The sequence below is a fragment of the Pseudorca crassidens genome, chromosome 3 (genome assembly GCF_039906515.1).
Source record: "Pseudorca crassidens isolate mPseCra1 chromosome 3, mPseCra1.hap1, whole genome shotgun sequence".
NCBI lineage: Eukaryota > Metazoa > Chordata > Mammalia > Artiodactyla > Delphinidae > Pseudorca > Pseudorca crassidens.
In genome coordinates this window covers 138795503-139077169 of record NC_090298.1, presented here as the reverse complement: position 1 = coordinate 139077169, position 281667 = coordinate 138795503, and positions in this window count along the sequence as shown.

Genomic DNA, 281667 nt, shown 5'->3' with positions numbered 1-281667 from the left:
CGGTGAGACTCTCTGGAGATCACGGTAGTGACTTGGCCTGTCACTAACGCCTCCTCCAACAGGCCCTAGGCTCTGGAGGCTCCCTGTGCAGTCAAGACTGTTGTATCTGGCAACCAAGGCCATGTTTTGGCCCCAGTTTGCACGCCAGACGTGACGGGCATACCGAATATAATCCCTTCATGAGCTCCTTGGGTGAGCCAGGGTAATGTTAAGGTGAGCTGGCCTCCACAAAACAGAACCAAGGAGACTGTTGGGGAAAGGCTTTGAGATGGCAACGGTCAGCACGAGCTTGACAACTGCAAGGCCAGAAATCATTTCTTATCCTCGGAAACATCTCCTTCGCGGCGAATTCTTTCCTGCGCTGGAAGATACTATGACCTCTGCAGCTAGCCACATGTTGGACTGAGACGTCGTTGAGCTCTTTTGACTAGTCCTCTACAGCTGCACGCATTTCTCTGTGGCGTATGACAAGCAGGAAGCAGACCCCGCCCACCGCAGCAGCAGACTGTTCCCCCAGCTTAGAAAGCACAGACAAGGGTGAGGGACGAGAAAAAGAGGGGAGCACCGGAAAGTGCTCCCTGCAAACGTGACAGGAAACGCTGCGTTGGACTCTCTCGCTTAGGAGAGTGGTAGGAGCTCTGTCCACAAACCGTTTGCAGAGACGCAGCCCCAGCCAGGTGGCAGGCTGCGTCCAGAGGGGAAGTGGAAGCAGTACGCCTGTGAAGGCTTTGGAATATTGACGTGTGGACGTCGGGCTCAGAGCGCGCAATCGTGGTGAGGCGCTTTGCCCCGGGGACGAGGGCAGGTAAAGCCGTGAGTTGAGAGAAACAGAAGGCTGAACTTTGCACAGGCTACGCTGAGTGTATCCTCAAGGCAGCTTCTCAAAGAGCAGAGAAGCCGGCGGCCGTGTCGATCAGCGTGACCTAGAGCGTTCACGTCAAGAGAGGAGCCCCTTCAAACAGGCTACCAATGCACAGCTTTCGAGGAAGGTACCTCCACGCCAAGAAAGTGATACCTTGAGGGTGATCCGGGCACCGATGTGTTCCCCCGGAAGGTAATTCTACCACTTGTAACTCCTAAGGGAGCCGAGCCGCACAATGTATGCCCCACAATGGCGAGGCGAAAGCGTTTCAGAAGACAGTGAACCACAAAGTACACAGGCCCAGTAGTGCCACCTACTCCGCTCAGAGAACAAACGGTTCCCAGGCAGTGCGCTCCCTCCTCGAATGGAGAGTGCAGGTTAGTGTGTTCAAGGAACAGTCATGCTCGAGAGCGCTGCAGGAAGGCACTCTCCAAAGTTAATGAGAAGCTGCCCTCTCTCGAGTGGGTAGCGGCCGAATGGCCAGGAAACCGTTTCCCTGTGTGTAAGAGGAGGAAAGAGAAAGGGCATCTCTCCAAAAAGAAAAGGAACCTATTGAGCTGCAAAAGAACGACAGCAGTTTTCAAGGACGGCCCGCTCAGTGCATCGGACCTAACACCATGAATCGCTGTGCCTGGCAAACTTGTAGACGCCCTGCCAAATATTGGGGGGGGGTGGTGGTTCTCAGGAGACCTTCCGGAAGCCTTCGGTTCAGACGCCAAAGGAAAGCGAACTCGCTGCCAGCAGCCTGCCTGAGGCTTCCTCGCTCCACGAGTATGCGTTGTCCCCAGGAGGGAGCTTGAACGTTGACAAGCCCCCGTTACTTTCAGGGGTCTGGAATGTAGGCGAAATGAAGGACGCACGAAGGCAATGGCACAATTCGTGGCTTAGCCTAGGAAACAAGTCCTAAAGCAGCGCGTTCCTTCCTGGGCTGGAAGACATCTGTGAACTCTGTGGCAAGGCCACTTTTGGACCGAGACGTCCCTGAGCTCTTTGGACTAGGCCTCTACAGCTGCGCTCATTTCTCTGTGGCGTATGCCAAGCAGTAAGCCAGCCTCGTCCGTCACAGCAGGAGCCTGTTGCCCCGGCTTTAGAAAGTATAGCTAACGGTGAGGGAAAACGAAAGAGATGTGCTACAAGACAGTGCTGTCTGCAAACGTTACAGGAAACCCTGCGTTGGGCTCCCTCGGTTAGGAGAGTGGCAGGAGCTCTGTCCACAAACCGTTTGCAGCGATGCAGCCCCAGCCGGGTAGCAGGCTGCGTTCAGAGGGGATGTGGCAGCAGTACGTCTGTGACGCCTGTGAAGGCTTTGGAATACTGACGTGTGGACACCGGGGTCAGAGCGTGCACTTGTGGTTAGGCACCTTGCACCGGGGACGAGGGCAGGTAAAGTCGTTAGTTGAGAGAAGCAGAAGGCCGTACTATTTGCACAGGCTACGCTGAGTGTATCCTCAAAGCAGCTTCTCAAAGAGCAGGGAGGCAGAGGACATCTCGACCAGCATCACCAAGAGCGTCCTGTCGCGAAATGTGCCACTTGCAAGCAGGCTACCAACGCGCAGCTTTCGCGGAAGGTACCTCCTCGCCAAGAGAGTGATACCTTGAGCGTGATCTGGGCAGCGATGTGTTCCCCCCCACCCCCCGCCGGAGAGTGATTCTAGCACATATAGGTGCTAAGTGAGCTTAGCGGCACGACGACGTATGCCCCACAATGGCGAGGCAGAAGCATTTCAAAGGCAGTGAACAGGCGGCAGTGCTTCCTCTCAGAGAACAAACAGTTCCCATGCCGTGCGTTCCCTCCGCGAAATGAAAAAGTGCAGTGTAGTGTGTTCAAAGAACAGTCATGATCGAGAGCGCTGCAGGGGTACACTCTCCAAAGTTAATGGGAAGATGCCCTCCCACGAGTGGCTCTAGGCCGAACGCCGTGGAGTCCTTTCTCCTGCGTGCCAAAGGAGAAAACAAAAAGGCCATCTTTTCGAAAAGAAAAGGGACCTACGGTGCTCCAAAACAACGACAGTATTTTGCAAGTACGGCCCTTTCACAGTATGGGACTTAACACCGTGACTCGCTGCACCTGGCGTACCTGTAGAGGTCCTGCCGAAGATTTGTGCGGTTTCCAGGAGAGCTACCGGATGCCTTCGTTTCAGAAGCCAAAGGAACATGAACTTGACGCAAGCAGCCCGGCTCAGGCTGCCTCGCTCCACAAGGGTGTGTGGTCCGCAGGAAGGGACTTTGAACGTTGAATGAATGGCCCCCGTTACTTTTAGGGGTCTGGGGTGTAAGAGAAATGAAGGAACCGCAGAGGCGTTTTCAACAGACTGCCCTCTCAGACTAAAATTCTCCCTGGTGGCGGTGAGACTCTCTGGAGATCACGGTAGTGACTTGGCCTGTCACTAACGCCTCCTCCAACAGGCCCTAGGCTCTGGAGGCTCCCTGTGCAGTCAAGACTGTTGTATCTGGCAACCAAGGCCATGTTTTGGCCCCAGTTTGCACGCCAGACGTGACGGGCATACCGAATATAATCCCTTCATGAGCTCCTTGGGTGAGCCAGGGTAATGTTAAGGTGAGCTGGCCTCCACAAAACAGAACCAAGGAGACTGTTGGGGAAAGGCTTTGAGATGGCAACGGTCAGCACGAGCTTGACAACTGCAAGGCCAGAAATCATTTCTTATCCTCGGAAACATCTCCTTCGCGGCGAATTCTTTCCTGCGCTGGAAGATACTATGACCTCTGCAGCTAGCCACATGTTGGACTGAGACGTCGTTGAGCTCTTTTGACTAGTCCTCTACAGCTGCACGCATTTCTCTGTGGCGTATGACAAGCAGGAAGCAGACCCCGCCCACCGCAGCAGCAGACTGTTCCCCCAGCTTAGAAAGCACAGACAAGGGTGAGGGACGAGAAAAAGAGGGGAGCACCGGAAAGTGCTCCCTGCAAACGTGACAGGAAACGCTGCGTTGGACTCTCTCGCTTAGGAGAGTGGTAGGAGCTCTGTCCACAAACCGTTTGCAGAGACGCAGCCCCAGCCAGGTGGCAGGCTGCGTCCAGAGGGGAAGTGGAAGCAGTACGCCTGTGAAGGCTTTGGAATATTGACGTGTGGACGTCGGGCTCAGAGCGCGCAATCGTGGTGAGGCGCTTTGCCCCGGGGACGAGGGCAGGTAAAGCCGTGAGTTGAGAGAAACAGAAGGCTGAACTTTGCACAGGCTACGCTGAGTGTATCCTCAAGGCAGCTTCTCAAAGAGCAGAGAAGCCGGCGGCCGTGTCGATCAGCGTGACCTAGAGCGTTCACGTCAAGAGAGGAGCCCCTTCAAACAGGCTACCAATGCACAGCTTTCGAGGAAGGTACCTCCACGCCAAGAAAGTGATACCTTGAGGGTGATCCGGGCACCGATGTGTTCCCCCGGAAGGTAATTCTACCACTTGTAACTCCTAAGGGAGCCGAGCCGCACAATGTATGCCCCACAATGGCGAGGCGAAAGCGTTTCAGAAGACAGTGAACCACAAAGTACACAGGCCCAGTAGTGCCACCTACTCCGCTCAGAGAACAAACGGTTCCCAGGCAGTGCGCTCCCTCCTCGAATGGAGAGTGCAGGTTAGTGTGTTCAAGGAACAGTCATGCTCGAGAGCGCTGCAGGAGGGCACTCTCCAAAGTTAATGAGAAGCTGCCCTCTCTCGAGTGGGTAGCAGCCGAATGGCCAGGAAACCGTTTCCCTGTGTGTAAGAGGAGGAAAGAGAAAAGGCATCTCTCCAAAAAGAAAAGGAACCTATTGAGCTGCAAAAGAACGACAGCAGTTTTCAAGGACGGCCCGCTCAGTGCATCGGACCTAACACCATGAATCGCTGTGCCTGGCAAACTTGTAGACGCCCTGCCAAATATTGGGGGGGTGGTGGTTCTCAGGAGACCTTCCGGAAGCCTTCGGTTCAGACGCCAAAGGAAAGCGAACTCGCTGCCAGCAGCCTGCCTGAGGCTTCCTCGCTCCACGAGTATGCGTTGTCCCCAGGAGGGAGCTTGAACGTTGACAAGCCCCCGTTACTTTCAGGGGTCTGGAATGTAGGCGAAATGAAGGACGCACGAAGGCAATGGCACAATTCGTGGCTTAGCCTAGGAAACAAGTCCTAAAGCAGCGCGTTCCTTCCTGGGCTGGAAGACATCTGTGAACTCTGTGGCAAGGCCACTTTTGGACCGAGACGTCCCTGAGCTCTTTGGACTAGGCCTCTACAGCTGCGCTCATTTCTCTGTGGCGTATGCCAAGCAGTAAGCCAGCCTCGTCCGTCACAGCAGGAGCCTGTTGCCCCGGCTTTAGAAAGTATAGCTAACGGTGAGGGAAAACGAAAGAGATGTGCTACAAGACAGTGCTGTCTGCAAACGTTACAGGAAACCCTGCGTTGGGCTCCCTCGGTTAGGAGAGTGGCAGGAGCTCTGTCCACAAACCGTTTGCAGCGATGCAGCCCCAGCCGGGTAGCAGGCTGCGTTCAGAGGGGATGTGGCAGCAGTACGTCTGTGACGCCTGTGAAGGCTTTGGAATACTGACGTGTGGACACCGGGGTCAGAGCGTGCACTTGTGGTTAGGCACCTTGCACCGGGGACGAGGGCAGGTAAAGTCGTTAGTTGAGAGAAGCAGAAGGCCGTACTATTTGCACAGGCTACGCTGAGTGTATCCTCAAAGCAGCTTCTCAAAGAGCAGGGAGGCAGAGGGCATCTCGACCAGCATCACCAAGAGCGTCCTGTCGCGAAATGTGCCACTTGCAAGCAGGCTACCAACGCGCAGCTTTCGCGGAAGGTACCTCCTCGCCAAGAGAGTGATACCTTGAGCGTGATCTGGGCAGCGATGTGTTCCCCCCCCCACCCCCCGCCGGAGAGTGATTCTAGCACATATAGGTGCTAAGTGAGCTTAGCGGCACGACGACGTATGCCCCACAATGGCGAGGCAGAAGCATTTCAAAGGCAGTGAACAGGCGGCAGTGCTTCCTCTCAGAGAACAAACAGTTCCCATGCCGTGCGTTCCCTCCGCGAAATGAAAAAGTGCAGTGTAGTGTGTTCAAAGAACAGTCATGATCGAGAGCGCTGCAGGGGTACACTCTCCAAAGTTAATGGGAAGATGCCCTCCCACGAGTGGCTCTAGGCCGAACGCCGTGGAGTCCTTTCTCCTGCGTGCCAAAGGAGAAAACAAAAAGGCCATCTTTTCGAAAAGAAAAGGGACCTACGGTGCTCCAAAACAACGACAGTATTTTGCAAGTACGGCCCTTTCACAGTATGGGACTTAACACCGTGACTCGCTGCACCTGGCGTACCTGTAGAGGTCCTGCCGAAGATTTGTGCGGTTTCCAGGAGAGCTACCGGATGCCTTCGTTTCAGAAGCCAAAGGAACATGAACTTGACGCAAGCAGCCCGGCTTAGGCTGCCTCGCTCCACAAGGGTGTGTGGTCCGCAGGAAGGGACTTTGAACGTTGAATGAATGGCCCCCGTTACTTTTAGGGGTCTGGGGTGTAAGAGAAATGAAGGAACCGCAGAGGCGTTTTCAACAGACTGCCCTCTCAGACTAAAATTCTCCCTGGTGGCGGTGAGACTCTCTGGAGATCACGGTAGTGACTTGGCCTGTCACTAACGCCTCCTCCAACAGGCCCTAGGCTCTGGAGGCTCCCTGTGCAGTCAAGACTGTTGTATCTGGCAACCAAGGCCATGTTTTGGCCCCAGTTTGCACGCCAGACGTGACGGGCATACCGAATATAATCCCTTCATGAGCTCCTTGGGTGAGCCAGGGTAATGTTAAGGTGAGCTGGCCTCCACAAAACAGAACCAAGGAGACTGTTGGGGAAAGGCTTTGAGATGGCAACGGTCAGCACGAGCTTGACAACTGCAAGGCCAGAAATCATTTCTTATCCTCGGAAACATCTCCTTCGCGGCGAATTCTTTCCTGCGCTGGAAGATACTATGACCTCTGCAGCTAGCCACATGTTGGACTGAGACGTCGTTGAGCTCTTTTGACTAGTCCTCTACAGCTGCACGCATTTCTCTGTGGCGTATGACAAGCAGGAAGCAGACCCCGCCCACCGCAGCAGCAGACTGTTCCCCCAGCTTAGAAAGCACAGACAAGGGTGAGGGACGAGAAAAAGAGGGGAGCACCGGAAAGTGCTCCCTGCAAACGTGACAGGAAACGCTGCGTTGGACTCTCTCGCTTAGGAGAGTGGTAGGAGCTCTGTCCACAAACCGTTTGCAGAGACGCAGCCCCAGCCAGGTGGCAGGCTGCGTCCAGAGGGGAAGTGGAAGCAGTACGCCTGTGAAGGCTTTGGAATATTGACGTGTGGACGTCGGGCTCAGAGCGCGCAATCGTGGTGAGGCGCTTTGCCCCGGGGACGAGGGCAGGTAAAGCCGTGAGTTGAGAGAAACAGAAGGCTGAACTTTGCACAGGCTACGCTGAGTGTATCCTCAAGGCAGCTTCTCAAAGAGCAGAGAAGCCGGCGGCCGTGTCGATCAGCGTGACCTAGAGCGTTCACGTCAAGAGAGGAGCCCCTTCAAACAGGCTACCAATGCACAGCTTTCGAGGAAGGTACCTCCACGCCAAGAAAGTGATACCTTGAGGGTGATCCGGGCACCGATGTGTTCCCCCGGAAGGTAATTCTACCACTTGTAACTCCTAAGGGAGCCGAGCCGCACAATGTATGCCCCACAATGGCGAGGCGAAAGCGTTTCAGAAGACAGTGAACCACAAAGTACACAGGCCCAGTAGTGCCACCTACTCCGCTCAGAGAACAAACGGTTCCCAGGCAGTGCGCTCCCTCCTCGAATGGAGAGTGCAGGTTAGTGTGTTCAAGGAACAGTCATGCTCGAGAGCGCTGCAGGAGGGCACTCTCCAAAGTTAATGAGAAGCTGCCCTCTCTCGAGTGGGTAGCGGCCGAATGGCCAGGAAACCGTTTCCCTGTGTGTAAGAGGAGGAAAGAGAAAGGGCATCTCTCCAAAAAGAAAAGGAACCTATTGAGCTGCAAAAGAACGACAGCAGTTTTCAAGGACGGCCCGCTCAGTGCATCGGACCTAACACCATGAATCGCTGTGCCTGGCAAACTTGTAGACGCCCTGCCAAATATTGGGGGGGGGTGGTGGTTCTCAGGAGACCTTCCGGAAGCCTTCGGTTCAGACGCCAAAGGAAAGCGAACTCGCTGCCAGCAGCCTGCCTGAGGCTTCCTCGCTCCACGAGTATGCGTTGTCCCCAGGAGGGAGCTTGAACGTTGACAAGCCCCCGTTACTTTCAGGGGTCTGGAATGTAGGCGAAATGAAGGACGCACGAAGGCAATGGCACAATTCGTGGCTTAGCCTAGGAAACAAGTCCTAAAGCAGCGCGTTCCTTCCTGGGCTGGAAGACATCTGTGAACTCTGTGGCAAGGCCACTTTTGGACCGAGACGTCCCTGAGCTCTTTGGACTAGGCCTCTACAGCTGCGCTCATTTCTCTGTGGCGTATGCCAAGCAGTAAGCCAGCCTCGTCCGTCACAGCAGGAGCCTGTTGCCCCGGCTTTAGAAAGTATAGCTAACGGTGAGGGAAAACGAAAGAGATGTGCTACAAGACAGTGCTGTCTGCAAACGTTACAGGAAACCCTGCGTTGGGCTCCCTCGGTTAGGAGAGTGGCAGGAGCTCTGTCCACAAACCGTTTGCAGCGATGCAGCCCCAGCCGGGTAGCAGGCTGCGTTCAGAGGGGATGTGGCAGCAGTACGTCTGTGACGCCTGTGAAGGCTTTGGAATACTGACGTGTGGACACCGGGGTCAGAGCGTGCACTTGTGGTTAGGCACCTTGCACCGGGGACGAGGGCAGGTAAAGTCGTTAGTTGAGAGAAGCAGAAGGCCGTACTATTTGCACAGGCTACGCTGAGTGTATCCTCAAAGCAGCTTCTCAAAGAGCAGGGAGGCAGAGGGCATCTCGACCAGCATCACCAAGAGCGTCCTGTCGCGAAATGTGCCACTTGCAAGCAGGCTACCAACGCGCAGCTTTCGCGGAAGGTACCTCCTCGCCAAGAGAGTGATACCTTGAGCGTGATCTGGGCAGCGATGTGTTCCCCCCCCCACCCCCCGCCGGAGAGTGATTCTAGCACATATAGGTGCTAAGTGAGCTTAGCGGCACGACGACGTATGCCCCACAATGGCGAGGCAGAAGCATTTCAAAGGCAGTGAACAGGCGGCAGTGCTTCCTCTCAGAGAACAAACAGTTCCCATGCCGTGCGTTCCCTCCGCGAAATGAAAAAGTGCAGTGTAGTGTGTTCAAAGAACAGTCATGATCGAGAGCGCTGCAGGGGTACACTCTCCAAAGTTAATGGGAAGATGCCCTCCCACGAGTGGCTCTAGGCCGAACGCCGTGGAGTCCTTTCTCCTGCGTGCCAAAGGAGAAAACAAAAAGGCCATCTTTTCGAAAAGAAAAGGGACCTACGGTGCTCCAAAACAACGACAGTATTTTGCAAGTACGGCCCTTTCACAGTATGGGACTTAACACCGTGACTCGCTGCACCTGGCGTACCTGTAGAGGTCCTGCCGAAGATTTGTGCGGTTTCCAGGAGAGCTACCGGATGCCTTCGTTTCAGAAGCCAAAGGAACATGAACTTGACGCAAGCAGCCCGGCTCAGGCTGCCTCGCTCCACAAGGGTGTGTGGTCCGCAGGAAGGGACTTTGAACGTTGAATGAATGGCCCCCGTTACTTTTAGGGGTCTGGGGTGTAAGAGAAATGAAGGAACCGCAGAGGCGTTTTCAACAGACTGCCCTCTCAGACTAAAATTCTCCCTGGTGGCGGTGAGACTCTCTGGAGATCACGGTAGTGACTTGGCCTGTCACTAACGCCTCCTCCAACAGGCCCTAGGCTCTGGAGGCTCCCTGTGCAGTCAAGACTGTTGTATCTGGCAACCAAGGCCATGTTTTGGCCCCAGTTTGCACGCCAGACGTGACGGGCATACCGAATATAATCCCTTCATGAGCTCCTTGGGTGAGCCAGGGTAATGTTAAGGTGAGCTGGCCTCCACAAAACAGAACCAAGGAGACTGTTGGGGAAAGGCTTTGAGATGGCAACGGTCAGCACGAGCTTGACAACTGCAAGGCCAGAAATCATTTCTTATCCTCGGAAACATCTCCTTCGCGGCGAATTCTTTCCTGCGCTGGAAGATACTATGACCTCTGCAGCTAGCCACATGTTGGACTGAGACGTCGTTGAGCTCTTTTGACTAGTCCTCTACAGCTGCACGCATTTCTCTGTGGCGTATGACAAGCAGGAAGCAGACCCCGCCCACCGCAGCAGCAGACTGTTCCCCCAGCTTAGAAAGCACAGACAAGGGTGAGGGACGAGAAAAAGAGGGGAGCACCGGAAAGTGCTCCCTGCAAACGTGACAGGAAACGCTGCGTTGGACTCTCTCGCTTAGGAGAGTGGTAGGAGCTCTGTCCACAAACCGTTTGCAGAGACGCAGCCCCAGCCAGGTGGCAGGCTGCGTCCAGAGGGGAAGTGGAAGCAGTACGCCTGTGAAGGCTTTGGAATATTGACGTGTGGACGTCGGGCTCAGAGCGCGCAATCGTGGTGAGGCGCTTTGCCCCGGGGACGAGGGCAGGTAAAGCCGTGAGTTGAGAGAAACAGAAGGCTGAACTTTGCACAGGCTACGCTGAGTGTATCCTCAAGGCAGCTTCTCAAAGAGCAGAGAAGCCGGCGGCCGTGTCGATCAGCGTGACCTAGAGCGTTCACGTCAAGAGAGGAGCCCCTTCAAACAGGCTACCAATGCACAGCTTTCGAGGAAGGTACCTCCACGCCAAGAAAGTGATACCTTGAGGGTGATCCGGGCACCGATGTGTTCCCCCGGAAGGTAATTCTACCACTTGTAACTCCTAAGGGAGCCGAGCCGCACAATGTATGCCCCACAATGGCGAGGCGAAAGCGTTTCAGAAGACAGTGAACCACAAAGTACACAGGCCCAGTAGTGCCACCTACTCCGCTCAGAGAACAAACGGTTCCCAGGCAGTGCGCTCCCTCCTCGAATGGAGAGTGCAGGTTAGTGTGTTCAAGGAACAGTCATGCTCGAGAGCGCTGCAGGAGGGCACTCTCCAAAGTTAATGAGAAGCTGCCCTCTCTCGAGTGGGTAGCGGCCGAATGGCCAGGAAACCGTTTCCCTGTGTGTAAGAGGAGGAAAGAGAAAGGGCATCTCTCCAAAAAGAAAAGGAACCTATTGAGCTGCAAAAGAACGACAGCAGTTTTCAAGGACGGCCCGCTCAGTGCATCGGACCTAACACCATGAATCGCTGTGCCTGGCAAACTTGTAGACGCCCTGCCAAATATTGGGGGGGGGGTGGTGGTTCTCAGGAGACCTTCCGGAAGCCTTCGGTTCAGACGCCAAAGGAAAGCGAACTCGCTGCCAGCAGCCTGCCTGAGGCTTCCTCGCTCCACGAGTATGCGTTGTCCCCAGGAGGGAGCTTGAACGTTGACAAGCCCCCGTTACTTTCAGGGGTCTGGAATGTAGGCGAAATGAAGGACGCACGAAGGCAATGGCACAATTCGTGGCTTAGCCTAGGAAACAAGTCCTAAAGCAGCGCGTTCCTTCCTGGGCTGGAAGACATCTGTGAACTCTGTGGCAAGGCCACTTTTGGACCGAGACGTCCCTGAGCTCTTTGGACTAGGCCTCTACAGCTGCGCTCATTTCTCTGTGGCGTATGCCAAGCAGTAAGCCAGCCTCGTCCGTCACAGCAGGAGCCTGTTGCCCCGGCTTTAGAAAGTATAGCTAACGGTGAGGGAAAACGAAAGAGATGTGCTACAAGACAGTGCTGTCTGCAAACGTTACAGGAAACCCTGCGTTGGGCTCCCTCGGTTAGGAGAGTGGCAGGAGCTCTGTCCACAAACCGTTTGCAGCGATGCAGCCCCAGCCGGGTAGCAGGCTGCGTTCAGAGGGGATGTGGCAGCAGTACGTCTGTGACGCCTGTGAAGGCTTTGGAATACTGACGTGTGGACACCGGGGTCAGAGCGTGCACTTGTGGTTAGGCACCTTGCACCGGGGACGAGGGCAGGTAAAGTCGTTAGTTGAGAGAAGCAGAAGGCCGTACTATTTGCACAGGCTACGCTGAGTGTATCCTCAAAGCAGCTTCTCAAAGAGCAGGGAGGCAGAGGGCATCTCGACCAGCATCACCAAGAGCGTCCTGTCGCGAAATGTGCCACTTGCAAGCAGGCTACCAACGCGCAGCTTTCGCGGAAGGTACCTCCTCGCCAAGAGAGTGATACCTTGAGCGTGATCTGGGCAGCGATGTGTTCCCCCCCCCACCCCCCGCCGGAGAGTGATTCTAGCACATATAGGTGCTAAGTGAGCTTAGCGGCACGACGACGTATGCCCCACAATGGCGAGGCAGAAGCATTTCAAAGGCAGTGAACAGGCGGCAGTGCTTCCTCTCAGAGAACAAACAGTTCCCATGCCGTGCGTTCCCTCCGCGAAATGAAAAAGTGCAGTGTAGTGTGTTCAAAGAACAGTCATGATCGAGAGCGCTGCAGGGGTACACTCTCCAAAGTTAATGGGAAGATGCCCTCCCACGAGTGGCTCTAGGCCGAACGCCGTGGAGTCCTTTCTCCTGCGTGCCAAAGGAGAAAACAAAAAGGCCATCTTTTCGAAAAGAAAAGGGACCTACGGTGCTCCAAAACAACGACAGTATTTTGCAAGTACGGCCCTTTCACAGTATGGGACTTAACACCGTGACTCGCTGCACCTGGCGTACCTGTAGAGGTCCTGCCGAAGATTTGTGTGGTTTCCAGGAGAGCTACCGGATGCCTTCGTTTCAGAAGCCAAAGGAACATGAACTTGACGCAAGCAGCCCGGCTCAGGCTGCCTCGCTCCACAAGGGTGTGTGGTCCGCAGGAAGGGACTTTGAACGTTGAATGAATGGCCCCCGTTACTTTTAGGGGTCTGGGGTGTAAGAGAAATGAAGGAACCGCAGAGGCGTTTTCAACAGACTGCCCTCTCAGACTAAAATTCTCCCTGGTGGCGGTGAGACTCTCTGGAGATCACGGTAGTGACTTGGCCTGTCACTAACGCCTCCTCCAACAGGCCCTAGGCTCTGGAGGCTCCCTGTGCAGTCAAGACTGTTGTATCTGGCAACCAAGGCCATGTTTTGGCCCCAGTTTGCACGCCAGACGTGACGGGCATACCGAATATAATCCCTTCATGAGCTCCTTGGGTGAGCCAGGGTAATGTTAAGGTGAGCTGGCCTCCACAAAACAGAACCAAGGAGACTGTTGGGGAAAGGCTTTGAGATGGCAACGGTCAGCACGAGCTTGACAACTGCAAGGCCAGAAATCATTTCTTATCCTCGGAAACATCTCCTTCGCGGCGAATTCTTTCCTGCGCTGGAAGATACTATGACCTCTGCAGCTAGCCACATGTTGGACTGAGACGTCGTTGAGCTCTTTTGACTAGTCCTCTACAGCTGCACGCATTTCTCTGTGGCGTATGACAAGCAGGAAGCAGACCCCGCCCACCGCAGCAGCAGACTGTTCCCCCAGCTTAGAAAGCACAGACAAGGGTGAGGGACGAGAAAAAGAGGGGAGCACCGGAAAGTGCTCCCTGCAAACGTGACAGGAAACGCTGCGTTGGACTCTCTCGCTTAGGAGAGTGGTAGGAGCTCTGTCCACAAACCGTTTGCAGAGACGCAGCCCCAGCCAGGTGGCAGGCTGCGTCCAGAGGGGAAGTGGAAGCAGTACGCCTGTGAAGGCTTTGGAATATTGACGTGTGGACGTCGGGCTCAGAGCGCGCAATCGTGGTGAGGCGCTTTGCCCCGGGGACGAGGGCAGGTAAAGCCGTGAGTTGAGAGAAACAGAAGGCTGAACTTTGCACAGGCTACGCTGAGTGTATCCTCAAGGCAGCTTCTCAAAGAGCAGAGAAGCCGGCGGCCGTGTCGATCAGCGTGACCTAGAGCGTTCACGTCAAGAGAGGAGCCCCTTCAAACAGGCTACCAATGCACAGCTTTCGAGGAAGGTACCTCCACGCCAAGAAAGTGATACCTTGAGGGTGATCCGGGCACCGATGTGTTCCCCCGGAAGGTAATTCTACCACTTGTAACTCCTAAGGGAGCCGAGCCGCACAATGTATGCCCCACAATGGCGAGGCGAAAGCGTTTCAGAAGACAGTGAACCACAAAGTACACAGGCCCAGTAGTGCCACCTACTCCGCTCAGAGAACAAACGGTTCCCAGGCAGTGCGCTCCCTCCTCGAATGGAGAGTGCAGGTTAGTGTGTTCAAGGAACAGTCATGCTCGAGAGCGCTGCAGGAGGGCACTCTCCAAAGTTAATGAGAAGCTGCCCTCTCTCGAGTGGGTAGCGGCCGAATGGCCAGGAAACCGTTTCCCTGTGTGTAAGAGGAGGAAAGAGAAAGGGCATCTCTCCAAAAAGAAAAGGAACCTATTGAGCTGCAAAAGAACGACAGCAGTTTTCAAGGACGGCCCGCTCAGTGCATCGGACCTAACACCATGAATCGCTGTGCCTGGCAAACTTGTAGACGCCCTGCCAAATATTGGGGGGGGGTGGTGGTTCTCAGGAGACCTTCCGGAAGCCTTCGGTTCAGACGCCAAAGGAAAGCGAACTCGCTGCCAGCAGCCTGCCTGAGGCTTCCTCGCTCCACGAGTATGCGTTGTCCCCAGGAGGGAGCTTGAACGTTGACAAGCCCCCGTTACTTTCAGGGGTCTGGAATGTAGGCGAAATGAAGGACGCACGAAGGCAATGGCACAATTCGTGGCTTAGCCTAGGAAACAAGTCCTAAAGCAGCGCGTTCCTTCCTGGGCTGGAAGACATCTGTGAACTCTGTGGCAAGGCCACTTTTGGACCGAGACGTCCCTGAGCTCTTTGGACTAGGCCTCTACAGCTGCGCTCATTTCTCTGTGGCGTATGCCAAGCAGTAAGCCAGCCTCGTCCGTCACAGCAGGAGCCTGTTGCCCCGGCTTTAGAAAGTATAGCTAACGGTGAGGGAAAACGAAAGAGATGTGCTACAAGACAGTGCTGTCTGCAAACGTTACAGGAAACCCTGCGTTGGGCTCCCTCGGTTAGGAGAGTGGCAGGAGCTCTGTCCACAAACCGTTTGCAGCGATGCAGCCCCAGCCGGGTAGCAGGCTGCGTTCAGAGGGGATGTGGCAGCAGTACGTCTGTGACGCCTGTGAAGGCTTTGGAATACTGACGTGTGGACACCGGGGTCAGAGCGTGCACTTGTGGTTAGGCACCTTGCACCGGGGACGAGGGCAGGTAAAGTCGTTAGTTGAGAGAAGCAGAAGGCCGTACTATTTGCACAGGCTACGCTGAGTGTATCCTCAAAGCAGCTTCTCAAAGAGCAGGGAGGCAGAGGGCATCTCGACCAGCATCACCAAGAGCGTCCTGTCGCGAAATGTGCCACTTGCAAGCAGGCTACCAACGCGCAGCTTTCGCGGAAGGTACCTCCTCGCCAAGAGAGTGATACCTTGAGCGTGATCTGGGCAGCGATGTGTTCCCCCCCCCACCCCCCGCCGGAGAGTGATTCTAGCACATATAGGTGCTAAGTGAGCTTAGCGGCACGACGACGTATGCCCCACAATGGCGAGGCAGAAGCATTTCAAAGGCAGTGAACAGGCGGCAGTGCTTCCTCTCAGAGAACAAACAGTTCCCATGCCGTGCGTTCCCTCCGCGAAATGAAAAAGTGCAGTGTAGTGTGTTCAAAGAACAGTCATGATCGAGAGCGCTGCAGGGGTACACTCTCCAAAGTTAATGGGAAGATGCCCTCCCACGAGTGGCTCTAGGCCGAACGCCGTGGAGTCCTTTCTCCTGCGTGCCAAAGGAGAAAACAAAAAGGCCATCTTTTCGAAAAGAAAAGGGACCTACGGTGCTCCAAAACAACGACAGTATTTTGCAAGTACGGCCCTTTCACAGTATGGGACTTAACACCGTGACTCGCTGCACCTGGCGTACCTGTAGAGGTCCTGCCGAAGATTTGTGCGGTTTCCAGGAGAGCTACCGGATGCCTTCGTTTCAGAAGCCAAAGGAACATGAACTTGACGCAAGCAGCCCGGCTCAGGCTGCCTCGCTCCACAAGGGTGTGTGGTCCGCAGGAAGGGACTTTGAACGTTGAATGAATGGCCCCCGTTACTTTTAGGGGTCTGGGGTGTAAGAGAAATGAAGGAACCGCAGAGGCGTTTTCAACAGACTGCCCTCTCAGACTAAAATTCTCCCTGGTGGCGGTGAGACTCTCTGGAGATCACGGTAGTGACTTGGCCTGTCACTAACGCCTCCTCCAACAGGCCCTAGGCTCTGGAGGCTCCCTGTGCAGTCAAGACTGTTGTATCTGGCAACCAAGGCCATGTTTTGGCCCCAGTTTGCACGCCAGACGTGACGGGCATACCGAATATAATCCCTTCATGAGCTCCTTGGGTGAGCCAGGGTAATGTTAAGGTGAGCTGGCCTCCACAAAACAGAACCAAGGAGACTGTTGGGGAAAGGCTTTGAGATGGCAACGGTCAGCACGAGCTTGACAACTGCAAGGCCAGAAATCATTTCTTATCCTCGGAAACATCTCCTTCGCGGCGAATTCTTTCCTGCGCTGGAAGATACTATGACCTCTGCAGCTAGCCACATGTTGGACTGAGACGTCGTTGAGCTCTTTTGACTAGTCCTCTACAGCTGCACGCATTTCTCTGTGGCGTATGACAAGCAGGAAGCAGACCCCGCCCACCGCAGCAGCAGACTGTTCCCCCAGCTTAGAAAGCACAGACAAGGGTGAGGGACGAGAAAAAGAGGGGAGCACCGGAAAGTGCTCCCTGCAAACGTGACAGGAAACGCTGCGTTGGACTCTCTCGCTTAGGAGAGTGGTAGGAGCTCTGTCCACAAACCGTTTGCAGAGACGCAGCCCCAGCCAGGTGGCAGGCTGCGTCCAGAGGGGAAGTGGAAGCAGTACGCCTGTGAAGGCTTTGGAATATTGACGTGTGGACGTCGGGCTCAGAGCGCGCAATCGTGGTGAGGCGCTTTGCCCCGGGGACGAGGGCAGGTAAAGCCGTGAGTTGAGAGAAACAGAAGGCTGAACTTTGCACAGGCTACGCTGAGTGTATCCTCAAGGCAGCTTCTCAAAGAGCAGAGAAGCCGGCGGCCGTGTCGATCAGCGTGACCTAGAGCGTTCACGTCAAGAGAGGAGCCCCTTCAAACAGGCTACCAATGCACAGCTTTCGAGGAAGGTACCTCCACGCCAAGAAAGTGATACCTTGAGGGTGATCCGGGCACCGATGTGTTCCCCCGGAAGGTAATTCTACCACTTGTAACTCCTAAGGGAGCCGAGCCGCACAATGTATGCCCCACAATGGCGAGGCGAAAGCGTTTCAGAAGACAGTGAACCACAAAGTACACAGGCCCAGTAGTGCCACCTACTCCGCTCAGAGAACAAACGGTTCCCAGGCAGTGCGCTCCCTCCTCGAATGGAGAGTGCAGGTTAGTGTGTTCAAGGAACAGTCATGCTCGAGAGCGCTGCAGGAGGGCACTCTCCAAAGTTAATGAGAAGCTGCCCTCTCTCGAGTGGGTAGCGGCCGAATGGCCAGGAAACCGTTTCCCTGTGTGTAAGAGGAGGAAAGAGAAAGGGCATCTCTCCAAAAAGAAAAGGAACCTATTGAGCTGCAAAAGAACGACAGCAGTTTTCAAGGACGGCCCGCTCAGTGCATCGGACCTAACACCATGAATCGCTGTGCCTGGCAAACTTGTAGACGCCCTGCCAAATATTGGGGGGGGGTGGTGGTTCTCAGGAGACCTTCCGGAAGCCTTCGGTTCAGACGCCAAAGGAAAGCGAACTCGCTGCCAGCAGCCTGCCTGAGGCTTCCTCGCTCCACGAGTATGCGTTGTCCCCAGGAGGGAGCTTGAACGTTGACAAGCCCCCGTTACTTTCAGGGGTCTGGAATGTAGGCGAAATGAAGGACGCACGAAGGCAATGGCACAATTCGTGGCTTAGCCTAGGAAACAAGTCCTAAAGCAGCGCGTTCCTTCCTGGGCTGGAAGACATCTGTGAACTCTGTGGCAAGGCCACTTTTGGACCGAGACGTCCCTGAGCTCTTTGGACTAGGCCTCTACAGCTGCGCTCATTTCTCTGTGGCGTATGCCAAGCAGTAAGCCAGCCTCGTCCGTCACAGCAGGAGCCTGTTGCCCCGGCTTTAGAAAGTATAGCTAACGGTGAGGGAAAACGAAAGAGATGTGCTACAAGACAGTGCTGTCTGCAAACGTTACAGGAAACCCTGCGTTGGGCTCCCTCGGTTAGGAGAGTGGCAGGAGCTCTGTCCACAAACCGTTTGCAGCGATGCAGCCCCAGCCGGGTAGCAGGCTGCGTTCAGAGGGGATGTGGCAGCAGTACGTCTGTGACGCCTGTGAAGGCTTTGGAATACTGACGTGTGGACACCGGGGTCAGAGCGTGCACTTGTGGTTAGGCACCTTGCACCGGGGACGAGGGCAGGTAAAGTCGTTAGTTGAGAGAAGCAGAAGGCCGTACTATTTGCACAGGCTACGCTGAGTGTATCCTCAAAGCAGCTTCTCAAAGAGCAGGGAGGCAGAGGGCATCTCGACCAGCATCACCAAGAGCATCCTGTCGCGAAATGTGCCACTTGCAAGCAGGCTACCAACACGCAGCTTTCGCGGAAGGTACCTCCTCGCCAAGAGAGTGATACCTTGAGCGTGATCTGGGCAGCGATGTGTTCCCCCGCCCCCCGCCGCCGGAGAGTGATTCTAGCACATATAGGTGCTAAGTGAGCTTAGCGGCACGACGACGTATGCCCCACAATGGCGAGGCAGAAGCATTTCAAAGGCAGTGAACAGGCGGCAGTGCTTCCTCTCAGAGAACAAACAGTTCCCATGCCGTGCGTTCCCTCCGCGAAATGAAAAAGTGCAGTGTAGTGTGTTCAAAGAACAGTCATGATCGAGAGCGCTGCAGGGGTACACTCTCCAAAGTTAATGGGAAGATGCCCTCCCACGAGTGGCTCTAGGCCGAACGCCGTGGAGTCCTTTCTCCTGCGTGCCAAAGGAGAAAACAAAAAGGCCATCTTTTCGAAAAGAAAAGGGACCTACGGTGCTCCAAAACAACGACAGTATTTTGCAAGTACGGCCCTTTCACAGTATGGGACTTAACACCGTGACTCGCTGCACCTGGCGTACCTGTAGAGGTCCTGCCGAAGATTTGTGCGGTTTCCAGGAGAGCTACCGGATGCCTTCGTTTCAGAAGCCAAAGGAACATGAACTTGACGCAAGCAGCCCGGCTTAGGCTGCCTCGCTCCACAAGGGTGTGTGGTCCGCAGGAAGGGACTTTGAACGTTGAATGAATGGCCCCCGTTACTTTTAGGGGTCTGGGGTGTAAGAGAAATGAAGGAACCGCAGAGGCGTTTTCAACAGACTGCCCTCTCAGACTAAAATTCTCCCTGGTGGCGGTGAGACTCTCTGGAGATCACGGTAGTGACTTGGCCTGTCACTAACGCCTCCTCCAACAGGCCCTAGGCTCTGGAGGCTCCCTGTGCAGTCAAGACTGTTGTATCTGGCAACCAAGGCCATGTTTTGGCCCCAGTTTGCACGCCAGACGTGACGGGCATACCGAATATAATCCCTTCATGAGCTCCTTGGGTGAGCCAGGGTAATGTTAAGGTGAGCTGGCCTCCACAAAACAGAACCAAGGAGACTGTTGGGGAAAGGCTTTGAGATGGCAACGGTCAGCACGAGCTTGACAACTGCAAGGCCAGAAATCATTTCTTATCCTCGGAAACATCTCCTTCGCGGCGAATTCTTTCCTGCGCTGGAAGATACTGTGACCTCTGCAGCTAGCCAAATGTTGGACTGAGACGTCGTTGAGCTCTTTGGACTAGTCCTCTACAGCTGCACGCATTTCTCTGTGGCGTATGACAAGCAGGAAGCAGACCCCGCCCACCGCAGCAGCAGACTGTTCCCCCAGCTTAGAAAGCACAGACAAGGGTGAGGGACGAGAAAAAGAGGGGAGCACCAGAAAGTGCTCTCTGCAAACGTGACAGGAAACCCTGCGTTGGACTCTCTCGCTTAGGAGAGTGGTAGGAGCTCTGTCCACAAACCGTTTGCAGAGACGCAGCCCCAGCCAGGTGGCAGGATGTGTCCAGAGGGGAAGTGGAAGCAGTACGCCTGTGAAGGCTTTGGAATATTGACGTGTGGACGTCGGGCTCAGAGGCACAATCGTGGTGAGGCGCTTTGCCCCGGGGACGAGGGCAGGTAAAGCCGTGAGTTGAGAGAAACAGAAGGCTGAACTTTGCACAGGCTACGCTGAGTGTATCCTCAAGGCAGCTTCTCAAAGAGCAGAGAAGCCGGCGGCCGTGTCGATCAGCGTGACCTAGAGCATTCACGTCAAGAGAGGAGCCCCTTCAAACAGGCTACCAATGCACAGCTTTCGAGGAAGGTACCTCCACGCCAAGAAAGTGATACCTTGAGGGTGATCCGGGCACCGATGTGTTCCCCCGGAAGGTAATTCTACCACTTGTAACTCCTAAGGGAGCTGAGCCGCACAATGTATGCCCCACAATGGCGAGGCGAAAGCATTTCAGAAGACAGTGAACCACAAGGTAACAGGCCCAGTAGTGCCACCTACTCCGCTCAGAGAACAAACGGTTCCCAGGCAGTGCGCTCCCTCCTCGAATGGAGAGTGCAGGTTAGTGTGTTCAAGGAACAGTCATGCTCGAGAGCGCTGCAGGAGGGCACTCTCCAAAGTTAATGAGAAGCTGCCCTCTCTCGAGTGGGTAGCGGCCGAATGGCCAGGAAACCGTTTCCCTGTGTGTAAGAGGAGGAAAGAGAAAGGGCATCTCTCCAAAAAGAAAAGGAACCTATTGAGCTGCAAAAGAACGACAGCAGTTTTCAAGGACGGCCCGCTCAGTGCATCGGACCTAACACCATGAATCGCTGTGCCTGGCAAACTTGTAGACGCCCTGCCAAATATTGGGGGGGGGGTTCTCAGGAGACCTTCCGGAAGCCTTCGGTTCAGACGCCAAAGGAACGCGAACTCGCTGCCAGCAGCCTGCCTGAGGCTTCCTTGCTCCACGAGTATGCGTTGTCCCCAGGAGGGAGCTTGAACGTTGACAAGCCCCCGTTACTTTCAGGGGTCTGGAATGTAGGCGAAATGAAGGACGCACGAAGGCAATGGCACAATTCGTGGCTTAGCCTAGGAAACAAGTCCTAAAGCAGCGCGTTCCTTCCTGGGCTGGAAGACATCTGTGAACTCTGTGGCAAGGCCACTTTTGGACCGAGACGTCCCTGAGCTCTTTGGACTAGGCCTCTACAGCTGCGCTCATTTCTCTGTGGCGTATGCCAAGCAGTAAGCGAGCCTCGTCCGTCACAGCAGGAGCCTGTTGCCCCGGCTTTAGAAAGTATAGCTAACGGTGAGGGAAAACGAAAGAGATGTGCTACAAGACAGTGCTGTCTGCAAACGTTACAGGAAACCCTGCGTTGGGCTCCCTCGGTTAGGAGAGTGGCAGGAGCTCTGTCCACAAACCGTTTGCAGCGATGCAGCCCCAGCCGGGTAGCAGGCTGCGTTCAGAGGGGATGTGGCAGCAGTACGTCTGTGACGCCTGTGAAGGCTTTGGAATACTGACGTGTGGACACCGGGGTCAGAGCGTGCACTTGTGGTTAGGCACCTTGCACCGGGGACGAGGGCAGGTAAAGTCATTAGTTGAGAGAAGCAGAAGGCCGTACTATTTGCACAGGCTACGCTGAGTGTATCCTCAAAGCAGCTTCTCAAAGAGCAGGGAGGCAGAGGGCATCTCGACCAGCATCACCAAGAGCGTCCTGTCGCGAAATGTGCCACTTGCAAGCAGGCTACCAACGCGCAGCTTTCGCGGAAGGTACCTCCTCGCCAAGAGAGTGATACCTTGAGCGTGATCTGGGCAGCGATGTGTTCCCCCCCCCACCCCCCGCCGGAGAGTGATTCTAGCACATATAGGTGCTAAGTGAGCTTAGCGGCACGACGTATGCCCCACAATGGCGAGGCAGAAGCATTTCAAAGGCAGTGAACAGGCGGCAGTGCTTCCTCTCAGAGAACAAACAGTTCCCATGCCGTGCGTTCCCTCCGCGAAATGAAAAAGTGCAGTGTAGTGTGTTCAAAGAACAGTCATGATCGAGAGCGCTGCAGGGGTACACTCTCCAAAGTTAATGGGAAGATGCCCTCCCACGAGTGGCTCTAGGCCGAACGCCGTGGAGTCCTTTCTCCTGCGTGCCAAAGGAGAAAACAAAAAGGCCATCTTTTCGAAAAGAAAAGGGACCTACGGTGCTCCAAAACAACGACAGTATTTTGCAAGTACGGCCCTTTCACAGTATGGGACTTAACACCGTGACTCGCTGCACCTGGCGTACCTGTAGAGGTCCTGCCGAAGATTTGTGCGGTTTCCAGGAGAGCTACCGGATGCCTTCGTTTCAGAAGCCAAAGGAACATGAACTTGACGCAAGCAGCCCGGCTTAGGCTGCCTCGCTCCACAAGGGTGTGTGGTCCGCAGGAAGGGACTTTGAACGTTGAATGAATGGCCCCCGTTACTTTTAGGGGTCTGGGGTGTAAGAGAAATGAAGGAACCGCAGAGGCGTTTTCAACAGACTGCCCTCTCAGACTAAAATTCTCCCTGGTGGCGGTGAGACTCTCTGGAGATCACGGTAGTGACTTGGCCTGTCACTAACGCCTCCTCCAACAGGCCCTAGGCTCTGGAGGCTCCCTGTGCAGTCAAGACTGTTGTATCTGGCAACCAAGGCCATGTTTTGGCCCCAGTTTGCACGCCAGACGTGACGGGCATACCGAATATAATCCCTTCATGAGCTCCTTGGGTGAGCCAGGGTAATGTTAAGGTGAGCTGGCCTCCACAAAACAGAACCAAGGAGACTGTTGGGGAAAGGCTTTGAGATGGCAACGGTCAGCACGAGCTTGACAACTGCAAGGCCAGAAATCATTTCTTATCCTCGGAAACATCTCCTTCGCGGCGAATTCTTTCCTGCGCTGGAAGATACTGTGACCTCTGCAGCTAGCCAAATGTTGGACTGAGACGTCGTTGAGCTCTTTGGACTAGTCCTCTACAGCTGCACGCATTTCTCTGTGGCGTATGACAAGCAGGAAGCAGACCCCGCCCACCGCAGCAGCAGACTGTTCCCCCAGCTTAGAAAGCACAGACAAGGGTGAGGGACGAGAAAAAGAGGGGAGCACCAGAAAGTGCTCTCTGCAAACGTGACAGGAAACCCTGCGTTGGACTCTCTCGCTTAGGAGAGTGGTAGGAGCTCTGTCCACAAACCGTTTGCAGAGACGCAGCCCCAGCCAGGTGGCAGGATGTGTCCAGAGGGGAAGTGGAAGCAGTACGCCTGTGAAGGCTTTGGAATATTGACGTGTGGACGTCGGGCTCAGAGGCACAATCGTGGTGAGGCGCTTTGCCCCGGGGACGAGGGCAGGTAAAGCCGTGAGTTGAGAGAAACAGAAGGCTGAACTTTGCACAGGCTACGCTGAGTGTATCCTCAAGGCAGCTTCTCAAAGAGCAGAGAAGCCGGCGGCCGTGTCGATCAGCGTGACCTAGAGCATTCACGTCAAGAGAGGAGCCCCTTCAAACAGGCTACCAATGCACAGCTTTCGAGGAAGGTACCTCCACGCCAAGAAAGTGATACCTTGAGGGTGATCCGGGCACCGATGTGTTCCCCCGGAAGGTAATTCTACCACTTGTAACTCCTAAGGGAGCTGAGCCGCACAATGTATGCCCCACAATGGCGAGGCGAAAGCATTTCAGAAGACAGTGAACCACAAGGTAACAGGCCCAGTAGTGCCACCTACTCCGCTCAGAGAACAAACGGTTCCCAGGCAGTGCGCTCCCTCCTCGAATGGAGAGTGCAGGTTAGTGTGTTCAAGGAACAGTCATGCTCGAGAGCGCTGCAGGAGGGCACTCTCCAAAGTTAATGAGAAGCTGCCCTCTCTCGAGTGGGTAGCGGCCGAATGGCCAGGAAACCGTTTCCCTGTGTGTAAGAGGAGGAAAGAGAAAGGGCATCTCTCCAAAAAGAAAAGGAACCTATTGAGCTGCAAAAGAACGACAGCAGTTTTCAAGGACGGCCCGCTCAGTGCATCGGACCTAACACCATGAATCGCTGTGCCTGGCAAACTTGTAGACGCCCTGCCAAATATTGGGGGGGGGGTTCTCAGGAGACCTTCCGGAAGCCTTCGGTTCAGACGCCAAAGGAACGCGAACTCGCTGCCAGCAGCCTGCCTGAGGCTTCCTTGCTCCACGAGTATGCGTTGTCCCCAGGAGGGAGCTTGAACGTTGACAAGCCCCCGTTACTTTCAGGGGTCTGGAATGTAGGCGAAATGAAGGACGCACGAAGGCAATGGCACAATTCGTGGCTTAGCCTAGGAAACAAGTCCTAAAGCAGCGCGTTCCTTCCTGGGCTGGAAGACATCTGTGAACTCTGTGGCAAGGCCACTTTTGGACCGAGACGTCCCTGAGCTCTTTGGACTAGGCCTCTACAGCTGCGCTCATTTCTCTGTGGCGTATGCCAAGCAGTAAGCGAGCCTCGTCCGTCACAGCAGGAGCCTGTTGCCCCGGCTTTAGAAAGTATAGCTAACGGTGAGGGAAAACGAAAGAGATGTGCTACAAGACAGTGCTGTCTGCAAACGTTACAGGAAACCCTGCGTTGGGCTCCCTCGGTTAGGAGAGTGGCAGGAGCTCTGTCCACAAACCGTTTGCAGCGATGCAGCCCCAGCCGGGTAGCAGGCTGCGTTCAGAGGGGATGTGGCAGCAGTACGTCTGTGACGCCTGTGAAGGCTTTGGAATACTGACGTGTGGACACCGGGGTCAGAGCGTGCACTTGTGGTTAGGCACCTTGCACCGGGGACGAGGGCAGGTAAAGTCGTTAGTTGAGAGAAGCAGAAGGCCGTACTATTTGCACAGGCTACGCTGAGTGTATCCTCAAAGCAGCTTCTCAAAGAGCAGGGAGGCAGAGGGCATCTCGACCAGCATCACCAAGAGCGTCCTGTCGCGAAATGTGCCACTTGCAAGCAGGCTACCAACGCGCAGCTTTCGCGGAAGGTACCTCCTCGCCAAGAGAGTGATACCTTGAGCGTGATCTGGGCAGCGATGTGTTCCCCCCCCCACCCCCCGCCGGAGAGTGATTCTAGCACATATAGGTGCTAAGTGAGCTTAGCGGCACGACGTATGCCCCACAATGGCGAGGCAGAAGCATTTCAAAGGCAGTGAACAGGCGGCAGTGCTTCCTCTCAGAGAACAAACAGTTCCCATGCCGTGCGTTCCCTCCGCGAAATGAAAAAGTGCAGTGTAGTGTGTTCAAAGAACAGTCATGATCGAGAGCGCTGCAGGGGTACACTCTCCAAAGTTAATGGGAAGATGCCCTCCCACGAGTGGCTCTAGGCCGAACGCCGTGGAGTCCTTTCTCCTGCGTGCCAAAGGAGAAAACAAAAAGGCCATCTTTTCGAAAAGAAAAGGGACCTACGGTGCTCCAAAACAACGACAGTATTTTGCAAGTACGGCCCTTTCACAGTATGGGACTTAACACCGTGACTCGCTGCACCTGGCGTACCTGTAGAGGTCCTGCCGAAGATTTGTGCGGTTTCCAGGAGAGCTACCGGATGCCTTCGTTTCAGAAGCCAAAGGAACATGAACTTGACGCAAGCAGCCCGGCTTAGGCTGCCTCGCTCCACAAGGGTGTGTGGTCTGCAGGAAGGGACTTTGAACGTTGAATGAATGGCCCCCGTTACTTTTAGGGGTCTGGGGTGTAAGAGAAATGAAGGAACCGCAGAGGCGTTTTCAACAGACTGCCCTCTCAGACTAAAATTCTCCCTGGTGGCGGTGAGACTCTCTGGAGATCACGGTAGTGACTTGGCCTGTCACTAACGCCTCCTCCAACAGGCCCTAGGCTCTGGAGGCTCCCTGTGCAGTCAAGACTGTTGTATCTGGCAACCAAGGCCATGTTTTGGCCCCAGTTTGCACGCCAGACGTGACGGGCATACCGAATATAATCCCTTCATGAGCTCCTTGGGTGAGCCAGGGTAATGTTAAGGTGAGCTGGCCTCCACAAAACAGAACCAAGGAGACTGTTGGGGAAAGGCTTTGAGATGGCAACGGTCAGCACGAGCTTGACAACTGCAAGGCCAGAAATCATTTCTTATCCTCGGAAACATCTCCTTCGCGGCGAATTCTTTCCTGCGCTGGAAGATACTATGACCTCTGCAGCTAGCCACATGTTGGACTGAGACGTCGTTGAGCTCTTTTGACTAGTCCTCTACAGCTGCACGCATTTCTCTGTGGCGTATGACAAGCAGGAAGCAGACCCCGCCCACCGCAGCAGCAGACTGTTCCCCCAGCTTAGAAAGCACAGACAAGGGTGAGGGACGAGAAAAAGAGGGGAGCACCGGAAAGTGCTCCCTGCAAACGTGACAGGAAACGCTGCGTTGGACTCTCTCGCTTAGGAGAGTGGTAGGAGCTCTGTCCACAAACCGTTTGCAGAGACGCAGCCCCAGCCAGGTGGCAGGCTGCGTCCAGAGGGGAAGTGGAAGCAGTACGCCTGTGAAGGCTTTGGAATATTGACGTGTGGACGTCGGGCTCAGAGCGCGCAATCGTGGTGAGGCGCTTTGCCCCGGGGACGAGGGCAGGTAAAGCCGTGAGTTGAGAGAAACAGAAGGCTGAACTTTGCACAGGCTACGCTGAGTGTATCCTCAAGGCAGCTTCTCAAAGAGCAGAGAAGCCGGCGGCCGTGTCGATCAGCGTGACCTAGAGCGTTCACGTCAAGAGAGGAGCCCCTTCAAACAGGCTACCAATGCACAGCTTTCGAGGAAGGTACCTCCACGCCAAGAAAGTGATACCTTGAGGGTGATCCGGGCACCGATGTGTTCCCCCGGAAGGTAATTCTACCACTTGTAACTCCTAAGGGAGCCGAGCCGCACAATGTATGCCCCACAATGGCGAGGCGAAAGCGTTTCAGAAGACAGTGAACCACAAGGTAACAGGCCCAGTAGTGCCACCTACTCCGCTCAGAGAACAAACGGTTCCCAGGCAGTGCGCTCCCTCCTCGAATGGAGAGTGCAGGTTAGTGTGTTCAAGGAACAGTCATGCTCGAGAGCGCTGCAGGAGGGCACTCTCCAAAGTTAATGAGAAGCTGCCCTCTCTCGAGTGGGTAGCGGCCGAATGGCCAGGAAACCGTTTCCCTGTGTGTAAGAGGAGGAAAGAGAAAGGGCATCTCTCCAAAAAGAAAAGGAACCTATTGAGCTGCAAAAGAACGACAGCAGTTTTCAAGGACGGCCCGCTCAGTGCATCGGACCTAACACCATGAATCGCTGTGCCTGGCAAACTTGTAGACGCCCTGCCAAATATTGGGGGGGGGGTTCTCAGGAGACCTTCCGGAAGCCTTCGGTTCAGACGCCAAAGGAACGCGAACTCGCTGCCAGCAGCCTGCCTGAGGCTTCCTTGCTCCACGAGTATGCGTTGTCCCCAGGAGGGAGCTTGAACGTTGACAAGCCCCCGTTACTTTCAGGGGTCTGGAATGTAGGCGAAATGAAGGACGCACGAAGGCAATGGCACAATTCGTGGCTTAGCCTAGGAAACAAGTCCTAAAGCAGCGCGTTCCTTCCTGGGCTGGAAGACATCTGTGAACTCTGTGGCAAGGCCACTTTTGGACCGAGACGTCCCTGAGCTCTTTGGACTAGGCCTCTACAGCTGCGCTCATTTCTCTGTGGCGTATGCCAAGCAGTAAGCGAGCCTCGTCCGTCACAGCAGGAGCCTGTTGCCCCGGCTTTAGAAAGTATAGCTAACGGTGAGGGAAAACGAAAGAGATGTGCTACAAGACAGTGCTGTCTGCAAACGTTACAGGAAACCCTGCGTTGGGCTCCCTCGGTTAGGAGAGTGGCAGGAGCTCTGTCCACAAACCGTTTGCAGCGATGCAGCCCCAGCCGGGTAGCAGGCTGCGTTCAGAGGGGATGTGGCAGCAGTACGTCTGTGACGCCTGTGAAGGCTTTGGAATACTGACGTGTGGACACCGGGGTCAGAGCGTGCACTTGTGGTTAGGCACCTTGCACCGGGGACGAGGGCAGGTAAAGTCGTTAGTTGAGAGAAGCAGAAGGCCGTACTATTTGCACAGGCTACGCTGAGTGTATCCTCAAAGCAGCTTCTCAAAGAGCAGGGAGGCAGAGGGCATCTCGACCAGCATCACCAAGAGCGTCCTGTCGCGAAATGTGCCACTTGCAAGCAGGCTACCAACGCGCAGCTTTCGCGGAAGGTACCTCCTCGCCAAGAGAGTGATACCTTGAGCGTGATCTGGGCAGCGATGTGTTCCCCCCCCCACCCCCCGCCGGAGAGTGATTCTAGCACATATAGGTGCTAAGTGAGCTTAGCGGCACGACGTATGCCCCACAATGGCGAGGCAGAAGCATTTCAAAGGCAGTGAACAGGCGGCAGTGCTTCCTCTCAGAGAACAAACAGTTCCCATGCCGTGCGTTCCCTCCGCGAAATGAAAAAGTGCAGTGTAGTGTGTTCAAAGAACAGTCATGATCGAGAGCGCTGCAGGGGTACACTCTCCAAAGTTAATGGGAAGATGCCCTCCCACGAGTGGCTCTAGGCCGAACGCCGTGGAGTCCTTTCTCCTGCGTGCCAAAGGAGAAAACAAAAAGGCCATCTTTTCGAAAAGAAAAGGGACCTACGGTGCTCCAAAACAACGACAGTATTTTGCAAGTACGGCCCTTTCACAGTATGGGACTTAACACCGTGACTCGCTGCACCTGGCGTACCTGTAGAGGTCCTGCCGAAGATTTGTGCGGTTTCCAGGAGAGCTACCGGATGCCTTCGTTTCAGAAGCCAAAGGAACATGAACTTGACGCAAGCAGCCCGGCTTAGGCTGCCTCGCTCCACAAGGGTGTGTGGTCTGCAGGAAGGGACTTTGAACGTTGAATGAATGGCCCCCGTTACTTTTAGGGGTCTGGGGTGTAAGAGAAATGAAGGAACCGCAGAGGCGTTTTCAACAGACTGCCCTCTCAGACTAAAATTCTCCCTGGTGGCGGTGAGACTCTCTGGAGATCACGGTAGTGACTTGGCCTGTCACTAACGCCTCCTCCAACAGGCCCTAGGCTCTGGAGGCTCCCTGTGCAGTCAAGACTGTTGTATCTGGCAACCAAGGCCATGTTTTGGCCCCAGTTTGCACGCCAGACGTGACGGGCATACCGAATATAATCCCTTCATGAGCTCCTTGGGTGAGCCAGGGTAATGTTAAGGTGAGCTGGCCTCCACAAAACAGAACCAAGGAGACTGTTGGGGAAAGGCTTTGAGATGGCAACGGTCAGCACGAGCTTGACAACTGCAAGGCCAGAAATCATTTCTTATCCTCGGAAACATCTCCTTCGCGGCGAATTCTTTCCTGCGCTGGAAGATACTATGACCTCTGCAGCTAGCCACATGTTGGGCTGAGACGTCGTTGAGCTCTTTTGACTAGTCCTCTACAGCTGCACGCATTTCTCTGTGGCGTATGACAAGCAGGAAGCAGACCCCGCCCACCGCAGCAGCAGACTGTTCCCCCAGCTTAGAAAGCACAGACAAGGGTGAGGGACGAGAAAAAGAGGGGAGCACCGGAAAGTGCTCCCTGCAAACGTGACAGGAAACGCTGCGTTGGACTCTCTCGCTTAGGAGAGTGGTAGGAGCTCTGTCCACAAACCGTTTGCAGAGACGCAGCCCCAGCCAGGTGGCAGGCTGCGTCCAGAGGGGAAGTGGAAGCAGTACGCCTGTGAAGGCTTTGGAATATTGACGTGTGGACGTCGGGCTCAGAGCGCGCAATCGTGGTGAGGCGCTTTGCCCCGGGGACGAGGGCAGGTAAAGCCGTGAGTTGAGAGAAACAGAAGGCTGAACTTTGCACAGGCTACGCTGAGTGTATCCTCAAGGCAGCTTCTCAAAGAGCAGAGAAGCCGGCGGCCGTGTCGATCAGCGTGACCTAGAGCGTTCACGTCAAGAGAGGAGCCCCTTCAAACAGGCTACCAATGCACAGCTTTCGAGGAAGGTACCTCCACGCCAAGAAAGTGATACCTTGAGGGTGATCCGGGCACCGATGTGTTCCCCCGGAAGGTAATTCTACCACTTGTAACTCCTAAGGGAGCCGAGCCGCACAATGTATGCCCCACAATGGCGAGGCGAAAGCGTTTCAGAAGACAGTGAACCACAAAGTACACAGGCCCAGTAGTGCCACCTACTCCGCTCAGAGAACAAACGGTTCCCAGGCAGTGCGCTCCCTCCTCGAATGGAGAGTGCAGGTTAGTGTGTTCAAGGAACAGTCATGCTCGAGAGCGCTGCAGGAGGGCACTCTCCAAAGTTAATGAGAAGCTGCCCTCTCTCGAGTGGGTAGCGGCCGAATGGCCAGGAAACCGTTTCCCTGTGTGTAAGAGGAGGAAAGAGAAAAGGCATCTCTCCAAAAAGAAAAGGAACCTATTGAGCTGCAAAAGAACGACAGCAGTTTTCAAGGACGGCCCGCTCAGTGCATCGGACCTAACACCATGAATCGCTGTGCCTGGCAAACTTGTAGACGCCCTGCCAAATATTGGGGGGGGGTGGTGGTTCTCAGGAGACCTTCCGGAAGCCTTCGGTTCAGACGCCAAAGGAAAGCGAACTCGCTGCCAGCAGCCTGCCTGAGGCTTCCTCGCTCCACGAGTATGCGTTGTCCCCAGGAGGGAGCTTGAACGTTGACAAGCCCCCGTTACTTTCAGGGGTCTGGAATGTAGGCGAAATGAAGGACGCACGAAGGCAATGGCACAATTCGTGGCTTAGCCTAGGAAACAAGTCCTAAAGCAGCGCGTTCCTTCCTGGGCTGGAAGACATCTGTGAACTCTGTGGCAAGGCCACTTTTGGACCGAGACGTCCCTGAGCTCTTTGGACTAGGCCTCTACAGCTGCGCTCATTTCTCTGTGGCGTATGCCAAGCAGTAAGCCAGCCTCGTCCGTCACAGCAGGAGCCTGTTGCCCCGGCTTTAGAAAGTATAGCTAACGGTGAGGGAAAACGAAAGAGATGTGCTACAAGACAGTGCTGTCTGCAAACGTTACAGGAAACCCTGCGTTGGGCTCCCTCGGTTAGGAGAGTGGCAGGAGCTCTGTCCACAAACCGTTTGCAGCGATGCAGCCCCAGCCGGGTAGCAGGCTGCGTTCAGAGGGGATGTGGCAGCAGTATGTCTGTGACGCCTGTGAAGGCTTTGGAATACTGACGTGTGGACACCGGGGTCAGAGCGTGCACTTGTGGTTAGGCACCTTGCACCGGGGACGAGGGCAGGTAAAGTCGTTAGTTGAGAGAAGCAGAAGGCCGTACTATTTGCACAGGCTACGCTGAGTGTATCCTCAAAGCAGCTTCTCAAAGAGCAGGGAGGCAGAGGGCATCTCGACCAGCATCACCAAGAGCGTCCTGTCGCGAAATGTGCCACTTGCAAGCAGGCTACCAACGCGCAGCTTTCGCGGAAGGTACCTCCTCGCCAAGAGAGTGATACCTTGAGCGTGATCTGGGCAGCGATGTGTTCCCCCCCCCACCCCCCGCCGGAGAGTGATTCTAGCACATATAGGTGCTAAGTGAGCTTAGCGGCACGACGTATGCCCCACAATGGCGAGGCAGAAGCATTTCAAAGGCAGTGAACAGGCGGCAGTGCTTCCTCTCAGAGAACAAACAGTTCCCATGCCGTGCGTTCCCTCCGCGAAATGAAAAAGTGCAGTGTAGTGTGTTCAAAGAACAGTCATGATCGAGAGCGCTGCAGGGGTACACTCTCCAAAGTTAATGGGAAGATGCCCTCCCACGAGTGGCTCTAGGCCGAACGCCGTGGAGTCCTTTCTCCTGCGTGCCAAAGGAGAAAACAAAAAGGCCATCTTTTCGAAAAGAAAAGGGACCTACGGTGCTCCAAAACAACGACAGTATTTTGCAAGTACGGCCCTTTCACAGTATGGGACTTAACACCGTGACTCGCTGCACCTGGCGTACCTGTAGAGGTCCTGCCGAAGATTTGTGCGGTTTCCAGGAGAGCTACCGGATGCCTTCGTTTCAGAAGCCAAAGGAACATGAACTTGACGCAAGCAGCCCGGCTTAGGCTGCCTCGCTCCACAAGGGTGTGTGGTCCGCAGGAAGGGACTTTGAACGTTGAATGAATGGCCCCCGTTACTTTTAGGGGTCTGGGGTGTAAGAGAAATGAAGGAACCGCAGAGGCGTTTTCAACAGACTGCCCTCTCAGACTAAAATTCTCCCTGGTGGCGGTGAGACTCTCTGGAGATCACGGTAGTGACTTGGCCTGTCACTAACGCCTCCTCCAACAGGCCCTAGGCTCTGGAGGCTCCCTGTGCAGTCAAGACTGTTGTATCTGGCAACCAAGGCCATGTTTTGGCCCCAGTTTGCACGCCAGACGTGACGGGCATACCGAATATAATCCCTTCATGAGCTCCTTGGGTGAGCCAGGGTAATGTTAAGGTGAGCTGGCCTCCACAAAACAGAACCAAGGAGACTGTTGGGGAAAGGCTTTGAGATGGCAACGGTCAGCACGAGCTTGACAACTGCAAGGCCAGAAATCATTTCTTATCCTCGGAAACATCTCCTTCGCGGCGAATTCTTTCCTGCGCTGGAAGATACTGTGACCTCTGCAGCTAGCCAAATGTTGGACTGAGACGTCGTTGAGCTCTTTGGACTAGTCCTCTACAGCTGCACGCATTTCTCTGTGGCGTATGACAAGCAGGAAGCAGACCCCGCCCACCGCAGCAGCAGACTGTTCCCCCAGCTTAGAAAGCACAGACAAGGGTGAGGGACGAGAAAAAGAGGGGAGCACCGGAAAGTGCTCTCTGCAAACGTGACAGGAAACCCTGCGTTGGACTCTCTCGCTTAGGAGAGTGGTAGGAGCTCTGTCCACAAACCGTTTGCAGAGACGCAGCCCCAGCCAGGTGGCAGGATGTGTCCAGAGGGGAAGTGGAAGCAGTACGCCTGTGAAGGCTTTGGAATATTGACGTGTGGACGTCGGGCTCAGAGGCACAATCGTGGTGAGGCGCTTTGCCCCGGGGACGAGGGCAGGTAAAGCCGTGAGTTGAGAGAAACAGAAGGCTGAACTTTGCACAGGCTACGCTGAGTGTATCCTCAAGGCAGCTTCTCAAAGAGCAGAGAAGCCGGCGGCCGTGTCGATCAGCGTGACCTAGAGCATTCACGTCAAGAGAGGAGCCCCTTCAAACAGGCTACCAATGCACAGCTTTCGAGGAAGGTACCTCCACGCCAAGAAAGTGATACCTTGAGGGTGATCCGGGCACCGATGTGTTCCCCCGGAAGGTAATTCTACCACTTGTAACTCCTAAGGGAGCTGAGCCGCACAATGTATGCCCCACAATGGCGAGGCGAAAGCATTTCAGAAGACAGTGAACCACAAGGTAACAGGCCCAGTAGTGCCACCTACTCCGCTCAGAGAACAAACGGTTCCCAGGCAGTGCGCTCCCTCCTCGAATGGAGAGTGCAGGTTAGTGTGTTCAAGGAACAGTCATGCTCGAGAGCGCTGCAGGAGGGCACTCTCCAAAGTTAATGAGAAGCTGCCCTCTCTCGAGTGGGTAGCGGCCGAATGGCCAGGAAACCGTTTCCCTGTGTGTAAGAGGAGGAAAGAGAAAGGGCATCTCTCCAAAAAGAAAAGGAACCTATTGAGCTGCAAAAGAACGACAGCAGTTTTCAAGGACGGCCCGCTCAGTGCATCGGACCTAACACCATGAATCGCTGTGCCTGGCAAACTTGTAGACGCCCTGCCAAATATTGGGGGGGGGGTTCTCAGGAGACCTTCCGGAAGCCTTCGGTTCAGACGCCAAAGGAACGCGAACTCGCTGCCAGCAGCCTGCCTGAGGCTTCCTTGCTCCACGAGTATGCGTTGTCCCCAGGAGGGAGCTTGAACGTTGACAAGCCCCCGTTACTTTCAGGGGTCTGGAATGTAGGCGAAATGAAGGACGCACGAAGGCAATGGCACAATTCGTGGCTTAGCCTAGGAAACAAGTCCTAAAGCAGCGCGTTCCTTCCTGGGCTGGAAGACATCTGTGAACTCTGTGGCAAGGCCACTTTTGGACCGAGACGTCCCTGAGCTCTTTGGACTAGGCCTCTACAGCTGCGCTCATTTCTCTGTGGCGTATGCCAAGCAGTAAGCGAGCCTCGTCCGTCACAGCAGGAGCCTGTTGCCCCGGCTTTAGAAAGTATAGCTAACGGTGAGGGAAAACGAAAGAGATGTGCTACAAGACAGTGCTGTCTGCAAACGTTACAGGAAACCCTGCGTTGGGCTCCCTCGGTTAGGAGAGTGGCAGGAGCTCTGTCCACAAACCGTTTGCAGCGATGCAGCCCCAGCCGGGTAGCAGGCTGCGTTCAGAGGGGATGTGGCAGCAGTACGTCTGTGACGCCTGTGAAGGCTTTGGAATACTGACGTGTGGACACCGGGGTCAGAGCGTGCACTTGTGGTTAGGCACCTTGCACCGGGGACGAGGGCAGGTAAAGTCGTTAGTTGAGAGAAGCAGAAGGCCGTACTATTTGCACAGGCTACGCTGAGTGTATCCTCAAAGCAGCTTCTCAAAGAGCAGGGAGGCAGAGGGCATCTCGACCAGCATCACCAAGAGCGTCCTGTCGCGAAATGTGCCACTTGCAAGCAGGCTACCAACGCGCAGCTTTCGCGGAAGGTACCTCCTCGCCAAGAGAGTGATACCTTGAGCGTGATCTGGGCAGCGATGTGTTCCCCCCCCCACCCCCCGCCGGAGAGTGATTCTAGCACATATAGGTGCTAAGTGAGCTTAGCGGCACGACGTATGCCCCACAATGGCGAGGCAGAAGCATTTCAAAGGCAGTGAACAGGCGGCAGTGCTTCCTCTCAGAGAACAAACAGTTCCCATGCCGTGCGTTCCCTCCGCGAAATGAAAAAGTGCAGTGTAGTGTGTTCAAAGAACAGTCATGATCGAGAGCGCTGCAGGGGTACACTCTCCAAAGTTAATGGGAAGATGCCCTCCCACGAGTGGCTCTAGGCCGAACGCCGTGGAGTCCTTTCTCCTGCGTGCCAAAGGAGAAAACAAAAAGGCCATCTTTTCGAAAAGAAAAGGGACCTACGGTGCTCCAAAACAACGACAGTATTTTGCAAGTACGGCCCTTTCACAGTATGGGACTTAACACCGTGACTCGCTGCACCTGGCGTACCTGTAGAGGTCCTGCCGAAGATTTGTGCGGTTTCCAGGAGAGCTACCGGATGCCTTCGTTTCAGAAGCCAAAGGAACATGAACTTGACGCAAGCAGCCCGGCTTAGGCTGCCTCGCTCCACAAGGGTGTGTGGTCCGCAGGAAGGGACTTTGAACGTTGAATGAATGGCCCCCGTTACTTTTAGGGGTCTGGGGTGTAAGAGAAATGAAGGAACCACAGAGGCGTTTTCAACAGACTGCCCTCTCAGACTAAAATTCTCCCTGGTGGCGGTGAGACTCTCTGGAGATCACGGTAGTGACTTGGCCTGTCACTAACGCCTCCTCCAACAGGCCCTAGGCTCTGGAGGCTCCCTGTGCAGTCAAGACTGTTGTATCTGGCAACCAAGGCCATGTTTTGGCCCCAGTTTGCACGCCAGACGTGACGGGCATACCGAATATAATCCCTTCATGAGCTCCTTGGGTGAGCCAGGGTAATGTTAAGGTGAGCTGGCCTCCACAAAACAGAACCAAGGAGACTGTTGGGGAAAGGCTTTGAGATGGCAACGGTCAGCACGAGCTTGACAACTGCAAGGCCAGAAATCATTTCTTATCCTCGGAAACATCTCCTTCGCGGCGAATTCTTTCCTGCGCTGGAAGATACTATGACCTCTGCAGCTAGCCACATGTTGGACTGAGACGTCGTTGAGCTCTTTGGACTAGTCCTCTACAGCTGCACGCATTTCTCTGTGGCGTATGACAAGCAGGAAGCAGACCCCGCCCACCGCAGCAGCAGACTGTTCCCCCAGCTTAGAAAGCACAGACAAGGGTGAGGGACGAGAAAAAGAGGGGAGCACCGGAAAGTGCTCCCTGCAAACGTGACAGGAAACGCTGCGTTGGACTCTCTCGCTTAGGAGAGTGGTAGGAGCTCTGTCCACAAACCGTTTGCAGAGACGCAGCCCCAGCCAGGTGGCAGGCTGCGTCCAGAGGGGAAGTGGAAGCAGTACGCCTGTGAAGGCTTTGGAATATTGACGTGTGGACGTCGGGCTCAGAGCGCGCAATCGTGGTGAGGCGCTTTGCCCCGGGGACGAGGGCAGGTAAAGCCGTGAGTTGAGAGAAACAGAAGGCTGAACTTTGCACAGGCTACGCTGAGTGTATCCTCAAGGCAGCTTCTCAAAGAGCAGAGAAGCCGGCGGCCGTGTCGATCAGCGTGACCTAGAGCGTTCACGTCAAGAGAGGAGCCCCTTCAAACAGGCTACCAATGCACAGCTTTCGAGGAAGGTACCTCCACGCCAAGAAAGTGATACCTTGAGGGTGATCCGGGCACCGATGTGTTCCCCCGGAAGGTAATTCTACCACTTGTAACTCCTAAGGGAGCCGAGCCGCACAATGTATGCCCCACAATGGCGAGGCGAAAGCGTTTCAGAAGACAGTGAACCACAAAGTACACAGGCCCAGTAGTGCCACCTACTCCGCTCAGAGAACAAACGGTTCCCAGGCAGTGCGCTCCCTCCTCGAATGGAGAGTGCAGGTTAGTGTGTTCAAGGAACAGTCATGCTCGAGAGCGCTGCAGGAGGGCACTCTCCAAAGTTAATGAGAAGCTGCCCTCTCTCGAGTGGGTAGCGGCCGAATGGCCAGGAAACCGTTTCCCTGTGTGTAAGAGGAGGAAAGAGAAAAGGCATCTCTCCAAAAAGAAAAGGAACCTATTGAGCTGCAAAAGAACGACAGCAGTTTTCAAGGACGGCCCGCTCAGTGCATCGGACCTAACACCATGAATCGCTGTGCCTGGCAAACTTGTAGACGCCCTGCCAAATATTGGGGGGGGGTGGTGGTTCTCAGGAGACCTTCCGGAAGCCTTCGGTTCAGACGCCAAAGGAAAGCGAACTCGCTGCCAGCAGCCTGCCTGAGGCTTCCTCGCTCCACGAGTATGCGTTGTCCCCAGGAGGGAGCTTGAACGTTGACAAGCCCCCGTTACTTTCAGGGGTCTGGAATGTAGGCGAAATGAAGGACGCACGAAGGCAATGGCACAATTCGTGGCTTAGCCTAGGAAACAAGTCCTAAAGCAGCGCGTTCCTTCCTGGGCTGGAAGACATCTGTGAACTCTGTGGCAAGGCCACTTTTGGACCGAGACGTCCCTGAGCTCTTTGGACTAGGCCTCTACAGCTGCGCTCATTTCTCTGTGGCGTATGCCAAGCAGTAAGCCAGCCTCGTCCGTCACAGCAGGAGCCTGTTGCCCCGGCTTTAGAAAGTATAGCTAACGGTGAGGGAAAACGAAAGAGATGTGCTACAAGACAGTGCTGTCTGCAAACGTTACAGGAAACCCTGCGTTGGGCTCCCTCGGTTAGGAGAGTGGCAGGAGCTCTGTCCACAAACCGTTTGCAGCGATGCAGCCCCAGCCGGGTAGCAGGCTGCGTTCAGAGGGGATGTGGCAGCAGGACGTCTGTGACGCCTGTGAAGGCTTTGGAATACTGACGTGTGGACACCGGGGTCAGAGCGTGCACTTGTGGTTAGGCACCTTGCACCGGGGACGAGGGCAGGTAAAGTCGTTAGTTGAGAGAAGCAGAAGGCCGTACTATTTGCACAGGCTACGCTGAGTGTATCCTCAAAGCAGCTTCTCAAAGAGCAGGGAGGCAGAGGGCATCTCGACCAGCATCACCAAGAGCGTCCTGTCGCGAAATGTGCCACTTGCAAGCAGGCTACCAACGCGCAGCTTTCGCGGAAGGTACCTCCTCGCCAAGAGAGTGATACCTTGAGCGTGATCTGGGCAGCGATGTGTTCCCCCCCCCACCCCCCGCCGGAGAGTGATTCTAGCACATATAGGTGCTAAGTGAGCTTAGCGGCACGACGTATGCCCCACAATGGCGAGGCAGAAGCATTTCAAAGGCAGTGAACAGGCGGCAGTGCTTCCTCTCAGAGAACAAACAGTTCCCATGCCGTGCGTTCCCTCCGCGAAATGAAAAAGTGCAGTGTAGTGTGTTCAAAGAACAGTCATGATCGAGAGCGCTGCAGGGGTACACTCTCCAAAGTTAATGGGAAGATGCCCTCCCACGAGTGGCTCTAGGCCGAACGCCGTGGAGTCCTTTCTCCTGCGTGCCAAAGGAGAAAACAAAAAGGCCATCTTTTCGAAAAGAAAAGGGACCTACGGTGCTCCAAAACAACGACAGTATTTTGCAAGTACGGCCCTTTCACAGTATGGGACTTAACACCGTGACTCGCTGCACCTGGCGTACCTGTAGAGGTCCTGCCGAAGATTTGTGCGGTTTCCAGGAGAGCTACCGGATGCCTTCGTTTCAGAAGCCAAAGGAACATGAACTTGACGCAAGCAGCCCGGCTTAGGCTGCCTCGCTCCACAAGGGTGTGTGGTCCGCAGGAAGGGACTTTGAACGTTGAATGAATGGCCCCCGTTACTTTTAGGGGTCTGGGGTGTAAGAGAAATGAAGGAACCGCAGAGGCGTTTTCAACAGACTGCCCTCTCAGACTAAAATTCTCCCTGGTGGCGGTGAGACTCTCTGGAGATCACGGTAGTGACTTGGCCTGTCACTAACGCCTCCTCCAACAGGCCCTAGGCTCTGGAGGCTCCCTGTGCAGTCAAGACTGTTGTATCTGGCAACCAAGGCCATGTTTTGGCCCCAGTTTGCACGCCAGACGTGACGGGCATACCGAATATAATCCCTTCATGAGCTCCTTGGGTGAGCCAGGGTAATGTTAAGGTGAGCTGGCCTCCACAAAACAGAACCAAGGAGACTGTTGGGGAAAGGCTTTGAGATGGCAACGGTCAGCACGAGCTTGACAACTGCAAGGCCAGAAATCATTTCTTATCCTCGGAAACATCTCCTTCGCGGCGAATTCTTTCCTGCGCTGGAAGATACTGTGACCTCTGCAGCTAGCCAAATGTTGGACTGAGACGTCGTTGAGCTCTTTTGACTAGTCCTCTACAGCTGCACGCATTTCTCTGTGGCGTATGACAAGCAGGAAGCAGACCCCGCCCACCGCAGCAGCAGACTGTTCCCCCAGCTTAGAAAGCACAGACAAGGGTGAGGGACGAGAAAAAGAGGGGAGCACCGGAAAGTGCTCTCTGCAAACGTGACAGGAAACCCTGCGTTGGACTCTCTCGCTTAGGAGAGTGGTAGGAGCTCTGTCCACAAACCGTTTGCAGAGACGCAGCCCCAGCCAGGTGGCAGGATGTGTCCAGAGGGGAAGTGGAAGCAGTACGCCTGTGAAGGCTTTGGAATATTGACGTGTGGACGTCGGGCTCAGAGGCACAATCGTGGTGAGGCGCTTTGCCCCGGGGACGAGGGCAGGTAAAGCCGTGAGTTGAGAGAAACAGAAGGCTGAACTTTGCACAGGCTACGCTGAGTGTATCCTCAAGGCAGCTTCTCAAAGAGCAGAGAAGCCGGCGGCCGTGTCGATCAGCGTGACCTAGAGCATTCACGTCAAGAGAGGAGCCCCTTCAAACAGGCTACCAATGCACAGCTTTCGAGGAAGGTACCTCCACGCCAAGAAAGTGATACCTTGAGGGTGATCCGGGCACCGATGTGTTCCCCCGGAAGGTAATTCTACCACTTGTAACTCCTAAGGGAGCTGAGCCGCACAATGTATGCCCCACAATGGCGAGGCGAAAGCATTTCAGAAGACAGTGAACCACAAGGTAACAGGCCCAGTAGTGCCACCTACTCCGCTCAGAGAACAAACGGTTCCCAGGCAGTGCGCTCCCTCCTCGAATGGAGAGTGCAGGTTAGTGTGTTCAAGGAACAGTCATGCTCGAGAGCGCTGCAGGAGGGCACTCTCCAAAGTTAATGAGAAGCTGCCCTCTCTCGAGTGGGTAGCGGCCGAATGGCCAGGAAACCGTTTCCCTGTGTGTAAGAGGAGGAAAGAGAAAGGGCATCTCTCCAAAAAGAAAAGGAACCTATTGAGCTGCAAAAGAACGACAGCAGTTTTCAAGGACGGCCCGCTCAGTGCATCGGACCTAACACCATGAATCGCTGTGCCTGGCAAACTTGTAGACGCCCTGCCAAATATTGGGGGGGGGGTTCTCAGGAGACCTTCCGGAAGCCTTCGGTTCAGACGCCAAAGGAACGCGAACTCGCTGCCAGCAGCCTGCCTGAGGCTTCCTTGCTCCACGAGTATGCGTTGTCCCCAGGAGGGAGCTTGAACGTTGACAAGCCCCCGTTACTTTCAGGGGTCTGGAATGTAGGCGAAATGAAGGACGCACGAAGGCAATGGCACAATTCGTGGCTTAGCCTAGGAAACAAGTCCTAAAGCAGCGCGTTCCTTCCTGGGCTGGAAGACATCTGTGAACTCTGTGGCAAGGCCACTTTTGGACCGAGACGTCCCTGAGCTCTTTGGACTAGGCCTCTACAGCTGCGCTCATTTCTCTGTGGCGTATGCCAAGCAGTAAGCGAGCCTCGTCCGTCACAGCAGGAGCCTGTTGCCCCGGCTTTAGAAAGTATAGCTAACGGTGAGGGAAAACGAAAGAGATGTGCTACAAGACAGTGCTGTCTGCAAACGTTACAGGAAACCCTGCGTTGGGCTCCCTCGGTTAGGAGAGTGGCAGGAGCTCTGTCCACAAACCGTTTGCAGCGATGCAGCCCCAGCCGGGTAGCAGGCTGCGTTCAGAGGGGATGTGGCAGCAGTACGTCTGTGACGCCTGTGAAGGCTTTGGAATACTGACGTGTGGACACCGGGGTCAGAGCGTGCACTTGTGGTTAGGCACCTTGCACCGGGGACGAGGGCAGGTAAAGTCGTTAGTTGAGAGAAGCAGAAGGCCGTACTATTTGCACAGGCTACGCTGAGTGTATCCTCAAAGCAGCTTCTCAAAGAGCAGGGAGGCAGAGGGCATCTCGACCAGCATCACCAAGAGCGTCCTGTCGCGAAATGTGCCACTTGCAAGCAGGCTACCAACGCGCAGCTTTCGCGGAAGGTACCTCCTCGCCAAGAGAGTGATACCTTGAGCGTGATCTGGGCAGCGATGTGTTCCCCCCCCCACCCCCCGCCGGAGAGTGATTCTAGCACATATAGGTGCTAAGTGAGCTTAGCGGCACGACGTATGCCCCACAATGGCGAGGCAGAAGCATTTCAAAAGCAGTGAACAGGCGGCAGTGCTTCCTCTCAGAGAACAAACAGTTCCCATGCCGTGCGTTCCCTCCGCGAAATGAAAAAGTGCAGTGTAGTGTGTTCAAAGAACAGTCATGATCGAGAGCGCTGCAGGGGTACACTCTCCAAAGTTAATGGGAAGATGCCCTCCCACGAGTGGCTCTAGGCCGAACGCCGTGGAGTCCTTTCTCCTGCGTGCCAAAGGAGAAAACAAAAAGGCCATCTTTTCGAAAAGAAAAGGGACCTACGGTGCTCCAAAACAACGACAGTATTTTGCAAGTACGGCCCTTTCACAGTATGGGACTTAACACCGTGACTCGCTGCACCTGGCGTACCTGTAGAGGTCCTGCCGAAGATTTGTGCGGTTTCCAGGAGAGCTACCGGATGCCTTCGTTTCAGAAGCCAAAGGAACATGAACTTGACGCAAGCAGCCCGGCTTAGGCTGCCTCGCTCCACAAGGGTGTGTGGTCCGCAGGAAGGGACTTTGAACGTTGAATGAATGGCCCCCGTTACTTTTAGGGGTCTGGGGTGTAAGAGAAATGAAGGAACCGCAGAGGCGTTTTCAACAGACTGCCCTCTCAGACTAAAATTCTCCCTGGTGGCGGTGAGACTCTCTGGAGATCACGGTAGTGACTTGGCCTGTCACTAACGCCTCCTCCAACAGGCCCTAGGCTCTGGAGGCTCCCTGTGCAGTCAAGACTGTTGTATCTGGCAACCAAGGCCATGTTTTGGCCCCAGTTTGCACGCCAGACGTGACGGGCATACCGAATATAATCCCTTCATGAGCTCCTTGGGTGAGCCAGGGTAATGTTAAGGTGAGCTGGCCTCCACAAAACAGAACCAAGGAGACTGTTGGGGAAAGGCTTTGAGATGGCAACGGTCAGCACGAGCTTGACAACTGCAAGGCCAGAAATCATTTCTTATCCTCGGAAACATCTCCTTCGCGGCGAATTCTTTCCTGCGCTGGAAGATACTATGACCTCTGCAGCTAGCCACATGTTGGACTGAGACGTCGTTGAGCTCTTTTGACTAGTCCTCTACAGCTGCACGCATTTCTCTGTGGCGTATGACAAGCAGGAAGCAGACCCCGCCCACCGCAGCAGCAGACTGTTCCCCCAGCTTAGAAAGCACAGACAAGGGTGAGGGACGAGAAAAAGAGGGGAGCACCGGAAAGTGCTCCCTGCAAACGTGACAGGAAACGCTGCGTTGGACTCTCTCGCTTAGGAGAGTGGTAGGAGCTCTGTCCACAAACCGTTTGCAGAGACGCAGCCCCAGCCAGGTGGCAGGCTGCGTCCAGAGGGGAAGTGGAAGCAGTACGCCTGTGAAGGCTTTGGAATATTGACGTGTGGACGTCGGGCTCAGAGCGCGCAATCGTGGTGAGGCGCTTTGCCCCGGGGACGAGGGCAGGTAAAGCCGTGAGTTGAGAGAAACAGAAGGCTGAACTTTGCACAGGCTACGCTGAGTGTATCCTCAAGGCAGCTTCTCAAAGAGCAGAGAAGCCGGCGGCCGTGTCGATCAGCGTGACCTAGAGCGTTCACGTCAAGAGAGGAGCCCCTTCAAACAGGCTACCAATGCACAGCTTTCGAGGAAGGTACCTCCACGCCAAGAAAGTGATACCTTGAGGGTGATCCGGGCACCGATGTGTTCCCCCGGAAGGTAATTCTACCACTTGTAACTCCTAAGGGAGCCGAGCCGCACAATGTATGCCCCACAATGGCGAGGCGAAAGCGTTTCAGAAGACAGTGAACCACAAAGTACACAGGCCCAGTAGTGCCACCTACTCCGCTCAGAGAACAAACGGTTCCCAGGCAGTGCGCTCCCTCCTCGAATGGAGAGTGCAGGTTAGTGTGTTCAAGGAACAGTCATGCTCGAGAGCGCTGCAGGAGGGCACTCTCCAAAGTTAATGAGAAGCTGCCCTCTCTCGAGTGGGTAGCGGCCGAATGGCCAGGAAACCGTTTCCCTGTGTGTAAGAGGAGGAAAGAGAAAAGGCATCTCTCCAAAAAGAAAAGGAACCTATTGAGCTGCAAAAGAACGACAGCAGTTTTCAAGGACGGCCCGCTCAGTGCATCGGACCTAACACCATGAATCGCTGTGCCTGGCAAACTTGTAGACGCCCTGCCAAATATTGGGGGGGGGTGGTGGTTCTCAGGAGACCTTCCGGAAGCCTTCGGTTCAGACGCCAAAGGAAAGCGAACTCGCTGCCAGCAGCCTGCCTGAGGCTTCCTCGCTCCACGAGTATGCGTTGTCCCCAGGAGGGAGCTTGAACGTTGACAAGCCCCCGTTACTTTCAGGGGTCTGGAATGTAGGCGAAATGAAGGACGCACGAAGGCAATGGCACAATTCGTGGCTTAGCCTAGGAAACAAGTCCTAAAGCAGCGCGTTCCTTCCTGGGCTGGAAGACATCTGTGAACTCTGTGGCAAGGCCACTTTTGGACCGAGACGTCCCTGAGCTCTTTGGACTAGGCCTCTACAGCTGCGCTCATTTCTCTGTGGCGTATGCCAAGCAGTAAGCCAGCCTCGTCCGTCACAGCAGGAGCCTGTTGCCCCGGCTTTAGAAAGTATAGCTAACGGTGAGGGAAAACGAAAGAGATGTGCTACAAGACAGTGCTGTCTGCAAACGTTACAGGAAACCCTGCGTTGGGCTCCCTCGGTTAGGAGAGTGGCAGGAGCTCTGTCCACAAACCGTTTGCAGCGATGCAGCCCCAGCCGGGTAGCAGGCTGCGTTCAGAGGGGATGTGGCAGCAGTACGTCTGTGACGCCTGTGAAGGCTTTGGAATACTGACGTGTGGACACCGGGGTCAGAGCGTGCACTTGTGGTTAGGCACCTTGCACCGGGGACGAGGGCAGGTAAAGTCGTTAGTTGAGAGAAGCAGAAGGCCGTACTATTTGCACAGGCTACGCTGAGTGTATCCTCAAAGCAGCTTCTCAAAGAGCAGGGAGGCAGAGGGCATCTCGACCAGCATCACCAAGAGCGTCCTGTCGCGAAATGTGCCACTTGCAAGCAGGCTACCAACGCGCAGCTTTCGCGGAAGGTACCTCCTCGCCAAGAGAGTGATACCTTGAGCGTGATCTGGGCAGCGATGTGTTCCCCCCCCCACCCCCCGCCGGAGAGTGATTCTAGCACATATAGGTGCTAAGTGAGCTTAGCGGCACGACGTATGCCCCACAATGGCGAGGCAGAAGCATTTCAAAGGCAGTGAACAGGCGGCAGTGCTTCCTCTCAGAGAACAAACAGTTCCCATGCCGTGCGTTCCCTCCGCGAAATGAAAAAGTGCAGTGTAGTGTGTTCAAAGAACAGTCATGATCGAGAGCGCTGCAGGGGTACACTCTCCAAAGTTAATGGGAAGATGCCCTCCCACGAGTGGCTGTAGGCCGAACGCCGTGGAGTCCTTTCTCCTGCGTGCCAAAGGAGAAAACAAAAAGGCCATCTTTTCGAAAAGAAAAGGGACCTACGGTGCTCCAAAACAACGACAGTATTTTGCAAGTACGGCCCTTTCACAGTATGGGACTTAACACCGTGACTCGCTGCACCTGGCGTACCTGTAGAGGTCCTGCCGAAGATTTGTGCGGTTTCCAGGAGAGCTACCGGATGCCTTCGTTTCAGAAGCCAAAGGAACATGAACTTGACGCAAGCAGCCCGGCTTAGGCTGCCTCGCTCCACAAGGGTGTGTGGTCCGCAGGAAGGGACTTTGAACGTTGAATGAATGGCCCCCGTTACTTTTAGGGGTCTGGGGTGTAAGAGAAATGAAGGAACCGCAGAGGCGTTTTCAACAGACTGCCCTCTCAGACTAAAATTCTCCCTGGTGGCGGTGAGACTCTCTGGAGATCACGGTAGTGACTTGGCCTGTCACTAACGCCTCCTCCAACAGGCCCTAGGCTCTGGAGGCTCCCTGTGCAGTCAAGACTGTTGTATCTGGCAACCAAGGCCATGTTTTGGCCCCAGTTTGCACGCCAGACGTGACGGGCATACCGAATATAATCCCTTCATGAGCTCCTTGGGTGAGCCAGGGTAATGTTAAGGTGAGCTGGCCTCCACAAAACAGAACCAAGGAGACTGTTGGGGAAAGGCTTTGAGATGGCAACGGTCAGCACGAGCTTGACAACTGCAAGGCCAGAAATCATTTCTTATCCTCGGAAACATCTCCTTCGCGGCGAATTCTTTCCTGCGCTGGAAGATACTATGACCTCTGCAGCTAGCCACATGTTGGACTGAGACGTCGTTGAGCTCTTTTGACTAGTCCTCTACAGCTGCACGCATTTCTCTGTGGCGTATGACAAGCAGGAAGCAGACCCCGCCCACCGCAGCAGCAGACTGTTCCCCCAGCTTAGAAAGCACAGACAAGGGTGAGGGACGAGAAAAAGAGGGGAGCACCGGAAAGTGCTCCCTGCAAACGTGACAGGAAACGCTGCGTTGGACTCTCTCGCTTAGGAGAGTGGTAGGAGCTCTGTCCACAAACCGTTTGCAGAGACGCAGCCCCAGCCAGGTGGCAGGCTGCGTCCAGAGGGGAAGTGGAAGCAGTACGCCTGTGAAGGCTTTGGAATATTGACGTGTGGACGTCGGGCTCAGAGCGCGCAATCGTGGTGAGGCGCTTTGCCCCGGGGACGAGGGCAGGTAAAGCCGTGAGTTGAGAGAAACAGAAGGCTGAACTTTGCACAGGCTACGCTGAGTGTATCCTCAAGGCAGCTTCTCAAAGAGCAGAGAAGCCGGCGGCCGTGTCGATCAGCGTGACCTAGAGCGTTCACGTCAAGAGAGGAGCCCCTTCAAACAGGCTACCAATGCACAGCTTTCGAGGAAGGTACCTCCACGCCAAGAAAGTGATACCTTGAGGGTGATCCGGGCACCGATGTGTTCCCCCGGAAGGTAATTCTACCACTTGTAACTCCTAAGGGAGCCGAGCCGCACAATGTATGCCCCACAATGGCGAGGCGAAAGCGTTTCAGAAGACAGTGAACCACAAAGTACACAGGCCCAGTAGTGCCACCTACTCCGCTCAGAGAACAAACGGTTCCCAGGCAGTGCGCTCCCTCCTCGAATGGAGAGTGCAGGTTAGTGTGTTCAAGGAACAGTCATGCTCGAGAGCGCTGCAGGAGGGCACTCTCCAAAGTTAATGAGAAGCTGCCCTCTCTCGAGTGGGTAGCGGCCGAATGGCCAGGAAACCGTTTCCCTGTGTGTAAGAGGAGGAAAGAGAAAAGGCATCTCTCCAAAAAGAAAAGGAACCTATTGAGCTGCAAAAGAACGACAGCAGTTTTCAAGGACGGCCCGCTCAGTGCATCGGACCTAACACCATGAATCGCTGTGCCTGGCAAACTTGTAGACGCCCTGCCAAATATTGGGGGGGGGTGGTGGTTCTCAGGAGACCTTCCGGAAGCCTTCGGTTCAGACGCCAAAGGAAAGCGAACTCGCTGCCAGCAGCCTGCCTGAGGCTTCCTCGCTCCACGAGTATGCGTTGTCCCCAGGAGGGAGCTTGAACGTTGACAAGCCCCCGTTACTTTCAGGGGTCTGGAATGTAGGCGAAATGAAGGACGCACGAAGGCAATGGCACAATTCGTGGCTTAGCCTAGGAAACAAGTCCTAAAGCAGCGCGTTCCTTCCTGGGCTGGAAGACATCTGTGAACTCTGTGGCAAGGCCACTTTTGGACCGAGACGTCCCTGAGCTCTTTGGACTAGGCCTCTACAGCTGCGCTCATTTCTCTGTGGCGTATGCCAAGCAGTAAGCCAGCCTCGTCCGTCACAGCAGGAGCCTGTTGCCCCGGCTTTAGAAAGTATAGCTAACGGTGAGGGAAAACGAAAGAGATGTGCTACAAGACAGTGCTGTCTGCAAACGTTACAGGAAACCCTGCGTTGGGCTCCCTCGGTTAGGAGAGTGGCAGGAGCTCTGTCCACAAACCGTTTGCAGCGATGCAGCCCCAGCCGGGTAGCAGGCTGCGTTCAGAGGGGATGTGGCAGCAGGACGTCTGTGACGCCTGTGAAGGCTTTGGAATACTGACGTGTGGACACCGGGGTCAGAGCGTGCACTTGTGGTTAGGCACCTTGCACCGGGGACGAGGGCAGGTAAAGTCGTTAGTTGAGAGAAGCAGAAGGCCGTACTATTTGCACAGGCTACGCTGAGTGTATCCTCAAAGCAGCTTCTCAAAGAGCAGGGAGGCAGAGGGCATCTCGACCAGCATCACCAAGAGCGTCCTGTCGCGAAATGTGCCACTTGCAAGCAGGCTACCAACGCGCAGCTTTCGCGGAAGGTACCTCCTCGCCAAGAGAGTGATACCTTGAGCGTGATCTGGGCAGCGATGTGTTCCCCCCCCCACCCCCCGCCGGAGAGTGATTCTAGCACATATAGGTGCTAAGTGAGCTTAGCGGCACGACGTATGCCCCACAATGGCGAGGCAGAAGCATTTCAAAGGCAGTGAACAGGCGGCAGTGCTTCCTCTCAGAGAACAAACAGTTCCCATGCCGTGCGTTCCCTCCGCGAAATGAAAAAGTGCAGTGTAGTGTGTTCAAAGAACAGTCATGATCGAGAGCGCTGCAGGGGTACACTCTCCAAAGTTAATGGGAAGATGCCCTCCCACGAGTGGCTCTAGGCCGAACGCCGTGGAGTCCTTTCTCCTGCGTGCCAAAGGAGAAAACAAAAAGGCCATCTTTTCGAAAAGAAAAGGGACCTACGGTGCTCCAAAACAACGACAGTATTTTGCAAGTACGGCCCTTTCACAGTATGGGACTTAACACCGTGACTCGCTGCACCTGGCGTACCTGTAGAGGTCCTGCCGAAGATTTGTGCGGTTTCCAGGAGAGCTACCGGATGCCTTCGTTTCAGAAGCCAAAGGAACATGAACTTGACGCAAGCAGCCCGGCTTAGGCTGCCTCGCTCCACAAGGGTGTGTGGTCCGCAGGAAGGGACTTTGAACGTTGAATGAATGGCCCCCGTTACTTTTAGGGGTCTGGGGTGTAAGAGAAATGAAGGAACCGCAGAGGCGTTTTCAACAGACTGCCCTCTCAGACTAAAATTCTCCCTGGTGGCGGTGAGACTCTCTGGAGATCACGGTAGTGACTTGGCCTGTCACTAACGCCTCCTCCAACAGGCCCTAGGCTCTGGAGGCTCCCTGTGCAGTCAAGACTGTTGTATCTGGCAACCAAGGCCATGTTTTGGCCCCAGTTTGCACGCCAGACGTGACGGGCATACCGAATATAATCCCTTCATGAGCTCCTTGGGTGAGCCAGGGTAATGTTAAGGTGAGCTGGCCTCCACAAAACAGAACCAAGGAGACTGTTGGGGAAAGGCTTTGAGATGGCAACGGTCAGCACGAGCTTGACAACTGCAAGGCCAGAAATCATTTCTTATCCTCGGAAACATCTCCTTCGCGGCGAATTCTTTCCTGCGCTGGAAGATACTGTGACCTCTGCAGCTAGCCAAATGTTGGACTGAGACGTCGTTGAGCTCTTTTGACTAGTCCTCTACAGCTGCACGCATTTCTCTGTGGCGTATGACAAGCAGGAAGCAGACCCCGCCCACCGCAGCAGCAGACTGTTCCCCCAGCTTAGAAAGCACAGACAAGGGTGAGGGACGAGAAAAAGAGGGGAGCACCGGAAAGTGCTCTCTGCAAACGTGACAGGAAACCCTGCGTTGGACTCTCTCGCTTAGGAGAGTGGTAGGAGCTCTGTCCACAAACCGTTTGCAGAGACGCAGCCCCAGCCAGGTGGCAGGATGTGTCCAGAGGGGAAGTGGAAGCAGTACGCCTGTGAAGGCTTTGGAATATTGACGTGTGGACGTCGGGCTCAGAGGCACAATCGTGGTGAGGCGCTTTGCCCCGGGGACGAGGGCAGGTAAAGCCGTGAGTTGAGAGAAACAGAAGGCTGAACTTTGCACAGGCTACGCTGAGTGTATCCTCAAGGCAGCTTCTCAAAGAGCAGAGAAGCCGGCGGCCGTGTCGATCAGCGTGACCTAGAGCATTCACGTCAAGAGAGGAGCCCCTTCAAACAGGCTACCAATGCACAGCTTTCGAGGAAGGTACCTCCACGCCAAGAAAGTGATACCTTGAGGGTGATCCGGGCACCGATGTGTTCCCCCGGAAGGTAATTCTACCACTTGTAACTCCTAAGGGAGCTGAGCCGCACAATGTATGCCCCACAATGGCGAGGCGAAAGCATTTCAGAAGACAGTGAACCACAAGGTAACAGGCCCAGTAGTGCCACCTACTCCGCTCAGAGAACAAACGGTTCCCAGGCAGTGCGCTCCCTCCTCGAATGGAGAGTGCAGGTTAGTGTGTTCAAGGAACAGTCATGCTCGAGAGCGCTGCAGGAGGGCACTCTCCAAAGTTAATGAGAAGCTGCCCTCTCTCGAGTGGGTAGCGGCCGAATGGCCAGGAAACCGTTTCCCTGTGTGTAAGAGGAGGAAAGAGAAAGGGCATCTCTCCAAAAAGAAAAGGAACCTATTGAGCTGCAAAAGAACGACAGCAGTTTTCAAGGACGGCCCGCTCAGTGCATCGGACCTAACACCATGAATCGCTGTGCCTGGCAAACTTGTAGACGCCCTGCCAAATATTGGGGGGGGGGGTTCTCAGGAGACCTTCCGGAAGCCTTCGGTTCAGACGCCAAAGGAACGCGAACTCGCTGCCAGCAGCCTGCCTGAGGCTTCCTTGCTCCACGAGTATGCGTTGTCCCCAGGAGGGAGCTTGAACGTTGACAAGCCCCCGTTACTTTCAGGGGTCTGGAATGTAGGCGAAATGAAGGACGCACGAAGGCAATGGCACAATTCGTGGCTTAGCCTAGGAAACAAGTCCTAAAGCAGCGCGTTCCTTCCTGGGCTGGAAGACATCTGTGAACTCTGTGGCAAGGCCACTTTTGGACCGAGACGTCCCTGAGCTCTTTGGACTAGGCCTCTACAGCTGCGCTCATTTCTCTGTGGCGTATGCCAAGCAGTAAGCGAGCCTCGTCCGTCACAGCAGGAGCCTGTTGCCCCGGCTTTAGAAAGTATAGCTAACGGTGAGGGAAAACGAAAGAGATGTGCTACAAGACAGTGCTGTCTGCAAACGTTACAGGAAACCCTGCGTTGGGCTCCCTCGGTTAGGAGAGTGGCAGGAGCTCTGTCCACAAACCGTTTGCAGCGATGCAGCCCCAGCCGGGTAGCAGGCTGCGTTCAGAGGGGATGTGGCAGCAGTACGTCTGTGACGCCTGTGAAGGCTTTGGAATACTGACGTGTGGACACCGGGGTCAGAGCGTGCACTTGTGGTTAGGCACCTTGCACCGGGGACGAGGGCAGGTAAAGTCGTTAGTTGAGAGAAGCAGAAGGCCGTACTATTTGCACAGGCTACGCTGAGTGTATCCTCAAAGCAGCTTCTCAAAGAGCAGGGAGGCAGAGGGCATCTCGACCAGCATCACCAAGAGCGTCCTGTCGCGAAATGTGCCACTTGCAAGCAGGCTACCAACGCGCAGCTTTCGCGGAAGGTACCTCCTCGCCAAGAGAGTGATACCTTGAGCGTGATCTGGGCAGCGATGTGTTCCCCCCCCCACCCCCCGCCGGAGAGTGATTCTAGCACATATAGGTGCTAAGTGAGCTTAGCGGCACGACGTATGCCCCACAATGGCGAGGCAGAAGCATTTCAAAAGCAGTGAACAGGCGGCAGTGCTTCCTCTCAGAGAACAAACAGTTCCCATGCCGTGCGTTCCCTCCGCGAAATGAAAAAGTGCAGTGTAGTGTGTTCAAAGAACAGTCATGATCGAGAGCGCTGCAGGGGTACACTCTCCAAAGTTAATGGGAAGATGCCCTCCCACGAGTGGCTCTAGGCCGAACGCCGTGGAGTCCTTTCTCCTGCGTGCCAAAGGAGAAAACAAAAAGGCCATCTTTTCGAAAAGAAAAGGGACCTACGGTGCTCCAAAACAACGACAGTATTTTGCAAGTACGGCCCTTTCACAGTATGGGACTTAACACCGTGACTCGCTGCACCTGGCGTACCTGTAGAGGTCCTGCCGAAGATTTGTGCGGTTTCCAGGAGAGCTACCGGATGCCTTCGTTTCAGAAGCCAAAGGAACATGAACTTGACGCAAGCAGCCCGGCTTAGGCTGCCTCGCTCCACAAGGGTGTGTGGTCCGCAGGAAGGGACTTTGAACGTTGAATGAATGGCCCCCGTTACTTTTAGGGGTCTGGGGTGTAAGAGAAATGAAGGAACCGCAGAGGCGTTTTCAACAGACTGCCCTCTCAGACTAAAATTCTCCCTGGTGGCGGTGAGACTCTCTGGAGATCACGGTAGTGACTTGGCCTGTCACTAACGCCTCCTCCAACAGGCCCTAGGCTCTGGAGGCTCCCTGTGCAGTCAAGACTGTTGTATCTGGCAACCAAGGCCATGTTTTGGCCCCAGTTTGCACGCCAGACGTGACGGGCATACCGAATATAATCCCTTCATGAGCTCCTTGGGTGAGCCAGGGTAATGTTAAGGTGAGCTGGCCTCCACAAAACAGAACCAAGGAGACTGTTGGGGAAAGGCTTTGAGATGGCAACGGTCAGCACGAGCTTGACAACTGCAAGGCCAGAAATCATTTCTTATCCTCGGAAACATCTCCTTCGCGGCGAATTCTTTCCTGCGCTGGAAGATACTATGACCTCTGCAGCTAGCCACATGTTGGACTGAGACGTCGTTGAGCTCTTTTGACTAGTCCTCTACAGCTGCACGCATTTCTCTGTGGCGTATGACAAGCAGGAAGCAGACCCCGCCCACCGCAGCAGCAGACTGTTCCCCCAGCTTAGAAAGCACAGACAAGGGTGAGGGACGAGAAAAAGAGGGGAGCACCGGAAAGTGCTCCCTGCAAACGTGACAGGAAACGCTGCGTTGGACTCTCTCGCTTAGGAGAGTGGTAGGAGCTCTGTCCACAAACCGTTTGCAGAGACGCAGCCCCAGCCAGGTGGCAGGCTGCGTCCAGAGGGGAAGTGGAAGCAGTACGCCTGTGAAGGCTTTGGAATATTGACGTGTGGACGTCGGGCTCAGAGCGCGCAATCGTGGTGAGGCGCTTTGCCCCGGGGACGAGGGCAGGTAAAGCCGTGAGTTGAGAGAAACAGAAGGCTGAACTTTGCACAGGCTACGCTGAGTGTATCCTCAAGGCAGCTTCTCAAAGAGCAGAGAAGCCGGCGGCCGTGTCGATCAGCGTGACCTAGAGCGTTCACGTCAAGAGAGGAGCCCCTTCAAACAGGCTACCAATGCACAGCTTTCGAGGAAGGTACCTCCACGCCAAGAAAGTGATACCTTGAGGGTGATCCGGGCACCGATGTGTTCCCCCGGAAGGTAATTCTACCACTTGTAACTCCTAAGGGAGCCGAGCCGCACAATGTATGCCCCACAATGGCGAGGCGAAAGCGTTTCAGAAGACAGTGAACCACAAAGTACACAGGCCCAGTAGTGCCACCTACTCCGCTCAGAGAACAAACGGTTCCCAGGCAGTGCGCTCCCTCCTCGAATGGAGAGTGCAGGTTAGTGTGTTCAAGGAACAGTCATGCTCGAGAGCGCTGCAGGAGGGCACTCTCCAAAGTTAATGAGAAGCTGCCCTCTCTCGAGTGGGTAGCGGCCGAATGGCCAGGAAACCGTTTCCCTGTGTGTAAGAGGAGGAAAGAGAAAAGGCATCTCTCCAAAAAGAAAAGGAACCTATTGAGCTGCAAAAGAACGACAGCAGTTTTCAAGGACGGCCCGCTCAGTGCATCGGACCTAACACCATGAATCGCTGTGCCTGGCAAACTTGTAGACGCCCTGCCAAATATTGGGGGGGGGTGGTGGTTCTCAGGAGACCTTCCGGAAGCCTTCGGTTCAGACGCCAAAGGAAAGCGAACTCGCTGCCAGCAGCCTGCCTGAGGCTTCCTCGCTCCACGAGTATGCGTTGTCCCCAGGAGGGAGCTTGAACGTTGACAAGCCCCCGTTACTTTCAGGGGTCTGGAATGTAGGCGAAATGAAGGACGCACGAAGGCAATGGCACAATTCGTGGCTTAGCCTAGGAAACAAGTCCTAAAGCAGCGCGTTCCTTCCTGGGCTGGAAGACATCTGTGAACTCTGTGGCAAGGCCACTTTTGGACCGAGACGTCCCTGAGCTCTTTGGACTAGGCCTCTACAGCTGCGCTCATTTCTCTGTGGCGTATGCCAAGCAGTAAGCCAGCCTCGTCCGTCACAGCAGGAGCCTGTTGCCCCGGCTTTAGAAAGTATAGCTAACGGTGAGGGAAAACGAAAGAGATGTGCTACAAGACAGTGCTGTCTGCAAACGTTACAGGAAACCCTGCGTTGGGCTCCCTCGGTTAGGAGAGTGGCAGGAGCTCTGTCCACAAACCGTTTGCAGCGATGCAGCCCCAGCCGGGTAGCAGGCTGCGTTCAGAGGGGATGTGGCAGCAGTACGTCTGTGACGCCTGTGAAGGCTTTGGAATACTGACGTGTGGACACCGGGGTCAGAGCGTGCACTTGTGGTTAGGCACCTTGCACCGGGGACGAGGGCAGGTAAAGTCGTTAGTTGAGAGAAGCAGAAGGCCGTACTATTTGCACAGGCTACGCTGAGTGTATCCTCAAAGCAGCTTCTCAAAGAGCAGGGAGGCAGAGGGCATCTCGACCAGCATCACCAAGAGCGTCCTGTCGCGAAATGTGCCACTTGCAAGCAGGCTACCAACGCGCAGCTTTCGCGGAAGGTACCTCCTCGCCAAGAGAGTGATACCTTGAGCGTGATCTGGGCAGCGATGTGTTCCCCCCCCCACCCCCCGCCGGAGAGTGATTCTAGCACATATAGGTGCTAAGTGAGCTTAGCGGCACGACGTATGCCCCACAATGGCGAGGCAGAAGCATTTCAAAGGCAGTGAACAGGCGGCAGTGCTTCCTCTCAGAGAACAAACAGTTCCCATGCCGTGCGTTCCCTCCGCGAAATGAAAAAGTGCAGTGTAGTGTGTTCAAAGAACAGTCATGATCGAGAGCGCTGCAGGGGTACACTCTCCAAAGTTAATGGGAAGATGCCCTCCCACGAGTGGCTGTAGGCCGAACGCCGTGGAGTCCTTTCTCCTGCGTGCCAAAGGAGAAAACAAAAAGGCCATCTTTTCGAAAAGAAAAGGGACCTACGGTGCTCCAAAACAACGACAGTATTTTGCAAGTACGGCCCTTTCACAGTATGGGACTTAACACCGTGACTCGCTGCACCTGGCGTACCTGTAGAGGTCCTGCCGAAGATTTGTGCGGTTTCCAGGAGAGCTACCGGATGCCTTCGTTTCAGAAGCCAAAGGAACATGAACTTGACGCAAGCAGCCCGGCTTAGGCTGCCTCGCTCCACAAGGGTGTGTGGTCCGCAGGAAGGGACTTTGAACGTTGAATGAATGGCCCCCGTTACTTTTAGGGGTCTGGGGTGTAAGAGAAATGAAGGAACCGCAGAGGCGTTTTCAACAGACTGCCCTCTCAGACTAAAATTCTCCCTGGTGGCGGTGAGACTCTCTGGAGATCACGGTAGTGACTTGGCCTGTCACTAACGCCTCCTCCAACAGGCCCTAGGCTCTGGAGGCTCCCTGTGCAGTCAAGACTGTTGTATCTGGCAACCAAGGCCATGTTTTGGCCCCAGTTTGCACGCCAGACGTGACGGGCATACCGAATATAATCCCTTCATGAGCTCCTTGGGTGAGCCAGGGTAATGTTAAGGTGAGCTGGCCTCCACAAAACAGAACCAAGGAGACTGTTGGGGAAAGGCTTTGAGATGGCAACGGTCAGCACGAGCTTGACAACTGCAAGGCCAGAAATCATTTCTTATCCTCGGAAACATCTCCTTCGCGGCGAATTCTTTCCTGCGCTGGAAGATACTATGACCTCTGCAGCTAGCCACATGTTGGACTGAGACGTCGTTGAGCTCTTTTGACTAGTCCTCTACAGCTGCACGCATTTCTCTGTGGCGTATGACAAGCAGGAAGCAGACCCCGCCCACCGCAGCAGCAGACTGTTCCCCCAGCTTAGAAAGCACAGACAAGGGTGAGGGACGAGAAAAAGAGGGGAGCACCGGAAAGTGCTCCCTGCAAACGTGACAGGAAACGCTGCGTTGGACTCTCTCGCTTAGGAGAGTGGTAGGAGCTCTGTCCACAAACCGTTTGCAGAGACGCAGCCCCAGCCAGGTGGCAGGCTGCGTCCAGAGGGGAAGTGGAAGCAGTACGCCTGTGAAGGCTTTGGAATATTGACGTGTGGACGTCGGGCTCAGAGCGCGCAATCGTGGTGAGGCGCTTTGCCCCGGGGACGAGGGCAGGTAAAGCCGTGAGTTGAGAGAAACAGAAGGCTGAACTTTGCACAGGCTACGCTGAGTGTATCCTCAAGGCAGCTTCTCAAAGAGCAGAGAAGCCGGCGGCCGTGTCGATCAGCGTGACCTAGAGCGTTCACGTCAAGAGAGGAGCCCCTTCAAACAGGCTACCAATGCACAGCTTTCGAGGAAGGTACCTCCACGCCAAGAAAGTGATACCTTGAGGGTGATCCGGGCACCGATGTGTTCCCCCGGAAGGTAATTCTACCACTTGTAACTCCTAAGGGAGCCGAGCCGCACAATGTATGCCCCACAATGGCGAGGCGAAAGCGTTTCAGAAGACAGTGAACCACAAAGTACACAGGCCCAGTAGTGCCACCTACTCCGCTCAGAGAACAAACGGTTCCCAGGCAGTGCGCTCCCTCCTCGAATGGAGAGTGCAGGTTAGTGTGTTCAAGGAACAGTCATGCTCGAGAGCGCTGCAGGAGGGCACTCTCCAAAGTTAATGAGAAGCTGCCCTCTCTCGAGTGGGTAGCAGCCGAATGGCCAGGAAACCGTTTCCCTGTGTGTAAGAGGAGGAAAGAGAAAAGGCATCTCTCCAAAAAGAAAAGGAACCTATTGAGCTGCAAAAGAACGACAGCAGTTTTCAAGGACGGCCCGCTCAGTGCATCGGACCTAACACCATGAATCGCTGTGCCTGGCAAACTTGTAGACGCCCTGCCAAATATTGGGGGGGTGGTGGTTCTCAGGAGACCTTCCGGAAGCCTTCGGTTCAGACGCCAAAGGAAAGCGAACTCGCTGCCAGCAGCCTGCCTGAGGCTTCCTCGCTCCACGAGTATGCGTTGTCCCCAGGAGGGAGCTTGAACGTTGACAAGCCCCCGTTACTTTCAGGGGTCTGGAATGTAGGCGAAATGAAGGACGCACGAAGGCAATGGCACAATTCGTGGCTTAGCCTAGGAAACAAGTCCTAAAGCAGCGCGTTCCTTCCTGGGCTGGAAGACATCTGTGAACTCTGTGGCAAGGCCACTTTTGGACCGAGACGTCCCTGAGCTCTTTGGACTAGGCCTCTACAGCTGCGCTCATTTCTCTGTGGCGTATGCCAAGCAGTAAGCCAGCCTCGTCCGTCACAGCAGGAGCCTGTTGCCCCGGCTTTAGAAAGTATAGCTAACGGTGAGGGAAAACGAAAGAGATGTGCTACAAGACAGTGCTGTCTGCAAACGTTACAGGAAACCCTGCGTTGGGCTCCCTCGGTTAGGAGAGTGGCAGGAGCTCTGTCCACAAACCGTTTGCAGCGATGCAGCCCCAGCCGGGTAGCAGGCTGCGTTCAGAGGGGATGTGGCAGCAGTACGTCTGTGACGCCTGTGAAGGCTTTGGAATACTGACGTGTGGACACCGGGGTCAGAGCGTGCACTTGTGGTTAGGCACCTTGCACCGGGGACGAGGGCAGGTAAAGTCGTTAGTTGAGAGAAGCAGAAGGCCGTACTATTTGCACAGGCTACGCTGAGTGTATCCTCAAAGCAGCTTCTCAAAGAGCAGGGAGGCAGAGGGCATCTCGACCAGCATCACCAAGAGCGTCCTGTCGCGAAATGTGCCACTTGCAAGCAGGCTACCAACGCGCAGCTTTCGCGGAAGGTACCTCCTCGCCAAGAGAGTGATACCTTGAGCGTGATCTGGGCAGCGATGTGTTCCCCCGCCCCCCGCCGCCGGAGAGTGATTCTAGCACATATAGGTGCTAAGTGAGCTTAGCGGCACGACGACGTATGCCCCACAATGGCGAGGCAGAAGCATTTCAAAGGCAGTGAACAGGCGGCAGTGCTTCCTCTCAGAGAACAAACAGTTCCCATGCCGTGCGTTCCCTCCGCGAAATGAAAAAGTGCAGTGTAGTGTGTTCAAAGAACAGTCATGATCGAGAGCGCTGCAGGGGTACACTCTCCAAAGTTAATGGGAAGATGCCCTCCCACGAGTGGCTCTAGGCCGAACGCCGTGGAGTCCTTTCTCCTGCGTGCCAAAGGAGAAAACAAAAAGGCCATCTTTTCGAAAAGAAAAGGGACCTATGGTGCTCCAAAACAACGACAGTATTTTGCAAGTACGGCCCTTTCACAGTATGGGACTTAACACCGTGACTCGCTGCACCTGGCGTACCTGTAGAGGTCCTGCCGAAGATTTGTGCGGTTTCCAGGAGAGCTACCGGATGCCTTCGTTTCAGAAGCCAAAGGAACATGAACTTGACGCAAGCAGCCCGGCTTAGGCTGCCTCGCTCCACAAGGGTGTGTGGTCCGCAGGAAGGGACTTTGAACGTTGAATGAATGGCCCCCGTTACTTTTAGGGGTCTGGGGTGTAAGAGAAATGAAGGAACCGCAGAGGCGTTTTCAACAGACTGCCCTCTCAGACTAAAATTCTCCCTGGTGGCGGTGAGACTCTCTGGAGATCACGGTAGTGACTTGGCCTGTCACTAACGCCTCCTCCAACAGGCCCTAGGCTCTGGAGGCTCCCTGTGCAGTCAAGACTGTTGTATCTGGCAACCAAGGCCATGTTTTGGCCCCAGTTTGCACGCCAGACGTGACGGGCATACCGAATATAATCCCTTCATGAGCTCCTTGGGTGAGCCAGGGTAATGTTAAGGTGAGCTGGCCTCCACAAAACAGAACCAAGGAGACTGTTGGGGAAAGGCTTTGAGATGGCAACGGTCAGCACGAGCTTGACAACTGCAAGGCCAGAAATCATTTCTTATCCTCGGAAACATCTCCTTCGCGGCGAATTCTTTCCTGCGCTGGAAGATACTATGACCTCTGCAGCTAGCCACATGTTGGACTGAGACGTCGTTGAGCTCTTTTGACTAGTCCTCTACAGCTGCACGCATTTCTCTGTGGCGTATGACAAGCAGGAAGCAGACCCCGCCCACCGCAGCAGCAGACTGTTCCCCCAGCTTAGAAAGCACAGACAAGGGTGAGGGACGAGAAAAAGAGGGGAGCACCGGAAAGTGCTCCCTGCAAACGTGACAGGAAACGCTGCGTTGGACTCTCTCGCTTAGGAGAGTGGTAGGAGCTCTGTCCACAAACCGTTTGCAGAGACGCAGCCCCAGCCAGGTGGCAGGCTGCGTCCAGAGGGGAAGTGGAAGCAGTACGCCTGTGAAGGCTTTGGAATATTGACGTGTGGACGTCGGGCTCAGAGCGCGCAATCGTGGTGAGGCGCTTTGCCCCGGGGACGAGGGCAGGTAAAGCCGTGAGTTGAGAGAAACAGAAGGCTGAACTTTGCACAGGCTACGCTGAGTGTATCCTCAAGGCAGCTTCTCAAAGAGCAGAGAAGCCGGCGGCCGTGTCGATCAGCGTGACCTAGAGCGTTCACGTCAAGAGAGGAGCCCCTTCAAACAGGCTACCAATGCACAGCTTTCGAGGAAGGTACCTCCACGCCAAGAAAGTGATACCTTGAGGGTGATCCGGGCACCGATGTGTTCCCCCGGAAGGTAATTCTACCACTTGTAACTCCTAAGGGAGCCGAGCCGCACAATGTATGCCCCACAATGGCGAGGCGAAAGCGTTTCAGAAGACAGTGAACCACAAAGTACACAGGCCCAGTAGTGCCACCTACTCCGCTCAGAGAACAAACGGTTCCCAGGCAGTGCGCTCCCTCCTCGAATGGAGAGTGCAGGTTAGTGTGTTCAAGGAACAGTCATGCTCGAGAGCGCTGCAGGAGGGCACTCTCCAAAGTTAATGAGAAGCTGCCCTCTCTCGAGTGGGTAGCGGCCGAATGGCCAGGAAACCGTTTCCCTGTGTGTAAGAGGAGGAAAGAGAAAGGGCATCTCTCCAAAAAGAAAAGGAACCTATTGAGCTGCAAAAGAACGACAGCAGTTTTCAAGGACGGCCCGCTCAGTGCATCGGACCTAACACCATGAATCGCTGTGCCTGGCAAACTTGTAGACGCCCTGCCAAATATTGGGGGGGGGTGGTGGTTCTCAGGAGACCTTCCGGAAGCCTTCGGTTCAGACGCCAAAGGAAAGCGAACTCGCTGCCAGCAGCCTGCCTGAGGCTTCCTCGCTCCACGAGTATGCGTTGTCCCCAGGAGGGAGCTTGAACGTTGACAAGCCCCCGTTACTTTCAGGGGTCTGGAATGTAGGCGAAATGAAGGACGCACGAAGGCAATGGCACAATTCGTGGCTTAGCCTAGGAAACAAGTCCTAAAGCAGCGCGTTCCTTCCTGGGCTGGAAGACATCTGTGAACTCTGTGGCAAGGCCACTTTTGGACCGAGACGTCCCTGAGCTCTTTGGACTAGGCCTCTACAGCTGCGCTCATTTCTCTGTGGCGTATGCCAAGCAGTAAGCCAGCCTCGTCCGTCACAGCAGGAGCCTGTTGCCCCGGCTTTAGAAAGTATAGCTAACGGTGAGGGAAAACGAAAGAGATGTGCTACAAGACAGTGCTGTCTGCAAACGTTACAGGAAACCCTGCGTTGGGCTCCCTCGGTTAGGAGAGTGGCAGGAGCTCTGTCCACAAACCGTTTGCAGCGATGCAGCCCCAGCCGGGTAGCAGGCTGCGTTCAGAGGGGATGTGGCAGCAGTACGTCTGTGACGCCTGTGAAGGCTTTGGAATACTGACGTGTGGACACCGGGGTCAGAGCGTGCACTTGTGGTTAGGCACCTTGCACCGGGGACGAGGGCAGGTAAAGTCGTTAGTTGAGAGAAGCAGAAGGCCGTACTATTTGCACAGGCTACGCTGAGTGTATCCTCAAAGCAGCTTCTCAAAGAGCAGGGAGGCAGAGGGCATCTCGACCAGCATCACCAAGAGCGTCCTGTCGCGAAATGTGCCACTTGCAAGCAGGCTACCAACGCGCAGCTTTCGCGGAAGGTACCTCCTCGCCAAGAGAGTGATACCTTGAGCGTGATCTGGGCAGCGATGTGTTCCCCCCCCCACCCCCCGCCGGAGAGTGATTCTAGCACATATAGGTGCTAAGTGAGCTTAGCGGCACGACGTATGCCCCACAATGGCGAGGCAGAAGCATTTCAAAGGCAGTGAACAGGCGGCAGTGCTTCCTCTCAGAGAACAAACAGTTCCCATGCCGTGCGTTCCCTCCGCGAAATGAAAAAGTGCAGTGTAGTGTGTTCAAAGAACAGTCATGATCGAGAGCGCTGCATGGGTACACTCTCCAAAGTTAATGGGAAGATGCCCTCCCACGAGTGGCTCTAGGCCGAACGCCGTGGAGTCCTTTCTCCTGCGTGCCAAAGGAGAAAACAAAAAGGCCATCTTTTCGAAAAGAAAAGGGACCTACGGTGCTCCAAAACAACGACAGTATTTTGCAAGTACGGCCCTTTCACAGTATGGGACTTAACACCGTGACTCGCTGCACCTGGCGTACCTGTAGAGGTCCTGCCGAAGATTTGTGCGGTTTCCAGGAGAGCTACCGGATGCCTTCGTTTCAGAAGCCAAAGGAACATGAACTTGACGCAAGCAGCCCGGCTTAGGCTGCCTCGCTCCACAAGGGTGTGTGGTCCGCAGGAAGGGACTTTGAACGTTGAATGAATGGCCCCCGTTACTTTTAGGGGTCTGGGGTGTAAGAGAAATGAAGGAACCGCAGAGGCGTTTTCAACAGACTGCCCTCTCAGACTAAAATTCTCCCTGGTGGCGGTGAGACTCTCTGGAGATCATGGTAGTGACTTGGCCTGTCACTAACGCCTCCTCCAACAGGCCCTAGGCTCTGGAGGCTCCCTGTGCAGTCAAGACTGTTGTATCTGGCAACCAAGGCCATGTTTTGGCCCCAGTTTGCACGCCAGACGTGACGGGCATACCGAATATAATCCCTTCATGAGCTCCTTGGGTGAGCCAGGGTAATGTTAAGGTGAGCTGGCCTCCACAAAACAGAACCAAGGAGACTGTTGGGGAAAGGCTTTGAGATGGCAACGGTCAGCACGAGCTTGACAACTGCAAGGCCAGAAATCATTTCGTATCCTCGGAAACATCTCCTTCGCGGCGAATTCTTTCCTGCGCTGGAAGATACTATGACCTCTGCAGCTAGCCACATGTTGGACTGAGACGTCGTTGAGCTCTTTTGACTAGTCCTCTACAGCTGCACGCATTTCTCTGTGGCGTATGACAAGCAGGAAGCAGACCCTGCCCACCGCAGCAGCAGACTGTTCCCCCAGCTTAGAAAGCACAGACAAGGGTGAGGGACGAGAAAAAGAGGGGAGCACCGGAAAGTGCTCCCTGCAAACGTGACAGGAAACGCTGCGTTGGACTCTCTCGCTTAGGAGAGTGGTAGGAGCTCTGTCCACAAACCGTTTGCAGAGCTGCAGCTCCAGCCAGGTGGCAGGCTGCGTCCAGAGGGGAAGTGGAAGCAGTACGCCTGTGAAGGCTTTGGAATATTGACGTGTGGACGTCGGGCTCAGAGCGCGCAATCGTGGTGAGGCGCTTTGCCCCGGGGACGAGGGCAGGTAAAGCCGTGAGTTGAGAGAAACAGAAGGCTGAACTTTGCACAGGCTACGCTGAGTGTATCCTCAAGGCAGCTTCTCAAAGAGCAGAGAAGCCGGCGGCCGTGTCGATCAGCGTGACCTAGAGCGTTCACGTCAAGAGAGGAGCCCCTTCAAACAGGCTACCAATGCACAGCTTTCGAGGAAGGTACCTCCACGCCAAGAAAGTGATACCTTGAGGGTGATCCGGGCACCGATGTGTTCCCCCGGAAGGTAATTCTACCACTTGTAACTCCTAAGGGAGCCGAGCCGCACAATGTATGCCCCACAATGGCGAGGCGAAAGCGTTTCAGAAGACAGTGAACCACAAAGTACACAGGCCCAGTAGTGCCACCTACTCCGCTCAGAGAACAAACGGTTCCCAGGCAGTGCGCTCCCTCCTCGAATGGAGAGTGCAGGTTAGTGTGTTCAAGGAACAGTCATGCTCGAGAGCGCTGCAGGAGGGCACTCTCCAAAGTTAATGAGAAGCTGCCCTCTCTCGAGTGGGTAGCGGCCGAATGGCCAGGAAACCGTTTCCCTGTGTGTAAGAGGAGGAAAGAGAAAGGGCATCTCTCCAAAAAGAAAAGGAACCTATTGAGCTGCAAAAGAACGACAGCAGTTTTCAAGGACGGCCCGCTCAGTGCATCGGACCTAACACCATGAATCGCTGTGCCTGGCAAACTTGTAGATGCCCTGCCAAATATTGGGGGGGGGGTGGTTCTCAGGAGACCTTCCAGAAGCCTTCGGTTCAGACGCCAAAGGAAAGCGAACTCGCTGCCAGCAGCCTGCCTGAGGCTTCCTCGCTCCACGAGTATGCGTTGTCCCCAGGAGGGAGCTTGAACGTTGACAAGCCCCCGTTACTTTCAGGGGTCTGGAATGTAGGCGAAATGAAGGACGCACGAAGGCAATGGCACAATTCGTGGCTTAGCCTAGGAAACAAGTCCTAAAGCAGCGCGTTCCTTCCTGGGCTGGAAGACATCTGTGAACTCTGTGGCAAGGCCACTTTTGGACCGAGACGTCCCTGAGCTCTTTGGACTAGGCCTCTACAGCTGCGCTCATTTCTCTGTGGCGTATGCCAAGCAGTAAGCCAGCCTCGTCCGTCACAGCAGGAGCCTGTTGCCCCGGCTTTAGAAAGTATAGCTAACGGTGAGGGAAAACGAAAGAGATGTGCTACAAGACAGTGCTGTCTGCAAACGTTACAGGAAACCCTGCGTTGGGCTCCCTCGGTTAGGAGAGTGGCAGGAGCTCTGTCCACAAACCGTTTGCAGCGATGCAGCCCCAGCCGGGTAGCAGGCTGCGTTCAGAGGGGATGTGGCAGCAGTACGTCTGTGACGCCTGTGAAGGCTTTGGAATACTGACGTGTGGACACCGGGGTCAGAGCGTGCACTTGTGGTTAGGCACCTTGCACCGGGGACGAGGGCAGGTAAAGTCGTTAGTTGAGAGAAGCAGAAGGCCGTACTATTTGCACAGGCTACGCTGAGTGTATCCTCAAAGCAGCTTCTCAAAGAGCAGGGAGGCAGAGGGCATCTCGACCAGCATCACCAAGAGCGTCCTGTCGCGAAATGTGCCACTTGCAAGCAGGCTACCAACGCGCAGCTTTCGCGGAAGGTACCTCCTCGCCAAGAGAGTGATACCTTGAGCGTGATCTGGGCAGCGATGTGTTCCCCCCCCCACCCCCCGCCGGAGAGTGATTCTAGCACATATAGGTGCTAAGTGAGCTTAGCGGCACGACGTATGCCCCACAATGGCGAGGCAGAAGCATTTCAAAGGCAGTGAACAGGCGGCAGTGCTTCCTCTCAGAGAACAAACAGTTCCCATGCCGTGCGTTCCCTCCGCGAAATGAAAAAGTGCAGTGTAGTGTGTTCAAAGAACAGTCATGATCGAGAGCGCTGCAGGGGTACACTCTCCAAAGTTAATGGGAAGATGCCCTCCCACGAGTGGCTCTAGGCCGAACGCCGTGGAGTCCTTTCTCCTGCGTGCCAAAGGAGAAAACAAAAAGGCCATCTTTTCGAAAAGAAAAGGGACCTACGGTGCTCCAAAACAACGACAGTATTTTGCAAGTACGGCCCTTTCACAGTATGGGACTTAACACCGTGACTCGCTGCACCTGGCGTACCTGTAGAGGTCCTGCCGAAGATTTGTGCGGTTTCCAGGAGAGCTACCGGATGCCTTCGTTTCAGAAGCCAAAGGAACATGAACTTGACGCAAGCAGCCCGGCTTAGGCTGCCTCGCTCCACAAGGGTGTGTGGTCCGCAGGAAGGGACTTTGAACGTTGAATGAATGGCCCCCGTTACTTTTAGGGGTCTGGGGTGTAAGAGAAATGAAGGAACCGCAGAGGCGTTTTCAACAGACTGCCCTCTCAGACTAAAATTCTCCCTGGTGGCGGTGAGACTCTCTGGAGATCACGGTAGTGACTTGGCCTGTCACTAACGCCTCCTCCAACAGGCCCTAGGCTCTGGAGGCTCCCTGTGCAGTCAAGACTGTTGTATCTGGCAACCAAGGCCATGTTTTGGCCCCAGTTTGCACGCCAGACGTGACGGGCATACCGAATATAATCCCTTCATGAGCTCCTTGGGTGAGCCAGGGTAATGTTAAGGTGAGCTGGCCTCCACAAAACAGAACCAAGGAGACTGTTGGGGAAAGGCTTTGAGATGGCAACGGTCAGCACGAGCTTGACAACTGCAAGGCCAGAAATCATTTCTTATCCTCGGAAACATCTCCTTCGTGGCGAATTCTTTCCTGCGCTGGAAGATACTATGACCTCTGCAGCTAGCCACATGTTGGACTGAGACGTCGTTGAGCTCTTTTGACTAGTCCTCTACAGCTGCACGCATTTCTCTGTGGCGTATGACAAGCAGGAAGCAGACCCCGCCCACCGCAGCAGCAGACTGTTCCCCCAGCTTAGAAAGCACAGACAAGGGTGAGGGACGAGAAAAAGAGGGGAGCACCGGAAAGTGCTCCCTGCAAACGTGACAGGAAACGCTGCGTTGGACTCTCTCGCTTAGGAGAGTGGTAGGAGCTCTGTCCACAAACCGTTTGCAGAGACGCAGCCCCAGCCAGGTGGCAGGCTGCGTCCAGAGGGGAAGTGGAAGCAGTACGCCTGTGAAGGCTTTGGAATATTGACGTGTGGACGTCGGGCTCAGAGCGCGCAATCGTGGTGAGGTGCTTTGCCCCGGGGACGAGGGCAGGTAAAGCCGTGAGTTGAGAGAAACAGAAGGCTGAACTTTGCACAGGCTACGCTGAGTGTATCCTCAAGGCAGCTTCTCAAAGAGCAGAGAAGCCGGCGGCCGTGTCGATCAGCGTGACCTAGAGCGTTCACGTCAAGAGAGGAGCCCCTTCAAACAGGCTACCAATGCACAGCTTTCGAGGAAGGTACCTCCACGCCAAGAAAGTGATACCTTGAGGGTGATCCGGGCACCGATGTGTTCCCCCGGAAGGTAATTCTACCACTTGTAACTCCTAAGGGAGCCGAGCCGCACAATGTATGCCCCACAATGGCGAGGCGAAAGCGTTTCAGAAGACAGTGAACCACAAAGTACACAGGCCCAGTAGTGCCACCTACTCCGCTCAGAGAACAAACGGTTCCCAGGCAGTGCGCTCCCTCCTCGAATGGAGAGTGCAGGTTAGTGTGTTCAAGGAACAGTCATGCTCGAGAGCGCTGCAGGAGGGCACTCTCCAAAGTTAATGAGAAGCTGCCCTCTCTCGAGTGGGTAGCGGCCGAATGGCCAGGAAACCGTTTCCCTGTGTGTAAGAGGAGGAAAGAGAAAGGGCATCTCTCCAAAAAGAAAAGGAACCTATTGAGCTGCAAAAGAACGACAGCAGTTTTCAAGGACGGCCCGCTCAGTGCATCGGACCTAACACCATGAATCGCTGTGCCTGGCAAACTTGTAGACGCCCTGCCAAATATTGGGGGGGGGTGGTGGTTCTCAGGAGACCTTCCGGAAGCCTTCGGTTCAGACGCCAAAGGAAAGCGAACTCGCTGCCAGCAGCCTGCCTGAGGCTTCCTCGCTCCACGAGTATGCGTTGTCCCCAGGAGGGAGCTTGAACGTTGACAAGCCCCCGTTACTTTCAGGGGTCTGGAATGTAGGCGAAATGAAGGACGCACGAAGGCAATGGCACAATTCGTGGCTTAGCCTAGGAAACAAGTCCTAAAGCAGCGCGTTCCTTCCTGGGCTGGAAGACATCTGTGAACTCTGTGGCAAGGCCACTTTTGGACCGAGACGTCCCTGAGCTCTTTGGACTAGGCCTCTACAGCTGCGCTCATTTCTCTGTGGCGTATGCCAAGCAGTAAGCCAGCCTCGTCCGTCACAGCAGGAGCCTGTTGCCCCGGCTTTAGAAAGTATAGCTAACGGTGAGGGAAAACGAAAGAGATGTGCTACAAGACAGTGCTGTCTGCAAACGTTACAGGAAACCCTGCGTTGGGCTCCCTCGGTTAGGAGAGTGGCAGGAGCTCTGTCCACAAACCGTTTGCAGCGATGCAGCCCCAGCCGGGTAGCAGGCTGCGTTCAGAGGGGATGTGGCAGCAGTACGTCTGTGACGCCTGTGAAGGCTTTGGAATACTGACGTGTGGACACCGGGGTCAGAGCGTGCACTTGTGGTTAGGCACCTTGCACCGGGGACGAGGGCAGGTAAAGTCATTAGTTGAGAGAAGCAGAAGGCCGTACTATTTGCACAGGCTACGCTGAGTGTATCCTCAAAGCAGCTTCTCAAAGAGCAGGGAGGCAGAGGGCATCTCGACCAGCATCACCAAGAGCATCCTGTCGCGAAATGTGCCACTTGCAAGCAGGCTACCAACACGCAGCTTTCGCGGAAGGTACCTCCTCGCCAAGAGAGTGATACCTTGAGCGTGATCTGGGCAGCGATGTGTTCCCCCGCCCCCCGCCGCCGGAGAGTGATTCTAGCACATATAGGTGCTAAGTGAGCTTAGCGGCACGACGACGTATGCCCCACAATGGCGAGGCAGAAGCATTTCAAAGGCAGTGAACAGGCGGCAGTGCTTCCTCTCAGAGAACAAACAGTTCCCATGCCGTGCGTTCCCTCCGCGAAATGAAAAAGTGCAGTGTAGTGTGTTCAAAGAACAGTCATGATCGAGAGCGCTGCAGGGGTACACTCTCCAAAGTTAATGGGAAGATGCCCTCCCACGAGTGGCTCTAGGCCGAACGCCGTGGAGTCCTTTCTCCTGCGTGCCAAAGGAGAAAACAAAAAGGCCATCTTTTCGAAAAGAAAAGGGACCTACGGTGCTCCAAAACAACGACAGTATTTTGCAAGTACGGCCCTTTCACAGTATGGGACTTAACACCGTGACTCGCTGCACCTGGCGTACCTGTAGAGGTCCTGCCGAAGATTTGTGCGGTTTCCAGGAGAGCTACCGGATGCCTTCGTTTCAGAAGCCAAAGGAACATGAACTTGACGCAAGCAGCCCGGCTTAGGCTGCCTCGCTCCACAAGGGTGTGTGGTCCGCAGGAAGGGACTTTGAACGTTGAATGAATGGCCCCCGTTACTTTTAGGGGTCTGGGGTGTAAGAGAAATGAAGGAACCGCAGAGGCGTTTTCAACAGACTGCCCTCTCAGACTAAAATTCTCCCTGGTGGCGGTGAGACTCTCTGGAGATCACGGTAGTGACTTGGCCTGTCACTAACGCCTCCTCCAACAGGCCCTAGGCTCTGGAGGCTCCCTGTGCAGTCAAGACTGTTGTATCTGGCAACCAAGGCCATGTTTTGGCCCCAGTTTGCACGCCAGACGTGACGGGCATACCGAATATAATCCCTTCATGAGCTCCTTGGGTGAGCCAGGGTAATGTTAAGGTGAGCTGGCCTCCACAAAACAGAACCAAGGAGACTGTTGGGGAAAGGCTTTGAGATGGCAACGGTCAGCACGAGCTTGACAACTGCAAGGCCAGAAATCATTTCTTATCCTCGGAAACATCTCCTTCGCGGCGAATTCTTTCCTGCGCTGGAAGATACTATGACCTCTGCAGCTAGCCACATGTTGGACTGAGACGTCGTTGAGCTCTTTTGACTAGTCCTCTACAGCTGCACGCATTTCTCTGTGGCGTATGACAAGCAGGAAGCAGACCCCGCCCACCGCAGCAGCAGACTGTTCCCCCAGCTTAGAAAGCACAGACAAGGGTGAGGGACGAGAAAAAGAGGGGAGCACCGGAAAGTGCTCCCTGCAAACGTGACAGGAAACGCTGCGTTGGACTCTCTCGCTTAGGAGAGTGGTAGGAGCTCTGTCCACAAACCGTTTGCAGAGACGCAGCCCCAGCCAGGTGGCAGGCTGCGTCCAGAGGGGAAGTGGAAGCAGTACGCCTGTGAAGGCTTTGGAATATTGACGTGTGGACGTCGGGCTCAGAGCGCGCAATCGTGGTGAGGCGCTTTGCCCCGGGGACGAGGGCAGGTAAAGCCGTGAGTTGAGAGAAACAGAAGGCTGAACTTTGCACAGGCTACGCTGAGTGTATCCTCAAGGCAGCTTCTCAAAGAGCAGAGAAGCCGGCGGCCGTGTCGATCAGCGTGACCTAGAGCGTTCACGTCAAGAGAGGAGCCCCTTCAAACAGGCTACCAATGCACAGCTTTCGAGGAAGGTACCTCCACGCCAAGAAAGTGATACCTTGAGGGTGATCCGGGCACCGATGTGTTCCCCCGGAAGGTAATTCTACCACTTGTAACTCCTAAGGGAGCCGAGCCGCACAATGTATGCCCCACAATGGCGAGGCGAAAGCGTTTCAGAAGACAGTGAACCACAAAGTACACAGGCCCAGTAGTGCCACCTACTCCGCTCAGAGAACAAACGGTTCCCAGGCAGTGCGCTCCCTCCTCGAATGGAGAGTGCAGGTTAGTGTGTTCAAGGAACAGTCATGCTCGAGAGCGCTGCAGGAGGGCACTCTCCAAAGTTAATGAGAAGCTGCCCTCTCTCGAGTGGGTAGCGGCCAAACGGCCAGGAAACCGTTTCCCTGTGTGTAAGAGGAGGAAAGAGAAAGGGCATCTCTCCAAAAAGAAAAGGAACCTATTGAGCTGCAAAAGAACGACAGCAGTTTTCAAGGACGGCCCGCTCAGTGCATCGGACCTAACACCATGAATCGCTGTGCCTGGCAAACTTGTAGACGCCCTGCCAAATATTGGGGGGGGGTGGTGGTTCTCAGGAGACCTTCCGGAAGCCTTCGGTTCAGACGCCAAAGGAAAGCGAACTCGCTGCCAGCAGCCTGCCTGAGGCTTCCTCGCTCCACGAGTATGCGTTGTCCCCAGGAGGGAGCTTGAACGTTGACAAGCCCCCGTTACTTTCAGGGGTCTGGAATGTAGGCGAAATGAAGGACGCACGAAGGCAATGGCACAATTCGTGGCTTAGCCTAGGAAACAAGTCCTAAAGCAGCGCGTTCCTTCCTGGGCTGGAAGACATCTGTGAACTCTGTGGCAAGGCCACTTTTGGACCGAGACGTCCCTGAGCTCTTTGGACTAGGCCTCTACAGCTGCGCTCATTTCTCTGTGGCGTATGCCAAGCAGTAAGCCAGCCTCGTCCGTCACAGCAGGAGCCTGTTGCCCCGGCTTTAGAAAGTATAGCTAACGGTGAGGGAAAACGAAAGAGATGTGCTACAAGACAGTGCTGTCTGCAAACGTTACAGGAAACCCTGCGTTGGGCTCCCTCGGTTAGGAGAGTGGCAGGAGCTCTGTCCACAAACCGTTTGCAGCGATGCAGCCCCAGCCGGGTAGCAGGCTGTGTTCAGAGGGGATGTGGCAGCAGTACGTCTGTGACGCCTGTGAAGGCTTTGGAATACTGACGTGTGGACACCGGGGTCAGAGCGTGCACTTGTGGTTAGGCACCTTGCACCGGGGACGAGGGCAGGTAAAGTCGTTAGTTGAGAGAAGCAGAAGGCCGTACTATTTGCACAGGCTACGCTGAGTGTATCCTCAAAGCAGCTTCTCAAAGAGCAGGGAGGCAGAGGGCATCTCGACCAGCATCACCAAGAGCGTCCTGTCGCGAAATGTGCCACTTGCAAGCAGGCTACCAACGCGCAGCTTTCGCGGAAGGTACCTCCTCGCCAAGAGAGTGATACCTTGAGCGTGATCTGGGCAGCGATGTGTTCCCCCCCACCCCCCGCCGGAGAGTGATTCTAGCACATATAGGTGCTAAGTGAGCTTAGCGGCACGACGTATGCCCCACAATGGCGAGGCAGAAGCATTTCAAAGGCAGTGAACAGGCGGCAGTGCTTCCTCTCAGAGAACAAACAGTTCCCATGCCGTGCGTTCCCTCCGCGAAATGAAAAAGTGCAGTGTAGTGTGTTCAAAGAACAGTCATGATCGAGAGCGCTGCAGGGGTACACTCTCCAAAGTTAATGGGAAGATGCCCTCCCACGAGTGGCTCTAGGCCGAACGCCGTGGAGTCCTTTCTCCTGCGTGCCAAAGGAGAAAACAAAAAGGCCATCTTTTCGAAAAGAAAAGGGACCTACGGTGCTCCAAAACAACGACAGTATTTTGCAAGTACGGCCCTTTCACAGTATGGGACTTAACACCGTGACTCGCTGCACCTGGCGTACCTGTAGAGGTCCTGCCGAAGATTTGTGCGGTTTCCAGGAGAGCTACCGGATGCCTTCGTTTCAGAAGCCAAAGGAACATGAACTTGACGCAAGCAGCCCGGCTTAGGCTGCCTCGCTCCACAAGGGTGTGTGGTCCGCAGGAAGGGACTTTGAACGTTGAATGAATGGCCCCCGTTACTTTTAGGGGTCTGGGGTGTAAGAGAAATGAAGGAACCGCAGAGGCGTTTTCAACAGACTGCCCTCTCAGACTAAAATTCTCCCTGGTGGCGGTGAGACTCTCTGGAGATCACGGTAGTGACTTGGCCTGTCACTAACGCCTCCTCCAACAGGCCCTAGGCTCTGGAGGCTCCCTGTGCAGTCAAGACTGTTGTATCTGGCAACCAAGGCCATGTTTTGGCCCCAGTTTGCACGCCAGACGTGACGGGCATACCGAATATAATCCCTTCATGAGCTCCTTGGGTGAGCCAGGGTAATGTTAAGGTGAGCTGGCCTCCACAAAACAGAACCAAGGAGACTGTTGGGGAAAGGCTTTGAGATGGCAACGGTCAGCACGAGCTTGACAACTGCAAGGCCAGAAATCATTTCTTATCCTCGGAAACATCTCCTTCGCGGCGAATTCTTTCCTGCGCTGGAAGATACTATGACCTCTGCAGCTAGCCACATGTTGGACTGAGACGTCGTTGAGCTCTTTTGACTAGTCCTCTACAGCTGCACGCATTTCTCTGTGGCGTATGACAAGCAGGAAGCAGACCCCGCCCACCGCAGCAGCAGACTGTTCCCCCAGCTTAGAAAGCACAGACAAGGGTGAGGGACGAGAAAAAGAGGGGAGCACCGGAAAGTGCTCCCTGCAAACGTGACAGGAAACGCTGCGTTGGACTCTCTCGCTTAGGAGAGTGGTAGGAGCTCTGTCCACAAACCGTTTGCAGAGACGCAGCCCCAGCCAGGTGGCAGGCTGCGTCCAGAGGGGAAGTGGAAGCAGTACGCCTGTGAAGGCTTTGGAATATTGACGTGTGGACGTCGGGCTCAGAGCGCGCAATCGTGGTGAGGTGCTTTGCCCCGGGGACGAGGGCAGGTAAAGCCGTGAGTTGAGAGAAACAGAAGGCTGAACTTTGCACAGGCTACGCTGAGTGTATCCTCAAGGCAGCTTCTCAAAGAGCAGAGAAGCCGGCGGCCGTGTCGATCAGCGTGACCTAGAGCGTTCACGTCAAGAGAGGAGCCCCTTCAAACAGGCTACCAATGCACAGCTTTCGAGGAAGGTACCTCCACGCCAAGAAAGTGATACCTTGAGGGTGATCCGGGCACCGATGTGTTCCCCCGGAAGGTAATTCTACCACTTGTAACTCCTAAGGGAGCCGAGCCGCACAATGTATGCCCCACAATGGCGAGGCGAAAGCGTTTCAGAAGACAGTGAACCACAAAGTACACAGGCCCAGTAGTGCCACCTACTCCGCTCAGAGAACAAACGGTTCCCAGGCAGTGCGCTCCCTCCTCGAATGGAGAGTGCAGGTTAGTGTGTTCAAGGAACAGTCATGCTCGAGAGCGCTGCAGGAGGGCACTCTCCAAAGTTAATGAGAAGCTGCCCTCTCTCGAGTGGGTAGCGGCCGAATGGCCAGGAAACCGTTTCCCTGTGTGTAAGAGGAGGAAAGAGAAAGGGCATCTCTCCAAAAAGAAAAGGAACCTATTGAGCTGCAAAAGAACGACAGCAGTTTTCAAGGACGGCCCGCTCAGTGCATCGGACCTAACACCATGAATCGCTGTGCCTGGCAAACTTGTAGACGCCCTGCCAAATATTGGGGGGGGGTGGTGGTTCTCAGGAGACCTTCCGGAAGCCTTCGGTTCAGACGCCAAAGGAAAGCGAACTCGCTGCCAGCAGCCTGCCTGAGGCTTCCTCGCTCCACGAGTATGCGTTGTCCCCAGGAGGGAGCTTGAACGTTGACAAGCCCCCGTTACTTTCAGGGGTCTGGAATGTAGGCGAAATGAAGGACGCACGAAGGCAATGGCACAATTCGTGGCTTAGCCTAGGAAACAAGTCCTAAAGCAGCGCGTTCCTTCCTGGGCTGGAAGACATCTGTGAACTCTGTGGCAAGGCCACTTTTGGACCGAGACGTCCCTGAGCTCTTTGGACTAGGCCTCTACAGCTGCGCTCATTTCTCTGTGGCGTATGCCAAGCAGTAAGCCAGCCTCGTCCGTCACAGCAGGAGCCTGTTGCCCCGGCTTTAGAAAGTATAGCTAACGGTGAGGGAAAACGAAAGAGATGTGCTACAAGACAGTGCTGTCTGCAAACGTTACAGGAAACCCTGCGTTGGGCTCCCTCGGTTAGGAGAGTGGCAGGAGCTCTGTCCACAAACCGTTTGCAGCGATGCAGCCCCAGCCGGGTAGCAGGCTGCGTTCAGAGGGGATGTGGCAGCAGTACGTCTGTGACGCCTGTGAAGGCTTTGGAATACTGACGTGTGGACACCGGGGTCAGAGCGTGCACTTGTGGTTAGGCACCTTGCACCGGGGACGAGGGCAGGTAAAGTCGTTAGTTGAGAGAAGCAGAAGGCCGTACTATTTGCACAGGCTACGCTGAGTGTATCCTCAAAGCAGCTTCTCAAAGAGCAGGGAGGCAGAGGGCATCTCGACCAGCATCACCAAGAGCATCCTGTCGCGAAATGTGCCACTTGCAAGCAGGCTACCAACACGCAGCTTTCGCGGAAGGTACCTCCTCGCCAAGAGAGTGATACCTTGAGCGTGATCTGGGCAGCGATGTGTTCCCCCGCCCCCCGCCGCCGGAGAGTGATTCTAGCACATATAGGTGCTAAGTGAGCTTAGCGGCACGACGACGTATGCCCCACAATGGCGAGGCAGAAGCATTTCAAAGGCAGTGAACAGGCGGCAGTGCTTCCTCTCAGAGAACAAACAGTTCCCATGCCGTGCGTTCCCTCCGCGAAATGAAAAAGTGCAGTGTAGTGTGTTCAAAGAACAGTCATGATCGAGAGCGCTGCAGGGGTACACTCTCCAAAGTTAATGGGAAGATGCCCTCCCACGAGTGGCTGTAGGCCGAACGCCGTGGAGTCCTTTCTCCTGCGTGCCAAAGGAGAAAACAAAAAGGCCATCTTTTCGAAAAGAAAAGGGACCTACGGTGCTCCAAAACAACGACAGTATTTTGCAAGTACGGCCCTTTCACAGTATGGGACTTAACACCGTGACTCGCTGCACCTGGCGTACCTGTAGAGGTCCTGCCGAAGATTTGTGCGGTTTCCAGGAGAGCTACCGGATGCCTTCGTTTCAGAAGCCAAAGGAACATGAACTTGACGCAAGCAGCCCGGCTTAGGCTGCCTCGCTCCACAAGGGTGTGTGGTCCGCAGGAAGGGACTTTGAACGTTGAATGAATGGCCCCCGTTACTTTTAGGGGTCTGGGGTGTAAGAGAAATGAAGGAACCGCAGAGGCGTTTTCAACAGACTGCCCTCTCAGACTAAAATTCTCCCTGGTGGCGGTGAGACTCTCTGGAGATCACGGTAGTGACTTGGCCTGTCACTAACGCCTCCTCCAACAGGCCCTAGGCTCTGGAGGCTCCCTGTGCAGTCAAGACTGTTGTATCTGGCAACCAAGGCCATGTTTTGGCCCCAGTTTGCACGCCAGACGTGACGGGCATACCGAATATAATCCCTTCATGAGCTCCTTGGGTGAGCCAGGGTAATGTTAAGGTGAGCTGGCCTCCACAAAACAGAACCAAGGAGACTGTTGGGGAAAGGCTTTGAGATGGCAACGGTCAGCACGAGCTTGACAACTGCAAGGCCAGAAATCATTTCTTATCCTCGGAAACATCTCCTTCGCGGCGAATTCTTTCCTGCGCTGGAAGATACTATGACCTCTGCAGCTAGCCACATGTTGGACTGAGACGTCGTTGAGCTCTTTTGACTAGTCCTCTACAGCTGCACGCATTTCTCTGTGGCGTATGACAAGCAGGAAGCAGACCCCGCCCACCGCAGCAGCAGACTGTTCCCCCAGCTTAGAAAGCACAGACAAGGGTGAGGGACGAGAAAAAGAGGGGAGCACCGGAAAGTGCTCCCTGCAAACGTGACAGGAAACGCTGCGTTGGACTCTCTCGCTTAGGAGAGTGGTAGGAGCTCTGTCCACAAACCGTTTGCAGAGACGCAGCCCCAGCCAGGTGGCAGGCTGCGTCCAGAGGGGAAGTGGAAGCAGTACGCCTGTGAAGGCTTTGGAATATTGACGTGTGGACGTCGGGCTCAGAGCGCGCAATCGTGGTGAGGCGCTTTGCCCCGGGGACGAGGGCAGGTAAAGCCGTGAGTTGAGAGAAACAGAAGGCTGAACTTTGCACAGGCTACGCTGAGTGTATCCTCAAGGCAGCTTCTCAAAGAGCAGAGAAGCCGGCGGCCGTGTCGATCAGCGTGACCTAGAGCGTTCACGTCAAGAGAGGAGCCCCTTCAAACAGGCTACCAATGCACAGCTTTCGAGGAAGGTACCTCCACGCCAAGAAAGTGATACCTTGAGGGTGATCCGGGCACCGATGTGTTCCCCCGGAAGGTAATTCTACCACTTGTAACTCCTAAGGGAGCCGAGCCGCACAATGTATGCCCCACAATGGCGAGGCGAAAGCGTTTCAGAAGACAGTGAACCACAAAGTACACAGGCCCAGTAGTGCCACCTACTCCGCTCAGAGAACAAACGGTTCCCAGGCAGTGCGCTCCCTCCTCGAATGGAGAGTGCAGGTTAGTGTGTTCAAGGAACAGTCATGCTCGAGAGCGCTGCAGGAGGGCACTCTCCAAAGTTAATGAGAAGCTGCCCTCTCTCGAGTGGGTAGCGGCCGAATGGCCAGGAAACCGTTTCCCTGTGTGTAAGAGGAGGAAAGAGAAAGGGCATCTCTCCAAAAAGAAAAGGAACCTATTGAGCTGCAAAAGAACGACAGCAGTTTTCAAGGACGGCCCGCTCAGTGCATCGGACCTAACACCATGAATCGCTGTGCCTGGCAAACTTGTAGACGCCCTGCCAAATATTGGGGGGGGGTGGTGGTTCTCAGGAGACCTTCCGGAAGCCTTCGGTTCAGACGCCAAAGGAAAGCGAACTCGCTGCCAGCAGCCTGCCTGAGGCTTCCTCGCTCCACGAGTATGCGTTGTCCCCAGGAGGGAGCTTGAACGTTGACAAGCCCCCGTTACTTTCAGGGGTCTGGAATGTAGGCGAAATGAAGGACGCACGAAGGCAATGGCACAATTCGTGGCTTAGCCTAGGAAACAAGTCCTAAAGCAGCGCGTTCCTTCCTGGGCTGGAAGACATCTGTGAACTCTGTGGCAAGGCCACTTTTGGACCGAGACGTCCCTGAGCTCTTTGGACTAGGCCTCTACAGCTGCGCTCATTTCTCTGTGGCGTATGCCAAGCAGTAAGCCAGCCTCGTCCGTCACAGCAGGAGCCTGTTGCCCCGGCTTTAGAAAGTATAGCTAACGGTGAGGGAAAACGAAAGAGATGTGCTACAAGACAGTGCTGTCTGCAAACGTTACAGGAAACCCTGCGTTGGGCTCCCTCGGTTAGGAGAGTGGCAGGAGCTCTGTCCACAAACCGTTTGCAGCGATGCAGCCCCAGCCGGGTAGCAGGCTGCGTTCAGAGGGGATGTGGCAGCAGTACGTCTGTGACGCCTGTGAAGGCTTTGGAATACTGACGTGTGGACACCGGGGTCAGAGCGTGCACTTGTGGTTAGGCACCTTGCACCGGGGACGAGGGCAGGTAAAGTCGTTAGTTGAGAGAAGCAGAAGGCCGTACTATTTGCACAGGCTACGCTGAGTGTATCCTCAAAGCAGCTTCTCAAAGAGCAGGGAGGCAGAGGGCATCTCGACCAGCATCACCAAGAGCGTCCTGTCGCGAAATGTGCCACTTGCAAGCAGGCTACCAACGCGCAGCTTTCGCGGAAGGTACCTCCTCGCCAAGAGAGTGATACCTTGAGCGTGATCTGGGCAGCGATGTGTTCCCCCCCCCACCCCCGCCGGAGAGTGATTCTAGCACATATAGGTGCTAAGTGAGCTTAGCGGCACGACGTATGCCCCACAATGGCGAGGCAGAAGCATTTCAAAGGCAGTGAACAGGCGGCAGTGCTTCCTCTCAGAGAACAAACAGTTCCCATGCCGTGCGTTCCCTCCGCGAAATGAAAAAGTGCAGTGTAGTGTGTTCAAAGAACAGTCATGATCGAGAGCGCTGCAGGGGTACACTCTCCAAAGTTAATGGGAAGATGCCCTCCCATGAGTGGCTCTAGGCCGAACGCCGTGGAGTCCTTTCTCCTGCGTGCCAAAGGAGAAAACAAAAAGGCCATCTTTTCGAAAAGAAAAGGGACCTACGGTGCTCCAAAACAACGACAGTATTTTGCAAGTACGGCCCTTTCACAGTATGGGACTTAACACCGTGACTCGCTGCACCTGGCGTACCTGTAGAGGTCCTGCCGAAGATTTGTGCGGTTTCCAGGAGAGCTACCGGATGCCTTCGTTTCAGAAGCCAAAGGAACATGAACTTGACGCAAGCAGCCCGGCTTAGGCTGCCTCGCTCCACAAGGGTGTGTGGTCCGCAGGAAGGGACTTTGAACGTTGAATGAATGGCCCCCGTTACTTTTAGGGGTCTGGGGTGTAAGAGAAATGAAGGAACCGCAGAGGCGTTTTCAACAGACTGCCCTCTCAGACTAAAATTCTCCCTGGTGGCGGTGAGACTCTCTGGAGATCACGGTAGTGACTTGGCCTGTCACTAACGCCTCCTCCAACAGGCCCTAGGCTCTGGAGGCTCCCTGTGCAGTCAAGACTGTTGTATCTGGCAACCAAGGCCATGTTTTGGCCCCAGTTTGCACGCCAGACGTGACGGGCATACCGAATATAATCCCTTCATGAGCTCCTTGGGTGAGCCAGGGTAATGTTAAGGTGAGCTGGCCTCCACAAAACAGAACCAAGGAGACTGTTGGGGAAAGGCTTTGAGATGGCAACGGTCAGCACGAGCTTGACAACTGCAAGGCCAGAAATCATTTCTTATCCTCGGAAACATCTCCTTCGCGGCGAATTCTTTCCTGCGCTGGAAGATACTGTGACCTCTGCAGCTAGCCAAATGTTGGACTGAGACGTCGTTGAGCTCTTTGGACTAGTCCTCTACAGCTGCACGCATTTCTCTGTGGCGTATGACAAGCAGGAAGCAGACCCCGCCCACCGCAGCAGCAGACTGTTCCCCCAGCTTAGAAAGCACAGACAAGGGTGAGGGACGAGAAAAAGAGGGGAGCACCGGAAAGTGCTCCCTGCAAACGTGACAGGAAACGCTGCGTTGGACTCTCTCGCTTAGGAGAGTGGTAGGAGCTCTGTCCACAAACCGTTTGCAGAGACGCAGCCCCAGCCAGGTGGCAGGATGTGTCCAGAGGGGAAGTGGAAGCAGTACGCCTGTGAAGGCTTTGGAATATTGACGTGTGGACGTCGGGCTCAGAGGCACAATCGTGGTGAGGCGCTTTGCCCCGGGGACGAGGGCAGGTAAAGCCGTGAGTTGAGAGAAACAGAAGGCTGAACTTTGCACAGGCTACGCTGAGTGTATCCTCAAGGCAGCTTCTCAAAGAGCAGAGAAGCCGGCGGCCGTGTCGATCAGCGTGACCTAGAGCATTCACGTCAAGAGAGGAGCCCCTTCAAACAGGCTACCAATGCACAGCTTTCGAGGAAGGTACCTCCACGCCAAGAAAGTGATACCTTGAGGGTGATCCGGGCACCGATGTGTTCCCCCGGAAGGTAATTCTACCACTTGTAACTCCTAAGGGAGCTGAGCCGCACAATGTATGCCCCACAATGGCGAGGCGAAAGCATTTCAGAAGACAGTGAACCACAAGGTAACAGGCCCAGTAGTGCCACCTACTCCGCTCAGAGAACAAACGGTTCCCAGGCAGTGCGCTCCCTCCTCGAATGGAGAGTGCAGGTTAGTGTGTTCAAGGAACAGTCATGCTCGAGAGCGCTGCAGGAGGGCACTCTCCAAAGTTAATGAGAAGCTGCCCTCTCTCGAGTGGGTAGCGGCCGAATGGCCAGGAAACCGTTTCCCTGTGTGTAAGAGGAGGAAAGAGAAAGGGCATCTCTCCAAAAAGAAAAGGAACCTATTGAGCTGCAAAAGAACGACAGCAGTTTTCAAGGACGGCCCGCTCAGTGCATCGGACCTAACACCATGAATCGCTGTGCCTGGCAAACTTGTAGACGCCCTGCCAAATATTGGGGGAGGGGTTCTCAGGAGACCTTCCGGAAGCCTTCGGTTCAGACGCCAAAGGAACGCGAACTCGCTGCCAGCAGCCTGCCTGAGGCTTCCTTGCTCCACGAGTATGCGTTGTCCCCAGGAGGGAGCTTGAACGTTGACAAGCCCCCGTTACTTTCAGGGGTCTGGAATGTAGGCGAAATGAAGGACGCACGAAGGCAATGGCACAATTCGTGGCTTAGCCTAGGAAACAAGTCCTAAAGCAGCGCGTTCCTTCCTGGGCTGGAAGACATCTGTGAACTCTGTGGCAAGGCCACTTTTGGACCGAGACGTCCCTGAGCTCTTTGGACTAGGCCTCTACAGCTGCGCTCATTTCTCTGTGGCGTATGCCAAGCAGTAAGCGAGCCTCGTCCGTCACAGCAGGAGCCTGTTGCCCCGGCTTTAGAAAGTATAGCTAACGGTGAGGGAAAACGAAAGAGATGTGCTACAAGACAGTGCTGTCTGCAAACGTTACAGGAAACCCTGCGTTGGGCTCCCTCGGTTAGGAGAGTGGCAGGAGCTCTGTCCACAAACCGTTTGCAGCGATGCAGCCCCAGCCGGGTAGCAGGCTGCGTTCAGAGGGGATGTGGCAGCAGTACGTCTGTGACGCCTGTGAAGGCTTTGGAATACTGACGTGTGGACACCGGGGTCAGAGCGTGCACTTGTGGTTAGGCACCTTGCACCGGGGACGAGGGCAGGTAAAGTCGTTAGTTGAGAGAAGCAGAAGGCCGTACTATTTGCACAGGCTACGCTGAGTGTATCCTCAAAGCAGCTTCTCAAAGAGCAGGGAGGCAGAGGGCATCTCGACCAGCATCACCAAGAGCGTCCTGTCGCGAAATGTGCCACTTGCAAGCAGGCTACCAACGCGCAGCTTTCGCGGAAGGTACCTCCTCGCCAAGAGAGTGATACCTTGAGCGTGATCTGGGCAGCGATGTGTTCCCCCCCCCACCCCCCGCCGGAGAGTGATTCTAGCACATATAGGTGCTAAGTGAGCTTAGCGGCACGACGTATGCCCCACAATGGCGAGGCAGAAGCATTTCAAAGGCAGTGAACAGGCGGCAGTGCTTCCTCTCAGAGAACAAACAGTTCCCATGCCGTGCGTTCCCTCCGTGAAATGAAAAAGTGCAGTGTAGTGTGTTCAAAGAACAGTCATGATCGAGAGCGCTGCAGGGGTACACTCTCCAAAGTTAATGGGAAGATGCCCTCCCACGAGTGGCTCTAGGCCGAACGCCGTGGAGTCCTTTCTCCTGCGTGCCAAAGGAGAAAACAAAAAGGCCATCTTTTCGAAAAGAAAAGGGACCTACGGTGCTCCAAAACAACGACAGTATTTTGCAAGTACGGCCCTTTCACAGTATGGGACTTAACACCGTGACTCGCTGCACCTGGCGTACCTGTAGAGGTCCTGCCGAAGATTTGTGCGGTTTCCAGGAGAGCTACCGGATGCCTTCGTTTCAGAAGCCAAAGGAACATGAACTTGACGCAAGCAGCCCGGCTTAGGCTGCCTCGCTCCACAAGGGTGTGTGGTCCGCAGGAAGGGACTTTGAACGTTGAATGAATGGCCCCCGTTACTTTTAGGGGTCTGGGGTGTAAGAGAAATGAAGGAACCGCAGAGGCGTTTTCAACAGACTGCCCTCTCAGACTAAAATTCTCCCTGGTGGCGGTGAGACTCTCTGGAGATCACGGTAGTGACTTGGCCTGTCACTAACGCCTCCTCCAACAGGCCCTAGGCTCTGGAGGCTCCCTGTGCAGTCAAGACTGTTGTATCTGGCAACCAAGGCCATGTTTTGGCCCCAGTTTGCACGCCAGACGTGACGGGCATACCGAATATAATCCCTTCATGAGCTCCTTGGGTGAGCCAGGGTAATGTTAAGGTGAGCTGGCCTCCACAAAACAGAACCAAGGAGACTGTTGGGGAAAGGCTTTGAGATGGCAACGGTCAGCACGAGCTTGACAACTGCAAGGCCAGAAATCATTTCTTATCCTCGGAAACATCTCCTTCGCGGCGAATTCTTTCCTGCGCTGGAAGATACTATGACCTCTGCAGCTAGCCACATGTTGGACTGAGACGTCGTTGAGCTCTTTGGACTAGTCCTCTACAGCTGCACGCATTTCTCTGTGGCGTATGACAAGCAGGAAGCAGACCCCGCCCACCGCAGCAGCAGACTGTTCCCCCAGCTTAGAAAGCACAGACAAGGGTGAGGGACGAGAAAAAGAGGGGAGCACCGGAAAGTGCTCCCTGCAAACGTGACAGGAAACGCTGCGTTGGACTCTCTCGCTTAGGAGAGTGGTAGGAGCTCTGTCCACAAACCGTTTGCAGAGACGCAGCCCCAGCCAGGTGGCAGGCTGCGTCCAGAGGGGAAGTGGAAGCAGTACGCCTGTGAAGGCTTTGGAATATTGACGTGTGGACGTCGGGCTCAGAGCGCGCAATCGTGGTGAGGCGCTTTGCCCCGGGGACGAGGGCAGGTAAAGCCGTGAGTTGAGAGAAACAGAAGGCTGAACTTTGCACAGGCTACGCTGAGTGTATCCTCAAGGCAGCTTCTCAAAGAGCAGAGAAGCCGGCGGCCGTGTCGATCAGCGTGACCTAGAGCGTTCACGTCAAGAGAGGAGCCCCTTCAAACAGGCTACCAATGCACAGCTTTCGAGGAAGGTACCTCCACGCCAAGAAAGTGATACCTTGAGGGTGATCCGGGCACCGATGTGTTCCCCCGGAAGGTAATTCTACCACTTGTAACTCCTAAGGGAGCCGAGCTGCACAATGTATGCCCCACAATGGCGAGGCGAAAGCGTTTCAGAAGACAGTGAACCACAAAGTACACAGGCCCAGTAGTGCCACCTACTCCGCTCAGAGAACAAACGGTTCCCAGGCAGTGCGCTCCCTCCTCGAATGGAGAGTGCAGGTTAGTGTGTTCAAGGAACAGTCATGCTCGAGAGCGCTGCAGGAGGGCACTCTCCAAAGTTAATGAGAAGCTGCCCTCTCTCGAGTGGGTAGCGGCCGAATGGCCAGGAAACCGTTTCCCTGTGTGTAAGAGGAGGAAAGAGAAAAGGCATCTCTCCAAAAAGAAAAGGAACCTATTGAGCTGCAAAAGAACGACAGCAGTTTTCAAGGACGGCCCGCTCAGTGCATCGGACCTAACACCATGAATCGCTGTGCCTGGCAAACTTGTAGACGCCCTGCCAAATATTGGGGGGGGGTGGTGGTTCTCAGGAGACCTTCCGGAAGCCTTCGGTTCAGACGCCAAAGGAAAGCGAACTCGCTGCCAGCAGCCTGCCTGAGGCTTCCTCGCTCCACGAGTATGCGTTGTCCCCAGGAGGGAGCTTGAACGTTGACAAGCCCCCGTTACTTTCAGGGGTCTGGAATGTAGGCGAAATGAAGGACGCACGAAGGCAATGGCACAATTCGTGGCTTAGCCTAGGAAACAAGTCCTAAAGCAGCGCGTTCCTTCCTGGGCTGGAAGACATCTGTGAACTCTGTGGCAAGGCCACTTTTGGACCGAGACGTCCCTGAGCTCTTTGGACTAGGCCTCTACAGCTGCGCTCATTTCTCTGTGGCGTATGCCAAGCAGTAAGCCAGCCTCGTCCGTCACAGCAGGAGCCTGTTGCCCCGGCTTTAGAAAGTATAGCTAACGGTGAGGGAAAACGAAAGAGATGTGCTACAAGACAGTGCTGTCTGCAAACGTTACAGGAAACCCTGCGTTGGGCTCCCTCGGTTAGGAGAGTGGCAGGAGCTCTGTCCACAAACCGTTTGCAGCGATGCAGCCCCAGCCGGGTAGCAGGCTGCGTTCAGAGGGGATGTGGCAGCAGTACGTCTGTGACGCCTGTGAAGGCTTTGGAATACTGACGTGTGGACACCGGGGTCAGAGCGTGCACTTGTGGTTAGGCACCTTGCACCGGGGACGAGGGCAGGTAAAGTCGTTAGTTGAGAGAAGCAGAAGGCCGTACTATTTGCACAGGCTACGCTGAGTGTATCCTCAAAGCAGCTTCTCAAAGAGCAGGGAGGCAGAGGGCATCTCGACCAGCATCACCAAGAGCGTCCTGTCGCGAAATGTGCCACTTGCAAGCAGGCTACCAACGCGCAGCTTTCGCGGAAGGTACCTCCTCGCCAAGAGAGTGATACCTTGAGCGTGATCTGGGCAGCGATGTGTTCCCCCCCCCACCCCCCGCCGGAGAGTGATTCTAGCACATATAGGTGCTAAGTGAGCTTAGCGGCACGACGTATGCCCCACAATGGCGAGGCAGAAGCATTTCAAAGGCAGTGAACAGGCGGCAGTGCTTCCTCTCAGAGAACAAACAGTTCCCATGCCGTGCGTTCCCTCCGCGAAATGAAAAAGTGCAGTGTAGTGTGTTCAAAGAACAGTCATGATCGAGAGCGCTGCAGGGGTACACTCTCCAAAGTTAATGGGAAGATGCCCTCCCACGAGTGGCTCTAGGCCGAACGCCGTGGAGTCCTTTCTCCTGCGTGCCAAAGGAGAAAACAAAAAGGCCATCTTTTCGAAAAGAAAAGGGACCTACGGTGCTCCAAAACAACGACAGTATTTTGCAAGTACGGCCCTTTCACAGTATGGGACTTAACACCGTGACTCGCTGCACCTGGCGTACCTGTAGAGGTCCTGCCGAAGATTTGTGCGGTTTCCAGGAGAGCTACCGGATGCCTTCGTTTCAGAAGCCAAAGGAACATGAACTTGACGCAAGCAGCCCGGCTTAGGCTGCCTCGCTCCACAAGGGTGTGTGGTCCGCAGGAAGGGACTTTGAACGTTGAATGAATGGCCCCCGTTACTTTTAGGGGTCTGGGGTGTAAGAGAAATGAAGGAACCGCAGAGGCGTTTTCAACAGACTGCCCTCTCAGACTAAAATTCTCCCTGGTGGCGGTGAGACTCTCTGGAGATCACGGTAGTGACTTGGCCTGTCACTAACGCCTCCTCCAACAGGCCCTAGGCTCTGGAGGCTCCCTGTGCAGTCAAGACTGTTGTATCTGGCAACCAAGGCCATGTTTTGGCCCCAGTTTGCACGCCAGACGTGACGGGCATACCGAATATAATCCCTTCATGAGCTCCTTGGGTGAGCCAGGGTAATGTTAAGGTGAGCTGGCCTCCACAAAACAGAACCAAGGAGACTGTTGGGGAAAGGCTTTGAGATGGCAACGGTCAGCACGAGCTTGACAACTGCAAGGCCAGAAATCATTTCTTATCCTCGGAAACATCTCCTTCGCGGCGAATTCTTTCCTGCGCTGGAAGATACTGTGACCTCTGCAGCTAGCCAAATGTTGGACTGAGACGTCGTTGAGCTCTTTGGACTAGTCCTCTACAGCTGCACGCATTTCTCTGTGGCGTATGACAAGCAGGAAGCAGACCCCGCCCACCGCAGCAGCAGACTGTTCCCCCAGCTTAGAAAGCACAGACAAGGGTGAGGGACGAGAAAAAGAGGGGAGCACCAGAAAGTGCTCTCTGCAAACGTGACAGGAAACCCTGCGTTGGACTCTCTCGCTTAGGAGAGTGGTAGGAGCTCTGTCCACAAACCGTTTGCAGAGACGCAGCCCCAGCCAGGTGGCAGGATGTGTCCAGAGGGGAAGTGGAAGCAGTACGCCTGTGAAAGCTTTGGAATATTGACGTGTGGACGTCGGGCTCAGAGGCACAATCGTGGTGAGGCGCTTTGCCCCGGGGACGAGGGCAGGTAAAGCCGTGAGTTGAGAGAAACAGAAGGCTGAACTTTGCACAGGCTACGCTGAGTGTATCCTCAAGGCAGCTTCTCAAAGAGCAGAGAAGCCGGCGGCCGTGTCGATCAGCGTGACCTAGAGCATTCACGTCAAGAGAGGAGCCCCTTCAAACAGGCTACCAATGCACAGCTTTCGAGGAAGGTACCTCCACGCCAAGAAAGTGATACCTTGAGGGTGATCCGGGCACCGATGTGTTCCCCCGGAAGGTAATTCTACCACTTGTAACTCCTAAGGGAGCTGAGCCGCACAATGTATGCCCCACAATGGCGAGGCGAAAGCATTTCAGAAGACAGTGAACCACAAGGTAACAGGCCCAGTAGTGCCACCTACTCCGCTCAGAGAACAAACGGTTCCCAGGCAGTGCGCTCCCTCCTCGAATGGAGAGTGCAGGTTAGTGTGTTCAAGGAACAGTCATGCTCGAGAGCGCTGCAGGAGGGCACTCTCCAAAGTTAATGAGAAGCTGCCCTCTCTCGAGTGGGTAGCGGCCGAATGGCCAGGAAACCGTTTCCCTGTGTGTAAGAGGAGGAAAGAGAAAGGGCATCTCTCCAAAAAGAAAAGGAACCTATTGAGCTGCAAAAGAACGACAGCAGTTTTCAAGGACGGCCCGCTCAGTGCATCGGACCTAACACCATGAATCGCTGTGCCTGGCAAACTTGTAGACGCCCTGCCAAATATTGGGGGGGGGGTTCTCAGGAGACCTTCCGGAAGCCTTCGGTTCAGACGCCAAAGGAAAGCGAACTCGCTGCCAGCAGCCTGCCTGAGGCTTCCTTGCTCCACGAGTATGCGTTGTCCCCAGGAGGGAGCTTGAACGTTGACAAGCCCCCGTTACTTTCAGGGGTCTGGAATGTAGGCGAAATGAAGGACGCACGAAGGCAATGGCACAATTCGTGGCTTAGCCTAGGAAACAAGTCCTAAAGCAGCGCGTTCCTTCCTGGGCTGGAAGACATCTGTGAACTCTGTGGCAAGGCCACTTTTGGACCGAGACGTCCCTGAGCTCTTTGGACTAGGCCTCTACAGCTGCGCTCATTTCTCTGTGGCGTATGCCAAGCAGTAAGCGAGCCTCGTCCGTCACAGCAGGAGCCTGTTGCCCCGGCTTTAGAAAGTATAGCTAACGGTGAGGGAAAACGAAAGAGATGTGCTACAAGACAGTGCTGTCTGCAAACGTTACAGGAAACCCTGCGTTGGGCTCCCTCGGTTAGGAGAGTGGCAGGAGCTCTGTCCACAAACCGTTTGCAGCGATGCAGCCCCAGCCGGGTAGCAGGCTGCGTTCAGAGGGGATGTGGCAGCAGTACGTCTGTGACGCCTGTGAAGGCTTTGGAATACTGACGTGTGGACACCGGGGTCAGAGCGTGCACTTGTGGTTAGGCACCTTGCACCGGGGACGAGGGCAGGTAAAGTCGTTAGTTGAGAGAAGCAGAAGGCCGTACTATTTGCACAGGCTACGCTGAGTGTATCCTCAAAGCAGCTTCTCAAAGAGCAGGGAGGCAGAGGGCATCTCGACCAGCATCACCAAGAGCGTCCTGTCGCGAAATGTGCCACTTGCAAGCAGGCTACCAACGCGCAGCTTTCGCGGAAGGTACCTCCTCGCCAAGAGAGTGATACCTTGAGCGTGATCTGGGCAGCGATGTGTTCCCCCCCCCACCCCCCGCCGGAGAGTGATTCTAGCACATATAGGTGCTAAGTGAGCTTAGCGGCACGACGTATGCCCCACAATGGCGAGGCAGAAGCATTTCAAAGGCAGTGAACAGGCGGCAGTGCTTCCTCTCAGAGAACAAACAGTTCCCATGCCGTGCGTTCCCTCCGCGAAATGAAAAAGTGCAGTGTAGTGTGTTCAAAGAACAGTCATGATCGAGAGCGCTGCAGGGGTACACTCTCCAAAGTTAATGGGAAGATGCCCTCCCACGAGTGGCTCTAGGCCGAACGCCGTGGAGTCCTTTCTCCTGCGTGCCAAAGGAGAAAACAAAAAGGCCATCTTTTCGAAAAGAAAAGGGACCTACGGTGCTCCAAAACAACGACAGTATTTTGCAAGTACGGCCCTTTCACAGTATGGGACTTAACACCGTGACTCGCTGCACCTGGCGTACCTGTAGAGGTCCTGCCGAAGATTTGTGCGGTTTCCAGGAGAGCTACCGGATGCCTTCGTTTCAGAAGCCAAAGGAACATGAACTTGACGCAAGCAGCCCGGCTTAGGCTGCCTCGCTCCACAAGGGTGTGTGGTCCGCAGGAAGGGACTTTGAACGTTGAATGAATGGCCCCCGTTACTTTTAGGGGTCTGGGGTGTAAGAGAAATGAAGGAACCGCAGAGGCGTTTTCAACAGACTGCCCTCTCAGACTAAAATTCTCCCTGGTGGCGGTGAGACTCTCTGGAGATCACGGTAGTGACTTGGCCTGTCACTAACGCCTCCTCCAACAGGCCCTAGGCTCTGGAGGCTCCCTGTGCAGTCAAGACTGTTGTATCTGGCAACCAAGGCCATGTTTTGGCCCCAGTTTGCACGCCAGACGTGACGGGCATACCGAATATAATCCCTTCATGAGCTCCTTGGGTGAGCCAGGGTAATGTTAAGGTGAGCTGGCCTCCACAAAACAGAACCAAGGAGACTGTTGGGGAAAGGCTTTGAGATGGCAACGGTCAGCACGAGCTTGACAACTGCAAGGCCAGAAATCATTTCTTATCCTCGGAAACATCTCCTTCGCGGCGAATTCTTTCCTGCGCTGGAAGATACTATGACCTCTGCAGCTAGCCACATGTTGGACTGAGACGTCGTTGAGCTCTTTGGACTAGTCCTCTACAGCTGCACGCATTTCTCTGTGGCGTATGACAAGCAGGAAGCAGACCCCGCCCACCGCAGCAGCAGACTGTTCCCCCAGCTTAGAAAGCACAGACAAGGGTGAGGGACGAGAAAAAGAGGGGAGCACCGGAAAGTGCTCCCTGCAAACGTGACAGGAAACGCTGCGTTGGACTCTCTCGCTTAGGAGAGTGGTAGGAGCTCTGTCCACAAACCGTTTGCAGAGACGCAGCCCCAGCCAGGTGGCAGGCTGCGTCCAGAGGGGAAGTGGAAGCAGTACGCCTGTGAAGGCTTTGGAATATTGACGTGTGGACGTCGGGCTCAGAGCGCGCAATCGTGGTGAGGCGCTTTGCCCCGGGGACGAGGGCAGGTAAAGCCGTGAGTTGAGAGAAACAGAAGGCTGAACTTTGCACAGGCTACGCTGAGTGTATCCTCAAGGCAGCTTCTCAAAGAGCAGAGAAGCCGGCGGCCGTGTCGATCAGCGTGACCTAGAGCGTTCACGTCAAGAGAGGAGCCCCTTCAAACAGGCTACCAATGCACAGCTTTCGAGGAAGGTACCTCCACGCCAAGAAAGTGATACCTTGAGGGTGATCCGGGCACCGATGTGTTCCCCCGGAAGGTAATTCTACCACTTGTAACTCCTAAGGGAGCCGAGCCGCACAATGTATGCCCCACAATGGCGAGGCGAAAGCGTTTCAGAAGACAGTGAACCACAAAGTACACAGGCCCAGTAGTGCCACCTACTCCGCTCAGAGAACAAACGGTTCCCAGGCAGTGCGCTCCCTCCTCGAATGGAGAGTGCAGGTTAGTGTGTTCAAGGAACAGTCATGCTCGAGAGCGCTGCAGGAGGGCACTCTCCAAAGTTAATGAGAAGCTGCCCTCTCTCGAGTGGGTAGCGGCCGAATGGCCAGGAAACCGTTTCCCTGTGTGTAAGAGGAGGAAAGAGAAAAGGCATCTCTCCAAAAAGAAAAGGAACCTATTGAGCTGCAAAAGAACGACAGCAGTTTTCAAGGACGGCCCGCTCAGTGCATCGGACCTAACACCATGAATCGCTGTGCCTGGCAAACTTGTAGACGCCCTGCCAAATATTGGGGGGGGGGTGGTGGTTCTCAGGAGACCTTCCGGAAGCCTTCGGTTCAGACGCCAAAGGAAAGCGAACTCGCTGCCAGCAGCCTGCCTGAGGCTTCCTCGCTCCACGAGTATGCGTTGTCCCCAGGAGGGAGCTTGAACGTTGACAAGCCCCCGTTACTTTCAGGGGTCTGGAATGTAGGCGAAATGAAGGACGCACGAAGGCAATGGCACAATTCGTGGCTTAGCCTAGGAAACAAGTCCTAAAGCAGCGCGTTCCTTCCTGGGCTGGAAGACATCTGTGAACTCTGTGGCAAGGCCACTTTTGGACCGAGACGTCCCTGAGCTCTTTGGACTAGGCCTCTACAGCTGCGCTCATTTCTCTGTGGCGTATGCCAAGCAGTAAGCCAGCCTCGTCCGTCACAGCAGGAGCCTGTTGCCCCGGCTTTAGAAAGTATAGCTAACGGTGAGGGAAAACGAAAGAGATGTGCTACAAGACAGTGCTGTCTGCAAACGTTACAGGAAACCCTGCGTTGGGCTCCCTCGGTTAGGAGAGTGGCAGGAGCTCTGTCCACAAACCGTTTGCAGCGATGCAGCCCCAGCCGGGTAGCAGGCTGCGTTCAGAGGGGATGTGGCAGCAGTACGTCTGTGACGCCTGTGAAGGCTTTGGAATACTGACGTGTGGACACCGGGGTCAGAGCGTGCACTTGTGGTTAGGCACCTTGCACCGGGGACGAGGGCAGGTAAAGTCGTTAGTTGAGAGAAGCAGAAGGCCGTACTATTTGCACAGGCTACGCTGAGTGTATCCTCAAAGCAGCTTCTCAAAGAGCAGGGAGGCAGAGGGCATCTCGACCAGCATCACCAAGAGCGTCCTGTCGCGAAATGTGCCACTTGCAAGCAGGCTACCAACGCGCAGCTTTCGCGGAAGGTACCTCCTCGCCAAGAGAGTGATACCTTGAGCGTGATCTGGGCAGCGATGTGTTCCCCCCCCCACCCCCCGCCGGAGAGTGATTCTAGCACATATAGGTGCTAAGTGAGCTTAGCGGCACGACGTATGCCCCACAATGGCGAGGCAGAAGCATTTCAAAGGCAGTGAACAGGCGGCAGTGCTTCCTCTCAGAGAACAAACAGTTCCCATGCCGTGCGTTCCCTCCGCGAAATGAAAAAGTGCAGTGTAGTGTGTTCAAAGAACAGTCATGATCGAGAGCGCTGCATGGGTACACTCTCCAAAGTTAATGGGAAGATGCCCTCCCACGAGTGGCTCTAGGCCGAACGCCGTGGAGTCCTTTCTCCTGCGTGCCAAAGGAGAAAACAAAAAGGCCATCTTTTCGAAAAGAAAAGGGACCTACGGTGCTCCAAAACAACGACAGTATTTTGCAAGTACGGCCCTTTCACAGTATGGGACTTAACACCGTGACTCGCTGCACCTGGCGTACCTGTAGAGGTCCTGCCGAAGATTTGTGCGGTTTCCAGGAGAGCTACCGGATGCCTTCGTTTCAGAAGCCAAAGGAACATGAACTTGACGCAAGCAGCCCGGCTTAGGCTGCCTCGCTCCACAAGGGTGTGTGGTCCGCAGGAAGGGACTTTGAACGTTGAATGAATGGCCCCCGTTACTTTTAGGGGTCTGGGGTGTAAGAGAAATGAAGGAACCGCAGAGGCGTTTTCAACAGACTGCCCTCTCAGACTAAAATTCTCCCTGGTGGCGGTGAGACTCTCTGGAGATCACGGTAGTGACTTGGCCTGTCACTAACGCCTCCTCCAACAGGCCCTAGGCTCTGGAGGCTCCCTGTGCAGTCAAGACTGTTGTATCTGGCAACCAAGGCCATGTTTTGGCCCCAGTTTGCACGCCAGACGTGACGGGCATACCGAATATAATCCCTTCATGAGCTCCTTGGGTGAGCCAGGGTAATGTTAAGGTGAGCTGGCCTCCACAAAACAGAACCAAGGAGACTGTTGGGGAAAGGCTTTGAGATGGCAACGGTCAGCACGAGCTTGACAACTGCAAGGCCAGAAATCATTTCTTATCCTCGGAAACATCTCCTTCGCGGCGAATTCTTTCCTGCGCTGGAAGATACTATGACCTCTGCAGCTAGCCACATGTTGGACTGAGACGTCGTTGAGCTCTTTTGACTAGTCCTCTACAGCTGCACGCATTTCTCTGTGGCGTATGACAAGCAGGAAGCAGACCCCGCCCACCGCAGCAGCAGACTGTTCCCCCAGCTTAGAAAGCACAGACAAGGGTGAGGGACGAGAAAAAGAGGGGAGCACCGGAAAGTGCTCCCTGCAAACGTGACAGGAAACGCTGCGTTGGACTCTCTCGCTTAGGAGAGTGGTAGGAGCTCTGTCCACAAACCGTTTGCAGAGACGCAGCCCCAGCCAGGTGGCAGGCTGCGTCCAGAGGGGAAGTGGAAGCAGTACGCCTGTGAAGGCTTTGGAATATTGACGTGTGGACGTCGGGCTCAGAGCGCGCAATCGTGGTGAGGCGCTTTGCCCCGGGGACGAGGGCAGGTAAAGCCGTGAGTTGAGAGAAACAGAAGGCTGAACTTTGCACAGGCTACGCTGAGTGTATCCTCAAGGCAGCTTCTCAAAGAGCAGAGAAGCCGGCGGCCGTGTCGATCAGCGTGACCTAGAGCGTTCACGTCAAGAGAGGAGCCCCTTCAAACAGGCTACCAATGCACAGCTTTCGAGGAAGGTACCTCCACGCCAAGAAAGTGATACCTTGAGGGTGATCCGGGCACCGATGTGTTCCCCCGGAAGGTAATTCTACCACTTGTAACTCCTAAGGGAGCCGAGCCGCACAATGTATGCCCCACAATGGCGAGGCGAAAGCGTTTCAGAAGACAGTGAACCACAAAGTACACAGGCCCAGTAGTGCCACCTACTCCGCTCAGAGAACAAACGGTTCCCAGGCAGTGCGCTCCCTCCTCGAATGGAGAGTGCAGGTTAGTGTGTTCAAGGAACAGTCATGCTCGAGAGCGCTGCAGGAGGGCACTCTCCAAAGTTAATGAGAAGATGCCCTCTCTCGAGTGGGTAGCGGCCGAATGGCCAGGAAACCGTTTCCCTGTGTGTAAGAGGAGGAAAGAGAAAAGGCATCTCTCCAAAAAGAAAAGGAACCTATTGAGCTGCAAAAGAACGACAGCAGTTTTCAAGGACGGCCCGCTCAGTGCATCGGACCTAACACCATGAATCGCTGTGCCTGGCAAACTTGTAGACGCCCTGCCAAATATTGGGGGGGGGTGGTGGTTCTCAGGAGACCTTCCGGAAGCCTTCGGTTCAGATGCCAAAGGAAAGCGAACTCGCTGCCAGCAGCCTGCCTGAGGCTTCCTCGCTCCACGAGTATGCGTTGTCCCCAGGAGGGAGCTTGAACGTTGACAAGCCCCCGTTACTTTCAGGGGTCTGGAATGTAGGCGAAATGAAGGACGCACGAAGGCAATGGCACAATTCGTGGCTTAGCCTAGGAAACAAGTCCTAAAGCAGCGCGTTCCTTCCTGGGCTGGAAGACATCTGTGAACTCTGTGGCAAGGCCACTTTTGGACCGAGACGTCCCTGAGCTCTTTGGACTAGGCCTCTACAGCTGCGCTCATTTCTCTGTGGCGTATGCCAAGCAGTAAGCCAGCCTCGTCCGTCACAGCAGGAGCCTGTTGCCCCGGCTTTAGAAAGTATAGCTAACGGTGAGGGAAAACGAAAGAGATGTGCTACAAGACAGTGCTGTCTGCAAACGTTACAGGAAACCCTGCGTTGGGCTCCCTCGGTTAGGAGAGTGGCAGGAGCTCTGTCCACAAACCGTTTGCAGCGATGCAGCCCCAGCCGGGTAGCAGGCTGCGTTCAGAGGGGATGTGGCAGCAGGACGTCTGTGACGCCTGTGAAGGCTTTGGAATACTGACGTGTGGACACCGGGGTCAGAGCGTGCACTTGTGGTTAGGCACCTTGCACCGGGGACGAGGGCAGGTAAAGTCGTTAGTTGAGAGAAGCAGAAGGCCGTACTATTTGCACAGGCTACGCTGAGTGTATCCTCAAAGCAGCTTCTCAAAGAGCAGGGAGGCAGAGGGCATCTCGACCAGCATCACCAAGAGCGTCCTGTCGCGAAATGTGCCACTTGCAAGCAGGCTACCAACGCGCAGCTTTCGCGGAAGGTACCTCCTCGCCAAGAGAGTGATACCTTGAGCGTGATCTGGGCAGCGATGTGTTCCCCCCCCCACCCCCCGCCGGAGAGTGATTCTAGCACATATAGGTGCTAAGTGAGCTTAGCGGCACGACGTATGCCCCACAATGGCGAGGCAGAAGCATTTCAAAGGCAGTGAACAGGCGGCAGTGCTTCCTCTCAGAGAACAAACAGTTCCCATGCCGTGCGTTCCCTCCGCGAAATGAAAAAGTGCAGTGTAGTGTGTTCAAAGAACAGTCATGATCGAGAGCGCTGCATGGGTACACTCTCCAAAGTTAATGGGAAGATGCCCTCCCACGAGTGGCTCTAGGCCGAACGCCGTGGAGTCCTTTCTCCTGCGTGCCAAAGGAGAAAACAAAAAGGCCATCTTTTCGAAAAGAAAAGGGACCTACGGTGCTCCAAAACAACGACAGTATTTTGCAAGTACGGCCCTTTCACAGTATGGGACTTAACACCGTGACTCGCTGCACCTGGCGTACCTGTAGAGGTCCTGCCGAAGATTTGTGCGGTTTCCAGGAGAGCTACCGGATGCCTTCGTTTCAGAAGCCAAAGGAACATGAACTTGACGCAAGCAGCCCGGCTTAGGCTGCCTCGCTCCACAAGGGTGTGTGGTCCGCAGGAAGGGACTTTGAACGTTGAATGAATGGCCCCCGTTACTTTTAGGGGTCTGGGGTGTAAGAGAAATGAAGGAACCGCAGAGGCGTTTTCAACAGACTGCCCTCTCAGACTAAAATTCTCCCTGGTGGCGGTGAGACTCTCTGGAGATCACGGTAGTGACTTGGCCTGTCACTAACGCCTCCTCCAACAGGCCCTAGGCTCTGGAGGCTCCCTGTGCAGTCAAGACTGTTGTATCTGGCAACCAAGGCCATGTTTTGGCCCCAGTTTGCACGCCAGACGTGACGGGCATACCGAATATAATCCCTTCATGAGCTCCTTGGGTGAGCCAGGGTAATGTTAAGGTGAGCTGGCCTCCACAAAACAGAACCAAGGAGACTGTTGGGGAAAGGCTTTGAGATGGCAACGGTCAGCACGAGCTTGACAACTGCAAGGCCAGAAATCATTTCTTATCCTCGGAAACATCTCCTTCGCGGCGAATTCTTTCCTGCGCTGGAAGATACTGTGACCTCTGCAGCTAGCCACATGTTGGACTGAGACGTCGTTGAGCTCTTTGGACTAGTCCTCTACAGCTGCACGCATTTCTCTGTGGCGTATGACAAGCAGGAAGCAGACCCCGCCCACCGCAGCAGCAGACTGTTCCCCCAGCTTAGAAAGCACAGACAAGGGTGAGGGACGAGAAAAAGAGGGGAGCACCGGAAAGTGCTCCCTGCAAACGTGACAGGAAACGCTGCGTTGGACTCTCTCGCTTAGGAGAGTGGTAGGAGCTCTGTCCACAAACCGTTTGCAGAGACGCAGCCCCAGCCAGGTGGCAGGCTGCGTCCAGAGGGGAAGTGGAAGCAGTACGCCTGTGAAGGCTTTGGAATATTGACGTGTGGACGTCGGGCTCAGAGCGCGCAATCGTGGTGAGGCGCTTTGCCCCGGGGACGAGGGCAGGTAAAGCCGTGAGTTGAGAGAAACAGAAGGCTGAACTTTGCACAGGCTACGCTGAGTGTATCCTCAAGGCAGCTTCTCAAAGAGCAGAGAAGCCGGCGGCCGTGTCGATCAGCGTGACCTAGAGCGTTCACGTCAAGAGAGGAGCCCCTTCAAACAGGCTACCAATGCACAGCTTTCGAGGAAGGTACCTCCACGCCAAGAAAGTGATACCTTGAGGGTGATCCGGGCACCGATGTGTTCCCCCGGAAGGTAATTCTACCACTTGTAACTCCTAAGGGAGCCGAGCCGCACAATGTATGCCCCACAATGGCGAGGCGAAAGCGTTTCAGAAGACAGTGAACCACAAAGTACACAGGCCCAGTAGTGCCACCTACTCCGCTCAGAGAACAAACGGTTCCCAGGCAGTGCGCTCCCTCCTCGAATGGAGAGTGCAGGTTAGTGTGTTCAAGGAACAGTCATGCTCGAGAGCGCTGCAGGAGGGCACTCTCCAAAGTTAATGAGAAGCTGCCCTCTCTCGAGTGGGTAGCGGCCGAATGGCCAGGAAACCGTTTCCCTGTGTGTAAGAGGAGGAAAGAGAAAGGGCATCTCTCCAAAAAGAAAAGGAACCTATTGAGCTGCAAAAGAACGACAGCAGTTTTCAAGGACGGCCCGCTCAGTGCATCGGACCTAACACCATGAATCGCTGTGCCTGGCAAACTTGTAGACGCCCTGCCAAATATTGGGGGGGGGGTTCTCAGGAGACCTTCCGGAAGCCTTCGGTTCAGACGCCAAAGGAAAGCGAACTCGCTGCCAGCAGCCTGCCTGAGGCTTCCTCGCTCCACGAGTATGCGTTGTCCCCAGGAGGGAGCTTGAACGTTGACAAGCCCCCGTTACTTTCAGGGGTCTGGAATGTAGGCGAAATGAAGGACGCACGAAGGCAATGGCACAATTCGTGGCTTAGCCTAGGAAACAAGTCCTAAAGCAGCGCGTTCCTTCCTGGGCTGGAAGACATCTGTGAACTCTGTGGCAAGGCCACTTTTGGACCGAGACGTCCCTGAGCTCTTTGGACTAGGCCTCTACAGCTGCGCTCATTTCTCTGTGGCGTATGCCAAGCAGTAAGCCAGCCTCGTCCGTCACAGCAGGAGCCTGTTGCCCCGGCTTTAGAAAGTATAGCTAACGGTGAGGGAAAACGAAAGAGATGTGCTACAAGACAGTGCTGTCTGCAAACGTTACAGGAAACCCTGCGTTGGGCTCCCTCGGTTAGGAGAGTGGCAGGAGCTCTGTCCACAAACCGTTTGCAGCGATGCAGCCCCAGCCGGGTAGCAGGCTGCGTTCAGAGGGGATGTGGCAGCAGTACGTCTGTGACGCCTGTGAAGGCTTTGGAATACTGACGTGTGGACACCGGGGTCAGAGCGTGCACTTGTGGTTAGGCACCTTGCACCGGGGACGAGGGCAGGTAAAGTCGTTAGTTGAGAGAAGCAGAAGGCCGTACTATTTGCACAGGCTACGCTGAGTGTATCCTCAAAGCAGCTTCTCAAAGAGCAGGGAGGCAGAGGGCATCTCGACCAGCATCACCAAGAGCGTCCTGTCGCGAAATGTGCCACTTGCAAGCAGGCTACCAACGCGCAGCTTTCGCGGAAGGTACCTCCTCGCCAAGAGAGTGATACCTTGAGCGTGATCTGGGCAGCGATGTGTTCCCCCCCACCCCCCGCCGGAGAGTGATTCTAGCACATATAGGTGCTAAGTGAGCTTAGCGGCACGACGTATGCCCCACAATGGCGAGGCAGAAGCATTTCAAAGGCAGTGAACAGGCGGCAGTGCTTCCTCTCAGAGAACAAACAGTTCCCATGCCGTGCGTTCCCTCCGCGAAATGAAAAAGTGCAGTGTAGTGTGTTCAAAGAACAGTCATGATCGAGAGCGCTGCAGGGGTACACTCTCCAAAGTTAATGGGAAGATGCCCTCCCACGAGTGGCTCTAGGCCGAACGCCGTGGAGTCCTTTCTCCTGCGTGCCAAAGGAGAAAACAAAAAGGCCATCTTTTCGAAAAGAAAAGGGACCTACGGTGCTCCAAAACAACGACAGTATTTTGCAAGTACGGCCCTTTCACAGTATGGGACTTAACACCGTGACTCGCTGCACCTGGCGTACCTGTAGAGGTCCTGCCGAAGATTTGTGCGGTTTCCAGGAGAGCTACCGGATGCCTTCGTTTCAGAAGCCAAAGGAACATGAACTTGACGCAAGCAGCCCGGCTTAGGCTGCCTCGCTCCACAAGGGTGTGTGGTCCGCAGGAAGGGACTTTGAACGTTGAATGAATGGCCCCCGTTACTTTTAGGGGTCTGGGGTGTAAGAGAAATGAAGGAACCGCAGAGGCGTTTTCAACAGACTGCCCTCTCAGACTAAAATTCTCCCTGGTGGCGGTGAGACTCTCTGGAGATCACGGTAGTGACTTGGCCTGTCACTAACGCCTCCTCCAACAGGCCCTAGGCTCTGGAGGCTCCCTGTGCAGTCAAGACTGTTGTATCTGGCAACCAAGGCCATGTTTTGGCCCCAGTTTGCACGCCAGACGTGACGGGCATACCGAATATAATCCCTTCATGAGCTCCTTGGGTGAGCCAGGGTAATGTTAAGGTGAGCTGGCCTCCACAAAACAGAACCAAGGAGACTGTTGGGGAAAGGCTTTGAGATGGCAACGGTCAGCACGAGCTTGACAACTGCAAGGCCAGAAATCATTTCTTATCCTCGGAAACATCTCCTTCGCGGCGAATTCTTTCCTGCGCTGGAAGATACTATGACCTCTGCAGCTAGCCACATGTTGGACTGAGACGTCGTTGAGCTCTTTTGACTAGTCCTCTACAGCTGCACGCATTTCTCTGTGGCGTATGACAAGCAGGAAGCAGACCCCGCCCACCGCAGCAGCAGACTGTTCCCCCAGCTTAGAAAGCACAGACAAGGGTGAGGGACGAGAAAAAGAGGGGAGCACCGGAAAGTGCTCCCTGCAAACGTGACAGGAAACGCTGCGTTGGACTCTCTCGCTTAGGAGAGTGGTAGGAGCTCTGTCCACAAACCGTTTGCAGAGACGCAGCCCCAGCCAGGTGGCAGGCTGCGTCCAGAGGGGAAGTGGAAGCAGTACGCCTGTGAAGGCTTTGGAATATTGACGTGTGGACGTCGGGCTCAGAGCGCGCAATCGTGGTGAGGCGCTTTGCCCCGGGGACGAGGGCAGGTAAAGCCGTGAGTTGAGAGAAACAGAAGGCTGAACTTTGCACAGGCTACGCTGAGTGTATCCTCAAGGCAGCTTCTCAAAGAGCAGAGAAGCCGGCGGCCGTGTCGATCAGCGTGACCTAGAGCGTTCACGTCAAGAGAGGAGCCCCTTCAAACAGGCTACCAATGCACAGCTTTCGAGGAAGGTACCTCCACGCCAAGAAAGTGATACCTTGAGGGTGATCCGGGCACCGATGTGTTCCCCCGGAAGGTAATTCTACCACTTGTAACTCCTAAGGGAGCCGAGCCGCACAATGTATGCCCCACAATGGCGAGGCGAAAGCGTTTCAGAAGACAGTGAACCACAAAGTACACAGGCCCAGTAGTGCCACCTACTCCGCTCAGAGAACAAACGGTTCCCAGGCAGTGCGCTCCCTCCTCGAATGGAGAGTGCAGGTTAGTGTGTTCAAGGAACAGTCATGCTCGAGAGCGCTGCAGGAGGGCACTCTCCAAAGTTAATGAGAAGCTGCCCTCTCTCGAGTGGGTAGCGGCCGAATGGCCAGGAAACCGTTTCCCTGTGTGTAAGAGGAGGAAAGAGAAAGGGCATCTCTCCAAAAAGAAAAGGAACCTATTGAGCTGCAAAAGAACGACAGCAGTTTTCAAGGACGGCCCGCTCAGTGCATCGGACCTAACACCATGAATCGCTGTGCCTGGCAAACTTGTAGACGCCCTGCCAAATATTGGGGGGGGGGTTCTCAGGAGACCTTCCGGAAGCCTTCGGTTCAGACGCCAAAGGAAAGCGAACTCGCTGCCAGCAGCCTGCCTGAGGCTTCCTCGCTCCACGAGTATGCGTTGTCCCCAGGAGGGAGCTTGAACGTTGACAAGCCCCCGTTACTTTCAGGGGTCTGGAATGTAGGCGAAATGAAGGACGCACGAAGGCAATGGCACAATTCGTGGCTTAGCCTAGGAAACAAGTCCTAAAGCAGCGCGTTCCTTCCTGGGCTGGAAGACATCTGTGAACTCTGTGGCAAGGCCACTTTTGGACCGAGACGTCCCTGAGCTCTTTGGACTAGGCCTCTACAGCTGCGCTCATTTCTCTGTGGCGTATGCCAAGCAGTAAGCCAGCCTCGTCCGTCACAGCAGGAGCCTGTTGCCCCGGCTTTAGAAAGTATAGCTAACGGTGAGGGAAAACGAAAGAGATGTGCTACAAGACAGTGCTGTCTGCAAACGTTACAGGAAACCCTGCGTTGGGCTCCCTCGGTTAGGAGAGTGGCAGGAGCTCTGTCCACAAACCGTTTGCAGCGATGCAGCCCCAGCCGGGTAGCAGGCTGCGTTCAGAGGGGATGTGGCAGCAGTACGTCTGTGACGCCTGTGAAGGCTTTGGAATACTGACGTGTGGACACCGGGGTCAGAGCGTGCACTTGTGGTTAGGCACCTTGCACCGGGGACGAGGGCAGGTAAAGTCGTTAGTTGAGAGAAGCAGAAGGCCGTACTATTTGCACAGGCTACGCTGAGTGTATCCTCAAAGCAGCTTCTCAAAGAGCAGGGAGGCAGAGGGCATCTCGACCAGCATCACCAAGAGCGTCCTGTCGCGAAATGTGCCACTTGCAAGCAGGCTACCAACGCGCAGCTTTCGCGGAAGGTACCTCCTCGCCAAGAGAGTGATACCTTGAGCGTGATCTGGGCAGCGATGTGTTCCCCCCCACCCCCCGCCGGAGAGTGATTCTAGCACATATAGGTGCTAAGTGAGCTTAGCGGCACGACGTATGCCCCACAATGGCGAGGCAGAAGCATTTCAAAGGCAGTGAACAGGCGGCAGTGCTTCCTCTCAGAGAACAAACAGTTCCCATGCCGTGCGTTCCCTCCGCGAAATGAAAAAGTGCAGTGTAGTGTGTTCAAAGAACAGTCATGATCGAGAGCGCTGCATGGGTACACTCTCCAAAGTTAATGGGAAGATGCCCTCCCACGAGTGGCTCTAGGCCGAACGCCGTGGAGTCCTTTCTCCTGCGTGCCAAAGGAGAAAACAAAAAGGCCATCTTTTCGAAAAGAAAAGGGACCTACGGTGCTCCAAAACAACGACAGTATTTTGCAAGTACGGCCCTTTCACAGTATGGGACTTAACACCGTGACTCGCTGCACCTGGCGTACCTGTAGAGGTCCTGCCGAAGATTTGTGCGGTTTCCAGGAGAGCTACCGGATGCCTTCGTTTCAGAAGCCAAAGGAACATGAACTTGACGCAAGCAGCCCGGCTTAGGCTGCCTCGCTCCACAAGGGTGTGTGGTCCGCAGGAAGGGACTTTGAACGTTGAATGAATGGCCCCCGTTACTTTTAGGGGTCTGGGGTGTAAGAGAAATGAAGGAACCGCAGAGTCGTTTTCAACAGACTGCCCTCTCAGACTAAAATTCTCCCTGGTGGCGGTGAGACTCTCTGGAGATCACGGTAGTGACTTGGCCTGTCACTAACGCCTCCTCCAACAGGCCCTAGGCTCTGGAGGCTCCCTGTGCAGTCAAGACTGTTGTATCTGGCAACCAAGGCCATGTTTTGGCCCCAGTTTGCACGCCAGACGTGACGGGCATACCGAATATAATCCCTTCATGAGCTCCTTGGGTGAGCCAGGGTAATGTTAAGGTGAGCTGGCCTCCACAAAACAGAACCAAGGAGACTGTTGGGGAAAGGCTTTGAGATGGCAACGGTCAGCACGAGCTTGACAACTGCAAGGCCAGAAATCATTTCTTATCCTCGGAAACATCTCCTTCGTGGCGAATTCTTTCCTGCGCTGGAAGATACTATGACCTCTGCAGCTAGCCACATGTTGGACTGAGACGTCGTTGAGCTCTTTTGACTAGTCCTCTACAGCTGCACGCATTTCTCTGTGGCGTATGACAAGCAGGAAGCAGACCCCGCCCACCGCAGCAGCAGACTGTTCCCCCAGCTTAGAAAGCACAGACAAGGGTGAGGGACGAGAAAAAGAGGGGAGCACCGGAAAGTGCTCCCTGCAAACGTGACAGGAAACGCTGCGTTGGACTCTCTCGCTTAGGAGAGTGGTAGGAGCTCTGTCCACAAACCGTTTGCAGAGACGCAGCCCCAGCCAGGTGGCAGGCTGCGTCCAGAGGGGAAGTGGAAGCAGTACGCCTGTGAAGGCTTTGGAATATTGACGTGTGGACGTCGGGCTCAGAGCGCGCAATCGTGGTGAGGCGCTTTGCCCCGGGGACGAGGGCAGGTAAAGCCGTGAGTTGAGAGAAACAGAAGGCTGAACTTTGCACAGGCTACGCTGAGTGTATCCTCAAGGCAGCTTCTCAAAGAGCAGAGAAGCCGGCGGCCGTGTCGATCAGCGTGACCTAGAGCGTTCACGTCAAGAGAGGAGCCCCTTCAAACAGGCTACCAATGCACAGCTTTCGAGGAAGGTACCTCCACGCCAAGAAAGTGATACCTTGAGGGTGATCCGGGCACCGATGTGTTCCCCCGGAAGGTAATTCTACCACTTGTAACTCCTAAGGGAGCCGAGCCGCACAATGTATGCCCCACAATGGCGAGGCGAAAGCGTTTCAGAAGACAGTGAACCACAAAGTACACAGGCCCAGTAGTGCCACCTACTCCGCTCAGAGAACAAACGGTTCCCAGGCAGTGCGCTCCCTCCTCGAATGGAGAGTGCAGGTTAGTGTGTTCAAGGAACAGTCATGCTCGAGAGCGCTGCAGGAGGGCACTCTCCAAAGTTAATGAGAAGCTGCCCTCTCTCGAGTGGGTAGCGGCCGAATGGCCAGGAAACCGTTTCCCTGTGTGTAAGAGGAGGAAAGAGAAAGGGCATCTCTCCAAAAAGAAAAGGAACCTATTGAGCTGCAAAAGAACGACAGCAGTTTTCAAGGACGGCCCGCTCAGTGCATCGGACCTAACACCATGAATCGCTGTGCCTGGCAAACTTGTAGACGCCCTGCCAAATATTGGGGGGGGGGTTCTCAGGAGACCTTCCGGAAGCCTTCGGTTCAGACGCCAAAGGAAAGCGAACTCGCTGCCAGCAGCCTGCCTGAGGCTTCCTCGCTCCACGAGTATGCGTTGTCCCCAGGAGGGAGCTTGAACGTTGACAAGCCCCCGTTACTTTCAGGGGTCTGGAATGTAGGCGAAATGAAGGACGCACGAAGGCAATGGCACAATTCGTGGCTTAGCCTAGGAAACAAGTCCTAAAGCAGCGCGTTCCTTCCTGGGCTGGAAGACATCTGTGAACTCTGTGGCAAGGCCACTTTTGGACCGAGACGTCCCTGAGCTCTTTGGACTAGGCCTCTACAGCTGCGCTCATTTCTCTGTGGCGTATGCCAAGCAGTAAGCCAGCCTCGTCCGTCACAGCAGGAGCCTGTTGCCCCGGCTTTAGAAAGTATAGCTAACGGTGAGGGAAAACGAAAGAGATGTGCTACAAGACAGTGCTGTCTGCAAACGTTACAGGAAACCCTGCGTTGGGCTCCCTCGGTTAGGAGAGTGGCAGGAGCTCTGTCCACAAACCGTTTGCAGCGATGCAGCCCCAGCCGGGTAGCAGGCTGCGTTCAGAGGGGATGTGGCAGCAGTACGTCTGTGACGCCTGTGAAGGCTTTGGAATACTGACGTGTGGACACCGGGGTCAGAGCGTGCACTTGTGGTTAGGCACCTTGCACCGGGGACGAGGGCAGGTAAAGTCGTTAGTTGAGAGAAGCAGAAGGCCGTACTATTTGCACAGGCTACGCTGAGTGTATCCTCAAAGCAGCTTCTCAAAGAGCAGGGAGGCAGAGGGCATCTCGACCAGCATCACCAAGAGCATCCTGTCGCGAAATGTGCCACTTGCAAGCAGGCTACCAACACGCAGCTTTCGCGGAAGGTACCTCCTCGCCAAGAGAGTGATACCTTGAGCGTGATCTGGGCAGCGATGTGTTCCCCCGCCCCCCGCCGCCGGAGAGTGATTCTAGCACATATAGGTGCTAAGTGAGCTTAGCGGCACGACGTATGCCCCACAATGGCGAGGCAGAAGCATTTCAAAGGCAGTGAACAGGCGGCAGTGCTTCCTCTCAGAGAACAAACAGTTCCCATGCCGTGCGTTCCCTCCGCGAAATGAAAAAGTGCAGTGTAGTGTGTTCAAAGAACAGTCATGATCGAGAGCGCTGCAGGGGTACACTCTCCAAAGTTAATGGGAAGATGCCCTCCCACGAGTGGCTCTAGGCCGAACGCCGTGGAGTCCTTTCTCCTGCGTGCCAAAGGAGAAAACAAAAAGGCCATCTTTTCGAAAAGAAAAGGGACCTACGGTGCTCCAAAACAACGACAGTATTTTGCAAGTACGGCCCTTTCACAGTATGGGACTTAACACCGTGACTCGCTGCACCTGGCGTACCTGTAGAGGTCCTGCCGAAGATTTGTGCGGTTTCCAGGAGAGCTACCGGATGCCTTCGTTTCAGAAGCCAAAGGAACATGAACTTGACGCAAGCAGCCCGGCTTAGGCTGCCTCGCTCCACAAGGGTGTGTGGTCCGCAGGAAGGGACTTTGAACGTTGAATGAATGGCCCCCGTTACTTTTAGGGGTCTGGGGTGTAAGAGAAATGAAGGAACCGCAGAGGCGTTTTCAACAGACTGCCCTCTCAGACTAAAATTCTCCCTGGTGGCGGTGAGACTCTCTGGAGATCACGGTAGTGACTTGGCCTGTCACTAACGCCTCCTCCAACAGGCCCTAGGCTCTGGAGGCTCCCTGTGCAGTCAAGACTGTTGTATCTGGCAACCAAGGCCATGTTTTGGCCCCAGTTTGCACGCCAGACGTGACGGGCATACCGAATATAATCCCTTCATGAGCTCCTTGGGTGAGCCAGGGTAATGTTAAGGTGAGCTGGCCTCCACAAAACAGAACCAAGGAGACTGTTGGGGAAAGGCTTTGAGATGGCAACGGTCAGCACGAGCTTGACAACTGCAAGGCCAGAAATCATTTCTTATCCTCGGAAACATCTCCTTCGCGGCGAATTCTTTCCTGCGCTGGAAGATACTGTGACCTCTGCAGCTAGCCACATGTTGGACTGAGACGTCGTTGAGCTCTTTTGACTAGTCCTCTACAGCTGCACGCATTTCTCTGTGGCGTATGACAAGCAGGAAGCAGACCCCGCCCACCGCAGCAGCAGACTGTTCCCCCAGCTTAGAAAGCACAGACAAGGGTGAGGGACGAGAAAAAGAGGGGAGCACCGGAAAGTGCTCCCTGCAAACGTGACAGGAAACGCTGCGTTGGACTCTCTCGCTTAGGAGAGTGGTAGGAGCTCTGTCCACAAACCGTTTGCAGAGACGCAGCCCCAGCCAGGTGGCAGGCTGCGTCCAGAGGGGAAGTGGAAGCAGTACGCCTGTGAAGGCTTTGGAATATTGACGTGTGGACGTCGGGCTCAGAGCGCGCAATCGTGGTGAGGTGCTTTGCCCCGGGGACGAGGGCAGGTAAAGCCGTGAGTTGAGAGAAACAGAAGGCTGAACTTTGCACAGGCTACGCTGAGTGTATCCTCAAGGCAGCTTCTCAAAGAGCAGAGAAGCCGGCGGCCGTGTCGATCAGCGTGACCTAGAGCGTTCACGTCAAGAGAGGAGCCCCTTCAAACAGGCTACCAATGCACAGCTTTCGAGGAAGGTACCTCCACGCCAAGAAAGTGATACCTTGAGGGTGATCCGGGCACCGATGTGTTCCCCCGGAAGGTAATTCTACCACTTGTAACTCCTAAGGGAGCCGAGCCGCACAATGTATGCCCCACAATGGCGAGGCGAAAGCGTTTCAGAAGACAGTGAACCACAAAGTACACAGGCCCAGTAGTGCCACCTACTCCGCTCAGAGAACAAACGGTTCCCAGGCAGTGCGCTCCCTCCTCGAATGGAGAGTGCAGGTTAGTGTGTTCAAGGAACAGTCATGCTCGAGAGCGCTGCAGGAGGGCACTCTCCAAAGTTAATGAGAAGCTGCCCTCTCTCGAGTGGGTAGCGGCCGAATGGCCAGGAAACCGTTTCCCTGTGTGTAAGAGGAGGAAAGAGAAAGGGCATCTCTCCAAAAAGAAAAGGAACCTATTGAGCTGCAAAAGAACGACAGCAGTTTTCAAGGACGGCCCGCTCAGTGCATCGGACCTAACACCATGAATCGCTGTGCCTGGCAAACTTGTAGACGCCCTGCCAAATATTGGGGGGGGTTCTCAGGAGACCTTCCGGAAGCCTTCGGTTCAGACGCCAAAGGAAAGCGAACTCGCTGCCAGCAGCCTGCCTGAGGCTTCCTCGCTCCACGAGTATGCGTTGTCCCCAGGAGGGAGCTTGAACGTTGACAAGCCCCCGTTACTTTCAGGGGTCTGGAATGTAGGCGAAATGAAGGACGCACGAAGGCAATGGCACAATTCGTGGCTTAGCCTAGGAAACAAGTCCTAAAGCAGCGCGTTCCTTCCTGGGCTGGAAGACATCTGTGAACTCTGTGGCAAGGCCACTTTTGGACCGAGACGTCCCTGAGCTCTTTGGACTAGGCCTCTACAGCTGCGCTCATTTCTCTGTGGCGTATGCCAAGCAGTAAGCCAGCCTCGTCCGTCACAGCAGGAGCCTGTTGCCCCGGCTTTAGAAAGTATAGCTAACGGTGAGGGAAAACGAAAGAGATGTGCTACAAGACAGTGCTGTCTGCAAACGTTACAGGAAACCCTGCGTTGGGCTCCCTCGGTTAGGAGAGTGGCAGGAGCTCTGTCCACAAACCGTTTGCAGCGATGCAGCCCCAGCCGGGTAGCAGGCTGCGTTCAGAGGGGATGTGGCAGCAGTACGTCTGTGACGCCTGTGAAGGCTTTGGAATACTGACGTGTGGACACCGGGGTCAGAGCGTGCACTTGTGGTTAGGCACCTTGCACCGGGGACGAGGGCAGGTAAAGTCGTTAGTTGAGAGAAGCAGAAGGCCGTACTATTTGCACAGGCTACGCTGAGTGTATCCTCAAAGCAGCTTCTCAAAGAGCAGGGAGGCAGAGGGCATCTCGACCAGCATCACCAAGAGCGTCCTGTCGCGAAATGTGCCACTTGCAAGCAGGCTACCAACGCGCAGCTTTCGCGGAAGGTACCTCCTCGCCAAGAGAGTGATACCTTGAGCGTGATCTGGGCAGCGATGTGTTCCCCCCCCCACCCCCCGCCGGAGAGTGATTCTAGCACATATAGGTGCTAAGTGAGCTTAGCGGCACGACGTATGCCCCACAATGGCGAGGCAGAAGCATTTCAAAGGCAGTGAACAGGCGGCAGTGCTTCCTCTCAGAGAACAAACAGTTCCCATGCCGTGCGTTCCCTCCGCGAAATGAAAAAGTGCAGTGTAGTGTGTTCAAAGAACAGTCATGATCGAGAGCGCTGCATGGGTACACTCTCCAAAGTTAATGGGAAGATGCCCTCCCACGAGTGGCTCTAGGCCGAACGCCGTGGAGTCCTTTCTCCTGCGTGCCAAAGGAGAAAACAAAAAGGCCATCTTTTCGAAAAGAAAAGGGACCTACGGTGCTCCAAAACAACGACAGTATTTTGCAAGTACGGCCCTTTCACAGTATGGGACTTAACACCGTGACTCGCTGCACCTGGCGTACCTGTAGAGGTCCTGCCGAAGATTTGTGCGGTTTCCAGGAGAGCTACCGGATGCCTTCGTTTCAGAAGCCAAAGGAACATGAACTTGACGCAAGCAGCCCGGCTTAGGCTGCCTCGCTCCACAAGGGTGTGTGGTCCGCAGGAAGGGACTTTGAACGTTGAATGAATGGCCCCCGTTACTTTTAGGGGTCTGGGGTGTAAGAGAAATGAAGGAACCGCAGAGGCGTTTTCAACAGACTGCCCTCTCAGACTAAAATTCTCCCTGGTGGCGGTGAGACTCTCTGGAGATCACGGTAGTGACTTGGCCTGTCACTAACGCCTCCTCCAACAGGCCCTAGGCTCTGGAGGCTCCCTGTGCAGTCAAGACTGTTGTATCTGGCAACCAAGGCCATGTTTTGGCCCCAGTTTGCACGCCAGACGTGACGGGCATACCGAATATAATCCCTTCATGAGCTCCTTGGGTGAGCCAGGGTAATGTTAAGGTGAGCTGGCCTCCACAAAACAGAACCAAGGAGACTGTTGGGGAAAGGCTTTGAGATGGCAACGGTCAGCACGAGCTTGACAACTGCAAGGCCAGAAATCATTTCTTATCCTCGGAAACATCTCCTTCGCGGCGAATTCTTTCCTGCGCTGGAAGATACTATGACCTCTGCAGCTAGCCACATGTTGGACTGAGACGTCGTTGAGCTCTTTTGACACGCATTTCTCTGTGGCGTATGACAAGCAGGAAGCAGACCCCGCCCACCGCAGCAGCAGACTGTTCCCCCAGCTTAGAAAGCACAGACAAGGGTGAGGGACGAGAAAAAGAGGGGAGCACCGGAAAGTGCTCCCTGCAAACGTGACAGGAAACGCTGCGTTGGACTCTCTCGCTTAGGAGAGTGGTAGGAGCTCTGTCCACAAACCGTTTGCAGAGACGCAGCCCCAGCCAGGTGGCAGGCTGCGTCCAGAGGGGAAGTGGAAGCAGTACGCCTGTGAAGGCTTTGGAATATTGACGTGTGGACGTCGGGCTCAGAGCGCGCAATCGTGGTGAGGCGCTTTGCCCCGGGGACGAGGGCAGGTAAAGCCGTGAGTTGAGAGAAACAGAAGGCTGAACTTTGCACAGGCTACGCTGAGTGTATCCTCAAGGCAGCTTCTCAAAGAGCAGAGAAGCCGGCGGCCGTGTCGATCAGCGTGACCTAGAGCGTTCACGTCAAGAGAGGAGCCCCTTCAAACAGGCTACCAATGCACAGCTTTCGAGGAAGGTACCTCCACGCCAAGAAAGTGATACCTTGAGGGTGATCCGGGCACCGATGTGTTCCCCCGGAAGGTAATTCTACCACTTGTAACTCCTAAGGGAGCCGAGCCGCACAATGTATGCCCCACAATGGCGAGGCGAAAGCGTTTCAGAAGACAGTGAACCACAAAGTACACAGGCCCAGTAGTGCCACCTACTCCGCTCAGAGAACAAACGGTTCCCAGGCAGTGCGCTCCCTCCTCGAATGGAGAGTGCAGGTTAGTGTGTTCAAGGAACAGTCATGCTCGAGAGCGCTGCAGGAGGGCACTCTCCAAAGTTAATGAGAAGCTGCCCTCTCTCGAGTGGGTAGCGGCCGAATGGCCAGGAAACCGTTTCCCTGTGTGTAAGAGGAGGAAAGAGAAAGGGCATCTCTCCAAAAAGAAAAGGAACCTATTGAGCTGCAAAAGAACGACAGCAGTTTTCAAGGACGGCCCGCTCAGTGCATCGGACCTAACACCATGAATCGCTGTGCCTGGCAAACTTGTAGACGCCCTGCCAAATATTGGGGGGGGGGTTCTCAGGAGACCTTCCGGAAGCCTTCGGTTCAGACGCCAAAGGAAAGCGAACTCGCTGCCAGCAGCCTGCCTGAGGCTTCCTCGCTCCACGAGTATGCGTTGTCCCCAGGAGGGAGCTTGAACGTTGACAAGCCCCCGTTACTTTCAGGGGTCTGGAATGTAGGCGAAATGAAGGACGCACGAAGGCAATGGCACAATTCGTGGCTTAGCCTAGGAAACAAGTCCTAAAGCAGCGCGTTCCTTCCTGGGCTGGAAGACATCTGTGAACTCTGTGGCAAGGCCACTTTTGGACCGAGACGTCCCTGAGCTCTTTGGACTAGGCCTCTACAGCTGCGCTCATTTCTCTGTGGCGTATGCCAAGCAGTAAGCCAGCCTCGTCCGTCACAGCAGGAGCCTGTTGCCCCGGCTTTAGAAAGTATAGCTAACGGTGAGGGAAAACGAAAGAGATGTGCTACAAGACAGTGCTGTCTGCAAACGTTACAGGAAACCCTGCGTTGGGCTCCCTCGGTTAGGAGAGTGGCAGGAGCTCTGTCCACAAACCGTTTGCAGCGATGCAGCCCCAGCCGGGTAGCAGGCTGCGTTCAGAGGGGATGTGGCAGCAGTACGTCTGTGACGCCTGTGAAGGCTTTGGAATACTGACGTGTGGACACCGGGGTCAGAGCGTGCACTTGTGGTTAGGCACCTTGCACCGGGGACGAGGGCAGGTAAAGTCGTTAGTTGAGAGAAGCAGAAGGCCGTACTATTTGCACAGGCTACGCTGAGTGTATCCTCAAAGCAGCTTCTCAAAGAGCAGGGAGGCAGAGGGCATCTCGACCAGCATCACCAAGAGCATCCTGTCGCGAAATGTGCCACTTGCAAGCAGGCTACCAACACGCAGCTTTCGCGGAAGGTACCTCCTCGCCAAGAGAGTGATACCTTGAGCGTGATCTGGGCAGCGATGTGTTCCCCCGCCCCCCGCCGCCGGAGAGTGATTCTAGCACATATAGGTGCTAAGTGAGCTTAGCGGCACGACGTATGCCCCACAATGGCGAGGCAGAAGCATTTCAAAGGCAGTGAACAGGCGGCAGTGCTTCCTCTCAGAGAACAAACAGTTCCCATGCCGTGCGTTCCCTCCGCGAAATGAAAAAGTGCAGTGTAGTGTGTTCAAAGAACAGTCATGATCGAGAGCGCTGCAGGGGTACACTCTCCAAAGTTAATGGGAAGATGCCCTCCCACGAGTGGCTCTAGGCCGAACGCCGTGGAGTCCTTTCTCCTGCGTGCCAAAGGAGAAAACAAAAAGGCCATCTTTTCGAAAAGAAAAGGGACCTACGGTGCTCCAAAACAACGACAGTATTTTGCAAGTACGGCCCTTTCACAGTATGGGACTTAACACCGTGACTCGCTGCACCTGGCGTACCTGTAGAGGTCCTGCCGAAGATTTGTGCGGTTTCCAGGAGAGCTACCGGATGCCTTCGTTTCAGAAGCCAAAGGAACATGAACTTGACGCAAGCAGCCCGGCTTAGGCTGCCTCGCTCCACAAGGGTGTGTGGTCCGCAGGAAGGGACTTTGAACGTTGAATGAATGGCCCCCGTTACTTTTAGGGGTCTGGGGTGTAAGAGAAATGAAGGAACCGCAGAGGCGTTTTCAACAGACTGCCCTCTCAGACTAAAATTCTCCCTGGTGGCGGTGAGACTCTCTGGAGATCACGGTAGTGACTTGGCCTGTCACTAACGCCTCCTCCAACAGGCCCTAGGCTCTGGAGGCTCCCTGTGCAGTCAAGACTGTTGTATCTGGCAACCAAGGCCATGTTTTGGCCCCAGTTTGCACGCCAGACGTGACGGGCATACCGAATATAATCCCTTCATGAGCTCCTTGGGTGAGCCAGGGTAATGTTAAGGTGAGCTGGCCTCCACAAAACAGAACCAAGGAGACTGTTGGGGAAAGGCTTTGAGATGGCAACGGTCAGCACGAGCTTGACAACTGCAAGGCCAGAAATCATTTCTTATCCTCGGAAACATCTCCTTCGCGGCGAATTCTTTCCTGCGCTGGAAGATACTGTGACCTCTGCAGCTAGCCACATGTTGGACTGAGACGTCGTTGAGCTCTTTTGACTAGTCCTCTACAGCTGCACGCATTTCTCTGTGGCGTATGACAAGCAGGAAGCAGACCCCGCCCACCGCAGCAGCAGACTGTTCCCCCAGCTTAGAAAGCACAGACAAGGGTGAGGGACGAGAAAAAGAGGGGAGCACCGGAAAGTGCTCCCTGCAAACGTGACAGGAAACGCTGCGTTGGACTCTCTCGCTTAGGAGAGTGGTAGGAGCTCTGTCCACAAACCGTTTGCAGAGACGCAGCCCCAGCCAGGTGGCAGGCTGCGTCCAGAGGGGAAGTGGAAGCAGTACGCCTGTGAAGGCTTTGGAATATTGACGTGTGGACGTCGGGCTCAGAGCGCGCAATCGTGGTGAGGTGCTTTGCCCCGGGGACGAGGGCAGGTAAAGCCGTGAGTTGAGAGAAACAGAAGGCTGAACTTTGCACAGGCTACGCTGAGTGTATCCTCAAGGCAGCTTCTCAAAGAGCAGAGAAGCCGGCGGCCGTGTCGATCAGCGTGACCTAGAGCGTTCACGTCAAGAGAGGAGCCCCTTCAAACAGGCTACCAATGCACAGCTTTCGAGGAAGGTACCTCCACGCCAAGAAAGTGATACCTTGAGGGTGATCCGGGCACCGATGTGTTCCCCCGGAAGGTAATTCTACCACTTGTAACTCCTAAGGGAGCCGAGCCGCACAATGTATGCCCCACAATGGCGAGGCGAAAGCGTTTCAGAAGACAGTGAACCACAAAGTACACAGGCCCAGTAGTGCCACCTACTCCGCTCAGAGAACAAACGGTTCCCAGGCAGTGCGCTCCCTCCTCGAATGGAGAGTGCAGGTTAGTGTGTTCAAGGAACAGTCATGCTCGAGAGCGCTGCAGGAGGGCACTCTCCAAAGTTAATGAGAAGCTGCCCTCTCTCGAGTGGGTAGCGGCCGAATGGCCAGGAAACCGTTTCCCTGTGTGTAAGAGGAGGAAAGAGAAAGGGCATCTCTCCAAAAAGAAAAGGAACCTATTGAGCTGCAAAAGAACGACAGCAGTTTTCAAGGACGGCCCGCTCAGTGCATCGGACCTAACACCATGAATCGCTGTGCCTGGCAAACTTGTAGACGCCCTGCCAAATATTGGGGGGGGGGTTCTCAGGAGACCTTCCGGAAGCCTTCGGTTCAGACGCCAAAGGAAAGCGAACTCGCTGCCAGCAGCCTGCCTGAGGCTTCCTCGCTCCACGAGTATGCGTTGTCCCCAGGAGGGAGCTTGAACGTTGACAAGCCCCCGTTACTTTCAGGGGTCTGGAATGTAGGCGAAATGAAGGACGCACGAAGGCAATGGCACAATTCGTGGCTTAGCCTAGGAAACAAGTCCTAAAGCAGCGCGTTCCTTCCTGGGCTGGAAGACATCTGTGAACTCTGTGGCAAGGCCACTTTTGGACCGAGACGTCCCTGAGCTCTTTGGACTAGGCCTCTACAGCTGCGCTCATTTCTCTGTGGCGTATGCCAAGCAGTAAGCCAGCCTCGTCCGTCACAGCAGGAGCCTGTTGCCCCGGCTTTAGAAAGTATAGCTAACGGTGAGGGAAAACGAAAGAGATGTGCTACAAGACAGTGCTGTCTGCAAACGTTACAGGAAACCCTGCGTTGGGCTCCCTCGGTTAGGAGAGTGGCAGGAGCTCTGTCCACAAACCGTTTGCAGCGATGCAGCCCCAGCCGGGTAGCAGGCTGCGTTCAGAGGGGATGTGGCAGCAGTACGTCTGTGACGCCTGTGAAGGCTTTGGAATACTGACGTGTGGACACCGGGGTCAGAGCGTGCACTTGTGGTTAGGCACCTTGCACCGGGGACGAGGGCAGGTAAAGTCGTTAGTTGAGAGAAGCAGAAGGCCGTACTATTTGCACAGGCTACGCTGAGTGTATCCTCAAAGCAGCTTCTCAAAGAGCAGGGAGGCAGAGGGCATCTCGACCAGCATCACCAAGAGCGTCCTGTCGCGAAATGTGCCACTTGCAAGCAGGCTACCAACGCGCAGCTTTCGCGGAAGGTACCTCCTCGCCAAGAGAGTGATACCTTGAGCGTGATCTGGGCAGCGATGTGTTCCCCCCCCCACCCCCCGCCGGAGAGTGATTCTAGCACATATAGGTGCTAAGTGAGCTTAGCGGCACGACGTATGCCCCACAATGGCGAGGCAGAAGCATTTCAAAGGCAGTGAACAGGCGGCAGTGCTTCCTCTCAGAGAACAAACAGTTCCCATGCCGTGCGTTCCCTCCGCGAAATGAAAAAGTGCAGTGTAGTGTGTTCAAAGAACAGTCATGATCGAGAGCGCTGCATGGGTACACTCTCCAAAGTTAATGGGAAGATGCCCTCCCACGAGTGGCTCTAGGCCGAACGCCGTGGAGTCCTTTCTCCTGCGTGCCAAAGGAGAAAACAAAAAGGCCATCTTTTCGAAAAGAAAAGGGACCTACGGTGCTCCAAAACAACGACAGTATTTTGCAAGTACGGCCCTTTCACAGTATGGGACTTAACACCGTGACTCGCTGCACCTGGCGTACCTGTAGAGGTCCTGCCGAAGATTTGTGCGGTTTCCAGGAGAGCTACCGGATGCCTTCGTTTCAGAAGCCAAAGGAACATGAACTTGACGCAAGCAGCCCGGCTTAGGCTGCCTCGCTCCACAAGGGTGTGTGGTCCGCAGGAAGGGACTTTGAACGTTGAATGAATGGCCCCCGTTACTTTTAGGGGTCTGGGGTGTAAGAGAAATGAAGGAACCGCAGAGGCGTTTTCAACAGACTGCCCTCTCAGACTAAAATTCTCCCTGGTGGCGGTGAGACTCTCTGGAGATCACGGTAGTGACTTGGCCTGTCACTAACGCCTCCTCCAACAGGCCCTAGGCTCTGGAGGCTCCCTGTGCAGTCAAGACTGTTGTATCTGGCAACCAAGGCCATGTTTTGGCCCCAGTTTGCACGCCAGACGTGACGGGCATACCGAATATAATCCCTTCATGAGCTCCTTGGGTGAGCCAGGGTAATGTTAAGGTGAGCTGGCCTCCACAAAACAGAACCAAGGAGACTGTTGGGGAAAGGCTTTGAGATGGCAACGGTCAGCACGAGCTTGACAACTGCAAGGCCAGAAATCATTTCTTATCCTCGGAAACATCTCCTTCGCGGCGAATTCTTTCCTGCGCTGGAAGATACTATGACCTCTGCAGCTAGCCACATGTTGGACTGAGACGTCGTTGAGCTCTTTTGACACGCATTTCTCTGTGGCGTATGACAAGCAGGAAGCAGACCCCGCCCACCGCAGCAGCAGACTGTTCCCCCAGCTTAGAAAGCACAGACAAGGGTGAGGGACGAGAAAAAGAGGGGAGCACCGGAAAGTGCTCCCTGCAAACGTGACAGGAAACGCTGCGTTGGACTCTCTCGCTTAGGAGAGTGGTAGGAGCTCTGTCCACAAACCGTTTGCAGAGACGCAGCCCCAGCCAGGTGGCAGGCTGCGTCCAGAGGGGAAGTGGAAGCAGTACGCCTGTGAAGGCTTTGGAATATTGACGTGTGGACGTCGGGCTCAGAGCGCGCAATCGTGGTGAGGCGCTTTGCCCCGGGGACGAGGGCAGGTAAAGCCGTGAGTTGAGAGAAACAGAAGGCTGAACTTTGCACAGGCTACGCTGAGTGTATCCTCAAGGCAGCTTCTCAAAGAGCAGAGAAGCCGGCGGCCGTGTCGATCAGCGTGACCTAGAGCGTTCACGTCAAGAGAGGAGCCCCTTCAAACAGGCTACCAATGCACAGCTTTCGAGGAAGGTACCTCCACGCCAAGAAAGTGATACCTTGAGGGTGATCCGGGCACCGATGTGTTCCCCCGGAAGGTAATTCTACCACTTGTAACTCCTAAGGGAGCCGAGCCGCACAATGTATGCCCCACAATGGCGAGGCGAAAGCGTTTCAGAAGACAGTGAACCACAAAGTACACAGGCCCAGTAGTGCCACCTACTCCGCTCAGAGAACAAACGGTTCCCAGGCAGTGCGCTCCCTCCTCGAATGGAGAGTGCAGGTTAGTGTGTTCAAGGAACAGTCATGCTCGAGAGCGCTGCAGGAGGGCACTCTCCAAAGTTAATGAGAAGCTGCCCTCTCTCGAGTGGGTAGCGGCCGAATGGCCAGGAAACCGTTTCCCTGTGTGTAAGAGGAGGAAAGAGAAAGGGCATCTCTCCAAAAAGAAAAGGAACCTATTGAGCTGCAAAAGAACGACAGCAGTTTTCAAGGACGGCCCGCTCAGTGCATCGGACCTAACACCATGAATCGCTGTGCCTGGCAAACTTGTAGACGCCCTGCCAAATATTGGGGGGGGGTGGTGGTTCTCAGGAGACCTTCCGGAAGCCTTCGGTTCAGACGCCAAAGGAAAGCGAACTCGCTGCCAGCAGCCTGCCTGAGGCTTCCTCGCTCCACGAGTATGCGTTGTCCCCAGGAGGGAGCTTGAACGTTGACAAGCCCCCGTTACTTTCAGGGGTCTGGAATGTAGGCGAAATGAAGGACGCACGAAGGCAATGGCACAATTCGTGGCTTAGCCTAGGAAACAAGTCCTAAAGCAGCGCGTTCCTTCCTGGGCTGGAAGACATCTGTGAACTCTGTGGCAAGGCCACTTTTGGACCGAGACGTCCCTGAGCTCTTTGGACTAGGCCTCTACAGCTGCGCTCATTTCTCTGTGGCGTATGCCAAGCAGTAAGCCAGCCTCGTCCGTCACAGCAGGAGCCTGTTGCCCCGGCTTTAGAAAGTATAGCTAACGGTGAGGGAAAACGAAAGAGATGTGCTACAAGACAGTGCTGTCTGCAAACGTTACAGGAAACCCTGCGTTGGGCTCCCTCGGTTAGGAGAGTGGCAGGAGCTCTGTCCACAAACCGTTTGCAGCGATGCAGCCCCAGCCGGGTAGCAGGCTGCGTTCAGAGGGGATGTGGCAGCAGTACGTCTGTGACGCCTGTGAAGGCTTTGGAATACTGACGTGTGGACACCGGGGTCAGAGCGTGCACTTGTGGTTAGGCACCTTGCACCGGGGACGAGGGCAGGTAAAGTCGTTAGTTGAGAGAAGCAGAAGGCCGTACTATTTGCACAGGCTACGCTGAGTGTATCCTCAAAGCAGCTTCTCAAAGAGCAGGGAGGCAGAGGGCATCTCGACCAGCATCACCAAGAGCGTCCTGTCGCGAAATGTGCCACTTGCAAGCAGGCTACCAACGCGCAGCTTTCGCGGAAGGTACCTCCTCGCCAAGAGAGTGATACCTTGAGCGTGATCTGGGCAGCGATGTGTTCCCCCCCACCCCCCGCCGGAGAGTGATTCTAGCACATATAGGTGCTAAGTGAGCTTAGCGGCACGACGTATGCCCCACAATGGCGAGGCAGAAGCATTTCAAAGGCAGTGAACAGGCGGCAGTGCTTCCTCTCAGAGAACAAACAGTTCCCATGCCGTGCGTTCCCTCCGCGAAATGAAAAAGTGCAGTGTAGTGTGTTCAAAGAACAGTCATGATCGAGAGCGCTGCAGGGGTACACTCTCCAAAGTTAATGGGAAGATGCCCTCCCACGAGTGGCTCTAGGCCGAACGCCGTGGAGTCCTTTCTCCTGCGTGCCAAAGGAGAAAACAAAAAGGCCATCTTTTCGAAAAGAAAAGGGACCTACGGTGCTCCAAAACAACGACAGTATTTTGCAAGTACGGCCCTTTCACAGTATGGGACTTAACACCGTGACTCGCTGCACCTGGCGTACCTGTAGAGGTCCTGCCGAAGATTTGTGCGGTTTCCAGGAGAGCTACCGGATGCCTTCGTTTCAGAAGCCAAAGGAACATGAACTTGACGCAAGCAGCCCGGCTTAGGCTGCCTCGCTCCACAAGGGTGTGTGGTCCGCAGGAAGGGACTTTGAACGTTGAATGAATGGCCCCCGTTACTTTTAGGGGTCTGGGGTGTAAGAGAAATGAAGGAACCGCAGAGGCGTTTTCAACAGACTGCCCTCTCAGACTAAAATTCTCCCTGGTGGCGGTGAGACTCTCTGGAGATCACGGTAGTGACTTGGCCTGTCACTAACGCCTCCTCCAACAGGCCCTAGGCTCTGGAGGCTCCCTGTGCAGTCAAGACTGTTGTATCTGGCAACCAAGGCCATGTTTTGGCCCCAGTTTGCACGCCAGACGTGACGGGCATACCGAATATAATCCCTTCATGAGCTCCTTGGGTGAGCCAGGGTAATGTTAAGGTGAGCTGGCCTCCACAAAACAGAACCAAGGAGACTGTTGGGGAAAGGCTTTGAGATGGCAACGGTCAGCACGAGCTTGACAACTGCAAGGCCAGAAATCATTTCTTATCCTCGGAAACATCTCCTTCGCGGCGAATTCTTTCCTGCGCTGGAAGATACTATGACCTCTGCAGCTAGCCACATGTTGGACTGAGACGTCGTTGAGCTCTTTTGACTAGTCCTCTACAGCTGCACGCATTTCTCTGTGGCGTATGACAAGCAGGAAGCAGACCCCGCCCACCGCAGCAGCAGACTGTTCCCCCAGCTTAGAAAGCACAGACAAGGGTGAGGGACGAGAAAAAGAGGGGAGCACCGGAAAGTGCTCCCTGCAAACGTGACAGGAAACGCTGCGTTGGACTCTCTCGCTTAGGAGAGTGGTAGGAGCTCTGTCCACAAACCGTTTGCAGAGACGCAGCCCCAGCCAGGTGGCAGGCTGCGTCCAGAGGGGAAGTGGAAGCAGTACGCCTGTGAAGGCTTTGGAATATTGACGTGTGGACGTCGGGCTCAGAGCGCGCAATCGTGGTGAGGCGCTTTGCCCCGGGGACGAGGGCAGGTAAAGCCGTGAGTTGAGAGAAACAGAAGGCTGAACTTTGCACAGGCTACGCTGAGTGTATCCTCAAGGCAGCTTCTCAAAGAGCAGAGAAGCCGGCGGCCGTGTCGATCAGCGTGACCTAGAGCGTTCACGTCAAGAGAGGAGCCCCTTCAAACAGGCTACCAATGCACAGCTTTCGAGGAAGGTACCTCCACGCCAAGAAAGTGATACCTTGAGGGTGATCCGGGCACCGATGTGTTCCCCCGGAAGGTAATTCTACCACTTGTAACTCCTAAGGGAGCCGAGCCGCACAATGTATGCCCCACAATGGCGAGGCGAAAGCGTTTCAGAAGACAGTGAACCACAAAGTACACAGGCCCAGTAGTGCCACCTACTCCGCTCAGAGAACAAACGGTTCCCAGGCAGTGCGCTCCCTCCTCGAATGGAGAGTGCAGGTTAGTGTGTTCAAGGAACAGTCATGCTCGAGAGCGCTGCAGGAGGGCACTCTCCAAAGTTAATGAGAAGCTGCCCTCTCTCGAGTGGGTAGCGGCCGAATGGCCAGGAAACCGTTTCCCTGTGTGTAAGAGGAGGAAAGAGAAAGGGCATCTCTCCAAAAAGAAAAGGAACCTATTGAGCTGCAAAAGAACGACAGCAGTTTTCAAGGACGGCCCGCTCAGTGCATCGGACCTAACACCATGAATCGCTGTGCCTGGCAAACTTGTAGACGCCCTGCCAAATATTGGGGGGGGGGTTCTCAGGAGACCTTCTGGAAGCCTTCGGTTCAGACGCCAAAGGAAAGCGAACTCGCTGCCAGCAGCCTGCCTGAGGCTTCCTCGCTCCACGAGTATGCGTTGTCCCCAGGAGGGAGCTTGAACGTTGACAAGCCCCCGTTACTTTCAGGGGTCTGGAATGTAGGCGAAATGAAGGACGCACGAAGGCAATGGCACAATTCGTGGCTTAGCCTAGGAAACAAGTCCTAAAGCAGCGCGTTCCTTCCTGGGCTGGAAGACATCTGTGAACTCTGTGGCAAGGCCACTTTTGGACCGAGACGTCCCTGAGCTCTTTGGACTAGGCCTCTACAGCTGCGCTCATTTCTCTGTGGCGTATGCCAAGCAGTAAGCCAGCCTCGTCCGTCACAGCAGGAGCCTGTTGCCCCGGCTTTAGAAAGTATAGCTAACGGTGAGGGAAAACGAAAGAGATGTGCTACAAGACAGTGCTGTCTGCAAACGTTACAGGAAACCCTGCGTTGGGCTCCCTCGGTTAGGAGAGTGGCAGGAGCTCTGTCCACAAACCGTTTGCAGCGATGCAGCCCCAGCCGGGTAGCAGGCTGCGTTCAGAGGGGATGTGGCAGCAGTACGTCTGTGACGCCTGTGAAGGCTTTGGAATACTGACGTGTGGACACCGGGGTCAGAGCGTGCACTTGTGGTTAGGCACCTTGCACCGGGGACGAGGGCAGGTAAAGTCGTTAGTTGAGAGAAGCAGAAGGCCGTACTATTTGCACAGGCTACGCTGAGTGTATCCTCAAAGCAGCTTCTCAAAGAGCAGGGAGGCAGAGGGCATCTCGACCAGCATCACCAAGAGCGTCCTGTCGCGAAATGTGCCACTTGCAAGCAGGCTACCAACGCGCAGCTTTCGCGGAAGGTACCTCCTCGCCAAGAGAGTGATACCTTGAGCGTGATCTGGGCAGCGATGTGTTCCCCCCCACCCCCCGCCGGAGAGTGATTCTAGCACATATAGGTGCTAAGTGAGCTTAGCGGCACGACGTATGCCCCACAATGGCGAGGCAGAAGCATTTCAAAGGCAGTGAACAGGCGACAGTGCTTCCTCTCAGAGAACAAACAGTTCCCATGCCGTGCGTTCCCTCCGCGAAATGAAAAAGTGCAGTGTAGTGTGTTCAAAGAACAGTCATGATCGAGAGCGCTGCATGGGTACACTCTCCAAAGTTAATGGGAAGATGCCCTCCCACGAGTGGCTCTAGGCCGAACGCCGTGGAGTCCTTTCTCCTGCGTGCCAAAGGAGAAAACAAAAAGGCCATCTTTTCGAAAAGAAAAGGGACCTACGGTGCTCCAAAACAACGACAGTATTTTGCAAGTACGGCCCTTTCACAGTATGGGACTTAACACCGTGACTCGCTGCACCTGGCGTACCTGTAGAGGTCCTGCCGAAGATTTGTGCGGTTTCCAGGAGAGCTACCGGATGCCTTCGTTTCAGAAGCCAAAGGAACATGAACTTGACGCAAGCAGCCCGGCTTAGGCTGCCTCGCTCCACAAGGGTGTGTGGTCCGCAGGAAGGGACTTTGAACGTTGAATGAATGGCCCCCGTTACTTTTAGGGGTCTGGGGTGTAAGAGAAATGAAGGAACCGCAGAGGCGTTTTCAACAGACTGCCCTCTCAGACTAAAATTCTCCCTGGTGGCGGTGAGACTCTCTGGAGATCACGGTAGTGACTTGGCCTGTCACTAACGCCTCCTCCAACAGGCCCTAGGCTCTGGAGGCTCCCTGTGCAGTCAAGACTGTTGTATCTGGCAACCAAGGCCATGTTTTGGCCCCAGTTTGCACGCCAGACGTGACGGGCATACCGAATATAATCCCTTCATGAGCTCCTTGGGTGAGCCAGGGTAATGTTAAGGTGAGCTGGCCTCCACAAAACAGAACCAAGGAGACTGTTGGGGAAAGGCTTTGAGATGGCAACGGTCAGCACGAGCTTGACAACTGCAAGGCCAGAAATCATTTCTTATCCTCGGAAACATCTCCTTCGCGGCGAATTCTTTCCTGCGCTGGAAGATACTATGACCTCTGCAGCTAGCCACATGTTGGACTGAGACGTCGTTGAGCTCTTTTGACTAGTCCTCTACAGCTGCACGCATTTCTCTGTGGCGTATGACAAGCAGGAAGCAGACCCCGCCCACCGCAGCAGCAGACTGTTCCCCCAGCTTAGAAAGCACAGACAAGGGTGAGGGACGAGAAAAAGAGGGGAGCACCGGAAAGTGCTCCCTGCAAACGTGACAGGAAACGCTGCATTGGACTCTCTCGCTTAGGAGAGTGGTAGGAGCTCTGTCCACAAACCGTTTGCAGAGACGCAGCCCCAGCCAGGTGGCAGGCTGCGTCCAGAGGGGAAGTGGAAGCAGTACGCCTGTGAAGGCTTTGGAATATTGACGTGTGGACGTCGGGCTCAGAGCGCACAATCGTGGTGAGGCGCTTTGCCCCGGGGACGAGGGCAGGTAAAGCCGTGAGTTGAGAGAAACAGAAGGCTGAACTTTGCACAGGCTACGCTGAGTGTATCCTCAAGGCAGCTTCTCAAAGAGCAGAGAAGCCGGCGGCCGTGTCGATCAGCGTGACCTAGAGCGTTCACGTCAAGAGAGGAGCCCCTTCAAACAGGCTACCAATGCACAGCTTTCGAGGAAGGTACCTCCACGCCAAGAAAGTGATACCTTGAGGGTGATCCGGGCACCGATGTGTTCCCCCGGAAGGTAATTCTACCACTTGTAACTCCTAAGGGAGCCGAGCCGCACAATGTATGCCCCACAATGGCGAGGCGAAAGCGTTTCAGAAGACAGTGAACCACAAAGTACACAGGCCCAGTAGTGCCACCTACTCCGCTCAGAGAACAAACGGTTCCCAGGCAGTGCGCTCCCTCCTCGAATGGAGAGTGCAGGTTAGTGTGTTCAAGGAACAGTCATGCTCGAGAGCGCTGCAGGAGGGCACTCTCCAAAGTTAATGAGAAGCTGCCCTCTCTCGAGTGGGTAGCGGCCGAATGGCCAGGAAACCGTTTCCCTGTGTGTAAGAGGAGGAAAGAGAAAGGGCATCTCTCCAAAAAGAAAAGGAACCTATTGAGCTGCAAAAGAACGACAGCAGTTTTCAAGGACGGCCCGCTCAGTGCATCGGACCTAACACCATGAATCGCTGTGCCTGGCAAACTTGTAGACGCCCTGCCAAATATTGGGGGGGGGGGGTTCTCAGGAGACCTTCCGGAAGCCTTCGGTTCAGGCGCCAAAGGAAAGCGAACTCGCTGCCAGCAGCCTGCCTGAGGCTTCCTCGCTCCACGAGTATGCGTTGTCCCCAGGAGGGAGCTTGAACGTTGACAAGCCCCCGTTACTTTCAGGGGTCTGGAATGTAGGCGAAATGAAGGACGCACGAAGGCAATGGCACAATTCGTGGCTTAGCCTAGGAAACAAGTCCTAAAGCAGCGCGTTCCTTCCTGGGCTGGAAGACATCTGTGAACTCTGTGGCAAGGCCACTTTTGGACCGAGACGTCCCTGAGCTCTTTGGACTAGGCCTCTACAGCTGCGCTCATTTCTCTGTGGCGTATGCCAAGCAGTAAGCCAGCCTCGTCCGTCACAGCAGGAGCCTGTTGCCCCGGCTTTAGAAAGTATAGCTAACGGTGAGGGAAAACGAAAGAGATGTGCTACAAGACAGTGCTGTCTGCAAACGTTACAGGAAACCCTGCGTTGGGCTCCCTCGGTTAGGAGAGTGGCAGGAGCTCTGTCCACAAACCGTTTGCAGCGATGCAGCCCCAGCCGGGTAGCAGGCTGCGTTCAGAGGGGATGTGGCAGCAGTACGTCTGTGACGCCTGTGAAGGCTTTGGAATACTGACGTGTGGACACCGGGGTCAGAGCGTGCACTTGTGGTTAGGCACCTTGCACCGGGGACGAGGGCAGGTAAAGTCGTTAGTTGAGAGAAGCAGAAGGCCGTACTATTTGCACAGGCTACGCTGAGTGTATCCTCAAAGCAGCTTCTCAAAGAGCAGGGAGGCAGAGGGCATCTCGACCAGCATCACCAAGAGCATCCTGTCGCGAAATGTGCCACTTGCAAGCAGGCTACCAACACGCAGCTTTCGCGGAAGGTACCTCCTCGCCAAGAGAGTGATACCTTGAGCGTGATCTGGGCAGCGATGTGTTCCCCCGCCCCCCGCCGCCGGAGAGTGATTCTAGCACATATAGGTGCTAAGTGAGCTTAGCGGCACGACGTATGCCCCACAATGGCGAGGCAGAAGCATTTCAAAGGCAGTGAACAGGCGGCAGTGCTTCCTCTCAGAGAACAAACAGTTCCCATGCCGTGCGTTCCCTCCGCGAAATGAAAAAGTGCAGTGTAGTGTGTTCAAAGAACAGTCATGATCGAGAGCGCTGCAGGGGTACACTCTCCAAAGTTAATGGGAAGATGCCCTCCCACGAGTGGCTCTAGGCCGAACGCTGTGGAGTCCTTTCTCCTGCGTGCCAAAGGAGAAAACAAAAAGGCCATCTTTTCGAAAAGAAAAGGGACCTACGGTGCTCCAAAACAACGACAGTATTTTGCAAGTACGGCCCTTTCACAGTATGGGACTTAACACCGTGACTCGCTGCACCTGGCGTACCTGTAGAGGTCCTGCCGAAGATTTGTGCGGTTTCCAGGAGAGCTACCGGATGCCTTCGTTTCAGAAGCCAAAGGAACATGAACTTGACGCAAGCAGCCCGGCTTAGGCTGCCTCGCTCCACAAGGGTGTGTGGTCCGCAGGAAGGGACTTTGAACGTTGAATGAATGGCCCCCGTTACTTTTAGGGGTCTGGGGTGTAAGAGAAATGAAGGAACCGCAGAGGCGTTTTCAACAGACTGCCCTCTCAGACTAAAATTCTCCCTGGTGGCGGTGAGACTCTCTGGAGATCACGGTAGTGACTTGGCCTGTCACTAACGCCTCCTCCAACAGGCCCTAGGCTCTGGAGGCTCCCTGTGCAGTCAAGACTGTTGTATCTGGCAACCAAGGCCATGTTTTGGCCCCAGTTTGCACGCCAGACGTGACGGGCATACCGAATATAATCCCTTCATGAGCTCCTTGGGTGAGCCAGGGTAATGTTAAGGTGAGCTGGCCTCCACAAAACAGAACCAAGGAGACTGTTGGGGAAAGGCTTTGAGATGGCAACGGTCAGCACGAGCTTGACAACTGCAAGGCCAGAAATCATTTCTTATCCTCGGAAACATCTCCTTCGCGGCGAATTCTTTCCTGCGCTGGAAGATACTGTGACCTCTGCAGCTAGCCACATGTTGGACTGAGACGTCGTTGAGCTCTTTTGACTAGTCCTCTACAGCTGCACGCATTTCTCTGTGGCGTATGACAAGCAGGAAGCAGACCCCGCCCACCGCAGCAGCAGACTGTTCCCCCAGCTTAGAAAGCACAGACAAGGGTGAGGGACGAGAAAAAGAGGGGAGCACCGGAAAGTGCTCCCTGCAAACGTGACAGGAAACGCTGCGTTGGACTCTCTCGCTTAGGAGAGTGGTAGGAGCTCTGTCCACAAACCGTTTGCAGAGACGCAGCCCCAGCCAGGTGGCAGGCTGCGTCCAGAGGGGAAGTGGAAGCAGTACGCCTGTGAAGGCTTTGGAATATTGACGTGTGGACGTCGGGCTCAGAGCGCGCAATCGTGGTGAGGCGCTTTGCCCCGGGGACGAGGGCAGGTAAAGCCGTGAGTTGAGAGAAACAGAAGGCTGAACTTTGCACAGGCTACGCTGAGTGTATCCTCAAGGCAGCTTCTCAAAGAGCAGAGAAGCCGGCGGCCGTGTCGATCAGCGTGACCTAGAGCGTTCACGTCAAGAGAGGAGCCCCTTCAAACAGGCTACCAATGCACAGCTTTCGAGGAAGGTACCTCCACGCCAAGAAAGTGATACCTTGAGGGTGATCCGGGCACCGATGTGTTCCCCCGGAAGGTAATTCTACCACTTGTAACTCCTAAGGGAGCCGAGCCGCACAATGTATGCCCCACAATGGCGAGGCGAAAGCGTTTCAGAAGACAGTGAACCACAAAGTACACAGGCCCAGTAGTGCCACCTACTCCGCTCAGAGAACAAACGGTTCCCAGGCAGTGCTCTCCCTCCTCGAATGGAGAGTGCAGGTTAGTGTGTTCAAGGAACAGTCATGCTCGAGAGCGCTGCAGGAGGGCACTCTCCAAAGTTAATGAGAAGCTGCCCTCTCTCGAGTGGGTAGCGGCCGAATGGCCAGGAAACCGTTTCCCTGTGTGTAAGAGGAGGAAAGAGAAAGGGCATCTCTCCAAAAAGAAAAGGAACCTATTGAGCTGCAAAAGAACGACAGCAGTTTTCAAGGACGGCCCGCTCAGTGCATCGGACCTAACACCATGAATCGCTGTGCCTGGCAAACTTGTAGACGCCCTGCCAAATATTGGGGGGGGGGGGTTCTCAGGAGACCTTCCGGAAGCCTTCGGTTCAGACGCCAAAGGAAAGCGAACTCGCTGCCAGCAGCCTGCCTGAGGCTTCCTCGCTCCACGAGTATGCGTTGTCCCCAGGAGGGAGCTTGAACGTTGACAAGCCCCCGTTACTTTCAGGGGTCTGGAATGTAGGCGAAATGAAGGACGCACGAAGGCAATGGCACAATTCGTGGCTTAGCCTAGGAAACAAGTCCTAAAGCAGCGCGTTCCTTCCTGGGCTGGAAGACATCTGTGAACTCTGTGGCAAGGCCACTTTTGGACCGAGACGTCCCTGAGCTCTTTGGACTAGGCCTCTACAGCTGCGCTCATTTCTCTGTGGCGTATGCCAAGCAGTAAGCCAGCCTCGTCCGTCACAGCAGGAGCCTGTTGCCCCGGCTTTAGAAAGTATAGCTAACGGTGAGGGAAAACGAAAGAGATGTGCTACAAGACAGTGCTGTCTGCAAACGTTACAGGAAACCCTGCGTTGGGCTCCCTCGGTTAGGAGAGTGGCAGGAGCTCTGTCCACAAACCGTTTGCAGCGATGCAGCCCCAGCCGGGTAGCAGGCTGCGTTCAGAGGGGATGTGGCAGCAGTACGTCTGTGACGCCTGTGAAGGCTTTGGAATACTGACGTGTGGACACCGGGGTCAGAGCGTGCACTTGTGGTTAGGCACCTTGCACCGGGGACGAGGGCAGGTAAAGTCGTTAGTTGAGAGAAGCAGAAGGCCGTACTATTTGCACAGGCTACGCTGAGTGTATCCTCAAAGCAGCTTCTCAAAGAGCAGGGAGGCAGAGGGCATCTCGACCAGCATCACCAAGAGCGTCCTGTCGCGAAATGTGCCACTTGCAAGCAGGCTACCAACACGCAGCTTTCGCGGAAGGTACCTCCTCGCCAAGAGAGTGATACCTTGAGCGTGATCTGGGCAGCGATGTGTTCCCCCGCCCCCCGCCGCCGGAGAGTGATTCTAGCACATATAGGTGCTAAGTGAGCTTAGCGGCACGACGTATGCCCCACAATGGCGAGGCAGAAGCATTTCAAAGGCAGTGAACAGGCGGCAGTGCTTCCTCTCAGAGAACAAACAGTTCCCATGCCGTGCGTTCCCTCCGCGAAATGAAAAAGTGCAGTGTAGTGTGTTCAAAGAACAGTCATGATCGAGAGCGCTGCAGGGGTACACTCTCCAAAGTTAATGGGAAGATGCCCTCCCACGAGTGGCTCTAGGCCGAACGCCGTGGAGTCCTTTCTCCTGCGTGCCAAAGGAGAAAACAAAAAGGCCATCTTTTCGAAAAGAAAAGGGACCTACGGTGCTCCAAAACAACGACAGTATTTTGCAAGTACGGCCCTTTCACAGTATGGGACTTAACACCGTGACTCGCTGCACCTGGCGTACCTGTAGAGGTCCTGCCGAAGATTTGTGCGGTTTCCAGGAGAGCTACCGGATGCCTTCGTTTCAGAAGCCAAAGGAACATGAACTTGACGCAAGCAGCCCGGCTTAGGCTGCCTCGCTCCACAAGGGTGTGTGGTCCGCAGGAAGGGACTTTGAACGTTGAATGAATGGCCCCCGTTACTTTTAGGGGTCTGGGGTGTAAGAGAAATGAAGGAACCGCAGAGGCGTTTTCAACAGACTGCCCTCTCAGACTAAAATTCTCCCTGGTGGCGGTGAGACTCTCTGGAGATCACGGTAGTGACTTGGCCTGTCACTAACGCCTCCTCCAACAGGCCCTAGGCTCTGGAGGCTCCCTGTGCAGTCAAGACTGTTGTATCTGGCAACCAAGGCCATGTTTTGGCCCCAGTTTGCACGCCAGACGTGACGGGCATACCGAATATAATCCCTTCATGAGCTCCTTGGGTGAGCCAGGGTAATGTTAAGGTGAGCTGGCCTCCACAAAACAGAACCAAGGAGACTGTTGGGGAAAGGCTTTGAGATGGCAACGGTCAGCACGAGCTTGACAACTGCAAGGCCAGAAATCATTTCTTATCCTCGGAAACATCTCCTTCGCGGCGAATTCTTTCCTGCGCTGGAAGATACTGTGACCTCTGCAGCTAGCCACATGTTGGACTGAGACGTCGTTGAGCTCTTTTGACTAGTCCTCTACAGCTGCACGCATTTCTCTGTGGCGTATGACAAGCAGGAAGCAGACCCCGCCCACCGCAGCAGCAGACTGTTCCCCCAGCTTAGAAAGCACAGACAAGGGTGAGGGACGAGAAAAAGAGGGGAGCACCGGAAAGTGCTCCCTGCAAACGTGACAGGAAACGCTGCGTTGGACTCTCTCGCTTAGGAGAGTGGTAGGAGCTCTGTCCACAAACCGTTTGCAGAGACGCAGCCCCAGCCAGGTGGCAGGCTGCGTCCAGAGGGGAAGTGGAAGCAGTACGCCTGTGAAGGCTTTGGAATATTGACGTGTGGACGTCGGGCTCAGAGCGCGCAATCGTGGTGAGGCGCTTTGCCCCGGGGACGAGGGCAGGTAAAGCCGTGAGTTGAGAGAAACAGAAGGCTGAACTTTGCACAGGCTACGCTGAGTGTATCCTCAAGGCAGCTTCTCAAAGAGCAGAGAAGCCGGCGGCCGTGTCGATCAGCGTGACCTAGAGCGTTCACGTCAAGAGAGGAGCCCCTTCAAACAGGCTACCAATGCACAGCTTTCGAGGAAGGTACCTCCACGCCAAGAAAGTGATACCTTGAGGGTGATCCGGGCACCGATGTGTTCCCCCGGAAGGTAATTCTACCACTTGTAACTCCTAAGGGAGCCGAGCCGCACAATGTATGCCCCACAATGGCGAGGCGAAAGCGTTTCAGAAGACAGTGAACCACAAAGTACACAGGCCCAGTAGTGCCACCTACTCCGCTCAGAGAACAAACGGTTCCCAGGCAGTGCTCTCCCTCCTCGAATGGAGAGTGCAGGTTAGTGTGTTCAAGGAACAGTCATGCTCGAGAGCGCTGCAGGAGGGCACTCTCCAAAGTTAATGAGAAGCTGCCCTCTCTCGAGTGGGTAGCGGCCGAATGGCCAGGAAACCGTTTCCCTGTGTGTAAGAGGAGGAAAGAGAAAGGGCATCTCTCCAAAAAGAAAAGGAACCTATTGAGCTGCAAAAGAACGACAGCAGTTTTCAAGGACGGCCCGCTCAGTGCATCGGACCTAACACCATGAATCGCTGTGCCTGGCAAACTTGTAGACGCCCTGCCAAATATTGGGGGGGGGGTTCTCAGGAGACCTTCCGGAAGCCTTCGGTTCAGACGCCAAAGGAAAGCGAACTCGCTGCCAGCAGCCTGCCTGAGGCTTCCTCGCTCCACGAGTATGCGTTGTCCCCAGGAGGGAGCTTGAACGTTGACAAGCCCCCGTTACTTTCAGGGGTCTGGAATGTAGGCGAAATGAAGGACGCACGAAGGCAATGGCACAATTCGTGGCTTAGCCTAGGAAACAAGTCCTAAAGCAGCGCGTTCCTTCCTGGGCTGGAAGACATCTGTGAACTCTGTGGCAAGGCCACTTTTGGACCGAGACGTCCCTGAGCTCTTTGGACTAGGCCTCTACAGCTGCGCTCATTTCTCTGTGGCGTATGCCAAGCAGTAAGCCAGCCTCGTCCGTCACAGCAGGAGCCTGTTGCCCCGGCTTTAGAAAGTATAGCTAACGGTGAGGGAAAACGAAAGAGATGTGCTACAAGACAGTGCTGTCTGCAAACGTTACAGGAAACCCTGCGTTGGGCTCCCTCGGTTAGGAGAGTGGCAGGAGCTCTGTCCACAAACCGTTTGCAGCGATGCAGCCCCAGCCGGGTAGCAGGCTGCGTTCAGAGGGGATGTGGCAGCAGTACGTCTGTGACGCCTGTGAAGGCTTTGGAATACTGACGTGTGGACACCGGGGTCAGAGCGTGCACTTGTGGTTAGGCACCTTGCACCGGGGACGAGGGCAGGTAAAGTCGTTAGTTGAGAGAAGCAGAAGGCCGTACTATTTGCACAGGCTACGCTGAGTGTATCCTCAAAGCAGCTTCTCAAAGAGCAGGGAGGCAGAGGGCATCTCGACCAGCATCACCAAGAGCGTCCTGTCGCGAAATGTGCCACTTGCAAGCAGGCTACCAACGCGCAGCTTTCGCGGAAGGTACCTCCTCGCCAAGAGAGTGATACCTTGAGCGTGATCTGGGCAGCGATGTGTTCCCCCCCCCACCCCCCGCCGGAGAGTGATTCTAGCACATATAGGTGCTAAGTGAGCTTAGCGGCACGACGTATGCCCCACAATGGCGAGGCAGAAGCATTTCAAAGGCAGTGAACAGGCGGCAGTGCTTCCTCTCAGAGAACAAACAGTTCCCATGCCGTGCGTTCCCTCCGCGAAATGAAAAAGTGCAGTGTAGTGTGTTCAAAGAACAGTCATGATCGAGAGCGCTGCATGGGTACACTCTCCAAAGTTAATGGGAAGATGCCCTCCCACGAGTGGCTCTAGGCCGAACGCCGTGGAGTCCTTTCTCCTGCGTGCCAAAGGAGAAAACAAAAAGGCCATCTTTTCGAAAAGAAAAGGGACCTACGGTGCTCCAAAACAACGACAGTATTTTGCAAGTACGGCCCTTTCACAGTATGGGACTTAACACCGTGACTCGCTGCACCTGGCGTACCTGTAGAGGTCCTGCCGAAGATTTGTGCGGTTTCCAGGAGAGCTACCGGATGCCTTCGTTTCAGAAGCCAAAGGAACATGAACTTGACGCAAGCAGCCCGGCTTAGGCTGCCTCGCTCCACAAGGGTGTGTGGTCCGCAGGAAGGGACTTTGAACGTTGAATGAATGGCCCCCGTTACTTTTAGGGGTCTGGGGTGTAAGAGAAATGAAGGAACCGCAGAGGCGTTTTCAACAGACTGCCCTCTCAGACTAAAATTCTCCCTGGTGGCGGTGAGACTCTCTGGAGATCACGGTAGTGACTTGGCCTGTCACTAACGCCTCCTCCAACAGGCCCTAGGCTCTGGAGGCTCCCTGTGCAGTCAAGACTGTTGTATCTGGCAACCAAGGCCATGTTTTGGCCCCAGTTTGCACGCCAGACGTGACGGGCATACCGAATATAATCCCTTCATGAGCTCCTTGGGTGAGCCAGGGTAATGTTAAGGTGAGCTGGCCTCCACAAAACAGAACCAAGGAGACTGTTGGGGAAAGGCTTTGAGATGGCAACGGTCAGCACGAGCTTGACAACTGCAAGGCCAGAAATCATTTCTTATCCTCGGAAACATCTCCTTCGCGGCGAATTCTTTCCTGCGCTGGAAGATACTATGACCTCTGCAGCTAGCCACATGTTGGACTGAGACGTCGTTGAGCTCTTTTGACTAGTCCTCTACAGCTGCACGCATTTCTCTGTGGCGTATGACAAGCAGGAAGCAGACCCCGCCCACCGCAGCAGCAGACTGTTCCCCCAGCTTAGAAAGCACAGACAAGGGTGAGGGACGAGAAAAAGAGGGGAGCACCGGAAAGTGCTCCCTGCAAACGTGACAGGAAACGCTGCGTTGGACTCTCTCGCTTAGGAGAGTGGTAGGAGCTCTGTCCACAAACCGTTTGCAGAGACGCAGCCCCAGCCAGGTGGCAGGCTGCGTCCAGAGGGGAAGTGGAAGCAGTACGCCTGTGAAGGCTTTGGAATATTGACGTGTGGACGTCGGGCTCAGAGCGCGCAATCGTGGTGAGGCGCTTTGCCCCGGGGACGAGGGCAGGTAAAGCCGTGAGTTGAGAGAAACAGAAGGCTGAACTTTGCACAGGCTACGCTGAGTGTATCCTCAAGGCAGCTTCTCAAAGAGCAGAGAAGCCGGCGGCCGTGTCGATCAGCGTGACCTAGAGCGTTCACGTCAAGAGAGGAGCCCCTTCAAACAGGCTACCAATGCACAGCTTTCGAGGAAGGTACCTCCACGCCAAGAAAGTGATACCTTGAGGGTGATCCGGGCACCGATGTGTTCCCCCGGAAGGTAATTCTACCACTTGTAACTCCTAAGGGAGCCGAGCCGCACAATGTATGCCCCACAATGGCGAGGCGAAAGCGTTTCAGAAGACAGTGAACCACAAAGTACACAGGCCCAGTAGTGCCACCTACTCCGCTCAGAGAACAAACGGTTCCCAGGCAGTGCGCTCCCTCCTCGAATGGAGAGTGCAGGTTAGTGTGTTCAAGGAACAGTCATGCTCGAGAGCGCTGCAGGAGGGCACTCTCCAAAGTTAATGAGAAGCTGCCCTCTCTCGAGTGGGTAGCGGCCGAATGGCCAGGAAACCGTTTCCCTGTGTGTAAGAGGAGGAAAGAGAAAGGGCATCTCTCCAAAAAGAAAAGGAACCTATTGAGCTGCAAAAGAACGACAGCAGTTTTCAAGGACGGCCCGCTCAGTGCATCGGACCTAACACCATGAATCGCTGTGCCTGGCAAACTTGTAGACGCCCTGCCAAATATTGGGGGGGGGGTTCTCAGGAGACCTTCCGGAAGCCTTCGGTTCAGACGCCAAAGGAAAGCGAACTCGCTGCCAGCAGCCTGCCTGAGGCTTCCTCGCTCCACGAGTATGCGTTGTCCCCAGGAGGGAGCTTGAACGTTGACAAGCCCCCGTTACTTTCAGGGGTCTGGAATGTAGGCGAAATGAAGGACGCACGAAGGCAATGGCACAATTCGTGGCTTAGCCTAGGAAACAAGTCCTAAAGCAGCGCGTTCCTTCCTGGGCTGGAAGACATCTGTGAACTCTGTGGCAAGGCCACTTTTGGACCGAGACGTCCCTGAGCTCTTTGGACTAGGCCTCTACAGCTGCGCTCATTTCTCTGTGGCGTATGCCAAGCAGTAAGCCAGCCTCGTCCGTCACAGCAGGAGCCTGTTGCCCCGGCTTTAGAAAGTATAGCTAACGGTGAGGGAAAACGAAAGAGATGTGCTACAAGACAGTGCTGTCTGCAAACGTTACAGGAAACCCTGCGTTGGGCTCCCTCGGTTAGGAGAGTGGCAGGAGCTCTGTCCACAAACCGTTTGCAGCGATGCAGCCCCAGCCGGGTAGCAGGCTGCGTTCAGAGGGGATGTGGCAGCAGTACGTCTGTGACGCCTGTGAAGGCTTTGGAATACTGACGTGTGGACACCGGGGTCAGAGCGTGCACTTGTGGTTAGGCACCTTGCACCGGGGACGAGGGCAGGTAAAGTCGTTAGTTGAGAGAAGCAGAAGGCCGTACTATTTGCACAGGCTACGCTGAGTGTATCCTCAAAGCAGCTTCTCAAAGAGCAGGGAGGCAGAGGGCATCTCGACCAGCATCACCAAGAGCGTCCTGTCGCGAAATGTGCCACTTGCAAGCAGGCTACCAACACGCAGCTTTCGCGGAAGGTACCTCCTCGCCAAGAGAGTGATACCTTGAGCGTGATCTGGGCAGCGATGTGTTCCCCCGCCCCCCGCCGCCGGAGAGTGATTCTAGCACATATAGGTGCTAAGTGAGCTTAGCGGCACGACGTATGCCCCACAATGGCGAGGCAGAAGCATTTCAAAGGCAGTGAACAGGCGGCAGTGCTTCCTCTCAGAGAACAAACAGTTCCCATGCCGTGCGTTCCCTCCGCGAAATGAAAAAGTGCAGTGTAGTGTGTTCAAAGAACAGTCATGATCGAGAGCGCTGCAGGGGTACACTCTCCAAAGTTAATGGGAAGATGCCCTCCCACGAGTGGCTCTAGGCCGAACGCCGTGGAGTCCTTTCTCCTGCGTGCCAAAGGAGAAAACAAAAAGGCCATCTTTTCGAAAAGAAAAGGGACCTACGGTGCTCCAAAACAACGACAGTATTTTGCAAGTACGGCCCTTTCACAGTATGGGACTTAACACCGTGACTCGCTGCACCTGGCGTACCTGTAGAGGTCCTGCCGAAGATTTGTGCGGTTTCCAGGAGAGCTACCGGATGCCTTCGTTTCAGAAGCCAAAGGAACATGAACTTGACGCAAGCAGCCCGGCTTAGGCTGCCTCGCTCCACAAGGGTGTGTGGTCCGCAGGAAGGGACTTTGAACGTTGAATGAATGGCCCCCGTTACTTTTAGGGGTCTGGGGTGTAAGAGAAATGAAGGAACCGCAGAGGCGTTTTCAACAGACTGCCCTCTCAGACTAAAATTCTCCCTGGTGGCGGTGAGACTCTCTGGAGATCACGGTAGTGACTTGGCCTGTCACTAACGCCTCCTCCAACAGGCCCTAGGCTCTGGAGGCTCCCTGTGCAGTCAAGACTGTTGTATCTGGCAACCAAGGCCATGTTTTGGCCCCAGTTTGCACGCCAGACGTGACGGGCATACCGAATATAATCCCTTCATGAGCTCCTTGGGTGAGCCAGGGTAATGTTAAGGTGAGCTGGCCTCCACAAAACAGAACCAAGGAGACTGTTGGGGAAAGGCTTTGAGATGGCAACGGTCAGCACGAGCTTGACAACTGCAAGGCCAGAAATCATTTCTTATCCTCGGAAACATCTCCTTCGCGGCGAATTCTTTCCTGCGCTGGAAGATACTGTGACCTCTGCAGCTAGCCACATGTTGGACTGAGACGTCGTTGAGCTCTTTTGACTAGTCCTCTACAGCTGCACGCATTTCTCTGTGGCGTATGACAAGCAGGAAGCAGACCCCGCCCACCGCAGCAGCAGACTGTTCCCCCAGCTTAGAAAGCACAGACAAGGGTGAGGGACGAGAAAAAGAGGGGAGCACCGGAAAGTGCTCCCTGCAAACGTGACAGGAAACGCTGCGTTGGACTCTCTCGCTTAGGAGAGTGGTAGGAGCTCTGTCCACAAACCGTTTGCAGAGACGCAGCCCCAGCCAGGTGGCAGGCTGCGTCCAGAGGGGAAGTGGAAGCAGTACGCCTGTGAAGGCTTTGGAATATTGACGTGTGGACGTCGGGCTCAGAGCGCGCAATCGTGGTGAGGCGCTTTGCCCCGGGGACGAGGGCAGGTAAAGCCGTGAGTTGAGAGAAACAGAAGGCTGAACTTTGCACAGGCTACGCTGAGTGTATCCTCAAGGCAGCTTCTCAAAGAGCAGAGAAGCCGGCGGCCGTGTCGATCAGCGTGACCTAGAGCGTTCACGTCAAGAGAGGAGCCCCTTCAAACAGGCTACCAATGCACAGCTTTCGAGGAAGGTACCTCCACGCCAAGAAAGTGATACCTTGAGGGTGATCCGGGCACCGATGTGTTCCCCCGGAAGGTAATTCTACCACTTGTAACTCCTAAGGGAGCCGAGCCGCACAATGTATGCCCCACAATGGCGAGGCGAAAGCGTTTCAGAAGACAGTGAACCACAAAGTACACAGGCCCAGTAGTGCCACCTACTCCGCTCAGAGAACAAACGGTTCCCAGGCAGTGCGCTCCCTCCTCGAATGGAGAGTGCAGGTTAGTGTGTTCAAGGAACAGTCATGCTCGAGAGCGCTGCAGGAGGGCACTCTCCAAAGTTAATGAGAAGCTGCCCTCTCTCGAGTGGGTAGCGGCCGAATGGCCAGGAAACCGTTTCCCTGTGTGTAAGAGGAGGAAAGAGAAAGGGCATCTCTCCAAAAAGAAAAGGAACCTATTGAGCTGCAAAAGAACGACAGCAGTTTTCAAGGACGGCCCGCTCAGTGCATCGGACCTAACACCATGAATCGCTGTGCCTGGCAAACTTGTAGACGCCCTGCCAAATATTGGGGGGGGGGTTCTCAGGAGACCTTCCGGAAGCCTTCGGTTCAGACGCCAAAGGAAAGCGAACTCGCTGCCAGCAGCCTGCCTGAGGCTTCCTCGCTCCACGAGTATGCGTTGTCCCCAGGAGGGAGCTTGAACGTTGACAAGCCCCCGTTACTTTCAGGGGTCTGGAATGTAGGCGAAATGAAGGACGCACGAAGGCAATGGCACAATTCGTGGCTTAGCCTAGGAAACAAGTCCTAAAGCAGCGCGTTCCTTCCTGGGCTGGAAGACATCTGTGAACTCTGTGGCAAGGCCACTTTTGGACCGAGACGTCCCTGAGCTCTTTGGACTAGGCCTCTACAGCTGCGCTCATTTCTCTGTGGCGTATGCCAAGCAGTAAGCCAGCCTCGTCCGTCACAGCAGGAGCCTGTTGCCCCGGCTTTAGAAAGTATAGCTAACGGTGAGGGAAAACGAAAGAGATGTGCTACAAGACAGTGCTGTCTGCAAACGTTACAGGAAACCCTGCGTTGGGCTCCCTCGGTTAGGAGAGTGGCAGGAGCTCTGTCCACAAACCGTTTGCAGCGATGCAGCCCCAGCCGGGTAGCAGGCTGCGTTCAGAGGGGATGTGGCAGCAGTACGTCTGTGACGCCTGTGAAGGCTTTGGAATACTGACGTGTGGACACCGGGGTCAGAGCGTGCACTTGTGGTTAGGCACCTTGCACCGGGGACGAGGGCAGGTAAAGTCGTTAGTTGAGAGAAGCAGAAGGCCGTACTATTTGCACAGGCTACGCTGAGTGTATCCTCAAAGCAGCTTCTCAAAGAGCAGGGAGGCAGAGGGCATCTCGACCAGCATCACCAAGAGCGTCCTGTCGCGAAATGTGCCACTTGCAAGCAGGCTACCAACGCGCAGCTTTCGCGGAAGGTACCTCCTCGCCAAGAGAGTGATACCTTGAGCGTGATCTGGGCAGCGATGTGTTCCCCCCCCCACCCCCCGCCGGAGAGTGATTCTAGCACATATAGGTGCTAAGTGAGCTTAGCGGCACGACGTATGCCCCACAATGGCGAGGCAGAAGCATTTCAAAGGCAGTGAACAGGCGGCAGTGCTTCCTCTCAGAGAACAAACAGTTCCCATGCCGTGCGTTCCCTCCGCGAAATGAAAAAGTGCAGTGTAGTGTGTTCAAAGAACAGTCATGATCGAGAGCGCTGCATGGGTACACTCTCCAAAGTTAATGGGAAGATGCCCTCCCACGAGTGGCTCTAGGCCGAACGCCGTGGAGTCCTTTCTCCTGCGTGCCAAAGGAGAAAACAAAAAGGCCATCTTTTCGAAAAGAAAAGGGACCTACGGTGCTCCAAAACAACGACAGTATTTTGCAAGTACGGCCCTTTCACAGTATGGGACTTAACACCGTGACTCGCTGCACCTGGCGTACCTGTAGAGGTCCTGCCGAAGATTTGTGCGGTTTCCAGGAGAGCTACCGGATGCCTTCGTTTCAGAAGCCAAAGGAACATGAACTTGACGCAAGCAGCCCGGCTTAGGCTGCCTCGCTCCACAAGGGTGTGTGGTCCGCAGGAAGGGACTTTGAACGTTGAATGAATGGCCCCCGTTACTTTTAGGGGTCTGGGGTGTAAGAGAAATGAAGGAACCGCAGAGGCGTTTTCAACAGACTGCCCTCTCAGACTAAAATTCTCCCTGGTGGCGGTGAGACTCTCTGGAGATCACGGTAGTGACTTGGCCTGTCACTAACGCCTCCTCCAACAGGCCCTAGGCTCTGGAGGCTCCCTGTGCAGTCAAGACTGTTGTATCTGGCAACCAAGGCCATGTTTTGGCCCCAGTTTGCACGCCAGACGTGACGGGCATACCGAATATAATCCCTTCATGAGCTCCTTGGGTGAGCCAGGGTAATGTTAAGGTGAGCTGGCCTCCACAAAACAGAACCAAGGAGACTGTTGGGGAAAGGCTTTGAGATGGCAACGGTCAGCACGAGCTTGACAACTGCAAGGCCAGAAATCATTTCTTATCCTCGGAAACATCTCCTTCGCGGCGAATTCTTTCCTGCGCTGGAAGATACTATGACCTCTGCAGCTAGCCACATGTTGGACTGAGACGTCGTTGAGCTCTTTTGACTAGTCCTCTACAGCTGCACGCATTTCTCTGTGGCGTATGACAAGCAGGAAGCAGACCCCGCCCACCGCAGCAGCAGACTGTTCCCCCAGCTTAGAAAGCACAGACAAGGGTGAGGGACGAGAAAAAGAGGGGAGCACCGGAAAGTGCTCCCTGCAAACGTGACAGGAAACGCTGCGTTGGACTCTCTCGCTTAGGAGAGTGGTAGGAGCTCTGTCCACAAACCGTTTGCAGAGACGCAGCCCCAGCCAGGTGGCAGGCTGCGTCCAGAGGGGAAGTGGAAGCAGTACGCCTGTGAAGGCTTTGGAATATTGACGTGTGGACGTCGGGCTCAGAGCGCGCAATCGTGGTGAGGCGCTTTGCCCCGGGGACGAGGGCAGGTAAAGCCGTGAGTTGAGAGAAACAGAAGGCTGAACTTTGCACAGGCTACGCTGAGTGTATCCTCAAGGCAGCTTCTCAAAGAGCAGAGAAGCCGGCGGCCGTGTCGATCAGCGTGACCTAGAGCGTTCACGTCAAGAGAGGAGCCCCTTCAAACAGGCTACCAATGCACAGCTTTCGAGGAAGGTACCTCCACGCCAAGAAAGTGATACCTTGAGGGTGATCCGGGCACCGATGTGTTCCCCCGGAAGGTAATTCTACCACTTGTAACTCCTAAGGGAGCCGAGCCGCACAATGTATGCCCCACAATGGCGAGGCGAAAGCGTTTCAGAAGACAGTGAACCACAAAGTACACAGGCCCAGTAGTGCCACCTACTCCGCTCAGAGAACAAACGGTTCCCAGGCAGTGCGCTCCCTCCTCGAATGGAGAGTGCAGGTTAGTGTGTTCAAGGAACAGTCATGCTCGAGAGCGCTGCAGGAGGGCACTCTCCAAAGTTAATGAGAAGCTGCCCTCTCTCGAGTGGGTAGCGGCCGAATGTCCAGGAAACCGTTTCCCTGTGTGTAAGAGGAGGAAAGAGAAAGGGCATCTCTCCAAAAAGAAAAGGAACCTATTGAGCTGCAAAAGAACGACAGCAGTTTTCAAGGACGGCCCGCTCAGTGCATCGGACCTAACACCATGAATCGCTGTGCCTGGCAAACTTGTAGACGCCCTGTCAAATATTGGGGGGGGGGTTCTCAGGAGACCTTCCGGAAGCCTTCGGTTCAGACGCCAAAGGAACGCGAACTCGCTGCCAGCAGCCTGCCTGAGGCTTCCTCGCTCCACGAGTATGCGTTGTCCCCAGGAGGGAGCTTGAACGTTGACAAGCCCCCGTTACTTTCAGGGGTCTGGAATGTAGGCGAAATGAAGGACGCACGAAGGCAATGGCACAATTCGTGGCTTAGCCTAGGAAACAAGTCCTAAAGCAGCGCGTTCCTTCCTGGGCTGGAAGACATCTGTGAACTCTGTGGCAAGGCCACTTTTGGACCGAGACGTCCCTGAGCTCTTTGGACTAGGCCTCTACAGCTGCGCTCATTTCTCTGTGGCGTATGCCAAGCAGTAAGCCAGCCTCGTCCGTCACAGCAGGAGCCTGTTGCCCCGGCTTTAGAAAGTATAGCTAACGGTGAGGGAAAACGAAAGAGATGTGCTACAAGACAGTGCTGTCTGCAAACGTTACAGGAAACCCTGCGTTGGGCTCCCTCGGTTAGGAGAGTGGCAGGAGCTCTGTCCACAAACCGTTTGCAGCGATGCAGCCCCAGCCGGGTAGCAGGCTGCGTTCAGAGGGGATGTGGCAGCAGTACGTCTGTGACGCCTGTGAAGGCTTTGGAATACTGACGTGTGGACACCGGGGTCAGAGCGTGCACTTGTGGTTAGGCACCTTGCACCGGGGACGAGGGCAGGTAAAGTCGTTAGTTGAGAGAAGCAGAAGGCCGTACTATTTGCACAGGCTACGCTGAGTGTATCCTCAAAGCAGCTTCTCAAAGAGCAGGGAGGCAGAGGGCATCTCGACCAGCATCACCAAGAGCGTCCTGTCGCGAAATGTGCCACTTGCAAGCAGGCTACCAACGCGCAGCTTTCGCGGAAGGTACCTCCTCGCCAAGAGAGTGATACCTTGAGCGTGATCTGGGCAGCGATGTGTTCCCCCCCCCACCCCCCGCCGGAGAGTGATTCTAGCACATATAGGTGCTAAGTGAGCTTAGCGGCACGACGTATGCCCCACAATGGCGAGGCAGAAGCATTTCAAAGGCAGTGAACAGGCGGCAGTGCTTCCTCTCAGAGAACAAACAGTTCCCATGCCGTGCGTTCCCTCCGCGAAATGAAAAAGTGCAGTGTAGTGTGTTCAAAGAACAGTCATGATCGAGAGCGCTGCATGGGTACACTCTCCAAAGTTAATGGGAAGATGCCCTCCCACGAGTGGCTCTAGGCCGAACGCCGTGGAGTCCTTTCTCCTGCGTGCCAAAGGAGAAAACAAAAAGGCCATCTTTTCGAAAAGAAAAGGGACCTACGGTGCTCCAAAACAACGACAGTATTTTGCAAGTACGGCCCTTTCACAGTATGGGACTTAACACCGTGACTCGCTGCACCTGGCGTACCTGTAGAGGTCCTGCCGAAGATTTGTGCGGTTTCCAGGAGAGCTACCGGATGCCTTCGTTTCAGAAGCCAAAGGAACATGAACTTGACGCAAGCAGCCCGGCTTAGGCTGCCTCGCTCCACAAGGGTGTGTGGTCCGCAGGAAGGGACTTTGAACGTTGAATGAATGGCCCCCGTTACTTTTAGGGGTCTGGGGTGTAAGAGAAATGAAGGAACCGCAGAGGCGTTTTCAACAGACTGCCCTCTCAGACTAAAATTCTCCCTGGTGGCGGTGAGACTCTCTGGAGATCACGGTAGTGACTTGGCCTGTCACTAACGCCTCCTCCAACAGGCCCTAGGCTCTGGAGGCTCCCTGTGCAGTCAAGACTGTTGTATCTGGCAACCAAGGCCATGTTTTGGCCCCAGTTTGCACGCCAGACGTGACGGGCATACCGAATATAATCCCTTCATGAGCTCCTTGGGTGAGCCAGGGTAATGTTAAGGTGAGCTGGCCTCCACAAAACAGAACCAAGGAGACTGTTGGGGAAAGGCTTTGAGATGGCAACGGTCAGCACGAGCTTGACAACTGCAAGGCCAGAAATCATTTCTTATCCTCGGAAACATCTCCTTCGCGGCGAATTCTTTCCTGCGCTGGAAGATACTGTGACCTCTGCAGCTAGCCACATGTTGGACTGAGACGTCGTTGAGCTCTTTGGACTAGTCCTCTACAGCTGCACGCATTTCTCTGTGGCGTATGACAAGCAGGAAGCAGACCCCGCCCACCGCAGCAGCAGACTGTTCCCCCAGCTTAGAAAGCACAGACAAGGGTGAGGGACGAGAAAAAGAGGGGAGCACCGGAAAGTGCTCCCTGCAAACGTGACAGGAAACGCTGCGTTGGACTCTCTCGCTTAGGAGAGTGGTAGGAGCTCTGTCCACAAACCGTTTGCAGAGACGCAGCCCCAGCCAGGTGGCAGGCTGCGTCCAGAGGGGAAGTGGAAGCAGTACGCCTGTGAAGGCTTTGGAATATTGACGTGTGGACGTCGGGCTCAGAGCGCGCAATCGTGGTGAGGCGCTTTGCCCCGGGGACGAGGGCAGGTAAAGCCGTGAGTTGAGAGAAACAGAAGGCTGAACTTTGCACAGGCTACGCTGAGTGTATCCTCAAGGCAGCTTCTCAAAGAGCAGAGAAGCCGGCGGCCGTGTCGATCAGCGTGACCTAGAGCGTTCACGTCAAGAGAGGAGCCCCTTCAAACAGGCTACCAATGCACAGCTTTCGAGGAAGGTACCTCCACGCCAAGAAAGTGATACCTTGAGGGTGATCCGGGCACCGATGTGTTCCCCCGGAAGGTAATTCTACCACTTGTAACTCCTAAGGGAGCCGAGCCGCACAATGTATGCCCCACAATGGCGAGGCGAAAGCGTTTCAGAAGACAGTGAACCACAAAGTACACAGGCCCAGTAGTGCCACCTACTCCGCTCAGAGAACAAACGGTTCCCAGGCAGTGCGCTCCCTCCTCGAATGGAGAGTGCAGGTTAGTGTGTTCAAGGAACAGTCATGCTCGAGAGCGCTGCAGGAGGGCACTCTCCAAAGTTAATGAGAAGCTGCCCTCTCTCGAGTGGGTAGCGGCCGAATGGCCAGGAAACCGTTTCCCTGTGTGTAAGAGGAGGAAAGAGAAAGGGCATCTCTCCAAAAAGAAAAGGAACCTATTGAGCTGCAAAAGAACGACAGCAGTTTTCAAGGACGGCCCGCTCAGTGCATCGGACCTAACACCATGAATCGCTGTGCCTGGCAAACTTGTAGACGCCCTGCCAAATATTGGGGGGGGGGTTCTCAGGAGACCTTCCGGAAGCCTTCGGTTCAGACGCCAAAGGAACGCGAACTCGCTGCCAGCAGCCTGCCTGAGGCTTCCTCGCTCCACGAGTATGCGTTGTCCCCAGGAGGGAGCTTGAACGTTGACAAGCCCCCGTTACTTTCAGGGGTCTGGAATGTAGGCGAAATGAAGGACGCACGAAGGCAATGGCACAATTCGTGGCTTAGCCTAGGAAACAAGTCCTAAAGCAGCGCGTTCCTTCCTGGGCTGGAAGACATCTGTGAACTCTGTGGCAAGGCCACTTTTGGACCGAGACGTCCCTGAGCTCTTTGGACTAGGCCTCTACAGCTGCGCTCATTTCTCTGTGGCGTATGCCAAGCAGTAAGCCAGCCTCGTCCGTCACAGCAGGAGCCTGTTGCCCCGGCTTTAGAAAGTATAGCTAACGGTGAGGGAAAACGAAAGAGATGTGCTACAAGACAGTGCTGTCTGCAAACGTTACAGGAAACCCTGCGTTGGGCTCCCTCGGTTAGGAGAGTGGCAGGAGCTCTGTCCACAAACCGTTTGCAGCGATGCAGCCCCAGCCGGGTAGCAGGCTGCGTTCAGAGGGGATGTGGCAGCAGTACGTCTGTGACGCCTGTGAAGGCTTTGGAATACTGACGTGTGGACACCGGGGTCAGAGCGTGCACTTGTGGTTAGGCACCTTGCACCGGGGACGAGGGCAGGTAAAGTCGTTAGTTGAGAGAAGCAGAAGGCCGTACTATTTGCACAGGCTACGCTGAGTGTATCCTCAAAGCAGCTTCTCAAAGAGCAGGGAGGCAGAGGGCATCTCGACCAGCATCACCAAGAGCGTCCTGTCGCGAAATGTGCCACTTGCAAGCAGGCTACCAACGCGCAGCTTTCGCGGAAGGTACCTCCTCGCCAAGAGAGTGATACCTTGAGCGTGATCTGGGCAGCGATGTGTTCCCCCCCCCACCCCCCGCCGGAGAGTGATTCTAGCACATATAGGTGCTAAGTGAGCTTAGCGGCACGACGTATGCCCCACAATGGCGAGGCAGAAGCATTTCAAAGGCAGTGAACAGGCGGCAGTGCTTCCTCTCAGAGAACAAACAGTTCCCATGCCGTGCGTTCCCTCCGCGAAATGAAAAAGTGCAGTGTAGTGTGTTCAAAGAACAGTCATGATCGAGAGCGCTGCATGGGTACACTCTCCAAAGTTAATGGGAAGATGCCCTCCCACGAGTGGCTCTAGGCCGAACGCCGTGGAGTCCTTTCTCCTGCGTGCCAAAGGAGAAAACAAAAAGGCCATCTTTTCGAAAAGAAAAGGGACCTACGGTGCTCCAAAACAACGACAGTATTTTGCAAGTACGGCCCTTTCACAGTATGGGACTTAACACCGTGACTCGCTGCACCTGGCGTACCTGTAGAGGTCCTGCCGAAGATTTGTGCGGTTTCCAGGAGAGCTACCGGATGCCTTCGTTTCAGAAGCCAAAGGAACATGAACTTGACGCAAGCAGCCCGGCTTAGGCTGCCTCGCTCCACAAGGGTGTGTGGTCCGCAGGAAGGGACTTTGAACGTTGAATGAATGGCCCCCGTTACTTTTAGGGGTCTGGGGTGTAAGAGAAATGAAGGAACCGCAGAGGCGTTTTCAACAGACTGCCCTCTCAGACTAAAATTCTCCCTGGTGGCGGTGAGACTCTCTGGAGATCACGGTAGTGACTTGGCCTGTCACTAACGCCTCCTCCAACAGGCCCTAGGCTCTGGAGGCTCCCTGTGCAGTCAAGACTGTTGTATCTGGCAACCAAGGCCATGTTTTGGCCCCAGTTTGCACGCCAGACGTGACGGGCATACCGAATATAATCCCTTCATGAGCTCCTTGGGTGAGCCAGGGTAATGTTAAGGTGAGCTGGCCTCCACAAAACAGAACCAAGGAGACTGTTGGGGAAAGGCTTTGAGATGGCAACGGTCAGCACGAGCTTGACAACTGCAAGGCCAGAAATCATTTCTTATCCTCGGAAACATCTCCTTCGCGGCGAATTCTTTCCTGCGCTGGAAGATACTGTGACCTCTGCAGCTAGCCACATGTTGGACTGAGACGTCGTTGAGCTCTTTGGACTAGTCCTCTACAGCTGCACGCATTTCTCTGTGGCGTATGACAAGCAGGAAGCAGACCCCGCCCACCGCAGCAGCAGACTGTTCCCCCAGCTTAGAAAGCACAGACAAGGGTGAGGGACGAGAAAAAGAGGGGAGCACCGGAAAGTGCTCCCTGCAAACGTGACAGGAAACGCTGCGTTGGACTCTCTCGCTTAGGAGAGTGGTAGGAGCTCTGTCCACAAACCGTTTGCAGAGACGCAGCCCCAGCCAGGTGGCAGGCTGCGTCCAGAGGGGAAGTGGAAGCAGTACGCCTGTGAAGGCTTTGGAATATTGACGTGTGGACGTCGGGCTCAGAGCGCGCAATCGTGGTGAGGCGCTTTGCCCCGGGGACGAGGGCAGGTAAAGCCGTGAGTTGAGAGAAACAGAAGGCTGAACTTTGCACAGGCTACGCTGAGTGTATCCTCAAGGCAGCTTCTCAAAGAGCAGAGAAGCCGGCGGCCGTGTCGATCAGCGTGACCTAGAGCGTTCACGTCAAGAGAGGAGCCCCTTCAAACAGGCTACCAATGCACAGCTTTCGAGGAAGGTACCTCCACGCCAAGAAAGTGATACCTTGAGGGTGATCCGGGCACCGATGTGTTCCCCCGGAAGGTAATTCTACCACTTGTAACTCCTAAGGGAGCCGAGCCGCACAATGTATGCCCCACAATGGCGAGGCGAAAGCGTTTCAGAAGACAGTGAACCACAAAGTACACAGGCCCAGTAGTGCCACCTACTCCGCTCAGAGAACAAACGGTTCCCAGGCAGTGCGCTCCCTCCTCGAATGGAGAGTGCAGGTTAGTGTGTTCAAGGAACAGTCATGCTCGAGAGCGCTGCAGGAGGGCACTCTCCAAAGTTAATGAGAAGCTGCCCTCTCTCGAGTGGGTAGCGGCCGAATGGCCAGGAAACCGTTTCCCTGTGTGTAAGAGGAGGAAAGAGAAAGGGCATCTCTCCAAAAAGAAAAGGAACCTATTGAGCTGCAAAAGAACGACAGCAGTTTTCAAGGACGGCCCGCTCAGTGCATCGGACCTAACACCATGAATCGCTGTGCCTGGCAAACTTGTAGACGCCCTGCCAAATATTGGGGGGGGGTGGTGGTTCTCAGGAGACCTTCCGGAAGCCTTCGGTTCAGACGCCAAAGGAAAGCGAACTCGCTGCCAGCAGCCTGCCTGAGGCTTCCTCGCTCCACGAGTATGCGTTGTCCCCAGGAGGGAGCTTGAACGTTGACAAGCCCCCGTTACTTTCAGGGGTCTGGAATGTAGGCGAAATGAAGGACGCACGAAGGCAATGGCACAATTCGTGGCTTAGCCTAGGAAACAAGTCCTAAAGCAGCGCGTTCCTTCCTGGGCTGGAAGACATCTGTGAACTCTGTGGCAAGGCCACTTTTGGACCGAGACGTCCCTGAGCTCTTTGGACTAGGCCTCTACAGCTGCGCTCATTTCTCTGTGGCGTATGCCAAGCAGTAAGCCAGCCTCGTCCGTCACAGCAGGAGCCTGTTGCCCCGGCTTTAGAAAGTATAGCTAACGGTGAGGGAAAACGAAAGAGATGTGCTACAAGACAGTGCTGTCTGCAAACGTTACAGGAAACCCTGCGTTGGGCTCCCTCGGTTAGGAGAGTGGCAGGAGCTCTGTCCACAAACCGTTTGCAGCGATGCAGCCCCAGCCGGGTAGCAGGCTGCGTTCAGAGGGGATGTGGCAGCAGTACGTCTGTGACGCCTGTGAAGGCTTTGGAATACTGACGTGTGGACACCGGGGTCAGAGCGTGCACTTGTGGTTAGGCACCTTGCACCGGGGACGAGGGCAGGTAAAGTCGTTAGTTGAGAGAAGCAGAAGGCCGTACTATTTGCACAGGCTACGCTGAGTGTATCCTCAAAGCAGCTTCTCAAAGAGCAGGGAGGCAGAGGGCATCTCGACCAGCATCACCAAGAGCGTCCTGTCGCGAAATGTGCCACTTGCAAGCAGGCTACCAACGCGCAGCTTTCGCGGAAGGTACCTCCTCGCCAAGAGAGTGATACCTTGAGCGTGATCTGGGCAGCGATGTGTTCCCCCGCCCCCCGCCGCCGGAGAGTGATTCTAGCACATATAGGTGCTAAGTGAGCTTAGCGGCACGACGTATGCCCCACAATGGCGAGGCAGAAGCATTTCAAAGGCAGTGAACAGGCGGCAGTGCTTCCTCTCAGAGAACAAACAGTTCCCATGCCGTGCGTTCCCTCCGCGAAATGAAAAAGTGCAGTGTAGTGTGTTCAAAGAACAGTCATGATCGAGAGCGCTGCAGGGGTACACTCTCCAAAGTTAATGGGAAGATGCCCTCCCACGAGTGGCTCTAGGCCGAACGCCGTGGAGTCCTTTCTCCTGCGTGCCAAAGGAGAAAACAAAAAGGCCATCTTTTCGAAAAGAAAAGGGACCTACGGTGCTCCAAAACAACGACAGTATTTTGCAAGTACGGCCCTTTCACAGTATGGGACTTAACACCGTGACTCGCTGCACCTGGCGTACCTGTAGAGGTCCTGCCGAAGATTTGTGCGGTTTCCAGGAGAGCTACCGGATGCCTTCGTTTCAGAAGCCAAAGGAACATGAACTTGACGCAAGCAGCCCGGCTTAGGCTGCCTCGCTCCACAAGGGTGTGTGGTCCGCAGGAAGGGACTTTGAACGTTGAATGAATGGCCCCCGTTACTTTTAGGGGTCTGGGGTGTAAGAGAAATGAAGGAACCGCAGAGGCGTTTTCAACAGACTGCCCTCTCAGACTAAAATTCTCCCTGGTGGCGGTGAGACTCTCTGGAGATCACGGTAGTGACTTGGCCTGTCACTAACGCCTCCTCCAACAGGCCCTAGGCTCTGGAGGCTCCCTGTGCAGTCAAGACTGTTGTATCTGGCAACCAAGGCCATGTTTTGGCCCCAGTTTGCACGCCAGACGTGACGGGCATACCGAATATAATCCCTTCATGAGCTCCTTGGGTGAGCCAGGGTAATGTTAAGGTGAGCTGGCCTCCACAAAACAGAACCAAGGAGACTGTTGGGGAAAGGCTTTGAGATGGCAACGGTCAGCACGAGCTTGACAACTGCAAGGCCAGAAATCATTTCTTATCCTCGGAAACATCTCCTTCGCGGCGAATTCTTTCCTGCGCTGGAAGATACTATGACCTCTGCAGCTAGCCACATGTTGGACTGAGACGTCGTTGAGCTCTTTTGACTAGTCCTCTACAGCTGCACGCATTTCTCTGTGGCGTATGACAAGCAGGAAGCAGACCCCGCCCACCGCAGCAGCAGACTGTTCCCCCAGCTTAGAAAGCACAGACAAGGGTGAGGGACGAGAAAAAGAGGGGAGCACCGGAAAGTGCTCCCTGCAAACGTGACAGGAAACGCTGCGTTGGACTCTCTCGCTTAGGAGAGTGGTAGGAGCTCTGTCCACAAACCGTTTGCAGAGACGCAGCCCCAGCCAGGTGGCAGGCTGCGTCCAGAGGGGAAGTGGAAGCAGTACGCCTGTGAAGGCTTTGGAATATTGACGTGTGGACGTCGGGCTCAGAGCGCGCAATCGTGGTGAGGCGCTTTGCCCCGGGGACGAGGGCAGGTAAAGCCGTGAGTTGAGAGAAACAGAAGGCTGAACTTTGCACAGGCTACGCTGAGTGTATCCTCAAGGCAGCTTCTCAAAGAGCAGAGAAGCCGGCGGCCGTGTCGATCAGCGTGACCTAGAGCGTTCACGTCAAGAGAGGAGCCCCTTCAAACAGGCTACCAATGCACAGCTTTCGAGGAAGGTACCTCCACGCCAAGAAAGTGATACCTTGAGGGTGATCCGGGCACCGATGTGTTCCCCCGGAAGGTAATTCTACCACTTGTAACTCCTAAGGGAGCCGAGCCGCACAATGTATGCCCCACAATGGCGAGGCGAAAGCGTTTCAGAAGACAGTGAACCACAAAGTACACAGGCCCAGTAGTGCCACCTACTCCGCTCAGAGAACAAACGGTTCCCAGGCAGTGCGCTCCCTCCTCGAATGGAGAGTGCAGGTTAGTGTGTTCAAGGAACAGTCATGCTCGAGAGCGCTGCAGGAGGGCACTCTCCAAAGTTAATGAGAAGCTGCCCTCTCTCGAGTGGGTAGCGGCCGAATGGCCAGGAAACCGTTTCCCTGTGTGTAAGAGGAGGAAAGAGAAAGGGCATCTCTCCAAAAAGAAAAGGAACCTATTGAGCTGCAAAAGAACGACAGCAGTTTTCAAGGACGGCCCGCTCAGTGCATCGGACCTAACACCATGAATCGCTGTGCCTGGCAAACTTGTAGACGCCCTGCCAAATATTGGGGGGGGGGTTCTCAGGAGACCTTCCGGAAGCCTTCGGTTCAGACGCCAAAGGAAAGCGAACTCGCTGCCAGCAGCCTGCCTGAGGCTTCCTCGCTCCACGAGTATGCGTTGTCCCCAGGAGGGAGCTTGAACGTTGACAAGCCCCCGTTACTTTCAGGGGTCTGGAATGTAGGCGAAATGAAGGACGCACGAAGGCAATGGCACAATTCGTGGCTTAGCCTAGGAAACAAGTCCTAAAGCAGCGCGTTCCTTCCTGGGCTGGAAGACATCTGTGAACTCTGTGGCAAGGCCACTTTTGGACCGAGACGTCCCTGAGCTCTTTGGACTAGGCCTCTACAGCTGCGCTCATTTCTCTGTGGCGTATGCCAAGCAGTAAGCCAGCCTCGTCCGTCACAGCAGGAGCCTGTTGCCCCGGCTTTAGAAAGTATAGCTAACGGTGAGGGAAAACGAAAGAGATGTGCTACAAGACAGTGCTGTCTGCAAACGTTACAGGAAACCCTGCGTTGGGCTCCCTCGGTTAGGAGAGTGGCAGGAGCTCTGTCCACAAACCGTTTGCAGCGATGCAGCCCCAGCCGGGTAGCAGGCTGCGTTCAGAGGGGATGTGGCAGCAGTACGTCTGTGACGCCTGTGAAGGCTTTGGAATACTGACGTGTGGACACCGGGGTCAGAGCGTGCACTTGTGGTTAGGCACCTTGCACCGGGGACGAGGGCAGGTAAAGTCGTTAGTTGAGAGAAGCAGAAGGCCGTACTATTTGCACAGGCTACGCTGAGTGTATCCTCAAAGCAGCTTCTCAAAGAGCAGGGAGGCAGAGGGCATCTCGACCAGCATCACCAAGAGCGTCCTGTCGCGAAATGTGCCACTTGCAAGCAGGCTACCAACGCGCAGCTTTCGCGGAAGGTACCTCCTCGCCAAGAGAGTGATACCTTGAGCATGATCTGGGCAGCGATGTGTTCCCCCCCCCACCCCCCGCCGGAGAGTGATTCTAGCACATATAGGTGCTAAGTGAGCTTAGCGGCACGACGTATGCCCCACAATGGCGAGGCAGAAGCATTTCAAAGGCAGTGAACAGGCGGCAGTGCTTCCTCTCAGAGAACAAACAGTTCCCATGCCGTGCGTTCCCTCCGCGAAATGAAAAAGTGCAGTGTAGTGTGTTCAAAGAACAGTCATGATCGAGAGCGCTGCAGGGGTACACTCTCCAAAGTTAATGGGAAGATGCCCTCCCACGAGTGGCTCTAGGCCGAACGCCGTGGAGTCCTTTCTCCTGCGTGCCAAAGGAGAAAACAAAAAGGCCATCTTTTCGAAAAGAAAAGGGACCTACGGTGCTCCAAAACAACGACAGTATTTTGCAAGTACGGCCCTTTCACAGTATGGGACTTAACACCGTGACTCGCTGCACCTGGCGTACCTGTAGAGGTCCTGCCGAAGATTTGTGCGGTTTCCAGGAGAGCTACCGGATGCCTTCGTTTCAGAAGCCAAAGGAACATGAACTTGACGCAAGCAGCCCGGCTTAGGCTGCCTCGCTCCACAAGGGTGTGTGGTCCGCAGGAAGGGACTTTGAACGTTGAATGAATGGCCCCCGTTACTTTTAGGGGTCTGGGGTGTAAGAGAAATGAAGGAACCGCAGAGGCGTTTTCAACAGACTGCCCTCTCAGACTAAAATTCTCCCTGGTGGCGGTGAGACTCTCTGGAGATCACGGTAGTGACTTGGCCTGTCACTAACGCCTCCTCCAACAGGCCCTAGGCTCTGGAGGCTCCCTGTGCAGTCAAGACTGTTGTATCTGGCAACCAAGGCCATGTTTTGGCCCCAGTTTGCACGCCAGACGTGACGGGCATACCGAATATAATCCCTTCATGAGCTCCTTGGGTGAGCCAGGGTAATGTTAAGGTGAGCTGGCCTCCACAAAACAGAACCAAGGAGACTGTTGGGGAAAGGCTTTGAGATGGCAACGGTCAGCACGAGCTTGACAACTGCAAGGCCAGAAATCATTTCTTATCCTCGGAAACATCTCCTTCGCGGCGAATTCTTTCCTGCGCTGGAAGATACTGTGACCTCTGCAGCTAGCCACATGTTGGACTGAGACGTCGTTGAGCTCTTTGGACTAGTCCTCTACAGCTGCACGCATTTCTCTGTGGCGTATGACAAGCAGGAAGCAGACCCCGCCCACCGCAGCAGCAGACTGTTCCCCCAGCTTAGAAAGCACAGACAAGGGTGAGGGACGAGAAAAAGAGGGGAGCACCAGAAAGTGCTCTCTGCAAACGTGACAGGAAACCCTGCGTTGGACTCTCGCTTAGGAGAGTGGTAGGAGCTCTGTCCACAAACCGTTTGCAGAGACGCAGCCCCAGCCAGGTGGCAGGATGTGTCCAGAGGGGAAGTGGAAGCAGTACGCCTGTGAAGGCTTTGGAATATTGACGTGTGGACGTCGGGCTCAGAGGCACAATCGTGGTGAGGCGCTTTGCCCCGGGGACGAGGGCAGGTAAAGCCGTGAGTTGAGAGAAACAGAAGGCTGAACTTTGCACAGGCTACGCTGAGTGTATCCTCAAGGCAGCTTCTCAAAGAGCAGAGAAGCCGGCGGCCGTGTCGATCAGCGTGACCTAGAGCATTCACGTCAAGAGAGGAGCCCCTTCAAACAGGCTACCAATGCACAGCTTTCGAGGAAGGTACCTCCACGCCAAGAAAGTGATACCTTGAGGGTGATCCGGGCACCGATGTGTTCCCCCGGAAGGTAATTCTACCACTTGTAACTCCTAAGGGAGCTGAGCCGCACAATGTATGCCCCACAATGGCGAGGCGAAAGCGTTTCAGAAGACAGTGAACCACAAAGTAACAGGCCCAGTAGTGCCACCTACTCCGCTCAGAGAACAAACGGTTCCCAGGCAGTGCGCTCCCTCCTCGAATGGAGAGTGCAGGTTAGTGTGTTCAAGGAACAGTCATGCTCGAGAGCGCTGCAGGAGGGCACTCTCCAAAGTTAATGAGAAGCTGCCCTCTCTCGAGTGGGTAGCGGCCGAATGGCCAGGAAACCGTTTCCCTGTGTGTAAGAGGAGGAAAGAGAAAGGGCATCTCTCCAAAAAGAAAAGGAACCTATTGAGCTGCAAAAGAACGACAGCAGTTTTCAAGGACGGCCCGCTCAGTGCATCGGACCTAACACCATGAATCGCTGTGCCTGGCAAACTTGTAGACGCCCTGCCAAATATTGGGGGGGGGGGTTCTCAGGAGACCTTCCGGAAGCCTTCGGTTCAGACGCCAAAGGAACGCGAACTCGCTGCCAGCAGCCTGCCTGAGGCTTCCTTGCTCCACGAGTATGCGTTGTCCCCAGGAGGGAGCTTGAACGTTGACAAGCCCCCGTTACTTTCAGGGGTCTGGAATGTAGGCGAAATGAAGGACGCACGAAGGCAATGGCACAATTCGTGGCTTAGCCTAGGAAACAAGTCCTAAAGCAGCGCGTTCCTTCCTGGGCTGGAAGACATCTGTGAACTCTGTGGCAATGCCACTTTTGGATGGAGACGTCCCTGAGCTCTTTGGACTAGGCCTCTACAGCTGCGCTCATTTCTCTGTGGCGTATGCCAAGCAGTAAGCCAGCCTCGTCCGTCACAGCAGGAGCCTGTTGCCCCGGCTTTAGAAAGTATAGCTAACGGTGAGGGAAAACGAAAGAGATGTGCTACAAGACAGTGCTGTCTGCAAACGTTACAGGAAACCCTGCGTTGGGCTCCCTCGGTTAGGAGAGTGGCAGGAGCTCTGTCCACAAACCGTTTGCAGCGATGCAGCCCCAGCCGGGTAGCAGGCTGCGTTCAGAGGGGATGTGGCAGCAGTACGTCTGTGACGCCTGTGAAGGCTTTGGAATACTGACGTGTGGACACCGGGGTCAGAGCGTGCACTTGTGGTTAGGCACCTTGCACCGGGGACGAGGGCAGGTAAAGTCGTTAGTTGAGAGAAGCAGAAGGCCGTACTATTTGCACAGGCTACGCTGAGTGTATCCTCAAAGCAGCTTCTCAAAGAGCAGGGAGGCAGAGGGCATCTCGACCAGCATCACCAAGAGCGTCCTGTCGCGAAATGTGCCACTTGCAAGCAGGCTACCAACGCGCAGCTTTCGCGGAAGGTACCTCCTCGCCAAGAGAGTGATACCTTGAGCGTGATCTGGGCAGCGATGTGTTCCCCCCCCCACCCCCCGCCGGAGAGTGATTCTAGCACATATAGGTGCTAAGTGAGCTTAGCGGCACGACGTATGCCCCACAATGGCGAGGCAGAAGCATTTCAAAGGCAGTGAACAGGCGGCAGTGCTTCCTCTCAGAGAACAAACAGTTCCCATGCCGTGCGTTCCCTCCGCGAAATGAAAAAGTGCAGTGTAGTGTGTTCAAAGAACAGTCATGATCGAGAGCGCTGCATGGGTACACTCTCCAAAGTTAATGGGAAGATGCCCTCCCACGAGTGGCTCTAGGCCGAACGCCGTGGAGTCCTTTCTCCTGCGTGCCAAAGGAGAAAACAAAAAGGCCATCTTTTCGAAAAGAAAAGGGACCTACGGTGCTCCAAAACAACGACAGTATTTTGCAAGTACGGCCCTTTCACAGTATGGGACTTAACACCGTGACTCGCTGCACCTGGCGTACCTGTAGAGGTCCTGCCGAAGATTTGTGCGGTTTCCAGGAGAGCTACCGGATGCCTTCGTTTCAGAAGCCAAAGGAACATGAACTTGACGCAAGCAGCCCGGCTTAGGCTGCCTCGCTCCACAAGGGTGTGTGGTCCGCAGGAAGGGACTTTGAACGTTGAATGAATGGCCCCCGTTACTTTTAGGGGTCTGGGGTGTAAGAGAAATGAAGGAACCGCAGAGGCGTTTTCAACAGACTGCCCTCTCAGACTAAAATTCTCCCTGGTGGCGGTGAGACTCTCTGGAGATCACGGTAGTGACTTGGCCTGTCACTAACGCCTCCTCCAACAGGCCCTAGGCTCTGGAGGCTCCCTGTGCAGTCAAGACTGTTGTATCTGGCAACCAAGGCCATGTTTTGGCCCCAGTTTGCACGCCAGACGTGACGGGCATACCGAATATAATCCCTTCATGAGCTCCTTGGGTGAGCCAGGGTAATGTTAAGGTGAGCTGGCCTCCACAAAACAGAACCAAGGAGACTGTTGGGGAAAGGCTTTGAGATGGCAACGGTCAGCACGAGCTTGACAACTGCAAGGCCAGAAATCATTTCTTATCCTCGGAAACATCTCCTTCGCGGCGAATTCTTTCCTGCGCTGGAAGATACTGTGACCTCTGCAGCTAGCCACATGTTGGACTGAGACGTCGTTGAGCTCTTTTGACTAGTCCTCTACAGCTGCACGCATTTCTCTGTGGCGTATGACAAGCAGGAAGCAGACCCCGCCCACCGCAGCAGCAGACTGTTCCCCCAGCTTAGAAAGCACAGACAAGGGTGAGGGACGAGAAAAAGAGGGGAGCACCGGAAAGTGCTCCCTGCAAACGTGACAGGAAACGCTGCGTTGGACTCTCTCGCTTAGGAGAGTGGTAGGAGCTCTGTCCACAAACCGTTTGCAGAGACGCAGCCCCAGCCAGGTGGCAGGCTGCGTCCAGAGGGGAAGTGGAAGCAGTACGCCTGTGAAGGCTTTGGAATATTGACGTGTGGACGTCGGGCTCAGAGCGCGCAATCGTGGTGAGGCGCTTTGCCCCGGGGACGAGGGCAGGTAAAGCCGTGAGTTGAGAGAAACAGAAGGCTGAACTTTGCACAGGCTACGCTGAGTGTATCCTCAAGGCAGCTTCTCAAAGAGCAGAGAAGCCGGCGGCCGTGTCGATCAGCGTGACCTAGAGCGTTCACGTCAAGAGAGGAGCCCCTTCAAACAGGCTACCAATGCACAGCTTTCGAGGAAGGTACCTCCACGCCAAGAAAGTGATACCTTGAGGGTGATCCGGGCACCGATGTGTTCCCCCGGAAGGTAATTCTACCACTTGTAACTCCTAAGGGAGCCGAGCCGCACAATGTATGCCCCACAATGGCGAGGCGAAAGCGTTTCAGAAGACAGTGAACCACAAAGTACACAGGCCCAGTAGTGCCACCTACTCCGCTCAGAGAACAAACGGTTCCCAGGCAGTGCGCTCCCTCCTCGAATGGAGAGTGCAGGTTAGTGTGTTCAAGGAACAGTCATGCTCGAGAGCGCTGCAGGAGGGCACTCTCCAAAGTTAATGAGAAGCTGCCCTCTCTCGAGTGGGTAGCGGCCGAATGGCCAGGAAACCGTTTCCCTGTGTGTAAGAGGAGGAAAGAGAAAGGGCATCTCTCCAAAAAGAAAAGGAACCTATTGAGCTGCAAAAGAACGACAGCAGTTTTCAAGGACGGCCCGCTCAGTGCATCGGACCTAACACCATGAATCGCTGTGCCTGGCAAACTTGTAGACGCCCTGCCAAATATTGGGGGGGGGTTCTCAGGAGACCTTCCGGAAGCCTTCGGTTCAGACGCCAAAGGAAAGCGAACTCGCTGCCAGCAGCCTGCCTGAGGCTTCCTCGCTCCACGAGTATGCGTTGTCCCCAGGAGGGAGCTTGAACGTTGACAAGCCCCCGTTACTTTCAGGGGTCTGGAATGTAGGCGAAATGAAGGACGCACGAAGGCAATGGCACAATTCGTGGCTTAGCCTAGGAAACAAGTCCTAAAGCAGCGCGTTCCTTCCTGGGCTGGAAGACATCTGTGAACTCTGTGGCAAGGCCACTTTTGGACCGAGACGTCCCTGAGCTCTTTGGACTAGGCCTCTACAGCTGCGCTCATTTCTCTGTGGCGTATGCCAAGCAGTAAGCCAGCCTCGTCCGTCACAGCAGGAGCCTGTTGCCCCGGCTTTAGAAAGTATAGCTAACGGTGAGGGAAAACGAAAGAGATGTGCTACAAGACAGTGCTGTCTGCAAACGTTACAGGAAACCCTGCGTTGGGCTCCCTCGGTTAGGAGAGTGGCAGGAGCTCTGTCCACAAACCGTTTGCAGCGATGCAGCCCCAGCCGGGTAGCAGGCTGCGTTCAGAGGGGATGTGGCAGCAGTACGTCTGTGACGCCTGTGAAGGCTTTGGAATACTGACGTGTGGACACCGGGGTCAGAGCGTGCACTTGTGGTTAGGCACCTTGCACCGGGGACGAGGGCAGGTAAAGTCGTTAGTTGAGAGAAGCAGAAGGCCGTACTATTTGCACAGGCTACGCTGAGTGTATCCTCAAAGCAGCTTCTCAAAGAGCAGGGAGGCAGAGGGCATCTCGACCAGCATCACCAAGAGCGTCCTGTCGCGAAATGTGCCACTTGCAAGCAGGCTACCAACGCGCAGCTTTCGCGGAAGGTACCTCCTCGCCAAGAGAGTGATACCTTGAGCGTGATCTGGGCAGCGATGTGTTCCCCCCCCCACCCCCCGCCGGAGAGTGATTCTAGCACATATAGGTGCTAAGTGAGCTTAGCGGCACGACGTATGCCCCACAATGGCGAGGCAGAAGCATTTCAAAGGCAGTGAACAGGCGGCAGTGCTTCCTCTCAGAGAACAAACAGTTCCCATGCCGTGCGTTCCCTCCGCGAAATGAAAAAGTGCAGTGTAGTGTGTTCAAAGAACAGTCATGATCGAGAGCGCTGCATGGGTACACTCTCCAAAGTTAATGGGAAGATGCCCTCCCACGAGTGGCTCTAGGCCGAACGCCGTGGAGTCCTTTCTCCTGCGTGCCAAAGGAGAAAACAAAAAGGCCATCTTTTCGAAAAGAAAAGGGACCTACGGTGCTCCAAAACAACGACAGTATTTTGCAAGTACGGCCCTTTCACAGTATGGGACTTAACACCGTGACTCGCTGCACCTGGCGTACCTGTAGAGGTCCTGCCGAAGATTTGTGCGGTTTCCAGGAGAGCTACCGGATGCCTTCGTTTCAGAAGCCAAAGGAACATGAACTTGACGCAAGCAGCCCGGCTTAGGCTGCCTCGCTCCACAAGGGTGTGTGGTCCGCAGGAAGGGACTTTGAACGTTGAATGAATGGCCCCCGTTACTTTTAGGGGTCTGGGGTGTAAGAGAAATGAAGGAACCGCAGAGGCGTTTTCAACAGACTGCCCTCTCAGACTAAAATTCTCCCTGGTGGCGGTGAGACTCTCTGGAGATCACGGTAGTGACTTGGCCTGTCACTAACGCCTCCTCCAACAGGCCCTAGGCTCTGGAGGCTCCCTGTGCAGTCAAGACTGTTGTATCTGGCAACCAAGGCCATGTTTTGGCCCCAGTTTGCACGCCAGACGTGACGGGCATACCGAATATAATCCCTTCATGAGCTCCTTGGGTGAGCCAGGGTAATGTTAAGGTGAGCTGGCCTCCACAAAACAGAACCAAGGAGACTGTTGGGGAAAGGCTTTGAGATGGCAACGGTCAGCACGAGCTTGACAACTGCAAGGCCAGAAATCATTTCTTATCCTCGGAAACATCTCCTTCGCGGCGAATTCTTTCCTGCGCTGGAAGATACTGTGACCTCTGCAGCTAGCCACATGTTGGACTGAGACGTCGTTGAGCTCTTTGGACTAGTCCTCTACAGCTGCACGCATTTCTCTGTGGCGTATGACAAGCAGGAAGCAGACCCCGCCCACCGCAGCAGCAGACTGTTCCCCCAGCTTAGAAAGCACAGACAAGGGTGAGGGACGAGAAAAAGAGGGGAGCACCGGAAAGTGCTCCCTGCAAACGTGACAGGAAACGCTGCGTTGGACTCTCTCGCTTAGGAGAGTGGTAGGAGCTCTGTCCACAAACCGTTTGCAGAGACGCAGCCCCAGCCAGGTGGCAGGCTGCGTCCAGAGGGGAAGTGGAAGCAGTACGCCTGTGAAGGCTTTGGAATATTGACGTGTGGACGTCGGGCTCAGAGCGCGCAATCGTGGTGAGGCGCTTTGCCCCGGGGACGAGGGCAGGTAAAGCCGTGAGTTGAGAGAAACAGAAGGCTGAACTTTGCACAGGCTACGCTGAGTGTATCCTCAAGGCAGCTTCTCAAAGAGCAGAGAAGCCGGCGGCCGTGTCGATCAGCGTGACCTAGAGCGTTCACGTCAAGAGAGGAGCCCCTTCAAACAGGCTACCAATGCACAGCTTTCGAGGAAGGTACCTCCACGCCAAGAAAGTGATACCTTGAGGGTGATCCGGGCACCGATGTGTTCCCCCGGAAGGTAATTCTACCACTTGTAACTCCTAAGGGAGCCGAGCCGCACAATGTATGCCCCACAATGGCGAGGCGAAAGCGTTTCAGAAGACAGTGAACCACAAAGTACACAGGCCCAGTAGTGCCACCTACTCCGCTCAGAGAACAAACGGTTCCCAGGCAGTGCGCTCCCTCCTCGAATGGAGAGTGCAGGTTAGTGTGTTCAAGGAACAGTCATGCTCGAGAGCGCTGCAGGAGGGCACTCTCCAAAGTTAATGAGAAGCTGCCCTCTCTCGAGTGGGTAGCGGCCGAATGGCCAGGAAACCGTTTCCCTGTGTGTAAGAGGAGGAAAGAGAAAGGGCATCTCTCCAAAAAGAAAAGGAACCTATTGAGCTGCAAAAGAACGACAGCAGTTTTCAAGGACGGCCCGCTCAGTGCATCGGACCTAACACCATGAATCGCTGTGCCTGGCAAACTTGTAGACGCCCTGCCAAATATTGGGGGGGGGTTCTCAGGAGACCTTCCGGAAGCCTTCGGTTCAGACGCCAAAGGAAAGCGAACTCGCTGCCAGCAGCCTGCCTGAGGCTTCCTCGCTCCACGAGTATGCGTTGTCCCCAGGAGGGAGCTTGAACGTTGACAAGCCCCCGTTACTTTCAGGGGTCTGGAATGTAGGCGAAATGAAGGACGCACGAAGGCAATGGCACAATTCGTGGCTTAGCCTAGGAAACAAGTCCTAAAGCAGCGCGTTCCTTCCTGGGCTGGAAGACATCTGTGAACTCTGTGGCAATGCCACTTTTGGATGGAGACGTCCCTGAGCTCTTTGGACTAGGCCTCTACAGCTGCGCTCATTTCTCTGTGGCGTATGCCAAGCAGTAAGCCAGCCTCGTCCGTCACAGCAGGAGCCTGTTGCCCCGGCTTTAGAAAGTATAGCTAACGGTGAGGGAAAACGAAAGAGATGTGCTACAAGACAGTGCTGTCTGCAAACGTTACAGGAAACCCTGCGTTGGGCTCCCTCGGTTAGGAGAGTGGCAGGAGCTCTGTCCACAAACCGTTTGCAGCGATGCAGCCCCAGCCGGGTAGCAGGCTGCGTTCAGAGGGGATGTGGCAGCAGTACGTCTGTGACGCCTGTGAAGGCTTTGGAATACTGACGTGTGGACACCGGGGTCAGAGCGTGCACTTGTGGTTAGGCACCTTGCACCGGGGACGAGGGCAGGTAAAGTCGTTAGTTGAGAGAAGCAGAAGGCCGTACTATTTGCACAGGCTACGCTGAGTGTAACCTCAAAGCAGCTTCTCAAAGAGCAGGGAGGCAGAGGGCATCTCGACCAGCATCACCAAGAGCGTCCTGTCGCGAAATGTGCCACTTGCAAGCAGGCTACCAACGCGCAGCTTTCGCGGAAGGTACCTCCTCGCCAAGAGAGTGATACCTTGAGCGTGATCTGGGCAGCGATGTGTTCCCCCCCCCACCCCCCGCCGGAGAGTGATTCTAGCACATATAGGTGCTAAGTGAGCTTAGCGGCACGACGTATGCCCCACAATGGCGAGGCAGAAGCATTTCAAAGGCAGTGAACAGGCGGCAGTGCTTCCTCTCAGAGAACAAACAGTTCCCATGCCGTGCGTTCCCTCCGCGAAATGAAAAAGTGCAGTGTAGTGTGTTCAAAGAACAGTCATGATCGAGAGCGCTGCATGGGTACACTCTCCAAAGTTAATGGGAAGATGCCCTCCCACGAGTGGCTCTAGGCCGAACGCCGTGGAGTCCTTTCTCCTGCGTGCCAAAGGAGAAAACAAAAAGGCCATCTTTTCGAAAAGAAAAGGGACCTACGGTGCTCCAAAACAACGACAGTATTTTGCAAGTACGGCCCTTTCACAGTATGGGACTTAACACCGTGACTCGCTGCACCTGGCGTACCTGTAGAGGTCCTGCCGAAGATTTGTGCGGTTTCCAGGAGAGCTACCGGATGCCTTCGTTTCAGAAGCCAAAGGAACATGAACTTGACGCAAGCAGCCCGGCTTAGGCTGCCTCGCTCCACAAGGGTGTGTGGTCCGCAGGAAGGGACTTTGAACGTTGAATGAATGGCCCCCGTTACTTTTAGGGGTCTGGGGTGTAAGAGAAATGAAGGAACCGCAGAGGCGTTTTCAACAGACTGCCCTCTCAGACTAAAATTCTCCCTGGTGGCGGTGAGACTCTCTGGAGATCACGGTAGTGACTTGGCCTGTCACTAACGCCTCCTCCAACAGGCCCTAGGCTCTGGAGGCTCCCTGTGCAGTCAAGACTGTTGTATCTGGCAACCAAGGCCATGTTTTGGCCCCAGTTTGCACGCCAGACGTGACGGGCATACCGAATATAATCCCTTCATGAGCTCCTTGGGTGAGCCAGGGTAATGTTAAGGTGAGCTGGCCTCCACAAAACAGAACCAAGGAGACTGTTGGGGAAAGGCTTTGAGATGGCAACGGTCAGCACGAGCTTGACAACTGCAAGGCCAGAAATCATTTCTTATCCTCGGAAACATCTCCTTCGCGGCGAATTCTTTCCTGCGCTGGAAGATACTGTGACCTCTGCAGCTAGCCACATGTTGGACTGAGACGTCGTTGAGCTCTTTGGACTAGTCCTCTACAGCTGCACGCATTTCTCTGTGGCGTATGACAAGCAGGAAGCAGACCCCGCCCACCGCAGCAGCAGACTGTTCCCCCAGCTTAGAAAGCACAGACAAGGGTGAGGGACGAGAAAAAGAGGGGAGCACCGGAAAGTGCTCCCTGCAAACGTGACAGGAAACGCTGCGTTGGACTCTCTCGCTTAGGAGAGTGGTAGGAGCTCTGTCCACAAACCGTTTGCAGAGACGCAGCCCCAGCCAGGTGGCAGGCTGCGTCCAGAGGGGAAGTGGAAGCAGTACGCCTGTGAAGGCTTTGGAATATTGACGTGTGGACGTCGGGCTCAGAGCGCGCAATCGTGGTGAGGCGCTTTGCCCCGGGGACGAGGGCAGGTAAAGCCGTGAGTTGAGAGAAACAGAAGGCTGAACTTTGCACAGGCTACGCTGAGTGTATCCTCAAGGCAGCTTCTCAAAGAGCAGAGAAGCCGGCGGCCGTGTCGATCAGCGTGACCTAGAGCGTTCACGTCAAGAGAGGAGCCCCTTCAAACAGGCTACCAATGCACAGCTTTCGAGGAAGGTACCTCCACGCCAAGAAAGTGATACCTTGAGGGTGATCCGGGCACCGATGTGTTCCCCCGGAAGGTAATTCTACCACTTGTAACTCCTAAGGGAGCCGAGCCGCACAATGTATGCCCCACAATGGCGAGGCGAAAGCGTTTCAGAAGACAGTGAACCACAAAGTACACAGGCCCAGTAGTGCCACCTACTCCGCTCAGAGAACAAACGGTTCCCAGGCAGTGCGCTCCCTCCTCGAATGGAGAGTGCAGGTTAGTGTGTTCAAGGAACAGTCATGCTCGAGAGCGCTGCAGGAGGGCACTCTCCAAAGTTAATGAGAAGCTGCCCTCTCTCGAGTGGGTAGCGGCCGAACGGCCAGGAAACCGTTTCCCTGTGTGTAAGAGGAGGAAAGAGAAAGGGCATCTCTCCAAAAAGAAAAGGAACCTATTGAGCTGCAAAAGAACGACAGCAGTTTTCAAGGACGGCCCGCTCAGTGCATCGGACCTAACACCATGAATCGCTGTGCCTGGCAAACTTGTAGACGCCCTGCCAAATATTGGGGGGGGGGTGGTGGTTCTCAGGAGACCTTCCGGAAGCCTTCGGTTCAGACGCCAAAGGAAAGCGAACTCGCTGCCAGCAGCCTGCCTGAGGCTTCCTCGCTCCACGAGTATGCGTTGTCCCCAGGAGGGAGCTTGAACGTTGACAAGCCCCCGTTACTTTCAGGGGTCTGGAATGTAGGCGAAATGAAGGACGCACGAAGGCAATGGCACAATTCGTGGCTTAGCCTAGGAAACAAGTCCTAAAGCAGCGCGTTCCTTCCTGGGCTGGAAGACATCTGTGAACTCTGTGGCAAGGCCACTTTTGGACCGAGACGTCCCTGAGCTCTTTGGACTAGGCCTCTACAGCTGCGCTCATTTCTCTGTGGCGTATGCCAAGCAGTAAGCCAGCCTCGTCCGTCACAGCAGGAGCCTGTTGCCCCGGCTTTAGAAAGTATAGCTAACGGTGAGGGAAAACGAAAGAGATGTGCTACAAGACAGTGCTGTCTGCAAACGTTACAGGAAACCCTGCGTTGGGCTCCCTCGGTTAGGAGAGTGGCAGGAGCTCTGTCCACAAACCGTTTGCAGCGATGCAGCCCCAGCCGGGTAGCAGGCTGTGTTCAGAGGGGATGTGGCAGCAGTACGTCTGTGACGCCTGTGAAGGCTTTGGAATACTGACGTGTGGACACCGGGGTCAGAGCGTGCACTTGTGGTTAGGCACCTTGCACCGGGGACGAGGGCAGGTAAAGTCGTTAGTTGAGAGAAGCAGAAGGCCGTACTATTTGCACAGGCTACGCTGAGTGTATCCTCAAAGCAGCTTCTCAAAGAGCAGGGAGGCAGAGGGCATCTCGACCAGCATCACCAAGAGCGTCCTGTCGCGAAATGTGCCACTTGCAAGCAGGCTACCAACGCGCAGCTTTCGCGGAAGGTACCTCCTCGCCAAGAGAGTGATACCTTGAGCGTGATCTGGGCAGCGATGTGTTCCCCCCCACCCCCCGCCGGAGAGTGATTCTAGCACATATAGGTGCTAAGTGAGCTTAGCGGCACGACGTATGCCCCACAATGGCGAGGCAGAAGCATTTCAAAGGCAGTGAACAGGCGGCAGTGCTTCCTCTCAGAGAACAAACAGTTCCCATGCCGTGCGTTCCCTCCGCGAAATGAAAAAGTGCAGTGTAGTGTGTTCAAAGAACAGTCATGATCGAGAGCGCTGCAGGGGTACACTCTCCAAAGTTAATGGGAAGATGCCCTCCCACGAGTGGCTCTAGGCCGAACGCCGTGGAGTCCTTTCTCCTGCGTGCCAAAGGAGAAAACAAAAAGGCCATCTTTTCGAAAAGAAAAGGGACCTACGGTGCTCCAAAACAACGACAGTATTTTGCAAGTACGGCCCTTTCACAGTATGGGACTTAACACCGTGACTCGCTGCACCTGGCGTACCTGTAGAGGTCCTGCCGAAGATTTGTGCGGTTTCCAGGAGAGCTACCGGATGCCTTCGTTTCAGAAGCCAAAGGAACATGAACTTGACGCAAGCAGCCCGGCTTAGGCTGCCTCGCTCCACAAGGGTGTGTGGTCCGCAGGAAGGGACTTTGAACGTTGAATGAATGGCCCCCGTTACTTTTAGGGGTCTGGGGTGTAAGAGAAATGAAGGAACCGCAGAGGCGTTTTCAACAGACTGCCCTCTCAGACTAAAATTCTCCCTGGTGGCGGTGAGACTCTCTGGAGATCACGGTAGTGACTTGGCCTGTCACTAACGCCTCCTCCAACAGGCCCTAGGCTCTGGAGGCTCCCTGTGCAGTCAAGACTGTTGTATCTGGCAACCAAGGCCATGTTTTGGCCCCAGTTTGCACGCCAGACGTGACGGGCATACCGAATATAATCCCTTCATGAGCTCCTTGGGTGAGCCAGGGTAATGTTAAGGTGAGCTGGCCTCCACAAAACAGAACCAAGGAGACTGTTGGGGAAAGGCTTTGAGATGGCAACGGTCAGCACGAGCTTGACAACTGCAAGGCCAGAAATCATTTCTTATCCTCGGAAACATCTCCTTCGCGGCGAATTCTTTCCTGCGCTGGAAGATACTGTGACCTCTGCAGCTAGCCAAATGTTGGACTGAGACGTCGTTGAGCTCTTTGGACTAGTCCTCTACAGCTGCACGCATTTCTCTGTGGCGTATGACAAGCAGGAAGCAGACCCCGCCCACCGCAGCAGCAGACTGTTCCCCCAGCTTAGAAAGCACAGACAAGGGTGAGGGACGAGAAAAAGAGGGGAGCACCAGAAAGTGCTCTCTGCAAACGTGACAGGAAACCCTGCGTTGGACTCTCTCGCTTAGGAGAGTGGTAGGAGCTCTGTCCACAAACCGTTTGCAGAGACGCAGCCCCAGCCAGGTGGCAGGATGTGTCCAGAGGGGAAGTGGAAGCAGTACGCCTGTGAAGGCTTTGGAATATTGACGTGTGGACGTCGGGCTCAGAGGCACAATCGTGGTGAGGCGCTTTGCCCCGGGGACGAGGGCAGGTAAAGCCGTGAGTTGAGAGAAACAGAAGGCTGAACTTTGCACAGGCTACGCTGAGTGTATCCTCAAGGCAGCTTCTCAAAGAGCAGAGAAGCCGGCGGCCGTGTCGATCAGCGTGACCTAGAGCGTTCACGTCAAGAGAGGAGCCCCTTCAAACAGGCTACCAATGCACAGCTTTCGAGGAAGGTACCTCCACGCCAAGAAAGTGATACCTTGAGGGTGATCCGGGCACCGATGTGTTCCCCCGGAAGGTAATTCTACCACTTGTAACTCCTAAGGGAGCTGAGCCGCACAATGTATGCCCCACAATGGCGAGGCGAAAGCGTTTCAGAAGACAGTGAACCACAAAGTAACAGGCCCAGTAGTGCCACCTACTCCGCTCAGAGAACAAACGGTTCCCAGGCAGTGCGCTCCCTCCTCGAATGGAGAGTGCAGGTTAGTGTGTTCAAGGAACAGTCATGCTCGAGAGCGCTGCAGGAGGGCACTCTCCAAAGTTAATGAGAAGCTGCCCTCTCTCGAGTGGGTAGCGGCCGAACGGCCAGGAAACCGTTTCCCTGTGTGTAAGAGGAGGAAAGAGAAAGGGCATCTCTCCAAAAAGAAAAGGAACCTATTGAGCTGCAAAAGAACGACAGCAGTTTTCAAGGACGGCCCGCTCAGTGCATCGGACCTAACACCATGAATCGCTGTGCCTGGCAAACTTGTAGACGCCCTGCCAAATATTGGGGGGGGGGTGGTGGTTCTCAGGAGACCTACCGGAAGCCTTCGGTTCAGACGCCAAAGGAAAGCGAACTCGCTGCCAGCAGCCTGCCTGAGGCTTCCTCGCTCCACGAGTATGCGTTGTCCCCAGGAGGGAGCTTGAACGTTGACAAGCCCCCGTTACTTTCAGGGGTCTGGAATGTAGGCGAAATGAAGGACGCACGAAGGCAATGGCACAATTCGTGGCTTAGCCTAGGAAACAAGTCCTAAAGCAGCGCGTTCCTTCCTGGGCTGGAAGACATCTGTGAACTCTGTGGCAAGGCCACTTTTGGACCGAGACGTCCCTGAGCTCTTTGGACTAGGCCTCTACAGCTGCGCTCATTTCTCTGTGGCGTATGCCAAGCAGTAAGCCAGCCTCGTCCGTCACAGCAGGAGCCTGTTGCCCCGGCTTTAGAAAGTATAGCTAACGGTGAGGGAAAACGAAAGAGATGTGCTACAAGACAGTGCTGTCTGCAAACGTTACAGGAAACCCTGCGTTGGGCTCCCTCGGTTAGGAGAGTGGCAGGAGCTCTGTCCACAAACCGTTTGCAGCGATGCAGCCCCAGCCGGGTAGCAGGCTGCGTTCAGAGGGGATGTGGCAGCAGTACGTCTGTGACGCCTGTGAAGGCTTTGGAATACTGACGTGTGGACACCGGGGTCAGAGCGTGCACTTGTGGTTAGGCACCTTGCACCGGGGACGAGGGCAGGTAAAGTCGTTAGTTGAGAGAAGCAGAAGGCCGTACTATTTGCACAGGCTACGCTGAGTGTATCCTCAAAGCAGCTTCTCAAAGAGCAGGGAGGCAGAGGGCATCTCGACCAGCATCACCAAGAGCATCCTGTCGCGAAATGTGCCACTTGCAAGCAGGCTACCAACACGCAGCTTTCGCGGAAGGTACCTCCTCGCCAAGAGAGTGATACCTTGAGCGTGATCTGGGCAGCGATGTGTTCCCCCGCCCCCCGCCGCCGGAGAGTGATTCTAGCACATATAGGTGCTAAGTGAGCTTAGCGGCACGACGTATGCCCCACAATGGCGAGGCAGAAGCATTTCAAAGGCAGTGAACAGGCGGCAGTGCTTCCTCTCAGAGAACAAACAGTTCCCATGCCGTGCGTTCCCTCCGCGAAATGAAAAAGTGCAGTGTAGTGTGTTCAAAGAACAGTCATGATCGAGAGCGCTGCAGGGGTACACTCTCCAAAGTTAATGGGAAGATGCCCTCCCACGAGTGGCTCTAGGCCGAACGCCGTGGAGTCCTTTCTCCTGCGTGCCAAAGGAGAAAACAAAAAGGCCATCTTTTCGAAAAGAAAAGGGACCTACGGTGCTCCAAAACAACGACAGTATTTTGCAAGTACGGCCCTTTCACAGTATGGGACTTAACACCGTGACTCGCTGCACCTGGCGTACCTGTAGAGGTCCTGCCGAAGATTTGTGCGGTTTCCAGGAGAGCTACCGGATGCCTTCGTTTCAGAAGCCAAAGGAACATGAACTTGACGCAAGCAGCCCGGCTTAGGCTGCCTCGCTCCACAAGGGTGTGTGGTCCGCAGGAAGGGACTTTGAACGTTGAATGAATGGCCCCCGTTACTTTTAGGGGTCTGGGGTGTAAGAGAAATGAAGGAACCGCAGAGGCGTTTTCAACAGACTGCCCTCTCAGACTAAAATTCTCCCTGGTGGCGGTGAGACTCTCTGGAGATCACGGTAGTGACTTGGCCTGTCACTAACGCCTCCTCCAACAGGCCCTAGGCTCTGGAGGCTCCCTGTGCAGTCAAGACTGTTGTATCTGGCAACCAAGGCCATGTTTTGGCCCCAGTTTGCACGCCAGACGTGACGGGCATACCGAATATAATCCCTTCATGAGCTCCTTGGGTGAGCCAGGGTAATGTTAAGGTGAGCTGGCCTCCACAAAACAGAACCAAGGAGACTGTTGGGGAAAGGCTTTGAGATGGCAACGGTCAGCACGAGCTTGACAACTGCAAGGCCAGAAATCATTTCTTATCCTCGGAAACATCTCCTTCGCGGCGAATTCTTTCCTGCGCTGGAAGATACTGTGACCTCTGCAGCTAGCCAAATGTTGGACTGAGACGTCGTTGAGCTCTTTGGACTAGTCCTCTACAGCTGCACGCATTTCTCTGTGGCGTATGACAAGCAGGAAGCAGACCCCGCCCACCGCAGCAGCAGACTGTTCCCCCAGCTTAGAAAGCACAGACAAGGGTGAGGGACGAGAAAAAGAGGGGAGCACCAGAAAGTGCTCTCTGCAAACGTGACAGGAAACCCTGCGTTGGACTCTCTCGCTTAGGAGAGTGGTAGGAGCTCTGTCCACAAACCGTTTGCAGAGACGCAGCCCCAGCCAGGTGGCAGGATGTGTCCAGAGGGGAAGTGGAAGCAGTACGCCTGTGAAGGCTTTGGAATATTGACGTGTGGACGTCGGGCTCAGAGGCACAATCGTGGTGAGGCGCTTTGCCCCGGGGACGAGGGCAGGTAAAGCCGTGAGTTGAGAGAAACAGAAGGCTGAACTTTGCACAGGCTACGCTGAGTGTATCCTCAAGGCAGCTTCTCAAAGAGCAGAGAAGCCGGCGGCCGTGTCGATCAGCGTGACCTAGAGCGTTCACGTCAAGAGAGGAGCCCCTTCAAACAGGCTACCAATGCACAGCTTTCGAGGAAGGTACCTCCACGCCAAGAAAGTGATACCTTGAGGGTGATCCGGGCACCGATGTGTTCCCCCGGAAGGTAATTCTACCACTTGTAACTCCTAAGGGAGCTGAGCCGCACAATGTATGCCCCACAATGGCGAGGCGAAAGCGTTTCAGAAGACAGTGAACCACAAAGTAACAGGCCCAGTAGTGCCACCTACTCCGCTCAGAGAACAAACGGTTCCCAGGCAGTGCGCTCCCTCCTCGAATGGAGAGTGCAGGTTAGTGTGTTCAAGGAACAGTCATGCTCGAGAGCGCTGCAGGAGGGCACTCTCCAAAGTTAATGAGAAGCTGCCCTCTCTCGAGTGGGTAGCGGCCGAACGGCCAGGAAACCGTTTCCCTGTGTGTAAGAGGAGGAAAGAGAAAGGGCATCTCTCCAAAAAGAAAAGGAACCTATTGAGCTGCAAAAGAACGACAGCAGTTTTCAAGGACGGCCCGCTCAGTGCATCGGACCTAACACCATGAATCGCTGTGCCTGGCAAACTTGTAGACGCCCTGCCAAATATTGGGGGGGGGGTGGTGGTTCTCAGGAGACCTTCCGGAAGCCTTCGGTTCAGACGCCAAAGGAAAGCGAACTCGCTGCCAGCAGCCTGCCTGAGGCTTCCTCGCTCCACGAGTATGCGTTGTCCCCAGGAGGGAGCTTGAACGTTGACAAGCCCCCGTTACTTTCAGGGGTCTGGAATGTAGGCGAAATGAAGGACGCACGAAGGCAATGGCACAATTCGTGGCTTAGCCTAGGAAACAAGTCCTAAAGCAGCGCGTTCCTTCCTGGGCTGGAAGACATCTGTGAACTCTGTGGCAAGGCCACTTTTGGACCGAGACGTCCCTGAGCTCTTTGGACTAGGCCTCTACAGCTGCGCTCATTTCTCTGTGGCGTATGCCAAGCAGTAAGCCAGCCTCGTCCGTCACAGCAGGAGCCTGTTGCCCCGGCTTTAGAAAGTATAGCTAACGGTGAGGGAAAACGAAAGAGATGTGCTACAAGACAGTGCTGTCTGCAAACGTTACAGGAAACCCTGCGTTGGGCTCCCTCGGTTAGGAGAGTGGCAGGAGCTCTGTCCACAAACCGTTTGCAGCGATGCAGCCCCAGCCGGGTAGCAGGCTGTGTTCAGAGGGGATGTGGCAGCAGTACGTCTGTGACGCCTGTGAAGGCTTTGGAATACTGACGTGTGGACACCGGGGTCAGAGCGTGCACTTGTGGTTAGGCACCTTGCACCGGGGACGAGGGCAGGTAAAGTCGTTAGTTGAGAGAAGCAGAAGGCCGTACTATTTGCACAGGCTACGCTGAGTGTATCCTCAAAGCAGCTTCTCAAAGAGCAGGGAGGCAGAGGGCATCTCGACCAGCATCACCAAGAGCGTCCTGTCGCGAAATGTGCCACTTGCAAGCAGGCTACCAACGCGCAGCTTTCGCGGAAGGTACCTCCTCGCCAAGAGAGTGATACCTTGAGCGTGATCTGGGCAGCGATGTGTTCCCCCCCACCCCCCGCCGGAGAGTGATTCTAGCACATATAGGTGCTAAGTGAGCTTAGCGGCACGACGTATGCCCCACAATGGCGAGGCAGAAGCATTTCAAAGGCAGTGAACAGGCGGCAGTGCTTCCTCTCAGAGAACAAACAGTTCCCATGCCGTGCGTTCCCTCCGCGAAATGAAAAAGTGCAGTGTAGTGTGTTCAAAGAACAGTCATGATCGAGAGCGCTGCAGGGGTACACTCTCCAAAGTTAATGGGAAGATGCCCTCCCACGAGTGGCTCTAGGCCGAACGCCGTGGAGTCCTTTCTCCTGCGTGCCAAAGGAGAAAACAAAAAGGCCATCTTTTCGAAAAGAAAAGGGACCTACGGTGCTCCAAAACAACGACAGTATTTTGCAAGTACGGCCCTTTCACAGTATGGGACTTAACACCGTGACTCGCTGCACCTGGCGTACCTGTAGAGGTCCTGCCGAAGATTTGTGCGGTTTCCAGGAGAGCTACCGGATGCCTTCGTTTCAGAAGCCAAAGGAACATGAACTTGACGCAAGCAGCCCGGCTTAGGCTGCCTCGCTCCACAAGGGTGTGTGGTCCGCAGGAAGGGACTTTGAACGTTGAATGAATGGCCCCCGTTACTTTTAGGGGTCTGGGGTGTAAGAGAAATGAAGGAACCGCAGAGGCGTTTTCAACAGACTGCCCTCTCAGACTAAAATTCTCCCTGGTGGCGGTGAGACTCTCTGGAGATCACGGTAGTGACTTGGCCTGTCACTAACGCCTCCTCCAACAGGCCCTAGGCTCTGGAGGCTCCCTGTGCAGTCAAGACTGTTGTATCTGGCAACCAAGGCCATGTTTTGGCCCCAGTTTGCACGCCAGACGTGACGGGCATACCGAATATAATCCCTTCATGAGCTCCTTGGGTGAGCCAGGGTAATGTTAAGGTGAGCTGGCCTCCACAAAACAGAACCAAGGAGACTGTTGGGGAAAGGCTTTGAGATGGCAACGGTCAGCACGAGCTTGACAACTGCAAGGCCAGAAATCATTTCTTATCCTCGGAAACATCTCCTTCGCGGCGAATTCTTTCCTGCGCTGGAAGATACTGTGACCTCTGCAGCTAGCCAAATGTTGGACTGAGACGTCGTTGAGCTCTTTGGACTAGTCCTCTACAGCTGCACGCATTTCTCTGTGGCGTATGACAAGCAGGAAGCAGACCCCGCCCACCGCAGCAGCAGACTGTTCCCCCAGCTTAGAAAGCACAGACAAGGGTGAGGGACGAGAAAAAGAGGGGAGCACCAGAAAGTGCTCTCTGCAAACGTGACAGGAAACCCTGCGTTGGACTCTCTCGCTTAGGAGAGTGGTAGGAGCTCTGTCCACAAACCGTTTGCAGAGACGCAGCCCCAGCCAGGTGGCAGGATGTGTCCAGAGGGGAAGTGGAAGCAGTACGCCTGTGAAGGCTTTGGAATATTGACGTGTGGACGTCGGGCTCAGAGGCACAATCGTGGTGAGGCGCTTTGCCCCGGGGACGAGGGCAGGTAAAGCCGTGAGTTGAGAGAAACAGAAGGCTGAACTTTGCACAGGCTACGCTGAGTGTATCCTCAAGGCAGCTTCTCAAAGAGCAGAGAAGCCGGCGGCCGTGTCGATCAGCGTGACCTAGAGCGTTCACGTCAAGAGAGGAGCCCCTTCAAACAGGCTACCAATGCACAGCTTTCGAGGAAGGTACCTCCACGCCAAGAAAGTGATACCTTGAGGGTGATCCGGGCACCGATGTGTTCCCCCGGAAGGTAATTCTACCACTTGTAACTCCTAAGGGAGCTGAGCCGCACAATGTATGCCCCACAATGGCGAGGCGAAAGCGTTTCAGAAGACAGTGAACCACAAAGTAACAGGCCCAGTAGTGCCACCTACTCCGCTCAGAGAACAAACGGTTCCCAGGCAGTGCGCTCCCTCCTCGAATGGAGAGTGCAGGTTAGTGTGTTCAAGGAACAGTCATGCTCGAGAGCGCTGCAGGAGGGCACTCTCCAAAGTTAATGAGAAGCTGCCCTCTCTCGAGTGGCTAGCGGCCGAATGGCCAGGAAACCGTTTCCCTGTGTGTAAGAGGAGGAAAGAGAAAGGGCATCTCTCCAAAAAGAAAAGGAACCTATTGAGCTGCAAAAGAACGACAGCAGTTTTCAAGGACGGCCCGCTCAGTGCATCGGACCTAACACCATGAATCGCTGTGCCTGGCAAACTTGTAGACGCCCTGCCAAATATTGGGGGGGGGGGTTCTCAGGAGACCTTCCGGAAGCCTTCGGTTCAGACGCCAAAGGAACGCGAACTCGCTGCCAGCAGCCTGCCTGAGGCTTCCTCGCTCCACGAGTATGCGTTGTCCCCAGGAGGGAGCTTGAACGTTGACAAGCCCCCGTTACTTTCAGGGGTCTGGAATGTAGGCGAAATGAAGGACGCACGAAGGCAATGGCACAATTCGTGGCTTAGCCTAGGAAACAAGTCCTAAAGCAGCGCGTTCCTTCCTGGGCTGGAAGACATCTGTGAACTCTGTGGCAATGCCACTTTTGGATGGAGACGTCCCTGAGCTCTTTGGACTAGGCCTCTACAGCTGCGCTCATTTCTCTGTGGCGTATGCCAAGCAGTAAGCCAGCCTCGTCCGTCACAGCAGGAGCCTGTTGCCCCGGCTTTAGAAAGTATAGCTAACGGTGAGGGAAAACGAAAGAGATGTGCTACAAGACAGTGCTGTCTGCAAACGTTACAGGAAACCCTGCGTTGGGCTCCCTCGGTTAGGAGAGTGGCAGGAGCTCTGTCCACAAACCGTTTGCAGCGATGCAGCCCCAGCCGGGTAGCAGGCTGCGTTCAGAGGGGATGTGGCAGCAGTACGTCTGTGACGCCTGTGAAGGCTTTGGAATACTGACGTGTGGACACCGGGGTCAGAGCGTGCACTTGTGGTTAGGCACCTTGCACCGGGGACGAGGGCAGGTAAAGTCGTTAGTTGAGAGAAGCAGAAGGCCGTACTATTTGCACAGGCTACGCTGAGTGTATCCTCAAAGCAGCTTCTCAAAGAGCAGGGAGGCAGAGGGCATCTCGACCAGCATCACCAAGAGCGTCCTGTCGCGAAATGTGCCACTTGCAAGCAGGCTACCAACGCGCAGCTTTCGCGGAAGGTACCTCCTCGCCAAGAGAGTGATACCTTGAGCGTGATCTGGGCAGCGATGTGTTCCCCCCCCCACCCCCCGCTGGAGAGTGATTCTAGCACATATAGGTGCTAAGTGAGCTTAGCGGCACGACGTATGCCCCACAATGGCGAGGCAGAAGCATTTCAAAGGCAGTGAACAGGCGGCAGTGCTTCCTCTCAGAGAACAAACAGTTCCCATGCCGTGCGTTCCCTCCGCGAAATGAAAAAGTGCAGTGTAGTGTGTTCAAAGAACAGTCATGATCGAGAGCGCTGCATGGGTACACTCTCCAAAGTTAATGGGAAGATGCCCTCCCACGAGTGGCTCTAGGCCGAACGCCGTGGAGTCCTTTCTCCTGCGTGCCAAAGGAGAAAACAAAAAGGCCATCTTTTCGAAAAGAAAAGGGACCTACGGTGCTCCAAAACAACGACAGTATTTTGCAAGTACGGCCCTTTCACAGTATGGGACTTAACACCGTGACTCGCTGCACCTGGCGTACCTGTAGAGGTCCTGCCGAAGATTTGTGCGGTTTCCAGGAGAGCTACCGGATGCCTTCGTTTCAGAAGCCAAAGGAACATGAACTTGACGCAAGCAGCCCGGCTTAGGCTGCCTCGCTCCACAAGGGTGTGTGGTCCGCAGGAAGGGACTTTGAACGTTGAATGAATGGCCCCCGTTACTTTTAGGGGTCTGGGGTGTAAGAGAAATGAAGGAACCGCAGAGGCGTTTTCAACAGACTGCCCTCTCAGACTAAAATTCTCCCTGGTGGCGGTGAGACTCTCTGGAGATCACGGTAGTGACTTGGCCTGTCACTAACGCCTCCTCCAACAGGCCCTAGGCTCTGGAGGCTCCCTGTGCAGTCAAGACTGTTGTATCTGGCAACCAAGGCCATGTTTTGGCCCCAGTTTGCACGCCAGACGTGACGGGCATACCGAATATAATCCCTTCATGAGCTCCTTGGGTGAGCCAGGGTAATGTTAAGGTGAGCTGGCCTCCACAAAACAGAACCAAGGAGACTGTTGGGGAAAGGCTTTGAGATGGCAACGGTCAGCACGAGCTTGACAACTGCAAGGCCAGAAATCATTTCTTATCCTCGGAAACATCTCCTTCGCGGCGAATTCTTTCCTGCGCTGGAAGATACTGTGACCTCTGCAGCTAGCCACATGTTGGACTGAGACGTCGTTGAGCTCTTTTGACTAGTCCTCTACAGCTGCACGCATTTCTCTGTGGCGTATGACAAGCAGGAAGCAGACCCCGCCCACCGCAGCAGCAGACTGTTCCCCCAGCTTAGAAAGCACAGACAAGGGTGAGGGACGAGAAAAAGAGGGGAGCGCCGGAAAGTGCTCCCTGCAAACGTGACAGGAAACGCTGCGTTGGACTCTCTCGCTTAGGAGAGTGGTAGGAGCTCTGTCCACAAACCGTTTGCAGAGACGCAGCCCCAGCCAGGTGGCAGGCTGCGTCCAGAGGGGAAGTGGAAGCAGTACGCCTGTGAAGGCTTTGGAATATTGACGTGTGGACGTCGGGCTCAGAGCGCGCAATCGTGGTGAGGCGCTTTGCCCCGGGGACGAGGGCAGGTAAAGCCGTGAGTTGAGAGAAACAGAAGGCTGAACTTTGCACAGGCTACGCTGAGTGTATCCTCAAGGCAGCTTCTCAAAGAGCAGAGAAGCCGGCGGCCGTGTCGATCAGCGTGACCTAGAGCGTTCACGTCAAGAGAGGAGCCCCTTCAAACAGGCTACCAATGCACAGCTTTCGAGGAAGGTACCTCCACGCCAAGAAAGTGATACCTTGAGGGTGATCCGGGCACCGATGTGTTCCCCCGGAAGGTAATTCTACCACTTGTAACTCCTAAGGGAGCCGAGCCGCACAATGTATGCCCCACAATGGCGAGGCGAAAGCGTTTCAGAAGACAGTGAACCACAAAGTACACAGGCCCAGTAGTGCCACCTACTCCGCTCAGAGAACAAACGGTTCCCAGGCAGTGCGCTCCCTCCTCGAATGGAGAGTGCAGGTTAGTGTGTTCAAGGAACAGTCATGCTCGAGAGCGCTGCAGGAGGGCACTCTCCAAAGTTAATGAGAAGCTGCCCTCTCTCGAGTGGGTAGCGGCCGAATGGCCAGGAAACCGTTTCCCTGTGTGTAAGAGGAGGAAAGAGAAAGGGCATCTCTCCAAAAAGAAAAGGAACCTATTGAGCTGCAAAAGAACGACAGCAGTTTTCAAGGACGGCCCGCTCAGTGCATCGGACCTAACACCATGAATCGCTGTGCCTGGCAAACTTGTAGACGCCCTGCCAAATATTGGGGGGGGGGTTCTCAGGAGACCTTCCGGAAGCCTTCGGTTCAGACGCCAAAGGAAAGCGAACTCGCTGCCAGCAGCCTGCCTGAGGCTTCCTCGCTCCACGAGTATGCGTTGTCCCCAGGAGGGAGCTTGAACGTTGACAAGCCCCCGTTACTTTCAGGGGTCTGGAATGTAGGCGAAATGAAGGACGCACGAAGGCAATGGCACAATTCGTGGCTTAGCCTAGGAAACAAGTCCTAAAGCAGCGCGTTCCTTCCTGGGCTGGAAGACATCTGTGAACTCTGTGGCAAGGCCACTTTTGGACCGAGACGTCCCTGAGCTCTTTGGACTAGGCCTCTACAGCTGCGCTCATTTCTCTGTGGCGTATGCCAAGCAGTAAGCCAGCCTCGTCCGTCACAGCAGGAGCCTGTTGCCCCGGCTTTAGAAAGTATAGCTAACGGTGAGGGAAAACGAAAGAGATGTGCTACAAGACAGTGCTGTCTGCAAACGTTACAGGAAACCCTGCGTTGGGCTCCCTCGGTTAGGAGAGTGGCAGGAGCTCTGTCCACAAACCGTTTGCAGCGATGCAGCCCCAGCCGGGTAGCAGGCTGCGTTCAGAGGGGATGTGGCAGCAGTACGTCTGTGACGCCTGTGAAGGCTTTGGAATACTGACGTGTGGACACCGGGGTCAGAGCGTGCACTTGTGGTTAGGCACCTTGCACCGGGGACGAGGGCAGGTAAAGTCGTTAGTTGAGAGAAGCAGAAGGCCGTACTATTTGCACAGGCTACGCTGAGTGTATCCTCAAAGCAGCTTCTCAAAGAGCAGGGAGGCAGAGGGCATCTCGACCAGCATCACCAAGAGCGTCCTGTCGCGAAATGTGCCACTTGCAAGCAGGCTACCAACGCGCAGCTTTCGCGGAAGGTACCTCCTCGCCAAGAGAGTGATACCTTGAGCGTGATCTGGGCAGCGATGTGTTCCCCCCCCCACCCCCCGCCGGAGAGTGATTCTAGCACATATAGGTGCTAAGTGAGCTTAGCGGCACGACGTATGCCCCACAATGGCGAGGCAGAAGCATTTCAAAGGCAGTGAACAGGCGGCAGTGCTTCCTCTCAGAGAACAAACAGTTCCCATGCCGTGCGTTCCCTCCGCGAAATGAAAAAGTGCAGTGTAGTGTGTTCAAAGAACAGTCATGATCGAGAGCGCTGCATGGGTACACTCTCCAAAGTTAATGGGAAGATGCCCTCCCACGAGTGGCTCTAGGCCGAACGCCGTGGAGTCCTTTCTCCTGCGTGCCAAAGGAGAAAACAAAAAGGCCATCTTTTCGAAAAGAAAAGGGACCTACGGTGCTCCAAAACAACGACAGTATTTTGCAAGTACGGCCCTTTCACAGTATGGGACTTAACACCGTGACTCGCTGCACCTGGCGTACCTGTAGAGGTCCTGCCGAAGATTTGTGCGGTTTCCAGGAGAGCTACCGGATGCCTTCGTTTCAGAAGCCAAAGGAACATGAACTTGACGCAAGCAGCCCGGCTTAGGCTGCCTCGCTCCACAAGGGTGTGTGGTCCGCAGGAAGGGACTTTGAACGTTGAATGAATGGCCCCCGTTACTTTTAGGGGTCTGGGGTGTAAGAGAAATGAAGGAACCGCAGAGGCGTTTTCAACAGACTGCCCTCTCAGACTAAAATTCTCCCTGGTGGCGGTGAGACTCTCTGGAGATCACGGTAGTGACTTGGCCTGTCACTAACGCCTCCTCCAACAGGCCCTAGGCTCTGGAGGCTCCCTGTGCAGTCAAGACTGTTGTATCTGGCAACCAAGGCCATGTTTTGGCCCCAGTTTGCACGCCAGACGTGACGGGCATACCGAATATAATCCCTTCATGAGCTCCTTGGGTGAGCCAGGGTAATGTTAAGGTGAGCTGGCCTCCACAAAACAGAACCAAGGAGACTGTTGGGGAAAGGCTTTGAGATGGCAACGGTCAGCACGAGCTTGACAACTGCAAGGCCAGAAATCATTTCTTATCCTCGGAAACATCTCCTTCGCGGCGAATTCTTTCCTGCGCTGGAAGATACTATGACCTCTGCAGCTAGCCACATGTTGGACTGAGACGTCGTTGAGCTCTTTTGACTAGTCCTCTACAGCTGCACGCATTTCTCTGTGGCGTATGACAAGCAGGAAGCAGACCCCGCCCACCGCAGCAGCAGACTGTTCCCCCAGCTTAGAAAGCACAGACAAGGGTGAGGGACGAGAAAAAGAGGGGAGCGCCGGAAAGTGCTCCCTGCAAACGTGACAGGAAACGCTGCGTTGGACTCTCTCGCTTAGGAGAGTGGTAGGAGCTCTGTCCACAAACCGTTTGCAGAGACGCAGCCCCAGCCAGGTGGCAGGCTGCGTCCAGAGGGGAAGTGGAAGCAGTACGCCTGTGAAGGCTTTGGAATATTGACGTGTGGACGTCGGGCTCAGAGCGCGCAATCGTGGTGAGGCGCTTTGCCCCGGGGACGAGGGCAGGTAAAGCCGTGAGTTGAGAGAAACAGAAGGCTGAACTTTGCACAGGCTACGCTGAGTGTATCCTCAAGGCAGCTTCTCAAAGAGCAGAGAAGCCGGCGGCCGTGTCGATCAGCGTGACCTAGAGCGTTCACGTCAAGAGAGGAGCCCCTTCAAACAGGCTACCAATGCACAGCTTTCGAGGAAGGTACCTCCACGCCAAGAAAGTGATACCTTGAGGGTGATCCGGGCACCGATGTGTTCCCCCGGAAGGTAATTCTACCACTTGTAACTCCTAAGGGAGCCGAGCCGCACAATGTATGCCCCACAATGGCGAGGCGAAAGCGTTTCAGAAGACAGTGAACCACAAAGTACACAGGCCCAGTAGTGCCACCTACTCCGCTCAGAGAACAAACGGTTCCCAGGCAGTGCGCTCCCTCCTCGAATGGAGAGTGCAGGTTAGTGTGTTCAAGGAACAGTCATGCTCGAGAGCGCTGCAGGAGGGCACTCTCCAAAGTTAATGAGAAGCTGCCCTCTCTCGAGTGGGTAGCGGCCGAATGGCCAGGAAACCGTTTCCCTGTGTGTAAGAGGAGGAAAGAGAAAGGGCATCTCTCCAAAAAGAAAAGGAACCTATTGAGCTGCAAAAGAACGACAGCAGTTTTCAAGGACGGCCCGCTCAGTGCATCGGACCTAACACCATGAATCGCTGTGCCTGGCAAACTTGTAGACGCCCTGTCAAATATTGGGGGGGGGGTTCTCAGGAGACCTTCCGGAAGCCTTCGGTTCAGACGCCAAAGGAACGCGAACTCGCTGCCAGCAGCCTGCCTGAGGCTTCCTCGCTCCACGAGTATGCGTTGTCCCCAGGAGGGAGCTTGAACGTTGACAAGCCCCCGTTACTTTCAGGGGTCTGGAATGTAGGCGAAATGAAGGACGCACGAAGGCAATGGCACAATTCGTGGCTTAGCCTAGGAAACAAGTCCTAAAGCAGCGCGTTCCTTCCTGGGCTGGAAGACATCTGTGAACTCTGTGGCAAGGCCACTTTTGGACCGAGACGTCCCTGAGCTCTTTGGACTAGGCCTCTACAGCTGCGCTCATTTCTCTGTGGCGTATGCCAAGCAGTAAGCCAGCCTCGTCCGTCACAGCAGGAGCCTGTTGCCCCGGCTTTAGAAAGTATAGCTAACGGTGAGGGAAAACGAAAGAGATGTGCTACAAGACAGTGCTGTCTGCAAACGTTACAGGAAACCCTGCGTTGGGCTCCCTCGGTTAGGAGAGTGGCAGGAGCTCTGTCCACAAACCGTTTGCAGCGATGCAGCCCCAGCCGGGTAGCAGGCTGCGTTCAGAGGGGATGTGGCAGCAGTACGTCTGTGACGCCTGTGAAGGCTTTGGAATACTGACGTGTGGACACCGGGGTCAGAGCGTGCACTTGTGGTTAGGCACCTTGCACCGGGGACGAGGGCAGGTAAAGTCGTTAGTTGAGAGAAGCAGAAGGCCGTACTATTTGCACAGGCTACGCTGAGTGTATCCTCAAAGCAGCTTCTCAAAGAGCAGGGAGGCAGAGGGCATCTCGACCAGCATCACCAAGAGCGTCCTGTCGCGAAATGTGCCACTTGCAAGCAGGCTACCAACGCGCAGCTTTCGCGGAAGGTACCTCCTCGCCAAGAGAGTGATACCTTGAGCGTGATCTGGGCAGCGATGTGTTCCCCCCCCCACCCCCCGCCGGAGAGTGATTCTAGCACATATAGGTGCTAAGTGAGCTTAGCGGCACGACGTATGCCCCACAATGGCGAGGCAGAAGCATTTCAAAGGCAGTGAACAGGCGGCAGTGCTTCCTCTCAGAGAACAAACAGTTCCCATGCCGTGCGTTCCCTCCGCGAAATGAAAAAGTGCAGTGTAGTGTGTTCAAAGAACAGTCATGATCGAGAGCGCTGCATGGGTACACTCTCCAAAGTTAATGGGAAGATGCCCTCCCACGAGTGGCTCTAGGCCGAACGCCGTGGAGTCCTTTCTCCTGCGTGCCAAAGGAGAAAACAAAAAGGCCATCTTTTCGAAAAGAAAAGGGACCTACGGTGCTCCAAAACAACGACAGTATTTTGCAAGTACGGCCCTTTCACAGTATGGGACTTAACACCGTGACTCGCTGCACCTGGCGTACCTGTAGAGGTCCTGCCGAAGATTTGTGCGGTTTCCAGGAGAGCTACCGGATGCCTTCGTTTCAGAAGCCAAAGGAACATGAACTTGACGCAAGCAGCCCGGCTTAGGCTGCCTCGCTCCACAAGGGTGTGTGGTCCGCAGGAAGGGACTTTGAACGTTGAATGAATGGCCCCCGTTACTTTTAGGGGTCTGGGGTGTAAGAGAAATGAAGGAACCGCAGAGGCGTTTTCAACAGACTGCCCTCTCAGACTAAAATTCTCCCTGGTGGCGGTGAGACTCTCTGGAGATCACGGTAGTGACTTGGCCTGTCACTAACGCCTCCTCCAACAGGCCCTAGGCTCTGGAGGCTCCCTGTGCAGTCAAGACTGTTGTATCTGGCAACCAAGGCCATGTTTTGGCCCCAGTTTGCACGCCAGACGTGACGGGCATACCGAATATAATCCCTTCATGAGCTCCTTGGGTGAGCCAGGGTAATGTTAAGGTGAGCTGGCCTCCACAAAACAGAACCAAGGAGACTGTTGGGGAAAGGCTTTGAGATGGCAACGGTCAGCACGAGCTTGACAACTGCAAGGCCAGAAATCATTTCTTATCCTCGGAAACATCTCCTTCGCGGCGAATTCTTTCCTGCGCTGGAAGATACTGTGACCTCTGCAGCTAGCCACATGTTGGACTGAGACGTCGTTGAGCTCTTTGGACTAGTCCTCTACAGCTGCACGCATTTCTCTGTGGCGTATGACAAGCAGGAAGCAGACCCCGCCCACCGCAGCAGCAGACTGTTCCCCCAGCTTAGAAAGCACAGACAAGGGTGAGGGACGAGAAAAAGAGGGGAGCACCGGAAAGTGCTCCCTGCAAACGTGACAGGAAACGCTGCGTTGGACTCTCTCGCTTAGGAGAGTGGTAGGAGCTCTGTCCACAAACCGTTTGCAGAGACGCAGCCCCAGCCAGGTGGCAGGCTGCGTCCAGAGGGGAAGTGGAAGCAGTACGCCTGTGAAGGCTTTGGAATATTGACGTGTGGACGTCGGGCTCAGAGCGCGCAATCGTGGTGAGGCGCTTTGCCCCGGGGACGAGGGCAGGTAAAGCCGTGAGTTGAGAGAAACAGAAGGCTGAACTTTGCACAGGCTACGCTGAGTGTATCCTCAAGGCAGCTTCTCAAAGAGCAGAGAAGCCGGCGGCCGTGTCGATCAGCGTGACCTAGAGCGTTCACGTCAAGAGAGGAGCCCCTTCAAACAGGCTACCAATGCACAGCTTTCGAGGAAGGTACCTCCACGCCAAGAAAGTGATACCTTGAGGGTGATCCGGGCACCGATGTGTTCCCCCGGAAGGTAATTCTACCACTTGTAACTCCTAAGGGAGCCGAGCCGCACAATGTATGCCCCACAATGGCGAGGCGAAAGCGTTTCAGAAGACAGTGAACCACAAAGTACACAGGCCCAGTAGTGCCACCTACTCCGCTCAGAGAACAAACGGTTCCCAGGCAGTGCGCTCCCTCCTCGAATGGAGAGTGCAGGTTAGTGTGTTCAAGGAACAGTCATGCTCGAGAGCGCTGCAGGAGGGCACTCTCCAAAGTTAATGAGAAGCTGCCCTCTCTCGAGTGGGTAGCGGCCGAATGGCCAGGAAACCGTTTCCCTGTGTGTAAGAGGAGGAAAGAGAAAGGGCATCTCTCCAAAAAGAAAAGGAACCTATTGAGCTGCAAAAGAACGACAGCAGTTTTCAAGGACGGCCCGCTCAGTGCATCGGACCTAACACCATGAATCGCTGTGCCTGGCAAACTTGTAGACGCCCTGCCAAATATTGGGGGGGGGGTTCTCAGGAGACCTTCCGGAAGCCTTCGGTTCAGACGCCAAAGGAACGCGAACTCGCTGCCAGCAGCCTGCCTGAGGCTTCCTCGCTCCACGAGTATGCGTTGTCCCCAGGAGGGAGCTTGAACGTTGACAAGCCCCCGTTACTTTCAGGGGTCTGGAATGTAGGCGAAATGAAGGACGCACGAAGGCAATGGCACAATTCGTGGCTTAGCCTAGGAAACAAGTCCTAAAGCAGCGCGTTCCTTCCTGGGCTGGAAGACATCTGTGAACTCTGTGGCAAGGCCACTTTTGGACCGAGACGTCCCTGAGCTCTTTGGACTAGGCCTCTACAGCTGCGCTCATTTCTCTGTGGCGTATGCCAAGCAGTAAGCCAGCCTCGTCCGTCACAGCAGGAGCCTGTTGCCCCGGCTTTAGAAAGTATAGCTAACGGTGAGGGAAAACGAAAGAGATGTGCTACAAGACAGTGCTGTCTGCAAACGTTACAGGAAACCCTGCGTTGGGCTCCCTCGGTTAGGAGAGTGGCAGGAGCTCTGTCCACAAACCGTTTGCAGCGATGCAGCCCCAGCCGGGTAGCAGGCTGCGTTCAGAGGGGATGTGGCAGCAGTACGTCTGTGACGCCTGTGAAGGCTTTGGAATACTGACGTGTGGACACCGGGGTCAGAGCGTGCACTTGTGGTTAGGCACCTTGCACCGGGGACGAGGGCAGGTAAAGTCGTTAGTTGAGAGAAGCAGAAGGCCGTACTATTTGCACAGGCTACGCTGAGTGTATCCTCAAAGCAGCTTCTCAAAGAGCAGGGAGGCAGAGGGCATCTCGACCAGCATCACCAAGAGCGTCCTGTCGCGAAATGTGCCACTTGCAAGCAGGCTACCAACGCGCAGCTTTCGCGGAAGGTACCTCCTCGCCAAGAGAGTGATACCTTGAGCGTGATCTGGGCAGCGATGTGTTCCCCCCCCCACCCCCCGCCGGAGAGTGATTCTAGCACATATAGGTGCTAAGTGAGCTTAGCGGCACGACGTATGCCCCACAATGGCGAGGCAGAAGCATTTCAAAGGCAGTGAACAGGCGGCAGTGCTTCCTCTCAGAGAACAAACAGTTCCCATGCCGTGCGTTCCCTCCGCGAAATGAAAAAGTGCAGTGTAGTGTGTTCAAAGAACAGTCATGATCGAGAGCGCTGCATGGGTACACTCTCCAAAGTTAATGGGAAGATGCCCTCCCACGAGTGGCTCTAGGCCGAACGCCGTGGAGTCCTTTCTCCTGCGTGCCAAAGGAGAAAACAAAAAGGCCATCTTTTCGAAAAGAAAAGGGACCTACGGTGCTCCAAAACAACGACAGTATTTTGCAAGTACGGCCCTTTCACAGTATGGGACTTAACACCGTGACTCGCTGCACCTGGCGTACCTGTAGAGGTCCTGCCGAAGATTTGTGCGGTTTCCAGGAGAGCTACCGGATGCCTTCGTTTCAGAAGCCAAAGGAACATGAACTTGACGCAAGCAGCCCGGCTTAGGCTGCCTCGCTCCACAAGGGTGTGTGGTCCGCAGGAAGGGACTTTGAACGTTGAATGAATGGCCCCCGTTACTTTTAGGGGTCTGGGGTGTAAGAGAAATGAAGGAACCGCAGAGGCGTTTTCAACAGACTGCCCTCTCAGACTAAAATTCTCCCTGGTGGCGGTGAGACTCTCTGGAGATCACGGTAGTGACTTGGCCTGTCACTAACGCCTCCTCCAACAGGCCCTAGGCTCTGGAGGCTCCCTGTGCAGTCAAGACTGTTGTATCTGGCAACCAAGGCCATGTTTTGGCCCCAGTTTGCACGCCAGACGTGACGGGCATACCGAATATAATCCCTTCATGAGCTCCTTGGGTGAGCCAGGGTAATGTTAAGGTGAGCTGGCCTCCACAAAACAGAACCAAGGAGACTGTTGGGGAAAGGCTTTGAGATGGCAACGGTCAGCACGAGCTTGACAACTGCAAGGCCAGAAATCATTTCTTATCCTCGGAAACATCTCCTTCGCGGCGAATTCTTTCCTGCGCTGGAAGATACTGTGACCTCTGCAGCTAGCCACATGTTGGACTGAGACGTCGTTGAGCTCTTTGGACTAGTCCTCTACAGCTGCACGCATTTCTCTGTGGCGTATGACAAGCAGGAAGCAGACCCCGCCCACCGCAGCAGCAGACTGTTCCCCCAGCTTAGAAAGCACAGACAAGGGTGAGGGACGAGAAAAAGAGGGGAGCACCGGAAAGTGCTCCCTGCAAACGTGACAGGAAACGCTGCGTTGGACTCTCTCGCTTAGGAGAGTGGTAGGAGCTCTGTCCACAAACCGTTTGCAGAGACGCAGCCCCAGCCAGGTGGCAGGCTGCGTCCAGAGGGGAAGTGGAAGCAGTACGCCTGTGAAGGCTTTGGAATATTGACGTGTGGACGTCGGGCTCAGAGCGCGCAATCGTGGTGAGGCGCTTTGCCCCGGGGACGAGGGCAGGTAAAGCCGTGAGTTGAGAGAAACAGAAGGCTGAACTTTGCACAGGCTACGCTGAGTGTATCCTCAAGGCAGCTTCTCAAAGAGCAGAGAAGCCGGCGGCCGTGTCGATCAGCGTGACCTAGAGCGTTCACGTCAAGAGAGGAGCCCCTTCAAACAGGCTACCAATGCACAGCTTTCGAGGAAGGTACCTCCACGCCAAGAAAGTGATACCTTGAGGGTGATCCGGGCACCGATGTGTTCCCCCGGAAGGTAATTCTACCACTTGTAACTCCTAAGGGAGCCGAGCCGCACAATGTATGCCCCACAATGGCGAGGCGAAAGCGTTTCAGAAGACAGTGAACCACAAAGTACACAGGCCCAGTAGTGCCACCTACTCCGCTCAGAGAACAAACGGTTCCCAGGCAGTGCGCTCCCTCCTCGAATGGAGAGTGCAGGTTAGTGTGTTCAAGGAACAGTCATGCTCGAGAGCGCTGCAGGAGGGCACTCTCCAAAGTTAATGAGAAGCTGCCCTCTCTCGAGTGGGTAGCGGCCGAATGGCCAGGAAACCGTTTCCCTGTGTGTAAGAGGAGGAAAGAGAAAGGGCATCTCTCCAAAAAGAAAAGGAACCTATTGAGCTGCAAAAGAACGACAGCAGTTTTCAAGGACGGCCCGCTCAGTGCATCGGACCTAACACCATGAATCGCTGTGCCTGGCAAACTTGTAGACGCCCTGCCAAATATTGGGGGGGGGGTTCTCAGGAGACCTTCCGGAAGCCTTCGGTTCAGACGCCAAAGGAAAGCGAACTCGCTGCCAGCAGCCTGCCTGAGGCTTCCTCGCTCCACGAGTATGCGTTGTCCCCAGGAGGGAGCTTGAACGTTGACAAGCCCCCGTTACTTTCAGGGGTCTGGAATGTAGGCGAAATGAAGGACGCACGAAGGCAATGGCACAATTCGTGGCTTAGCCTAGGAAACAAGTCCTAAAGCAGCGCGTTCCTTCCTGGGCTGGAAGACATCTGTGAACTCTGTGGCAAGGCCACTTTTGGACCGAGACGTCCCTGAGCTCTTTGGACTAGGCCTCTACAGCTGCGCTCATTTCTCTGTGGCGTATGCCAAGCAGTAAGCCAGCCTCGTCCGTCACAGCAGGAGCCTGTTGCCCCGGCTTTAGAAAGTATAGCTAACGGTGAGGGAAAACGAAAGAGATGTGCTACAAGACAGTGCTGTCTGCAAACGTTACAGGAAACCCTGCGTTGGGCTCCCTCGGTTAGGAGAGTGGCAGGAGCTCTGTCCACAAACCGTTTGCAGCGATGCAGCCCCAGCCGGGTAGCAGGCTGCGTTCAGAGGGGATGTGGCAGCAGTACGTCTGTGACGCCTGTGAAGGCTTTGGAATACTGACGTGTGGACACCGGGGTCAGAGCGTGCACTTGTGGTTAGGCACCTTGCACCGGGGACGAGGGCAGGTAAAGTCGTTAGTTGAGAGAAGCAGAAGGCCGTACTATTTGCACAGGCTACGCTGAGTGTATCCTCAAAGCAGCTTCTCAAAGAGCAGGGAGGCAGAGGGCATCTCGACCAGCATCACCAAGAGCGTCCTGTCGCGAAATGTGCCACTTGCAAGCAGGCTACCAACGCGCAGCTTTCGCGGAAGGTACCTCCTCGCCAAGAGAGTGATACCTTGAGCGTGATCTGGGCAGCGATGTGTTCCCCCGCCCCCCGCCGCCGGAGAGTGATTCTAGCACATATAGGTGCTAAGTGAGCTTAGCGGCACGACGTATGCCCCACAATGGCGAGGCAGAAGCATTTCAAAGGCAGTGAACAGGCGGCAGTGCTTCCTCTCAGAGAACAAACAGTTCCCATGCCGTGCGTTCCCTCCGCGAAATGAAAAAGTGCAGTGTAGTGTGTTCAAAGAACAGTCATGATCGAGAGCGCTGCAGGGGTACACTCTCCAAAGTTAATGGGAAGATGCCCTCCCACGAGTGGCTCTAGGCCGAACGCCGTGGAGTCCTTTCTCCTGCGTGCCAAAGGAGAAAACAAAAAGGCCATCTTTTCGAAAAGAAAAGGGACCTACGGTGCTCCAAAACAACGACAGTATTTTGCAAGTACGGCCCTTTCACAGTATGGGACTTAACACCGTGACTCGCTGCACCTGGCGTACCTGTAGAGGTCCTGCCGAAGATTTGTGCGGTTTCCAGGAGAGCTACCGGATGCCTTCGTTTCAGAAGCCAAAGGAACATGAACTTGACGCAAGCAGCCCGGCTTAGGCTGCCTCGCTCCACAAGGGTGTGTGGTCCGCAGGAAGGGACTTTGAACGTTGAATGAATGGCCCCCGTTACTTTTAGGGGTCTGGGGTGTAAGAGAAATGAAGGAACCGCAGAGGCGTTTTCAACAGACTGCCCTCTCAGACTAAAATTCTCCCTGGTGGCGGTGAGACTCTCTGGAGATCACGGTAGTGACTTGGCCTGTCACTAACGCCTCCTCCAACAGGCCCTAGGCTCTGGAGGCTCCCTGTGCAGTCAAGACTGTTGTATCTGGCAACCAAGGCCATGTTTTGGCCCCAGTTTGCACGCCAGACGTGACGGGCATACCGAATATAATCCCTTCATGAGCTCCTTGGGTGAGCCAGGGTAATGTTAAGGTGAGCTGGCCTCCACAAAACAGAACCAAGGAGACTGTTGGGGAAAGGCTTTGAGATGGCAACGGTCAGCACGAGCTTGACAACTGCAAGGCCAGAAATCATTTCTTATCCTCGGAAACATCTCCTTCGCGGCGAATTCTTTCCTGCGCTGGAAGATACTATGACCTCTGCAGCTAGCCACATGTTGGACTGAGACGTCGTTGAGCTCTTTTGACTAGTCCTCTACAGCTGCACGCATTTCTCTGTGGCGTATGACAAGCAGGAAGCAGACCCCGCCCACCGCAGCAGCAGACTGTTCCCCCAGCTTAGAAAGCACAGACAAGGGTGAGGGACGAGAAAAAGAGGGGAGCACCGGAAAGTGCTCCCTGCAAACGTGACAGGAAACGCTGCGTTGGACTCTCTCGCTTAGGAGAGTGGTAGGAGCTCTGTCCACAAACCGTTTGCAGAGACGCAGCCCCAGCCAGGTGGCAGGCTGCGTCCAGAGGGGAAGTGGAAGCAGTACGCCTGTGAAGGCTTTGGAATATTGACGTGTGGACGTCGGGCTCAGAGCGCGCAATCGTGGTGAGGCGCTTTGCCCCGGGGACGAGGGCAGGTAAAGCCGTGAGTTGAGAGAAACAGAAGGCTGAACTTTGCACAGGCTACGCTGAGTGTATCCTCAAGGCAGCTTCTCAAAGAGCAGAGAAGCCGGCGGCCGTGTCGATCAGCGTGACCTAGAGCGTTCACGTCAAGAGAGGAGCCCCTTCAAACAGGCTACCAATGCACAGCTTTCGAGGAAGGTACCTCCACGCCAAGAAAGTGATACCTTGAGGGTGATCCGGGCACCGATGTGTTCCCCCGGAAGGTAATTCTACCACTTGTAACTCCTAAGGGAGCCGAGCCGCACAATGTATGCCCCACAATGGCGAGGCGAAAGCGTTTCAGAAGACAGTGAACCACAAAGTACACAGGCCCAGTAGTGCCACCTACTCCGCTCAGAGAACAAACGGTTCCCAGGCAGTGCGCTCCCTCCTCGAATGGAGAGTGCAGGTTAGTGTGTTCAAGGAACAGTCATGCTCGAGAGCGCTGCAGGAGGGCACTCTCCAAAGTTAATGAGAAGCTGCCCTCTCTCGAGTGGGTAGCGGCCGAATGGCCAGGAAACCGTTTCCCTGTGTGTAAGAGGAGGAAAGAGAAAGGGCATCTCTCCAAAAAGAAAAGGAACCTATTGAGCTGCAAAAGAACGACAGCAGTTTTCAAGGACGGCCCGCTCAGTGCATCGGACCTAACACCATGAATCGCTGTGCCTGGCAAACTTGTAGACGCCCTGCCAAATATTGGGGGGGGGGTTCTCAGGAGACCTTCCGGAAGCCTTCGGTTCAGACGCCAAAGGAAAGCGAACTCGCTGCCAGCAGCCTGCCTGAGGCTTCCTCGCTCCACGAGTATGCGTTGTCCCCAGGAGGGAGCTTGAACGTTGACAAGCCCCCGTTACTTTCAGGGGTCTGGAATGTAGGCGAAATGAAGGACGCACGAAGGCAATGGCACAATTCGTGGCTTAGCCTAGGAAACAAGTCCTAAAGCAGCGCGTTCCTTCCTGGGCTGGAAGACATCTGTGAACTCTGTGGCAAGGCCACTTTTGGACCGAGACGTCCCTGAGCTCTTTGGACTAGGCCTCTACAGCTGCGCTCATTTCTCTGTGGCGTATGCCAAGCAGTAAGCCAGCCTCGTCCGTCACAGCAGGAGCCTGTTGCCCCGGCTTTAGAAAGTATAGCTAACGGTGAGGGAAAACGAAAGAGATGTGCTACAAGACAGTGCTGTCTGCAAACGTTACAGGAAACCCTGCGTTGGGCTCCCTCGGTTAGGAGAGTGGCAGGAGCTCTGTCCACAAACCGTTTGCAGCGATGCAGCCCCAGCCGGGTAGCAGGCTGCGTTCAGAGGGGATGTGGCAGCAGTACGTCTGTGACGCCTGTGAAGGCTTTGGAATACTGACGTGTGGACACCGGGGTCAGAGCGTGCACTTGTGGTTAGGCACCTTGCACCGGGGACGAGGGCAGGTAAAGTCGTTAGTTGAGAGAAGCAGAAGGCCGTACTATTTGCACAGGCTACGCTGAGTGTATCCTCAAAGCAGCTTCTCAAAGAGCAGGGAGGCAGAGGGCATCTCGACCAGCATCACCAAGAGCGTCCTGTCGCGAAATGTGCCACTTGCAAGCAGGCTACCAACGCGCAGCTTTCGCGGAAGGTACCTCCTCGCCAAGAGAGTGATACCTTGAGCATGATCTGGGCAGCGATGTGTTCCCCCCCCCACCCCCCGCCGGAGAGTGATTCTAGCACATATAGGTGCTAAGTGAGCTTAGCGGCACGACGTATGCCCCACAATGGCGAGGCAGAAGCATTTCAAAGGCAGTGAACAGGCGGCAGTGCTTCCTCTCAGAGAACAAACAGTTCCCATGCCGTGCGTTCCCTCCGCGAAATGAAAAAGTGCAGTGTAGTGTGTTCAAAGAACAGTCATGATCGAGAGCGCTGCATGGGTACACTCTCCAAAGTTAATGGGAAGATGCCCTCCCACGAGTGGCTCTAGGCCGAACGCCGTGGAGTCCTTTCTCCTGCGTGCCAAAGGAGAAAACAAAAAGGCCATCTTTTCGAAAAGAAAAGGGACCTACGGTGCTCCAAAACAACGACAGTATTTTGCAAGTACGGCCCTTTCACAGTATGGGACTTAACACCGTGACTCGCTGCACCTGGCGTACCTGTAGAGGTCCTGCCGAAGATTTGTGCGGTTTCCAGGAGAGCTACCGGATGCCTTCGTTTCAGAAGCCAAAGGAACATGAACTTGACGCAAGCAGCCCGGCTTAGGCTGCCTCGCTCCACAAGGGTGTGTGGTCCGCAGGAAGGGACTTTGAACGTTGAATGAATGGCCCCCGTTACTTTTAGGGGTCTGGGGTGTAAGAGAAATGAAGGAACCGCAGAGGCGTTTTCAACAGACTGCCCTCTCAGACTAAAATTCTCCCTGGTGGCGGTGAGACTCTCTGGAGATCACGGTAGTGACTTGGCCTGTCACTAACGCCTCCTCCAACAGGCCCTAGGCTCTGGAGGCTCCCTGTGCAGTCAAGACTGTTGTATCTGGCAACCAAGGCCATGTTTTGGCCCCAGTTTGCACGCCAGACGTGACGGGCATACCGAATATAATCCCTTCATGAGCTCCTTGGGTGAGCCAGGGTAATGTTAAGGTGAGCTGGCCTCCACAAAACAGAACCAAGGAGACTGTTGGGGAAAGGCTTTGAGATGGCAACGGTCAGCACGAGCTTGACAACTGCAAGGCCAGAAATCATTTCTTATCCTCGGAAACATCTCCTTCGCGGCGAATTCTTTCCTGCGCTGGAAGATACTGTGACCTCTGCAGCTAGCCACATGTTGGACTGAGACGTCGTTGAGCTCTTTGGACTAGTCCTCTACAGCTGCACGCATTTCTCTGTGGCGTATGACAAGCAGGAAGCAGACCCCGCCCACCGCAGCAGCAGACTGTTCCCCCAGCTTAGAAAGCACAGACAAGGGTGAGGGACGAGAAAAAGAGGGGAGCACCAGAAAGTGCTCTCTGCAAACGTGACAGGAAACCCTGCGTTGGACTCTCGCTTAGGAGAGTGGTAGGAGCTCTGTCCACAAACCGTTTGCAGAGACGCAGCCCCAGCCAGGTGGCAGGATGTGTCCAGAGGGGAAGTGGAAGCAGTACGCCTGTGAAGGCTTTGGAATATTGACGTGTGGACGTCGGGCTCAGAGGCACAATCGTGGTGAGGCGCTTTGCCCCGGGGACGAGGGCAGGTAAAGCCGTGAGTTGAGAGAAACAGAAGGCTGAACTTTGCACAGGCTACGCTGAGTGTATCCTCAAGGCAGCTTCTCAAAGAGCAGAGAAGCCGGCGGCCGTGTCGATCAGCGTGACCTAGAGCATTCACGTCAAGAGAGGAGCCCCTTCAAACAGGCTACCAATGCACAGCTTTCGAGGAAGGTACCTCCACGCCAAGAAAGTGATACCTTGAGGGTGATCCGGGCACCGATGTGTTCCCCCGGAAGGTAATTCTACCACTTGTAACTCCTAAGGGAGCTGAGCCGCACAATGTATGCCCCACAATGGCGAGGCGAAAGCGTTTCAGAAGACAGTGAACCACAAAGTAACAGGCCCAGTAGTGCCACCTACTCCGCTCAGAGAACAAACGGTTCCCAGGCAGTGCGCTCCCTCCTCGAATGGAGAGTGCAGGTTAGTGTGTTCAAGGAACAGTCATGCTCGAGAGCGCTGCAGGAGGGCACTCTCCAAAGTTAATGAGAAGCTGCCCTCTCTCGAGTGGGTAGCGGCCGAATGGCCAGGAAACCGTTTCCCTGTGTGTAAGAGGAGGAAAGAGAAAGGGCATCTCTCCAAAAAGAAAAGGAACCTATTGAGCTGCAAAAGAACGACAGCAGTTTTCAAGGACGGCCCGCTCAGTGCATCGGACCTAACACCATGAATCGCTGTGCCTGGCAAACTTGTAGACGCCCTGCCAAATATTGGGGGGGGGGGTTCTCAGGAGACCTTCCGGAAGCCTTCGGTTCAGACGCCAAAGGAACGCGAACTCGCTGCCAGCAGCCTGCCTGAGGCTTCCTTGCTCCACGAGTATGCGTTGTCCCCAGGAGGGAGCTTGAACGTTGACAAGCCCCCGTTACTTTCAGGGGTCTGGAATGTAGGCGAAATGAAGGACGCACGAAGGCAATGGCACAATTCGTGGCTTAGCCTAGGAAACAAGTCCTAAAGCAGCGCGTTCCTTCCTGGGCTGGAAGACATCTGTGAACTCTGTGGCAATGCCACTTTTGGATGGAGACGTCCCTGAGCTCTTTGGACTAGGCCTCTACAGCTGCGCTCATTTCTCTGTGGCGTATGCCAAGCAGTAAGCCAGCCTCGTCCGTCACAGCAGGAGCCTGTTGCCCCGGCTTTAGAAAGTATAGCTAACGGTGAGGGAAAACGAAAGAGATGTGCTACAAGACAGTGCTGTCTGCAAACGTTACAGGAAACCCTGCGTTGGGCTCCCTCGGTTAGGAGAGTGGCAGGAGCTCTGTCCACAAACCGTTTGCAGCGATGCAGCCCCAGCCGGGTAGCAGGCTGCGTTCAGAGGGGATGTGGCAGCAGTACATCTGTGACGCCTGTGAAGGCTTTGGAATACTGACGTGTGGACACCGGGGTCAGAGCGTGCACTTGTGGTTAGGCACCTTGCACCGGGGACGAGGGCAGGTAAAGTCGTTAGTTGAGAGAAGCAGAAGGCCGTACTATTTGCACAGGCTACGCTGAGTGTATCCTCAAAGCAGCTTCTCAAAGAGCAGGGAGGCAGAGGGCATCTCGACCAGCATCACCAAGAGCGTCCTGTCGCGAAATGTGCCACTTGCAAGCAGGCTACCAACGCGCAGCTTTCGCGGAAGGTACCTCCTCGCCAAGAGAGTGATACCTTGAGCGTGATCTGGGCAGCGATGTGTTCCCCCCCCCACCCCCCGCCGGAGAGTGATTCTAGCACATATAGGTGCTAAGTGAGCTTAGCGGCACGACGTATGCCCCACAATGGCGAGGCAGAAGCATTTCAAAGGCAGTGAACAGGCGGCAGTGCTTCCTCTCAGAGAACAAACAGTTCCCATGCCGTGCGTTCCCTCCGCGAAATGAAAAAGTGCAGTGTAGTGTGTTCAAAGAACAGTCATGATCGAGAGCGCTGCATGGGTACACTCTCCAAAGTTAATGGGAAGATGCCCTCCCACGAGTGGCTCTAGGCCGAACGCCGTGGAGTCCTTTCTCCTGCGTGCCAAAGGAGAAAACAAAAAGGCCATCTTTTCGAAAAGAAAAGGGACCTACGGTGCTCCAAAACAACGACAGTATTTTGCAAGTACGGCCCTTTCACAGTATGGGACTTAACACCGTGACTCGCTGCACCTGGCGTACCTGTAGAGGTCCTGCCGAAGATTTGTGCGGTTTCCAGGAGAGCTACCGGATGCCTTCGTTTCAGAAGCCAAAGGAACATGAACTTGACGCAAGCAGCCCGGCTTAGGCTGCCTCGCTCCACAAGGGTGTGTGGTCCGCAGGAAGGGACTTTGAACGTTGAATGAATGGCCCCCGTTACTTTTAGGGGTCTGGGGTGTAAGAGAAATGAAGGAACCGCAGAGGCGTTTTCAACAGACTGCCCTCTCAGACTAAAATTCTCCCTGGTGGCGGTGAGACTCTCTGGAGATCACGGTAGTGACTTGGCCTGTCACTAACGCCTCCTCCAACAGGCCCTAGGCTCTGGAGGCTCCCTGTGCAGTCAAGACTGTTGTATCTGGCAACCAAGGCCATGTTTTGGCCCCAGTTTGCACGCCAGACGTGACGGGCATACCGAATATAATCCCTTCATGAGCTCCTTGGGTGAGCCAGGGTAATGTTAAGGTGAGCTGGCCTCCACAAAACAGAACCAAGGAGACTGTTGGGGAAAGGCTTTGAGATGGCAACGGTCAGCACGAGCTTGACAACTGCAAGGCCAGAAATCATTTCTTATCCTCGGAAACATCTCCTTCGCGGCGAATTCTTTCCTGCGCTGGAAGATACTGTGACCTCTGCAGCTAGCCACATGTTGGACTGAGACGTCGTTGAGCTCTTTGGACTAGTCCTCTACAGCTGCACGCATTTCTCTGTGGCGTATGACAAGCAGGAAGCAGACCCCGCCCACCGCAGCAGCAGACTGTTCCCCCAGCTTAGAAAGCACAGACAAGGGTGAGGGACGAGAAAAAGAGGGGAGCACCGGAAAGTGCTCCCTGCAAACGTGACAGGAAACGCTGCGTTGGACTCTCTCGCTTAGGAGAGTGGTAGGAGCTCTGTCCACAAACCGTTTGCAGAGACGCAGCCCCAGCCAGGTGGCAGGCTGCGTCCAGAGGGGAAGTGGAAGCAGTACGCCTGTGAAGGCTTTGGAATATTGACGTGTGGACGTCGGGCTCAGAGCGCGCAATCGTGGTGAGGCGCTTTGCCCCGGGGACGAGGGCAGGTAAAGCCGTGAGTTGAGAGAAACAGAAGGCTGAACTTTGCACAGGCTACGCTGAGTGTATCCTCAAGGCAGCTTCTCAAAGAGCAGAGAAGCCGGCGGCCGTGTCGATCAGCGTGACCTAGAGCGTTCACGTCAAGAGAGGAGCCCCTTCAAACAGGCTACCAATGCACAGCTTTCGAGGAAGGTACCTCCACGCCAAGAAAGTGATACCTTGAGGGTGATCCGGGCACCGATGTGTTCCCCCGGAAGGTAATTCTACCACTTGTAACTCCTAAGGGAGCCGAGCCGCACAATGTATGCCCCACAATGGCGAGGCGAAAGCGTTTCAGAAGACAGTGAACCACAAAGTACACAGGCCCAGTAGTGCCACCTACTCCGCTCAGAGAACAAACGGTTCCCAGGCAGTGCGCTCCCTCCTCGAATGGAGAGTGCAGGTTAGTGTGTTCAAGGAACAGTCATGCTCGAGAGCGCTGCAGGAGGGCACTCTCCAAAGTTAATGAGAAGCTGCCCTCTCTCGAGTGGGTAGCGGCCGAATGGCCAGGAAACCGTTTCCCTGTGTGTAAGAGGAGGAAAGAGAAAGGGCATCTCTCCAAAAAGAAAAGGAACCTATTGAGCTGCAAAAGAACGACAGCAGTTTTCAAGGACGGCCCGCTCAGTGCATCGGACCTAACACCATGAATCGCTGTGCCTGGCAAACTTGTAGACGCCCTGCCAAATATTGGGGGGGGGTTCTCAGGAGACCTTCCGGAAGCCTTCGGTTCAGACGCCAAAGGAAAGCGAACTCGCTGCCAGCAGCCTGCCTGAGGCTTCCTCGCTCCACGAGTATGCGTTGTCCCCAGGAGGGAGCTTGAACGTTGACAAGCCCCCGTTACTTTCAGGGGTCTGGAATGTAGGCGAAATGAAGGACGCACGAAGGCAATGGCACAATTCGTGGCTTAGCCTAGGAAACAAGTCCTAAAGCAGCGCGTTCCTTCCTGGGCTGGAAGACATCTGTGAACTCTGTGGCAATGCCACTTTTGGATGGAGACGTCCCTGAGCTCTTTGGACTAGGCCTCTACAGCTGCGCTCATTTCTCTGTGGCGTATGCCAAGCAGTAAGCCAGCCTCGTCCGTCACAGCAGGAGCCTGTTGCCCCGGCTTTAGAAAGTATAGCTAACGGTGAGGGAAAACGAAAGAGATGTGCTACAAGACAGTGCTGTCTGCAAACGTTACAGGAAACCCTGCGTTGGGCTCCCTCGGTTAGGAGAGTGGCAGGAGCTCTGTCCACAAACCGTTTGCAGCGATGCAGCCCCAGCCGGGTAGCAGGCTGCGTTCAGAGGGGATGTGGCAGCAGTACGTCTGTGACGCCTGTGAAGGCTTTGGAATACTGACGTGTGGACACCGGGGTCAGAGCGTGCACTTGTGGTTAGGCACCTTGCACCGGGGACGAGGGCAGGTAAAGTCGTTAGTTGAGAGAAGCAGAAGGCCGTACTATTTGCACAGGCTACGCTGAGTGTAACCTCAAAGCAGCTTCTCAAAGAGCAGGGAGGCAGAGGGCATCTCGACCAGCATCACCAAGAGCGTCCTGTCGCGAAATGTGCCACTTGCAAGCAGGCTACCAACGCGCAGCTTTCGCGGAAGGTACCTCCTCGCCAAGAGAGTGATACCTTGAGCGTGATCTGGGCAGCGATGTGTTCCCCCCCCCACCCCCCGCCGGAGAGTGATTCTAGCACATATAGGTGCTAAGTGAGCTTAGCGGCACGACGTATGCCCCACAATGGCGAGGCAGAAGCATTTCAAAGGCAGTGAACAGGCGGCAGTGCTTCCTCTCAGAGAACAAACAGTTCCCATGCCGTGCGTTCCCTCCGCGAAATGAAAAAGTGCAGTGTAGTGTGTTCAAAGAACAGTCATGATCGAGAGCGCTGCATGGGTACACTCTCCAAAGTTAATGGGAAGATGCCCTCCCACGAGTGGCTCTAGGCCGAACGCCGTGGAGTCCTTTCTCCTGCGTGCCAAAGGAGAAAACAAAAAGGCCATCTTTTCGAAAAGAAAAGGGACCTACGGTGCTCCAAAACAACGACAGTATTTTGCAAGTACGGCCCTTTCACAGTATGGGACTTAACACCGTGACTCGCTGCACCTGGCGTACCTGTAGAGGTCCTGCCGAAGATTTGTGCGGTTTCCAGGAGAGCTACCGGATGCCTTCGTTTCAGAAGCCAAAGGAACATGAACTTGACGCAAGCAGCCCGGCTTAGGCTGCCTCGCTCCACAAGGGTGTGTGGTCCGCAGGAAGGGACTTTGAACGTTGAATGAATGGCCCCCGTTACTTTTAGGGGTCTGGGGTGTAAGAGAAATGAAGGAACCGCAGAGGCGTTTTCAACAGACTGCCCTCTCAGACTAAAATTCTCCCTGGTGGCGGTGAGACTCTCTGGAGATCACGGTAGTGACTTGGCCTGTCACTAACGCCTCCTCCAACAGGCCCTAGGCTCTGGAGGCTCCCTGTGCAGTCAAGACTGTTGTATCTGGCAACCAAGGCCATGTTTTGGCCCCAGTTTGCACGCCAGACGTGACGGGCATACCGAATATAATCCCTTCATGAGCTCCTTGGGTGAGCCAGGGTAATGTTAAGGTGAGCTGGCCTCCACAAAACAGAACCAAGGAGACTGTTGGGGAAAGGCTTTGAGATGGCAACGGTCAGCACGAGCTTGACAACTGCAAGGCCAGAAATCATTTCTTATCCTCGGAAACATCTCCTTCGCGGCGAATTCTTTCCTGCGCTGGAAGATACTGTGACCTCTGCAGCTAGCCACATGTTGGACTGAGACGTCGTTGAGCTCTTTGGACTAGTCCTCTACAGCTGCACGCATTTCTCTGTGGCGTATGACAAGCAGGAAGCAGACCCCGCCCACCGCAGCAGCAGACTGTTCCCCCAGCTTAGAAAGCACAGACAAGGGTGAGGGACGAGAAAAAGAGGGGAGCACCGGAAAGTGCTCCCTGCAAACGTGACAGGAAACGCTGCGTTGGACTCTCTCGCTTAGGAGAGTGGTAGGAGCTCTGTCCACAAACCGTTTGCAGAGACGCAGCCCCAGCCAGGTGGCAGGCTGCGTCCAGAGGGGAAGTGGAAGCAGTACGCCTGTGAAGGCTTTGGAATATTGACGTGTGGACGTCGGGCTCAGAGCGCGCAATCGTGGTGAGGCGCTTTGCCCCGGGGACGAGGGCAGGTAAAGCCGTGAGTTGAGAGAAACAGAAGGCTGAACTTTGCACAGGCTACGCTGAGTGTATCCTCAAGGCAGCTTCTCAAAGAGCAGAGAAGCCGGCGGCCGTGTCGATCAGCGTGACCTAGAGCGTTCACGTCAAGAGAGGAGCCCCTTCAAACAGGCTACCAATGCACAGCTTTCGAGGAAGGTACCTCCACGCCAAGAAAGTGATACCTTGAGGGTGATCCGGGCACCGATGTGTTCCCCCGGAAGGTAATTCTACCACTTGTAACTCCTAAGGGAGCCGAGCCGCACAATGTATGCCCCACAATGGCGAGGCGAAAGCGTTTCAGAAGACAGTGAACCACAAAGTACACAGGCCCAGTAGTGCCACCTACTCCGCTCAGAGAACAAACGGTTCCCAGGCAGTGCGCTCCCTCCTCGAATGGAGAGTGCAGGTTAGTGTGTTCAAGGAACAGTCATGCTCGAGAGCGCTGCAGGAGGGCACTCTCCAAAGTTAATGAGAAGCTGCCCTCTCTCGAGTGGGTAGCGGCCGAACGGCCAGGAAACCGTTTCCCTGTGTGTAAGAGGAGGAAAGAGAAAGGGCATCTCTCCAAAAAGAAAAGGAACCTATTGAGCTGCAAAAGAACGACAGCAGTTTTCAAGGACGGCCCGCTCAGTGCATCGGACCTAACACCATGAATCGCTGTGCCTGGCAAACTTGTAGACGCCCTGCCAAATATTGGGGGGGGGGTGGTGGTTCTCAGGAGACCTTCCGGAAGCCTTCGGTTCAGACGCCAAAGGAAAGCGAACTCGCTGCCAGCAGCCTGCCTGAGGCTTCCTCGCTCCACGAGTATGCGTTGTCCCCAGGAGGGAGCTTGAACGTTGACAAGCCCCCGTTACTTTCAGGGGTCTGGAATGTAGGCGAAATGAAGGACGCACGAAGGCAATGGCACAATTCGTGGCTTAGCCTAGGAAACAAGTCCTAAAGCAGCGCGTTCCTTCCTGGGCTGGAAGACATCTGTGAACTCTGTGGCAAGGCCACTTTTGGACCGAGACGTCCCTGAGCTCTTTGGACTAGGCCTCTACAGCTGCGCTCATTTCTCTGTGGCGTATGCCAAGCAGTAAGCCAGCCTCGTCCGTCACAGCAGGAGCCTGTTGCCCCGGCTTTAGAAAGTATAGCTAACGGTGAGGGAAAACGAAAGAGATGTGCTACAAGACAGTGCTGTCTGCAAACGTTACAGGAAACCCTGCGTTGGGCTCCCTCGGTTAGGAGAGTGGCAGGAGCTCTGTCCACAAACCGTTTGCAGCGATGCAGCCCCAGCCGGGTAGCAGGCTGTGTTCAGAGGGGATGTGGCAGCAGTACGTCTGTGACGCCTGTGAAGGCTTTGGAATACTGACGTGTGGACACCGGGGTCAGAGCGTGCACTTGTGGTTAGGCACCTTGCACCGGGGACGAGGGCAGGTAAAGTCGTTAGTTGAGAGAAGCAGAAGGCCGTACTATTTGCACAGGCTACGCTGAGTGTATCCTCAAAGCAGCTTCTCAAAGAGCAGGGAGGCAGAGGGCATCTCGACCAGCATCACCAAGAGCGTCCTGTCGCGAAATGTGCCACTTGCAAGCAGGCTACCAACGCGCAGCTTTCGCGGAAGGTACCTCCTCGCCAAGAGAGTGATACCTTGAGCGTGATCTGGGCAGCGATGTGTTCCCCCCCACCCCCCGCCGGAGAGTGATTCTAGCACATATAGGTGCTAAGTGAGCTTAGCGGCACGACGTATGCCCCACAATGGCGAGGCAGAAGCATTTCAAAGGCAGTGAACAGGCGGCAGTGCTTCCTCTCAGAGAACAAACAGTTCCCATGCCGTGCGTTCCCTCCGCGAAATGAAAAAGTGCAGTGTAGTGTGTTCAAAGAACAGTCATGATCGAGAGCGCTGCAGGGGTACACTCTCCAAAGTTAATGGGAAGATGCCCTCCCACGAGTGGCTCTAGGCCGAACGCCGTGGAGTCCTTTCTCCTGCGTGCCAAAGGAGAAAACAAAAAGGCCATCTTTTCGAAAAGAAAAGGGACCTACGGTGCTCCAAAACAACGACAGTATTTTGCAAGTACGGCCCTTTCACAGTATGGGACTTAACACCGTGACTCGCTGCACCTGGCGTACCTGTAGAGGTCCTGCCGAAGATTTGTGCGGTTTCCAGGAGAGCTACCGGATGCCTTCGTTTCAGAAGCCAAAGGAACATGAACTTGACGCAAGCAGCCCGGCTTAGGCTGCCTCGCTCCACAAGGGTGTGTGGTCCGCAGGAAGGGACTTTGAACGTTGAATGAATGGCCCCCGTTACTTTTAGGGGTCTGGGGTGTAAGAGAAATGAAGGAACCGCAGAGGCGTTTTCAACAGACTGCCCTCTCAGACTAAAATTCTCCCTGGTGGCGGTGAGACTCTCTGGAGATCACGGTAGTGACTTGGCCTGTCACTAACGCCTCCTCCAACAGGCCCTAGGCTCTGGAGGCTCCCTGTGCAGTCAAGACTGTTGTATCTGGCAACCAAGGCCATGTTTTGGCCCCAGTTTGCACGCCAGACGTGACGGGCATACCGAATATAATCCCTTCATGAGCTCCTTGGGTGAGCCAGGGTAATGTTAAGGTGAGCTGGCCTCCACAAAACAGAACCAAGGAGACTGTTGGGGAAAGGCTTTGAGATGGCAACGGTCAGCACGAGCTTGACAACTGCAAGGCCAGAAATCATTTCTTATCCTCGGAAACATCTCCTTCGCGGCGAATTCTTTCCTGCGCTGGAAGATACTGTGACCTCTGCAGCTAGCCAAATGTTGGACTGAGACGTCGTTGAGCTCTTTGGACTAGTCCTCTACAGCTGCACGCATTTCTCTGTGGCGTATGACAAGCAGGAAGCAGACCCCGCCCACCGCAGCAGCAGACTGTTCCCCCAGCTTAGAAAGCACAGACAAGGGTGAGGGACGAGAAAAAGAGGGGAGCACCAGAAAGTGCTCTCTGCAAACGTGACAGGAAACCCTGCGTTGGACTCTCTCGCTTAGGAGAGTGGTAGGAGCTCTGTCCACAAACCGTTTGCAGAGACGCAGCCCCAGCCAGGTGGCAGGATGTGTCCAGAGGGGAAGTGGAAGCAGTACGCCTGTGAAGGCTTTGGAATATTGACGTGTGGACGTCGGGCTCAGAGGCACAATCGTGGTGAGGCGCTTTGCCCCGGGGACGAGGGCAGGTAAAGCCGTGAGTTGAGAGAAACAGAAGGCTGAACTTTGCACAGGCTACGCTGAGTGTATCCTCAAGGCAGCTTCTCAAAGAGCAGAGAAGCCGGCGGCCGTGTCGATCAGCGTGACCTAGAGCGTTCACGTCAAGAGAGGAGCCCCTTCAAACAGGCTACCAATGCACAGCTTTCGAGGAAGGTACCTCCACGCCAAGAAAGTGATACCTTGAGGGTGATCCGGGCACCGATGTGTTCCCCCGGAAGGTAATTCTACCACTTGTAACTCCTAAGGGAGCTGAGCCGCACAATGTATGCCCCACAATGGCGAGGCGAAAGCGTTTCAGAAGACAGTGAACCACAAAGTAACAGGCCCAGTAGTGCCACCTACTCCGCTCAGAGAACAAACGGTTCCCAGGCAGTGCGCTCCCTCCTCGAATGGAGAGTGCAGGTTAGTGTGTTCAAGGAACAGTCATGCTCGAGAGCGCTGCAGGAGGGCACTCTCCAAAGTTAATGAGAAGCTGCCCTCTCTCGAGTGGGTAGCGGCCGAACGGCCAGGAAACCGTTTCCCTGTGTGTAAGAGGAGGAAAGAGAAAGGGCATCTCTCCAAAAAGAAAAGGAACCTATTGAGCTGCAAAAGAACGACAGCAGTTTTCAAGGACGGCCCGCTCAGTGCATCGGACCTAACACCATGAATCGCTGTGCCTGGCAAACTTGTAGACGCCCTGCCAAATATTGGGGGGGGGGTGGTGGTTCTCAGGAGACCTTCCGGAAGCCTTCGGTTCAGACGCCAAAGGAAAGCGAACTCGCTGCCAGCAGCCTGCCTGAGGCTTCCTCGCTCCACGAGTATGCGTTGTCCCCAGGAGGGAGCTTGAACGTTGACAAGCCCCCGTTACTTTCAGGGGTCTGGAATGTAGGCGAAATGAAGGACGCACGAAGGCAATGGCACAATTCGTGGCTTAGCCTAGGAAACAAGTCCTAAAGCAGCGCGTTCCTTCCTGGGCTGGAAGACATCTGTGAACTCTGTGGCAAGGCCACTTTTGGACCGAGACGTCCCTGAGCTCTTTGGACTAGGCCTCTACAGCTGCGCTCATTTCTCTGTGGCGTATGCCAAGCAGTAAGCCAGCCTCGTCCGTCACAGCAGGAGCCTGTTGCCCCGGCTTTAGAAAGTATAGCTAACGGTGAGGGAAAACGAAAGAGATGTGCTACAAGACAGTGCTGTCTGCAAACGTTACAGGAAACCCTGCGTTGGGCTCCCTCGGTTAGGAGAGTGGCAGGAGCTCTGTCCACAAACCGTTTGCAGCGATGCAGCCCCAGCCGGGTAGCAGGCTGCGTTCAGAGGGGATGTGGCAGCAGTACGTCTGTGACGCCTGTGAAGGCTTTGGAATACTGACGTGTGGACACCGGGGTCAGAGCGTGCACTTGTGGTTAGGCACCTTGCACCGGGGACGAGGGCAGGTAAAGTCGTTAGTTGAGAGAAGCAGAAGGCCGTACTATTTGCACAGGCTACGCTGAGTGTATCCTCAAAGCAGCTTCTCAAAGAGCAGGGAGGCAGAGGGCATCTCGACCAGCATCACCAAGAGCGTCCTGTCGCGAAATGTGCCACTTGCAAGCAGGCTACCAACGCGCAGCTTTCGCGGAAGGTACCTCCTCGCCAAGAGAGTGATACCTTGAGCGTGATCTGGGCAGCGATGTGTTCCCCCCCCCACCCCCCGCCGGAGAGTGATTCTAGCACATATAGGTGCTAAGTGAGCTTAGCGGCACGACGTATGCCCCACAATGGCGAGGCAGAAGCATTTCAAAGGCAGTGAACAGGCGGCAGTGCTTCCTCTCAGAGAACAAACAGTTCCCATGCCGTGCGTTCCCTCCGCGAAATGAAAAAGTGCAGTGTAGTGTGTTCAAAGAACAGTCATGATCGAGAGCGCTGCATGGGTACACTCTCCAAAGTTAATGGGAAGATGCCCTCCCACGAGTGGCTCTAGGCCGAACGCCGTGGAGTCCTTTCTCCTGCGTGCCAAAGGAGAAAACAAAAAGGCCATCTTTTCGAAAAGAAAAGGGACCTACGGTGCTCCAAAACAACGACAGTATTTTGCAAGTACGGCCCTTTCACAGTATGGGACTTAACACCGTGACTCGCTGCACCTGGCGTACCTGTAGAGGTCCTGCCGAAGATTTGTGCGGTTTCCAGGAGAGCTACCGGATGCCTTCGTTTCAGAAGCCAAAGGAACATGAACTTGACGCAAGCAGCCCGGCTTAGGCTGCCTCGCTCCACAAGGGTGTGTGGTCCGCAGGAAGGGACTTTGAACGTTGAATGAATGGCCCCCGTTACTTTTAGGGGTCTGGGGTGTAAGAGAAATGAAGGAACCGCAGAGGCGTTTTCAACAGACTGCCCTCTCAGACTAAAATTCTCCCTGGTGGCGGTGAGACTCTCTGGAGATCACGGTAGTGACTTGGCCTGTCACTAACGCCTCCTCCAACAGGCCCTAGGCTCTGGAGGCTCCCTGTGCAGTCAAGACTGTTGTATCTGGCAACCAAGGCCATGTTTTGGCCCCAGTTTGCACGCCAGACGTGACGGGCATACCGAATATAATCCCTTCATGAGCTCCTTGGGTGAGCCAGGGTAATGTTAAGGTGAGCTGGCCTCCACAAAACAGAACCAAGGAGACTGTTGGGGAAAGGCTTTGAGATGGCAACGGTCAGCACGAGCTTGACAACTGCAAGGCCAGAAATCATTTCTTATCCTCGGAAACATCTCCTTCGCGGCGAATTCTTTCCTGCGCTGGAAGATACTGTGACCTCTGCAGCTAGCCACATGTTGGACTGAGACGTCGTTGAGCTCTTTTGACTAGTCCTCTACAGCTGCACGCATTTCTCTGTGGCGTATGACAAGCAGGAAGCAGACCCCGCCCACCGCAGCAGCAGACTGTTCCCCCAGCTTAGAAAGCACAGACAAGGGTGAGGGACGAGAAAAAGAGGGGAGCGCCGGAAAGTGCTCCCTGCAAACGTGACAGGAAACGCTGCGTTGGACTCTCTCGCTTAGGAGAGTGGTAGGAGCTCTGTCCACAAACCGTTTGCAGAGACGCAGCCCCAGCCAGGTGGCAGGCTGCGTCCAGAGGGGAAGTGGAAGCAGTACGCCTGTGAAGGCTTTGGAATATTGACGTGTGGACGTCGGGCTCAGAGCGCGCAATCGTGGTGAGGCGCTTTGCCCCGGGGACGAGGGCAGGTAAAGCCGTGAGTTGAGAGAAACAGAAGGCTGAACTTTGCACAGGCTACGCTGAGTGTATCCTCAAGGCAGCTTCTCAAAGAGCAGAGAAGCCGGCGGCCGTGTCGATCAGCGTGACCTAGAGCGTTCACGTCAAGAGAGGAGCCCCTTCAAAGAGGCTACCAATGCACAGCTTTCGAGGAAGGTACCTCCACGCCAAGAAAGTGATACCTTGAGGGTGATCCGGGCACCGATGTGTTCCCCCGGAAGGTAATTCTACCACTTGTAACTCCTAAGGGAGCTGAGCCGCACAATGTATGCCCCACAATGGCGAGGCGAAAGCGTTTCAGAAGACAGTGAACCACAAAGTACACAGGCCCAGTAGTGCCACCTACTCCGCTCAGAGAACAAACGGTTCCCAGGCAGTGCGCTCCCTCCTCGAATGGAGAGTGCAGGTTAGTGTGTTCAAGGAACAGTCATGCTCGAGAGCGCTGCAGGAGGGCACTCTCCAAAGTTAATGAGAAGCTGCCCTCTCTCGAGTGGGTAGCGGCCGAACGGCCAGGAAACCGTTTCCCTGTGTGTAAGAGGAGGAAAGAGAAAGGGCATCTCTCCAAAAAGAAAAGGAACCTATTGAGCTGCAAAAGAACGACAGCAGTTTTCAAGGACGGCCCGCTCAGTGCATCGGACCTAACACCATGAATCGCTGTGCCTGGCAAACTTGTAGACGCCCTGCCAAATATTGGGGGGGGGGTGGTGGTTCTCAGGAGACCTTCCGGAAGCCTTCGGTTCAGACGCCAAAGGAAAGCGAACTCGCTGCCAGCAGCCTGCCTGAGGCTTCCTCGCTCCACGAGTATGCGTTGTCCCCAGGAGGGAGCTTGAACGTTGACAAGCCCCCGTTACTTTCAGGGGTCTGGAATGTAGGCGAAATGAAGGACGCACGAAGGCAATGGCACAATTCGTGGCTTAGCCTAGGAAACAAGTCCTAAAGCAGCGCGTTCCTTCCTGGGCTGGAAGACATCTGTGAACTCTGTGGCAAGGCCACTTTTGGACCGAGACGTCCCTGAGCTCTTTGGACTAGGCCTCTACAGCTGCGCTCATTTCTCTGTGGCGTATGCCAAGCAGTAAGCCAGCCTCGTCCGTCACAGCAGGAGCCTGTTGCCCCGGCTTTAGAAAGTATAGCTAACGGTGAGGGAAAACGAAAGAGATGTGCTACAAGACAGTGCTGTCTGCAAACGTTACAGGAAACCCTGCGTTGGGCTCCCTCGGTTAGGAGAGTGGCAGGAGCTCTGTCCACAAACCGTTTGCAGCGATGCAGCCCCAGCCGGGTAGCAGGCTGTGTTCAGAGGGGATGTGGCAGCAGTACGTCTGTGACGCCTGTGAAGGCTTTGGAATACTGACGTGTGGACACCGGGGTCAGAGCGTGCACTTGTGGTTAGGCACCTTGCACCGGGGACGAGGGCAGGTAAAGTCGTTAGTTGAGAGAAGCAGAAGGCCGTACTATTTGCACAGGCTACGCTGAGTGTATCCTCAAAGCAGCTTCTCAAAGAGCAGGGAGGCAGAGGGCATCTCGACCAGCATCACCAAGAGCGTCCTGTCGCGAAATGTGCCACTTGCAAGCAGGCTACCAACGCGCAGCTTTCGCGGAAGGTACCTCCTCGCCAAGAGAGTGATACCTTGAGCGTGATCTGGGCAGCGATGTGTTCCCCCCCCCACCCCCCGCCGGAGAGTGATTCTAGCACATATAGGTGCTAAGTGAGCTTAGCGGCACGACGTATGCCCCACAATGGCGAGGCAGAAGCATTTCAAAGGCAGTGAACAGGCGGCAGTGCTTCCTCTCAGAGAACAAACAGTTCCCATGCCGTGCGTTCCCTCCGCGAAATGAAAAAGTGCAGTGTAGTGTGTTCAAAGAACAGTCATGATCGAGAGCGCTGCAGGGGTACACTCTCCAAAGTTAATGGGAAGATGCCCTCCCACGAGTGGCTCTAGGCCGAACGCCGTGGAGTCCTTTCTCCTGCGTGCCAAAGGAGAAAACAAAAAGGCCATCTTTTCGAAAAGAAAAGGGACCTACGGTGCTCCAAAACAACGACAGTATTTTGCAAGTACGGCCCTTTCACAGTATGGGACTTAACACCGTGACTCGCTGCACCTGGCGTACCTGTAGAGGTCCTGCCGAAGATTTGTGCGGTTTCCAGGAGAGCTACCGGATGCCTTCGTTTCAGAAGCCAAAGGAACATGAACTTGACGCAAGCAGCCCGGCTTAGGCTGCCTCGCTCCACAAGGGTGTGTGGTCCGCAGGAAGGGACTTTGAACGTTGAATGAATGGCCCCCGTTACTTTTAGGGGTCTGGGGTGTAAGAGAAATGAAGGAACCGCAGAGGCGTTTTCAACAGACTGCCCTCTCAGACTAAAATTCTCCCTGGTGGCGGTGAGACTCTCTGGAGATCACGGTAGTGACTTGGCCTGTCACTAACGCCTCCTCCAACAGGCCCTAGGCTCTGGAGGCTCCCTGTGCAGTCAAGACTGTTGTATCTGGCAACCAAGGCCATGTTTTGGCCCCAGTTTGCACGCCAGACGTGACGGGCATACCGAATATAATCCCTTCATGAGCTCCTTGGGTGAGCCAGGGTAATGTTAAGGTGAGCTGGCCTCCACAAAACAGAACCAAGGAGACTGTTGGGGAAAGGCTTTGAGATGGCAACGGTCAGCACGAGCTTGACAACTGCAAGGCCAGAAATCATTTCTTATCCTCGGAAACATCTCCTTCGCGGCGAATTCTTTCCTGCGCTGGAAGATACTGTGACCTCTGCAGCTAGCCACATGTTGGACTGAGACGTCGTTGAGCTCTTTTGACTAGTCCTCTACAGCTGCACGCATTTCTCTGTGGCGTATGACAAGCAGGAAGCAGACCCCGCCCACCGCAGCAGCAGACTGTTCCCCCAGCTTAGAAAGCACAGACAAGGGTGAGGGACGAGAAAAAGAGGGGAGCGCCGGAAAGTGCTCCCTGCAAACGTGACAGGAAACGCTGCGTTGGACTCTCTCGCTTAGGAGAGTGGTAGGAGCTCTGTCCACAAACCGTTTGCAGAGACGCAGCCCCAGCCAGGTGGCAGGCTGCGTCCAGAGGGGAAGTGGAAGCAGTACGCCTGTGAAGGCTTTGGAATATTGACGTGTGGACGTCGGGCTCAGAGCGCGCAATCGTGGTGAGGCGCTTTGCCCCGGGGACGAGGGCAGGTAAAGCCGTGAGTTGAGAGAAACAGAAGGCTGAACTTTGCACAGGCTACGCTGAGTGTATCCTCAAGGCAGCTTCTCAAAGAGCAGAGAAGCCGGCGGCCGTGTCGATCAGCGTGACCTAGAGCGTTCACGTCAAGAGAGGAGCCCCTTCAAACAGGCTACCAATGCACAGCTTTCGAGGAAGGTACCTCCACGCCAAGAAAGTGATACCTTGAGGGTGATCCGGGCACCGATGTGTTCCCCCGGAAGGTAATTCTACCACTTGTAACTCCTAAGGGAGCCGAGCCGCACAATGTATGCCCCACAATGGCGAGGCGAAAGCGTTTCAGAAGACAGTGAACCACAAAGTACACAGGCCCAGTAGTGCCACCTACTCCGCTCAGAGAACAAACGGTTCCCAGGCAGTGCGCTCCCTCCTCGAATGGAGAGTGCAGGTTAGTGTGTTCAAGGAACAGTCATGCTCGAGAGCGCTGCAGGAGGGCACTCTCCAAAGTTAATGAGAAGCTGCCCTCTCTCGAGTGGCTAGCGGCCGAATGGCCAGGAAACCGTTTCCCTGTGTGTAAGAGGAGGAAAGAGAAAGGGCATCTCTCCAAAAAGAAAAGGAACCTATTGAGCTGCAAAAGAACGACAGCAGTTTTCAAGGACGGCCCGCTCAGTGCATCGGACCTAACACCATGAATCGCTGTGCCTGGCAAACTTGTAGACGCCCTGCCAAATATTGGGGGGGGGGTTCTCAGGAGACCTTCCGGAAGCCTTCGGTTCAGACGCCAAAGGAAAGCGAACTCGCTGCCAGCAGCCTGCCTGAGGCTTCCTCGCTCCACGAGTATGCGTTGTCCCCAGGAGGGAGCTTGAACGTTGACAAGCCCCCGTTACTTTCAGGGGTCTGGAATGTAGGCGAAATGAAGGACGCACGAAGGCAATGGCACAATTCGTGGCTTAGCCTAGGAAACAAGTCCTAAAGCAGCGCGTTCCTTCCTGGGCTGGAAGACATCTGTGAACTCTGTGGCAAGGCCACTTTTGGACCGAGACGTCCCTGAGCTCTTTGGACTAGGCCTCTACAGCTGCGCTCATTTCTCTGTGGCGTATGCCAAGCAGTAAGCCAGCCTCGTCCGTCACAGCAGGAGCCTGTTGCCCCGGCTTTAGAAAGTATAGCTAACGGTGAGGGAAAACGAAAGAGATGTGCTACAAGACAGTGCTGTCTGCAAACGTTACAGGAAACCCTGCGTTGGGCTCCCTCGGTTAGGAGAGTGGCAGGAGCTCTGTCCACAAACCGTTTGCAGCGATGCAGCCCCAGCCGGGTAGCAGGCTGCGTTCAGAGGGGATGTGGCAGCAGTACGTCTGTGACGCCTGTGAAGGCTTTGGAATACTGACGTGTGGACACCGGGGTCAGAGCGTGCACTTGTGGTTAGGCACCTTGCACCGGGGACGAGGGCAGGTAAAGTCGTTAGTTGAGAGAAGCAGAAGGCCGTACTATTTGCACAGGCTACGCTGAGTGTATCCTCAAAGCAGCTTCTCAAAGAGCAGGGAGGCAGAGGGCATTTCGACCAGCATCACCAAGAGCATCCTGTCGCGAAATGTGCCACTTGCAAGCAGGCTACCAACGCGCAGCTTTCGCGGAAGGTACCTCCTCGCCAAGAGAGTGATACCTTGAGCGTGATCTGGGCAGCGATGTGTTCCCCCGCCCCCCGCCGCCGGAGAGTGATTCTAGCACATATAGGTGCTAAGTGAGCTTAGCGGCACGACGTATGCCCCACAATGGCGAGGCAGAAGCATTTCAAAGGCAGTGAACAGGCGGCAGTGCTTCCTCTCAGAGAACAAACAGTTCCCATGCCGTGCGTTCCCTCCGCGAAATGAAAAAGTGCAGTGTAGTGTGTTCAAAGAACAGTCATGATCGAGAGCGCTGCAGGGGTACACTCTCCAAAGTTAATGGGAAGATGCCCTCCCACGAGTGGCTCTAGGCCGAACGCCGTGGAGTCCTTTCTCCTGCGTGCCAAAGGAGAAAACAAAAAGGCCATCTTTTCGAAAAGAAAAGGGACCTACGGTGCTCCAAAACAACGACAGTATTTTGCAAGTACGGCCCTTTCACAGTATGGGACTTAACACCGTGACTCGCTGCACCTGGCGTACCTGTAGAGGTCCTGCCGAAGATTTGTGCGGTTTCCAGGAGAGCTACCGGATGCCTTCGTTTCAGAAGCCAAAGGAACATGAACTTGACGCAAGCAGCCCGGCTTAGGCTGCCTCGCTCCACAAGGGTGTGTGGTCCGCAGGAAGGGACTTTGAACGTTGAATGAATGGCCCCCGTTACTTTTAGGGGTCTGGGGTGTAAGAGAAATGAAGGAACCGCAGAGGCGTTTTCAACAGACTGCCCTCTCAGACTAAAATTCTCCCTGGTGGCGGTGAGACTCTCTGGAGATCACGGTAGTGACTTGGCCTGTCACTAACGCCTCCTCCAACAGGCCCTAGGCTCTGGAGGCTCCCTGTGCAGTCAAGACTGTTGTATCTGGCAACCAAGGCCATGTTTTGGCCCCAGTTTGCACGCCAGACGTGACGGGCATACCGAATATAATCCCTTCATGAGCTCCTTGGGTGAGCCAGGGTAATGTTAAGGTGAGCTGGCCTCCACAAAACAGAACCAAGGAGACTGTTGGGGAAAGGCTTTGAGATGGCAACGGTCAGCACGAGCTTGACAACTGCAAGGCCAGAAATCATTTCTTATCCTCGGAAACATCTCCTTCGCGGCGAATTCTTTCCTGCGCTGGAAGATACTGTGACCTCTGCAGCTAGCCACATGTTGGACTGAGACGTCGTTGAGCTCTTTTGACTAGTCCTCTACAGCTGCACGCATTTCTCTGTGGCGTATGACAAGCAGGAAGCAGACCCCGCCCACCGCAGCAGCAGACTGTTCCCCCAGCTTAGAAAGCACAGACAAGGGTGAGGGACGAGAAAAAGAGGGGAGCACCGGAAAGTGCTCCCTGCAAACGTGACAGGAAACGCTGCGTCGGACTCTCTCGCTTAGGAGAGTGGTAGGAGCTCTGTCCACAAACCGTTTGCAGAGACGCAGCCCCAGCCAGGTGGCAGGCTGCGTCCAGAGGGGAAGTGGAAGCAGTACGCCTGTGAAGGCTTTGGAATATTGACGTGTGGACGTCGGGCTCAGAGCGCGCAATCGTGGTGAGGCGCTTTGCCCCGGGGACGAGGGCAGGTAAAGCCGTGAGTTGAGAGAAACAGAAGGCTGAACTTTGCACAGGCTACGCTGAGTGTATCCTCAAGGCAGCTTCTCAAAGAGCAGAGAAGCCGGCGGCCGTGTCGATCAGCGTGACCTAGAGCGTTCACGTCAAGAGAGGAGCCCCTTCAAACAGGCTACCAATGCACAGCTTTCGAGGAAGGTACCTCCACGCCAAGAAAGTGATACCTTGAGGGTGATCCGGGCACCGATGTGTTCCCCCGGAAGGTAATTCTACCACTTGTAACTCCTAAGGGAGCCGAGCCGCACAATGTATGCCCCACAATGGCGAGGCGAAAGCGTTTCAGAAGACAGTGAACCACAAAGTACACAGGCCCAGTAGTGCCACCTACTCCGCTCAGAGAACAAACGGTTCCCAGGCAGTGCGCTCCCTCCTCGAATGGAGAGTGCAGGTTAGTGTGTTCAAGGAACAGTCATGCTCGAGAGCGCTGCAGGAGGGCACTCTCCAAAGTTAATGAGAAGCTGCCCTCTCTCGAGTGGGTAGCGGCCGAATGGCCAGGAAACCGTTTCCCTGTGTGTAAGAGGAGGAAAGAGAAAGGGCATCTCTCCAAAAAGAAAAGGAACCTATTGAGCTGCAAAAGAACGACAGCAGTTTTCAAGGACGGCCCGCTCAGTGCATCGGACCTAACACCATGAATCGCTGTGCCTGGCAAACTTGTAGACGCCCTGCCAAATATTGGGGGGGCGTGGTGGTTCTCAGGAGACCTTCCGGAAGCCTTCGGTTCAGACGCCAAAGGAAAGCGAACTCGCTGCCAGCAGCCTGCCTGAGGCTTCCTCGCTCCACGAGTATGCGTTGTCCCCAGGAGGGAGCTTGAACGTTGACAAGCCCCCGTTACTTTCAGGGGTCTGGAATGTAGGCGAAATGAAGGACGCACGAAGGCAATGGCACAATTCGTGGCTTAGCCTAGGAAACAAGTCCTAAAGCAGCGCGTTCCTTCCTGGGCTGGAAGACATCTGTGAACTCTGTGGCAAGGCCACTTTTGGACCGAGACGTCCCTGAGCTCTTTGGACTAGGCCTCTACAGCTGCGCTCATTTCTCTGTGGCGTATGCCAAGCAGTAAGCCAGCCTCGTCCGTCACAGCAGGAGCCTGTTGCCCCGGCTTTAGAAAGTATAGCTAACGGTGAGGGAAAACGAAAGAGATGTGCTACAAGACAGTGCTGTCTGCAAACGTTACAGGAAACCCTGCGTTGGGCTCCCTCGGTTAGGAGAGTGGCAGGAGCTCTGTCCACAAACCGTTTGCAGCGATGCAGCCCCAGCCGGGTAGCAGGCTGCGTTCAGAGGGGATGTGGCAGCAGTACGTCTGTGACGCCTGTGAAGGCTTTGGAATACTGACGTGTGGACACCGGGGTCAGAGCGTGCACTTGTGGTTAGGCACCTTGCACCGGGGACGAGGGCAGGTAAAGTCGTTAGTTGAGAGAAGCAGAAGGCCGTACTATTTGCACAGGCTACGCTGAGTGTATCCTCAAAGCAGCTTCTCAAAGAGCAGGGAGGCAGAGGGCATCTCGACCAGCATCACCAAGAGCGTCCTGTCGCGAAATGTGCCACTTGCAAGCAGGCTACCAACGCGCAGCTTTCGCGGAAGGTACCTCCTCGCCAAGAGAGTGATACCTTGAGCGTGATCTGGGCAGCGATGTGTTCCCCCCCCCACCCCCCGCCGGAGAGTGATTCTAGCACATATAGGTGCTAAGTGAGCTTAGCGGCACGACGTATGCCCCACAATGGCGAGGCAGAAGCATTTCAAAGGCAGTGAACAGGCGGCAGTGCTTCCTCTCAGAGAACAAACAGTTCCCATGCCGTGCGTTCCCTCCGCGAAATGAAAAAGTGCAGTGTAGTGTGTTCAAAGAACAGTCATGATCGAGAGCGCTGCAGGGGTACACTCTCCAAAGTTAATGGGAAGATGCCCTCCCACGAGTGGCTCTAGGCCGAACGCCGTGGAGTCCTTTCTCCTGCGTGCCAAAGGAGAAAACAAAAAGGCCATCTTTTCGAAAAGAAAAGGGACCTACGGTGCTCCAAAACAACGACAGTATTTTGCAAGTACGGCCCTTTCACAGTATGGGACTTAACACCGTGACTCGCTGCACCTGGCGTACCTGTAGAGGTCCTGCCGAAGATTTGTGCGGTTTCCAGGAGAGCTACCGGATGCCTTCGTTTCAGAAGCCAAAGGAACATGAACTTGACGCAAGCAGCCCGGCTTAGGCTGCCTCGCTCCACAAGGGTGTGTGGTCCGCAGGAAGGGACTTTGAACGTTGAATGAATGGCCCCCGTTACTTTTAGGGGTCTGGGGTGTAAGAGAAATGAAGGAACCGCAGAGGCGTTTTCAACAGACTGCCCTCTCAGACTAAAATTCTCCCTGGTGGCGGTGAGACTCTCTGGAGATCACGGTAGTGACTTGGCCTGTCACTAACGCCTCCTCCAACAGGCCCTAGGCTCTGGAGGCTCCCTGTGCAGTCAAGACTGTTGTATCTGGCAACCAAGGCCATGTTTTGGCCCCAGTTTGCACGCCAGACGTGACGGGCATACCGAATATAATCCCTTCATGAGCTCCTTGGGTGAGCCAGGGTAATGTTAAGGTGAGCTGGCCTCCACAAAACAGAACCAAGGAGACTGTTGGGGAAAGGCTTTGAGATGGCAACGGTCAGCACGAGCTTGACAACTGCAAGGCCAGAAATCATTTCTTATCCTCGGAAACATCTCCTTCGCGGCGAATTCTTTCCTGCGCTGGAAGATACTGTGACCTCTGCAGCTAGCCACATGTTGGACTGAGACGTCGTTGAGCTCTTTTGACTAGTCCTCTACAGCTGCACGCATTTCTCTGTGGCGTATGACAAGCAGGAAGCAGACCCCGCCCACCGCAGCAGCAGACTGTTCCCCCAGCTTAGAAAGCACAGACAAGGGTGAGGGACGAGAAAAAGAGGGGAGCACCGGAAAGTGCTCCCTGCAAACGTGACAGGAAACGCTGCGTCGGACTCTCTCGCTTAGGAGAGTGGTAGGAGCTCTGTCCACAAACCGTTTGCAGAGACGCAGCCCCAGCCAGGTGGCAGGCTGCGTCCAGAGGGGAAGTGGAAGCAGTACGCCTGTGAAGGCTTTGGAATATTGACGTGTGGACGTCGGGCTCAGAGCGCGCAATCGTGGTGAGGCGCTTTGCCCCGGGGACGAGGGCAGGTAAAGCCGTGAGTTGAGAGAAACAGAAGGCTGAACTTTGCACAGGCTACGCTGAGTGTATCCTCAAGGCAGCTTCTCAAAGAGCAGAGAAGCCGGCGGCCGTGTCGATCAGCGTGACCTAGAGCGTTCACGTCAAGAGAGGAGCCCCTTCAAACAGGCTACCAATGCACAGCTTTCGAGGAAGGTACCTCCACGCCAAGAAAGTGATACCTTGAGGGTGATCCGGGCACCGATGTGTTCCCCCGGAAGGTAATTCTACCACTTGTAACTCCTAAGGGAGCCGAGCCGCACAATGTATGCCCCACAATGGCGAGGCGAAAGCGTTTCAGAAGACAGTGAACCACAAAGTACACAGGCCCAGTAGTGCCACCTACTCCGCTCAGAGAACAAACGGTTCCCAGGCAGTGCGCTCCCTCCTCGAATGGAGAGTGCAGGTTAGTGTGTTCAAGGAACAGTCATGCTCGAGAGCGCTGCAGGAGGGCACTCTCCAAAGTTAATGAGAAGCTGCCCTCTCTCGAGTGGGTAGCGGCCGAATGGCCAGGAAACCGTTTCCCTGTGTGTAAGAGGAGGAAAGAGAAAGGGCATCTCTCCAAAAAGAAAAGGAACCTATTGAGCTGCAAAAGAACGACAGCAGTTTTCAAGGACGGCCCGCTCAGTGCATCGGACCTAACACCATGAATCGCTGTGCCTGGCAAACTTGTAGACGCCCTGCCAAATATTGGGGGGGCGTGGTGGTTCTCAGGAGACCTTCCGGAAGCCTTCGGTTCAGACGCCAAAGGAAAGCGAACTCGCTGCCAGCAGCCTGCCTGAGGCTTCCTCGCTCCACGAGTATGCGTTGTCCCCAGGAGGGAGCTTGAACGTTGACAAGCCCCCGTTACTTTCAGGGGTCTGGAATGTAGGCGAAATGAAGGACGCACGAAGGCAATGGCACAATTCGTGGCTTAGCCTAGGAAACAAGTCCTAAAGCAGCGCGTTCCTTCCTGGGCTGGAAGACATCTGTGAACTCTGTGGCAAGGCCACTTTTGGACCGAGACGTCCCTGAGCTCTTTGGACTAGGCCTCTACAGCTGCGCTCATTTCTCTGTGGCGTATGCCAAGCAGTAAGCCAGCCTCGTCCGTCACAGCAGGAGCCTGTTGCCCCGGCTTTAGAAAGTATAGCTAACGGTGAGGGAAAACGAAAGAGATGTGCTACAAGACAGTGCTGTCTGCAAACGTTACAGGAAACCCTGCGTTGGGCTCCCTCGGTTAGGAGAGTGGCAGGAGCTCTGTCCACAAACCGTTTGCAGCGATGCAGCCCCAGCCGGGTAGCAGGCTGCGTTCAGAGGGGATGTGGCAGCAGTACGTCTGTGACGCCTGTGAAGGCTTTGGAATACTGACGTGTGGACACCGGGGTCAGAGCGTGCACTTGTGGTTAGGCACCTTGCACCGGGGACGAGGGCAGGTAAAGTCGTTAGTTGAGAGAAGCAGAAGGCCGTACTATTTGCACAGGCTACGCTGAGTGTATCCTCAAAGCAGCTTCTCAAAGAGCAGGGAGGCAGAGGGCATCTCGACCAGCATCACCAAGAGCGTCCTGTCGCGAAATGTGCCACTTGCAAGCAGGCTACCAACGCGCAGCTTTCGCGGAAGGTACCTCCTCGCCAAGAGAGTGATACCTTGAGCGTGATCTGGGCAGCGATGTGTTCCCCCCCCCACCCCCCGCCGGAGAGTGATTCTAGCACATATAGGTGCTAAGTGAGCTTAGCGGCACGACGTATGCCCCACAATGGCGAGGCAGAAGCATTTCAAAGGCAGTGAACAGGCGGCAGTGCTTCCTCTCAGAGAACAAACAGTTCCCATGCCGTGCGTTCCCTCCGCGAAATGAAAAAGTGCAGTGTAGTGTGTTCAAAGAACAGTCATGATCGAGAGCGCTGCATGGGTACACTCTCCAAAGTTAATGGGAAGATGCCCTCCCACGAGTGGCTCTAGGCCGAACGCCGTGGAGTCCTTTCTCCTGCGTGCCAAAGGAGAAAACAAAAAGGCCATCTTTTCGAAAAGAAAAGGGACCTACGGTGCTCCAAAACAACGACAGTATTTTGCAAGTACGGCCCTTTCACAGTATGGGACTTAACACCGTGACTCGCTGCACCTGGCGTACCTGTAGAGGTCCTGCCGAAGATTTGTGCGGTTTCCAGGAGAGCTACCGGATGCCTTCGTTTCAGAAGCCAAAGGAACATGAACTTGACGCAAGCAGCCCGGCTTAGGCTGCCTCGCTCCACAAGGGTGTGTGGTCCGCAGGAAGGGACTTTGAACGTTGAATGAATGGCCCCCGTTACTTTTAGGGGTCTGGGGTGTAAGAGAAATGAAGGAACCGCAGAGGCGTTTTCAACAGACTGCCCTCTCAGACTAAAATTCTCCCTGGTGGCGGTGAGACTCTCTGGAGATCACGGTAGTGACTTGGCCTGTCACTAACGCCTCCTCCAACAGGCCCTAGGCTCTGGAGGCTCCCTGTGCAGTCAAGACTGTTGTATCTGGCAACCAAGGCCATGTTTTGGCCCCAGTTTGCACGCCAGACGTGACGGGCATACCGAATATAATCCCTTCATGAGCTCCTTGGGTGAGCCAGGGTAATGTTAAGGTGAGCTGGCCTCCACAAAACAGAACCAAGGAGACTGTTGGGGAAAGGCTTTGAGATGGCAACGGTCAGCACGAGCTTGACAACTGCAAGGCCAGAAATCATTTCTTATCCTCGGAAACATCTCCTTCGCGGCGAATTCTTTCCTGCGCTGGAAGATACTATGACCTCTGCAGCTAGCCACATGTTGGACTGAGACGTCGTTGAGCTCTTTTGACTAGTCCTCTACAGCTGCACGCATTTCTCTGTGGCGTATGACAAGCAGGAAGCAGACCCCGCCCACCGCAGCAGCAGACTGTTCCCCCAGCTTAGAAAGCACAGACAAGGGTGAGGGACGAGAAAAAGAGGGGAGCACCGGAAAGTGCTCCCTGCAAACGTGACAGGAAACGCTGCGTTGGACTCTCTCGCTTAGGAGAGTGGTAGGAGCTCTGTCCACAAACCGTTTGCAGAGACGCAGCCCCAGCCAGGTGGCAGGCTGCGTCCAGAGGGGAAGTGGAAGCAGTACGCCTGTGAAGGCTTTGGAATATTGACGTGTGGACGTCGGGCTCAGAGCGCGCAATCGTGGTGAGGCGCTTTGCCCCGGGGACGAGGGCAGGTAAAGCCGTGAGTTGAGAGAAACAGAAGGCTGAACTTTGCACAGGCTACGCTGAGTGTATCCTCAAGGCAGCTTCTCAAAGAGCAGAGAAGCCGGCGGCCGTGTCGATCAGCGTGACCTAGAGCGTTCACGTCAAGAGAGGAGCCCCTTCAAACAGGCTACCAATGCACAGCTTTCGAGGAAGGTACCTCCACGCCAAGAAAGTGATACCTTGAGGGTGATCCGGGCACCGATGTGTTCCCCCGGAAGGTAATTCTACCACTTGTAACTCCTAAGGGAGCCGAGCCGCACAATGTATGCCCCACAATGGCGAGGCGAAAGCGTTTCAGAAGACAGTGAACCACAAAGTACACAGGCCCAGTAGTGCCACCTACTCCGCTCAGAGAACAAACGGTTCCCAGGCAGTGCGCTCCCTCCTCGAATGGAGAGTGCAGGTTAGTGTGTTCAAGGAACAGTCATGCTCGAGAGCGCTGCAGGAGGGCACTCTCCAAAGTTAATGAGAAGCTGCCCTCTCTCGAGTGGGTAGCGGCCGAATGGCCAGGAAACCGTTTCCCTGTGTGTAAGAGGAGGAAAGAGAAAGGGCATCTCTCCAAAAAGAAAAGGAACCTATTGAGCTGCAAAAGAACGACAGCAGTTTTCAAGGACGGCCCGCTCAGTGCATCGGACCTAACACCATGAATCGCTGTGCCTGGCAAACTTGTAGACGCCCTGCCAAATATTGGGGGGGCGTGGTGGTTCTCAGGAGACCTTCCGGAAGCCTTCGGTTCAGACGCCAAAGGAAAGCGAACTCGCTGCCAGCAGCCTGCCTGAGGCTTCCTCGCTCCACGAGTATGCGTTGTCCCCAGGAGGGAGCTTGAACGTTGACAAGCCCCCGTTACTTTCAGGGGTCTGGAATGTAGGCGAAATGAAGGACGCACGAAGGCAATGGCACAATTCGTGGCTTAGCCTAGGAAACAAGTCCTAAAGCAGCGCGTTCCTTCCTGGGCTGGAAGACATCTGTGAACTCTGTGGCAAGGCCACTTTTGGACCGAGACGTCCCTGAGCTCTTTGGACTAGGCCTCTACAGCTGCGCTCATTTCTCTGTGGCGTATGCCAAGCAGTAAGCCAGCCTCGTCCGTCACAGCAGGAGCCTGTTGCCCCGGCTTTAGAAAGTATAGCTAACGGTGAGGGAAAACGAAAGAGATGTGCTACAAGACAGTGCTGTCTGCAAACGTTACAGGAAACCCTGCGTTGGGCTCCCTCGGTTAGGAGAGTGGCAGGAGCTCTGTCCACAAACCGTTTGCAGCGATGCAGCCCCAGCCGGGTAGCAGGCTGCGTTCAGAGGGGATGTGGCAGCAGTACGTCTGTGACGCCTGTGAAGGCTTTGGAATACTGACGTGTGGACACCGGGGTCAGAGCGTGCACTTGTGGTTAGGCACCTTGCACCGGGGACGAGGGCAGGTAAAGTCGTTAGTTGAGAGAAGCAGAAGGCCGTACTATTTGCACAGGCTACGCTGAGTGTATCCTCAAAGCAGCTTCTCAAAGAGCAGGGAGGCAGAGGGCATCTCGACCAGCATCACCAAGAGCGTCCTGTCGCGAAATGTGCCACTTGCAAGCAGGCTACCAACGCGCAGCTTTCGCGGAAGGTACCTCCTCGCCAAGAGAGTGATACCTTGAGCGTGATCTGGGCAGCGATGTGTTCCCCCCCCCACCCCCCGCCGGAGAGTGATTCTAGCACATATAGGTGCTAAGTGAGCTTAGCGGCACGACGTATGCCCCACAATGGCGAGGCAGAAGCATTTCAAAGGCAGTGAACAGGCGGCAGTGCTTCCTCTCAGAGAACAAACAGTTCCCATGCCGTGCGTTCCCTCCGCGAAATGAAAAAGTGCAGTGTAGTGTGTTCAAAGAACAGTCATGATCGAGAGCGCTGCAGGGGTACACTCTCCAAAGTTAATGGGAAGATGCCCTCCCACGAGTGGCTCTAGGCCGAACGCCGTGGAGTCCTTTCTCCTGCGTGCCAAAGGAGAAAACAAAAAGGCCATCTTTTCGAAAAGAAAAGGGACCTACGGTGCTCCAAAACAACGACAGTATTTTGCAAGTACGGCCCTTTCACAGTATGGGACTTAACACCGTGACTCGCTGCACCTGGCGTACCTGTAGAGGTCCTGCCGAAGATTTGTGCGGTTTCCAGGAGAGCTACCGGATGCCTTCGTTTCAGAAGCCAAAGGAACATGAACTTGACGCAAGCAGCCCGGCTTAGGCTGCCTCGCTCCACAAGGGTGTGTGGTCCGCAGGAAGGGACTTTGAACGTTGAATGAATGGCCCCCGTTACTTTTAGGGGTCTGGGGTGTAAGAGAAATGAAGGAACCGCAGAGGCGTTTTCAACAGACTGCCCTCTCAGACTAAAATTCTCCCTGGTGGCGGTGAGACTCTCTGGAGATCACGGTAGTGACTTGGCCTGTCACTAACGCCTCCTCCAACAGGCCCTAGGCTCTGGAGGCTCCCTGTGCAGTCAAGACTGTTGTATCTGGCAACCAAGGCCATGTTTTGGCCCCAGTTTGCACGCCAGACGTGACGGGCATACCGAATATAATCCCTTCATGAGCTCCTTGGGTGAGCCAGGGTAATGTTAAGGTGAGCTGGCCTCCACAAAACAGAACCAAGGAGACTGTTGGGGAAAGGCTTTGAGATGGCAACGGTCAGCACGAGCTTGACAACTGCAAGGCCAGAAATCATTTCTTATCCTCGGAAACATCTCCTTCGCGGCGAATTCTTTCCTGCGCTGGAAGATACTGTGACCTCTGCAGCTAGCCACATGTTGGACTGAGACGTCGTTGAGCTCTTTGGACTAGTCCTCTACAGCTGCACGCATTTCTCTGTGGCGTATGACAAGCAGGAAGCAGACCCCGCCCACCGCAGCAGCAGACTGTTCCCCCAGCTTAGAAAGCACAGACAAGGGTGAGGGACGAGAAAAAGAGGGGAGCACCGGAAAGTGCTCCCTGCAAACGTGACAGGAAACGCTGCGTCGGACTCTCTCGCTTAGGAGAGTGGTAGGAGCTCTGTCCACAAACCGTTTGCAGAGACGCAGCCCCAGCCAGGTGGCAGGCTGCGTCCAGAGGGGAAGTGGAAGCAGTACGCCTGTGAAGGCTTTGGAATATTGACGTGTGGACGTCGGGCTCAGAGCGCGCAATCGTGGTGAGGCGCTTTGCCCCGGGGACGAGGGCAGGTAAAGCCGTGAGTTGAGAGAAACAGAAGGCTGAACTTTGCACAGGCTACGCTGAGTGTATCCTCAAGGCAGCTTCTCAAAGAGCAGAGAAGCCGGCGGCCGTGTCGATCAGCGTGACCTAGAGCGTTCACGTCAAGAGAGGAGCCCCTTCAAACAGGCTACCAATGCACAGCTTTCGAGGAAGGTACCTCCACGCCAAGAAAGTGATACCTTGAGGGTGATCCGGGCACCGATGTGTTCCCCCGGAAGGTAATTCTACCACTTGTAACTCCTAAGGGAGCCGAGCCGCACAATGTATGCCCCACAATGGCGAGGCGAAAGCGTTTCAGAAGACAGTGAACCACAAAGTACACAGGCCCAGTAGTGCCACCTACTCCGCTCAGAGAACAAACGGTTCCCAGGCAGTGCGCTCCCTCCTCGAATGGAGAGTGCAGGTTAGTGTGTTCAAGGAACAGTCATGCTCGAGAGCGCTGCAGGAGGGCACTCTCCAAAGTTAATGAGAAGCTGCCCTCTCTCGAGTGGGTAGCGGCCGAATGGCCAGGAAACCGTTTCCCTGTGTGTAAGAGGAGGAAAGAGAAAGGGCATCTCTCCAAAAAGAAAAGGAACCTATTGAGCTGCAAAAGAACGACAGCAGTTTTCAAGGACGGCCCGCTCAGTGCATCGGACCTAACACCATGAATCGCTGTGCCTGGCAAACTTGTAGACGCCCTGCCAAATATTGGGGGGGCGTGGTGGTTCTCAGGAGACCTTCCGGAAGCCTTCGGTTCAGACGCCAAAGGAAAGCGAACTCGCTGCCAGCAGCCTGCCTGAGGCTTCCTCGCTCCACGAGTATGCGTTGTCCCCAGGAGGGAGCTTGAACGTTGACAAGCCCCCGTTACTTTCAGGGGTCTGGAATGTAGGCGAAATGAAGGACGCACGAAGGCAATGGCACAATTCGTGGCTTAGCCTAGGAAACAAGTCCTAAAGCAGCGCGTTCCTTCCTGGGCTGGAAGACATCTGTGAACTCTGTGGCAAGGCCACTTTTGGACCGAGACGTCCCTGAGCTCTTTGGACTAGGCCTCTACAGCTGCGCTCATTTCTCTGTGGCGTATGCCAAGCAGTAAGCCAGCCTCGTCCGTCACAGCAGGAGCCTGTTGCCCCGGCTTTAGAAAGTATAGCTAACGGTGAGGGAAAACGAAAGAGATGTGCTACAAGACAGTGCTGTCTGCAAACGTTACAGGAAACCCTGCGTTGGGCTCCCTCGGTTAGGAGAGTGGCAGGAGCTCTGTCCACAAACCGTTTGCAGCGATGCAGCCCCAGCCGGGTAGCAGGCTGCGTTCAGAGGGGATGTGGCAGCAGTACGTCTGTGACGCCTGTGAAGGCTTTGGAATACTGACGTGTGGACACCGGGGTCAGAGCGTGCACTTGTGGTTAGGCACCTTGCACCGGGGACGAGGGCAGGTAAAGTCGTTAGTTGAGAGAAGCAGAAGGCCGTACTATTTGCACAGGCTACGCTGAGTGTATCCTCAAAGCAGCTTCTCAAAGAGCAGGGAGGCAGAGGGCATCTCGACCAGCATCACCAAGAGCGTCCTGTCGCGAAATGTGCCACTTGCAAGCAGGCTACCAACGCGCAGCTTTCGCGGAAGGTACCTCCTCGCCAAGAGAGTGATACCTTGAGCGTGATCTGGGCAGCGATGTGTTCCCCCCCCCACCCCCCGCCGGAGAGTGATTCTAGCACATATAGGTGCTAAGTGAGCTTAGCGGCACGACGTATGCCCCACAATGGCGAGGCAGAAGCATTTCAAAGGCAGTGAACAGGCGGCAGTGCTTCCTCTCAGAGAACAAACAGTTCCCATGCCGTGCGTTCCCTCCGCGAAATGAAAAAGTGCAGTGTAGTGTGTTCAAAGAACAGTCATGATCGAGAGCGCTGCAGGGGTACACTCTCCAAAGTTAATGGGAAGATGCCCTCCCACGAGTGGCTCTAGGCCGAACGCCGTGGAGTCCTTTCTCCTGCGTGCCAAAGGAGAAAACAAAAAGGCCATCTTTTCGAAAAGAAAAGGGACCTACGGTGCTCCAAAACAACGACAGTATTTTGCAAGTACGGCCCTTTCACAGTATGGGACTTAACACCGTGACTCGCTGCACCTGGCGTACCTGTAGAGGTCCTGCCGAAGATTTGTGCGGTTTCCAGGAGAGCTACCGGATGCCTTCGTTTCAGAAGCCAAAGGAACATGAACTTGACGCAAGCAGCCCGGCTTAGGCTGCCTCGCTCCACAAGGGTGTGTGGTCCGCAGGAAGGGACTTTGAACGTTGAATGAATGGCCCCCGTTACTTTTAGGGGTCTGGGGTGTAAGAGAAATGAAGGAACCGCAGAGGCGTTTTCAACAGACTGCCCTCTCAGACTAAAATTCTCCCTGGTGGCGGTGAGACTCTCTGGAGATCACGGTAGTGACTTGGCCTGTCACTAACGCCTCCTCCAACAGGCCCTAGGCTCTGGAGGCTCCCTGTGCAGTCAAGACTGTTGTATCTGGCAACCAAGGCCATGTTTTGGCCCCAGTTTGCACGCCAGACGTGACGGGCATACCGAATATAATCCCTTCATGAGCTCCTTGGGTGAGCCAGGGTAATGTTAAGGTGAGCTGGCCTCCACAAAACAGAACCAAGGAGACTGTTGGGGAAAGGCTTTGAGATGGCAACGGTCAGCACGAGCTTGACAACTGCAAGGCCAGAAATCATTTCTTATCCTCGGAAACATCTCCTTCGCGGCGAATTCTTTCCTGCGCTGGAAGATACTGTGACCTCTGCAGCTAGCCACATGTTGGACTGAGACGTCGTTGAGCTCTTTGGACTAGTCCTCTACAGCTGCACGCATTTCTCTGTGGCGTATGACAAGCAGGAAGCAGACCCCGCCCACCGCAGCAGCAGACTGTTCCCCCAGCTTAGAAAGCACAGACAAGGGTGAGGGACGAGAAAAAGAGGGGAGCACCGGAAAGTGCTCCCTGCAAACGTGACAGGAAACGCTGCGTCGGACTCTCTCGCTTAGGAGAGTGGTAGGAGCTCTGTCCACAAACCGTTTGCAGAGACGCAGCCCCAGCCAGGTGGCAGGCTGCGTCCAGAGGGGAAGTGGAAGCAGTACGCCTGTGAAGGCTTTGGAATATTGACGTGTGGACGTCGGGCTCAGAGCGCGCAATCGTGGTGAGGCGCTTTGCCCCGGGGACGAGGGCAGGTAAAGCCGTGAGTTGAGAGAAACAGAAGGCTGAACTTTGCACAGGCTACGCTGAGTGTATCCTCAAGGCAGCTTCTCAAAGAGCAGAGAAGCCGGCGGCCGTGTCGATCAGCGTGACCTAGAGCGTTCACGTCAAGAGAGGAGCCCCTTCAAACAGGCTACCAATGCACAGCTTTCGAGGAAGGTACCTCCACGCCAAGAAAGTGATACCTTGAGGGTGATCCGGGCACCGATGTGTTCCCCCGGAAGGTAATTCTACCACTTGTAACTCCTAAGGGAGCCGAGCCGCACAATGTATGCCCCACAATGGCGAGGCGAAAGCGTTTCAGAAGACAGTGAACCACAAAGTACACAGGCCCAGTAGTGCCACCTACTCCGCTCAGAGAACAAACGGTTCCCAGGCAGTGCGCTCCCTCCTCGAATGGAGAGTGCAGGTTAGTGTGTTCAAGGAACAGTCATGCTCGAGAGCGCTGCAGGAGGGCACTCTCCAAAGTTAATGAGAAGCTGCCCTCTCTCGAGTGGGTAGCGGCCGAATGGCCAGGAAACCGTTTCCCTGTGTGTAAGAGGAGGAAAGAGAAAGGGCATCTCTCCAAAAAGAAAAGGAACCTATTGAGCTGCAAAAGAACGACAGCAGTTTTCAAGGACGGCCCGCTCAGTGCATCGGACCTAACACCATGAATCGCTGTGCCTGGCAAACTTGTAGACGCCCTGCCAAATATTGGGGGGGCGTGGTGGTTCTCAGGAGACCTTCCGGAAGCCTTCGGTTCAGACGCCAAAGGAAAGCGAACTCGCTGCCAGCAGCCTGCCTGAGGCTTCCTCGCTCCACGAGTATGCGTTGTCCCCAGGAGGGAGCTTGAACGTTGACAAGCCCCCGTTACTTTCAGGGGTCTGGAATGTAGGCGAAATGAAGGACGCACGAAGGCAATGGCACAATTCGTGGCTTAGCCTAGGAAACAAGTCCTAAAGCAGCGCGTTCCTTCCTGGGCTGGAAGACATCTGTGAACTCTGTGGCAAGGCCACTTTTGGACCGAGACGTCCCTGAGCTCTTTGGACTAGGCCTCTACAGCTGCGCTCATTTCTCTGTGGCGTATGCCAAGCAGTAAGCCAGCCTCGTCCGTCACAGCAGGAGCCTGTTGCCCCGGCTTTAGAAAGTATAGCTAACGGTGAGGGAAAACGAAAGAGATGTGCTACAAGACAGTGCTGTCTGCAAACGTTACAGGAAACCCTGCGTTGGGCTCCCTCGGTTAGGAGAGTGGCAGGAGCTCTGTCCACAAACCGTTTGCAGCGATGCAGCCCCAGCCGGGTAGCAGGCTGCGTTCAGAGGGGATGTGGCAGCAGTACGTCTGTGACGCCTGTGAAGGCTTTGGAATACTGACGTGTGGACACCGGGGTCAGAGCGTGCACTTGTGGTTAGGCACCTTGCACCGGGGACGAGGGCAGGTAAAGTCGTTAGTTGAGAGAAGCAGAAGGCCGTACTATTTGCACAGGCTACGCTGAGTGTATCCTCAAAGCAGCTTCTCAAAGAGCAGGGAGGCAGAGGGCATCTCGACCAGCATCACCAAGAGCGTCCTGTCGCGAAATGTGCCACTTGCAAGCAGGCTACCAACGCGCAGCTTTCGCGGAAGGTACCTCCTCGCCAAGAGAGTGATACCTTGAGCGTGATCTGGGCAGCGATGTGTTCCCCCCCCCACCCCCCGCCAGAGAGTGATTCTAGCACATATAGGTGCTAAGTGAGCTTAGCGGCACGACGTATGCCCCACAATGGCGAGGCAGAAGCATTTCAAAGGCAGTGAACAGGCGGCAGTGCTTCCTCTCAGAGAACAAACAGTTCCCATGCCGTGCGTTCCCTCCGCGAAATGAAAAAGTGCAGTGTAGTGTGTTCAAAGAACAGTCATGATCGAGAGCGCTGCAGGGGTACACTCTCCAAAGTTAATGGGAAGATGCCCTCCCACGAGTGGCTCTAGGCCGAACGCCGTGGAGTCCTTTCTCCTGCGTGCCAAAGGAGAAAACAAAAAGGCCATCTTTTCGAAAAGAAAAGGGACCTACGGTGCTCCAAAACAACGACAGTATTTTGCAAGTACGGCCCTTTCACAGTATGGGACTTAACACCGTGACTCGCTGCACCTGGCGTACCTGTAGAGGTCCTGCCGAAGATTTGTGCGGTTTCCAGGAGAGCTACCGGATGCCTTCGTTTCAGAAGCCAAAGGAACATGAACTTGACGCAAGCAGCCCGGCTTAGGCTGCCTCGCTCCACAAGGGTGTGTGGTCCGCAGGAAGGGACTTTGAACGTTGAATGAATGGCCCCCGTTACTTTTAGGGGTCTGGGGTGTAAGAGAAATGAAGGAACCGCAGAGGCGTTTTCAACAGACTGCCCTCTCAGACTAAAATTCTCCCTGGTGGCGGTGAGACTCTCTGGAGATCACGGTAGTGACTTGGCCTGTCACTAACGCCTCCTCCAACAGGCCCTAGGCTCTGGAGGCTCCCTGTGCAGTCAAGACTGTTGTATCTGGCAACCAAGGCCATGTTTTGGCCCCAGTTTGCACGCCAGACGTGACGGGCATACCGAATATAATCCCTTCATGAGCTCCTTGGGTGAGCCAGGGTAATGTTAAGGTGAGCTGGCCTCCACAAAACAGAACCAAGGAGACTGTTGGGGAAAGGCTTTGAGATGGCAACGGTCAGCACGAGCTTGACAACTGCAAGGCCAGAAATCATTTCTTATCCTCGGAAACATCTCCTTCGCGGCGAATTCTTTCCTGCGCTGGAAGATACTGTGACCTCTGCAGCTAGCCACATGTTGGACTGAGACGTCGTTGAGCTCTTTTGACTAGTCCTCTACAGCTGCACGCATTTCTCTGTGGCGTATGACAAGCAGGAAGCAGACCCCGCCCACCGCAGCAGCAGACTGTTCCCCCAGCTTAGAAAGCACAGACAAGGGTGAGGGACGAGAAAAAGAGGGGAGCACCGGAAAGTGCTCCCTGCAAACGTGACAGGAAACGCTGCGTTGGACTCTCTCGCTTAGGAGAGTGGTAGGAGCTCTGTCCACAAACCGTTTGCAGAGACGCAGCCCCAGCCAGGTGGCAGGCTGCGTCCAGAGGGGAAGTGGAAGCAGTACGCCTGTGAAGGCTTTGGAATATTGACGTGTGGACGTCGGGCTCAGAGCGCGCAATCGTGGTGAGGCGCTTTGCCCCGGGGACGAGGGCAGGTAAAGCCGTGAGTTGAGAGAAACAGAAGGCTGAACTTTGCACAGGCTACGCTGAGTGTATCCTCAAGGCAGCTTCTCAAAGAGCAGAGAAGCCGGCGGCCGTGTCGATCAGCGTGACCTAGAGCGTTCACGTCAAGAGAGGAGCCCCTTCAAACAGGCTACCAATGCACAGCTTTCGAGGAAGGTACCTCCACGCCAAGAAAGTGATACCTTGAGGGTGATCCGGGCACCGATGTGTTCCCCCGGAAGGTAATTCTACCACTTGTAACTCCTAAGGGAGCCGAGCCGCACAATGTATGCCCCACAATGGCGAGGCGAAAGCGTTTCAGAAGACAGTGAACCACAAAGTACACAGGCCCAGTAGTGCCACCTACTCCGCTCAGAGAACAAACGGTTCCCAGGCAGTGCGCTCCCTCCTCGAATGGAGAGTGCAGGTTAGTGTGTTCAAGGAACAGTCATGCTCGAGAGCGCTGCAGGAGGGCACTCTCCAAAGTTAATGAGAAGCTGCCCTCTCTCGAGTGGGTAGCGGCCGAATGGCCAGGAAACCGTTTCCCTGTGTGTAAGAGGAGGAAAGAGAAAGGGCATCTCTCCAAAAAGAAAAGGAACCTATTGAGCTGCAAAAGAACGACAGCAGTTTTCAAGGACGGCCCGCTCAGTGCATCGGACCTAACACCATGAATCGCTGTGCCTGGCAAACTTGTAGACGCCCTGCCAAATATTGGGGGGGCGTGGTGGTTCTCAGGAGACCTTCCGGAAGCCTTCGGTTCAGACGCCAAAGGAAAGCGAACTCGCTGCCAGCAGCCTGCCTGAGGCTTCCTCGCTCCACGAGTATGCGTTGTCCCCAGGAGGGAGCTTGAACGTTGACAAGCCCCCGTTACTTTCAGGGGTCTGGAATGTAGGCGAAATGAAGGACGCACGAAGGCAATGGCACAATTCGTGGCTTAGCCTAGGAAACAAGTCCTAAAGCAGCGCGTTCCTTCCTGGGCTGGAAGACATCTGTGAACTCTGTGGCAAGGCCACTTTTGGACCGAGACGTCCCTGAGCTCTTTGGACTAGGCCTCTACAGCTGCGCTCATTTCTCTGTGGCGTATGCCAAGCAGTAAGCCAGCCTCGTCCGTCACAGCAGGAGCCTGTTGCCCCGGCTTTAGAAAGTATAGCTAACGGTGAGGGAAAACGAAAGAGATGTGCTACAAGACAGTGCTGTCTGCAAACGTTACAGGAAACCCTGCGTTGGGCTCCCTCGGTTAGGAGAGTGGCAGGAGCTCTGTCCACAAACCGTTTGCAGCGATGCAGCCCCAGCCGGGTAGCAGGCTGCGTTCAGAGGGGATGTGGCAGCAGTACGTCTGTGACGCCTGTGAAGGCTTTGGAATACTGACGTGTGGACACCGGGGTCAGAGCGTGCACTTGTGGTTAGGCACCTTGCACCGGGGACGAGGGCAGGTAAAGTCGTTAGTTGAGAGAAGCAGAAGGCCGTACTATTTGCACAGGCTACGCTGAGTGTATCCTCAAAGCAGCTTCTCAAAGAGCAGGGAGGCAGAGGGCATCTCGACCAGCATCACCAAGAGCGTCCTGTCGCGAAATGTGCCACTTGCAAGCAGGCTACCAACGCGCAGCTTTCGCGGAAGGTACCTCCTCGCCAAGAGAGTGATACCTTGAGCGTGATCTGGGCAGCGATGTGTTCCCCCCCCCACCCCCCGCCGGAGAGTGATTCTAGCACATATAGGTGCTAAGTGAGCTTAGCGGCACGACGTATGCCCCACAATGGCGAGGCAGAAGCATTTCAAAGGCAGTGAACAGGCGGCAGTGCTTCCTCTCAGAGAACAAACAGTTCCCATGCCGTGCGTTCCCTCCGCGAAATGAAAAAGTGCAGTGTAGTGTGTTCAAAGAACAGTCATGATCGAGAGCGCTGCAGGGGTACACTCTCCAAAGTTAATGGGAAGATGCCCTCCCACGAGTGGCTCTAGGCCGAACGCCGTGGAGTCCTTTCTCCTGCGTGCCAAAGGAGAAAACAAAAAGGCCATCTTTTCGAAAAGAAAAGGGACCTACGGTGCTCCAAAACAACGACAGTATTTTGCAAGTACGGCCCTTTCACAGTATGGGACTTAACACCGTGACTCGCTGCACCTGGCGTACCTGTAGAGGTCCTGCCGAAGATTTGTGCGGTTTCCAGGAGAGCTACCGGATGCCTTCGTTTCAGAAGCCAAAGGAACATGAACTTGACGCAAGCAGCCCGGCTTAGGCTGCCTCGCTCCACAAGGGTGTGTGGTCCGCAGGAAGGGACTTTGAACGTTGAATGAATGGCCCCCGTTACTTTTAGGGGTCTGGGGTGTAAGAGAAATGAAGGAACCGCAGAGGCGTTTTCAACAGACTGCCCTCTCAGACTAAAATTCTCCCTGGTGGCGGTGAGACTCTCTGGAGATCACGGTAGTGACTTGGCCTGTCACTAACGCCTCCTCCAACAGGCCCTAGGCTCTGGAGGCTCCCTGTGCAGTCAAGACTGTTGTATCTGGCAACCAAGGCCATGTTTTGGCCCCAGTTTGCACGCCAGACGTGACGGGCATACCGAATATAATCCCTTCATGAGCTCCTTGGGTGAGCCAGGGTAATGTTAAGGTGAGCTGGCCTCCACAAAACAGAACCAAGGAGACTGTTGGGGAAAGGCTTTGAGATGGCAACGGTCAGCACGAGCTTGACAACTGCAAGGCCAGAAATCATTTCTTATCCTCGGAAACATCTCCTTCGCGGCGAATTCTTTCCTGCGCTGGAAGATACTGTGACCTCTGCAGCTAGCCACATGTTGGACTGAGACGTCGTTGAGCTCTTTGGACTAGTCCTCTACAGCTGCACGCATTTCTCTGTGGCGTATGACAAGCAGGAAGCAGACCCCGCCCACCGCAGCAGCAGACTGTTCCCCCAGCTTAGAAAGCACAGACAAGGGTGAGGGACGAGAAAAAGAGGGGAGCACCGGAAAGTGCTCCCTGCAAACGTGACAGGAAACGCTGCGTCGGACTCTCTCGCTTAGGAGAGTGGTAGGAGCTCTGTCCACAAACCGTTTGCAGAGACGCAGCCCCAGCCAGGTGGCAGGCTGCGTCCAGAGGGGAAGTGGAAGCAGTACGCCTGTGAAGGCTTTGGAATATTGACGTGTGGACGTCGGGCTCAGAGCGCGCAATCGTGGTGAGGCGCTTTGCCCCGGGGACGAGGGCAGGTAAAGCCGTGAGTTGAGAGAAACAGAAGGCTGAACTTTGCACAGGCTACGCTGAGTGTATCCTCAAGGCAGCTTCTCAAAGAGCAGAGAAGCCGGCGGCCGTGTCGATCAGCGTGACCTAGAGCGTTCACGTCAAGAGAGGAGCCCCTTCAAACAGGCTACCAATGCACAGCTTTCGAGGAAGGTACCTCCACGCCAAGAAAGTGATACCTTGAGGGTGATCCGGGCACCGATGTGTTCCCCCGGAAGGTAATTCTACCACTTGTAACTCCTAAGGGAGCCGAGCCGCACAATGTATGCCCCACAATGGCGAGGCGAAAGCGTTTCAGAAGACAGTGAACCACAAAGTACACAGGCCCAGTAGTGCCACCTACTCCGCTCAGAGAACAAACGGTTCCCAGGCAGTGCGCTCCCTCCTCGAATGGAGAGTGCAGGTTAGTGTGTTCAAGGAACAGTCATGCTCGAGAGCGCTGCAGGAGGGCACTCTCCAAAGTTAATGAGAAGCTGCCCTCTCTCGAGTGGGTAGCGGCCGAATGGCCAGGAAACCGTTTCCCTGTGTGTAAGAGGAGGAAAGAGAAAGGGCATCTCTCCAAAAAGAAAAGGAACCTATTGAGCTGCAAAAGAACGACAGCAGTTTTCAAGGACGGCCCGCTCAGTGCATCGGACCTAACACCATGAATCGCTGTGCCTGGCAAACTTGTAGACGCCCTGCCAAATATTGGGGGGGCGTGGTGGTTCTCAGGAGACCTTCCGGAAGCCTTCGGTTCAGACGCCAAAGGAAAGCGAACTCGCTGCCAGCAGCCTGCCTGAGGCTTCCTCGCTCCACGAGTATGCGTTGTCCCCAGGAGGGAGCTTGAACGTTGACAAGCCCCCGTTACTTTCAGGGGTCTGGAATGTAGGCGAAATGAAGGACGCACGAAGGCAATGGCACAATTCGTGGCTTAGCCTAGGAAACAAGTCCTAAAGCAGCGCGTTCCTTCCTGGGCTGGAAGACATCTGTGAACTCTGTGGCAAGGCCACTTTTGGACCGAGACGTCCCTGAGCTCTTTGGACTAGGCCTCTACAGCTGCGCTCATTTCTCTGTGGCGTATGCCAAGCAGTAAGCCAGCCTCGTCCGTCACAGCAGGAGCCTGTTGCCCCGGCTTTAGAAAGTATAGCTAACGGTGAGGGAAAACGAAAGAGATGTGCTACAAGACAGTGCTGTCTGCAAACGTTACAGGAAACCCTGCGTTGGGCTCCCTCGGTTAGGAGAGTGGCAGGAGCTCTGTCCACAAACCGTTTGCAGCGATGCAGCCCCAGCCGGGTAGCAGGCTGCGTTCAGAGGGGATGTGGCAGCAGTACGTCTGTGACGCCTGTGAAGGCTTTGGAATACTGACGTGTGGACACCGGGGTCAGAGCGTGCACTTGTGGTTAGGCACCTTGCACCGGGGACGAGGGCAGGTAAAGTCGTTAGTTGAGAGAAGCAGAAGGCCGTACTATTTGCACAGGCTACGCTGAGTGTATCCTCAAAGCAGCTTCTCAAAGAGCAGGGAGGCAGAGGGCATCTCGACCAGCATCACCAAGAGCGTCCTGTCGCGAAATGTGCCACTTGCAAGCAGGCTACCAACGCGCAGCTTTCGCGGAAGGTACCTCCTCGCCAAGAGAGTGATACCTTGAGCGTGATCTGGGCAGCGATGTGTTCCCCCCCCCACCCCCCGCCGGAGAGTGATTCTAGCACATATAGGTGCTAAGTGAGCTTAGCGGCACGACGTATGCCCCACAATGGCGAGGCAGAAGCATTTCAAAGGCAGTGAACAGGCGGCAGTGCTTCCTCTCAGAGAACAAACAGTTCCCATGCCGTGCGTTCCCTCCGCGAAATGAAAAAGTGCAGTGTAGTGTGTTCAAAGAACAGTCATGATCGAGAGCGCTGCAGGGGTACACTCTCCAAAGTTAATGGGAAGATGCCCTCCCACGAGTGGCTCTAGGCCGAACGCCGTGGAGTCCTTTCTCCTGCGTGCCAAAGGAGAAAACAAAAAGGCCATCTTTTCGAAAAGAAAAGGGACCTACGGTGCTCCAAAACAACGACAGTATTTTGCAAGTACGGCCCTTTCACAGTATGGGACTTAACACCGTGACTCGCTGCACCTGGCGTACCTGTAGAGGTCCTGCCGAAGATTTGTGCGGTTTCCAGGAGAGCTACCGGATGCCTTCGTTTCAGAAGCCAAAGGAACATGAACTTGACGCAAGCAGCCCGGCTTAGGCTGCCTCGCTCCACAAGGGTGTGTGGTCCGCAGGAAGGGACTTTGAACGTTGAATGAATGGCCCCCGTTACTTTTAGGGGTCTGGGGTGTAAGAGAAATGAAGGAACCGCAGAGGCGTTTTCAACAGACTGCCCTCTCAGACTAAAATTCTCCCTGGTGGCGGTGAGACTCTCTGGAGATCACGGTAGTGACTTGGCCTGTCACTAACGCCTCCTCCAACAGGCCCTAGGCTCTGGAGGCTCCCTGTGCAGTCAAGACTGTTGTATCTGGCAACCAAGGCCATGTTTTGGCCCCAGTTTGCACGCCAGACGTGACGGGCATACCGAATATAATCCCTTCATGAGCTCCTTGGGTGAGCCAGGGTAATGTTAAGGTGAGCTGGCCTCCACAAAACAGAACCAAGGAGACTGTTGGGGAAAGGCTTTGAGATGGCAACGGTCAGCACGAGCTTGACAACTGCAAGGCCAGAAATCATTTCTTATCCTCGGAAACATCTCCTTCGCGGCGAATTCTTTCCTGCGCTGGAAGATACTGTGACCTCTGCAGCTAGCCACATGTTGGACTGAGACGTCGTTGAGCTCTTTGGACTAGTCCTCTACAGCTGCACGCATTTCTCTGTGGCGTATGACAAGCAGGAAGCAGACCCCGCCCACCGCAGCAGCAGACTGTTCCCCCAGCTTAGAAAGCACAGACAAGGGTGAGGGACGAGAAAAAGAGGGGAGCACCGGAAAGTGCTCCCTGCAAACGTGACAGGAAACGCTGCGTCGGACTCTCTCGCTTAGGAGAGTGGTAGGAGCTCTGTCCACAAACCGTTTGCAGAGACGCAGCCCCAGCCAGGTGGCAGGCTGCGTCCAGAGGGGAAGTGGAAGCAGTACGCCTGTGAAGGCTTTGGAATATTGACGTGTGGACGTCGGGCTCAGAGCGCGCAATCGTGGTGAGGCGCTTTGCCCCGGGGACGAGGGCAGGTAAAGCCGTGAGTTGAGAGAAACAGAAGGCTGAACTTTGCACAGGCTACGCTGAGTGTATCCTCAAGGCAGCTTCTCAAAGAGCAGAGAAGCCGGCGGCCGTGTCGATCAGCGTGACCTAGAGCGTTCACGTCAAGAGAGGAGCCCCTTCAAACAGGCTACCAATGCACAGCTTTCGAGGAAGGTACCTCCACGCCAAGAAAGTGATACCTTGAGGGTGATCCGGGCACCGATGTGTTCCCCCGGAAGGTAATTCTACCACTTGTAACTCCTAAGGGAGCCGAGCCGCACAATGTATGCCCCACAATGGCGAGGCGAAAGCGTTTCAGAAGACAGTGAACCACAAAGTACACAGGCCCAGTAGTGCCACCTACTCCGCTCAGAGAACAAACGGTTCCCAGGCAGTGCGCTCCCTCCTCGAATGGAGAGTGCAGGTTAGTGTGTTCAAGGAACAGTCATGCTCGAGAGCGCTGCAGGAGGGCACTCTCCAAAGTTAATGAGAAGCTGCCCTCTCTCGAGTGGGTAGCGGCCGAATGGCCAGGAAACCGTTTCCCTGTGTGTAAGAGGAGGAAAGAGAAAGGGCATCTCTCCAAAAAGAAAAGGAACCTATTGAGCTGCAAAAGAACGACAGCAGTTTTCAAGGACGGCCCGCTCAGTGCATCGGACCTAACACCATGAATCGCTGTGCCTGGCAAACTTGTAGACGCCCTGCCAAATATTGGGGGGGCGTGGTGGTTCTCAGGAGACCTTCCGGAAGCCTTCGGTTCAGACGCCAAAGGAAAGCGAACTCGCTGCCAGCAGCCTGCCTGAGGCTTCCTCGCTCCACGAGTATGCGTTGTCCCCAGGAGGGAGCTTGAACGTTGACAAGCCCCCGTTACTTTCAGGGGTCTGGAATGTAGGCGAAATGAAGGACGCACGAAGGCAATGGCACAATTCGTGGCTTAGCCTAGGAAACAAGTCCTAAAGCAGCGCGTTCCTTCCTGGGCTGGAAGACATCTGTGAACTCTGTGGCAAGGCCACTTTTGGACCGAGACGTCCCTGAGCTCTTTGGACTAGGCCTCTACAGCTGCGCTCATTTCTCTGTGGCGTATGCCAAGCAGTAAGCCAGCCTCGTCCGTCACAGCAGGAGCCTGTTGCCCCGGCTTTAGAAAGTATAGCTAACGGTGAGGGAAAACGAAAGAGATGTGCTACAAGACAGTGCTGTCTGCAAACGTTACAGGAAACCCTGCGTTGGGCTCCCTCGGTTAGGAGAGTGGCAGGAGCTCTGTCCACAAACCGTTTGCAGCGATGCAGCCCCAGCCGGGTAGCAGGCTGCGTTCAGAGGGGATGTGGCAGCAGTACGTCTGTGACGCCTGTGAAGGCTTTGGAATACTGACGTGTGGACACCGGGGTCAGAGCGTGCACTTGTGGTTAGGCACCTTGCACCGGGGACGAGGGCAGGTAAAGTCGTTAGTTGAGAGAAGCAGAAGGCCGTACTATTTGCACAGGCTACGCTGAGTGTATCCTCAAAGCAGCTTCTCAAAGAGCAGGGAGGCAGAGGGCATCTCGACCAGCATCACCAAGAGCGTCCTGTCGCGAAATGTGCCACTTGCAAGCAGGCTACCAACGCGCAGCTTTCGCGGAAGGTACCTCCTCGCCAAGAGAGTGATACCTTGAGCGTGATCTGGGCAGCGATGTGTTCCCCCCCCACCCCCCGCCGGAGAGTGATTCTAGCACATATAGGTGCTAAGTGAGCTTAGCGGCACGACGTATGCCCCACAATGGCGAGGCAGAAGCATTTCAAAGGCAGTGAACAGGCGGCAGTGCTTCCTCTCAGAGAACAAACAGTTCCCATGCCGTGCGTTCCCTCCGCGAAATGAAAAAGTGCAGTGTAGTGTGTTCAAAGAACAGTCATGATCGAGAGCGCTGCAGGGGTACACTCTCCAAAGTTAATGGGAAGATGCCCTCCCACGAGTGGCTCTAGGCCGAACGCCGTGGAGTCCTTTCTCCTGCGTGCCAAAGGAGAAAACAAAAAGGCCATCTTTTCGAAAAGAAAAGGGACCTACGGTGCTCCAAAACAACGACAGTATTTTGCAAGTACGGCCCTTTCACAGTATGGGACTTAACACCGTGACTCGCTGCACCTGGCGTACCTGTAGAGGTCCTGCCGAAGATTTGTGCGGTTTCCAGGAGAGCTACCGGATGCCTTCGTTTCAGAAGCCAAAGGAACATGAACTTGACGCAAGCAGCCCGGCTTAGGCTGCCTCGCTCCACAAGGGTGTGTGGTCCGCAGGAAGGGACTTTGAACGTTGAATGAATGGCCCCCGTTACTTTTAGGGGTCTGGGGTGTAAGAGAAATGAAGGAACCGCAGAGGCGTTTTCAACAGACTGCCCTCTCAGACTAAAATTCTCCCTGGTGGCGGTGAGACTCTCTGGAGATCACGGTAGTGACTTGGCCTGTCACTAACGCCTCCTCCAACAGGCCCTAGGCTCTGGAGGCTCCCTGTGCAGTCAAGACTGTTGTATCTGGCAACCAAGGCCATGTTTTGGCCCCAGTTTGCACGCCAGACGTGACGGGCATACCGAATATAATCCCTTCATGAGCTCCTTGGGTGAGCCAGGGTAATGTTAAGGTGAGCTGGCCTCCACAAAACAGAACCAAGGAGACTGTTGGGGAAAGGCTTTGAGATGGCAACGGTCAGCACGAGCTTGACAACTGCAAGGCCAGAAATCATTTCTTATCCTCGGAAACATCTCCTTCGCGGCGAATTCTTTCCTGCGCTGGAAGATACTGTGACCTCTGCAGCTAGCCACATGTTGGACTGAGACGTCGTTGAGCTCTTTGGACTAGTCCTCTACAGCTGCACGCATTTCTCTGTGGCGTATGACAAGCAGGAAGCAGACCCCGCCCACCGCAGCAGCAGACTGTTCCCCCAGCTTAGAAAGCACAGACAAGGGTGAGGGACGAGAAAAAGAGGGGAGCACCGGAAAGTGCTCCCTGCAAACGTGACAGGAAACGCTGCGTCGGACTCTCTCGCTTAGGAGAGTGGTAGGAGCTCTGTCCACAAACCGTTTGCAGAGACGCAGCCCCAGCCAGGTGGCAGGCTGCGTCCAGAGGGGAAGTGGAAGCAGTACGCCTGTGAAGGCTTTGGAATATTGACGTGTGGACGTCGGGCTCAGAGCGCGCAATCGTGGTGAGGCGCTTTGCCCCGGGGACGAGGGCAGGTAAAGCCGTGAGTTGAGAGAAACAGAAGGCTGAACTTTGCACAGGCTACGCTGAGTGTATCCTCAAGGCAGCTTCTCAAAGAGCAGAGAAGCCGGCGGCCGTGTCGATCAGCGTGACCTAGAGCGTTCACGTCAAGAGAGGAGCCCCTTCAAACAGGCTACCAATGCACAGCTTTCGAGGAAGGTACCTCCACGCCAAGAAAGTGATACCTTGAGGGTGATCCGGGCACCGATGTGTTCCCCCGGAAGGTAATTCTACCACTTGTAACTCCTAAGGGAGCCGAGCCGCACAATGTATGCCCCACAATGGCGAGGCGAAAGCGTTTCAGAAGACAGTGAACCACAAAGTACACAGGCCCAGTAGTGCCACCTACTCCGCTCAGAGAACAAACGGTTCCCAGGCAGTGCGCTCCCTCCTCGAATGGAGAGTGCAGGTTAGTGTGTTCAAGGAACAGTCATGCTCGAGAGCGCTGCAGGAGGGCACTCTCCAAAGTTAATGAGAAGCTGCCCTCTCTCGAGTGGGTAGCGGCCGAATGGCCAGGAAACCGTTTCCCTGTGTGTAAGAGGAGGAAAGAGAAAGGGCATCTCTCCAAAAAGAAAAGGAACCTATTGAGCTGCAAAAGAACGACAGCAGTTTTCAAGGACGGCCCGCTCAGTGCATCGGACCTAACACCATGAATCGCTGTGCCTGGCAAACTTGTAGACGCCCTGCCAAATATTGGGGGGGCGTGGTGGTTCTCAGGAGACCTTCCGGAAGCCTTCGGTTCAGACGCCAAAGGAAAGCGAACTCGCTGCCAGCAGCCTGCCTGAGGCTTCCTCGCTCCACGAGTATGCGTTGTCCCCAGGAGGGAGCTTGAACGTTGACAAGCCCCCGTTACTTTCAGGGGTCTGGAATGTAGGCGAAATGAAGGACGCACGAAGGCAATGGCACAATTCGTGGCTTAGCCTAGGAAACAAGTCCTAAAGCAGCGCGTTCCTTCCTGGGCTGGAAGACATCTGTGAACTCTGTGGCAAGGCCACTTTTGGACCGAGACGTCCCTGAGCTCTTTGGACTAGGCCTCTACAGCTGCGCTCATTTCTCTGTGGCGTATGCCAAGCAGTAAGCCAGCCTCGTCCGTCACAGCAGGAGCCTGTTGCCCCGGCTTTAGAAAGTATAGCTAACGGTGAGGGAAAACGAAAGAGATGTGCTACAAGACAGTGCTGTCTGCAAACGTTACAGGAAACCCTGCGTTGGGCTCCCTCGGTTAGGAGAGTGGCAGGAGCTCTGTCCACAAACCGTTTGCAGCGATGCAGCCCCAGCCGGGTAGCAGGCTGCGTTCAGAGGGGATGTGGCAGCAGTACGTCTGTGACGCCTGTGAAGGCTTTGGAATACTGACGTGTGGACACCGGGGTCAGAGCGTGCACTTGTGGTTAGGCACCTTGCACCGGGGACGAGGGCAGGTAAAGTCGTTAGTTGAGAGAAGCAGAAGGCCGTACTATTTGCACAGGCTACGCTGAGTGTATCCTCAAAGCAGCTTCTCAAAGAGCAGGGAGGCAGAGGGCATCTCGACCAGCATCACCAAGAGCGTCCTGTCGCGAAATGTGCCACTTGCAAGCAGGCTACCAACGCGCAGCTTTCGCGGAAGGTACCTCCTCGCCAAGAGAGTGATACCTTGAGCGTGATCTGGGCAGCGATGTGTTCCCCCCCCCACCCCCCGCCGGAGAGTGATTCTAGCACATATAGGTGCTAAGTGAGCTTAGCGGCACGACGTATGCCCCACAATGGCGAGGCAGAAGCATTTCAAAGGCAGTGAACAGGCGGCAGTGCTTCCTCTCAGAGAACAAACAGTTCCCATGCCGTGCGTTCCCTCCGCGAAATGAAAAAGTGCAGTGTAGTGTGTTCAAAGAACAGTCATGATCGAGAGCGCTGCAGGGGTACACTCTCCAAAGTTAATGGGAAGATGCCCTCCCACGAGTGGCTCTAGGCCGAACGCCGTGGAGTCCTTTCTCCTGCGTGCCAAAGGAGAAAACAAAAAGGCCATCTTTTCGAAAAGAAAAGGGACCTACGGTGCTCCAAAACAACGACAGTATTTTGCAAGTACGGCCCTTTCACAGTATGGGACTTAACACCGTGACTCGCTGCACCTGGCGTACCTGTAGAGGTCCTGCCGAAGATTTGTGCGGTTTCCAGGAGAGCTACCGGATGCCTTCGTTTCAGAAGCCAAAGGAACATGAACTTGACGCAAGCAGCCCGGCTTAGGCTGCCTCGCTCCACAAGGGTGTGTGGTCCGCAGGAAGGGACTTTGAACGTTGAATGAATGGCCCCCGTTACTTTTAGGGGTCTGGGGTGTAAGAGAAATGAAGGAACCGCAGAGGCGTTTTCAACAGACTGCCCTCTCAGACTAAAATTCTCCCTGGTGGCGGTGAGACTCTCTGGAGATCACGGTAGTGACTTGGCCTGTCACTAACGCCTCCTCCAACAGGCCCTAGGCTCTGGAGGCTCCCTGTGCAGTCAAGACTGTTGTATCTGGCAACCAAGGCCATGTTTTGGCCCCAGTTTGCACGCCAGACGTGACGGGCATACCGAATATAATCCCTTCATGAGCTCCTTGGGTGAGCCAGGGTAATGTTAAGGTGAGCTGGCCTCCACAAAACAGAACCAAGGAGACTGTTGGGGAAAGGCTTTGAGATGGCAACGGTCAGCACGAGCTTGACAACTGCAAGGCCAGAAATCATTTCTTATCCTCGGAAACATCTCCTTCGCGGCGAATTCTTTCCTGCGCTGGAAGATACTATGACCTCTGCAGCTAGCCACATGTTGGACTGAGACGTCGTTGAGCTCTTTTGACTAGTCCTCTACAGCTGCACGCATTTCTCTGTGGCGTATGACAAGCAGGAAGCAGACCCCGCCCACCGCAGCAGCAGACTGTTCCCCCAGCTTAGAAAGCACAGACAAGGGTGAGGGACGAGAAAAAGAGGGGAGCACCGGAAAGTGCTCCCTGCAAACGTGACAGGAAACGCTGCGTTGGACTCTCTCGCTTAGGAGAGTGGTAGGAGCTCTGTCCACAAACCGTTTGCAGAGACGCAGCCCCAGCCAGGTGGCAGGCTGCGTCCAGAGGGGAAGTGGAAGCAGTACGCCTGTGAAGGCTTTGGAATATTGACGTGTGGACGTCGGGCTCAGAGCGCGCAATCGTGGTGAGGCGCTTTGCCCCGGGGACGAGGGCAGGTAAAGCCGTGAGTTGAGAGAAACAGAAGGCTGAACTTTGCACAGGCTACGCTGAGTGTATCCTCAAGGCAGCTTCTCAAAGAGCAGAGAAGCCGGCGGCCGTGTCGATCAGCGTGACCTAGAGCGTTCACGTCAAGAGAGGAGCCCCTTCAAACAGGCTACCAATGCACAGCTTTCGAGGAAGGTACCTCCACGCCAAGAAAGTGATACCTTGAGGGTGATCCGGGCACCGATGTGTTCCCCCGGAAGGTAATTCTACCACTTGTAACTCCTAAGGGAGCCGAGCCGCACAATGTATGCCCCACAATGGCGAGGCGAAAGCGTTTCAGAAGACAGTGAACCACAAAGTACACAGGCCCAGTAGTGCCACCTACTCCGCTCAGAGAACAAACGGTTCCCAGGCAGTGCGCTCCCTCCTCGAATGGAGAGTGCAGGTTAGTGTGTTCAAGGAACAGTCATGCTCGAGAGCGCTGCAGGAGGGCACTCTCCAAAGTTAATGAGAAGCTGCCCTCTCTCGAGTGGGTAGCGGCCGAATGGCCAGGAAACCGTTTCCCTGTGTGTAAGAGGAGGAAAGAGAAAGGGCATCTCTCCAAAAAGAAAAGGAACCTATTGAGCTGCAAAAGAACGACAGCAGTTTTCAAGGACGGCCCGCTCAGTGCATCGGACCTAACACCATGAATCGCTGTGCCTGGCAAACTTGTAGACGCCCTGCCAAATATTGGGGGGGCGTGGTGGTTCTCAGGAGACCTTCCGGAAGCCTTCGGTTCAGACGCCAAAGGAAAGCGAACTCGCTGCCAGCAGCCTGCCTGAGGCTTCCTCGCTCCACGAGTATGCGTTGTCCCCAGGAGGGAGCTTGAACGTTGACAAGCCCCCGTTACTTTCAGGGGTCTGGAATGTAGGCGAAATGAAGGACGCACGAAGGCAATGGCACAATTCGTGGCTTAGCCTAGGAAACAAGTCCTAAAGCAGCGCGTTCCTTCCTGGGCTGGAAGACATCTGTGAACTCTGTGGCAAGGCCACTTTTGGACCGAGACGTCCCTGAGCTCTTTGGACTAGGCCTCTACAGCTGCGCTCATTTCTCTGTGGCGTATGCCAAGCAGTAAGCCAGCCTCGTCCGTCACAGCAGGAGCCTGTTGCCCCGGCTTTAGAAAGTATAGCTAACGGTGAGGGAAAACGAAAGAGATGTGCTACAAGACAGTGCTGTCTGCAAACGTTACAGGAAACCCTGCGTTGGGCTCCCTCGGTTAGGAGAGTGGCAGGAGCTCTGTCCACAAACCGTTTGCAGCGATGCAGCCCCAGCCGGGTAGCAGGCTGCGTTCAGAGGGGATGTGGCAGCAGTACGTCTGTGACGCCTGTGAAGGCTTTGGAATACTGACGTGTGGACACCGGGGTCAGAGCGTGCACTTGTGGTTAGGCACCTTGCACCGGGGACGAGGGCAGGTAAAGTCGTTAGTTGAGAGAAGCAGAAGGCCGTACTATTTGCACAGGCTACGCTGAGTGTATCCTCAAAGCAGCTTCTCAAAGAGCAGGGAGGCAGAGGGCATCTCGACCAGCATCACCAAGAGCGTCCTGTCGCGAAATGTGCCACTTGCAAGCAGGCTACCAACGCGCAGCTTTCGCGGAAGGTACCTCCTCGCCAAGAGAGTGATACCTTGAGCGTGATCTGGGCAGCGATGTGTTCCCCCCCCCACCCCCCGCCGGAGAGTGATTCTAGCACATATAGGTGCTAAGTGAGCTTAGCGGCACGACGTATGCCCCACAATGGCGAGGCAGAAGCATTTCAAAGGCAGTGAACAGGCGGCAGTGCTTCCTCTCAGAGAACAAACAGTTCCCATGCCGTGCGTTCCCTCCGCGAAATGAAAAAGTGCAGTGTAGTGTGTTCAAAGAACAGTCATGATCGAGAGCGCTGCAGGGGTACACTCTCCAAAGTTAATGGGAAGATGCCCTCCCACGAGTGGCTCTAGGCCGAACGCCGTGGAGTCCTTTCTCCTGCGTGCCAAAGGAGAAAACAAAAAGGCCATCTTTTCGAAAAGAAAAGGGACCTACGGTGCTCCAAAACAACGACAGTATTTTGCAAGTACGGCCCTTTCACAGTATGGGACTTAACACCGTGACTCGCTGCACCTGGCGTACCTGTAGAGGTCCTGCCGAAGATTTGTGCGGTTTCCAGGAGAGCTACCGGATGCCTTCGTTTCAGAAGCCAAAGGAACATGAACTTGACGCAAGCAGCCCGGCTTAGGCTGCCTCGCTCCACAAGGGTGTGTGGTCCGCAGGAAGGGACTTTGAACGTTGAATGAATGGCCCCCGTTACTTTTAGGGGTCTGGGGTGTAAGAGAAATGAAGGAACCGCAGAGGCGTTTTCAACAGACTGCCCTCTCAGACTAAAATTCTCCCTGGTGGCGGTGAGACTCTCTGGAGATCACGGTAGTGACTTGGCCTGTCACTAACGCCTCCTCCAACAGGCCCTAGGCTCTGGAGGCTCCCTGTGCAGTCAAGACTGTTGTATCTGGCAACCAAGGCCATGTTTTGGCCCCAGTTTGCACGCCAGACGTGACGGGCATACCGAATATAATCCCTTCATGAGCTCCTTGGGTGAGCCAGGGTAATGTTAAGGTGAGCTGGCCTCCACAAAACAGAACCAAGGAGACTGTTGGGGAAAGGCTTTGAGATGGCAACGGTCAGCACGAGCTTGACAACTGCAAGGCCAGAAATCATTTCTTATCCTCGGAAACATCTCCTTCGCGGCGAATTCTTTCCTGCGCTGGAAGATACTGTGACCTCTGCAGCTAGCCACATGTTGGACTGAGACGTCGTTGAGCTCTTTGGACTAGTCCTCTACAGCTGCACGCATTTCTCTGTGGCGTATGACAAGCAGGAAGCAGACCCCGCCCACCGCAGCAGCAGACTGTTCCCCCAGCTTAGAAAGCACAGACAAGGGTGAGGGACGAGAAAAAGAGGGGAGCACCGGAAAGTGCTCCCTGCAAACGTGACAGGAAACGCTGCGTCGGACTCTCTCGCTTAGGAGAGTGGTAGGAGCTCTGTCCACAAACCGTTTGCAGAGACGCAGCCCCAGCCAGGTGGCAGGCTGCGTCCAGAGGGGAAGTGGAAGCAGTACGCCTGTGAAGGCTTTGGAATATTGACGTGTGGACGTCGGGCTCAGAGCGCGCAATCGTGGTGAGGCGCTTTGCCCCGGGGACGAGGGCAGGTAAAGCCGTGAGTTGAGAGAAACAGAAGGCTGAACTTTGCACAGGCTACGCTGAGTGTATCCTCAAGGCAGCTTCTCAAAGAGCAGAGAAGCCGGCGGCCGTGTCGATCAGCGTGACCTAGAGCGTTCACGTCAAGAGAGGAGCCCCTTCAAACAGGCTACCAATGCACAGCTTTCGAGGAAGGTACCTCCACGCCAAGAAAGTGATACCTTGAGGGTGATCCGGGCACCGATGTGTTCCCCCGGAAGGTAATTCTACCACTTGTAACTCCTAAGGGAGCCGAGCCGCACAATGTATGCCCCACAATGGCGAGGCGAAAGCGTTTCAGAAGACAGTGAACCACAAAGTACACAGGCCCAGTAGTGCCACCTACTCCGCTCAGAGAACAAACGGTTCCCAGGCAGTGCGCTCCCTCCTCGAATGGAGAGTGCAGGTTAGTGTGTTCAAGGAACAGTCATGCTCGAGAGCGCTGCAGGAGGGCACTCTCCAAAGTTAATGAGAAGCTGCCCTCTCTCGAGTGGGTAGCGGCCGAATGGCCAGGAAACCGTTTCCCTGTGTGTAAGAGGAGGAAAGAGAAAGGGCATCTCTCCAAAAAGAAAAGGAACCTATTGAGCTGCAAAAGAACGACAGCAGTTTTCAAGGACGGCCCGCTCAGTGCATCGGACCTAACACCATGAATCGCTGTGCCTGGCAAACTTGTAGACGCCCTGCCAAATATTGGGGGGGGGGGTTCTCAGGAGACCTTCCGGAAGCCTTCGGTTCAGACGCCAAAGGAAAGCGAACTCGCTGCCAGCAGCCTGCCTGAGGCTTCCTCGCTCCACGAGTATGCGTTGTCCCCAGGAGGGAGCTTGAACGTTGACAAGCCCCCGTTACTTTCAGGGGTCTGGAATGTAGGGGAAATGAAGGACGCACGAAGGCAATGGCACAATTCGTGGCTTAGCCTAGGAAACAAGTCCTAAAGCAGCGCGTTCCTTCCTGGGCTGGAAGACATCTGTGAACTCTGTGGCAAGGCCACTTTTGGACCGAGACGTCCCTGAGCTCTTTGGACTAGGCCTCTACAGCTGCGCTCATTTCTCTGTGGCGTATGCCAAGCAGTAAGCCAGCCTCGTCCGTCACAGCAGGAGCCTGTTGCCCCGGCTTTAGAAAGTATAGCTAACGGTGAGGGAAAACGAAAGAGATGTGCTACAAGACAGTGCTGTCTGCAAACGTTACAGGAAACCCTGCGTTGGGCTCCCTCGGTTAGGAGAGTGGCAGGAGCTCTGTCCACAAACCGTTTGCAGCGATGCAGCCCCAGCAGGGTAGCAGGCTGCGTTCAGAGGGGATGTGGCAGCAGTACGTCTGTGACGCCTGTGAAGGCTTTGGAAACTTGACGTGTGGACACCGGGGTCAGAGCGTGCACTTGTGGTTAGGCACCTTGCACCGGGGACGAGGGCAGGTAAAGTCGTTAGTTGAGAGAAGCAGAAGGCCGTACTATTTGCACAGGCTACGCTGAGTGTATCCTCAAAGCAGCTTCTCAAAGAGCAGGGAGGCAGAGGGCATCTCGACCAGCATCACCAAGAGCGTCCTGTCGCGAAATGTGCCACTTGCAAGCAGGCTACCAACGCGCAGCTTTCGCGGAAGGTACCTCCTCGCCAAGAGAGTGATACCTTGAGCGTGATCTGGGCAGCGATGTGTTCCCCCCCCCACCCCCCGCCGGAGAGTGATTCTAGCACATATAGGTGCTAAGTGAGCTTAGCGGCACGACGTATGCCCCACAATGGCGAGGCAGAAGCATTTCAAAGGCAGTGAACAGGCGGCAGTGCTTCCTCTCAGAGAACAAACAGTTCCCATGCCGTGCGTTCCCTCCGCGAAATGAAAAAGTGCAGTGTAGTGTGTTCAAAGAACAGTCATGATCGAGAGCGCTGCAGGGGTACACTCTCCAAAGTTAATGGGAAGATGCCCTCCCACGAGTGGCTCTAGGCCGAACGCCGTGGAGTCCTTTCTCCTGCGTGCCAAAGGAGAAAACAAAAAGGCCATCTTTTCGAAAAGAAAAGGGACCTACGGTGCTCCAAAACAACGACAGTATTTTGCAAGTACGGCCCTTTCACAGTATGGGACTTAACACCGTGACTCGCTGCACCTGGCGTACCTGTAGAGGTCCTGCCGAAGATTTGTGCGGTTTCCAGGAGAGCTACCGGATGCCTTCGTTTCAGAAGCCAAAGGAACATGAACTTGACGCAAGCAGCCCGGCTTAGGCTGCCTCGCTCCACAAGGGTGTGTGGTCCGCAGGAAGGGACTTTGAACGTTGAATGAATGGCCCCCGTTACTTTTAGGGGTCTGGGGTGTAAGAGAAATGAAGGAACCGCAGAGGCGTTTTCAACAGACTGCCCTCTCAGACTAAAATTCTCCCTGGTGGCGGTGAGACTCTCTGGAGATCACGGTAGTGACTTGGCCTGTCACTAACGCCTCCTCCAACAGGCCCTAGGCTCTGGAGGCTCCCTGTGCAGTCAAGACTGTTGTATCTGGCAACCAAGGCCATGTTTTGGCCCCAGTTTGCACGCCAGACGTGACGGGCATACCGAATATAATCCCTTCATGAGCTCCTTGGGTGAGCCAGGGTAATGTTAAGGTGAGCTGGCCTCCACAAAACAGAACCAAGGAGACTGTTGGGGAAAGGCTTTGAGATGGCAACGGTCAGCACGAGCTTGACAACTGCAAGGCCAGAAATCATTTCTTATCCTCGGAAACATCTCCTTCGCGGCGAATTCTTTCCTGCGCTGGAAGATACTATGACCTCTGCAGCTAGCCACATGTTGGACTGAGACGTCGTTGAGCTCTTTTGACTAGTCCTCTACAGCTGCACGCATTTCTCTGTGGCGTATGACAAGCAGGAAGCAGACCCCGCCCACCGCAGCAGCAGACTGTTCCCCCAGCTTAGAAAGCACAGACAAGGGTGAGGGACGAGAAAAAGAGGGGAGCACCGGAAAGTGCTCCCTGCAAACGTGACAGGAAACGCTGCGTTGGACTCTCTCGCTTAGGAGAGTGGTAGGAGCTCTGTCCACAAACCGTTTGCAGAGACGCAGCCCCAGCCAGGTGGCAGGCTGCGTCCAGAGGGGAAGTGGAAGCAGTACGCCTGTGAAGGCTTTGGAATATTGACGTGTGGACGTCGGGCTCAGAGCGCGCAATCGTGGTGAGGCGCTTTGCCCCGGGGACGAGGGCAGGTAAAGCCGTGAGTTGAGAGAAACAGAAGGCTGAACTTTGCACAGGCTACGCTGAGTGTATCCTCAAGGCAGCTTCTCAAAGAGCAGAGAAGCCGGCGGCCGTGTCGATCAGCGTGACCTAGAGCGTTCACGTCAAGAGAGGAGCCCCTTCAAACAGGCTACCAATGCACAGCTTTCGAGGAAGGTACCTCCACGCCAAGAAAGTGATACCTTGAGGGTGATCCGGGCACCGATGTGTTCCCCCGGAAGGTAATTCTACCACTTGTAACTCCTAAGGGAGCCGAGCCGCACAATGTATGCCCCACAATGGCGAGGCGAAAGCGTTTCAGAAGACAGTGAACCACAAAGTACACAGGCCCAGTAGTGCCACCTACTCCGCTCAGAGAACAAACGGTTCCCAGGCAGTGCGCTCCCTCCTCGAATGGAGAGTGCAGGTTAGTGTGTTCAAGGAACAGTCATGCTCGAGAGCGCTGCAGGAGGGCACTCTCCAAAGTTAATGAGAAGCTGCCCTCTCTCGAGTGGGTAGCGGCCGAATGGCCAGGAAACCGTTTCCCTGTGTGTAAGAGGAGGAAAGAGAAAGGGCATCTCTCCAAAAAGAAAAGGAACCTATTGAGCTGCAAAAGAACGACAGCAGTTTTCAAGGACGGCCCGCTCAGTGCATCGGACCTAACACCATGAATCGCTGTGCCTGGCAAACTTGTAGACGCCCTGCCAAATATTGGGGGGGGGGGTTCTCAGGAGACCTTCCGGAAGCCTTCGGTTCAGACGCCAAAGGAAAGCGAACTCGCTGCCAGCAGCCTGCCTGAGGCTTCCTCGCTCCACGAGTATGCGTTGTCCCCAGGAGGGAGCTTGAACGTTGACAAGCCCCCGTTACTTTCAGGGGTCTGGAATGTAGGGGAAATGAAGGACGCACGAAGGCAATGGCACAATTCGTGGCTTAGCCTAGGAAACAAGTCCTAAAGCAGCGCGTTCCTTCCTGGGCTGGAAGACATCTGTGAACTCTGTGGCAAGGCCACTTTTGGACCGAGACGTCCCTGAGCTCTTTGGACTAGGCCTCTACAGCTGCGCTCATTTCTCTGTGGCGTATGCCAAGCAGTAAGCCAGCCTCGTCCGTCACAGCAGGAGCCTGTTGCCCCGGCTTTAGAAAGTATAGCTAACGGTGAGGGAAAACGAAAGAGATGTGCTACAAGACAGTGCTGTCTGCAAACGTTACAGGAAACCCTGCGTTGGGCTCCCTCGGTTAGGAGAGTGGCAGGAGCTCTGTCCACAAACCGTTTGCAGCGATGCAGCCCCAGCCGGGTAGCAGGCTGCGTTCAGAGGGGATGTGGCAGCAGTACGTCTGTGACGCCTGTGAAGGCTTTGGAAACTTGACGTGTGGACACCGGGGTCAGAGCGTGCACTTGTGGTTAGGCACCTTGCACCGGGGACGAGGGCAGGTAAAGTCGTTAGTTGAGAGAAGCAGAAGGCCGTACTATTTGCACAGGCTACGCTGAGTGTATCCTCAAAGCAGCTTCTCAAAGAGCAGGGAGGCAGAGGGCATCTCGACCAGCATCACCAAGAGCATCCTGTCGCGAAATGTGCCACTTGCAAGCAGGCTACCAACACGCAGCTTTCGCGGAAGGTACCTCCTCGCCAAGAGAGTGATACCTTGAGCGTGATCTGGGCAGCGATGTGTTCCCCCGCCCCCCGCCGCCGGAGAGTGATTCTAGCACATATAGGTGCTAAGTGAGCTTAGCGGCACGACGACGTATGCCCCACAATGGCGAGGCAGAAGCATTTCAAAGGCAGTGAACAGGCGGCAGTGCTTCCTCTCAGAGAACAAACAGTTCCCATGCCGTGCGTTCCCTCCGCGAAATGAAAAAGTGCAGTGTAGTGTGTTCAAAGAACAGTCATGATCGAGAGCGCTGCATGGGTACACTCTCCAAAGTTAATGGGAAGATGCCCTCCCACGAGTGGCTCTAGGCCGAACGCCGTGGAGTCCTTTCTCCTGCGTGCCAAAGGAGAAAACAAAAAGGCCATCTTTTCGAAAAGAAAAGGGACCTACGGTGCTCCAAAACAACGACAGTATTTTGCAAGTACGGCCCTTTCACAGTATGGGACTTAACACCGTGACTCGCTGCACCTGGCGTACCTGTAGAGGTCCTGCCGAAGATTTGTGCGGTTTCCAGGAGAGCTACCGGATGCCTTCGTTTCAGAAGCCAAAGGAACATGAACTTGACGCAAGCAGCCCGGCTTAGGCTGCCTCGCTCCACAAGGGTGTGTGGTCCGCAGGAAGGGACTTTGAACGTTGAATGAATGGCCCCCGTTACTTTTAGGGGTCTGGGGTGTAAGAGAAATGAAGGAACCGCAGAGGCGTTTTCAACAGACTGCCCTCTCAGACTAAAATTCTCCCTGGTGGCGGTGAGACTCTCTGGAGATCACGGTAGTGACTTGGCCTGTCACTAACGCCTCCTCCAACAGGCCCTAGGCTCTGGAGGCTCCCTGTGCAGTCAAGACTGTTGTATCTGGCAACCAAGGCCATGTTTTGGCCCCAGTTTGCACGCCAGACGTGACGGGCATACCGAATATAATCCCTTCATGAGCTCCTTGGGTGAGCCAGGGTAATGTTAAGGTGAGCTGGCCTCCACAAAACAGAACCAAGGAGACTGTTGGGGAAAGGCTTTGAGATGGCAACGGTCAGCACGAGCTTGACAACTGCAAGGCCAGAAATCATTTCTTATCCTCGGAAACATCTCCTTCGCGGCGAATTCTTTCCTGCGCTGGAAGATACTGTGACCTCTGCAGCTAGCCACATGTTGGACTGAGACGTCGTTGAGCTCTTTTGACTAGTCCTCTACAGCTGCACGCATTTCTCTGTGGCGTATGACAAGCAGGAAGCAGACCCCGCCCACCGCAGCAGCAGACTGTTCCCCCAGCTTAGAAAGCACAGACAAGGGTGAGGGACGAGAAAAAGAGGGGAGCACCGGAAAGTGCTCCCTGCAAACGTGACAGGAAACGCTGCGTTGGACTCTCTCGCTTAGGAGAGTGGTAGGAGCTCTGTCCACAAACCGTTTGCAGAGACGCAGCCCCAGCCAGGTGGCAGGCTGCGTCCAGAGGGGAAGTGGAAGCAGTACGCCTGTGAAGGCTTTGGAATATTGACGTGTGGACGTCGGGCTCAGAGCGCGCAATCGTGGTGAGGCGCTTTGCCCCGGGGACGAGGGCAGGTAAAGCCGTGAGTTGAGAGAAACAGAAGGCTGAACTTTGCACAGGCTACGCTGAGTGTATCCTCAAGGCAGCTTCTCAAAGAGCAGAGAAGCCGGCGGCCGTGTCGATCAGCGTGACCTAGAGCGTTCACGTCAAGAGAGGAGCCCCTTCAAACAGGCTACCAATGCACAGCTTTCGAGGAAGGTACCTCCACGCCAAGAAAGTGATACCTTGAGGGTGATCCGGGCACCGATGTGTTCCCCCGGAAGGTAATTCTACCACTTGTAACTCCTAAGGGAGCCGAGCCGCACAATGTATGCCCCACAATGGCGAGGCGAAAGCGTTTCAGAAGACAGTGAACCACAAAGTACACAGGCCCAGTAGTGCCACCTACTCCGCTCAGAGAACAAACGGTTCCCAGGCAGTGCGCTCCCTCCTCGAATGGAGAGTGCAGGTTAGTGTGTTCAAGGAACAGTCATGCTCGAGAGCGCTGCAGGAGGGCACTCTCCAAAGTTAATGAGAAGCTGCCCTCTCTCGAGTGGGTAGCGGCCGAATGGCCAGGAAACCGTTTCCCTGTGTGTAAGAGGAGGAAAGAGAAAGGGCATCTCTCCAAAAAGAAAAGGAACCTATTGAGCTGCAAAAGAACGACAGCAGTTTTCAAGGACGGCCCGCTCAGTGCATCGGACCTAACACCATGAATCGCTGTGCCTGGCAAACTTGTAGACGCCCTGCCAAATATTGGGGGGGCGTGGTGGTTCTCAGGAGACCTTCCGGAAGCCTTCGGTTCAGACGCCAAAGGAAAGCGAACTCGCTGCCAGCAGCCTGCCTGAGGCTTCCTCGCTCCACGAGTATGCGTTGTCCCCAGGAGGGAGCTTGAACGTTGACAAGCCCCCGTTACTTTCAGGGGTCTGGAATGTAGGCGAAATGAAGGACGCACGAAGGCAATGGCACAATTCGTGGCTTAGCCTAGGAAACAAGTCCTAAAGCAGCGCGTTCCTTCCTGGGCTGGAAGACATCTGTGAACTCTGTGGCAAGGCCACTTTTGGACCGAGACGTCCCTGAGCTCTTTGGACTAGGCCTCTACAGCTGCGCTCATTTCTCTGTGGCGTATGCCAAGCAGTAAGCCAGCCTCGTCCGTCACAGCAGGAGCCTGTTGCCCCGGCTTTAGAAAGTATAGCTAACGGTGAGGGAAAACGAAAGAGATGTGCTACAAGACAGTGCTGTCTGCAAACGTTACAGGAAACCCTGCGTTGGGCTCCCTCGGTTAGGAGAGTGGCAGGAGCTCTGTCCACAAACCGTTTGCAGCGATGCAGCCCCAGCCGGGTAGCAGGCTGCGTTCAGAGGGGATGTGGCAGCAGTACGTCTGTGACGCCTGTGAAGGCTTTGGAATACTGACGTGTGGACACCGGGGTCAGAGCGTGCACTTGTGGTTAGGCACCTTGCACCGGGGACGAGGGCAGGTAAAGTCGTTAGTTGAGAGAAGCAGAAGGCCGTACTATTTGCACAGGCTACGCTGAGTGTATCCTCAAAGCAGCTTCTCAAAGAGCAGGGAGGCAGAGGGCATCTCGACCAGCATCACCAAGAGCGTCCTGTCGCGAAATGTGCCACTTGCAAGCAGGCTACCAACGCGCAGCTTTCGCGGAAGGTACCTCCTCGCCAAGAGAGTGATACCTTGAGCGTGATCTGGGCAGCGATGTGTTCCCCCCCCCACCCCCCGCCGGAGAGTGATTCTAGCACATATAGGTGCTAAGTGAGCTTAGCGGCACGACGTATGCCCCACAATGGCGAGGCAGAAGCATTTCAAAGGCAGTGAACAGGCGGCAGTGCTTCCTCTCAGAGAACAAACAGTTCCCATGCCGTGCGTTCCCTCCGCGAAATGAAAAAGTGCAGTGTAGTGTGTTCAAAGAACAGTCATGATCGAGAGCGCTGCAGGGGTACACTCTCCAAAGTTAATGGGAAGATGCCCTCCCACGAGTGGCTCTAGGCCGAACGCCGTGGAGTCCTTTCTCCTGCGTGCCAAAGGAGAAAACAAAAAGGCCATCTTTTCGAAAAGAAAAGGGACCTACGGTGCTCCAAAACAACGACAGTATTTTGCAAGTACGGCCCTTTCACAGTATGGGACTTAACACCGTGACTCGCTGCACCTGGCGTACCTGTAGAGGTCCTGCCGAAGATTTGTGCGGTTTCCAGGAGAGCTACCGGATGCCTTCGTTTCAGAAGCCAAAGGAACATGAACTTGACGCAAGCAGCCCGGCTTAGGCTGCCTCGCTCCACAAGGGTGTGTGGTCCGCAGGAAGGGACTTTGAACGTTGAATGAATGGCCCCCGTTACTTTTAGGGGTCTGGGGTGTAAGAGAAATGAAGGAACCGCAGAGGCGTTTTCAACAGACTGCCCTCTCAGACTAAAATTCTCCCTGGTGGCGGTGAGACTCTCTGGAGATCACGGTAGTGACTTGGCCTGTCACTAACGCCTCCTCCAACAGGCCCTAGGCTCTGGAGGCTCCCTGTGCAGTCAAGACTGTTGTATCTGGCAACCAAGGCCATGTTTTGGCCCCAGTTTGCACGCCAGACGTGACGGGCATACCGAATATAATCCCTTCATGAGCTCCTTGGGTGAGCCAGGGTAATGTTAAGGTGAGCTGGCCTCCACAAAACAGAACCAAGGAGACTGTTGGGGAAAGGCTTTGAGATGGCAACGGTCAGCACGAGCTTGACAACTGCAAGGCCAGAAATCATTTCTTATCCTCGGAAACATCTCCTTCGCGGCGAATTCTTTCCTGCGCTGGAAGATACTATGACCTCTGCAGCTAGCCACATGTTGGACTGAGACGTCGTTGAGCTCTTTTGACTAGTCCTCTACAGCTGCACGCATTTCTCTGTGGCGTATGACAAGCAGGAAGCAGACCCCGCCCACCGCAGCAGCAGACTGTTCCCCCAGCTTAGAAAGCACAGACAAGGGTGAGGGACGAGAAAAAGAGGGGAGCACCGGAAAGTGCTCCCTGCAAACGTGACAGGAAACGCTGCGTTGGACTCTCTCGCTTAGGAGAGTGGTAGGAGCTCTGTCCACAAACCGTTTGCAGAGACGCAGCCCCAGCCAGGTGGCAGGCTGCGTCCAGAGGGGAAGTGGAAGCAGTACGCCTGTGAAGGCTTTGGAATATTGACGTGTGGACGTCGGGCTCAGAGCGCGCAATCGTGGTGAGGCGCTTTGCCCCGGGGACGAGGGCAGGTAAAGCCGTGAGTTGAGAGAAACAGAAGGCTGAACTTTGCACAGGCTACGCTGAGTGTATCCTCAAGGCAGCTTCTCAAAGAGCAGAGAAGCCGGCGGCCGTGTCGATCAGCGTGACCTAGAGCGTTCACGTCAAGAGAGGAGCCCCTTCAAACAGGCTACCAATGCACAGCTTTCGAGGAAGGTACCTCCACGCCAAGAAAGTGATACCTTGAGGGTGATCCGGGCACCGATGTGTTCCCCCGGAAGGTAATTCTACCACTTGTAACTCCTAAGGGAGCCGAGCCGCACAATGTATGCCCCACAATGGCGAGGCGAAAGCGTTTCAGAAGACAGTGAACCACAAAGTACACAGGCCCAGTAGTGCCACCTACTCCGCTCAGAGAACAAACGGTTCCCAGGCAGTGCGCTCCCTCCTCGAATGGAGAGTGCAGGTTAGTGTGTTCAAGGAACAGTCATGCTCGAGAGCGCTGCAGGAGGGCACTCTCCAAAGTTAATGAGAAGCTGCCCTCTCTCGAGTGGGTAGCGGCCGAATGGCCAGGAAACCGTTTCCCTGTGTGTAAGAGGAGGAAAGAGAAAGGGCATCTCTCCAAAAAGAAAAGGAACCTATTGAGCTGCAAAAGAACGACAGCAGTTTTCAAGGACGGCCCGCTCAGTGCATCGGACCTAACACCATGAATCGCTGTGCCTGGCAAACTTGTAGACGCCCTGCCAAATATTGGGGGGGCGTGGTGGTTCTCAGGAGACCTTCCGGAAGCCTTCGGTTCAGACGCCAAAGGAAAGCGAACTCGCTGCCAGCAGCCTGCCTGAGGCTTCCTCGCTCCACGAGTATGCGTTGTCCCCAGGAGGGAGCTTGAACGTTGACAAGCCCCCGTTACTTTCAGGGGTCTGGAATGTAGGCGAAATGAAGGACGCACGAAGGCAATGGCACAATTCGTGGCTTAGCCTAGGAAACAAGTCCTAAAGCAGCGCGTTCCTTCCTGGGCTGGAAGACATCTGTGAACTCTGTGGCAAGGCCACTTTTGGACCGAGACGTCCCTGAGCTCTTTGGACTAGGCCTCTACAGCTGCGCTCATTTCTCTGTGGCGTATGCCAAGCAGTAAGCCAGCCTCGTCCGTCACAGCAGGAGCCTGTTGCCCCGGCTTTAGAAAGTATAGCTAACGGTGAGGGAAAACGAAAGAGATGTGCTACAAGACAGTGCTGTCTGCAAACGTTACAGGAAACCCTGCGTTGGGCTCCCTCGGTTAGGAGAGTGGCAGGAGCTCTGTCCACAAACCGTTTGCAGCGATGCAGCCCCAGCCGGGTAGCAGGCTGCGTTCAGAGGGGATGTGGCAGCAGTACGTCTGTGACGCCTGTGAAGGCTTTGGAAACTTGACGTGTGGACACCGGGGTCAGAGCGTGCACTTGTGGTTAGGCACCTTGCACCGGGGACGAGGGCAGGTAAAGTCGTTAGTTGAGAGAAGCAGAAGGCCGTACTATTTGCACAGGCTACGCTGAGTGTATCCTCAAAGCAGCTTCTCAAAGAGCAGGGAGGCAGAGGGCATCTCGACCAGCATCACCAAGAGCATCCTGTCGCGAAATGTGCCACTTGCAAGCAGGCTACCAACACGCAGCTTTCGCGGAAGGTACCTCCTCGCCAAGAGAGTGATACCTTGAGCGTGATCTGGGCAGCGATGTGTTCCCCCGCCCCCCGCCGCCGGAGAGTGATTCTAGCACATATAGGTGCTAAGTGAGCTTAGCGGCACGACGACGTATGCCCCACAATGGCGAGGCAGAAGCATTTCAAAGGCAGTGAACAGGCGGCAGTGCTTCCTCTCAGAGAACAAACAGTTCCCATGCCGTGCGTTCCCTCCGCGAAATGAAAAAGTGCAGTGTAGTGTGTTCAAAGAACAGTCATGATCGAGAGCGCTGCATGGGTACACTCTCCAAAGTTAATGGGAAGATGCCCTCCCACGAGTGGCTCTAGGCCGAACGCCGTGGAGTCCTTTCTCCTGCGTGCCAAAGGAGAAAACAAAAAGGCCATCTTTTCGAAAAGAAAAGGGACCTACGGTGCTCCAAAACAACGACAGTATTTTGCAAGTACGGCCCTTTCACAGTATGGGACTTAACACCGTGACTCGCTGCACCTGGCGTACCTGTAGAGGTCCTGCCGAAGATTTGTGCGGTTTCCAGGAGAGCTACCGGATGCCTTCGTTTCAGAAGCCAAAGGAACATGAACTTGACGCAAGCAGCCCGGCTTAGGCTGCCTCGCTCCACAAGGGTGTGTGGTCCGCAGGAAGGGACTTTGAACGTTGAATGAATGGCCCCCGTTACTTTTAGGGGTCTGGGGTGTAAGAGAAATGAAGGAACCGCAGAGGCGTTTTCAACAGACTGCCCTCTCAGACTAAAATTCTCCCTGGTGGCGGTGAGACTCTCTGGAGATCACGGTAGTGACTTGGCCTGTCACTAACGCCTCCTCCAACAGGCCCTAGGCTCTGGAGGCTCCCTGTGCAGTCAAGACTGTTGTATCTGGCAACCAAGGCCATGTTTTGGCCCCAGTTTGCACGCCAGACGTGACGGGCATACCGAATATAATCCCTTCATGAGCTCCTTGGGTGAGCCAGGGTAATGTTAAGGTGAGCTGGCCTCCACAAAACAGAACCAAGGAGACTGTTGGGGAAAGGCTTTGAGATGGCAACGGTCAGCACGAGCTTGACAACTGCAAGGCCAGAAATCATTTCTTATCCTCGGAAACATCTCCTTCGCGGCGAATTCTTTCCTGCGCTGGAAGATACTGTGACCTCTGCAGCTAGCCACATGTTGGACTGAGACGTCGTTGAGCTCTTTGGACTAGTCCTCTACAGCTGCACGCATTTCTCTGTGGCGTATGACAAGCAGGAAGCAGACCCCGCCCACCGCAGCAGCAGACTGTTCCCCCAGCTTAGAAAGCACAGACAAGGGTGAGGGACGAGAAAAAGAGGGGAGCACCGGAAAGTGCTCCCTGCAAACGTGACAGGAAACGCTGCGTTGGACTCTCTCGCTTAGGAGAGTGGTAGGAGCTCTGTCCACAAACCGTTTGCAGAGACGCAGCCCCAGCCAGGTGGCAGGCTGCGTCCAGAGGGGAAGTGGAAGCAGTACGCCTGTGAAGGCTTTGGAATATTGACGTGTGGACGTCGGGCTCAGAGCGCGCAATCGTGGTGAGGCGCTTTGCCCCGGGGACGAGGGCAGGTAAAGCCGTGAGTTGAGAGAAACAGAAGGCTGAACTTTGCACAGGCTACGCTGAGTGTATCCTCAAGGCAGCTTCTCAAAGAGCAGAGAAGCCGGCGGCCGTGTCGATCAGCGTGACCTAGAGCGTTCACGTCAAGAGAGGAGCCCCTTCAAACAGGCTACCAATGCACAGCTTTCGAGGAAGGTACCTCCACGCCAAGAAAGTGATACCTTGAGGGTGATCCGGGCACCGATGTGTTCCCCCGGAAGGTAATTCTACCACTTGTAACTCCTAAGGGAGCCGAGCCGCACAATGTATGCCCCACAATGGCGAGGCGAAAGCGTTTCAGAAGACAGTGAACCACAAAGTACACAGGCCCAGTAGTGCCACCTACTCCGCTCAGAGAACAAACGGTTCCCAGGCAGTGCGCTCCCTCCTCGAATGGAGAGTGCAGGTTAGTGTGTTCAAGGAACAGTCATGCTCGAGAGCGCTGCAGGAGGGCACTCTCCAAAGTTAATGAGAAGCTGCCCTCTCTCGAGTGGGTAGCGGCCGAATGGCCAGGAAACCGTTTCCCTGTGTGTAAGAGGAGGAAAGAGAAAGGGCATCTCTCCAAAAAGAAAAGGAACCTATTGAGCTGCAAAAGAACGACAGCAGTTTTCAAGGACGGCCCGCTCAGTGCATCGGACCTAACACCATGAATCGCTGTGCCTGGCAAACTTGTAGACGCCCTGCCAAATATTGGGGGGGCGTGGTGGTTCTCAGGAGACCTTCCGGAAGCCTTCGGTTCAGACGCCAAAGGAAAGCGAACTCGCTGCCAGCAGCCTGCCTGAGGCTTCCTCGCTCCACGAGTATGCGTTGTCCCCAGGAGGGAGCTTGAACGTTGACAAGCCCCCGTTACTTTCAGGGGTCTGGAATGTAGGCGAAATGAAGGACGCACGAAGGCAATGGCACAATTCGTGGCTTAGCCTAGGAAACAAGTCCTAAAGCAGCGCGTTCCTTCCTGGGCTGGAAGACATCTGTGAACTCTGTGGCAAGGCCACTTTTGGACCGAGACGTCCCTGAGCTCTTTGGACTAGGCCTCTACAGCTGCGCTCATTTCTCTGTGGCGTATGCCAAGCAGTAAGCCAGCCTCGTCCGTCACAGCAGGAGCCTGTTGCCCCGGCTTTAGAAAGTATAGCTAACGGTGAGGGAAAACGAAAGAGATGTGCTACAAGACAGTGCTGTCTGCAAACGTTACAGGAAACCCTGCGTTGGGCTCCCTCGGTTAGGAGAGTGGCAGGAGCTCTGTCCACAAACCGTTTGCAGCGATGCAGCCCCAGCCGGGTAGCAGGCTGCGTTCAGAGGGGATGTGGCAGCAGTACGTCTGTGACGCCTGTGAAGGCTTTGGAATACTGACGTGTGGACACCGGGGTCAGAGCGTGCACTTGTGGTTAGGCACCTTGCACCGGGGACGAGGGCAGGTAAAGTCGTTAGTTGAGAGAAGCAGAAGGCCGTACTATTTGCACAGGCTACGCTGAGTGTATCCTCAAAGCAGCTTCTCAAAGAGCAGGGAGGCAGAGGGCATCTCGACCAGCATCACCAAGAGCGTCCTGTCGCGAAATGTGCCACTTGCAAGCAGGCTACCAACGCGCAGCTTTCGCGGAAGGTACCTCCTCGCCAAGAGAGTGATATCTTGAGCGTGATCTGGGCAGCGATGTGTTCCCCCCCCCACCCCCCGCCGGAGAGTGATTCTAGCACATATAGGTGCTAAGTGAGCTTAGCGGCACGACGTATGCCCCACAATGGCGAGGCAGAAGCATTTCAAAGGCAGTGAACAGGCGGCAGTGCTTCCTCTCAGAGAACAAACAGTTCCCATGCCGTGCGTTCCCTCCGCGAAATGAAAAAGTGCAGTGTAGTGTGTTCAAAGAACAGTCATGATCGAGAGCGCTGCAGGGGTACACTCTCCAAAGTTAATGGGAAGATGCCCTCCCACGAGTGGCTCTAGGCCGAACGCCGTGGAGTCCTTTCTCCTGCGTGCCAAAGGAGAAAACAAAAAGGCCATCTTTTCGAAAAGAAAAGGGACCTACGGTGCTCCAAAACAACGACAGTATTTTGCAAGTACGGCCCTTTCACAGTATGGGACTTAACACCGTGACTCGCTGCACCTGGCGTACCTGTAGAGGTCCTGCCGAAGATTTGTGCGGTTTCCAGGAGAGCTACCGGATGCCTTCGTTTCAGAAGCCAAAGGAACATGAACTTGACGCAAGCAGCCCGGCTTAGGCTGCCTCGCTCCACAAGGGTGTGTGGTCCGCAGGAAGGGACTTTGAACGTTGAATGAATGGCCCCCGTTACTTTTAGGGGTCTGGGGTGTAAGAGAAATGAAGGAACCGCAGAGGCGTTTTCAACAGACTGCCCTCTCAGACTAAAATTCTCCCTGGTGGCGGTGAGACTCTCTGGAGATCACGGTAGTGACTTGGCCTGTCACTAACGCCTCCTCCAACAGGCCCTAGGCTCTGGAGGCTCCCTGTGCAGTCAAGACTGTTGTATCTGGCAACCAAGGCCATGTTTTGGCCCCAGTTTGCACGCCAGACGTGACGGGCATACCGAATATAATCCCTTCATGAGCTCCTTGGGTGAGCCAGGGTAATGTTAAGGTGAGCTGGCCTCCACAAAACAGAACCAAGGAGACTGTTGGGGAAAGGCTTTGAGATGGCAACGGTCAGCACGAGCTTGACAACTGCAAGGCCAGAAATCATTTCTTATCCTCGGAAACATCTCCTTCGCGGCAAATTCTTTCCTGCGCTGGAAGATACTATGACCTCTGCAGCTAGCCACATGTTGGACTGAGACGTCGTTGAGCTCTTTTGACTAGTCCTCTACAGCTGCACGCATTTCTCTGTGGCGTATGACAAGCAGGAAGCAGACCCCGCCCACCGCAGCAGCAGACTGTTCCCCCAGCTTAGAAAGCACAGACAAGGGTGAGGGACGAGAAAAAGAGGGGAGCACCGGAAAGTGCTCCCTGCAAACGTGACAGGAAACGCTGCGTTGGACTCTCTCGCTTAGGAGAGTGGTAGGAGCTCTGTCCACAAACCGTTTGCAGAGACGCAGCCCCAGCCAGGTGGCAGGCTGCGTCCAGAGGGGAAGTGGAAGCAGTACGCCTGTGAAGGCTTTGGAATATTGACGTGTGGACGTCGGGCTCAGAGCGCGCAATCGTGGTGAGGCGCTTTGCCCCGGGGACGAGGGCAGGTAAAGCCGTGAGTTGAGAGAAACAGAAGGCTGAACTTTGCACAGGCTACGCTGAGTGTATCCTCAAGGCAGCTTCTCAAAGAGCAGAGAAGCCGGCGGCCGTGTCGATCAGCGTGACCTAGAGCGTTCACGTCAAGAGAGGAGCCCCTTCAAACAGGCTACCAATGCACAGCTTTCGAGGAAGGTACCTCCACGCCAAGAAAGTGATACCTTGAGGGTGATCCGGGCACCGATGTGTTCCCCCGGAAGGTAATTCTACCACTTGTAACTCCTAAGGGAGCCGAGCCGCACAATGTATGCCCCACAATGGCGAGGCGAAAGCGTTTCAGAAGACAGTGAACCACAAAGTACACAGGCCCAGTAGTGCCACCTACTCCGCTCAGAGAACAAACGGTTCCCAGGCAGTGCGCTCCCTCCTCGAATGGAGAGTGCAGGTTAGTGTGTTCAAGGAACAGTCATGCTCGAGAGCGCTGCAGGAGGGCACTCTCCAAAGTTAATGAGAAGCTGCCCTCTCTCGAGTGGGTAGCGGCCGAATGGCCAGGAAACCGTTTCCCTGTGTGTAAGAGGAGGAAAGAGAAAGGGCATCTCTCCAAAAAGAAAAGGAACCTATTGAGCTGCAAAAGAACGACAGCAGTTTTCAAGGACGGCCCGCTCAGTGCATCGGACCTAACACCATGAATCGCTGTGCCTGGCAAACTTGTAGACGCCCTGCCAAATATTGGGGGGGCGTGGTGGTTCTCAGGAGACCTTCCGGAAGCCTTCGGTTCAGACGCCAAAGGAAAGCGAACTCGCTGCCAGCAGCCTGCCTGAGGCTTCCTCGCTCCACGAGTATGCGTTGTCCCCAGGAGGGAGCTTGAACGTTGACAAGCCCCCGTTACTTTCAGGGGTCTGGAATGTAGGCGAAATGAAGGACGCACGAAGGCAATGGCACAATTCGTGGCTTAGCCTAGGAAACAAGTCCTAAAGCAGCGCGTTCCTTCCTGGGCTGGAAGACATCTGTGAACTCTGTGGCAAGGCCACTTTTGGACCGAGACGTCCCTGAGCTCTTTGGACTAGGCCTCTACAGCTGCGCTCATTTCTCTGTGGCGTATGCCAAGCAGTAAGCCAGCCTCGTCCGTCACAGCAGGAGCCTGTTGCCCCGGCTTTAGAAAGTATAGCTAACGGTGAGGGAAAACGAAAGAGATGTGCTACAAGACAGTGCTGTCTGCAAACGTTACAGGAAACCCTGCGTTGGGCTCCCTCGGTTAGGAGAGTGGCAGGAGCTCTGTCCACAAACCGTTTGCAGCGATGCAGCCCCAGCCGGGTAGCAGGCTGCGTTCAGAGGGGATGTGGCAGCAGTACGTCTGTGACGCCTGTGAAGGCTTTGGAATACTGACGTGTGGACACCGGGGTCAGAGCGTGCACTTGTGGTTAGGCACCTTGCACCGGGGACGAGGGCAGGTAAAGTCGTTAGTTGAGAGAAGCAGAAGGCCGTACTATTTGCACAGGCTACGCTGAGTGTATCCTCAAAGCAGCTTCTCAAAGAGCAGGGAGGCAGAGGGCATCTCGACCAGCATCACCAAGAGCGTCCTGTCGCGAAATGTGCCACTTGCAAGCAGGCTACCAACGCGCAGCTTTCGCGGAAGGTACCTCCTCGCCAAGAGAGTGATATCTTGAGCGTGATCTGGGCAGCGATGTGTTCCCCCCCCCACCCCCCGCCGGAGAGTGATTCTAGCACATATAGGTGCTAAGTGAGCTTAGCGGCACGACGTATGCCCCACAATGGCGAGGCAGAAGCATTTCAAAGGCAGTGAACAGGCGGCAGTGCTTCCTCTCAGAGAACAAACAGTTCCCATGCCGTGCGTTCCCTCCGCGAAATGAAAAAGTGCAGTGTAGTGTGTTCAAAGAACAGTCATGATCGAGAGCGCTGCAGGGGTACACTCTCCAAAGTTAATGGGAAGATGCCCTCCCACGAGTGGCTCTAGGCCGAACGCCGTGGAGTCCTTTCTCCTGCGTGCCAAAGGAGAAAACAAAAAGGCCATCTTTTCGAAAAGAAAAGGGACCTACGGTGCTCCAAAACAACGACAGTATTTTGCAAGTACGGCCCTTTCACAGTATGGGACTTAACACCGTGACTCGCTGCACCTGGCGTACCTGTAGAGGTCCTGCCGAAGATTTGTGCGGTTTCCAGGAGAGCTACCGGATGCCTTCGTTTCAGAAGCCAAAGGAACATGAACTTGACGCAAGCAGCCCGGCTTAGGCTGCCTCGCTCCACAAGGGTGTGTGGTCCGCAGGAAGGGACTTTGAACGTTGAATGAATGGCCCCCGTTACTTTTAGGGGTCTGGGGTGTAAGAGAAATGAAGGAACCGCAGAGGCGTTTTCAACAGACTGCCCTCTCAGACTAAAATTCTCCCTGGTGGCGGTGAGACTCTCTGGAGATCACGGTAGTGACTTGGCCTGTCACTAACGCCTCCTCCAACAGGCCCTAGGCTCTGGAGGCTCCCTGTGCAGTCAAGACTGTTGTATCTGGCAACCAAGGCCATGTTTTGGCCCCAGTTTGCACGCCAGACGTGACGGGCATACCGAATATAATCCCTTCATGAGCTCCTTGGGTGAGCCAGGGTAATGTTAAGGTGAGCTGGCCTCCACAAAACAGAACCAAGGAGACTGTTGGGGAAAGGCTTTGAGATGGCAACGGTCAGCACGAGCTTGACAACTGCAAGGCCAGAAATCATTTCTTATCCTCGGAAACATCTCCTTCGCGGCAAATTCTTTCCTGCGCTGGAAGATACTATGACCTCTGCAGCTAGCCACATGTTGGACTGAGACGTCGTTGAGCTCTTTTGACTAGTCCTCTACAGCTGCACGCATTTCTCTGTGGCGTATGACAAGCAGGAAGCAGACCCCGCCCACCGCAGCAGCAGACTGTTCCCCCAGCTTAGAAAGCACAGACAAGGGTGAGGGACGAGAAAAAGAGGGGAGCACCGGAAAGTGCTCCCTGCAAACGTGACAGGAAACGCTGCGTTGGACTCTCTCGCTTAGGAGAGTGGTAGGAGCTCTGTCCACAAACCGTTTGCAGAGACGCAGCCCCAGCCAGGTGGCAGGCTGCGTCCAGAGGGGAAGTGGAAGCAGTACGCCTGTGAAGGCTTTGGAATATTGACGTGTGGACGTCGGGCTCAGAGCGCGCAATCGTGGTGATGCGCTTTGCCCCGGGGACGAGGGCAGGTAAAGCCGTGAGTTGAGAGAAACAGAAGGCTGAACTTTGCACAGGCTACGCTGAGTGTATCCTCAAGGCAGCTTCTCAAAGAGCAGAGAAGCCGGCGGCCGTGTCGATCAGCGTGACCTAGAGCGTTCACGTCAAGAGAGGAGCCCCTTCAAACAGGCTACCAATGCACAGCTTTCGAGGAAGGTACCTCCACGCCAAGAAAGTGATACCTTGAGGGTGATCCGGGCACCGATGTGTTCCCCCGGAAGGTAATTCTACCACTTGTAACTCCTAAGGGAGCCGAGCCGCACAATGTATGCCCCACAATGGCGAGGCGAAAGCGTTTCAGAAGACAGTGAACCACAAAGTACACAGGCCCAGTAGTGCCACCTACTCCGCTCAGAGAACAAACGGTTCCCAGGCAGTGCGCTCCCTCCTCGAATGGAGAGTGCAGGTTAGTGTGTTCAAGGAACAGTCATGCTCGAGAGCGCTGCAGGAGGGCACTCTCCAAAGTTAATGAGAAGCTGCCCTCTCTCGAGTGGGTAGCGGCCGAATGGCCAGGAAACCGTTTCCCTGTGTGTAAGAGGAGGAAAGAGAAAGGGCATCTCTCCAAAAAGAAAAGGAACCTATTGAGCTGCAAAAGAACGACAGCAGTTTTCAAGGACGGCCCGCTCAGTGCATCGGACCTAACACCATGAATCGCTGTGCCTGGCAAACTTGTAGACGCCCTGCCAAATATTGGGGGGGCGTGGTGGTTCTCAGGAGACCTTCCGGAAGCCTTCGGTTCAGACGCCAAAGGAAAGCGAACTCGCTGCCAGCAGCCTGCCTGAGGCTTCCTCGCTCCACGAGTATGCGTTGTCCCCAGGAGGGAGCTTGAACGTTGACAAGCCCCCGTTACTTTCAGGGGTCTGGAATGTAGGCGAAATGAAGGACGCACGAAGGCAATGGCACAATTCGTGGCTTAGCCTAGGAAACAAGTCCTAAAGCAGCGCGTTCCTTCCTGGGCTGGAAGACATCTGTGAACTCTGTGGCAAGGCCACTTTTGGACCGAGACGTCCCTGAGCTCTTTGGACTAGGCCTCTACAGCTGCGCTCATTTCTCTGTGGCGTATGCCAAGCAGTAAGCCAGCCTCGTCCGTCACAGCAGGAGCCTGTTGCCCCGGCTTTAGAAAGTATAGCTAACGGTGAGGGAAAACGAAAGAGATGTGCTACAAGACAGTGCTGTCTGCAAACGTTACAGGAAACCCTGCATTGGGCTCCCTCGGTTAGGAGAGTGGCAGGAGCTCTGTCCACAAACCGTTTGCAGCGATGCAGCCCCAGCCGGGTAGCAGGCTGCGTTCAGAGGGGATGTGGCAGCAGTACGTCTGTGACGCCTGTGAAGGCTTTGGAATACTGACGTGTGGACACCGGGGTCAGAGCGTGCACTTGTGGTTAGGCACCTTGCACCGGGGATGAGGGCAGGTAAAGTCGTTAGTTGAGAGAAGCAGAAGGCCGTACTATTTGCACAGGCTACGCTGAGTGTATCCTCAAAGCAGCTTCTCAAAGAGCAGGGAGGCAGAGGGCATCTCGACCAGCATCACCAAGAGCGTCCTGTCGTGAAATGTGCCACTTGCAAGCAGGCTACCAACGCGCAGCTTTCGCAGAAGGTACCTCCTCGCCAAGAGAGTGATACCTTGAGCGTGATCTGGGCAGCGATGTGTTCCCCCCCCCACCCCCCGCCGGAGAGTGATTCTAGCACATATAGGTGCTAAGTGAGCTTAGCGGCACGACGTATGCCCCACAATGGCGAGGCAGAAGCATTTCAAAGGCAGTGAACAGGCGGCAGTGCTTCCTCTCAGAGAACAAACAGTTCCCATGCCGTGCGTTCCCTCCGCGAAATGAAAAAGTGCAGTGTAGTGTGTTCAAAGAACAGTCATGATCGAGAGCGCTGCAGGGGTACACTCTCCAAAGTTAATGGGAAGATGCCCTCCCACGAGTGGCTCTAGGCCGAACGCCGTGGAGTCCTTTCTCCTGCGTGCCAAAGGAGAAAACAAAAAGGCCATCTTTTCGAAAAGAAAAGGGACCTACGGTGCTCCAAAACAACGACAGTATTTTGCAAGTACGGCCCTTTCACAGTATGGGACTTAACACCGTGACTCGCTGCACCTGGCGTACCTGTAGAGGTCCTGCCGAAGATTTGTGCGGTTTCCAGGAGAGCTACCGGATGCCTTCGTTTCAGAAGCCAAAGGAACATGAACTTGACGCAAGCAGCCCGGCTTAGGCTGCCTCGCTCCACAAGGGTGTGTGGTCCGCAGGAAGGGACTTTGAACGTTGAATGAATGGCCCCCGTTACTTTTAGGGGTCTGGGGTGTAAGAGAAATGAAGGAACCGCAGAGGCGTTTTCAACAGACTGCCCTCTCAGACTAAAATTCTCCCTGGTGGCGGTGAGACTCTCTGGAGATCACGGTAGTGACTTGGCCTGTCACTAACGCCTCCTCCAACAGGCCCTAGGCTCTGGAGGCTCCCTGTGCAGTCAAGACTGTTGTATCTGGCAACCAAGGCCATGTTTTGGCCCCAGTTTGCACGCCAGACGTGACGGGCATACCGAATATAATCCCTTCATGAGCTCCTTGGGTGAGCCAGGGTAATGTTAAGGTGAGCTGGCCTCCACAAAACAGAACCAAGGAGACTGTTGGGGAAAGGCTTTGAGATGGCAACGGTCAGCACGAGCTTGACAACTGCAAGGCCAGAAATCATTTCTTATCCTCGGAAACATCTCCTTCGCGGCGAATTCTTTCCTGCGCTGGAAGATACTGTGACCTCTGCAGCTAGCCACATGTTGGACTGAGACGTCGTTGAGCTCTTTGGACTAGTCCTCTACAGCTGCACGCATTTCTCTGTGGCGTATGACAAGCAGGAAGCAGACCCCGCCCACCGCAGCAGCAGACTGTTCCCCCAGCTTAGAAAGCACAGACAAGGGTGAGGGACGAGAAAAAGAGGGGAGCACCGGAAAGTGCTCCCTGCAAACGTGACAGGAAACGCTGCGTTGGACTCTCTCGCTTAGGAGAGTGGTAGGAGCTCTGTCCACAAACCGTTTGCAGAGACGCAGCCCCAGCCAGGTGGCAGGCTGCGTCCAGAGGGGAAGTGGAAGCAGTACGCCTGTGAAGGCTTTGGAATATTGACGTGTGGACGTCGGGCTCAGAGCGCGCAATCGTGGTGAGGCGCTTTGCCCCGGGGACGAGGGCAGGTAAAGCCGTGAGTTGAGAGAAACAGAAGGCTGAACTTTGCACAGGCTACGCTGAGTGTATCCTCAAGGCAGCTTCTCAAAGAGCAGAGAAGCCGGCGGCCGTGTCGATCAGCGTGACCTAGAGCGTTCACGTCAAGAGAGGAGCCCCTTCAAACAGGCTACCAATGCACAGCTTTCGAGGAAGGTACCTCCACGCCAAGAAAGTGATACCTTGAGGGTGATCCGGGCACCGATGTGTTCCCCCGGAAGGTAATTCTACCACTTGTAACTCCTAAGGGAGCCGAGCCACACAATGTATGCCCCACAATGGCGAGGCGAAAGCGTTTCAGAAGACAGTGAACCACAAAGTACACAGGCCCAGTAGTGCCACCTACTCCGCTCAGAGAACAAACGGTTCCCAGGCAGTGCGCTCCCTCCTCGAATGGAGAGTGCAGGTTAGTGTGTTCAAGGAACAGTCATGCTCGAGAGCGCTGCAGGAGGGCACTCTCCAAAGTTAATGAGAAGCTGCCCTCTCTCGAGTGGGTAGCGGCCGAATGGCCAGGAAACCGTTTCCCTGTGTGTAAGAGGAGGAAAGAGAAAGGGCATCTCTCCAAAAAGAAAAGGAACCTATTGAGCTGCAAAAGAACGACAGCAGTTTTCAAGGACGGCCCGCTCAGTGCATCGGACCTAACACCATGAATCGCTGTGCCTGGCAAACTTGTAGACGCCCTGCCAAATATTGGGGGGGCGTGGTGGTTCTCAGGAGACCTTCCGGAAGCCTTCGGTTCAGACGCCAAAGGAAAGCGAACTCGCTGCCAGCAGCCTGCCTGAGGCTTCCTCGCTCCACGAGTATGCGTTGTCCCCAGGAGGGAGCTTGAACGTTGACAAGCCCCCGTTACTTTCAGGGGTCTGGAATGTAGGCGAAATGAAGGACGCACGAAGGCAATGGCACAATTCGTGGCTTAGCCTAGGAAACAAGTCCTAAAGCAGCGCGTTCCTTCCTGGGCTGGAAGACATCTGTGAACTCTGTGGCAAGGCCACTTTTGGACCGAGACGTCCCTGAGCTCTTTGGACTAGGCCTCTACAGCTGCGCTCATTTCTCTGTGGCGTATGCCAAGCAGTAAGCCAGCCTCGTCCGTCACAGCAGGAGCCTGTTGCCCCGGCTTTAGAAAGTATAGCTAACGGTGAGGGAAAACGAAAGAGATGTGCTACAAGACAGTGCTGTCTGCAAACGTTACAGGAAACCCTGCGTTGGGCTCCCTCGGTTAGGAGAGTGGCAGGAGCTCTGTCCACAAACCGTTTGCAGCGATGCAGCCCCAGCCGGGTAGCAGGCTGCGTTCAGAGGGGATGTGGCAGCAGTACGTCTGTGACGCCTGTGAAGGCTTTGGAATACTGACGTGTGGACACCGGGGTCAGAGCGTGCACTTGTGGTTAGGCACCTTGCACCGGGGACGAGGGCAGGTAAAGTCGTTAGTTGAGAGAAGCAGAAGGCCGTACTATTTGCACAGGCTACGCTGAGTGTATCCTCAAAGCAGCTTCTCAAAGAGCAGGGAGGCAGAGGGCATCTCGACCAGCATCACCAAGAGCGTCCTGTCGCGAAATGTGCCACTTGCAAGCAGGCTACCAACGCGCAGCTTTCGCGGAAGGTACCTCCTCGCCAAGAGAGTGATACCTTGAGCGTGATCTGGGCAGCGATGTGTTCCCCCCCCCACCCCCCGCCGGAGAGTGATTCTAGCACATATAGGTGCTAAGTGAGCTTAGCGGCACGACGTATGCCCCACAATGGCGAGGCAGAAGCATTTCAAAGGCAGTGAACAGGCGGCAGTGCTTCCTCTCAGAGAACAAACAGTTCCCATGCCGTGCGTTCCCTCCGCGAAATGAAAAAGTGCAGTGTAGTGTGTTCAAAGAACAGTCATGATCGAGAGCGCTGCAGGGGTACACTCTCCAAAGTTAATGGGAAGATGCCCTCCCACGAGTGGCTCTAGGCCGAACGCCGTGGAGTCCTTTCTCCTGCGTGCCAAAGGAGAAAACAAAAAGGCCATCTTTTCGAAAAGAAAAGGGACCTACGGTGCTCCAAAACAACGACAGTATTTTGCAAGTACGGCCCTTTCACAGTATGGGACTTAACACCGTGACTCGCTGCACCTGGCGTACCTGTAGAGGTCCTGCCGAAGATTTGTGCGGTTTCCAGGAGAGCTACCGGATGCCTTCGTTTCAGAAGCCAAAGGAACATGAACTTGACGCAAGCAGCCCGGCTTAGGCTGCCTCGCTCCACAAGGGTGTGTGGTCCGCAGGAAGGGACTTTGAACGTTGAATGAATGGCCCCCGTTACTTTTAGGGGTCTGGGGTGTAAGAGAAATGAAGGAACCGCAGAGGCGTTTTCAACAGACTGCCCTCTCAGACTAAAATTCTCCCTGGTGGCGGTGAGACTCTCTGGAGATCACGGTAGTGACTTGGCCTGTCACTAACGCCTCCTCCAACAGGCCCTAGGCTCTGGAGGCTCCCTGTGCAGTCAAGACTGTTGTATCTGGCAACCAAGGCCATGTTTTGGCCCCAGTTTGCACGCCAGACGTGACGGGCATACCGAATATAATCCCTTCATGAGCTCCTTGGGTGAGCCAGGGTAATGTTAAGGTGAGCTGGCCTCCACAAAACAGAACCAAGGAGACTGTTGGGGAAAGGCTTTGAGATGGCAACGGTCAGCACGAGCTTGACAACTGCAAGGCCAGAAATCATTTCTTATCCTCGGAAACATCTCCTTCGCGGCGAATTCTTTCCTGCGCTGGAAGATACTATGACCTCTGCAGCTAGCCACATGTTGGACTGAGACGTCGTTGAGCTCTTTTGACTAGTCCTCTACAGCTGCACGCATTTCTCTGTGGCGTATGACAAGCAGGAAGCAGACCCCGCCCACCGCAGCAGCAGACTGTTCCCCCAGCTTAGAAAGCACAGACAAGGGTGAGGGACGAGAAAAAGAGGGGAGCACCGGAAAGTGCTCCCTGCAAACGTGACAGGAAACGCTGCGTTGGACTCTCTCGCTTAGGAGAGTGGTAGGAGCTCTGTCCACAAACCGTTTGCAGAGACGCAGCCCCAGCCAGGTGGCAGGCTGCGTCCAGAGGGGAAGTGGAAGCAGTACGCCTGTGAAGGCTTTGGAATATTGACGTGTGGACGTCGGGCTCAGAGCGCGCAATCGTGGTGAGGCGCTTTGCCCCGGGGACGAGGGCAGGTAAAGCCGTGAGTTGAGAGAAACAGAAGGCTGAACTTTGCACAGGCTACGCTGAGTGTATCCTCAAGGCAGCTTCTCAAAGAGCAGAGAAGCCGGCGGCCGTGTCGATCAGCGTGACCTAGAGCGTTCACGTCAAGAGAGGAGCCCCTTCAAACAGGCTACCAATGCACAGCTTTCGAGGAAGGTACCTCCACGCCAAGAAAGTGATACCTTGAGGGTGATCCGGGCACCGATGTGTTCCCCCGGAAGGTAATTCTACCACTTGTAACTCCTAAGGGAGCCGAGCCGCACAATGTATGCCCCACAATGGCGAGGCGAAAGCGTTTCAGAAGACAGTGAACCACAAAGTACACAGGCCCAGTAGTGCCACCTACTCCGCTCAGAGAACAAACGGTTCCCAGGCAGTGCGCTCCCTCCTCGAATGGAGAGTGCAGGTTAGTGTGTTCAAGGAACAGTCATGCTCGAGAGCGCTGCAGGAGGGCACTCTCCAAAGTTAATGAGAAGCTGCCCTCTCTCGAGTGGGTAGCGGCCGAATGGCCAGGAAACCGTTTCCCTGTGTGTAAGAGGAGGAAAGAGAAAGGGCATCTCTCCAAAAAGAAAAGGAACCTATTGAGCTGCAAAAGAACGACAGCAGTTTTCAAGGACGGCCCGCTCAGTGCATCGGACCTAACACCATGAATCGCTGTGCCTGGCAAACTTGTAGACGCCCTGCCAAATATTGGGGGGGGGGTTCTCAGGAGACCTTCCGGAAGCCTTCGGTTCAGACGCCAAAGGAAAGCGAACTCGCTGCCAGCAGCCTGCCTGAGGCTTCCTCGCTCCACGAGTATGCGTTGTCCCCAGGAGGGAGCTTGAACGTTGACAAGCCCCCGTTACTTTCAGGGGTCTGGAATGTAGGCGAAATGAAGGACGCACGAAGGCAATGGCACAATTCGTGGCTTAGCCTAGGAAACAAGTCCTAAAGCAGCGCGTTCCTTCCTGGGCTGGAAGACATCTGTGAACTCTGTGGCAAGGCCACTTTTGGACCGAGACGTCCCTGAGCTCTTTGGACTAGGCCTCTACAGCTGCGCTCATTTCTCTGTGGCGTATGCCAAGCAGTAAGCCAGCCTCGTCCGTCACAGCAGGAGCCTGTTGCCCCGGCTTTAGAAAGTATAGCTAACGGTGAGGGAAAACGAAAGAGATGTGCTACAAGACAGTGCTGTCTGCAAACGTTACAGGAAACCCTGCGTTGGGCTCCCTCGGTTAGGAGAGTGGCAGGAGCTCTGTCCACAAACCGTTTGCAGCGATGCAGCCCCAGCCGGGTAGCAGGCTGCGTTCAGAGGGGATGTGGCAGCAGTACGTCTGTGACGCCTGTGAAGGCTTTGGAATACTGACGTGTGGACACCGGGGTCAGAGCGTGCACTTGTGGTTAGGCACCTTGCACCGGGGACGAGGGCAGGTAAAGTCGTTAGTTGAGAGAAGCAGAAGGCCGTACTATTTGCACAGGCTACGCTGAGTGTATCCTCAAAGCAGCTTCTCAAAGAGCAGGGAGGCAGAGGGCATCTCGACCAGCATCACCAAGAGCGTCCTGTCGCGAAATGTGCCACTTGCAAGCAGGCTACCAACGCGCAGCTTTCGCGGAAGGTACCTCCTCGCCAAGAGAGTGATACCTTGAGCGTGATCTGGGCAGCGATGTGTTCCCCCGCCCCCCGCCGCCGGAGAGTGATTCTAGCACATATAGGTGCTAAGTGAGCTTAGCGGCACGACGACGTATGCCCCACAATGGCGAGGCAGAAGCATTTCAAAGGCAGTGAACAGGCGGCAGTGCTTCCTCTCAGAGAACAAACAGTTCCCATGCCGTGCGTTCCCTCCGCGAAATGAAAAAGTGCAGTGTAGTGTGTTCAAAGAACAGTCATGATCGAGAGCGCTGCAGGGGTACACTCTCCAAAGTTAATGGGAAGATGCCCTCCCACGAGTGGCTCTAGGCCGAACGCCGTGGAGTCCTTTCTCCTGCGTGCCAAAGGAGAAAACAAAAAGGCCATCTTTTCGAAAAGAAAAGGGACCTACGGTGCTCCAAAACAACGACAGTATTTTGCAAGTACGGCCCTTTCACAGTATGGGACTTAACACCGTGACTCGCTGCACCTGGCGTACCTGTAGAGGTCCTGCCGAAGATTTGTGCGGTTTCCAGGAGAGCTACCGGATGCCTTCGTTTCAGAAGCCAAAGGAACATGAACTTGACGCAAGCAGCCCGGCTTAGGCTGCCTCGCTCCACAAGGGTGTGTGGTCCGCAGGAAGGGACTTTGAACGTTGAATGAATGGCCCCCGTTACTTTTAGGGGTCTGGGGTGTAAGAGAAATGAAGGAACCGCAGAGGCGTTTTCAACAGACTGCCCTCTCAGACTAAAATTCTCCCTGGTGGCGGTGAGACTCTCTGGAGATCACGGTAGTGACTTGGCCTGTCACTAACGCCTCCTCCAACAGGCCCTAGGCTCTGGAGGCTCCCTGTGCAGTCAAGACTGTTGTATCTGGCAACCAAGGCCATGTTTTGGCCCCAGTTTGCACGCCAGACGTGACGGGCATACCGAATATAATCCCTTCATGAGCTCCTTGGGTGAGCCAGGGTAATGTTAAGGTGAGCTGGCCTCCACAAAACAGAACCAAGGAGACTGTTGGGGAAAGGCTTTGAGATGGCAACGGTCAGCACGAGCTTGACAACTGCAAGGCCAGAAATCATTTCTTATCCTCGGAAACATCTCCTTCGCGGCGAATTCTTTCCTGCGCTGGAAGATACTATGACCTCTGCAGCTAGCCACATGTTGGACTGAGACGTCGTTGAGCTCTTTTGACTAGTCCTCTACAGCTGCACGCATTTCTCTGTGGCGTATGACAAGCAGGAAGCAGACCCCGCCCACCGCAGCAGCAGACTGTTCCCCCAGCTTAGAAAGCACAGACAAGGGTGAGGGACGAGAAAAAGAGGGGAGCACCGGAAAGTGCTCCCTGCAAACGTGACAGGAAACGCTGCGTTGGACTCTCTCGCTTAGGAGAGTGGTAGGAGCTCTGTCCACAAACCGTTTGCAGAGACGCAGCCCCAGCCAGGTGGCAGGCTGCGTCCAGAGGGGAAGTGGAAGCAGTACGCCTGTGAAGGCTTTGGAATATTGACGTGTGGACGTCGGGCTCAGAGCGCGCAATCGTGGTGAGGCGCTTTGCCCCGGGGACGAGGGCAGGTAAAGCCGTGAGTTGAGAGAAACAGAAGGCTGAACTTTGCACAGGCTACGCTGAGTGTATCCTCAAGGCAGCTTCTCAAAGAGCAGAGAAGCCGGCGGCCGTGTCGATCAGCGTGACCTAGAGCGTTCACGTCAAGAGAGGAGCCCCTTCAAACAGGCTACCAATGCACAGCTTTCGAGGAAGGTACCTCCACGCCAAGAAAGTGATACCTTGAGGGTGATCCGGGCACCGATGTGTTCCCCCGGAAGGTAATTCTACCACTTGTAACTCCTAAGGGAGCCGAGCCGCACAATGTATGCCCCACAATGGCGAGGCGAAAGCGTTTCAGAAGACAGTGAACCACAAAGTACACAGGCCAAGTAGTGCCACCTACTCCGCTCAGAGAACAAACGGTTCCCAGGCAGTGCGCTCCCTCCTCGAATGGAGAGTGCAGGTTAGTGTGTTCAAGGAACAGTCATGCTCGAGAGCGCTGCAGGAGGGCACTCTCCAAAGTTAATGAGAAGCTGCCCTCTCTCGAGTGGCTAGCGGCCGAATGGCCAGGAAACCGTTTCCCTGTGTGTAAGAGGAGGAAAGAGAAAGGGCATCTCTCCAAAAAGAAAAGGAACCTATTGAGCTGCAAAAGAACGACAGCAGTTTTCAAGGACGGCCCGCTCAGTGCATCGGACCTAACACCATGAATCGCTGTGCCTGGCAAACTTGTAGACGCCCTGCCAAATATTGGGGGGGGGGTTCTCAGGAGACCTTCCGGAAGCCTTCGGTTCAGACGCCAAAGGAAAGCGAACTCGCTGCCAGCAGCCTGCCTGAGGCTTCCTCGCTCCACGAGTATGCGTTGTCCCCAGGAGGGAGCTTGAACGTTGACAAGCCCCCGTTACTTTCAGGGGTCTGGAATGTAGGCGAAATGAAGGACGCACGAAGGCAATGGCACAATTCGTGGCTTAGCCTAGGAAACAAGTCCTAAAGCAGCGCGTTCCTTCCTGGGCTGGAAGACATCTGTGAACTCTGTGGCAAGGCCACTTTTGGACCGAGACGTCCCTGAGCTCTTTGGACTAGGCCTCTACAGCTGCGCTCATTTCTCTGTGGCGTATGCCAAGCAGTAAGCCAGCCTCGTCCGTCACAGCAGGAGCCTGTTGCCCCGGCTTTAGAAAGTATAGCTAACGGTGAGGGAAAACGAAAGAGATGTGCTACAAGACAGTGCTGTCTGCAAACGTTACAGGAAACCCTGCGTTGGGCTCCCTCGGTTAGGAGAGTGGCAGGAGCTCTGTCCACAAACCGTTTGCAGCGATGCAGCCCCAGCCGGGTAGCAGGCTGCGTTCAGAGGGGATGTGGCAGCAGTACGTCTGTGACGCCTGTGAAGGCTTTGGAATACTGACGTGTGGACACCGGGGTCAGAGCGTGCACTTGTGGTTAGGCACCTTGCACCGGGGACGAGGGCAGGTAAAGTCGTTAGTTGAGAGAAGCAGAAGGCCGTACTATTTGCACAGGCTACGCTGAGTGTATCCTCAAAGCAGCTTCTCAAAGAGCAGGGAGGCAGAGGGCATCTCGACCAGCATCACCAAGAGCGTCCTGTCGCGAAATGTGCCACTTGCAAGCAGGCTACCAACGCGCAGCTTTCGCGGAAGGTACCTCCTCGCCAAGAGAGTGATATCTTGAGCGTGATCTGGGCAGCGATGTGTTCCCCCCCCCACCCCCCGCCGGAGAGTGATTCTAGCACATATAGGTGCTAAGTGAGCTTAGCGGCACGACGTATGCCCCACAATGGCGAGGCAGAAGCATTTCAAAGGCAGTGAACAGGCGGCAGTGCTTCCTCTCAGAGAACAAACAGTTCCCATGCCGTGCGTTCCCTCCGCGAAATGAAAAAGTGCAGTGTAGTGTGTTCAAAGAACAGTCATGATCGAGAGCGCTGCAGGGGTACACTCTCCAAAGTTAATGGGAAGATGCCCTCCCACGAGTGGCTCTAGGCCGAACGCCGTGGAGTCCTTTCTCCTGCGTGCCAAAGGAGAAAACAAAAAGGCCATCTTTTCGAAAAGAAAAGGGACCTACGGTGCTCCAAAACAACGACAGTATTTTGCAAGTACGGCCCTTTCACAGTATGGGACTTAACACCGTGACTCGCTGCACCTGGCGTACCTGTAGAGGTCCTGCCGAAGATTTGTGCAGTTTCCAGGAGAGCTACCGGATGCCTTCGTTTCAGAAGCCAAAGGAACATGAACTTGACGCAAGCAGCCCGGCTTAGGCTGCCTCGCTCCACAAGGGTGTGTGGTCCGCAGGAAGGGACTTTGAACGTTGAATGAATGGCCCCCGTTACTTTTAGGGGTCTGGGGTGTAAGAGAAATGAAGGAACCGCAGAGGCGTTTTCAACAGACTGCCCTCTCAGACTAAAATTCTCCCTGGTGGCGGTGAGACTCTCTGGAGATCACGGTAGTGACTTGGCCTGTCACTAACGCCTCCTCCAACAGGCCCTAGGCTCTGGAGGCTCCCTGTGCAGTCAAGACTGTTGTATCTGGCAACCAAGGCCATGTTTTGGCCCCAGTTTGCACGCCAGACGTGACGGGCATACCGAATATAATCCCTTCATGAGCTCCTTGGGTGAGCCAGGGTAATGTTAAGGTGAGCTGGCCTCCACAAAACAGAACCAAGGAGACTGTTGGGGAAAGGCTTTGAGATGGCAACGGTCAGCACGAGCTTGACAACTGCAAGGCCAGAAATCATTTCTTATCCTCGGAAACATCTCCTTCGCGGCGAATTCTTTCCTGCGCTGGAAGATACTGTGACCTCTGCAGCTAGCCACATGTTGGACTGAGACGTCGTTGAGCTCTTTGGACTAGTCCTCTACAGCTGCACGCATTTCTCTGTGGCGTATGACAAGCAGGAAGCAGACCCCGCCCACCGCAGCAGCAGACTGTTCCCCCAGCTTAGAAAGCACAGACAAGGGTGAGGGACGAGAAAAAGAGGGGAGCACCGGAAAGTGCTCCCTGCAAACGTGACAGGAAACGCTGCGTTGGACTCTCTCGCTTAGGAGAGTGGTAGGAGCTCTGTCCACAAACCGTTTGCAGAGACGCAGCCCCAGCCAGGTGGCAGGCTGCGTCCAGAGGGGAAGTGGAAGCAGTACGCCTGTGAAGGCTTTGGAATATTGACGTGTGGACGTCGGGCTCAGAGCGCGCAATCGTGGTGAGGCGCTTTGCCCCGGGGACGAGGGCAGGTAAAGCCGTGAGTTGAGAGAAACAGAAGGCTGAACTTTGCACAGGCTACGCTGAGTGTATCCTCAAGGCAGCTTCTCAAAGAGCAGAGAAGCCGGCGGCCGTGTCGATCAGCGTGACCTAGAGCGTTCACGTCAAGAGAGGAGCCCCTTCAAACAGGCTACCAATGCACAGCTTTCGAGGAAGGTACCTCCACGCCAAGAAAGTGATACCTTGAGGGTGATCCGGGCACCGATGTGTTCCCCCGGAAGGTAATTCTACCACTTGTAACTCCTAAGGGAGCCGAGCCACACAATGTATGCCCCACAATGGCGAGGCGAAAGCGTTTCAGAAGACAGTGAACCACAAAGTACACAGGCCCAGTAGTGCCACCTACTCCGCTCAGAGAACAAACGGTTCCCAGGCAGTGCGCTCCCTCCTCGAATGGAGAGTGCAGGTTAGTGTGTTCAAGGAACAGTCATGCTCGAGAGCGCTGCAGGAGGGCACTCTCCAAAGTTAATGAGAAGCTGCCCTCTCTCGAGTGGGTAGCGGCCGAATGGCCAGGAAACCGTTTCCCTGTGTGTAAGAGGAGGAAAGAGAAAGGGCATCTCTCCAAAAAGAAAAGGAACCTATTGAGCTGCAAAAGAACGACAGCAGTTTTCAAGGACGGCCCGCTCAGTGCATCGGACCTAACACCATGAATCGCTGTGCCTGGCAAACTTGTAGACGCCCTGCCAAATATTGGGGGGGGGGGTGGTGGTTCTCAGGAGACCTTCCGGAAGCCTTCGGTTCAGACGCCAAAGGAAAGCGAACTCGCTGCCAGCAGCCTGCCTGAGGCTTCCTCGCTCCACGAGTATGCGTTGTCCCCAGGAGGGAGCTTGAACGTTGACAAGCCCCCGTTACTTTCAGGGGTCTGGAATGTAGGCGAAATGAAGGACGCACGAAGGCAATGGCACAATTCGTGGCTTAGCCTAGGAAACAAGTCCTAAAGCAGCGCGTTCCTTCCTGGGCTGGAAGACATCTGTGAACTCTGTGGCAAGGCCACTTTTGGACCGAGACGTCCCTGAGCTCTTTGGACTAGGCCTCTACAGCTGCGCTCATTTCTCTGTGGCGTATGCCAAGCAGTAAGCCAGCCTCGTCCGTCACAGCAGGAGCCTGTTGCCCCGGCTTTAGAAAGTATAGCTAACGGTGAGGGAAAACGAAAGAGATGTGCTACAAGACAGTGCTGTCTGCAAACGTTACAGGAAACCCTGCGTTGGGCTCCCTCGGTTAGGAGAGTGGCAGGAGCTCTGTCCACAAACCGTTTGCAGCGATGCAGCCCCAGCCGGGTAGCAGGCTGCGTTCAGAGGGGATGTGGCAGCAGTACGTCTGTGACGCCTGTGAAGGCTTTGGAATACTGACGTGTGGACACCGGGGTCAGAGCGTGCACTTGTGGTTAGGCACCTTGCACCGGGGACGAGGGCAGGTAAAGTCGTTAGTTGAGAGAAGCAGAAGGCCGTACTATTTGCACAGGCTACGCTGAGTGTATCCTCAAAGCAGCTTCTCAAAGAGCAGGGAGGCAGAGGGCATCTCGACCAGCATCACCAAGAGCATCCTGTCGCGAAATGTGCCACTTGCAAGCAGGCTACGAACACGCAGCTTTCGCGGAAGGTACCTCCTCGCCAAGAGAGTGATACCTTGAGCGTGATCTGGGCAGCGATGTGTTCCCCCGCCCCCCGCCGCCACAGAGTGATTCTAGCACATATAGGTGCTAAGTGAGCTTAGCGGCACGACGACGTATGCCCCACAATGGCGAGGCAGAAGCATTTCAAAGGCAGTGAACAGGCGGCAGTGCTTCCTCTCAGAGAACAAACAGTTCCCATGCCGTGCGTTCCCTCCGCGAAATGAAAAAGTGCAGTGTAGTGTGTTCAAAGAACAGTCATGATCGAGAGCGCTGCAGGGGTACACTCTCCAAAGTTAATGGGAAGATGCCCTCCCACGAGTGGCTCTAGGCCGAACGCCGTGGAGTCCTTTCTCCTGCGTGCCAAAGGAGAAAACAAAAAGGCCATCTTTTCGAAAAGAAAAGGGACCTATGGTGCTCCAAAACAACGACAGTATTTTGCAAGTACGGCCCTTTCACAGTATGGGACTTAACACCGTGACTCGCTGCACCTGGCGTACCTGTAGAGGTCCTGCCGAAGATTTGTGCGGTTTCCAGGAGAGCTACCGGATGCCTTCGTTTCAGAAGCCAAAGGAACATGAACTTGACGCAAGCAGCCCGGCTTAGGCTGCCTCGCTCCACAAGGGTGTGTGGTCCGCAGGAAGGGACTTTGAACGTTGAATGAATGGCCCCCGTTACTTTTAGGGGTCTGGGGTGTAAGAGAAATGAAGGAACCGCAGAGGCGTTTTCAACAGACTGCCCTCTCAGACTAAAATTCTCCCTGGTGGCGGTGAGACTCTCTGGAGATCACGGTAGTGACTTGGCCTGTCACTAACGCCTCCTCCAACAGGCCCTAGGCTCTGGAGGCTCCCTGTGCAGTCAAGACTGTTGTATCTGGCAACCAAGGCCATGTTTTGGCCCCAGTTTGCACGCCAGACGTGACGGGCATACCGAATATAATCCCTTCATGAGCTCCTTGGGTGAGCCAGGGTAATGTTAAGGTGAGCTGGCCTCCACAAAACAGAACCAAGGAGACTGTTGGGGAAAGGCTTTGAGATGGCAACGGTCAGCACGAGCTTGACAACTGCAAGGCCAGAAATCATTTCGTATCCTCGGAAACATCTCCTTCGCGGCGAATTCTTTCCTGCGCTGGAAGATACTATGACCTCTGCAGCTAGCCACATGTTGGACTGAGACGTCGTTGAGCTCTTTTGACTAGTCCTCTACAGCTGCACGCATTTCTCTGTGGCGTATGACAAGCAGGAAGCAGACCCCGCCCACCGCAGCAGCAGACTGTTCCCCCAGCTTAGAAAGCACAGACAAGGGTGAGGGACGAGAAAAAGAGGGGAGCACCGGAAAGTGCTCCCTGCAAACGTGACAGGAAACGCTGCGTTGGACTCTCTCGCTTAGGAGAGTGGTAGGAGCTCTGTCCACAAACCGTTTGCAGAGCTGCAGCCCCAGCCAGGTGGCAGGCTGCGTCCAGAGGGGAAGTGGAAGCAGTACGCCTGTGAAGGCTTTGGAATATTGACGTGTGGACGTCGGGCTCAGAGCGCGCAATCGTGGTGAGGCGCTTTGCCCCGGGGACGAGGGCAGGTAAAGCCGTGAGTTGAGAGAAACAGAAGGCTGAACTTTGCACAGGCTACGCTGAGTGTATCCTCAAGGCAGCTTCTCAAAGAGCAGAGAAGCCGGCGGCCGTGTCGATCAGCGTGACCTAGAGCGTTCACGTCAAGAGAGGAGCCCCTTCAAACAGGCTACCAATGCACAGCTTTCGAGGAAGGTACCTCCACGCCAAGAAAGTGATACCTTGAGGGTGATCCGGGCACCGATGTGTTCCCCCGGAAGGTAATTCTACCACTTGTAACTCCTAAGGGAGCTGAGCCGCACAATGTATGCCCCACAATGGCGAGGCGAAAGCATTTCAGAAGACAGTGAACCACAAAGTACACAGGCCCAGTAGTGCCACCTACTCCGCTCAGAGAACAAACGGTTCCCAGGCAGTGCGCTCCCTCCTCGAATGGAGAGTGCAGGTTAGTGTGTTCAAGGAACAGTCATGCTCGAGAGCGCTGCAGGAGGGCACTCTCCAAAGTTAATGAGAAGCTGCCCTCTCTCGAGTGGGTAGCGGCCGAATGGCCAGGAAACCGTTTCCCTGTGTGTAAGAGGAGGAAAGAGAAAGGGCATCTCTCCAAAAAGAAAAGGAACCTATTGAGCTGCAAAAGAACGACAGCAGTTTTCAAGGACGGCCCGCTCAGTGCATCGGACCTAACACCATGAATCGCTGTGCCTGGCAAACTTGTAGACGCCCTGCCAAATATTGGGGGGGGGGTTCTCAGGAGACCTTCCGGAAGCCTTCGGTTCAGACGCCAAAGGAAAGCGAACTCGCTGCCAGCAGCCTGCCTGAGGCTTCCTCGCTCCACGAGTATGCGTTGTCCCCAGGAGGGAGCTTGAACGTTGACAAGCCCCCGTTACTTTCAGGGGTCTGGAATGTAGGCGAAATGAAGGACGCACGAAGGCAATGGCACAATTCGTGGCTTAGCCTAGGAAACAAGTCCTAAAGCAGCGCGTTCCTTCCTGGGCTGGAAGACATCTGTGAACTCTGTGGCAAGGCCACTTTTGGACCGAGACGTCCCTGAGCTCTTTGGACTAGGCCTCTACAGCTGCGCTCATTTCTCTGTGGCGTATGCCAAGCAGTAAGCCAGCCTCGTCCGTCACAGCAGGAGCCTGTTGCCCCGGCTTTAGAAAGTATAGCTAACGGTGAGGGAAAACGAAAGAGATGTGCTACAAGACAGTGCTGTCTGCAAACGTTACAGGAAACCCTGCGTTGGGCTCCCTCGGTTAGGAGAGTGGCAGGAGCTCTGTCCACAAACCGTTTGCAGCGATGCAGCCCCAGCCGGGTAGCAGGCTGCGTTCAGAGGGGATGTGGCAGCAGTACGTCTGTGACGCCTGTGAAGGCTTTGGAATACTGACGTGTGGACACCGGGGTCAGAGCGTGCACTTGTGGTTAGGCACCTTGCACCGGGGACGAGGGCAGGTAAAGTCGTTAGTTGAGAGAAGCAGAAGGCCGTACTATTTGCACAGGCTACGCTGAGTGTATCCTCAAAGCAGCTTCTCAAAGAGCAGGGAGGCAGAGGGCATCTCGACCAGCATCACCAAGAGCGTCCTGTCGCGAAATGTGCCACTTGCAAGCAGGCTACCAACGCGCAGCTTTCGCGGAAGGTACCTCCTCGCCAAGAGAGTGATACCTTGAGCGTGATCTGGGCAGCGATGTGTTCCCCCCCCCACCCCCCGCCGGAGAGTGATTCTAGCACATATAGGTGCTAAGTGAGCTTAGCGGCACGACGTATGCCCCACAATGGCGAGGCAGAAGCATTTCAAAGGCAGTGAACAGGCGGCAGTGCTTCCTCTCAGAGAACAAACAGTTCCCATGCCGTGCGTTCCCTCCGCGAAATGAAAAAGTGCAGTGTAGTGTGTTCAAAGAACAGTCATGATCGAGAGCGCTGCATGGGTACACTCTCCAAAGTTAATGGGAAGATGCCCTCCCACGAGTGGCTCTAGGCCGAACGCCGTGGAGTCCTTTCTCCTGCGTGCCAAAGGAGAAAACAAAAAGGCCATCTTTTCGAAAAGAAAAGGGACCTACGGTGCTCCAAAACAACGACAGTATTTTGCAAGTACGGCCCTTTCACAGTATGGGACTTAACACCGTGACTCGCTGCACCTGGCGTACCTGTAGAGGTCCTGCCGAAGATTTGTGCGGTTTCCAGGAGAGCTACCGGATGCCTTCGTTTCAGAAGCCAAAGGAACATGAACTTGACGCAAGCAGCCCGGCTTAGGCTGCCTCGCTCCACAAGGGTGTGTGGTCCGCAGGAAGGGACTTTGAACGTTGAATGAATGGCCCCCGTTACTTTTAGGGGTCTGGGGTGTAAGAGAAATGAAGGAACCGCAGAGGCGTTTTCAACAGACTGCCCTCTCAGACTAAAATTCTCCCTGGTGGCGGTGAGACTCTCTGGAGATCACGGTAGTGACTTGGCCTGTCACTAACGCCTCCTCCAACAGGCCCTAGGCTCTGGAGGCTCCCTGTGCAGTCAAGACTGTTGTATCTGGCAACCAAGGCCATGTTTTGGCCCCAGTTTGCACGCCAGACGTGACGGGCATACCGAATATAATCCCTTCATGAGCTCCTTGGGTGAGCCAGGGTAATGTTAAGGTGAGCTGGCCTCCACAAAACAGAACCAAGGAGACTGTTGGGGAAAGGCTTTGAGATGGCAACGGTCAGCACGAGCTTGACAACTGCAAGGCCAGAAATCATTTCGTATCCTCGGAAACATCTCCTTCGCGGCGAATTCTTTCCTGCGCTGGAAGATACTATGACCTCTGCAGCTAGCCACATGTTGGACTGAGACGTCGTTGAGCTCTTTTGACTAGTCCTCTACAGCTGCACGCATTTCTCTGTGGCGTATGACAAGCAGGAAGCAGACCCCGCCCACCGCAGCAGCAGACTGTTCCCCCAGCTTAGAAAGCACAGACAAGGGTGAGGGACGAGAAAAAGAGGGGAGCACCGGAAAGTGCTCCCTGCAAACGTGACAGGAAACGCTGCGTTGGACTCTCTCGCTTAGGAGAGTGGTAGGAGCTCTGTCCACAAACCGTTTGCAGAGCTGCAGCCCCAGCCAGGTGGCAGGCTGCGTCCAGAGGGGAAGTGGAAGCAGTACGCCTGTGAAGGCTTTGGAATATTGACGTGTGGACGTCGGGCTCAGAGCGCGCAATCGTGGTGAGGCGCTTTGCCCCGGGGACGAGGGCAGGTAAAGCCGTGAGTTGAGAGAAACAGAAGGCTGAACTTTGCACAGGCTACGCTGAGTGTATCCTCAAGGCAGCTTCTCAAAGAGCAGAGAAGCCGGCGGCCGTGTCGATCAGCGTGACCTAGAGCGTTCACGTCAAGAGAGGAGCCCCTTCAAACAGGCTACCAATGCACAGCTTTCGAGGAAGGTACCTCCACGCCAAGAAAGTGATACCTTGAGGGTGATCCGGGCACCGATGTGTTCCCCCGGAAGGTAATTCTACCACTTGTAACTCCTAAGGGAGCCGAGCCGCACAATGTATGCCCCACAATGGCGAGGCGAAAGCGTTTCAGAAGACAGTGAACCACAAAGTACACAGGCCCAGTAGTGCCACCTACTCCGCTCAGAGAACAAACGGTTCCCAGGCAGTGCGCTCCCTCCTCGAATGGAGAGTGCAGGTTAGTGTGTTCAAGGAACAGTCATGCTCGAGAGCGCTGCAGGAGGGCACTCTCCAAAGTTAATGAGAAGCTGCCCTCTCTCGAGTGGGTAGCGGCCGAATGGCCAGGAAACCGTTTCCCTGTGTGTAAGAGGAGGAAAGAGAAAGGGCATCTCTCCAAAAAGAAAAGGAACCTATTGAGCTGCAAAAGAACGACAGCAGTTTTCAAGGACGGCCCGCTCAGTGCATCGGACCTAACACCATGAATCGCTGTGCCTGGCAAACTTGTAGACGCCCTGCCAAATATTGGGGGGGGGGTTCTCAGGAGACCTTCCGGAAGCCTTCGGTTCAGACGCCAAAGGAAAGCGAACTCGCTGCCAGCAGCCTGCCTGAGGCTTCCTCGCTCCACGAGTATGCGTTGTCCCCAGGAGGGAGCTTGAACGTTGACAAGCCCCCGTTACTTTCAGGGGTCTGGAATGTAGGCGAAATGAAGGACGCACGAAGGCAATGGCACAATTCGTGGCTTAGCCTAGGAAACAAGTCCTAAAGCAGCGCGTTCCTTCCTGGGCTGGAAGACATCTGTGAACTCTGTGGCAAGGCCACTTTTGGACCGAGACGTCCCTGAGCTCTTTGGACTAGGCCTCTACAGCTGCGCTCATTTCTCTGTGGCGTATGCCAAGCAGTAAGCCAGCCTCGTCCGTCACAGCAGGAGCCTGTTGCCCCGGCTTTAGAAAGTATAGCTAACGGTGAGGGAAAACGAAAGAGATGTGCTACAAGACAGTGCTGTCTGCAAACGTTACAGGAAACCCTGCGTTGGGCTCCCTCGGTTAGGAGAGTGGCAGGAGCTCTGTCCACAAACCGTTTGCAGCGATGCAGCCCCAGCCGGGTAGCAGGCTGCGTTCAGAGGGGATGTGGCAGCAGTACGTCTGTGACGCCTGTGAAGGCTTTGGAATACTGACGTGTGGACACCGGGGTCAGAGCGTGCACTTGTGGTTAGGCACCTTGCACCGGGGACGAGGGCAGGTAAAGTCGTTAGTTGAGAGAAGCAGAAGGCCGTACTATTTGCACAGGCTACGCTGAGTGTATCCTCAAAGCAGCTTCTCAAAGAGCAGGGAGGCAGAGGGCATCTCGACCAGCATCACCAAGAGCGTCCTGTCGCGAAATGTGCCACTTGCAAGCAGGCTACCAACGCGCAGCTTTCGCGGAAGGTACCTCCTCGCCAAGAGAGTGATACCTTGAGCGTGATCTGGGCAGCGATGTGTTCCCCCCCCCACCCCCCGCCGGAGAGTGATTCTAGCACATATAGGTGCTAAGTGAGCTTAGCGGCACGACGTATGCCCCACAATGGCGAGGCAGAAGCATTTCAAAGGCAGTGAACAGGCGGCAGTGCTTCCTCTCAGAGAACAAACAGTTCCCATGCCGTGCGTTCCCTCCGCGAAATGAAAAAGTGCAGTGTAGTGTGTTCAAAGAACAGTCATGATCGAGAGCGCTGCATGGGTACACTCTCCAAAGTTAATGGGAAGATGCCCTCCCACGAGTGGCTCTAGGCCGAACGCCGTGGAGTCCTTTCTCCTGCGTGCCAAAGGAGAAAACAAAAAGGCCATCTTTTCGAAAAGAAAAGGGACCTACGGTGCTCCAAAACAACGACAGTATTTTGCAAGTACGGCCCTTTCACAGTATGGGACTTAACACCGTGACTCGCTGCACCTGGCGTACCTGTAGAGGTCCTGCCGAAGATTTGTGCGGTTTCCAGGAGAGCTACCGGATGCCTTCGTTTCAGAAGCCAAAGGAACATGAACTTGACGCAAGCAGCCCGGCTTAGGCTGCCTCGCTCCACAAGGGTGTGTGGTCCGCAGGAAGGGACTTTGAACGTTGAATGAATGGCCCCCGTTACTTTTAGGGGTCTGGGGTGTAAGAGAAATGAAGGAACCGCAGAGGCGTTTTCAACAGACTGCCCTCTCAGACTAAAATTCTCCCTGGTGGCGGTGAGACTCTCTGGAGATCACGGTAGTGACTTGGCCTGTCACTAACGCCTCCTCCAACAGGCCCTAGGCTCTGGAGGCTCCCTGTGCAGTCAAGACTGTTGTATCTGGCAACCAAGGCCATGTTTTGGCCCCAGTTTGCACGCCAGACGTGACGGGCATACCGAATATAATCCCTTCATGAGCTCCTTGGGTGAGCCAGGGTAATGTTAAGGTGAGCTGGCCTCCACAAAACAGAACCAAGGAGACTGTTGGGGAAAGGCTTTGAGATGGCAACGGTCAGCACGAGCTTGACAACTGCAAGGCCAGAAATCATTTCGTATCCTCGGAAACATCTCCTTCGCGGCGAATTCTTTCCTGCGCTGGAAGATACTATGACCTCTGCAGCTAGCCACATGTTGGACTGAGACGTCGTTGAGCTCTTTTGACTAGTCCTCTACAGCTGCACGCATTTCTCTGTGGCGTATGACAAGCAGGAAGCAGACCCCGCCCACCGCAGCAGCAGACTGTTCCCCCAGCTTAGAAAGCACAGACAAGGGTGAGGGACGAGAAAAAGAGGGGAGCACCGGAAAGTGCTCCCTGCAAACGTGACAGGAAACGCTGCGTTGGACTCTCTCGCTTAGGAGAGTGGTAGGAGCTCTGTCCACAAACCGTTTGCAGAGCTGCAGCCCCAGCCAGGTGGCAGGCTGCGTCCAGAGGGGAAGTGGAAGCAGTACGCCTGTGAAGGCTTTGGAATATTGACGTGTGGACGTCGGGCTCAGAGCGCGCAATCGTGGTGAGGCGCTTTGCCCCGGGGACGAGGGCAGGTAAAGCCGTGAGTTGAGAGAAACAGAAGGCTGAACTTTGCACAGGCTACGCTGAGTGTATCCTCAAGGCAGCTTCTCAAAGAGCAGAGAAGCCGGCGGCCGTGTCGATCAGCGTGACCTAGAGCGTTCACGTCAAGAGAGGAGCCCCTTCAAACAGGCTACCAATGCACAGCTTTCGAGGAAGGTACCTCCACGCCAAGAAAGTGATACCTTGAGGGTGATCCGGGCACCGATGTGTTCCCCCGGAAGGTAATTCTACCACTTGTAACTCCTAAGGGAGCCGAGCCGCACAATGTATGCCCCACAATGGCGAGGCGAAAGCGTTTCAGAAGACAGTGAACCACAAAGTACACAGGCCCAGTAGTGCCACCTACTCCGCTCAGAGAACAAACGGTTCCCAGGCAGTGCGCTCCCTCCTCGAATGGAGAGTGCAGGTTAGTGTGTTCAAGGAACAGTCATGCTCGAGAGCGCTGCAGGAGGGCACTCTCCAAAGTTAATGAGAAGCTGCCCTCTCTCGAGTGGGTAGCGGCCGAATGGCCAGGAAACCGTTTCCCTGTGTGTAAGAGGAGGAAAGAGAAAGGGCATCTCTCCAAAAAGAAAAGGAACCTATTGAGCTGCAAAAGAACGACAGCAGTTTTCAAGGACGGCCCGCTCAGTGCATCGGACCTAACACCATGAATCGCTGTGCCTGGCAAACTTGTAGACGCCCTGCCAAATATTGGGGGGGGGGTGGTGGTTCTCAGGAGACCTTCCGGAAGCCTTCGGTTCAGACGCCAAAGGAAAGCGAACTCGCTGCCAGCAGCCTGCCTGAGGCTTCCTCGCTCCACGAGTATGCGTTGTCCCCAGGAGGGAGCTTGAACGTTGACAAGCCCCCGTTACTTTCAGGGGTCTGGAATGTAGGCGAAATGAAGGACGCACGAAGGCAATGGCACAATTCGTGGCTTAGCCTAGGAAACAAGTCCTAAAGCAGCGCGTTCCTTCCTGGGCTGGAAGACATCTGTGAACTCTGTGGCAAGGCCACTTTTGGACCGAGACGTCCCTGAGCTCTTTGGACTAGGCCTCTACAGCTGCGCTCATTTCTCTGTGGCGTATGCCAAGCAGTAAGCCAGCCTCGTCCGTCACAGCAGGAGCCTGTTGCCCCGGCTTTAGAAAGTATAGCTAACGGTGAGGGAAAACGAAAGAGATGTGCTACAAGACAGTGCTGTCTGCAAACGTTACAGGAAACCCTGCGTTGGGCTCCCTCGGTTAGGAGAGTGGCAGGAGCTCTGTCCACAAACCGTTTGCAGCGATGCAGCCCCAGCCGGGTAGCAGGCTGCGTTCAGAGGGGATGTGGCAGCAGTACGTCTGTGACGCCTGTGAAGGCTTTGGAATACTGACGTGTGGACACCGGGGTCAGAGCGTGCACTTGTGGTTAGGCACCTTGCACCGGGGACGAGGGCAGGTAAAGTCGTTAGTTGAGAGAAGCAGAAGGCCGTACTATTTGCACAGGCTACGCTGAGTGTATCCTCAAAGCAGCTTCTCAAAGAGCAGGGAGGCAGAGGGCATCTCGACCAGCATCACCAAGAGCGTCCTGTCGCGAAATGTGCCACTTGCAAGCAGGCTACCAACGCGCAGCTTTCGCGGAAGGTACCTCCTCGCCAAGAGAGTGATACCTTGAGCGTGATCTGGGCAGCGATGTGTTCCCCCCGCCACCCCCCGCCGGAGAGTGATTCTAGCACATATAGGTGCTAAGTGAGCTTAGCGGCACGACGTATGCCCCACAATGGCGAGGCAGAAGCATTTCAAAGGCAGTGAACAGGCGGCAGTGCTTCCTCTCAGAGAACAAACAGTTCCCATGCCGTGCGTTCCCTCCGCGAAATGAAAAAGTGCAGTGTAGTGTGTTCAAAGAACAGTCATGATCGAGAGCGCTGCATGGGTACACTCTCCAAAGTTAATGGGAAGATGCCCTCCCACGAGTGGCTCTAGGCCGAACGCCGTGGAGTCCTTTCTCCTGCGTGCCAAAGGAGAAAACAAAAAGGCCATCTTTTCGAAAAGAAAAGGGACCTACGGTGCTCCAAAACAACGACAGTATTTTGCAAGTACGGCCCTTTCACAGTATGGGACTTAACACCGTGACTCGCTGCACCTGGCGTACCTGTAGAGGTCCTGCCGAAGATTTGTGCGGTTTCCAGGAGAGCTACCGGATGCCTTCGTTTCAGAAGCCAAAGGAACATGAACTTGACGCAAGCAGCCCGGCTTAGGCTGCCTCGCTCCACAAGGGTGTGTGGTCCGCAGGAAGGGACTTTG